The 227,055-nt window shown below is 59.1% G+C and overlaps 8 protein-coding genes across 8 annotated transcripts; 4 read left to right on the top strand and 4 right to left on the bottom strand.

Annotated features, from left to right (window-relative positions):
* Positions 1–44,315: 44,315 nt before the first annotated feature.
* On the top strand, positions 44,316–94,006 carry SEZ6L (seizure related 6 homolog like). The gene is given in 19 exon segments (XM_054173057.1): positions 44,316–44,508; positions 65,190–65,366; positions 65,913–66,121; positions 66,123–66,507; positions 67,650–67,783; positions 73,246–73,438; positions 75,053–75,238; positions 77,049–77,214; positions 78,662–78,828; positions 80,711–80,905; positions 81,001–81,139; positions 83,415–83,611; positions 85,554–85,748; positions 86,690–86,881; positions 90,812–91,006; positions 91,636–91,668; positions 91,822–91,936; positions 92,844–92,946; positions 93,719–94,006. Coding segments are annotated over 19 exon segments (3,078 nt in total). The 5' UTR covers positions 44,316–44,441; the 3' UTR covers positions 93,749–94,006.
* An 8,946-nt stretch (positions 94,007–102,952) lies between these two features.
* ASPHD2 (aspartate beta-hydroxylase domain containing 2) lies at positions 102,953–114,068 on the top strand. The gene is made up of 4 exons (XM_054173061.1): positions 102,953–103,102; positions 107,228–108,289; positions 111,439–111,552; positions 113,544–114,068. The coding sequence occupies exons 2-4, from the start codon at positions 107,482–107,484 to the stop codon at positions 113,651–113,653; spliced, it is 1,032 nt and encodes a 343-aa protein (XP_054029036.1). The 5' UTR covers positions 102,953–103,102; positions 107,228–107,481; the 3' UTR covers positions 113,654–114,068.
* A 5,331-nt stretch (positions 114,069–119,399) lies between these two features.
* HPS4 (HPS4 biogenesis of lysosomal organelles complex 3 subunit 2) lies at positions 119,400–141,088 on the bottom strand. Its single transcript, XM_054173155.1, has 13 exons — positions 141,042–141,088; positions 139,566–139,656; positions 138,001–138,144; positions 136,646–136,753; positions 135,745–135,861; positions 135,518–135,612; positions 134,352–134,424; positions 133,304–133,337; positions 131,860–131,956; positions 130,030–130,879; positions 122,970–123,105; positions 121,996–122,104; positions 119,400–119,594 (listed from the first exon to the last, which is right to left on the bottom strand). Exons 1-13 carry the CDS (start codon positions 141,080–141,082, stop codon positions 119,423–119,425), a joined length of 2,067 nt encoding a protein of 688 aa, XP_054029130.1. The 5' UTR covers positions 141,083–141,088; the 3' UTR covers positions 119,400–119,422.
* On the top strand, positions 141,081–144,583 carry SRRD (SRR1 domain containing). The gene is made up of 7 exons (XM_054173280.1): positions 141,081–141,358; positions 141,438–141,478; positions 141,577–141,713; positions 141,788–141,886; positions 142,370–142,524; positions 142,942–142,987; positions 144,199–144,583. Exons 1-7 carry the CDS (start codon positions 141,081–141,083, stop codon positions 144,421–144,423), a joined length of 981 nt encoding a protein of 326 aa, XP_054029255.1. The 3' UTR covers positions 144,424–144,583.
* Positions 144,584–146,588: 2,005 nt separating this feature from the next.
* Positions 146,589–160,643, bottom strand: TFIP11 (tuftelin interacting protein 11). Its single transcript, XM_054173154.1, has 12 exons — positions 160,413–160,643; positions 159,903–160,056; positions 157,900–158,056; positions 156,784–156,911; positions 156,121–156,273; positions 154,664–155,173; positions 153,489–153,595; positions 152,134–152,302; positions 151,098–151,341; positions 149,926–150,068; positions 148,727–148,892; positions 146,589–146,952 (listed from the first exon to the last, which is right to left on the bottom strand). Exons 1-12 carry the CDS (start codon positions 160,607–160,609, stop codon positions 146,597–146,599), a joined length of 2,484 nt encoding a protein of 827 aa, XP_054029129.1. The 5' UTR covers positions 160,610–160,643; the 3' UTR covers positions 146,589–146,596.
* Positions 160,644–161,016: 373 nt separating this feature from the next.
* TPST2 (tyrosylprotein sulfotransferase 2) lies at positions 161,017–170,973 on the bottom strand. The gene is made up of 5 exons (XM_054173156.1): positions 170,068–170,973; positions 167,480–167,678; positions 164,314–164,364; positions 163,071–163,119; positions 161,017–161,509 (listed from the first exon to the last, which is right to left on the bottom strand). The coding sequence occupies exons 1-4, from the start codon at positions 170,901–170,903 to the stop codon at positions 163,090–163,092; spliced, it is 1,116 nt and encodes a 371-aa protein (XP_054029131.1). The 5' UTR covers positions 170,904–170,973; the 3' UTR covers positions 161,017–161,509; positions 163,071–163,089.
* Positions 170,974–188,377: 17,404 nt separating this feature from the next.
* Positions 188,378–193,055, bottom strand: CRYBB1 (crystallin beta B1). Its single transcript, XM_009909633.2, has 6 exons — positions 192,958–193,055; positions 192,190–192,349; positions 191,193–191,311; positions 189,433–189,565; positions 189,183–189,325; positions 188,378–188,642 (listed from the first exon to the last, which is right to left on the bottom strand). Exons 2-6 carry the CDS (start codon positions 192,328–192,330, stop codon positions 188,462–188,464), a joined length of 717 nt encoding a protein of 238 aa, XP_009907935.1. The 5' UTR covers positions 192,331–192,349; positions 192,958–193,055; the 3' UTR covers positions 188,378–188,461.
* A 4,788-nt stretch (positions 193,056–197,843) lies between these two features.
* CRYBA4 (crystallin beta A4) lies at positions 197,844–199,051 on the top strand. Its single transcript, XM_054173157.1, has 5 exons — positions 197,844–197,903; positions 198,029–198,147; positions 198,347–198,488; positions 198,631–198,773; positions 198,904–199,051. The coding sequence occupies exons 1-5, from the start codon at positions 197,865–197,867 to the stop codon at positions 199,049–199,051; spliced, it is 591 nt and encodes a 196-aa protein (XP_054029132.1). The 5' UTR covers positions 197,844–197,864.
* The last annotated feature ends 28,004 nt before the right edge of the window (positions 199,052–227,055 follow it).

The raw sequence follows: 227,055 nt of genomic DNA, 5'->3' as shown, positions 1-227,055 counted from the left end.
TGTCCTCTCCTTGCTCTCTTTGGAGCTGCAAGGGGATGGGCAACGGGGACACTGCCAGGGATGCCCCATGGGGTTCAGCCTCCTCCTTGTCCTTTCCTTGCTCTCTTTGGAGATGGAGAAGGGAGAAAGTTCTTCACAGAAAGAGTTATTGGCTGCTGGGATGTGCTGCCCAGGGAGGTGGTGGAGTCACTGTCCATGGAGGGGTTCAAGAGGGGATTGGATGTGGCACTTGGAGCCATGGTTTAGTTAGTCATGAGGTGTTGGGTGACAGGATGGACTTGAGGATCTCTGAGGTCTCTTCCAACCGTATTGATTCTATGACTCTATGATCTAGGATGGGCAATAGGGACAATGGCAGTGCCAGGCACAGCCCCAGGACTGGTCACAGCGCCAGCTCTGAGTCCCCTGGGTTCCCCCAGCCTCTTGGACTCCCAAAAGCAGTGCCCCCAGGTGCCACCACAGCACCCAGCAGCCAGCTCCTTCTGAGCACCCTTGCTCCTGGGGTTGAGTTATCCCTGCAGCTTCAGCTGGCTGCTGGAGGTCACCCCCTCCAGAGGAGGGGGGTCCTGCCTGGATGTGGAGCAGGTCCCTCAGTTAGCAGCTGCCTCTGACAGCCCCTTGGGTCCCATTTCTGTAGTGGAGCTGACACTGGGAGAATTAGGAGTTATTGCTGCAATCCCAGTTGGGAGGCAAAGTCCCTGATGAATGCAGCATGGCTCTAATTAAGTGTTTCAAACAGATTAGGAAAACATTTGGTGGAAGCATTGCCTCTGCACCAACTGACTGGGTGTCAAGCTGGGCCCAGATTGACGAAGCCAACAGGAGAAAGGGACTGCCTGTTAATCAAGCATTTCTTTCCAGGAAGCACCACTTGAGAGCAGCCTGAGAGTAGAGTCCAAGGCCAGGAGATTGAGCACATCCAAGTGCCAGGTCCTGCACACTGGCCACAGCAACCCCAGGCAGTGCTACAGGCTGGGGGCAGAGTGGTTGGAGAGCAGCCAGGCAGAGAGGGACCTGGGGGTAGTGGTTGAGAGTAGGCTGAACATGAGCCAGCAGTGTGCCCAGGCAGCCAAGAAGGCAAATGGCATCCTGGCCTGCAGCAGGAACAGTGTGGCCAGCAGGAGCAGGGAGCTCATTCTGCCCTGTGCTCAGCACTGCTCAGCCCACACCTGGAGTCCTGTGTCCAGTTCTGGGCTCCTCAGGTTAGGAAAGATGTTGAGGTGCTGGAAGGTGTCCAGAGAAGGGCAACAAAGCTGGGGAGGGGTCTGGAGCACAGCCCTGGGAGGAGAGGCTGAGGGAGCTGGGGTTGCTTAGCCTGCAGAAGAGGAGGCTCAGGGGAGACCTTCTTGCTCTCTGCAACTCCCTGAAGGGAGGTTGTAGCCAGGTGGGGGTTGGTCTCTTCTCCCAGGCAAGCAGCAGCAGAACAAGAGGACACAGTCTCAAGCTGTGCCAGGGGAGGTTTAGGCTGGATGTTAGGAAGAAGTTCTTCATAGAAAGAGAGATTGGCCATTGGAATGTGCTGCCCAGGGAGGTGGTGGAGTCCCCATCCCTGGAGGTGTTTAGGAAGAGGCTGGATGAGGCACTTGGTGCCATGGGTTAGTTGATCAGATGGTGTTGGGTGAGAGATTGGGCTGGGTGATCTCTGAGGTCTTTTCCAACCTGGTTAATTCTGTTCTATCCCATCCTATCCCATCCTATCCTATCCTATCCTATCCTATCCTATCCTATCCTATCCTATCCTATCCTATCCTATCCTATCCTATCCTATCCTATCCTATCCTATCCTATCCTTTTCTCTCCTCTCCTCTCCTGTTCTGTTTGCAGAAGCAAAGGTGCCACTCTCTCCACTCTCTCCACTCTCTCCAGACTTCGTGTGAAGGAACAGCAGCCTCCTGCCCTTGCTCCTCCGGAAGAGCCCCCGGTAGGAAACACCTCACTTAGAGACTGCCAGTGCCATGCCCCCCCCTCAAAAACCAGCCCCCAGGAGCTGTGGGGTGGCTTGACAGACGATGAGACTGGCTTTTGTTGTTAGACTTACTGTGGTTTCTTGATGCTCCTTGCTCCTGCCCTCCTCCCCTCACCGCGGCTGCACTCGGGGCCGGCCGCGGGGACAAGAGACTCTTCCTGTTCTCCTGCAGTTGGTTGACTCAGGATTTGGTGCTTTAGTTCAGACCCCAGCAGCTGCCTCGCTGCCTGATAACACAGCATGCTCTGAGGAGCCAGAGGAACACCAAACCTCTTCCTTTTTAACCCAGAAGGTGCTGCCCAGCTGTCTCATCCCTCACGGCGTCACTCGGAGCTCGCGGAACCACACAGCGTGGTGGGGAGGTTGGAAAGGACCCTCTGGAGATCAGCCCAGGCCAACCCCTCTGCCAAGGCAGGGACACCTAGAGAAAGCCACACAGGGACAGGTCCAGGCAGGTTGGGAATGTCTCCAGAGATGGAGACTCCACCACCTCCCTGGGCAGCCTGCTCCAGGGCTCTCTCTCCCTTACATTCAGGAAGTTCCTCCTCATATTCAGGTGGAGCTTCTGATGCTCCATTTGGTGCCCACCAGCCCTTGTCCTGCCACTGGGCACCACTGATAAAAGCCTGGTGCCATCCTCCTGACACCCACCCTTGAGGTATTGATCAGCATTGATCAGCTCCCCCCTCAGGCTGCTCTTCTCCAGCCTAGAAAGCCCCAACTCCCTCAGCCCTTCCTCCCCACAGAGCTGTTCCAGTCCCCTCTGCATCTTTGCAGCCCTTCGCTGCACCCTCTCCAGCAAGTCCCTGTCCTTCTTGAACTGGGGAGCCCAGAACTGGACCCAGTACAACAGATGTGGCCTCAGCAGGGCAGAGCAGAGGGGGAGGAGAACCTCCCTCAACCTGCTGGCCCAAGGAGCTTTTGGGTCTTGCTGTGACAGCCACAGCAGCAGAGCTCAGGAGGTATCTCTGTGGATGCCTGAAGAGAGGCTCCATAGGTGGGTTTGTGGCTCCTGCCTCCTTGGGACAGCTGGGCCCATCCTGCTGGCACCCTGTGGTGCATGTGGAATGGGGGTGGGGGGAGAGGGGGGTGCTGTGTTTGGGTGGCTGCTTGGGGTTTTACACAATAAAATGTTTGCTTCTTTGCCACGAGCCTCTCCTCACCTTTGCTTCCCCAGCAGCAGGAGCAGCTCGGTGGCAGTGGCACAGGGCAGGGCTGAGCATCCCCAGCCCACCAGCCCCCATGGCTGGGGGCTTCTCACTGACAGCCTGCCCCCTCCTCCTCACTCTGCATGCACAGCCTCTCTTTGCTTGGAATAGAAGAGGAATGGAATGGAATGGAATGGAATGGAATGGAATGGAATGGAATGGAATGGAATGGAATGGAATGGAATGGAATTAACCAGGTTGGAAGAGACCTTTGAGATCATTGAGTAAATTGGAAGAGGGATTTATTAGGTTCTAGGGAAATCAGACCAGACCAGGTTGGAAATCATCCAGCCCAACCTGTCACCCAGCACCATCCAATCAACCAAACCATGGCACCAAGGGCCTCATCCAGGCTCTTCCTAAACACCTCCAGGGATGGGGACTCCACCACCTCCCTGGGCAGCACATTCCAATGGCCAATCTCTCTTGCTGGGAAGAACTTCTTCCTAACATCCAGCCTGAACCTCCCCTGGCACAGCTTGAGACTGTGTCCTCTTGTTCTGCTGCTGCTTACCTGGGAGAAGAGACCAACCCCCACCTGGCTACAACCTCCCTTCAGGGAGTTGCAGAGAGCAAGAAGGTCTCCCCTGAGCCTCCTCTTCTCCAGGCTAAGCAACCCCAGCTCCCTCAGCCTCTCCTCCCAGGGCTGTGCTCCAGACCCCTCCCCAGCTTTGTTGCCCTTCTCTGGACACCTTCCAGCACCTCAACATCTTTCCTAAGCTGAGGGGCCCAGAACTGGACACAGGACTCCAGGTGTGGCCTGAGCAGTGCTGAGCACAGGGCAGAATGAGCTCCCTGCTCCTGCTGGCCACACTGTTCCTGATGCAGGCCAGGATGCCCTTGGCCTCCTTGGCCCCCTGGGCACACTGCAGGCTCATGTTCAGTCTACCATCAACCAGCACCCCCAGGTCCCTCTCTGCCTGGCTGCTCTCAGCCACTCTGCCCCCAGCCTGTAGCACTGCCTGGGGTTGCTGTGGCCAATGTGCAGCACCTGGCACTTGGATGTGTTCAATCTCCTGCCCTTGGCCTCTGCCCATCTGCCCAGCCTGGCCAGGTCCCTCTGCAGAGCTCTCCTATCCTCTAACAGCTCAACTCCTGCCCCCAGCTTGGTGTCATCTGCAGACTTCCTGATGCTGGACTCAATGCCCTCCTCCAGATCATCAATGAAGGTATTATTGATTATCCCAGAAGGGATCCAAACTTCCTTATCAGGGGCTTGTGTCCAAGTTCTGCTGGTTCATGGAATCATGGACTCCTGGAATGGTTTGGGTTGGGAGGGACCCTAGAGATCATCTAGTTCCAATCCCCTGCCATGGGCAGGGACACCTTCCACTAGCCCAGGTTGCTCCAGGCCTCATCCAGCCTGCCCTTGAGCACCTCCAGGGAGGGGGCATCCCTAAACTCCCTGCACAACCTCTTCCCCTGTCTCCCCACCCTCCCTGGAAACAATTTCTCCAGCCTAACTCTCCCCTCTCCCAGCTTCAATCCATTCCCTCTTCATCCTCCCCCTAGAAGCCCTTGTGCCAAGCCTCTCCCTGCCTCTCTTGGAGGCTCCCTTCAACAGAGACCAACTCTCCTTTCCCTCAGCAGTCCCTGGGTAATTCCCTCAGCTGGGAAATGTGCACCACAGCCCTGCTGGACAAAAGGACCTTGGGAGGCCTCTTGTGGGCTGTGATTCTATGACCTCAGCTCACCCAGCATCAGTGGGGAGGGGGCACCCTGAGGAGCTCACGCCAGGAGGCCAGCCCAGCTTGGCATCATCCCCACCTTCACCCCTACAAGCAGTGGCTGGGTGAGATGTTGGCTCTGTGGCTCCTGTTTGATCTCCAGCTGCTACAGAAGTGCCTCCTGATGTGGTGGCTGTAGGAAAATTATTCCTTTGACACTGAGCCTTTGATCTGGGGCTGCCTGCAGCGGTGGCTTTGCTGAGCAGGGAGCTGCTGCTGCTTAACCATGCAGCCAGGAAAGCAGATCTCTGTGTGTGTGACACTCTGGCTTGCTGCTCTTCTCCCTGTGCTTCCACAGCACACAAAGGAAATTGCTCTGTGGCTTGAAATGGCTTTGCAAATCCTTTAGCAGCCAATCAGGGCTGGAGGAGGCTTCTTGGGCTGGAGCTTTTCAGCCTGAGCACAGAGAATGGAGTCACAGAGTGCACAGGCTTGGAAGGGAACCCCCAAAGGTCATTCTGTCCAAGCCCCCCCTGCAGGCAGCAGGGACACCTCCAACTGTGCTCAGGGTCACATCAAGTTTGACCTTGAATGTCCCTGGGGCTAGAGCCTCCACCACCTCTCTGGGCAACCTCTTCCAGTGTTCCACCCCCCCCCCTCGTGGAGAGCTTCCTCCTGATGTCCAACCTACATCTGCCCTGCTCCAGCTGCAAACCATTGCCTCTCATCCTATCCCCTTGGGAACAGTCCCTCCCCAGCCTTCCTGCAGGTCCCCTTCAGATACTGAACTGCAGCTCTGAGGCCTCCCTGCAGCCTTCTCCTCTCCAGGCTGAACAGCCCCAGCGCTCCCAGCCTGTCCCCCCAGCACCGAATGCCCAAAGCCATCCTGCTGTGCACTGCTGCAGTCACAACACTTGCACCAGGGGCAGGCTGAGGCTGGACATGAGGAACAATTTCTTCCCCCAAAGGGCTGCCAAGGCCTGGCCCAGGCTGCCCAGGGCAGTGCTGGAGCCCCCATCCCTGGAGGGCTTCCAGAGCCCTGGAGCTGTGGTGCTGAGGGCTATGGTGGCCTGATGGTTGGACTGGATGAGCTGAGAGGTCTCTTCCAAACAGAACCATCCTGCAGTCCTGTGATCCTGACATCTGTGCCCAGCTCCCTGCTTCTGCCTCCCTCCTCAGCTCAAGGCTGAGCTGCTCCTGGAGATTCAAGGCCATCTGTGAGAGTGGCTGGGCTGTGTTACCAGGCTGAGTTGTGTCCCTGTTGACATCCTGTTCCACCAGCCTGAGCCAGTCCCCAGCCTCCTGCCACGCTGGGGACAGCTGAGGGCTGTGCTCCTGGCACAGCCAAGGCTGTGCCACCTGAAACCAGGGAGCCACAGGATCCTTTTGGTTGGAACAGGCCTTTAAGGTCACAGAATCACAGAATCAACAAGGCTGGAAAAGACCTCAGAGATCATCCAGTCCAACCTGGCACCCAGCACCTCCTGACCAACAGAACCATGGCTCCAAGTGCCACATCCAATCCCCTCTTGAACACCTCCAGGGATGGGGACTCCACCACCTCCCTGGGCAGCTCATTCCAAGGGCAAATTACTCTTGCTGGGAAGAACTTTCTCCTCCCCTCCAGCCTAAACTGCCCCTGGCACAGCCATTAACTGCAGGGGTGGCTGGTGGTGGGGCAGGAGTGGCCAGTGATGGGGCAGGAGGGGTCAGTGGTGAGGCAGGAGGGGTCAGTGGTGAGGCAGGAGGGGTCAGTGGTGAGGCAGGAGAGGACAGTGATGGGGCAGGAGAGGATGCTGGAGCCTGCAGTAGCACAGAAGGGGCTGGTGGTGGGGTAGGAGGGGTCAGTGATAGGGCAGGAGGGGTCAGTGGTGAGGTAAGAGTGGACTGGAGACAGTGGTGGGACAGGAGGGGTTGGTGGGGCTGATGGTGGGACAAGAAGGGCTGGTGGTGGGGTAGGAGGGGTCAGTCATGGGGTAGGAGAGGACAGTGGTGGGACAGGAGAGGACAATGGTGGGACAGGAGGTGATGGTTGTGGGGCAGGAGGGGACAGTGGTGGGGCAGGAGGGGACAGTGGTGGGGCAGGAGAGGACAGTGGTGGGGCAGGAGGTGATGGTGGTGGGGCAGGAGGGGCTGGTGGTGGGGCAGGAGGGGTCAGTGGTGGGGCAGGAGGGATCAGTGGTGGGGCAGGAGGTGATGGTGGTGGGGCAGGAGGGGCTGGTGGTGGGGCAGGAGAGGACAGTGGTGGGGCAGGAGAGGACAGTGGTGGGGCAGGAGGGCAGCACTGCACTCAGAGCTGCCCCACAGACCAGGAGCCACTCACCTCACCACATGGGCTCGTGGGGAAGAGGCTTGGTGTCTCCCTGACTTGCTGCAGCCAAGCTGCTGATCTGGGGTGGAAATGATGAATTTCCCTGGATTCAAGTCCTGAAAGAAGAGTGAGAAGCTTAATTCCAGTGCAAGGTCCTTGTGCTCCTGCAGCACATTGCAAACCAGCTGGGGAAGAAAGCCTCCACAATAGGAACCTTTCCTGAGCAGCCTGCTGGGATCAAGGGGCCTGGGGGGGGGGAGGGAGGGTTTGAAAGGGGGGGAAAGAAACCTACAGCAGAAGAAAAGCCCTGACTGGAGGCTCATTTGCATTCCCCTGGCAGAGCTTCAGCACTGGCAGCACACAGAGTCAGGGAAGCACAGAATGGTTTGGGTTGCAAAAGCTCTCTGAGGCCAGCCAGCCCAGCCAGCCCCCCCCAGCCCTGCTGTGCCCACTGAGCCACGGCCCATGGTGCCATGGCCACAGCTTGCCTGAGCCCCTCCAGGGCTGGGGACTCCACCACCTCCCTGGGCAGCCTCTTCCCATCCCTGGGCAGCCTCTTCCCATCCTGAGCAGCCTCTTCCCATCCCTGGGCAGCCTCTTCCCATCCTGAGCAGCCTCTTCCCATCCCTGAGCAGCCTCTTCCCATCCCTGGGCAGCCTCTTCCCATCCTGAGCAGCCTCTTCCCATCCTGAGCAGCCTCTTCCCATCCTGAGCAGCATCTTCCCATCCCTGAGCAGCCTCTTCCCATCCTGAGCAGCCTCTTCCCATCCCTGGGCAGCCTCTTCCCATCCTGAGCAGCCTCTTCCCATCCCTGGGCAGCCTCTTCCCATCCCTGGGCAGCCTCTTCCCATCCTGAGCAGCCTCTTCCCATCCCTGAGCAGCCTCTTCCCATCCCTGGGCAGCCTCTTCCCATCCTGAGCAGCCTCTTCCCATCCTGAGCAGCCTCTTCCCATCCTGAGCAGCATCTTCCCATCCCTGAGCAGCCTCTTCCCATCCTGAGCAGCCTCTTCCCATCCCTGGGCAGCCTCTTCCCATCCTGAGCAGCCTCTTCCCATCCCTGGGCAGCCTCTTCCCATCCCTGGGCAGCCTCTTCCCATCCCTGAGCAGCCTCTTCCCATCCCTGGGCAGCCTCTTCCCTCCCTGAGCAGCCTCTTCCCATCCCTGAGCAGCATCTTCCCATCCCTGGGCAGCCTCTTCCCATCCTGAGCAGCCTCTTCCCATCCCTGAGCAGCCTCTTCCCATCCCTGAGCAGCCTCTTCCCATCCTGAGCAGCCTCTTCCCATCCCTGGGCAGCCTCTTCCCATCCTGAGCAGCCTCTTCCCATCCCTGGGCAGCCTCTTCCCATCCCTGGGCAGCCTCTTCCCATCCCTGAGCAGCCTCTTCCCATCCCTGAGCAGCCTCTTCCCATCCTGAGCAGCCTCTTCCCATCCCTGAGCAGCCTCTTCCCATCCTGAGCAGCCTCTTCCCATCCTGAGCAACATCTTCCCATCCCTGGGCAGCCTCTTCCCATCCTGAGCAGCCTCTTCCCATCCCTGGGCAGCCTCTTCCCATCCCTGGGCAGCCTCTTCCCATCCCTGAGCAGCCTCTTCCCATCCTGAGCAGCCTCTTCCCATCCCTGAGCAGCCTCTTCCCATCCCTGAGCAGCCTCTTCCCATCCCTGAGCACTCTTGCAGCAAAGCAATTTCCCTTGATCTCCAACTTAAGCCTCCCCTGGCACCGTCTCAGGCTGTTGCCTCTCGTTCAGGATGTGGGTTGCTGGCTGTGGTGGTGTTGGGTTGCTGGTTGGCCTCAAGGACCTCAGAGGGCTTTTCCAACCCCAACAGTTTTGTGCTCCTCACACCTCCCAGGGCACCAGAGCTGGGAGCAGCATCCTCCTGTGTTGTGCTGGAGGTCCTGCTCTGCTCCTGTGCTCAGCACTGCTCAGGCCACACCTGGAGTCCTGGGGCCAGTTCTGGGCTCCTCAGTTTAGGAAAGAGGTTGAGGTGCTGGAAGGTGTCCAGAGAAGGGCAACAAAGCTGGGGAGGGGTCTGGAGCACAGCCCTGGGAGGAGAGGCTGAGGGAGCTGGGGTTGCTTAGCCTGCAGAAGAGGAGGCTCAGGGGAGACCTTCTTGCTCTCTGCAACTCCCTGAAGGGAGGTTGTAGCCAGGTGGGGGTTGGTCTCTTCTCCCAGGCAAGCAGCAGCAGAACAAGAGGACACAGTCTCAAGCTGTGCCAGGGGAGGTTCAGGCTGGCTGTTAGGAAGAAGTTCTTCCCAGCAAGAGAGATTGGCCATTGGAATGTGCTGCCCAGGGGGGTGGTGGAGTCCCCATCCCTGGAGGTGCTCAGGAAGAGCCTGGCTGAGGCCCTGGTGCCATGGGTTGGTCGATCAGATGCTGTTGGGTGCTGGGTTGGGCTGGCTGATCTCTGAGGTCTTTCTCCAACCCTATCCTGTTCCTGGCCCACCCCAGCCCCACGGCAGTGCTGGTGGGCAGCTCCCAGCAGCCAATTAATCCGGGGGGGGGGGGGGGGGGGGGGGGGGGGGGGGGAGTTTTTTTGTGTGTTAAGTATCCTGGAGCAGCTTGCCCTGAGCCTGGCTGCTTCCTCCCTTCCCCTCACCCCCACCCCCACCCCCCCGAGCGGCGCAGCGCTGCGGGGAGGCTGCCGGGGAATTAGGAGGTGATTATAATTAGTGTGGCAAGTGGAAATGTGGGGCAGGGAGCGGGGGGGGGGAACGTTCTCTGGGAGCAGGGTGGGAGGGAGGATGGATGGAGCCAGCTCTGCTCCAGCCCAGCCTGCTGCAGCCACGCTGCTGCCTATTAATAGCAGCCAGCTCCGTGTCAAGGACGAGGCCATTAACGCCGGAGGAGCTGCTGCTGCTGCTGCTGCTGCTGCTGCTGCTGCTGCTGCTGCTGCTGCTGCTGCTGCTGCTGCTGCTGCTGCTGCTGCTGCTGCTGCTGCTGCTGCTGCTGCTGCTGCTGCTGCTGCTGCAAGATTGCCTGCCAGGGGAAAGAAACAAAACAACCTCCCCTTCAGCCAGCACGTAGCAAGAATCCCCAGACACCCTGCCCAGGACTTTGCTGCCTCCTCTTAGCTCTCCTGCCCGGACGCTGGCCCAGCCTGGCTCCTCGGGCTGTGCTGAGCTCCCCGGCGTGGGCTCTGTCCCTTCAAGGGCAGGGCTGCAGGGTGGGCACGGGCAGGGGAGTGGGGGGGTGGTCTCTTCTCCCTTCTATCAGGGGGTAGAAGGAGAGGAAATGGCCTGAAATTGTGCCAGGGGAGGGTTGGGTTGGAGGTGAGGAGAGGTTTCTTGGCCGGGAGAGTGGTCAGGGGGTTGGAACAGGCTGCCCAGGGAGTTCCCCAGCCCTGGAGGGGTTGAAGAAACCTGTGGCCATGGCACCGTGGGCCATGGTTTGATGGCCCTGGTGGTGCTGGCCTGCTGGGTGGATGACCTCAGAGGGCTTTTCCAACCCAAACTGGTTCTGTGGGGACCACAGAATCACCAAGGTTGGAAGAGACCTCAAAGATCCTCAAGCCCAGCCTGGCAGCCTGACCTGGATGGCCCCAAGGGGCACAGCCAAGGGATGCCAGCTGGGCAGGGGCTGCTGCATCCCAGAGCTGATTCCCTACCCAGTACTCCTAGGGTGAAGTCAGCCCTGCAGGAGGGTGAGGAGAACTCCTGGCTTTGACTTTTGTAGGGATTAGCAGAGAAGCAGGCAGGGCAACCCCCAGGAGCCGCAGCCTCCGGCCCTGCTCCATGCCTGTGGCTCCACAGCAAGGAGCGATGCTGGGGGGACCCAAGGACCCCCAGCTGAGCTCCCCCCCCTGCTGCTGGCAGGGCTGGAGGTACCCCCCACCCACCCAGGGCAGACACAGGCTGTACCCTTTGGGCCAGCCAGCAAATCCCCAGGGATTTTGGGCAGCTTGGGAGCATCAGCAGCAGCTGGGCAGGGGGCACCACTTCGACTTTGCGGCCCCAGCTCCTCCTGATGCCCTCAGGGCCTCAGAGATCTTGGCACAGGACAGCTCTTGGCTCCTTCTGCTGCTGGGCTTAGCCTAAATCCCTGCCCAGCAGCCAAGCTGCAGGCAAGGAGCTGCCAGCTTGGGGCTTCTGAGCTGAAATCTGCCCTGCTCTGTGCCAAGGGGGAGGCTGCAGCTCCTCCCTCTGCTCCAGCACAGGGAGCAGAGGGAGCTGAGTGTGGCTGCTGGAGAGCAGGGAAGGAGTTTCAGGGGGGAAGGCTCCTCCATGGGGGAGCTGGGAGGTGTCCTGTGAATGCCCTTCCCAGCATCTCTGGCTGGAGACTCTTCATCAGATCCCTCTCCAGCAGCATTTCCTGGCCTCAGCTGTGGGCTGGGGGTTTGCTGTGGATCCCTCCCCTGGGAAAAATGAACAAAATCGATTTCAAGAGACACTAACCAGGCAAACTCTGGCACCTGAGCAGGTTCCTGCCCTCTCTGAGTGCTGCCTGCAACCCCTGCACGGCCCACAGAGGCAGCCCAAGAGAGGCACTGGGGCCCAGGAGATGCTGGGCACAGCCTGGCCTGGCTTCAGGAGCAGCAAGGATGGAGGGATTCAGATCAAGCCTTACAGATCTGGGGGCAGGACCTCTGTGGGAGCATCTCCAGTGCTGCTACCTGGAGAGGGTGCTGCTGCCTGGAGAGGGTGCTGCTGCCTGGAGAGGATGCTGCTACCTGGAGAGGATGCTGCTACCTGGAGAGGGTGCTGCTACCTGGAGAGGGTGCTGCTACCTGGAGAGGGTGCTGCTGCCTGGACAGGATGCTGCTACCTGGACAGGATGCTGCTGCCTGGACAGGATGCTGCTGCCTGGACAGGATGCTGCTGCCAGGCTTGCAGCACTGGGGAAAATGGGAATCCCATCCCAGGGGGGGAGAGCTGAGCCCCTGGCCCAGTGCAGCATTCCTGCTGTGGCCATGGAGGAGCAAACTCTGCAGAGATCAGAGAACCACAGAATCAATTAACCAGCTTGGGAAAGACCTTCAAGTCCAACCTCTCACCCAACCCCATCTGATCAACTAAGCCATGGCTCCAAGTGCCTCAGCCAGGCTCTTCCTAAACACCTCCAGGGATGGGGACTCCACCACCTCCCTGGGCAGCACATTCCCATGGCCAATCTCTCCTCATGTGAAGAATTTCTTCCTAACATCCAGCCTGGACTGCAACATTGGTTTAGAATCAGAGAACTGTCAGGGTTGAAAGGGACCCCAAGGGTCAGCCAGTCCCAACCCCCCTGCCATGGGCAGGGACACCTCACACTACAGCAGGTTGCTCACAGCCACCTCCAGCCTGGCTGCAAAAACCTCCAGGGCTGAGGCTTCCACCACCTCCCTGGGCAGCCTGTGCCAGGCTCTCACCACCTTCATGGGGAAGAACTTCTTCCTAACATCCAATCTCAATCTACCCATTGTTAGTTTTGCTCCATCACCCCCTGACACTCTCAGAGTCCCTCACCTGCCCCATTTCCCCCCTTTTCCCCCTCAAACCCACAGCACCTGGGCTCTGTTGGAGTCTCCTCCCACCCCAGGTGTGGCCACTTGGCCCTCCCCACCCACTCCCCTATTTAATCCCCACCAGGAAGGGCAGCAGCCCCAAGCTGAGCCCATCTGGGCTGGAGGATCCTCCTCTCATCCCTGGTGAGTACCTGTGGTGCACACTGGGTGTTGGTGGTGGTGACAACAAAGGCCGGGGGGCCTGGTGGCCCCCCGGTTGTTAGGGCTATGATTGATGACTCCTCCAATATCATCACCCAAGGGTGCTGGCTGGGGCTTCTCCCTGGGGCTGAGCTCCTCTGGGTGGCCTCTTGGCTGGTGAGGGTCTTGCCCCCTGCTCCCACTCTGGGCTGGGTGCACAAATGGTGGTGGTGGAGCAGAAGCTGTTTAGCCAGATGCTATAATGCTGGAGCCCAAGGTGTGCCCTGCCAGGGCCTCTCTGCTCTGGGTGTTGGATAGAATGGAGTTAACCAGCTTGGAAGAGACCTCAGAGATCATCCAGTCCAACCTCTCACCCACCACCATCCAATCAACTCAACCATGGCACCAAGGGCCTCAGCCAGGCTCTTCCTAAACACCTCCAGGGATGGCTCAGAGGAGACCTTGCTGCCTGCTGATTAACTGTCACAGAATCAATGAGGTTGGAAAAGACCTCAGAGATCACCCAGTGCAACCTGGCACCCCACACCTCATGGCTAACTAAACCATGGCTCCAAGGGCCACATCCAATCTCCTCTTGAACACCTCCAGGGATGGGGACTCCACCACCTCCCTGGGCAGCACATTCCCATGGCCAATCTTTCTTGCTGGGAAGAACTTCTTCCTAACAGCCAGCCTGAACCTCTCCTGGCATAGCTTGAGACTGTGTCCTCTTGTTCTGGTGCTGGGTGCCTGGGAGAAGAGACCAACCCCCTCCTGGCTACAACCTCCCTTCAGGGAGCTGTAGGCAGCAAGAAGGTCTCCCCTGAGCCTCCTCTTCTCCAGGCTAAGCAACCCCAGCTCCCTCAGCCTCTCCTCCCAGGGCTGTGCTCCAGACCCCTCCCCAGCTTGGTTGCCCTTCCCTGGCCACCTTCCAGCCCCAGCCTCTGCACAGTCTCCTTTCAGGCAGCTGTAGAGAGCAGCCTGTTGAGCCTTGCTGCCTGCCCAGAGGCTGCAGCAGGAGGCTTGCCGAGCCCCTGGCTGCTGTGGCTCCATCCTCACCTGTGTTTGGTGTCCAACAGCTCCTCCCTTCCCCTGGAAGCTGCTTCAGGCTCAGGGGAGTCACTCAGAGCCCTGCTCCTGTAATTACTCCGTGATTAAATAAAGCAACCCTAATTCTCTTCCCCACCTCCACCCTGCTGCTTTATTGCACAGAGCCCACACAAGGAATTAATGTTTAAATAATGGGGTTCCTCCCCAGGAGCAGCCTCCAAAGAGAGGCAGCCATCCATTAACCCTCTGTCCTAGGGACAGGAGAGAGCAGCTCTTGCCTGGGCTGGGCTGGGAGGCAGGGGGGCTGCAGAGCACAGTTGGGATGGGATGGGATGGGATGGAATAAACCAGGTTGGAAGAGACCCTCAAGATCATCACATCCAACCCATCAGCCAATCCAACCCACCTAAACAACTAACCCTGTGCACCAAGCACCCCATCAAGTCTCCTCCTGAACACCTCCAGGGATGGGGACTCCACCACCTCCCTGGGCAGCACATCCCAATGGCCAATCTCTCTTGCTGAGAAGAACTTCTTCCTAACATCCAGCATGAACCTCCCCTGGCACAGCTTGAGACTGTGTCCTCTTGTTCTGGTGCTGCTTGCCTGGGAGAAGAGACCAACCCCCACCTGGCTACAACCTCCCTTCAGGGAGCTGTAGAGAGCAAGAAGGTCTCCCCTGAGCCTCCTCTTCTGCAGGCTGAGCAACCCCAGCTCCCTCAGCCTCTCCTCCCAGGGCTGTGCCCCAGACCCCTCCCCAGCTTTGTTGCCCTTCTCTGGACACCTTCCAGCACCTCAACATCTTTCCTAAACTGAGGAGCCCAGAACTGGACACAGGACTCAAGGTGTGGCCTGAGCAGTGCTGAGCACAGGGCAGAATGAGCTCCCTGCTCCTGCTGGCCACACTGTTCCTGATCCAGGCCAGGATGCCATTGGCCCTCTTGGCCAGCTGGGCACACTGCAGGCTCATGTTCAGCCTACTCTCAACCAGCACCCCCAGGTCCCTCTCTGCCTGGCTGCTCTCAGCCACTCTGCCCCCAGCCTGTAGCACTGCCTGGGGTTGCTGTGGCCAATGTGCAGCACCTGGCACTTGGCTGTGTTCAATCTCCTGCCCTTGGCCTCTGCCCATCTGCCCAGCCTGGCCAGGTCCCTCTGCAGAGCCTCTCTACCCTCCAGCAGACCAACTCCTGCCCCCAGCTTGGTGTTGTCTGCACATTTACTGATGCTGGACTCAATGCCCTCCTCCAGATCATCAATGAAGATGTTAAAGACGATGGGGCCCAGCACTGATCCCTGGGGGACACCACTGGTGCCTGGCTGCCAGCTGGCTGTGGCACCATTCACCACAGCTCACCAGGAGCTTCCCAGTGAGCTATGCCTCCATGACTCCTGCTCTCCCTGCACACAGCCAAGGGGTCTCCACAGGCAGAGGAGGAGGCTGGAACCCCCTGAAACAGCCCCAGCTTGGCAGCCAGGGCAAGGCACCTTCCCCAGCATGGTGCCACCCAAAGCTCACCACCCAGACCCCTGCCCAGGGCTGGCAGCCAGGGCAAGGCACCTTCCCCAGCATGGTGCCACCACCCAGACCCCTGCCCAGGGCTGGCAGCCAGGGCAAGGCACCTTCCCCAGCATGGTGCCACCACCCAGACCCCTGCCCAGGGCTGGCAGCCAGGGCAAGGCACCTTCCCCAGCATGGTGCCAGCTGACTCCAGCTTGGGCACTGCCTGGCACTGTTTCCACTTCAGCTGTCAGCTTTATGGCCTGAGCAGCTCAGGCACTTTCTGGGCTGCCCATCTTGTGCTCCCAGCAGCTGCCAGCCAAGCATCCCTTGTGAGGAGTCTCTCCCTGCCAAGGTTCCCCCTTCCCAGCCTCATTATTAACCCCAGCACACCCCAGGGCAGCAGCAGAGATGGAGCAAAGCCCCTGCTAGGCAGGAGCAGCCATTTCCCTGCCTTCCCCATCTCCTTGGTTACAGCAGCTCCACACAACACACCAGGGCTGGATGCACTTTGGGAGACCAGGCTGCTGGCAGCAGCTCCTCAGCCAAGGGCCTCTGCATCCCAGGCTGGAGAGAGTGCCCAGCCTGCTGCCTCCCCTGCAGGGACCCTGGAGCTGGGGCTGGAAGGATGCTCTGCAGAGGAAGGGTCTGGGCAGGTGCTCACCCACTGTGCAGAGGTGAGTTTGCAGTTGGAGCAGAGCTGGTGGGTTCTGTGCAAGCCCAGTTGCCACCAGAGAAGGATAGAAATGGTCTGATTGGAGAAGCCCTCCAGGATCATCCAGTCCAACCAGCAGCCCAGCACCACCATGGCCACCAAACCATCTCCCCAAGTGCCATGGCCACACATCTCCTGAACCCCTCCAGGGATGGGGACTCCACCACCTCCCTGGGCAGCCTGTTCCATGTCAGGGAAGAAGATGGCTTTAGACCTGAGAAGCTCTCTTTGGACATCCTGGCCTGCAGCAGGAACAGTGTGGCCAGCAGGAGCAGGGAGCTCATTCTGCCCTGTGCTCAGCACTGCTCAGCCCACACCTTGAGTCCTGTGTCCAGTTCTGGGCTCCTCAGTTCAGGAAAGATGTTGAGGTGCTGGAAGGTGTCCAGAGAAGGGCAACAAAGCTGGGGAGGGGTCTGGGGCACAGCCCTGTGAGGAGAGGCTGAGGGAGCTGGGGGTGTTTAGCCTGGAGAGGAGGAGGCTCAGGGGAGACCTCCTTGCTCTCTACAGCTCCCTGCAGGGAGGTTGTAGCCAGGTGGGGGTTGGTCTCTTCTCCCAGGCAACCAGAACAAGAGGACACAGTCTCAAGCTGTGCCAGGGGAAGTTTAGGCTGGAGGTGAGGAGAAAGTTCTTCCCAGCAGGAGAGATTGGCCATTGGGATGTGCTGCCCAGGGAGGTGGTGGAGTCCCAATCCCTGGAGGTGTTCAAGAGGGGATTGGATGTGGCTTAGTCATGAGGTCTGTGGTGCCAGGTTGGGCTTGCTGATCTCTGAGGTCTCTTCCAGCCTTGGTGATTCTGTGCTTCTGCCCCATCCTCCAGAGCAGGCACCCTGGAAGCCCACCCAGCCCATTCCCCAGCTGCCCGTTCTGAGCAGGGCAGCGCTGCAGGGCAGGGCGCAGGGGAAGCCAACAGCAGGAGCCCTGCCAGCACCAGCAGGCTCAGCTCCACTGGGGATGGGAACAGTGCTGGCAAACACCTCCCACAGTGGGGACCTCAACCTTCTTCTGCCTTAAATCTTCCCCCTTAAATCTTCCCCCATCACTGCATGCTCCCTGGTGGCGTTCAGAGCCAGGGGGGATGCTGCAGGCACCTTTGAGGGGGGGACACTTGAATCCCTCCACTGGCTGCTGGATGGAGCCCAGGCAGTTGTGTTGGAGTAAGAACTCCTCTTAGAGGAGAGAAAACAAACCAACAACCCCCATCCCCATCTTCATGTGAAGGCTTCAGGAGCTGGGGAAGGCATCACTTCCCCTGGATCATTTGTTCCAGTGGTTAATTACTCTCACTGGTAGCAATGTGGCCTTTGTTCTCATTTCAATGTGTCTGGCTCCAGCTCCCAGTCATTAGTTCTTGGGCTGCTTTTTTTCCCCAGCTAAAAGGCCCTTTCAGAGCCCTTCCCAGCCCTGGGGGAGGGTTTGGCACCTCTGGATACCTCCCTTGGCTCAGCCCCACTCCGGGACCCTCCCCACCCCAGGACTCTCTTCAGCCACCAGAGGCCTTTTTCCAGCCCTCAGGCACGGATGGGATGGGATGGGATGGGATAGGATAGGATAGGATAGGATAGGATAGGATAGGATAGGATAGGATAGGATAGGATGAACCAGGTTGGAAAAGACCTCAGAGATCATCCAGTCCAACCTAGCACCCAGCACCATCTAATCAACTAAACCATGGCACCAAGTGCCTCATCCAGGCTCTTTCTAAACACCTCCAGGGATGGTGACTCCACCACCTCCCAGGGCAGCACATCCCAATGGCCAATCTCTCTTGCTGGGAAGAACTTCTTCCTAACCTCCAGCCTGAACCTCCCCTGGCACAGCTTGAGACTGTGTCCTCTTGTTCTGGTGCTGCTTGCCTGGGAGAAGAGACCAACCCCCACCTGGCTACAACCTCCCTTCAGGGAGTTGCAGACAGCAAGAAGGTCTCTCCTGAGCCTCCTCTTCTGCAGGCTAAGCAACCCCAGCTCCCTCAGCCTCTCCTCCCAGGGCTGTGCTCCAGACCCCTCCCCAGCTTTGTTGCCCTTCCCTGGACACCTTCAAGAGCCTCAATGCCTTGAAGGTCTGCTCCAAAGCATTGCTTGGTTCACTAACCACAGCTCCCAGACCCACCTGGACTATTCCCCTTGTTCCCCACAGCATGCCAGGACCCTTGTGTGACAGGTCCCTGCTCGTGGCAAGCTGGGGAGGGACTTTTGAGGGTGTCAGGGAGGGATAGGACTGGAGGGGAATGGAGCAGAACTAGAAATGGGTAGATTGAAATTGGATGTTAGGAAGAAGTTGTTCCCCATGAGGGTAGTGAGAGGCTGGCACAGGTTGCCCAGGGAGGTGGTGGAAGCCTCATCCCTGGAGGTGTTTGCAGCCAGGCTGGATGTGGCTGTGAGCAACCTGCTGTGGTGTGAGGTGTCCCTGCCCATGGCAGGGGGGTTGGAACTGGCTGAGCCTTGAGGCCTCTTCCAGCCCTGACAATTCCATGATCCTGTGGCTGAAGCTCCCTCCCAGTCACAGCCCAGTTTGGCCCAGCACAGCAGGGGGGTTAGCAGCACAGCCCAAAGTGCAGCCTGGACACAGCCTGTTGAGTTTGGAGCTTATTTCATTATTCCTCCCCCCACATCCTTTAAGTCCTTTCCACATTTGATGTTTTCTGGGACACAGCCTCCCAGTTTCTGAGCATGGCCTATATTCCCTGGCTCTAGATTGCAGCATTGCCTCAGATGGTATCAAAACACCACTTTTTTCCTCTCTCTCTTTTATTTTCTTGGATGGCAGCTCATTTACCAAGTAACCCAGATCCCCCTGCTCCCACGGGACAGCAGCAGGCACAGCTCCACAGCTGCTCCCCAGCAGCAGCCCCCAGACCTTGCAGGGAAGCAGCCAGGTCCAAGAGTTGCTTGGAATCCCACTGGTGTGGGTTGGAAGGGACCTCTGGAGGTCATCCTGGGCTCAAGCAGGGGCACCCACAGCAGCTTGCCCAGGATCAGGACATCCAGGTGGGGTTTGGAATCTCTCCAGAGGAGCCTCTCTGGGCAGCCCTGCTCCAGGGCTCCAGCAGCCTCACACCAAAGAAGTTTCTTCTGTTCAGATGGAGCCTCCTGGGGTCCAGTTTGTGCCCCACAGGTCACAGAATCACCAAGGCTGGAAGAGACCTCAGAGATCATCCAGCCCAACCCGGCACCACAGACCCCATGACTAAACCATGGCACCAAGTGCCACATCCAATCCCCTCTTGAACACCTCCAGGGATGGGGACTCCACCACCTCCCTGGGCAGCACATTCCAATGGCAAACAACTCTCTCTGGGAAGAACTTTCTCCTACCCTCCGGCCTCAACTTCCCCTGCCACAGCTTGAGACTGTGTCCTCTTGTTCTGGTGCTGGATGCCTGGGAGGAGAGACCAACCCCCTCCTGGCTGCAACCTCCCTGCAGGTAGCTATAGAGAGCAAGAAGGTCTCCCCTGAGCCTCCTTTTCTCCAGGCTGAGCAACCCCAGCTCCCTCAGCCTCTCCTCCCAGGGCTGTGCTCCAGACCCCTCCCCAGCTTTGTTGCCCTTCTCTGGACACCTTCCAGCACCTCAACATCTTTCCTAAGCTGAGGAGCCCAGAGCTGGCCACAGGACTCCAGGAGTGGCCTGAGCAGTGCTGAACACAGGGCAGAATGAGCTCCCTGCTCCTGCTGGCCACACTGCTCCTGCTGCAGGCCAGGATGCCCTTGGCCTCCTTGGCTGCCTGGGCACCCTGCTGGCTCCCCCATCCTTAGCCAGGCTGCAGCAGCACCCAGCCCTGGCACTCCTCCAGCCCTGCCTTTAGTCACAGGAGCTGCCAGCCCCAGGTGCTGTCAGCAATTAGATGCCACCCCTGCCAATTGTCCCCAGTCAGCTGCAGCATCTTCACCAGCTCAGCACAGCCCAGCTCTGCTCCCTGCCTGCTGACACAGCAGCCTGCCCCGGGGAGCCAGCCCCGGGGCCACTGCCAGCATTGTGCTATTAGCACTGGGCAGCTAATTAACAGAGACTGTGGCACTCGTCTAGTGCTGGCCTTAATGATCTGGCCCCAGTGCCACCCAGCCCTCCCCTCCCTTCCCCTGCTGCGAGGGGTTTGTGTCACCAGCAGCTCAGCAGCAGGCTCCCCGTTTGGAGGGGGTGGTGGGGCTGGGGGTTGGGCTGCCTTTGACATCTTTGGCCTCGATGGTCTTGGAGGTCTTTTGCAACCTTTATGGTTCGGTGATCTGTGGGTGCTGAGCAAAGCAGCAGCCAGGGAGGCTCTCCGGGTCAGGAGCTGCCTGCAGAGAGCTCCCCTGGGCTCCCTCCTGGGGGCTTCCTGCTCCTGCTTCCCAGCTGGGGGACAAACAAACCAGAGCGGACCGTGCAGCTCCTGCCGCAACAGAGGATGTGTGGGGAGCTGTTTCTTCAGCACCGAGGAAGAGCTCTGGCAGCTTCTTTGAGTGAGACACAGAGCAGCTTCCTCCTTTGAGCCTGGTGGCTGGGCGGGAGGCAGGCTGGGGACCCCTGCCCCGCACAGGGGAGCTTCAGCAATCAACTTTGGTCACAGCAACCCCAGGCAGTGGTACAGGCTGGGGGCAGAGTGGCTGAGAGCAGCCAGGCAGAGAGGGACCTGGGGGGACTGGTTTAGAGTAGGCTGAACATGAGCCTGCAGTGTGCTCAGGGGGCCAAGGAGGCCAAGGGCATCCTGGCCTGCAGCAGGAACAGTGTGGCCAGCAGGAGCAGGGAGCTCATTCTGCCCTGTGCTCAGCACTGCTCAGCCCACACCTTGAGTCCTGTGTCCAGTTCTGGGCTCCTCAGGTTAGGAAAGATGCTGAGCTGCTGGAAGGTGTCCAGAGAAGGGCAACAAAGCTGGGGAGGGGTCTGGAGCACAGCCCTGGGAGGAGAGGCTGAGGGAGCTGGGGTTGCTTAGCCTGGAGAAGAGGAGGCTCAGGGGAGACCTTGCTCTCTCCAACTCCCTGCAGGGAGGTTGTAGCCAGGAGGGGGTTGGTCTCTTCTCCGAGGCAAGCAGCAGCAGAACAAGAGGACACAGTCTCAAGCTGTGCCAGGGGAGGTTTAGGCTGGAGCTGAGGAGAAAGTTCTTCCCAGCAAGAGAGATTGGCCATGGGAATGTGCTGCCCAGGGAGGTGGTGGAGTCCCCATCCCTGGAGGTGTTCAAGAGGGGACTGGATGTGGCCCTTGGTGCCATGGTTTAGCAGTCCTGAGGTGTTGGGTGGCAGGTTGGGCTGGATGATCTCTGAGGTCTTTTCCAACCTTGTTGTTTCTATGATTCAATCACTGGTGGCTTGCTCAGCCCTCCCTCCCCCACAGCCAGGTGCCAGATTCACAGACATGGGGCTTGGAAGGGTTACCCTCAAAGTGATCTTCTCCAAGCCCTCTGCAGTGAGCAGGGGCCCCTCCAACTCGAGCAGGATGCTCAAGGGCCCATCATGATGGACCTTGAATGTCTGCAGGGCTGAGGCCTCCACCACCTCTCTGGGCAACCTGTTCCAGCCTTTCACCATCCTCCTTGTGGTGCCCAGCCTAAATCTCCCCTGCCCCACTTTCAAACCACTGCCTCTCACCCTATCCCCCCAGGCTCTTCTGCCCAGTCCCTCCCCAGCCTTCCTCTAGGTCCCTTTCATCTGTTGAAATGCAGCTCCAAGGTCTCCCTGGAGCCTTCTCTTCCCCAGGCTGCACAGCCCCAGCTCTTTCAGCCCTCTGATCACCATCCAGTGCTCCAGGAGGGTCCTTGTGGGCCTTTTCCTCCTCCCCCTCCTCCTCAGTGTTCCATGCCAGCTCCAAGTAAACACACACAAGACTCTCATTCTCTGCTGCCCATGTGAATCAGCTTTGGGTCCTGCAAGGACATCAAAGGAAAACCTCTCCATTTCCCTCCACCTCTGCATCCCCACTATAAAAAGAACTCCTGGCTGTCCCCTTGCCCTTGCTCTGGGCTCTGCTGGTGCTGCTGAGCTGCCAAAGCCCCAGCACAAGGAACCTTGGCCAAGCATCTGCAGCCAGCACAGGAACACAGAATGAGCTGTGCTCTCAGCTGCTGGGTGGTTTTTTATTGCTCAGCCTTTGTTCTGCAAAGGCAACTGGCACCCAGGGGAGAACACAGGGGGAAAGGCACCCTGAGAGGAGGTTAGAACAGCGTTGGCAGCAGGGAAGGGACCTGAATGCCATCAGCTTGGGGACCTGCTGCTCCCCTGCCCACGCAGCCAAGGCAGGCTGGAGGCAGAGCAGGGCTCATGGGGCTCTGATGACTTCAGACCTCAGCAGAAGCCTCTGTGCAGAGCTGCAAGCAGCAGTCACAGGCTGGGCAGTGTGGGGAGCACGGCCCTGGGGAGCAGAGGGACTGAAAGAGCTGCTCCAGGACCTTCAGCTTCTTCCAGAGGCAGGGCTGAGCCACAGCAATGCAGCTCATCTGAAGGGGACCTGCGCAGGGACTGCTCAGAAGGGCCTGTGGGGATAGGATGAGGGACAAGGGTTTGAAACTGGAGCAGGGGAGACTTAGGTTGGACATTAGGAGGAAGCTCTTGACAATGATGGTGGTGGTGGGACACTGGAAGGGATGTGGCTGAGGCCCCATCCCCAGAGACATTCAGTGTCCACCTTGATGTGGCCCTGAGCAGCCTGATCTAGTTGGGGACGTCCCTGCTGCCTGCAGGTGGCTTGGACAAGGTGACCTCTGAGCATCCCCTCCCAGTCCAATGCAGTCTGTGATCTGGGCACCAGGCTGGGAGCTGCCTCCTGTTTGAAATCCCAGGCCAGCCCGCAGCCCCAGGCAGGATCTCTGGCTGGGGAGATGGACAGCAAGGGATCTTTCAGTGTCTCTGTCCTGGGGACATTCAAGGTCAGGCAAGATGGAGAAGGGAGAAAGTTCTTCACAGAAAGAGTTATTGGCTGCTGGAATGTGCTGCCCAGGGAGGTGGTGGAGTCCCCATCCCTGGAGGTGTTCAAGAGGGGATTGGATGTGGCACTTGGAGCCGTGGTTTACTCATGAGGTGTTGGGTGCCAGGTTGGACTTGATGATCTCTGAGGTCTTTTCCAACCTTATTGATTCTATGTGGCCCTGAGCAGCCTGCTCTAGCTGGAGGTGTCCCTGCTGCCTTCAGGTGGGGGTTGGACAAGACGACCTTGGAGGCTCCCTCCCGACCTGCTGCGGTCTGTGCCTCTCTGCCTCGGCGCATCCCCAGCGTGACCCTGCCCGGCCTGCCTCCTCCACAAACATCTCTATCCTGGCTTCCAAAGCGACAGCTTTTAAAGCTGCCTTTGTTCCCGAGGCTGTCTGCCGTCCAAGCATCCCGGGCAGCCGGAGCAGAGCCGCCGGCGGGAGAGGGAGAAGAGGGAGGGGAGGCAGCGAGGCGGGCGGCGCAGGGACCGCAGCCTCCGGCCCCCGCCGCGGGGCAGGCGTGCTGCGGGATGAGTGATGGTTGTTCCCTCCCCAGCCAGGAGCTGAAATAAATTGCAGGCCTGGAATGAAGAGGCACTTTATTGCCAAGGCATTAGGCAAAGCTGATGTGATCTGGAGCGATGGTGAATACAAATCCCGGGCTGTGACTCACCCTGCTCTTACAGCGCGTTCCGTGCCGTGCCCGCCGGAGGGACGGGGCCAGGGGGGGTGGAAGGGAAGATGGTTTTCTTCCTCCTGCTGAAAGACAGCTGCAACGATGGCCAAATCACCCAATCATTGCCTTAATTAATACGCGTTCGGAGCCTCCTGAGATGGAGTGGATCGTTATAACGCCAAGTGGAGCCTAAAGAGAGAGAAGTCCTGGGGGAAGACGGGGCTGAGCTCGTCCTCCCTTCGGCTCTGCTCCTTCGCAGGGCAAGGGAAAAGAAGCCCAAGGAGTTCAGGAGCCCACAAGGGGCAGGAAGCTGCGTTTTGCCCGGAGAAGTCACTCCTGCAAGCGGCCTGGGGCTGCACAGGGGGCTCCTTCCTGAATGAAACCCAACAGGAATTAGGGAGAAATGCTTCCCAGTGAGAGGGGGGAGGCACTGGAACAGGTTGCCCAGGGAGGTGGTGGATGCCCCTCTCTGGAGGTGTTCAGGGCTGTGTTGGATGGGGCCTTGAGCAGCCTGGGCTAGTGGAAGGTGTCCCTGCCCCTGGCAGGGGGGTTGGAACTGGATGATCTTGAAGGTCCCTCCCAACCCAACCCATTCTGTGATTCTCTGGGGCTGAGTTGCTGTGCTGTGAGAGAGCTGCAGGTAAGGACATCAGGAACAAGGGGATGCAGCCAGGGGCTGATCAGGGCTGCCCTGCAGCAGGGCTGGGGGGCACCAGCTCTTCTCCTGTGCCACACAGCACTCACAGAATCAGAGAATGCTTTAGGCTGGAAGGGATCCTCAAAGCTCTTGTCCAAGCCCCCTGTGGTGAGCAGGGACCTAGAGTCATGGAGCTGTTTTGCTTGGAAAAGCCCTCTAAGATCAAGTCCAACCACCAGCCTGAGACCACCATGGGGCTGCTCGTGGCCCCATCAAGTGTGACCTTGAATGTCTCCACCACATCTGGGCAACCTCATCTGCTCCCTAGGAGCCACTACCCCTTCTCCTGCCCTGCACAATGCTCCTGCAATAAACCTTCTCAAGAGCCACCAGCACTCCCTCACTGCTGCTTTCCCCCATGCCCAGAGCCTGCTGCTGGGCTGAGGGACCAGGGAAGCTTTATTTGGCCCAGCCCAGCTTGGGCACAGCTCCTCTCCCTCCCCAGGAGCAGAGCTGAGGAGCTGGGATGCTGCTCAGCAGTGGGTTTGTCTTGCAGAGGGTGATGACAGGAGCCACCTCTGTGCAGGAGCACACAGGAAACCACCAGAGGAGTGCTTCATGATGAGGAGCATCACCCCTGTCCCCCTCTCCAGGTACCAGTGGGGGGATTCAAGCCCCTCAGCTCTCCTCCAAGGTGGGTGCCACCCATGCACACAGCAGGAGGGGAGATTGAGAGTCAAGCACAAGCTTGTGCTGAGCTGGGAAATGGCTGCTGCTCCTCATACCTGAGGCCAATACTGATGTAGTCCTGGTTTCCACAGCCAGCTGGAGACTGAACATCTTCCCTCCTAACCCTGCCAAGAGCCTCTCCCTGCTCCAGCTCTCGCTCTCCCCTTGGCTACTTGTTTCAGGATCAGGCAAACTGGATCCCATCACAATGATATCTGGTGGCCAACAGCCTCAGAGCATCTCAGATGGGTGGGCAAAGGCCCAACAGTGATGAAGGGCAGGCACCATTCAGGGGCTGCTCACACCAAGTCTCTGCAGCCCATGGAATGGAATGGAATGGAATGGAATGGAATGGAATGGAATGGAATGGAATGGAATAGAATAGAATCAACCAGGTTGAAAAAGACCTCAGAGATCATCCAGTCCAACCTATCACCCAACACCATCCGATCAACTAAACCATGGCACCAAGTGCCTCATCCAGGCTCTTCCTAAACACCTCCAGGGATGGGGACTCCACCACCTCCCTGGGCAGCACATCCCAATGGCCAATCTCTCTTGCTGAAGAGCCTAAACCTCCCCTGGCACAGCTTGAGACTGTGTCCTCTTGTTCTGGTGCTGCTTGCCTGGGAGAAGAGACCAACCCCCACCTGGCTACAACCTCCCTGCAGGGAGTTGCAGAGAGCAAGAAGGTCTCCCCTGAGCCTCCTCTTCTGCAGGCTAAGCAACCCCAGCTCCCTCAGCCTCTCCTCCCAGGGCTGTGCTCCAGACCCCTCCCCAGCTTTGTTGCCCTTCTCTGGACACCTTCCAGCACCTCAACATCTTTCCTGAACTGAGGAGCCCAGAACTGGCCACAGGACTCCAGGTGTAGCCTGAGCAGTGCTGAGCACAGGGCAGAATGAGCTCCCTGCTCCTGCTGGCCACACTGTTCCTGCTGCAGGCCAGGATGCCCTTGGCCTTCTTGGCCCCCTGGGCACACTGCTGGCTCATGTTCAGCCACCAGTCCCCCCATGTCCCTTTGTGCCTGGCTGCTCTCAGCCACTCTGCCCCCAGCCTGCAGCACTGCCTGGGGTTGCTGTGGCCAGTGTGCAGCCCCTGGCACTTGGATGTGCTCAATCTCAGCTCATGCTGAGCCCTGCATCCTGGTCCCCCTGGGGAGGATGAGCCTCCTCCCCAGCAGAGCTGCTTCCAGAGTGCCAAGAAAATAAACATGATCCCAGGGAAAAAAAAAGCAACTTCCTGCTGCCTCCCACTCCTGTGCTGGATCATCACCTTGTCAGAGCTCCATGCTGGGAGCACATGGCTATGAAATAACCATGAAGTGCTGGAGCCTGGAGATGGCTCCTCAGCACAGCAAGGCATCAATCCCTGGGTGCAGGCACATTGCCAGCCCTGTGGCAGCCCCTGATGCAGCCCAGCCCCCCTGCCTGGCAGCTCCTCATGCTGCCCCAGGCACCTCCCCTGCTCCGAGACCGATGGCACCTGCCTGCCACGTTGGCAGTGCGGTTGGTCAGCAGCATCTTGGCTTCAGGAGCCAGGGAGGGGTCATGCCCCCATGTCCTAGGCACTGGTGAGGCCCCACGTGGGGTCTGGGGCTCTGTTCTGGGCTCCTCACTCCAAGAAGGACATTGAGGGGCTGGAGCATGTCCAGAAAAGGGCAACCAAACCGGGGAAGGGGCTGGAGAGCAGGGCTGGGGAGGAGCAGCTGAGGGAGCTGGGGGTGTGCAGCCTGGAGGAGGAAAGGAGGCTGAGGGGAGACCTTCTGCAATGGGCTGCCCAGGGAGGTGGTGGAGTCCCCATCCCTGGAGGTGCTCAAGAGGGGATTTGGATGTGGCACTTGGAGCCATGGGTTAGTCAGTCCTGAGGTGTTGGGTGCCAGGTTGGACTTGATGGTCTCTGAGGTCTTTTCCAGCCTTGTTGATTCTATGATTCTCCAACTCTCTGGAAGGAGACTGGAGCCAAGTGGGAGTCAGGCTCCTCCCCCAGGGAACAACTAACAAGACAAGAAGGGAGGTTTAAGCTGGGCATGAAGAACAGTTTCTTCCCCCTGAGGGATTGTCCAGGCCTGGCCCAGGCTGCCCAGGGCAGTGGTGGAGTCCCCATCCCTGGAGGGGTTTCAAAGCCCTGGAGCTGTGGTGCTGAGGGCCATGGTTGAGTGGTGCCCTGGCAGTGCTGGGTGAAGGGTTGGACTGAGCTGAGCTGGAAGGTCTCTCCCAACCAAAGCTATTCTCTGGCTTCATGCTAGGCTGGCTTTGGGGGGAGCAGGCAGGAGCTGTGCTCATGCTGCCAGCAAATCCTACAGCACAGACAATAAGTCATCTGCTCCTCTGCTGGCAGCACCCCCACCTTAATGAGGCCATCCATCACTGGGGTGTTTTTAAGCCATCAGCACGGTTCAGGGTGAGAGACTCAGCCATCAGTCACCAGGCAGTGGCTGGAGGTGAAGGCAGAGGGCCCTGCAGCTTCCCAGGGCATGGAGCAGCATGGCACTGCCCCCCCTGGAGCCTCCTCCTCTGTGCCTTGGGCTGCAGCACGGTGCTTCACCCCACCATGGCTGGTCCCATGGCTGGCCTTCTGAGCAGAGAGCCTGGCATGGGCACCTCCCTGGCCTGTGCCACATTTCCAACCCTGCAGCTTCCTGCCCATGGCATCTTTCTTGCTGTGCCACCCTGCTGGCCGTAACAGCCTTCTGGCTGGCACACCTTGCTGCCCATGCCACCTCCCTGCTTGTGCCACCTTGCTGCCCATGCCACCTCCCTGCCCATGCCACCTCCCTGCTTGTGCCACCTCCCTGCCCGTGCCACCTCCCTGCCCGTGCCACCTTCCTGCTTGTGCCACCTACCTGGCCATGCTATCTTCCTGCTTGTGTCTCCTTCCTGCTTATGCCACCTTGCTGCCCATGCTACCTCCCTGCTTGTGCCACCTCCCTGCTTGTGCCACCTCCCTGCTTGTGCCACCTCCCTGGCCATGCCACCTTCCTGCTTGTGCCACCTTCCTGGCCATGCCACCTCCCTGCTTGTGCCACCTCCCTGCTTGTGCCATCTTCCTGGCCATGCCACCTTCCTGGTCATGCCACCTTCCTGGCCATGCCAGCTTGGCAGCAGAGGGCAAGCTGTGTGCAAGGAGGAGCATGCCCTGCCAGGGCTGCTGAGGGCTGCACGCTGAAAAGGTCAGGCTGGCAGAGAGCAGCCTCTCAGCAAGCCATGCCCCAGCCCTGCCACGGTGCCAGCTCTGTGCCATCCCTCAGCTGGTTTTCTCTCCGGAGGACACCAGGGGAAGGGGAGCAGAGAAGCTGGGAGGGGGGGAAGGCAGAAGGGCAGTGGGAGGAAGGGATGAAGGCACCTGGTGAGGCACCAGAGAGCTACCTGGAAGGTCTGAGCCGCAGAGAATTGGGTCAACAGCCGGCTAAAGCCATTCTGCATGCTGCAGGGGCTGCTCGGGGCGGGGGGGCTTCTGAAATCAGTCCCACCATGAAATCAACCCCAGTCAGCACACACACACAGAGGCAGCGCTGCTGGAAAGCACCAACCACTCCACCCAGGCTGCTTCCCGGGTCTCAGTGCCCCCCCTCGGAGCAGCACCCCCGCAGCTCGCACCCGGCCCGGGGCTGGGGAAGCTGAGCCTCGCCTGCTGCCTTTCTGTCACCCCCTCCCCCCCGTTCTGGAGTGGAAGAGAGCTTGTGGAAGTGAGAAAATGCCAGCAATGACTGAGGGCTGTTGGGTGGGTTTGTTCAGGAGGTGTGGGACAGGGCTGGGAGCCGAGAGGAAGCTTCTGTTGGTGGCAACACAGAGCCTGGCACAGCACCCTGGAGACAACAACAGCCCCAGGGCCCAGGCGCCCCGGCACGCTCCGTGCCAGCAGCAGCTTGGGGCAGAGCTTCTGCAGCAGCCCTTGGGGGGTGGGCTCAGCACCCTTGGGGGGTGGGCTCGGCACCCTTGGGGGTGGGCTCAGCACCCTTGGGGGTTGGGCTTGGCACGGTTAGGGGCACAAGCTCAGCCCCCCTGGAGGACAAGCACAGCCCCCCTTGGAGCACAAGCACAGCCCCCCTGGAGCACAAGCACAGCCCCCCTTGGAGCACAGGCTCAGCCCCCCTGGAGCACAAGCACAGCCCCCCTGGAGCACAAGCACAGCCCCCCTTGGAGCACAGGCTCAGCCCCCCTGGAGCACAGGCTCAGCCCCCCTGGAGCACAAGCTCAGCCCCCCTGGAGCACAAGCACAGCCCCCCTGGAGCACAAGCACAGCCCCCCTGGAGCACAGGCTCAGCCCCCCTGGAGCACAAGCACAGCCCCCCTAGAGGACAAGCTCAGCCCCCCTAGAGGACAAGCTCAGCCACACTGTTCCTGATACAGGTCAGGATGCAATTGGCCTTCTTGGCCCCCTAGGCACACTGCTGGCTCATGTTCAGCCTATTCACAACCAGTGCCCCCAGGTCCCTTTCTGCCTGGCTGCTCTCAGCCACTCTGCCTCCAGCCTGTAGCACTGCCTGGGGCTGCTGTGGCCAATGTGCAGCACCTGGCACTTGGGTTTGTGGAATGCCTTGTTCCAACCCCCTGCCATGGGCTGGGGCACCTTCCACTAGCCCAGGCTGCTCAAAACCCTCCATCCAGCCTGGCCTTGAGTCCTGCAGAGAGCAGGAGTGGCCCTGCCCAGGGCATGGAGAGCTCCTGCCCACCCTGGTGGAAGGTTCCTGGCTGGGACTGGAGGAGAAACCACAGCCCTGACCTCCTCCAGCCCCAGCCCCACCAGCAGTGCCCCAGCACACGGTGAGCAGAGCCTTATTCTGTCCACAACAGAGCATCAAAAAGGTTGTCCAGGCCTGGCCCAGGCTGCCCAGGGCAGTGCTGGAAGGTTTCAAAGCCCTGGAGGTGCTGTGGTGCTGAGGGCCATGGTTCGGTGGTGCCCTGGCAGTGCTGGGCTAAGGCTTGGCCTGGCTGAGCTGAAAGGTCTCAACCAAGCCAAGCAGTTCCACGATTCTATGATCCTATGGCACAAGCCACATCCCCCCACCACCACCCTCCTCCCTCCCCTCCCCTCCTCACTCCCTGCTGCTGAGTCTGGTGGAAGCAGCAGGAATGGTTCCTGCAGAGCCAACTGTGCCCGGTGCAGACACCTTGTTAGACAGGCAGGGAACGTGCTGTGTGTTTGGGGAAGGAAAGCAAACTCCTTCTGGCGTTCTCCATCTGGGCTGAGAGGTTGCCTGCAAGGAGGGAAGGACAGCCAAGAGCACAGGGAGAGCAAAACCTGTCCCTGCTTCCCAGCCCTCCTCAATCCTCTCCTCGGGAAGGGGAGCTGGGAGCCGGCAGGGAGGGCTCCACGCCCCGGCTCTGCCGGGCAGGTCTCAGCAAGGGTGAGGACACAGCCCATGGGGACAGGCAGGGGAAAGGATGCCAGGCTGAGAAGTGCTGCTGCTCCTTTGGCTGTGGCAGGAGGCAGGGATGAGAGCAGCTTGGCTGAGGGCACCCAGAATTGAGGCAGGGGGGAGGGGGTAGGGGCAGCGGAGAGTGGTTCTCCACCTGCCGCCGGTGAGCTGGGGTAGGGATGGTGCAAACTGCAGCTCTTCTAGCAGGGGCAGGAGGCAGCTGCTTGGGTGCAGCTGCAAGCTGCCAGCCAGCTCTGACACCTGATGGAGGACAGCCCCCCACAGCCAGCTCCCCCTGCTCCTCACCCTGGCGTTCCCGGGGAGCCGACCTCGCAGCAGTGCCAGGGACAACGCTGGGAGAGAGGAATCCCCAGGGAACGTCATCTGGCTCAAGCCAGGACAGCTCCAGCAGGAAAAGGTCCTTGGAGGGAGAAGCAAGAAGCCTCATGGGCTTTTGAGTGCTGCTGACCCTCATCTGGCTCCTTGGCTTACACCCATCCTGGGGGGAGGCTGTGAGAGCCCTGCTTCCCAGGGTGGGTGTAGCTCAGCACACCTCCAGATCCACCTCCACAGGCACCCCAAATGCAGCCCCACCTGGGGTGGGAGATGGGACAGCCATGGAACCACAGCTTTTGGCAGCCCTCTTCCATCCCAGCAGGCCCTTTGCAGAGCCAGCTGAGCCCCAGCTCCTGCCTGTGCCTCACCTCAGCTCCTGACTGTCTCACCCCAGCTCCTGCCTGTGCCTCACCTCAGCTCCTGCCTGTGCTTCACCCCAGCTCCTGCCTGTGCCTCACCCCAGCTCCTGCCTGTGCCTCACCTCCTGCCTGTGCCTCACCTCACCTCCTGCCTGTGCCTCACCCCAACTCCTGCCTGTGTCTCACCCCAGCTCCTGTCTGTGCCTCACCTCAGCTCCTGCCTGTGCCTCACCTCCTGCCTGTGCCTCACCTCAGCCTCTGCCTGTGCCTCACCTCAGCTCCTGCCTGTGTCTCACCCCAGCTCCTGTCTGTGCCTCACCTCAGCTCCTGCCTGTGCCTCACCTCCTGCCTGTGCCTCACCTCAGCCTCTGCCTGTGCCTCACCTCAGCTCCTGCCTGTGTCTCACCCCAGCTCCTGTCTGTGCCTCACCTCAGCTCCTGCCTGTGCCTCACCTCCTTGCCTGTGCCTCACCTCAGCTCCTGCCTGTGCCTCACCTCAGCCTCTGCCTGTGTCTCACCCCAGCTCCTGTCTGTGCCTCACCTCAGCTCCTGCCTGTGCCTCACCTCCTGCCTGTGCCTCACCTCCTGCCTGTCTCACCTCACCTCCTGCCTGTGCCTCACCTCCTGCCTGTGCCTCACCCCAGCTCCTGCCTGTGCCTCACCCCAACCCCAGCCCCAGGACAGGAGGCTCTATTGGGGTGTCCAAAAGATGACCACCACAGGACCAATGAAGTCCTTCCCCAGGAACCCAAACCCCCTGAACTCAGGAAGCTTCCTCCTCCTGCCATTGATGCCAAGGTGCACTCCTGGGCAGCAGAACATGCAGTTTTCATCCCTTCATGCCCTGAGGGGAGCTGCTGCTTCCCATCTCATCCCTATTTATGAACCCAGACTGGAGCTCCTCGTTAGGAGGAGATTTACAGCCTGGGCTAATAGGAGGCTCCTGCCAGGACTCCCTGAACAGCAGCAGTTCATGTTGTGCATGAAGTTTCCAGAGCAAACAGCTCACTGTGGGGCTCTGAGGAGGATGAGGAGCTGCTTGGTGCTGCCCTTCTCCCAGCCATGCCTGCCTGCAGGGATGCAGCCTTTGGAAGGATGGGGAGGAGCTGGCAGGGGCTCAGGGGACCCTCAGAGCTGCAAGGCCCAAGGGGCTCATGAAGGAATTTCAAGCATAGAGTTGAATTGGTTTGGAAAAGACCTCTAAGGTCATCCAGTCCAAGGATCAACCTCACACCACCATGGCCATCAAGCTGTGGGATCAGGGGTGGGATCAGCACCAGGCTCAGGTTCAGGGGGATGTCTGCAGCCTCAGCCCACACCAAAGAGCAGGAGAAGCAACAAAAACTCAACCACAGCATTGTTTTGGTTGCAAAAGGCCTCTGAGATCATCTCCAGTCCAACCATCACCCTCACACCACCATGGCCATCAAGCTGTGGGATCAGCACCAGGCTCAGGGCAATGTTCACAGCCTCAGCCCAAACCAAGGAGCAGGAGAAGCAACAAAATTCCCTCCTTCCCTTCTCCCTGGCAGAAAACCCAGGGACTGACACTGTTCCCCCTGGTACTTCCCACCCATGAGCTTTTCAGGAGCTCCTCTTCCACCTCCCTGAGGGGGTTCTGTGCACCCCAGACCTCCATCCCCCTCCTGTCCCCCCAGCTCTGGGGTCAAGCCCCTGCACTGTCATTCAGAGCTGGTGGTGTCTCAGGAGAGGGTTTATTGATCCATCAGCATCCTGCACTGCTGCCAAAGGCTGCTGCACTTCAATTAATTGATCTGTAAGTGCCCAGAGGTCCCCAGATGAAAGAGCCACATAATTATGGCCTGTCAGCTGCTGGCCCTTGGAGTAATGGCAGGATCTCCAGCTCAGGGTTAGCTGAATCACCCTGGGGGTTTAATGTCACCCTCTGAGGACTGACAAGGGGAGACTGAACAGAAGGGACTGGAGAGCTTGGGCCTGGGTACAAACCCCTTTCAGCTCATCCAGGCCAAGCCTTAGCCCAGCCCTGCCAGGGGCACTACCAAACCATGGCCCTCAGCACCACAGCTCCACAGCTCTGACACCCCTCCAGGGATGGGGACTCCACCACTGCCCTGGGCAGCTTGGGCCAGGCCTTGACAACCGATGATAGAATGGAATGGAATGGAATGGAATGGAATGGAATGGAATGGAATGGAATAGCATAGCATAGCATAGCATAGCATAGCATAGCATAGCATAGAATAGAATAGAATAGAATAGAATAGAATAGAATAGAATAGAATTAACCAGGTTGGAAAAGACCTCAGAGATCATCCAGTCCAACCTATCACCCAACACCATCTGATCAACCAAACCATGGCACCAAGTGCCTCATCCAGGCTCTTCCTAAACACCTCCAGGGATGGGGACTCCACCACCTCCCTGGGCAGCACATTCCCATGGCCAATCTCTCTTGCTGGGAAGAATTTCTTCCTAACAGCCAGCCTGAACCTCCCCTGGCACAGCTTGAGACTGTGTCCTCTTGTTCTGCTGCTGCTTGCCTGGGAGAAGAGACCAACCCCCACCTGGCTACAACCTCCCTTCAGGGAGTTGCAGACAGCAAGAAGGTCTCCCCTGAGCCTCCTCTTCTGCAGGCTAAGCAACCCCAGCTCCCTCAGCCTCTCCTCCCAGCGCTGTGCTCCAGACCCCTCCCCAGCTTTGTTGCCCTTCTCTGGACACCTTCCAGCACCTCAACATCTTTCCTAAGCTGAGGAGCCCAGAACTGGACACAGGACTCCAGGTGTGGCCTGAGCAGTGCTGAGCACAGGGCAGAATGAGCTCCCTGCTCCTGCTGGCCACACTGTTCCTGCTGCAGGCCAGGATGCCCTTGGCCTTCTTGGCCCCCTGGGCACACTGCAGGCTCCTGTTCAGCCTACTCTCAACCAGCACCCCCAGGTCCCCCTCTGCCTGGCTGCTCTCAGCCACTCTGCCCCCATGATGGGGCAAGGTGACAGCAAGCAGGCAGAGGCCATGTGCCCCTGCCAACAGCAGGCAGCATCCTTCCTCTGCCCCCAGCCCTCTCCTTGGAATCTGGCTGTGACAAAGCTGCCCACGGGCAGGGCTGCAGGATTTTGGTTGGGGTCCTGCTGCTGCAGGCTGTGTGGAAAGGGGAGAGGAGGGGGGGCAAAAACTCCCCTCTGCTCCTGCAGTTGTCACCCCCACCAGTGTTACAAGCACAGCTAGATGGCTGAGGAGACCTTCCTGCGCTGGGGCTCGTAGGTAGCAAGGGTTAAAAGCAAACCTGCAGCCCACGGAAGCCCCTGCCATGACAACTGCTCCTCCCTGCCAAGCAGCTGAGAGCCTGGCCAGCAACGGCAGCTCCACACACGTGGCTCCCTGCTACTCGGAACAGAGGCAACGGGGCACGGAGCTGGGGATCAGCGGCTGCACACCGGCCCCGGGGCCAGCGGCCCTGCCCCCTGGGCGCTGCCGTCCTGCCTGGCACCAGCGGCTCACTCAGTGTGTGTGGGCTCCTGCTCCTGGGTGTGGGATGAGCTGCTGGCCACGGGTGTGGGATGAGATCCTGGCCATGGATGTAGGGATGAGCTGCTGGCCATGGGTGCAGGGATGAGATCCTGGCTATGGGTGCAGGGATGAGCTACTGCTATGGGTGCAGGGATGAGCTGCTGGCTGTGGGTGCAGGGATGAGCTGCTGGCCATGGGTGCAGGGATGAGCTGCTGGCCATGGGCACAGGGATGTGCTCCTGCTATGGGTGCAGGGATGAGCTGCTGGCCATGGGTGCAGGGATGAGCTGCTGGCCATGGGTGCAGGGATGAGCTCCTGCTATGGGTGCAGCCCAGAGCCAGAGGGCTGGCACCAAGGGCCGAGCCCTCTCGGAAGAGCTGCTGGGTGACTTCTGAAGCACCAGGAACCAACGCTGGACTTCTGCAGGCTGAGCAAATCCCTGCTGGCAGGGCTCTGAGCAGCTTCCAGGAACCGAAGCCCCGTTATTTCAGGGGAGAGGCATTTATACAGCAGCGCTTAGTGACTGCTGGAAGGTTTATGACCAACCCCTCATCATTCTGACACACTCGGCGGCACGAAGTCAGGGAGAGCCTCCACGGCAGCCCTGCGCAAGTGAAATGCTCCTATTGTGCTGAGCTCTTTGCCTTTAAAACGCCCATTTCCGAGTCTCCTCTCGGGGCTGCAGCACAGCAAGCAGCCAGGGGTGGAGGTGGCCAAGTGCCTGAGCATGGCCATGGAGAGTGCGGGATTTGAGGGGGTTCCTCTCAAAACAAGCCAGCAGCATCCACCCAAAAGCGCTGTGCAAGGGGAGGGACCAGACTGGAGCCTGCCGATGGTTTCCCACCTGCAGGAGCACTACCGGCAAAGCTTGGGAGCTGCTGCCAAGCTCTTACACCTGATCAATTAAAGCATCGCAGCTTGGAGGACGGGGCAGAACAAAGCAGCACAGGAAGGCTTTGATGGGGTTGGGTTGTTTTTCCTTCACCGTGAAAAGAGCTTTAGAGCAAACCCCCCCACTCCCCCTCAACGAAAGAGAGCAAGCAGCCCCTGCAGAGAAAACCAACCTCAGGGCACACCGGGGCTGGGAAGGGTCCAGTGCCTGCCCAGCAAGGCACAGCCACCCACCCAGAGGATAGGATAGGATAGGATAGGATAGGATAGGATAGGATAGGATAGGATAGGATAGGATAGGATAGGATAGGGTAGGGTAGGGTAGGGTAGGATAGGATAGGATAGGAAAGAATAGAATAGAATAGAATAGAATAGAATAGAATAGAATAGAATAGAATAGAATAGAATAGAATAGAACTGAACTAACCAGGTTGGAAAAGACCTCAGAGATCATCCAGTCCAACCTCTCACCCAACACCATCCAATCAGCTAAACCATGGCACCAAGTGCCTCAGCCAGGCTCTTCCTAAACACCTCCAGGGATGGGGACTCCACCACCTCCCTGGGCAGCACATTCCCATGGCCAATCTCTCTTGCTGGGAAGAATTTCTCCCTAATATCCAGCCTGAACCTCCCCTGGCACAGCTTGAGACTGTGTCCTCCTGTTGTGGTGCTGCTTGCCTGGGAGAAGAGACCAACCCCCACCTGGCTACAACCTCCCTGCAGGGAGTTGCAGAGAGCAAGAAGGTCTCCCCTGAGCCTCCTCTTCTGCAGGCTAAGCAACCCCAGCTCCCTCAGCCTCTCCTCACAGGGCTGTGCTCCAGACCCCTCCCCAGCTTTGTTGCCCTTCTCTGGACACCTTCCATCAGGACAAGCCTTCTCCCTGCAGCTTTCCTGGGAAGCTTCCACCCCCTTCCTCCATGAAGCCCAGGGAGGGGGGAGGGCTTCAAAGGCAGAAAGAAGCGGAAAAAATAAGCTCAGCTTCAGCCCTGGGAGCTGAGGGCTCCTGCAGTGGGCTCTGAATGGGGGCTCTGAGGAGCAGGCTCCAGGCTCCCCTGGCCGGGGGGGCGGCACGGCTGCTGAGTGGCAATATTGTCCCAGGGCAGAAAAGGCCTTTGTCCCTCCGGGATGGCAGAGCCCCTCCAAGCCTTTGGCTTTGGGAGGGAGCTGCCTCCCTGCTCTGCCTCCCAAATGTGGGCACTGAATGGGGGGTTTGAGTCGGGCCAGGCGCGGTTCCAGCCCCTTTGAGCCGCTGCCCGCGGGCACAGCTGGGGACCCTTTCAGGAGGGAAGCCCTTGTTCCTTGTCGACAGAAGACGACTTTGCACGGCTCAAAAATAAGCTCTCTCTTGCCTGTTGGGCTTTGGAGGGAGCTGAGGGGAGCAAACCCGAAGTGGGGAGGGCAGGCAGGGGCATCCCTTGAAGAGGCAGAGGGGAGGGAGCCTGCGGGCAGCCTGCCCGGGGTGCCGGGTGGCACCGTGACCAAGCAGAAGGGGGACTGTGACCCTCAGCATCACCTCTGCACCCCAGCTCAGCATGAGCTCAAAGGTCCTTTGCAACCTGGTCCATTCTATTCTATTCTATTCTATTCTATTCTATTCTATTCTATTCTATTCTATTCTATTCTATTCTATTCTATCCTATCCTATCCTATCCTATCCTATCCTATCCTCTCTTCCAACCTGGTTCCATTCCATTCCATTCCATTCCATTCCATTCCATTCCATTCCATTCCATTCCATTCTATTCTATTCTATTCTATTCTATTCTATTCTATTCTATTCTATTCTATCTCATCCTATTCAATCCTATTCTATCCTATCCTATTCTATCCTATCCTATCCTATCCTCTCTTCCAACCTGGTTCCATTCCATTCCATTCCATTCCATTCCATTCCATTCCATTCCATTCCATTCCATTCCATTCCATTCCATTCCATTCCATCCTATCCTATCCTATCCTATCCTCTCTTCCAACCTGCTTCTATTCCATCCCATCCCATCCCATCCCATCCCATCCCATCCCATCCCATCCCATCCCATCCCATCCCATCCCATCCCATTCCATTCCACTCCACTCCACTCCTCTCCATCCCATCCCTCATGTCCCAGCATGAGCCATCAGTTGCAGTCCCTGTGGAGGTGGAGCAAAGGCTCAGAGATGAAGCCTGGACCCCCGATCCTGAGCCCAGCCACAAACCAGGACATTTTTATCCTCCATGCATAATTCATAGCTTCATTAACTGAAGCCCTTCATGGCAGCACCCAGAGAGGCTCCCACCAGAGTCAGGCACTGGAGCACGGCCAAGCTGCTGCCATCCTCGGTGAGCAGGCTCCTACCAAGGCAGGGATGCTGCTCTGGTTGCCATCTATCCACGGTCTGGCTGCTGTAGCCATCACTCACTGCTCTGCTGAGCTGCCCCAACTCTGGGGGAAGGATTGAAAGGCTCTAAATGATTTTTTTCAGGTTCTGGCAGGATGCACATCAGGCAAAGCAGGCAGGAGCAAGAGGTGTCCTGAGCTCCTCCGTGCCTTGACCTGCTCTGTGCCTTGAGCTCCTCCAAGGCCACACTGCTGGAGTGCATCCAGGGAAGGGCAACAAAGCTGGTGAGGAGAACAGGGCTGAGGAGGAGCAGCTGAGGGAGCTGGGGGTCTTCAGCCTGGACAATGAGGGGAGACCTCCTTGCTCTCTACAGCTCCCTGAAAGGAGGTTGGAGCCAAGTGGAGGATGGTCTCTTCTCCCTAGTCTCAGGTGGTGGAAGTGAGAGGAAGAGGCCTGAAGCTGTGCCAGGGAAGGTTTAGGGTGGGGATTAGGGAAAATGTCTTTGCTGCAGGAGTGGTGAGGCACAGGAACAGGCTGCCCAGGGAGGTGGTGGAGTCCCCATCCCTGGGGGTGTGCAAGAAACCTCTGGCCATGGCACTCTGGGCCATGGTTTGATGGCCATGGTGGGGTTGGGTTGGCAGCTGGACTGGGTGACCTTTTCCAGCCCAAACAATCCTATGGTTTTATGACCATCCCCACCACTGCCTGCAGGAAACTGCCTTCCACACTCTCTCAGCTGCCAAGCCCTACCTGCTTGACAGGACCTGGACAGGCTGGGCAGATGGGCAGAGGCCAAGGGCAGGAGATTGAACACATCCAAGTGCCAGGTGCTGCACATTGGCCACAGCAACCCCAGGCAGTGCTACAGGCTGGGGGCAGAGTGGCTGAGAGCAGCCAGGCAGAGAGGGACCTGGGGGGGCTGGTTGATGGTAGGCTGAACATGAGCCAGCAGTGTGCCCAGGGGGCCAAGAAGGCCAATGGCATCCTGGCCTGCAGCAGGAACAGTGTGGCCAGCAGGAGCAGGGAGCTCATTCTGCCCTGTGCTCAGCACTGCTCAGGCCACACCTTGAGTCCTGTGTCCAGTTCTGGGCCCCTCAGTTTAGGAAAGATGTTGAGGTGCTGGAAGGCGTCCAGAGAAGGTCTCTTTCTGCCTGGCTGCTCTCCAGCCACTCTGACCCCAGCCTGCAAGACCATGCAAGGTGGTGTCTGGTGATGCAAGACCATGCAAGGTGGTGTCTGGTGATGTAAGACCATGCAAGGTTATGTCTGATGATGCTTGCCCATGCCCAGTGCTGGAGGAACTGGGATGCCTGGAGGACTCTTGGGCCTGGCTGCAGGCAGGTTGGTCTCATCCTGCTGTGGGGCAGGTGGTGCTGGGCTGTGGGAGGCTTCCCACAAGGTGGATGATTCCAAGGGCTCCATAGGTGATGCAGGGGCTGGCTGAAGCCCTTGTCCAGGGCTGATCCTGCCCTGGGAGGAGCAGGGAGCCAAGATCAATGTGTGACTGCAGAGCAGCTCCTGGCTGCTGCATCACCAGCAGGAAAATAAACGAGAGATTGATTTTCTGGGAGGTTTGGGTCTCATGGATCTCACCAGCTGTGACAAATGGAGCACAGCCATGGCCAGAATGATGGGGCTGGCACCTCCTGAGGAGAGGGAGGGAGATGTGGGGTGGCCACAGACTCGGGCACCCCAAAATGTGGGTGAAGCAGGGCTGGGGGGGGGAGGCTTGGCAGGAGGCAGAGCCCTGCAGGGAGCTGGAAGAGGCTGGGGACAACAGGGAGGGGAACAGGGAGCCCTTGGCTCCCTGGGCTCAGCTGTAACCCAAACCCTGGCAGGTGACACTTGTCTGCCCAGCAGCAGGGCACTGGCTTTGCTGTAGCATCTTATCTTTCCAGCTCCTCTTGCTCAGTCACATCTGACTTAATGATGGTAATTAAGATTGACACTAATACAAGATTACAAGGTGAAATGAAAATGAGCTGGGAAACTTAGCTGGGGGTTGGGGCTGGGGTTCTTTTTTTCAGTGTGCCCATCGATTTCCCCTCACTGTTAATCAAAGGTCCGAGGGAACTGCTAATGAACACCATGCTAATTAGGGCAATGCCCGCTGAAGTGGCCTCGGGAGACGCCTGCTCTTCGTCTCCTCGCCGCTCCCCCCCCAGGTTTCTGACCACACAAACGGCCCCCAGCGCTGCCCAGGGGGCAGTAACAGGCACCTCGGGGAGGGGATCGGGCTGGGGGGGGCTTAGGGCAGAGGATACCAGCTGGGGGCAGGAGGGTCCTGGTGTTCTGGTTGAGGGCAGGAGGATCCCAGTGTTTCAGCAAGGGTAAGAGAGTCCTGGTGTTTCAGCAACGGCAGGAGGGTCCTGGTGTTCTGGCTGGGGCCAGGAGGGTCCTGGTGTTGTGGCTGGGGGCAGGAGGGTCCTGGTGTTGTGGCTGGGGGCAGGAGGGTCCTGGTGTTCTGGCTGGGGGCAGGATGGTCCTGGTGTTCTGGTTGGGGGCAGGAGGATCCTGGTGTTTAGGCAAATGCAGGAGGGTTCCATCTCCACTGCAAGGGCAGGAGGATCCTGGTGTTCTGGCTGGGGGCAGGAGGGTCCTGATGTTCTGGCTGGGGGCAGGAGGATCCTGGTGTTCTGGCTGGGGGCAGGAGGATCCTGGTGTTCTGGCTGGGGGCAGGAGGGTCCTGGTGTTCTGGCTGGGGGCAGGAGGGTCCTGGTGTTCTGGTTGGGGGCAGGAGGGTCCTGGTGTTCTGGTTGGGGGCAGGAGGATCCTGGTGTTCTGGTTGGGGCCAGGAGGGTCCTGGTGTTCTGGCTGGGGGCAGGAGGGTCCTGGTGTTCTGGTTGGGGGCAGGAGGGTCCTGGTGTTCTGGTTGGGGGCAGGAGGATCCTGGTGTTCTGGCTGGGGGCAGGAGGGTCCTGGTGTTCTGGCTGGGGGCAGGAGGATCCTGGTGTTTAGGCAAAGGCAGGAGGGTTCCATCTCCACTGCAAGGGCAGAAGGGTGCTGGTGTTTCAGGAGGGGCAGCAGGAGGGAGGTGACCTGGCAGCACCCAGACCCCTGGCTGCCCCAGCACGCAGCATCTCAGCCTGGAATGTCCCAGGCCGTTGGAGCCCTGTGTCTGGGAAGGCTGTGGGAGGAAAATTATTCCAACCATCCTGTTGCATACCAGCTACGGAGAGTGCATCCCACCCTCTCTTCCTGCAAAGCCTCCCTCCACCCCTCTGCCTCCCAGCTCATCAGTTCCCAGTGAAGATGCTGGGGGGGCGGGGGGGAGGGAAGGGGCAGGGGACCCCCAGGTTCACTGAGCAGCACACACCCCCCCTCCAGCAGCTGCTGACCCCTCTGGGTGCAGGAGCTGGGAACTGCGCCCCGAGAGCCCCATCAGCTCTGGGCAGAGCAGCACCAACCCCTGGCTGGGGCTCGAGGTGGCGTCCTGGGCCCCAGGGCGCTGCGCTGGCGGGGAGCTGGGCTCTCCCTGCCTTGCCTAATCTCATCCCTGGCGAGCCTCGGCTGGGAGCTTAACCCTTCCCTCTCCAGCACTCGCAACTTTGGGCGCTTAGTGGGGGGTTGCTGCGTTCCAAATGCCAGCGTTTGCTTCTCCTTCCCCTCCCTGCCCGTTACCATGGCGCTGGTGGCATTATCTGGCTATCTTCGGAGTTTACTACAATGCAGACGAGCGGCAATAAAAACCACTCAAGGAAAGCCGCCGCTGAAACGAGAGGCAACTTTTTATCTGCGGGAACGGCGAGGGCTGGAAGGGACTGTGGGGATGGGGGAAGCGAGAGAGAAGGCACCGGAGCCGGCAGATAGCTTTGTTGGGCCAAAATTAAACCTCGCAGCGAGGCAGTCCCACTTTGTGCACGAAAATGACAACGTTAAGTAACACCCCGCACCTCTCGCTGGTTCCCAGCCTCCCCCCGCCCCCCCCTTTTCCCGATTTTTTTCTGTCCTTCCCCCTCGCCTGCTGCCCAACCGCTCCCGGCTGGCAGCGGCAGCCGGGAGTGACACCGGGAATGCAAATGACACGCACGCACAACCGGCTTCGCACCCCCCCCCAGCATCCCCGGGGTTCTCCCGCTCGCACTGGTGTTGGCAGGAGGGATTCTGAAGAGCCCAGCGGGGAGAAAGCAGCAGGATCAGTCCCCGGGGTTCAGCGGGGGCAGGAGGGTCCTGGTGTTTTGGGGGGGGGGGGGGGGGGGGGCAAGAAGGTCCCATCTTTAGGGCAAGGGCAGGAGGGTGCTGGTGTTTCAGCAGGGGCAGGAGCATCCTGGTGTTTCAGCAGGGGCAGGAGGGTGCTGGTGTTTCAGCAGGGGCAGGAGGGTGCTGGTGTTTCAGCAGGGGCAGGAGCATCCTGGTGTTTCAGCAGGGGCAGGAGCATCCTGGTGTTTCAGCAGGGGCAGGAGCATCCTGGTGTTTCAGCAAAGGCAGGAAGGTGCTGGTGTTTCAGCAGGGGCAGGAGCATCCTGGTGTTTCAGCAAGGGCAGGAGGGTGCTGGTGTTTCAGCAGGGGCAGGAGCGTGCTGGTGTTTCAGCAGGGGCAGGAGCATCCTGGTGTTTCAGCAGGGGCAGGAGGGTGCTGGTGTTTCAGCAAGGGCAGGAGCATCCTGGTGTTTCAGCACGGGCAGGAGGGTGCTGGTGTTTCAGCAAGGGCAGGAGCATCCTGGTGTTTCAGCAGGGGCAGGAGGGTGCTGGTGTTTCAGCAGGGGCAGGAGCATCCTGGTGTTTCAGCAGGGGCAGGAGGGTGCTGGTGTTTCAGCAGGGGCAGGAGGGTGCTGGTGTTTCAGCAGGGGCAGGAGCATCCTGGTGTTTCAGCAAGGGCAGGAGCATCCTGGTGTTTCAGCAAGGGCAGGAGCATCCTGGTGTTTCAGCAAGGGCAGGAGGGTGCTGGTGTTTCAGCAGGGGCAGGAGCGTGCTGGTGTTTTGGTCTGTCCCACTGTTTATGGCAAGGGCAGGAGGGTGCTGGTGTTTCAGCGGGGACAAGGGGGTCCCATCTGTTTAGAAAGGTGCTGGTGTTTCAGCGTGGTGTTTCAGCGAGGGCTGCAGAAGAGGGGTGCCCTGGCAGTACCAAGACCACCGGCTGCCCCTCCACACACCTCTCTGTGGTTTGTCAGCCTGGAATCTCCCCACACCATCGGTCTTCGGTGCCGGGGGAGCCTGCAGGAGGGAGCCGCTTCCAACCGTGCAGTTACACCCCAGCCGTGGGGAGTGCAGCGAGCCGGGAGGGATTCTGCAGCGCCCGGCAGGGAGACAGGCAGCAGGATCAGTACCCACGTTTGGACGGTTCCTTGACTTGCTGTGCCGTGCGTGGCGGCTTTTGTAGTGATCCCAATAGGTGATGATTGTTGCTGAGGTAACAGCAGCGCTGTAATTGCTCCCTTAGAGGTAGCGGGGACTTCTAGGCTGGCACCATCCACAACCTGGCTGCTCGGAGGGGAGGTTGGCCTTGATCTGGTGCTGCTTGAAGCCGGTGTCACGTTTGTCAGCGTTGCTGTGGCTATTCGACTTGACAGGCGGAGTGGCTGGGGCGGGGGGAAGCGGGCGGCTCGCACCGGGAGCTGATGGACACTGAACATTTCAGGGGAGGGTTTGGGATGCGAAGAGAACAAAGCCTCCGTTCCTGCCGTTATCAAAGCCGGTGTAATTACACCGTGTGCTCTGGCGGCTTCAGCAGGGCTCTGCCGGACGCTCTCTGCTTGCTGCAGCTGCCGGTGCCATGGGCAGGGGGACAGGAAGGACCGGAGCAGGCGGGACCTGTTCTTAGATAAGCCATCGGGCCCTTGGTCCTCCCCCTAGGCTGGGGTGCTGAGTAGGGATTTGCTTTTGCTGCGGGGCTGCGAAGTCTCCAGTGCTGCCTCACGGATAAGGTGCCAGCCCCACGTTATGGGGGTCCTAAGCAGCTTCCACAACCTGGGAGCTCTCACGTTCCGATCACACCACTGTGGCCACTCCGGCTGCAGCATGCAGCTCCCTCCCAGCCTGGCTTCACTGGCTCCAGCAGCAGGATCAGACCCTGCTGCATCCGTGATCCCGGGGAGGCTACGGGACGTGTGTCGGCTCCTCCATAGCACCACTGCCCCATTCACTGCCTGCTGTGGGGAAGCCTGAGGGGAGGGAAAGGGGGGAAGGCTGGGATTGAGCAGTGGGGCAGGAGGGGCCGGGGGGAATTGGGATGCTGGGGGGAGGTTGGGATGCTGAAAGGGGTTTGGGATGCTATGGGGAGTTTGGGGACAAGGGACAGTGAGGTGGCACAAGACACTGGGCACAGACTGGGCGGGGGCCTGCAGTGGGGAGCCCTGCCCAGGCTGCGGGGGAACACACTGGCGTTCCTGGAGCTAGGAGCGGGGGAAACCGGAGGAACGGCGGAAGCCGGGGGGTGGAAACCGTAGGAGCGGGGAAGCTGCGGGGAGCCCCGGACCGGGGCGAGCAGGGGCGAGCCGGAGGGGGGGGGGGGGGGGGGGGGGGCCGGGGGGGCTGCGGGCGGGGCCGGAGCGGCTGCCGGAGCCCTCCCCCGCCGCTCGTTCCGCTCCTCTCCGCCGCTCTCCGCTCCTCTCGGCTCCTCTCCGCCCTCCGCCGCTCCCCCGCACCGGCCCCGGCCCCCGCCCTCCGGCCCGGCCCCACTCGGCTGGGCTGGGCTCGGCTCAGTTCGGCTCGGTTCGGCTGGACTCGGCTCGGTTCGGCTGGGCTCGGCTCGGCTCGCAGCGGGGAGGCTCCGCCGCTGCCGCTGCAGCCGCCGCCGCCGCACGATGCCGGGGCCCCGCGGGCTCTGTCTGCTCGCCCTGCTGCTGGGCACCCCCGTGGCACCGCGACCAGGTAAGCAGGGCAGAGCGGGGCTTCCCCGGCACGGCAGCCCGGGCCCTGCGCCTGCCGGACTCGGGGAGGGCGGGGAGGGATCGAGCGGGGATGAAGGGAGTCGCACCGAGAGGGGCTGCTGCAACCGGCTGTGCCACCCCTAACCGGGGATCCCGCACCATCCCCCGGTTCTGCTGCTCTCCGGGCCGGGATGAAACTTATTGCTGGGAGAGAGCAGTACCGGCACCGGTAGCGGCACCGGGGCCCGGCGGGACGGCGGTGGCTCAGCACCGGGGGGCGGACAGCTCCTGCCGCCGAGTCCTGCCGGGGCCGCCCCGGGGAGCCGCGTCCTAACCGGAACCAGCAGCGAACGGGGAACCGGCTGCGAGCGGGGGCCGGGTCCTCCCGGGAAGCCGTGCAGGACCCTCCGACTCCCTCCTGCGGGGACAGCAGCCCTGTGTCCCCATCCTTCGTCTCCCCAGTCCCCGCGTCTCCAAGCCCCGGTGCCCTAAGTCTTCCGGTGTCCCCAGACCCCCGGTGTCCCCATCCCCCGTGTCCTCAAGTCCCGTGTCCTCAAATCCCCATGTTCCAAGACCCCCAGTGTCCCCAGCCCCCGATGTCCCCAGCCCCTCTGCTGTCCTAAATTCCCTGGTAACCTTAACCCTCAGTGTCCCCAGCCCTCGGTGCCTGAAAGCCCTCCAGTATCTGAAGCCCACAGTCTCTCCAGCCCCAGGGTCCCCAGCCCCTGGTGTCCCTCAGTCTCCCCAGTCCACACTGTTCCCACCTCCAGTGTCCCCAGCCCTGGCATCCCCAGTCCCTGGCATCCCCAGCCCTTGGTGCCCCCCGCCCAGGGTGCCTAATCTCTGCCGGCATTGCCGTCCCACTGGCCTGGGCACCCAGGGGTGGCCGTGGGGCGGTGGATGTCGTCCTGGGGGCTGTGTGTTTGTCTCATGCAGGTCACATTTCCATGCAAATCCCTTCCCTCTCACACCACGGTGGTGACAAACCCAAGAACCGGGCTCCCAGGACCCGGCTGCAGGTGACTTGGCAAAGTTGCTGCCAACTAATGATGTGCTTCAAGATGCTTCAGCTGGTGCCAGGGTCTGCTGTAGCTGCGAGGCTGTGGGGGGCCAGGGCTTTGGTGAGCTGCTGGCCATGGGACCGAGGGTTGTGGTGAGCTGCTGGCTCTGGAGATCAGGTTTTGGTGAGCATCTGGGTGTGAGGATGAAGCAGATGGGCTTTGAGGAGCTGCTGGCCAGGAGGCCGAGGCTTTTGTTGACCTGCAGGCTGTGGGGCCAAGGATTTCAGTGAGCTGCTGGCTGTGGGGTCTAGGGTTTTGGTGACCTCTTGGCCATGGGGCCAAGGGGCTTGGTGACCTGCTCTCTGTGCTGGCAAGACAGCCAGGTTTTGGTAAGCTGCTGGCCAGTGGGCCAAAGAAGATGGGTTTTGGTGGGGGGATGAGGGGTTTGGTGAGCTGCTGGCTGTGGGGCCAAGGTCTATTGAGTCTGGTGAGCTGCTGCCTACAAAGATGAGGGTTTGATGAGCTGCTGGCTAGGGGGACAATGCTTTTGGTGGACTGCTGGCTGTGGGGATAAGGCAGCCAGGTTTTGGTGAGCTGCTGGCTTCAGGGGTGAGGGTTTGGTAAGCTGCTGACTGCAGGGGTGAGGGTTTGGTAAGCTGCTGGCTGCAGGGATGAAGGTTTGGTGAGCTGCTGGCTGCAGGGATGAGGCAGCCAGGTTTTGGCAAGCTGCTGGCTGCAGGGATGAGGGTTTGGTGAGCTGCTGGCTGCAGGGATGAGGCAGCCAGGTTTTGGCAAGCTGCTGTCTGTGGTTGCCGCTGCAGGCTGGTCAGAGGAGAACAGGAGAGGCCAGCACTGCCGGTGCTGCAGTGCTGTGCAGGGCCCAGGGGCTGAGATTCGTTCCTAGCAAAGATGAAGGACTCCCGACGCCAGCAGCTCCGTGGCGCTGCCTGCCCGGCCCCTGGCCCTGCTCCCCTGGCCGGGTTGTGCTGAACACTTCGCCTGTTTGGTCTCAAACCCAGCTCTGCATGTGGGAATTGTGTCACAGAGCCACCCTTCTGTCTGGCTGAGGATGCAGGAGTGGGCACAGGTGACCGTGCTGTCCCTCACCCACATGGCTTTGTGTTCCACACGAGTCCACGCAGGGGCGTGTGCAGGGGTCAGGGCCGAAGCCCCCATCCGCGGTCGCTCTCATCCCGTTTCTCCCGAGGGGGGCTGCACTAACGTCCAGGCTGAGCTGCTGCAGGAGATGTGTGCATTCAGAGGCAGCCCCCGTGCTGCTGCTGGGGGGACCAGGGGAGCTGGGCACCCAAACTCAGCAGGTGCAGGACCCAGCGTGGGGCTCACCGCTCCGCCGCCAGCTCACGCCCCAGTCGCAGGCAGCCGCTGGGAGCAGAAGCTCCTCAGGAGCAGGATTTGGTCCTCCTGGCACGCAGAATGTGTCATCAGTCTCAGGGTAGGAGAACACAGCGTGCTGAGCTCCTCTTGGCAGAGAGGGAGCTGATGAATAGTTGACCCTCCGCGAGGTTTGGTGAATTATTGCTGTGAAAGCTCAAGCTGCCGGAGCCGGCGGTGCCGTGGCCGCTCTCCCCGTGCCTGGGGGAGGCGGCTTGGTCTGCCTGCAGGAGGTCCCAGATGGGGTCCAGAGCAGCAAACCCCGCTGTTCCCAAACTGTGAGGGGGAGCAGGAGCAGCCCCTGCAGCGAGGAGGTTTGTTGAGCTCCATCTGCCTCCTCTTTCCGTTCCTTCTTGCAGGAAACAACTGATTCCGCATGACTTGCGCCCATGGGCTGCTCAGCTGGTGGCACCTCGGTGCTCCAGGCTGGTGGCGCCGTGCGAGATCCAGAGGGAGGTGTGGAAGCCTCTCAGCGCCCCTTACACCCACCCCCGGCACGGAGCAGGCGGCAGAGCTGGCACTGGAGGCACTTCCCTTCCCCGGGGATGGTGCCAGCAGACCCAGGCAGCAGCCGGCAAGGAGCACAGACATCAGCGTGAGGAGGGCAGGACGTGGCCAGGCTGGCAGCTGCGGGCAGAAAAAGGGCAGCAGTGCTGCCTGCACTGCTTTGTGCTGCCTGCACTGCCTGTGCTGCCTGCACTGCCTGTGCTGCCTGTGCTGCCTGCACTGCTTTGTGCTGCCTGCACTGCCTGTGCTGCCTGTGCTGCCTGCACTGCCTGTGCTGCCTGCACTGCTTTGTGCTGCCTGCACTGCTTTGTGCTGCCTGTGCTGCCTGCACTGCCTGTGCTGCCTACGCTGCTTTGTGCTGCCTGCACTGCTTTGTGCTGCCTGTGCTGCCTGCACTGCCTGTGCTGCCTACGCTGCTTTGTGCTGCCTGTGCTGCCTGCACTGCCTGTGCTGCCTGTGCTGCCTGCACTGCTTTGTGCTGCCTGTGCTGCCTGCACTGCCTGTGCTGCCTACGCTGCTTTGTGCTGCCTGCACTGCTTTGTGCTGCCTACACTGCTTTGTGCTGCCTGCACTGCTTTGTGCTGCCTACACTGCCTGTGCTGCCTACACTGCCTGCGCTGCCTGCACTGCCTGTGCTAGCTGCTCTGCCTGCACTGCCTGCACTGCCTGCACTGCCTGCACTGCCTGTGCTGCCTGCTCTGCCTGTACTGTCTGCTCTGCCTACACTGTCTGCACTGCCTACACTGTCTGAACTACCTGCTCTGCCTACACTGTCTGTGATGCCTGCACTGCCTGCACAACCTGCACTGCCTGTGCTCTCTGCTCTGCCTGCACTGCCTGTGCTTCCTGCAGTGCCCACACTGCCCTGTACTGCCTCCACTACCTCTACTGCCTGCACTGCCCTCCTCTGCCAGCACTGCCCAAGTGGGCTCAGCCCAGGACTGGTGTTTGGCAAAGCTCTGGCCCCCGGGGATGACCCTGGGGGTGCAGCTAGACGCCCGAGGAGCTCCAGGGTTTCTCAACACATCTATAGCGGAGGTGGTGTGGTGGTGGCCATGTGGACCAGTGTCCACTAGAGGTTGTGATGAGACCAGCAAATGCTTCCTGGAGCAGAAACGCAGCCCGGGGGTGGGGTGCAGTGGTTTGATTTGCTGATCTCCAAGGTGCCTTCCAGCCTCAGCAGTTCCGGGGATGCCCAGAGGTGTGTCAGGGCAGCGCTGGGCAGCAACAAGTGACAGGGCAAGAGGAAACGGCCTCAAGCTGCTCCAGGGGAGGTCCAGCTTGGATATTAGGGACAATTTCTTCCCAGAAAGGGTTCTCAGGCACTGCCCAGGGAGGTGGTGGAGTCACCATCCCTAGAGGTGTTTAAGAGACACATGGATGTGCTGCTGAGGGATGTGGGTTAGTGGCAGGGGCTTGGAAGCAGTGGTGGGACTGTGAGCTCTGGGTGAGCAGCTGGACTGGATGATCAACAAGCTCTCCCCCAACCTCAACAGCTGTGTGATTCTCAGCTGCCCAGAGGTGTGGCAGGGCACCTCTGGGCTTCCCCAAGGAAAAGTGGAGGGATGCAAAGGAACAAGGAGGGATGCAGAGGCAGAGGGATGGGAGAGATGCAGAGAGGTGCTGAGGGGTAGGGAGGGATGCAAAGGGATGTAGAGGGATGCAGAGGGCTGCAGAGGGCCATGGAGGGAGAGGGCTGCAGAAGGATGCAGAGGGCTGCAGAGGGCCATGGAGGGAGAGGGCTGAAGAAGGATGCAATGAGATACAGAGGGCCATGGAGGGAGAGGGCTGAAGAAGGATGCAGAGGGATACAGAGGGCCATGGAGGGAGAGGGCTGAAGAAGGATGCAATGAGATACAGAGGGCCATGGAGGGAGAGGGCTGCAGAAGGATGCAGAGGGCTGCAGAGGGCCATGGAGGGAGAGGGCTGCAGAAGGATGCAGAGGGATGCAGAGGGCCATGGAGGGAGAGGGCTGCAGAAGGATGCAGAGGGATACAGAGGGCCATGGAGGGAGAGGGCTGCAGAAGGATGCAGAGGGATACAGAGGGCCATGGAGGGAGAGGGCTGCAGAAGGATGCAGAGGGCTGCAGAGGGCCATGGAGGGAGAGGGCTGCAGAAGGATGCAGAGGGCTGCAGAGGGCCATGGAGGGAGAGGGCTGCAGAAGGATGCAGAGGGATACAGAGGGCCATGGAGGGAGAGGGCTGCAGAAGGATGCAGAGGGCTGCAGAGGGCCATGGAGGGAGAGGGCTGCAGAAGGATGCAGAGGGATACAGAGGGCCATGGAGGGAGAGGGCTGCAGAAGGATGCAATGAGATACAGAGGGCCATGGAGGGAGAGGGCTGCAGAAGGATGCAGAGGGCTGCAGACAGAAGTGGAAGGGATGCAAAGGAATGAGGAGGGATGTAGAGTGAGAAGGATGAGGAGGGCTGGGGGAGGAAAGGGATGTGAAGAGAGGCAGAAGGGTAAGGGGGGATGCCCAAGGACGGGGGCACTCGTGCAGGGTGCTCAAGGGTCAGAGCCCAGCTGTGGAGCTTCCTTATCCCATTTTGTACAAACAGGGATTTTCCCCTGGAGGAAACAGGCTCTGTGTGATCCAGTAACACAAAGCTTTTGATCCAGCCTCGGAAATCAGTGCTTTTTACATCCTCTGTCTGAGTACAGCCACTTCCAGTGGGCTTTGGAGGAGGGGCTGGGGAGGGGAGGGAAGGGGAGGGGGGGGGGAAATAAATCCCAACCTCCTGTGAGCAATCCCAAAGTTATTTACTTGATGGGATTTCACTTCTCAAATATTTGACAGTGGTTAGTGGGGGGGGGGGGGGGAGGAGGGGAAAAAGATGCTCCAAGGAAATCCTGTTAGAAAACACAGGCAGTATTTTAATGAGCCTTTAAGATGTGGTTGCATGGCTGGAGCTGGAGCCTGCCAGGGGAGGGGGGGGGAGAATGCCTCTTTGGGGAGTTTAGATGAAATGCCAATGGAAAAATCCATCCCAAGAGCTGCCTGCCTGATTTTCCAGCCCATCAGGATGGGTTCACAGCCCTGACAGGGCCAGGGAACTGGTGCATGAGTTGCGTGGCCGAGTGTGGGGGGGTTGGCACCAGGAATCGGCCAGGAAGGGTGGAGAGGCCACACCTAAAATCCTGGGGGGGGCAGGTTGGGGCCTCTCACTGCAAGAAGAAAACCTTGAGGGGCTGGAGGGTGTGCAGAGAAGGGGCTGGAGAGCAGGGCTGGGGAGGAGCCCCTGAGGGAACCGGAGTTGTTCAGCCTGGAGAAGGGAAGGCTGAGGGGAGACCTTCTGGCTCTCCACAGCTCCCTGACAGGAGGTTGGGGCCAGGTGGGGCTTGGTCTCTTCTCCCTGTCAGGTGATGGAACAAGAGGAAATGGCCTGAAATTGTGCCAGGGGAGGGTGAGGTTGGAGATGAGGAACGATGTCTTTGCTGCAAGAGTGGTCAGGGATTGGAAGAGGCTGCCCAGGGAGTGCCCAGCCCTGGAGGTGTTCAAGAGCTGTGTGGCCATGGCACTGTGGGACATGGTTTGATGGCCATGGTGGTGCTGGGCTGGCAGTTGGACTGGGTGACCTCAGAGGGCTTTTCCAAGCCAACCAGCTCCATGATTCTGTGTTTCTGGAATTATATCAACCCCTTGATCCAAGTGCTGCTTTGCTCCTCACAGGGCCAGGGGGTGCATGGCTTAGTATCAAGGTTCTCAGGCTGGTCTGGGATGCTCCAGCTCTAGCTCCATCCTTAGGGACGTCATATTTTCCTGAAGTTGTGCCAGGCTGGAGATCAAGAAACATTTCTTTGCTGCAAGAGTGGTCAGGGATTGGGATGTGCTGCCCAGGGAGGTGCTGGAGTCCCCATGCCTGGAGGTGTTGAAGAGCTGTGTGGCCATGGCACTGTGGGACATGGCCTGATGGCTGTGGTGGTGCTGGGCTGGCAGTTGGACTGGGTGACCTCAGAGGGCTTTTCCAAGCCAACCAGCTCCATGATTCTGTGTTTCTGGAATTATATCAACCCCCTGATCCAAGTGCTGCTTTGCTCCTCACAGGGCCAGGGGTACATGGCTTGGTCACAGGGTTCTCAGGCTGGTCTGGGGTGGGATGCTCCAGCTGCATCCTTCATATTTTCCTGAAGATCTGCAAGGCTGGAGATCAAGAAACATTTCTTTGCTGCAAGAGTGGTCAGGGATTGGGATGTGCTGCCCAGGGAGGTGCTGGAGTCCCCATGCCTGGAGGTGCTCAAGAGCTGTGTGGCCATGGCCCTGTGGGACGTGGCCTGATGGCCGTGGTGGTGGAGGGCTGGCAGCTGGGCTCGATCTCAGAGGGCTTTTCCAACCCAAACAATTCTGGGATGCTGTGACACCAGCAGCCCAGGACAGATGGCTGCAGCAGGAAGGTAGAAGGAAACTTGGTGCAAGCCAAAGGCAAGCTGCTGGCAGCGGGGAAGGGAAGGTTGGAGCAGCCTGGCCGCCCAGCCCGGCTCCGGAGATGCCATTCCGCATGTGAAGCAGCCTTAGTCTGGAGAGGGAATTCCATGCCAAGTGCAGAGGCAGCCAAAAAACTCAGGGCTGACAGAAGGAGGATCTGGAGGGGTTGGTCGCCAGGCAGTGTCACCTGCTCGGCACCAAGCAGTCTCCTGTCTCTCTCTGTCTCGCTGCCTTGCACGCTTGTGCCTCCTGTGCCAAAAGCAGGGCCAAGGTGCCAGCAGAGCTGGCTCTGCAGGGGTGACCCCCACAGAAGGGACAGCTAAACGTGCCCCCTGCCCCCCGGGCTGCCAGGGGAGATTCGGTGAGGTGCTGCGGTCAGCCAGTGAGGGAACTGCTGCAGGGACCTGGCGCTGCCGTGGGGGGCTGGGGCAGAGCTGGCAGGAGCTGGCAGGAGCAAGCAGGAGCTGGGAGGAGCGGGCAGAAAGAGGCAGGAGCAGGGAGGAGCAGGAAGGAGCAAGGGGGAGTGGGCAGGAGTGGGCAGGAGAAAGGAGGAGCAGGAAGGAACCAGGAGGAGTGGGCAGGAGCAGGAAGGAACCAGGAGGAGTGGGCAGGAGTGGGCAGGAGCAAGGAGGAGCAGGAAGGAACAAGGGGGAGTGGGCAGGAGCAGGAAGGAACCAGGAGGAGTGGGCAGGAGTGGGCAGGAGCAAGGAGGAGCAGGAAGGAACATGGGGGAGTGGGCAGGAGCAGGAAGGAACCAGGAGGAGTGGGCAGGAGTGGGCAGGAGCAAGGAGGAGCAGGAAGGAACAAGGGGGAGTGGGCAGGAGCAGGGGGGAGCAGGCAGGTGGTCTCCCCTGATGTCTCGCTGCAGTCGCTGCAGGGCTGGGTGCTGTGAGCACAGCAATGAACTGCTGAAGCTCTTGAATCATTCCCAGCATCCAGGCAGTGACAGAGCAGGGATAAAGGGGGGCGGGGGGGAGGGGGAGTGAGGGAATGTTCTGGAAATGGGGCACTTTGGGGCGATTTCCCAGGCAGGGAGAGCAGCTGAGAACCTTTCACAGCCAGGAGAGGATCTCCATCTGAGCTTTCGGGGTGGCTTAATGGAGCATGGCCACGTTGTGTGGAGGAGATCCCTTCAGCCCAGGCAGATGGGTGGCTGGGGGACAATCCTGGAGGACAGCACTTCTGCCACCCCCTCTTGCCACAGCTCTCCAGGCCTAGGCTGGGCTTGGCACTGTCTGGGGACGGTTTGAATGCAATTTCTGGCTCTTCCTGACAGCCCTCCACCTCCATGTGCATAGATGCTGTCCTCAAATCGAGGGCATGAGCCCTTCCAGCACTCCCAGGAAGGAGCTGTGCAGAGCCACCCAAGCAGAAAGCTCAGCCATCCCTTCCCTCATTCCCAGGGCAGAAATGAGGGCAGGAGTCAAAATAGGAGGGGTAGATGATGATCATAACATCAACCCCCCCCTGATCCAAGTGCTGCTTTGCTCTTCATGGGGCCAGGGGCTGCATGGCTGGGCCAGGGGCTGCATGGCTGGGCCAGGGGGTACCCTGGTACGGTCTGGGGTGGGATGCTTCACCTCCAAGAGCATCATGAAGGGTAGGGGGTCTGGAGAGCAGGGCTGGGGAGGAGCAGCTGAGGGAAATTGGAGAGTTCAGCCTGGAGAAGAGGAGGCTGAAGGAAGACCTCATTGCTCTCCACAGCTCCCTGCCAGGAGGTTGCAGTGAGGTGGGGGTTGGTCTCTTCTCCCTAGCATCAGGTGATAGAAGGAGAGGAAATGGCCTGGAATTGTGCCAGGGGAGGGCTAGGTTGGAGATGAGGAGTGATGTCTTTGCTGCAAGAGTGATCAGGGATGGGAACAGGATCAGGGAGTCCCCAGCCCTGGAGGTGATCAAGAAACCTGTGGCCACGGCACATGGGGGCATGGTTTGATGGCCATGGTGGTGCTGAGCTGGCAGTTGGACTGGGTGACCTCAGAGGGCTTTTCCAAGCCAACCAGCTCCATGATTCTGTGTTTCTGGAATTATATCAACCCCCTGATCCAAGTGCTGCTTTGCTCCTCACAGGGCCAGGGGTGCATGGCTTAGTATCAACGTTCTCAGGTTGGTCTGGGGTGGGATGCTCCAGCTCCAGCTCCAGCTCCAGCTCCAGCTCCAGCTCCAGCTCCAGCTCCAGCTCCAGTTCCAGCTGCATCCTTAGGGACTTCATATTTTCCTGAAGTTGTGCCAGGCTGGAGATCAAGAAACATTTCTTTGCTGCAAGAGTGGTCAGGGATTGGAATGTGCTGCCCAGGGAGGTGGTGGAGTCCTCATCCCTGGAGGGGTTCAAGAGGGGATTGGATGTGGCACTTGGAGCCATGGTTTAGTTAGTCATGAGGTGTTGGGTGACAGGTTGGACTTGATGATCTCTGAGGTCTTTTCCAACCTTATTGATTCTAGGATTCTAGGATTCTATGACTCCATACTTTTCCTAGCATCACCTGGGTTAGTCAGCTCTGAGGCAGTGAGGATGGATCCTGGGACAATGCTGCCCAAAGCCACCCCAGACCCCCTCATCCTGAGCTGAGAAGCCAGCAGCCCCTCTCAGACACCTTCCCCTCATCATCATTTAGCCTGGAGAAGAGGAGGCTCAGGGGAGACCTTCTTGCTCTCTACAGCTACCTGAAGGGAGGCTGTAGCCAGGTGGGGGTTGGTCTCTTCTCCCAGGCAAGCAGCACCAGAACAAGAGGACACAGTCTCAAGCTGTGCCAGGGGAGGTTTAGACTGGAGGTGAGGAGTAAGTTCTTCACAGAAAGGGAGATTGGCCATTGGGATGTGCTGCCCAGGGAGGTGGTGGAGTCCCCAACCCTGGAGGTGTTTAGGAAGAGCCTGGATGGGGTGCTTGGTGCCATGGGTTAGTTGATCAGATGGTGTTGGGTGAGAGGTTGGACTGGATGATCTCTGAGGTCTTTTCCAACCTGGTTGATTCTATTCTATTCTATTCTATTCTATTCTATTCTATTCTATTCTATTCTATTCTATTCTATTCTATTCTATTCCATTCCATTCCATTCCATTCCATCCTATTCTATTCTATTCCATTCCATTCCATTCCATTCCATTCCATTCCATTCCATTCCATTCCATTCCATTCCATTCCATTCTATTCTATTCCATTCCATTCCATTCCATTCCATTCCATTCCATTCCATTCCATTCTATTCTATTCTATTCCATATGCCATTCCATGCCATTCCATGCCAGCCAGGGTATTCCTGCAGCAGTTTTTCCATGGCTGTTGGGCACTCCACTTCCACAGAGATGGGAGGGGCTGAGGCCCGAAGGCCTGGTGCAGCTCTGAGTGCTGCCTTAGCGCTCAGGAAGAGGATTTTCTGCCTCTGCTGGGAGCACAAATGAAGGGAGGGAGGATTTCCAAAGCCATCCCCAGGCGAGGTGACAGCCAGGGATGGATCCCCTGCCCGAGGCACACGCTGTACCGCCACAGACAGCTCCCAGCAGCAGCATCGCGGAGGAAGAGGGAAGGAAGCTTCGAAAGGCTTCGTGTGCTGGCAGCGAGAGGGCGGCAGAGGGGAGATGGATGGAGCTGATGTCAGCAGGGAGCTGCTGCTGCTGCTGCCTCCTGCTTCATTTACAGCCCATGCTCAGGCCCCAGCATCACACAGCATCGACCAGCTTGGAAAAGACCTCAGAGATCATCGAGTCCAACCTGTTACCTAATACCTAACATGGAATGGAGTGGAATGGAATGGAATGGAATGGAATGGAATGGAATGGAATGGAATGGAATGGAGTGGAGTAGAATAGAGTGGAATGGAATAGAGTAGAGTAGAGTAGAGTAGAGTAGAATAGAATAGAATAGAATAGAATAGAATAGAATTGAATTGAATTGAATTGAATTGAATTGAATTGAATTGAATTGAATTGAATTGAATTGAATTGAATTAACCAGGTTGGAAAAGACCTTTGAGATCATCCAGTCCAACCTATCACCCAACAGCATCTAATCAACCAAACCATGGCACCAAGGGCCTCATCCAGGCTCTTCCTAAACACCTCCAGGGATGGGGACTCCACCACCTCCCTGGGCAGCACATTCCCATGGCCAATCTCTCTTGCTGGGAAGAATTTCTTCCTAACCTCCAGCCTAAACCTCCCCTGGCACAGCTTGAGACTGTGTCCTCTTGTTCTGGTGCTGGCTGCCTGGCAGAAGAGACCAACCCCCACCTGGCTACAACCTCCCTGCAGGGAGTTGGAGAGAGCAAGAAGGTCTCCCCTGAGCCTCCTCTTCTCCAGGCTAAGCAACCCCAGCTCCCTCAGCCTCTCCTCCCAGGGCTGTGCCCCAGACCCCTCCCCAGCTTTGTTGCCCTTCTCTGGACACCTTCCAGCACCTCAAAATCTTTCCTAACCTGAGGCCAGAATTGGACACAGGACTCCAGGTGTGGCCTGAGCAGTGCTGAGCACAGGGCAGAATGAGCTCCCTGCTGCTGCTGGCCACACTGTTCCTGCTGCAGGCCAGGATGCCCTTGGCCCTCTTGGCCACCTGGGCACACTGCTGGCTTCACCTCTGCCCCTCAGCTATCAAAGCTCTTCTGGAGCTGCTTGCTGCGTGCTGGAGCCATGGCACAGGCAGCCAAAGCTGCTTTGCTGGCAGCAGGAAAGCTGCAGATTGAAGAGGTGGCCTTGAGGGGAGCCCAATGCTCCTGAAGCACAGAGGGGTCCAGCCCTGGACCCCCTTCACCCCCACCACTGGGGTAGGGCTTGGGGTAGGAACAAGCCTTGAGGGCTGCTGCCATCGGAGGGCTTCATCATTGGGCTCAGTCCAGCTGTGAGTGATGAGCAAAGCAGGAGGTTGTTCAGGTGGTGAAGGGCAGGAGGACACTGAGCTGCTGGGGCAGGTCTGGAGAAGGACAAGGAAGCTGGGGAAGGGTCTGGAGAGCAGGGCTGGGGAGGAGCAGCTGAGGGAAGCGGTCACATTCCGGGCGCTGCGGCTCCGCCGTGGAGCTGGGGCCGTGCTGGGGGAGCAGCTGTGCTGCCAAGATCCCAACTGGTTTTGACAGAATGAGGATCCAGCAGCAGAAATCTGCTTGATGAGCTGCTTTAGAGGGGAAAGAGGAAGCCAGGGGGGGAGGTGAGTGGCTGACAGGCAGCATCATGTCTGCTGTGTGGGGCTGGGGGGCAGGATGTGCCCTGTGCCTTGAGTGTCAGCTGGGTCACCCCTGGACTCAGCCCTGCTGAGGCCACACCTTGAATCCTGGGCTCAGTTTGGGGCTCCTCACTCCATGAAGGACATTGAAGGGCTGCAGCAGGTCCAGAGGAGGGCAACCAAGCTGGGGAAGGGTCTGGAGAGCAGGGCTGGGGAGCAGCAGCTGAAGGAGCTGGGGGTGTTCAGCCTGGACAAGAGGAGGCTGAGGGGAGACCTCATTGCTCTCTGCAGCTCCCTGGAAGGAGATTGGAGCCAGGTGGGGGTTGGGCTCTAGGCACAAGCAGCAGGGCAAGAGGAAGTGGCCTGAGGTTGCTCCAAGGGATGTTTAGGTTGGGCAGGAGGAAGAGTTCTTCGCCGCAGGAGCAGTCAGGCACGGGCTGGAGTCACCATTGCAGGAGGTATTTGAGTCATGTGGATGTGGTGCTTAGGGCTATGGTTTAGTCAAAGACCTGGCAGCTGGGCTGCTGAATGAGCTCAGTGACCTTAGAACCACAGAACTGTTTGGGCTGGGAAAGCCCTCTGAGATCACCCAGTCCAACCAGCAGCCCAGCACCACCATGGCCATCCAACCATGGCCCCACAGTGCCATGGCCACAGGTGTCTTGAACACCCCCAGGCATGGGGACTCCACCACCTCCCTCTTCCCAATCCCTGACCACTCTTGCAGCAAAGAAATCCTTCCCAGTCTCCAACCCTGGCACCATTTCAGGCCATGCACTCCAGACCTTTAAGGTCTTTTCCAAGCTGGGCACTTCTGTGATGCTGTGACTGCGCTGTGCCAGGGGTTTCCCAGGCTGGCTGTGGGCACAGGAATGGGCATGGGGAGTGCCAGGCTCTGTCCCAGCTCCCACCAGCCTGTGTGTGATCGATGGAGCCCAATAACTGTGATCACCACAACCATCAGTAAGCCTCAGCACTCCTCCTGCCTCCCTGCTGGCTGGCAGCAGGGCTGTTTGCAGCCTGTCAGGAGTCATTAGGTGCTGGTGCTCAGCAGGGTCCTCTCAAGGGCACTCTGCAGGCAGCAGCAGGCAGAGCTGGGCAGGTTCCTGCACAGACTCTGCAAGGGGAGAAAATGCCTCCAAGCACTGCTTGGGGGAGAAGTTTTGCCCTCCCAGGACGGCTCCATGGAGTGCTGGAACAGGCTGCCCCGGGGAGGATGGGGATGATCCCTCCCTGGAGGTGCTCAGGGCCAGGCTGGATGAGGGCTTGAGCTGCCTGGGCTAGTGGAAGGTGTCCTCATGGCAGGAGGTTGGAACTAGATGGTCTCTAAGGTCCCTTCCAACCCAAACCATTGCATGATTCTAATTCACACTGGGCACCCAGGGGGCTTTGGTTGGGGATTGGATGTGGCACTTGGAGCCATGGCTTAGTTAGTCAGGAGGTGTTGGGTGCCAGGTTGGACTGGATGATCTCTGAGGTCTTTTCCAACCTTATTGATTCTGTGATTCTATGGCCTGCATCAGGAACAGTGTGGCCAGCAGGAGCAGGGAGCTCATTCTGCCCTGTGCTCAGCACTGCTCAGGCCACACTTGGAGTCCTGTGTCCAGTTCTGGGCTCCTCAGGTTAGGAAAGATGTTGAGGTGCTGGAAGGTGTCCAGAGAAGGGCAACAAAGCTGGGGAGGGGTCTGGAGCACAGCCCTGGGAGGAGAGGCTGAGGGAGCTGGGGTTGCTTAGCCTGCAGAAGAGGAGGCTCAGGGGAGACCTTCTTGCTCTCTGCAACTCCCTGAAGGGAGGTTGGAGCCAGGTGGGGGTTGGTCTCTTCTCCCAGGCACCCAACAGCAGAACAAGAGGACACAGTCTCAAGCTGTGCCAGGGGAGGTTCAGGCTGGAGGTGAGGAGAAAGTTCTTCATAGAAAGAGAGATTGGCCATGGGAATGTGCTGCCCAAGGAGGTGATGGAGTCCCCATCCCTGGAGGTGTTCAAGAGGGGATTGGATGTGGCACTTGGTGCCATGGTTTAGTTAGTCATGAGGTGCTGGGTGATAGGTTGGACTTGCTGATCTCTGAGGTCTCTTCCAACCTTGGTGATTGATGCTGTGCTGCTGGGGGCCATGGGTTAGTGCTGGAGGCTCAGCAGCAGTGCTGGGGCTGGGAGCTGCAGGCGAGGGGCTGGGCTTGCTGATCTCCAAGGTCTCCTCCACCCTCAACAGCTCTGTGGATCTAGGAAACCTTGATGGGAAACTCTCTCTGATGGCTTTGCTCCTCTGCTCCCTGGTGTCCTTCCCCCCACACCCCCTGCCCCTGTCTCTCTGCTGCTGCCCCAGGGTCATGAGTCAATCCCATTGACCACCCCCCGCCGCCGGCGGTGCTGGAGCCAAGCTGGGAGCAGCCAGCCTGTGACAGGCTCTGTTGTTCCCACACTGTCAATCTCTTGATCCCTCCCTAATTGGATGAGCCTCTTTAATTGGTCTCCCTCACTAGCTGCTGCTAATGGAGCAGCCCCCTCCCCCCCCCAGCTCCTGGGGGCCTGCATCCCCTTTGGGAAGGAGCTGGGAGCACTGTCCCTGGAGACCTGGGAGTCTGCCAGCACTGCCCTGTGCTGGGAGTGATGCAGGGGGCCCAGGGCTGAGGGGCATCATGGGCACCAGCAGGATGCTTTGGAAGAGCATCAGCAGGTGTCCCCCCCGAGCCATGGGTGCAGCAGGAGCTGGAGTGGCCCAGACAAGTCCCTGGGAGTCCAAGGCTCCTTGATTCCAGCTCCACGGAGCAGGACTGCTGAGGAAAATCCAGTTCCCTCCTTGCTTGGAGGGGTTTGGGATTCCCAGGCCTCTGCCAGGCCCCCCTGGGTGGTTGGAGCAGTCAGGAGCTTCCAGGGAGCGCAGGGAGGTGGCAGAGGAGAGGCTGCCAAGTTTAAATCCCAGATTCCCAGTGGTGTCCTTGGCTCCCAATGAAGCCTCAGACACACCAGGAGTGGATTCACCTCTGAAGGGGGTTTAGAAGAAGGTTTCATTAGCTGAGCCCCAACCCAGGGCTCCCACCCTGGACCAGAAAGCCACTCACAGCATCATTGCCTTGGGCTGGAAGGGCCCCTCCAAGGTCATCTGCAGTCAGCAGGGACATCCCCAGCTAGATCAGGCTGCTCAGGGGCCTCAGATCTAAGCCCAGAGCTGGGGCTGAGCTGCCTGCTGGCATCTGCTGCCAGCCAGGACTGTCCCAGCCCTGTGCCCCCTTGCCAGCACAGCAGCTCCCTGAGGGTCTTGGCCAGCCCTGCTCTGCCCACGGGCAGCAGGTGCTGGGGAAAGGTTTTCATTCCTTCCCAGGTTTGGTGGCTTGGGTGGGCAGTGGGGAGGGGACCTTGGTCCTTCCTGACCACAGCCTTGGTGCCACTGCCAGCATCTTGGCCTGGTAATGAGAGGTTGCCATGGCAACCTGAGCTGAGACTTGCTGGGGACATGGATGTGGATTCCAAAGTGAAATATTCAGACCACGGAGAATCCCCTGCCCAGGGCCAGCTGGACAGCAGGGCAGAGCAGTTTGGAAGGTCCTCAGGGCCACCAGAGCCTCTGTGGCATTAGGAGATGCATGAAAAGGTGAAGGGAAAAGTGTCCTGATCCCACCTCAGCACCCAGCCAGATCTCTGCCCTGAGCTCCAGGCCAGGAGCAGGTCAGCAAGGAAAGCTGCAAGGTGATGCAGCCCTTGGGGACTGCAAGGGGATCCCTCCCAGGGATCCTCCAGCCCACAGGAGGGAAGAAAAGCCCTGAAGCTCCTTCACCTCTGCTGCAGCCTCCTCCTGAGCCTGGGCATTGCTGATCTTCTGCTCTGCCTGTGAGCCGCTCTTTGGCACAGCTCTGGCGAGCACAGGCTGGGTGGCTCCATCCCACACACCCTCCTGCACCCCCAAAGCCCCCCACCACACCTCAGAGGACCCCAGGGCACCCCAGAGCTCATTGTGAAGCTCCACCTGCTGTGGACAAGCCCTGGGAATCGCTGCAGGGCACTCAGACTGCCTGGGAAGGAGGGATGGCCACCTCCTCCTGGAGAGCAGGACCAAGTGCTGGAGTCCTGGGGCTACCCTCACCCCTGGGCTGCCATCCCACAGGGCAGGAGGACCCTGGGACAGGCACTGCTCCTGTGGCCCTTGTCTGGGCACCAAACCAGGGGGGAATTAACCTCCTGGCTCTCTTCAGCTTCTTGAAAGGCTGGAGACAGGTGAGGGCTGGTCTCTGCTCCCAAGAAACAAGCAACAGGGCAGGAGGAAATGGCTTCAGCCTGCACCAGGGGAAGTTTAGGTTGGACATGAGAGCAATTACTCCCCCTTGAGGGCTGTCAAAGCCTGGCCCAGGGCAGTGGTGGAGTCCCCATCCCTGGAGGGGTTTCAGAGCTGTGGAGATGTGGTGCTGAGGGCCATGGCTTGGTGGTGCCCTGGCAGTGCACTAGATGTGCCCTGTGGTGCACTGGAGGAGCTGGAAAGTCTCTTCCAACCCAACCCAATCTGTGATGTGATGATATTCTCTTATCTCAGAGGCAGGAAGGCTGGCTGCAAGCCATCCAGGAGCCCTCCTGCTCCCCAGGGGCCAGGTGCCTGCTGCCAGCCCTGGCTGCCACCCCCAGGCTGCTCTTCAGCTCCTTGCAAGGCTGGAGACAAGTAGGGGTTGGACTCTTCTCCCAAGAAACAAGCAACAGGGCAGGAGGAAATGGCTTCAACCTGCACCAGGGGAAGTTCAGGTTGGACATGAGGAGCAATTTCTCCCCCTTGAGGGTGGTCAAGGCCTGGCCCAGGCTGCCCAGGGCAGTGGTGGAGTCCCCATCCCTGGAGGGGTTTCAGAGCCGTGGAGCTGTGGTGCCGATGGTGGTGCCCTGGCAGTGCCGCATTAAGGGTTGGCCTGGAGGAGCTGAAAGGCCAATTCCAACCCGAGCCAATCTATGATTTGATGATGCTCTCTTATCTCAGAGGCAGGAAGGCTGGCTGCAAGCCATCCAGGAGCCCTCCTGCTCCCCAGGGGCCAGGTGCCTGCTGCCAGCCCTGCCTCCCCCCGGGCTGGGTGCCCTGCGCGGCGCTTCCGCCAGCGGCTAAGTATAAAGCCCGGGGGAGTGAGAGTGGGCTGCAGACATCCTCCCCGCAGCCCAGCCCCCCTCCTCGCTCTGTGTGCTTGCTGGTATCCAGGCAGATCCCAGAATAGCCCTGCAGATGAGCTGTCTCTTTGCATTAAGGTCACTTGTGCTCCAAACCGGCCTGGCCCTGCAGAGTGCACTGCCCGGGGGGGCAGGAGGGGCTTCTGGGGAGCTCAAGAACCTTGGCCCAGGGAGGCTGGGGATGCTCCCTCCCTGGAGAGGTTCCAGGCTAGGTGGGATGGGGCCTTGAGCAACCTGCCCTGGTGGAAGGTGTCCCTGCCCATGAAACCTTTAAGGTCTGTTCCAACCCAGAGACCATTCTATCAATCATAGAATCACAGAATCAGTAAGGTTGGAAAAGACCTCAGAGATCATCAAGTCCAACCTGGCACCCAACACCTCATGGCTGCTAAACCATGGCGCCAAGTGCCACATCCAGTCCCTCCTTGAACACCTCCAGGGATGGGGACTCCACCACCTCCCTGGGCAGCACATCCCAATGGCCAATCTCTCTTGCTGGGAAGAACTTCTTCCTAACATCCAGCCTGAACCTCCCTTGGCACAGCTTGAGACTGTGTCCTCTTGTTCTGGTGCTGGTTGCCAGGGAGAAGAGACCAACCCCCACCTGGCTGCAACCACCCTGCTGGTACTTGCAGACAGCAATAAGGTCTCCCCTGAGCCTCCTCTTCTCCAGGCTAAAGACACAAGACAACCTCCTTGTGCATCTTGATAGCATTTCCCTCCTCCAAAGCTGCTGTAGCAGATCATAGAATCAATAAGGTTGGAAAAGACCTCAGGGATCATCAAATCCAACCTGGCACCCAGCACCTCCTGAGTAACTGAACCATGGCTCCAAGTGCCACATCCAGTCCCCTCTGGAACACCTCCAGGGATGGGGACTCCACCACCCCCCTGGGCAGCACATTCCAATAGCCAGATTAGATCAGCATCATTTGTGTCCCCAGCAGCTCATGGATCAGTCACTTGTGCAGGGCAGGGTGGATCTGGGCTGGGGGAGCAGCTGCTGGCCACCCAGCCTGGGCTTGGGTAGGGAGAGGAAGCCTAAAGAGAGCCCTGCAAAAGTCATCAGGGAAGGAGAGCTGACGCTGGTGCTGCCCTGGGGACCAGCTCCTCCCCATCACTCCATAGCAGGATGTCCAGCATCCCATGGCAGGGTCATAGGATCACAGAACTGTCAGGGTTGGAAGGGACCTCAAGGCTCAGCCAGTCCCAACCCCCCTGCCATGGACAGGGACACCTCACACCACAGCAGGTTGCTCACAGCCACATCCAGCCTGGCTGCAAACACCTCCAGGGATGAGGCTTCCACCACCTCCCTGGGCAGCCTGTGCCAGGCTCTCACCACCCTCATGGGGAACAACTTCTTCCTCACATCCAATCTCAATCTACCCATTTCTAGTTTTGTTCCATTCCCCCCAGTCCTATCCCTCCCTGACACCCTCAAAAGTCCCTCCCCAGCTTTCTTGGAGCCCCCTTCAGACACTGAAAGGCCACAATGAGGTCTCCTTGGAGCCTTCTCCAGACTGAACAGCCCCAACTCCCTCAGTCTGTGCTCACAGCAGAGCAGCTCCAGCCCTCTACACCCATGGCCCCCACAGCAGGATGCTTTTGGAGGCCAGGCTCCACCTTGGGGTGGGATGAAGAGGACAGCAGAGACCTTCAGAGCCTGGCAGGGGGTTTGGGCCACCCCAGCAGCAGCCTGTGTGGGGACACCAGGGCACCCAGCCTCCCTGAGGGGGGAGCTCACAGAGAGCTGCTGGAAGCTGGTGCTTGCAGATGACACGTGTGAAATGTCTCCTAATGTGCTGAGGGAATCAGCTAATGAATTTGCTGAACCACTGCTAATTAAAGAATTAATTGTGGAAGCCATGGGAAGCATTAAGGGAGGGCCCAGGGAAGCTCCTGCTGCCTGGCACTGGCTTGGCTGTGGCTGGGTCTAAGGCTCAGCTGGCTGAGAGCAGGCAGCAGCAGGTTGAGGTGGGCATGGGCATCTCCTGGGTGATGTCCCAGGGAGCTGGGGTTGCTTAGCCTGGAGAAGAGGAGGCTCAGGAGAGACCTTCTTGCTCTCTCCAGCTCCCTGAAGGGAGGTTGTGTCCAGGTGGGGGTTGGTCTCTTCTCCCAGGCAACCAGCAGCAGAACAAGAGGGCACAGTCTCAAGCTGTGCCAGGGGAAGTTTAGGCTGGAGGTGAGGAGAAAGTTCCTCATAGAGAGAGTTGTTAGCCATTGGGATGTGCTGCCCAGGGAGGTGGTGGAGTCCCCACCCCTGGAGGTGTTCAAGAGGGGATTGGATGTGGCACTTGGAGCCAGGTTTTAGTCAGGAGGTCTGTGGTGACAGGTTGATGATCTTTGAGGTCTCTTCCAGCCTTGGTGATTCTGTGATTCTCTGATCTTCCCTGGCAACAGTTTCCATGGCAAATGTTGACTCTTGGAGCTGTCTGCAGCGTGCTCAGAGCCTTGCTGCTGCTGCTGCTGTGTCCAGCTTGTCTCCAAGCACAGCTCCTTGGACCCATTGCTGGGCTGGCAGTCCCTGGCTCACCATTAGCCTCCTCAGCCAAGCTCTGCTTGCTCTTTCTGTCCCACACTCCCCTGCCCAGCACATCAACCCAACACCACCATGGCCATCAAACCACATCCTCAAGTGTGCCCACAGGTTTCTTGGGCACCTCCAGGGCTGGAGACTCCACCACCTCCCTGGGCAGCCTCTTCCAATCCCTGCCCCCTCTTGCAGCAAAGACATTTTTCCTCCTCCCCCAACCTAACCTTCCCCTGGCACAATTTCAGGCCATTTCCTCCTCTCCTTCTATCACCTCAGACTAGGGAGAAGAGACCAAGCCCCACCTCACTGCAACCTCCTTTCAGGGAGCTGTAGAGGGCAATGAAGTCTCCCTTCAGTCTCTGCCTCTCCAGGCTGACTCACCCCAGGTCCCTCAGCTGCTCCTCCCCAGATCTGTTCTCCAGACCAGCAGGAGCTCCATCAGCCACAGCTTCCCAGGGGGCTGATTCCATGCCCCTGGCACAGCCCCAGCTGCTCACCCAGCAGTGCCCAAGTCCCACTGGTTCCCTGTTTGTTTTGGCTTTGCAGATAGTGGGTCAGGAGCAGTGCTGGTCCCCACCAGCCCAGATCCTCGTGGTGTGGATGAGCTGATGGCCAAGACAGCTGCTGGAGGTGGAAAGCTTGGGCATGCCACGGGTTTGACTGGCAGAGCCAAGGAGCTTGGGCACACCACAGGCTCAGCTGGAAGATCTGAAGAGCTTGGGCATGTCACAGGTTCAGCTGGCAGAGTTGAGGAGCATGGGCACACCACAGGCTCAGCTGGAAGGTCTGGAGAACTTGGGCACACCACAGGCTCAGCTGGAAGATCTGAAGAGCTTGGGCACACCACAGGCTCAGCTGGAAGGTCTGGAGAACTTGGGCACACCACAGGCTCAGCTGGAAGGTCTGGAGAACTTGGGCACGTCACAGGCTCAGCTGGGAGGTCTGGAGAACTTGGGCATGTCACTGGTTCAGCTGGGAGGTCTGGAGAACTTGGGCATGTCACAGGTTCAGCTGGCAGAGTTGAGGAGCATGGGCACACCACAGGCTCAGCTGGAAGGTCTGGAGAGCTTGGGCACACCATGGGGTCACCTGGAAGACCTGAAGAGCCTGGGCACAGCATGGGTTCAGCTGGAAGATCTGGAGAGCTTGGGCATGTCACAGGTTCAGCTGGCAGATCTGGAGAGCTTGGGCATGTCACAGGTTCAGCTGGCAGAGTTGAGGAGCATAGGCACACCACGGGTTCACCTGGAAGACCTGGAGAGCTTGGACATGCCACTGCCCTCAACCTGCTGCCAGCCATGGAGCGTGGCACCAACCCAGCAGCGGAGGAGACGACGCCGCTGGTGCAGAGCCACGTCCTGCCAGCCCCCACCACCGCCCCCAGCACTGGTGACAAACAAACTTTCCCTGTTAAGAAAAAGCCTCCTGCTCTGAAACAAGCCAATGCGGCAAGGAAGCACCCGAGACCCAAGCCCACCCCAGCGGGACCCCCCCCGGGCTGCCTCGCCGACCGGCGCGCCGGGCTCCAGGCTCCCCGCCGCCTCCCGGCGCCCGCCCGCCCCGCCAGAGGTGGCACCCGGGGCCGGAGCCACAGAGCAGAACCCCCCCGAACCGGCCTGGGCTGAGCAGGCCACCACCAGCCGCCCTGCCCTGCAGATCTCCCCGTCCACCCTGCCCCCAGAGGCTCCTCAGCCCTCCCCTGGCGCCGCGGCTGATGCCGCCGCGGCCCCGACCGCCGCTCCCGCCGGTGCCGCCGCTAAGGGCGCCGAGAGGGAGGTGCCTGGCTCCGCAGCAGAAGACAGCCAAGAGACCACCACCTCCACCATCATCACCACCACCGTCATAACCGCAGAGCCCACACCAGGTAAGCCAGGCTGCCCGCACGGGGCTGGGGTGGTGCCAGCCGCTGGGGAGCTGGCAGCGGCGCCCGGGGCTGGGGTTCCGGAGCATGGATCGTGCCCAAAACCTTCTGCACTGCAGTGGGGTCGGCTGCTGGGGAGCAGGGAGCTGGGGTTTAGGAGGGTGCTGGGGGTTTAGGATGGTGGGAGCACCCAAGTCCTTGCTTTTCAGTCCCTCCAGGGATGGGGACTCCACCACTGCCCTGGGAGCAGTCTCCTTCTCTGGAGCCTTTCCAGCCCCACCTGGATGTGTTCCTGTGTGACCTGTGCTGGATTCTATGCTCCTGCTCTGGCAGGGGGCTTGGACTTGATGATCCTCAAAGGTCCCTTCCAACCCCTAACATCCTATGGAGACTCCACCACTGCCCTGGGCAGCCTGGGCCAGGCCTTTAGGGGAAGAAATCATTCCTCATGCCCAACCTAAAACCCAGGTGTTGGGTTTAAGGGTGGTGTGAACACTGGGTGCCACTGGAGCAGAGACCTGGGTGCTGGGTTTGAGGGTGGTAGGAGGACCCAAGTCCCTGCTGTTCAGTTCTTCCAGGGATGGATAGGCCAAGGGGTAATGGATATGAACTCCAGCACAGGAGGTTGCACCTCAGCAAGAGGAGGAACTTCTTCACTGGGAGGGTGACAGAGCACTGGAACAGGCTGCCCAGGGGGGTTGTGGAGTCTCCTTCTCTGGAGACTTTCAAGCCCCACCTGGATGTGTTCCTGTGCTGGATTCTATGCTCCTGCTCTGGCAGGGGGAGGGTTGGACTTGATGATCTCCAAAGGTCCCTTCCAACCCCTGACATCCTGTGAGCCTATAGACACCACCAGTGCCCTGGGCCAGGCCTTGGCAAACCTTTAAGGGAAGAAACCATTCCTCATGCTCAACCCAAACCCCAGCTGCTGGGTGCTGGGTTTGAGGTCTCCTATGGAGATTCCACCCCTGCCCTGGGCAGCCTGGGCCAGGCCTTGGCAAGCCTGTAGGGGAAGAAACCATTCCTCATGCCCAACCCAAGCCCCAGCTGCTGGGCTTAGGGGCGGTGGGGAGCACCCAGGAGCAGGAAGCAGCGGCTGGAGGAGTTGCTGCCCTGGGGCTGTCAGTGACATGAGTTTCTCTCAGCTCTCTGCAGCATGACCTTCCACGAGCCTGAGGGCTACATTGACTCCACGGACTACCCCCCCCTGCCCCTGCACAGCTTCCTGGAGTGCACCTACAACGTCACGGTCTACACCGGCTACGGCGTGGAGCTCCAGGTGAGGAGCGCGGCGCTGGGATGAGGGAGGGGGCAGAGGGCAATCACCACGGTCTGTGGGTCACAGCCTTGGGAACCTGCCCTAAAACCCATTCCCAAGGGGGAAAACTCAGTTTGAGGAGGCTGTGTAATCAAACAAGGGAGATCCTGAGCCTCAGCAATGATCATCCTGGCCTGCAGCAGGACCAGCGTGGCCAGCGGCAGCGGGGAGCTCATTCTGCCCCTGTGCTCAGCACTGCTCAGGCCACACCTGGAGTCCTGTGTCCAGTTCTGGGCTCCTCAGGTTAGGAAAGATGTTGAGGTGCTGGAAGGTGTCCAGAGAAGGGCAACAAAGCTGGGGAGGGGTCTGGAGCACAGCCCTGGGAGGAGAGGCTGAGGGAGCTGGGGTTGCTTAGCCTGGGGAAGAGGAGGCTCAGGGGAGACCTTCTTGCTCCAAATAGCTACCTGCAGGGAGGTTGCAGCCAGGTGAGGGTTGGTCTCTTCTCCCAGGCATCCAGCACCAGAACAAGAGGACACAGTCTCAAGCTGTGGCAGGGGAAGTTGAGGCTGGAGGGTAGGAGAAAGTTCTTCCCAGAGAGAGTTGTTAGCCATTGGAATGTGCTGCCCAGGGAGGTGGTGGAGTCCCCATCCCTGGAGGTGTTCAAGAGGGGATTGGATGTGGCCCTTGGTGCCATGGTTTAGTCATGGGGTCTGTGGTGCCAGGTGCCACCTGGCTACAGCCTCCCTTCAGGGAGTTGTAGAGAGCAAGAAGGTCTCCCCTGAGCCTCCTCTTCTCCAGGCTAAGCAACCAGGGAGCTGGGAGAAACTCATGTCACTGACAGCTCCAGGGCAGCAACTCATCAGCTGCTCCTTCCTGCACCTGGGTGCTCCCCACCACCCTTAAACCCAACACCTGGGGTTTAAGTTGGATATGAGGAACAATTTCTTCCCCTTGAGGGTGGTCAAGGCCTGGCCCAGGCTGCCCAGGGCAGTGGTGGAGTCCCCATCCCTGGAGGGGTTTCAGAGCTGTGGTGCTGAGGGTGGTGCCCTGGCAGTGCTGGGCTAAGGGCTGCACTGGAGGAGCTGAAAGGTCTCTTCCAACCCGAACCAACCTGTGGTGTGGTGATATTCTCTTATCTCAGAGGCAGGCAGGCTGGCTGCAAGCCATCCAGGAGCCCTCCTGCTCCCCAGGGGCCAGGTGCCTGCTGCCAGCCCTGGCTGCCACCCCCAGGCTGCTCTTCAGCTCCTTGCAAGGCGGGAGACCAGTGGGGGTTGGATCTGATGATCTTGAAGGTCTTCTCCAAACAAAATGACTCTGTGATCCCTCTGCCTTGGGTGTGTCATGGAGGGGGGTGTCCCAGGATGCCCTTTCTCGTGGCCAAGCCCTTGCCAAGCCCTGTGGGGTGGTGCAGAGCTTTGAGCTGCCTGCAGGCAGTTTGGGGTTAGGTCTTAGAAGCTTCTCTGTTGCCTCCCAGGCTGCTGCTCTCCCTCAGCAGCCCAAGCCCTGTGCTTTGCAAGCCCAGCAGAGCAGGGTCTGGTCCAAGCAGCTGGGTTCCATCAGCTCTTCCCAGAGTGCCATGGCAAGGCTGGGAGCAGGGCAGGAGCCTTGGCACATCCCAGGCACCCTCAGCCTCCACGGTCTGCTCTGCTCTGCCATCCTCTCTGCTTCTTGCACTTTCCATCCAATTAGAACCCATTCCCTTTTAATTAGTGTCATTAAGAGCATGCATTGAAGGAGGCAGTGGTTCCAGCAGGCTGATTGCTGCCATCCCTCCTGGATGGGGCTGCCCTCCCTGGCACGGGAGGTGCCAGCCGTGGTGCAGAGGTTGCCCTGGGAGGTGGCAGAGCCAGGCAGGGACGAGCAGGGGGATGTGTGTGCGAGTCTCAGGCACTTCCCCATGGCAGCAGCTGTCTCCCCAAACCTGCAGGGTGCTGAAGACAGGCTGCTGCATCCATAGCCCATCAGGTGCCACCACTCCTGACCTCACTCCATTGTGAGCTGAGGCTTTAATGGAGCATAAAATTAGCCTCTCCACCGCCCCCAGCTCTGCACTCCGCTCTGCTGCCGCTGCTGCTGCTGCTTCAGAGCCTTTCAGACAAATTCAATCACCACAGCAGGTCCTCAGCTGGCGCTGGGCTCAGCAGGCAGCCGTGCAGCCCAGCTGGCAGCCAGCTCCCAGTGGTGCCCGAGGCGCCCCGCGGGCAGCTGGAGCAGGGCTGAGCCCTGCCCGCCCGGGCTGGAGCAGGGTGGGCTCTGGGGCTGCAGGCAGCGGTGCTGAGCACCTCAGAGCTGCTGCCTGCAGCTGAGTGCAGGAGGAATCCTGCCCATGCCCTGCCCCAGGGTGGGCAGCAGCTCTGTGGGCGCTAGGGAGAAGGGAAGGAGGTGCCAGGGCCCCCCATGGACAAGGACTGACGTTCTCCAGCAGCAGCCAGTGCCTGCCCCAGTCAGGGAGCTCTGCAGAAAGCTTTCTTTGGAGGCTTTTAACCATCTGGGCAGCAGCAGTGCTGGGATTTTGCCCCAGGGAGGTGGTGGAGGGAGTCAGCATCCCTGGGGGTGTTCAAGAGGGGATTGGATGTGGCACTTGGTGCCGTGGTTTAGTAGTCAGGAGGTGCTGGGTGACAGCTTGGACTTGATGATCTCTGAGGTCTTTTCCAACCTTGTTGATTCTGTGATCTGCTAAAGCAGCTCTGGAGGAGGGAAATGCTATCAAGATGTACAAGGAGGTTATCTTGTGTCTTCAGCCTGGAGAAGAGGAGGCTCAGGGGAGACCTTATTGCATTTATGAGGCCAGCAGGAGCCTCTGCTTCCTTCTCTTCCACCCTTTGGAGTCAAACCTTTGCTTGCCACGGGGAAAATCTGCCTCTGTTGAGGAGTGGGCACAAAACCTGGGTGCCAGGCGTGGTCTCAGGACCTGCCTGATGCTGGGGGGGGCTGCCCAAAGTGGTGTGGGAGCTCAGGGTCCCTGCTCAGCTGGCTGCTGGCATCCCACAGGGAGCCTCACCTCGTCCTGGCTGCCCCCATGCCACCTGGGTCAGGCCAGGGCTGGCCTGGCAGCAGTGAGCACTTCCTCGCTTCCTGAAAAGTCTGTTGAGTGCTGAAAGTTCTTGAATCTTCTTGGCAGGGAAGAGAATTTCCCTGAAGAGATTTTTCTAGTGGGTGAGCAGGGCTGGCAGCCTGCCCCACGGATCCCTCCTGCCTCCCAGGGAGGCTCTCCAGGAGCTGACGCTGCTGCAGCCTTGGATTCAAGGAAGAAACTTGTCCCCCCCCTCCCAGCCCCTGGCAGGAGCTCGTCCATATGGTCCTTCTGACAGCAGCTGACGGGCCCTGGCATGAGGCCACTGCAGCATCTCTAGCTGCCAGTTACTCCAGAGTGGCTCCTTGGAGGATGCCAAGCACTGGCACTGGCATGGTGGGTCCTCTACCCAGAGATGTCCCTGCTCTGGGCTCCTCTGAGGATGCCAGGCACTGGCACTGGCACAGGACAGCAGCACTCTGAGCTGGGTGAGGAGCTGGCTGCAGGGTGGTGGTGAATGGTGCCACAGCCAGCTGGCAGCCAGGCACCAGTGGTGTCCCCCCAGGGATCAGTGCTGGGCCCCAACCTGTTCAATAGCTTCATTGATCATCTGGATGAGGGCATTGAGTCCAGCATCAATAAGTCTGCAGATGACACCAAGCTGGGGGCAGGAGTTGAGCTGTTAGAGGGCAGGAGAGCTCTGCAGAGGGACCTGGACAGGCTGGGCAGATGAGCAGAGGCCAAGGGCAGGAGATTGAACACATCCAAGTGCCAGCTGCTGCACATTGGCCACAGCAACCCCAGGCAGTGCTACAGGCTGGGGGCAGAGTGAAAGGAGAGCAGGCAGGCAGAGAGGGACCTGGGGGTGCTGGTTAGGGGAGGGTTAGGGTGGAGAGGAGTTAGAAATCTTTGCTGCAAGAGTGGTCAGGGACTGGAACAGGCTGCCCAGGGTGGTGGTGGAGTCTCCATCCCTGGAGGTGTTCCAGAGCTGTGCAGACGTTGTGCTTGGCCATATGGCTTCGTGGTGGACTTGGTAGAGTCGGTGGCTGGACTTGATGATCTTTAAGGTGTTTTCCAAGCACCAACTGCTTCTGTGCTCTGTGAAATGTCACCTCCCCTCCCGCAGAAGGTTGGTGAGGAGATGCCGAGTGGCTGGGGGGGGTGGGGGGGTGGCTCTGTGAGTGCTCCCAGCAGCCCTTTGGAGCTGGGCACATCACTCCGTGCCAGGCTGGGGAGATGGGCAGGGTGGTGACAACAGCCACGGATCCTTCCAGTCACAACATCATCGGGAGCAATCAGGGGCTGAGCCGGTGCCTGCTAAATATAGAGCCCCGGAGCTTCTGACACTCAAGGAGACAAATGATCTGATGAGCCTCGTTGTGCTGAAGCGGGAGCCCATTCATTATGCTGAATGGAGGTGAAATGCAAATGTCAGGTTACTCCTCAGCCACGTCCAGATAACAACTACAGCTTGCTGGGGCTGCTCGGTAAGCACCTTCGCTGTGGGGACTCCTCTCCCACCCCCTGGTGTGGGGCCCCAGGGACTATCCTGGGGGTGGGGAATGGTGTCACCAAGCAGCCAGGCACAAAGGGACCTGGGGGTAGTGGTTGAGAGTAGGCTGAACACGAGCCAGCAGTGTGCCCAGGGGGCCAAGAAGGCCAATGGCATCCTGGCCTGCATCAGGAACAGTGTGGCCAGCAGGAGCAGGGAGCTCATTCTGCCCTGTGCTCAGCACTGCTCAGGCCACACCTGGAGTCCTGTGTCCAGTTCTGGGCTCCTCAGTTTAGGAAAGATGTTGAGGTGCTGGAAGGTGTCCAGAGAAGGGCAACAAAGCTGGGGAGGGGTCTGGAGCACAGCCCTGGGAGGAGAGGCTGAGGGAGCTGGGGTTGCTTAGCCTGGAGAGGAGGAGGCGCAGGGGAGACCTTCTTGCTCTTTACAGCTACCTGAAGTTGTAGCCAGGTCGGGGTTGGTCTCTTCTCCCAGGCAAGCAGCACCAGAACAAGAGGACACAGTCTCAAGCTGTGCCAGGGGAGGTTCAGGCTGGATGTTAGGAAGTTCTTCCCAGCAAGAGAGACTGGCCATTGGGATGTGCTGCCCAGGGAGGTGGTGGAGTCCCCATCCCTGGAGGTGTTCAAGAGGGGACTGGACGTGGCCCTTGGTGCCATGGTTTAGTCATGAGGCCTGTGGTGCCAGGTTGGACTCGATGACCTTTGAGGTCTCTTCCAACCTTGGTGATGCTGTGTGCCACTGTGCAGAGCCTGGATGAGGCCCCTGGTGCCATGGTGTAGTTGATCAGAGGGTGCTGGGTGCCAGGTTGGCCTGGATGATCTCTGAGCTCTTTTCCAACCTCACCGATGCGATGAGCTTCCACCAGGGCTGCCTTTCCTCCACGGCCTCCCCAAGCCCTGCCCCTCTGGGGGTGCCATCCTTCCTTTCATCCCCTGCCATGACTGCCTGCTGCCCCCCCAGGTGAAGAGCGTGAACCTGTCGGAGGGGGAGGTGCTGTCCATCCGCGGCGTGGACGGCGAGGCGCTGGTGGTGCTGGCCAACCAGAGCCTGCTGGTGGAGGGCCAGGTGATCCGCAGCCCCACCAACACCATCTCCGTCTACTTCCGCACCTTCCAGGACGAGGTGCTGGGCACCTTCCAGCTCCACTACCAAGGTTGGTGCCCCCCTGACCTGCCTGTGGGAGGAGGGCTGGGCTGGGCTGCCAGCCCCACCGGGCTGGAGGGACGGAAGGGTGCTGGCTTCACCCACGCTCAGAGCGGCGGCCGGGGTGGGTCAAGCGGAAAGCTCCTGGGGGTTCAACGAGCACCAGCACCTGAACAGGCTGCCCAGGGAGGTGGTGGAGGCTCCATCCCTGGAGACATTCAAGGCCAGACTTGGTGGGGCCCTGAGCAACCTGCTCTAGTTGGAGATGTAGAATAAAACTAGGAATGGGTAGACTCAGATTGGATGTTAGGATGAAGTTGTTCCCCATGAGGGTGGTGAGAGCCTGGCACAGGTTGCCCAGGGAGGTGGTGGAAGCCTCATCCCTGGAGACATTCAAGGTCAGACTTGGTGGGGCCCTGAGCAACCTGCTCTAGCTGGAGATGTAGAATAAAACTAGGAATGGGTAGATTCAGATTGGATGTTAGGATGAAGTTGTTCCCCATGAGGGTGGTGAGACACTGGCACAGGTTGCCCAGGGAGGTGGTGGAGGCTCCATTCCTGGAGACATTCAAGGTCAGATTTGGTGGGGCCCTGAGCAACCTGCTCTAGTTGGAGATGTGCAAGAAAAACTGAAGTGGGTAGATTCAGATTGGATGTTAGGAAGTTCTTCCCTGTGAGGGTGGTGAGAGACTGACACAGGTGGCACAGGTTGCCCAGGGAGGTGGTGGAAGCCTCATCCCTGGAGACATTCAAGGTCTCTGAGCAACCTGCTCTAGCTGGAGATGTGAAACAAAACCAGAAGTGGGTAGATTGAGATTGGATGTGAGGAAGAAGTTCTTCCCCATGAGGGTGGTGAGAGCCTGGCACAGGTTGCCCAGGGAGGTGGTGGAAGCCTCATCCCTGGAGGTGTTTGCAGCCAGGCTGGATGTGGCTGTGAGCAACCTGCTGTAGTGTGAGGTGTCCCTGCCCATGGCAGGGGGGTTGGAACTGGCTGAGCCTTGAGGTCCCTTCCAGCCCTAACAATCCTGTGATTCTGTGGCTGTGCTGACTGCAGGGGGCTTGGGCAGGATGATCTTTGAGGGTCCCTTTCCAACCTGCTGCATTCTGTGATTCTGTGAGATCAGTAGCTGCACAGAATGGCTTTGGTTGGAAGAGACCTTAAAGACCACCTAGTCCCATCCCTCTGCCACAGGCAGGGACACCTTCCACTAGCCCAGGTTGCTCGAAGCCCTGTCCAACCTGGCCCTGAACGCCTCCTGTGCTCCTCACAGCCTCCTTGCCCCCTTTCTGTCCCACTCCAGCAGCATTTCCTGCACAGACTCAGCCCTGTGAGTCTATTTTTGCCCTGGAGGAGCTATAAAAAATGGATGAGTTCAAGCAAATCCTTGGTTTAAAATAGAAACTAGGTCTGGGCAAGAGCAGTAACAGGTGGGGAAGCTGCAGAGGGTGGCTCCTGGATGCTCTGTGGCCATCACCCAGCAGCAGGGTCTGCCTTGGGGGCAGGGGGGGACACCGTGGGGGGCATCCCCAGTGCTCCCACACTTACCCCTTGGGCTGGGGGGTGGAGGGGAGGGGGCTGGGAGCAGAGGAGCCCCCAGCTCTGAGGTGTGTGTGCTTCTCCCAGTGTTCATGCTGAGCTGCAACTTCCCACGGAGGCCTGACTTCGGGGACGTCACCGTGATGGACCTGCACTCGGGGGGGCTGGCTCACTTCCACTGCCACCTGGGCTACGAGCTGCAGGGCCCCAGGGTGCTCACCTGCATCAATGCCTCGAGGCCCCACTGGAGCAGCCCAGAGCCCATCTGCTCAGGTACCTTCGTGGCAGGGAAGCCTCAGCGCCGAGGGAAAGGGATTCCCCTCCATCCCCCAACCCAAAATTGAAAGGGGGGGGGGGGGGGGGGGTTGGAAGTGGTCCTGGGAGCCTGGGGTCTCGTGAGGAGCAGCTGAGGGAAGTGGGGTTGTTCAGCCTGAGGAGAGAGAGGCTGAGAGGAGACCTCCTGGCTCTCGACAGCTCCCTGAAAGGATGTTGGAAGCAGGAATAGTGAAGCAGGAGGTTCTCCCTGTGTGACAACACAAGAGGAAATGGCCTCAGGTTGCCCCAGGGCAGGAATCAGTTTTGGACCTCTCACTCCAAGAAGGGCATTGAGAGGCTGGAATGGGGCCAGAGAAGGGCAACCAACCAAGCTGGGGAAGGGTCTGGAGAACAGGGCTGGGGAGGAGCAGCTGAGGGAACTGGGGGTGTTTAGGCTGGAGAAGAGGAGGCTGTGGGGAGACCTCATTGCTCTCTACAGCTCCCTGTAAGGAGGCTGAAGCCAGGTGGGGGTTGGTCTCTGCTCCCTAGTACCAAGTGATAGGACAAGAGGAAATGGCCTCGAGTTGCCCCAAGGGAGGTTTAGGTTGGACATGAGGAACAATTTCTCCCCCTTGAGGGTTGTCCAGGCCTGGCCCAGGCTGCCCAGGGCCGTGGTGGAGTCCCCATCCCTGGAGGGGTTTGGAAGCCATGAAGATGTGGTGCTGAGGGCCATGGTTTGGTGGCAACCTGGCAGTGCTGGCTTAAGGGTTGGGCTGGATGAGCTGAAAGGTCTCTCCCAGCCAAACCAATTCCATGATTCCATTCCATGGTTCCATAGGGGGTCAGTTAATGCAATGCCCATCTCTGTGCCCAGTGCAACACTAGGTGCTCTGGGTTTCCACATGAGTGGCAGCACAATGTGCCCCCTAGCTCAGCAGATAAGGAAAGGACATCTCAGCATGTCTCTGTGTGTGTGTGTGTGTACAAAACAAAGCCAGGCCAGGCAAAGAAGCTGATGAGACAGAGAAAGGACATCTCAGTGTGTGTGTGCAAAACCAAGCCAGGCAAAGAGGCTGATGAGACAGAGAAAGGACATCTCAGTGTGTGTGTGCAAAACCAAGCCAGGCCAGGCAAAGAAGCTGATGAGACAGAGAAAGGACATCTCAGTGTGTGTGTGCAAAACAAAGCCAGGCCAAGAAGCTGATGAGACACAGAAAGGACATCTCAGTGTGTGTGTGCAAAACCAAGCCAGGCAAAGAAGCTGATGAGACACAGAAAGGACATCTCAGTGTGTGTGCAAAACAAAGCCAGGCAAAGAAGCTGATGAGACACAGAAAGGACATCTCAGTGTGCGTGCAAAACCAAGCCAGGCAAAGAAGCTGATGAGACAGAGAAAGGACATCTCAGTGTGTGTGTGCAAAACCAAGCCAGGCAAAGAAGCTGATGAGACAGAGAAAGGACCTCTCAGTGTGTGTGCAAAACACAGCCAGGCAAAGAAGCTGATGAGACACAGAAAGGACATCTCAGTGTGTGTGCAAAACCAAGCCAGGCAAAGAAGCTGATGAGACACAGAAAGGACATCTCAGTGTGTGTGTGCAAAACAAAGCCAGTCAAAGAAGCTGATGAGACACAGAAAGGACATCTCAGTGTGTGTGTGCAAAACAAAGCCAGTCAAAGAAGCTGATGAGACACAGACCTGCGAGAGGAGCCGGGCAGGATGCTGCACCCCTGTGGCCAGGCAGAGGCTCTGGCCAGGGGGCTGCCCCTGCCCTTGGCCCTGCCGCGTCTCCTCACCCTCTCAGGGGGGGGCTGTGCTCTGTGTTGGCAGCTCCCTGCGGAGGCACCATCCACAACGCCACCATCGGCCGCGTCCTCTCGCCCAGCTACCCGGCCAACCAGACGGGCAGCATGTCCTGCGTGTGGGCCATCGGCGCCCCGCCCGGCCAGAAGCTCCACCTGCACTTTGAGAAGCTGCTGCTGACCGAGAAGGACAGGTGAGGCTCCAGGAGCTGCTCCTCTGCCCAGCTGCTCGGCTGGACTCCACCGAATTGGAGGTCTCTTCCAGCCCGGGCGGCTCTGTGCTGCTCGCTGGTGCCAAGGTGTGGTGGGTTGAAAGTCCCTCCCTGCACACCCTGCCCCCCCGACATGAAATTTGCCAGGCCAGCTCAGCTGGAAGCAAAGGAAAGCTGTGTTTACAAGCCAAACTGCAGCCTACAAGGGAATGCAATGGATGAGTACAAAATACACAGGATTTACAAAGCTTTACAGGTATTTGCACTTAATAAACAGCACCAGAACCTGGCCGAGGACCAGGGGAAGCTGTTAGCTTCCCCCTCTGCTCCACTCTGCTGAGACCCCACCTGGAGCACTGCATCCAGTGCTGGAGCCTCTATTACAGGAAGGCTCTGGAGGTGCTGGAAGGTGTCCAGAGAAGGGCCATGAGGATGAGCAGAGGGCTGGAGCTGCTCTGCTACGAGGACAGACTGAGGGAGTTGGGGCTGTTCAGTCTGGAGAAGAGAAGGCTCCGAGGAGACCTAATTGTGGCCTTCCAGTGTCTGAAGGGGGCTACAAGAAAGCTGGGGAGGGACTTTTGAGGGTGTCAGGGAGGGATAGGACTGGGGGGGATGGAGCCAAACTGGAAATGGGTAGATTGAGATTGGATGTTAGGAAGAAGTTCTTCCCCATGAGGGTGGTGAGAGCCTGGCACAGGTTGCCCAGGGAGGTGGTGGAAGCCTCATCCCTGGAGACATTCAAGGTCTGACTTGGTGGGGCCCTAAGCAACCTGCTCTAATTGGAGATGTGGAACAAAAGTAGGGATGGGGAGATTGAGCTTGGATGTTAGGAAGAAGTTGTTCCCCATGAGGGTGGTGAGAGCCTGGCACAGGTTGCCCAGGGAGGTGGTGGTAGCCTCATCCCTGGAGGTGTTTGCAGCCAGGCTGGATGTGGCTGTGAGCAGCCTGCTGTAGTGTGAGGTGTCCCAGGCCATGGCAGGGGGGTTGGGACTGGCTGATCCTTGAGGTCCCTTCCAACCCTGACAGTTCTGTGATCCTATGACCCTGCCATGGGATGCTGGACATCCTGCTATGGAGTGATGGGGAGGAGCTGGTCCCCAGGGCAGCACCAGCGTCAGCTCTCCTTCCCTGACGAGTTTTGCAGGGCTCTCTTTAGGCTTCCTCTCCCTACCCGTGGCAGGGGGGTTGGAACTACCTGGTCCTTGAGGTCCCTTCCAACCCTAACCCTTCTCTGAAACACCAGAACAGTTTCCCCAGGAGTGTGGCGGAGGCTCCATGCCTGGGGCAGCCTGCTCTAGCTGGAGGTGTCCCTGCTGACCGGGGCGCGGGGGGAGCGAGGGGGGAGGGGGTTGGACGAGACGCCTCTCTGAGGCTCCCTTCCAAGGGGCTGCACTGCAGGAGCCGGTCCCCTGTGGCTTGCTGTGTGCAGGATGGTGGTGTACAGCGGGGACACGAACCGCTCCGCCGTGCTCTACGACTCGCTGCGCGCCGACAGCGTCCCCTTCGAGGGCGTCATCAGCGACGGCTCCGCCATCAGGATCGACTTCCAGGCGCGGGAGCCCGCGGCCGCCACCGCCTTCAACATCCGCTTCGAAGGTGAGCTGCGGCCAGGGAAGAGGTGGGGATGCTGGAAGGTGTCCAGAGCAGGGCAACAAAGCTGGGGAGGGGTCTGGAGCACAGCCCTGGGAGGAGAGGCTGAGGGAGCTGGGGTTGCTTAGCCTGGAGAAGAGGAGGCTCAGGGGAGACCTTCTTGCTCTCTGCAACTCCCTGAAGGGAGGTTGTAGCCAGGTGGGGGTTGGTCTCTTCTGCCAAGCAACCAGAACAAGAGGACATAGCCTCAAGCTGCACCAAGGGAGGTTTAGGCTGGATGTTAGGAAGAAATTCTTCCCAGCAAGAGAGATTGGCCATGGGAATGTGCTGCCCAGGGAGGTGGTGGAGTCCCCATCCCTGGAGGTGTTTAGGAAGAGACTGAATGGGGTGCTTGATTAGATAGTGTTGGGTGATAGGTTGGACTGGATGATCTCTGAGGTCTTTTCCAACCTGGTTAATTCTATTCTATTCCATTCCATTCTATTCTATTCTATTCTTAGCCTGGAGAAGAGGAGGCTCAGGGGAGACCTTATTGCTCTCTACAACTGCCTGAAGGGAGGTTGTAGCCAAGTGGGGGTTGGTCTCTTCTCCCAGGCAAACAGCACCAGAACAAGAGGACACAGTCTCAAGCTGTGCCAGGGGAGGTTCAGACTGGATGTTAGGAAGAAGTTCTTCCCAGCAAGAGAGATTGGCCATTGGAATGTGCTGCCCAGGGAGGTGGTAGAGTCACCATCCCTGGAGGTGTTTAGGAGGAGACTGGATGATGCCCTTGGTGCCATGGTTTAATTGATCAGATGGTGTTGGGTGATAGGTTGGACTGGATGATCTCTGAGGTCTTTTCCAACCTGGTTAATTCTATTCTATTCTATTCTATTCTGTTCTGTTCTGTTCTTGCCCCTGGCTCCCAGCAACCCCAGGCAGCGCTGGAGGGCTTGGGGCAGTGCCTGGCAGAAAGGGGGCTGTGGGCTTTAATGGGCTGTGGTGGGTTGAAATGTGGATTGATGTTGGGGGTGGAATTTTCAACCCACCACCCTCCTTCTCCCCCCCCCCAACATTAGATTGCCAGACCAGCTCAGTTGGAAGCAAATGAAACTGTATTTACAAGCAAAACTGCAGGCTACAATCATAGAATCATAGAATCAATAAGGTTGGGAAAGACCTCAGAGATCATCAAAGTCCAACCTTGTGACTAACTTAACCATGGCACCAAGGGCCTCATCCAAGCTCTTCCTAAACACCTCCAGGGATGGGGACTCCACCACCTCCCTGGGCAGCACATTCCCATGGCTAACAGCTCTCTCAGTGAAGAACTTTCTCCTCACCTCCAGTCTAAACCTCCCCTAACACAGCTTGAGACTGTGCCTTCTTGTTCTGGTGCTGCTTGCCTGGCAGAAGAGACCAACCCCCACCAGGCTCCCTTCAGGTAGCTGTAGACAGCCAGAAGGTCTCCCCTGAGCCTCCTCTTCCCCAGGCTAAATGCAATGCAATGACTATGTACCAAATACACAATATTTACAGGTACTTACCATTTATAAGCAGCACAGGAAGCCCTCCCTGGACAAACCAGGGGAGCTCCCAACAGCTTCCCCACTCCCTGCTCCCTATCCCCCCTGTGCCCACAGGACAAGAGGAAGAGCAGAGAGTTGTTTGTTAGCTACTCAGCCACAACAAAGGAATGCAGCCAAGGTCGGCAAAGCTGCTCCTTCTGCCTCCCCTCTTGCTGATCCAAGGCAGGACGAGAGGTGACAGCAGCAGAGCCCAGGGGTCCCCTTGAGAGCCCCCAGACTGAGCGTGTGAGGAGCAGGGGAAGGCAGCGCTGCCCTCCCGAGCCGGCCCGGTGCCGCTGCAGCTGATGGTGATGTGTGTGCCGGCGGTGTTCCTCTTCCAGCCTTCGAGCGGGGCCACTGCTACGAGCCCTACATCCAGAACGGGAACTTCACCACCTCGGACCCCACCTACAACCTGGGCACCACGGTGGAGTTCACGTGTGACCCCGGGCACTCGCTGGAGCAGGGCCCTGCCGTCATCGAGTGCGTCAACATGCGGGACCCCTACTGGAACGACACGGAGCCGCTCTGCCGAGGTCAGTCCCCCTCCCTCGGGGGTGGGGGGAATGTGGCCTGAGAACAGCTCTGGGAGGCTCCCTGGCTGAGCCCTCCCTGCCTCTCGTCCCCACAGCCACGTGTGGTGGGGAGCTGACGGCTGTGGCTGGGGTGATCCTGTCCCCGAACTGGCCGGAGCCCTACGCCGAGGGGGAGGACTGCATCTGGAGGGTCCACGTGGGTGAGGAGAAGAGGCTCTTCCTGGACATCCAGCTGTGAGTAGCCCAGAGCTGGGTGCTTGTCCCTGCCTGGCCAGTGCCCAGCCCACCCTCCCGCAGTCTCCTCACCCCAGGCATCCTCCTGTTGCCCTGTTCTCCCCCCCTCAGAGCTTTCCCAATGCCCTGTGATGCTCTCAGCGGCCACAGGGAGACCCAGGGCTGTACCAAGTGCTGCACCAAGTGCTGCTTCCTGAGTTCAAAGCGGTTACACATGCCACCATCCACTTAACTGCTCCTGAGATGGTGGCTTCTGAACTCCTCTGGAGATAAGCTGCAGGGAGTGACGCCACAGCTCCAAGTGGAGCTCTGAGTGACACACAGAGCCCATCCTGAGCTGGTTCATGCAGGGCCAGGAAAGCCTGGGGACATCCCTGAGCTGGAAAATTCAACCTCAGCTTTAGACTGAATGGGGATGGAGGCACTGGGCAGGGAGGGGGGAGCTCTGCCCAGCCCTACCCTCACAAAACCCACCCTGGCCCCCCCTGGCTGCTAGCTCAGTCCTGTGCCATTCAGCCCCACAGCTCAGAAGGCTGCAGGCAGTAGAGCAGAGCTGCCCAGAGACCCCCTCAGCAGAGCCCTCCAGACATGGGCAGGGAGATGCCAGTGCTTGCTGCATGTGTGGGAGTCAGAGGGGTGCAGGATTCAGTGCCAAGCTGGGAGCCCTTGGCATAATGCTGCCAAGGCAGAGGGCATCTCCTTTGATGCTATTTTGGGGTTTTCAAGAGGAGAATATGTTTCAATTAGGGGCTTAGAGTCATAAAGGTCTTAAAGGGCTCTGTGAAATCCCATCAGAGCTCTGGGTCCACCTCTCCTGGCTTTGTGGGCTGAGCAGAGCTGGGGGCCAAGTGATCTGAAGTCACCAGACATAAATGTCACAGGGGAAATCTTGTCTGACAGGCAGCAGAGATTCACCACAAATGTCAGCTGGCCATGGGGATTAGCTGGGTACCTTCTGAGAACATCTGTAATGAGCTAGGGATTGGCTCCAGCTTCTCCAAGCAAGGGCTGATGTGCAGGGAAGGGGTCCCCTGGTGACCAAGCTCATCCTGGACCCACAAGTATTGTGCATCCACAGCCAGATGGATCCTCCTTGTCCAGACCTGGCTGGGAAAGTGACTTCAGTCTCAAACCCAATGGGGCTGTTGAGCCTGGAGAAGAGCAGCCTGAGAGGGGATCTGATCAATGCTCAGCAGGAGCTGAAGGACCTATGGAGGGCAAGAGGATGGGGCCAGACTCTTCTCAGTGATGCCCAGGAAGAGGACAAGGGGCAGGGGGCACAAACTGGAACCCAGGAGGTTCCATCTGAACAGGAGGAGAAAATTCTTTGTTGTGAGGGTGCTGGAGGCCTGGAGCAGGCTGCCCAGGGAGGTTGTGGAGTCTCCTTCTCTGCAGAGCTTCCAAACCCACCTGGCCACTGTGATCCTGGGCAAGCTGCTGCCCCTGCTTGAGCAGAGGAGTCGCAGTGGGTGATCTGCAGAGCTCCCTTTCAGCCCCCACCATACTCGATTCTGTGTGAAGGAGTAGAGACCCCCCTGTCCCCCCGGCTCCAAGGGCAGACGATGCTGGTCCCGGCTCTGAGCAGGGCTTTGGCTGCCCGCCCGGCGCATCCCGGGGATGCTCCGTTATCCGCGGCCCACCACTGCTCTCTGCTGGCGGCTCCGCCGCTACCGCATGGGCAAAGAGGCGGCGATGAGGACAGGGGCGGGGGTGGGACAAAGATGAGGATGGGGATGAGACAGAAAAGAGGGTGGAATGCAGATGGGGACTGAACAGGGATAGAGATGGGACTGGGATGGAGCAGGAATGGAGATGGGCCAGGGATGGAGATGGGACTGGGATGGAGATGGGACTGGGATGGAGCAGGAATGGTGATGGGGCAGGGATGGGGACAGAACAGGGATGGAGATGGGACTGGGATGGAGCAGGAATGGAGATGGGGCAGGGATGGGGACAGAACAGGGATGGAGATGGGACTGGGATGGAGCAGGAATGGAGATGGGCCAGGGATGGGGACAGAACAGGGATGGAGATGGGACTGGGATGGAGCAGGAATGGAGATGGGGCAGGGATGGGGACAGACCAGGGATGGAGATGGGACTGGGATGGAGCAGGAATGGAGATGGGGCAGGGATGGGGACAGACCAGGGATGGAGATGGGACAGGACGTGAGGCAGGTTCACTGCACTGCAGTGCTGGGGCAAGCCCAGCACCATAGTATCCTGCCCAGGCTCCCTGCAGCTCCAAGGTGCTCTGACCAAGTTCTCCTTCCCAGCCTGAACCTCACCAACAGTGACATCCTCACCATCTACGACGGGGACGAGCTGACCGCCCGCATCCTGGGGCAGTATGTGGGCAGCAGTGGGCCCCAGAAGCTCTACTCCTCCAGTCCTGACCTCACCATCCAGTTCCACTCAGACCCTGCTGGCCTCATCTTTGGGAAGGGACAAGGATTCATCATGAACTACATAGGTAGGGCGAGCAGGGATGCTGGCTCTGTCCCCTGCCGTTGCAGACGGAGCAGGTTGTCCAGGTGCTGGGTTTGGAAGCAGAGGGAGCTGCTCTGACACCAGCAGCCCACTCCACATCCCACTGATCTCCTGCCAACCCCCCCCAGCCCCACTGCAGGTCTCTGTCCCAGTCAGTTTTGGGGGGTCCCTGCACCTCTCCCCTCTTGCAGGCTGGTTCTGCAGGGGGGCAGTGGCGTTTTGGGTCCCTCTTAGCACTTGTCTGGCCCAGGGCAGCTGTGGAGCAGAGCAGGGAGGGGAAAACCTCAGGAAAAAAGGGCTGTGGGTTCCTCATGCCCACAGACACACAGCTGGAGGCACTGCAGCAAGGTGGCACAGAATCACACAACAGTTTGGGTGGGGAAAGCCCTCTAAGATCATGGAGTCAAATCATCAACCTAAGACCACCATGGCCATCAAACCATGGCCCCAGGTGCCATGGCCACACAGCTCTTTAACACCTCCAGGGATGGGGACTCCACCACCTCCCTGGGCAGCCTGTTCCAATTCCTGACCCCTCTTGCAGCAAAGAAACTTGCCTTAATCTCCAGCTTAACCCTCCCCTGGCACAATTCCAGGCCATTTCCTCTGAGTCTCTCACCTGGCAGAGGTCACTGAAGCCACTTCCCAGGTGAGCTCCTGAACTGGATGTTCACAGCTCCCAGCTGCTCCTGAACTGGATGTTCACAGCTCCCAGCTGCTCCTGAACTGGATGTTCACAGCTCCCAGCTGCTTGCTTAGGCTGTGTCTGTTCACATCATCCTTGGGAGCATCTGTGTCTGCCAGCCTGGGGTGCCTGATGCCCAGGGCAAGGGCTGGGAAGGACACTCCTTTCCCCATGGCTTCCTGCATCTCTCCCTGCCTGTCCTCCCTTGCCAGACTTCTCCTGAGCCTGCTTTTCCTTTGGCTGCTGACAGTCCCCAGGAGGAGATGCAGGAAGAAGCTGCAGTGCAGATCACCTGCCAACTGCAGGTCCCCTCCTTCAGGCACTGCAGTACAGTGGCCAGGCTCAGGCATGGGCACAGCGCTTGGTGGGCATGGGGTTGGGGACAGCAGGGCAGAGACCCTGCCTTGGACAAGAGGAAATGGCCTCAAGCTGCATCAGGGAAGGATTAGGTTGGACATCAGCAGAAACTTCTCCACTGGAAGGGTTCTCAAAGACTGGAACAGGCTCTCCAGGGAGGTGCTGGAATCTCCATCCCTGGAATTGCTTAGAAGGTGCAGAGCTGTGGTGCTGAGGGCCATGGGTTAGCCCCAGCCTTGGCAGAGGAGGAGGATGGCTGGGCTCAGTGGTCTGAAAGGGCTTTTCCAACCCAACCCAAAGGATTCTGGGCTCCTATGTCCAGAGCAAGGCAGCTGTGCTATCACCACGTTGTCTGCACCTGGTGTTCCCAGAACTTCCTCACTGGGAGGGTCACAGAGCACAGGAACAGGCTGCCCAGGGGGGTTGTGGAGTCTCCTCTGGAGCTGTTCCAGCCCCACCTGGATGTGTTCCTGTGTGACCTGTGCTGGATTCTGTGCTCCTGCTCTGGCAGGGGGCTTGGACTCGATGATGACCTTCAGAGGTCCCTTCCAACCCCTAACTTGCTGTGAGCCTGTGATCCAGGCTGCTCTTTGTGTCCTGATCCCAGTTCAGTTTTGCCTTTTAGGGTGAGGGATGGGGAGGCCTCAAAAAGCCTCCATTCTCCTCTGCTGCCCTTCTTCCCTTCCCCTGTGCCCAAGGGATGCCACCCGTGGGCCGTGCAGCTGCCTGTGGCCACGCTGTCCATGGCACACGGGGTTGGAGAGCTCTCAGGAGGGGACAGAGGCTTGGTGAAGGGCTGTGTCTGTGTGTGGTGGCTTGGGGGAAGGCTGTGCTGTGTTGTCCTGCCCAGTGGGTGACAGCCCAGCACCTCTCTTGGCTGCAGAGGTGTCCCGCAACGACTCCTGCTCCGACCTGCCCGAGATCCAGAACGGCTGGAAGACCACATCCCACACAGAGCTGGTGAGAGGGGCCAAGATCACCTACCAGTGTGACCCAGGCTATGACATCGTGGGCAGTGACACCCTCACCTGCCAGTGGGACCTCAGCTGGAGCAGCGACCCTCCCTTCTGTGAAAAGAGTGAGCGTCCCCAGCCCTGCCCCCCGCCGCCCCCCCTCACCCCCACCACAGGGCTCCCCCACCCTCACCACAGGTCTGAGTTGAGCTGCTAGAGGGGAGGAGAGCTCTGCAGAGGGACCTGGACAGGCTGGGCAGATGGGCAGAGTCCAAGGGCAGGAGATTGAACACATCCAAGTGCCAGGTGCTGCACATTGGCCACAGCAACCCCAGGCAGTGCTACAGGCTGGGGGCAGAGTGGCTGAGAGCAGCCAGGCAGAGAGGGACCTGGGGGTGCTGGTTGATGGTAGGCTGAACATGAGCCTGCAGTGTGCCCAGGCAGCCAAGAAGGCCAATGGCATCCTGGCCTGCAGCAGGAACAGTGTGGCCAGCAGGAGCAGGGAGCTCATTCTGCCCTGTGCTCAGCACTGCTCAGGCCACACCTTGAGTCCTGTGTCCAGTTCTGTGCTCCTCAGCTTAGGAAAGATGTTGAGGTGCTGGAAGGTGTCCAGAGAAGGGCAACAAAGCTGGGGAGGGGTCTGGAGCACAGCCCTGGGAGGAGAGGCTGAGGGAGCTGGGGTTGCTTAGCCTGGAGAAGAGGAGGCTCAGGGGAGACCTTCTTGCTCTCTCCAACTCCCTGAAGGGAGGTTGTAGCCAGGTGGGGGTTGGTCTCTTCTCCCAGGCAAGCAGCAGCAGAACAAGAGGACACAGTCTCCAGCTGCGCTAGGGGAGGTTCAGGCTGGCTGTGAGGAAGAAGTTGTTCCCAGCAAGAGAGATTGGCCATGGGAATGTGCTGCCCAGGGAGGTGGTGGAGTCCCCATCCCTGGAGGTGTTTAGGAGGAGCCTGGATGAGGCCCTTGGTGCCATGGTTTAGCTGATTGGATGGTGCTGGGTGCCAGGTTGGGCTGGGTGATCTCTGAGGTCTTTCCCAGCCTGCTCAACTCTGTGCTCTGTGTTCTCCCCAGTTATGTACTGCACGGACCCCGGGGAGGTGGAGCACTCGACGCGCCTGATCTCCGACCCGGTGCTGCTGGTGGGCACCACCATCCAGTACACCTGCAACCCTGGCTTCGTGCTGGAGGGCAGCTCGCTGCTCACCTGCTACAGCCGCGAGACAGGGACGCCCATCTGGACCTCACGCCTCCCACACTGCGTCTGTGAGTCCTGGCCAGCTCCTCCTGCTCGCCTGCGGCCTGGCTCCGCGCTCCCGGCAGCACGCCGAGGGGCTGGAGCCTGAGCAGAGAGGGGCGCTGAGGCTGCTGAAGGCTCTGAATCATGGAAGCATAGAGCCACAGCATCACAGCATCACAGAATCACAGCACCACAGCATCATAGAATCACAGCATCACAGCACCACAGCATCATAGAATCACAGCATCACAGCATCACAGCATCATAGAATCACAGCATCATAGAATCACAGCATCATAGAATCACAGCATCACAGCACCACAGCATCATAGAATCACAGCACCACAGCATCACAGAATCACAGCATCACAGCACCACAGCATCATAGAATCACAGCACCACAGCATCACAGAATCACAGCATCACAGCACCACAGCATCATAGAATCACAGCACCACAGCATCACAGCATCACAGAATCACAGCATCACAGCACCACAGCATCATAGAATCACAGCATCATAGAATCACAGCACCACAGCATCATAGAATCACAGCATCACAGCATCATAGAATCACAGCACCACAGCATCATAGAATCACAGCATCACAGCATCACAGAATCACAGCACCACAGCATCATAGAATCACAGCATCACAGCACCACAGCATCATAGAATCACAGCATCACAGCATCACAGCATCATAGAATCACAGCATCATAGAATCACAGCATCATAGAATCACAGCATCACAGCACCACAGCATCATAGAATCACAGCACCACAGCATCACAGAATCACAGCATCACAGCACCACAGCATCATAGAATCACAGCATCACAGCATCACAGCATCATAGAATCACAGCATCATAGAATCACAGCATCACAGCACCACAGCATCATAGAATCACAGCACCACAGCATCACAGAATCACAGCATCACAGCACCACAGCATCATAGAATCACAGCACCACAGCATCACAGCATCACAGAATCACAGCATCACAGCACCACAGCATCATAGAATCACAGCATCATAGAATCACAGCACCACAGCATCATAGAATCACAGCATCACAGCATCATAGAATCACAGCACCACAGCATCACAGCATCACAGCATCATAGAATCACAGCATCACAGCATCACAGCATCATAGAATGACAGCACCACAGCATCATAGAATGACAGCACCACAGCATCATAGAATCACAGCACCACAGCATCATAGAATCACAGCACCACAGCATCATAGAATGACAGCACCACAGCATCATAGAATCACAGCATCACAGCATCATAGAATCACAGCACCACAGCATCACAGCATCACAGCATCATAGAATCACAGCATCACAGCACCACAGCATCATAGAATGACAGCACCACAGCATCATAGAATCACAGCACCACAGCATCACAGCATCATAGAATCACAGCACCACAGCACCACAGCATCATAGAATCACAGCATCACAGCATCATAGAATCACAGCACCACAGCATCATAGAATCACAGCACCACAGCATCATAGAATCACAGCACCACAGCATCACAGCATCATAGAATCACAGCACCACAGCATCATAGAATCACAGCATCATAGAATCACAGCACCACAGCATCATAGAATCACAGCATCACAGCATCATAGAATCACAGCATCACAGCATCATAGAATCACAGCACCACAGCATCACAGCATCATAGAATCACAGCATCACAGCATCATAGAATCACAGCACCACAGCATCACAGCATCAAAGCATCACAGCATCATAGAATCACAGCATCACAGCATCATAGAATCACAGCACCACAGCATCACAGCATCAAAGCATCACAGCATCAAAGCATCACAGCATCATAGAATCACAGCACCACAGCATCACAGCACCACAGCATCACAGCATCACAGCATCACAGCACCACAGCACCACAGCACCACAGCATCACAGCACCACAGCATCACAGCATCACTGCATCACAGAATCACAGCACCACAGCATCACAGCATCACAGCATCACTGCATCACTGCATCACAGCATCACTGCATCACAGCATCACAGCACCACAGCATCACAGCACCACAGCATCACAGCATCATAGAATCAATAAGGTTGGAAAAGACCTCAGAGATCATCCAGTCCAACTTATTACCTAATCCCTAACACCTCCTGGCAACTAACCCATGGCTCCTAGTGCCACATCCAGTCCCCTCTTGAACACTTCCAGGGATGGGGACTCCACCACCTCCCTGGGCAGCACATTCCAACGGCCAATCTCTCTTGCTGGGAAGAACTTTCTCCTCCCCTCCAGCCTAAACTTCCCCTGGCACAGCTTGAGACTGTGTCCTCTTGTTCTGGTGTTGCTTGCCTGGGAGAAGAGACCAACCCCCTTCTGGCTACAACCTCCCTTCAGGGAGTTGTAGACAGCAATAAGGTCTCCCCTGAGCCTCCTCTTCTCCAGGCTAAACAACCCCAGCTCCCTCAGCCTCTCCTCACAGGGCTGTGCTCCAGACCTCTCCCCAGCCTCATTGCCCTTCTCTGGACACATCTAAGTGTCTCAAGCTCAGTGCTAAGGAAAAGGGAACCCCAAAACCAAATGTGGTGGGTTGAAAATTGCCCCCCCAACATTAAATTGCTTGACCAGCTGAGGTTAGAAGCTGTATTTACAAGCAAAACTACAAACTACAGAGGAATGCAATGACTAAGCACAAAATGTGCAACATTTACAGGTATTTACAAGTTATAAACAGCACAAGAACCCCCCCTGGCCAAAAACCAGGGGAGCTGATAGCTTCCCCTTCCCTGCTCCCCTCCTTACCCCCCTGGGCTCAAAGGGCCAAGAGAACCAGGGGAGCTAACAGCTTCCCCTTCCCTGCTCCTCTCCTTAACTCCCTGGACATAAAGGACCAAGAGAACCAGGGGAGCTAACAGCTTCCCCTTCCCTGCTCCTCTCCTTACCTCCCTGGACTCAAAGGGACAAGGGAACCAGGGGAGCTAACAGCTTCCCCTTCCCTGCTCCCCTCCTTAACTCCCTGGACACAAAGGGACAAGAGAAAGGAGAGAGAAGGAAGTTAATACCACTCACAACAAAGCAGTGCAGCCAAGGGTCAAGCAGAAGCCAGTTGGTATCTCCCAGCCTGAGGTAGTGAGAAGAGAGAGACTGATTTGGTGCAACTAGTTTAAGTGCATTATCTCTTCCAGGAGGATTGTTTGGAACCCACCATCATTTTCCTTTCCAACAGTGATTTATTTGCATTCTACCACTCTCTGTTCAAGGTCTGGGGGGGGGGGGGGGGGGGGGGAATTAGAAAGGCATAGCCTAAAACTCCCACCCCAGGAAATGGAAGGAGGTTTGGGTTGGAAGTGGTCCTGGGGCATCCAGGGCTCTTGTGAAGAGCAGCTGAGGGATTGTTCAGCCTGGAGAAAAGAAAGCTGAGGGGAGACCTCCTGGCTCTCTGCAGTTCCCTGGAAGGAGGCTGGAGCCAGGTGGGGGTTCATCATTTCACCCAAGGAGCAAGTGACAGGACAAGAGGAAACAGCCTCCAGTTGCCCCAGCAGAGGTTTAGGTTGGCCATGAGGAACAATTTCTTCCCCTTGAGGGTTGTCAAGGCCTGGTCCAGGCTGCCCAGGGCAGTCCCCATCCCTGGAGGGGTTTCAGGGCTGTGGTGCTGAGGGCCCTGGTTTGGTGGTGCTCTGGCAGTGCTGGGTTAAGGGTTGGCCTGGATGCTCTGAACCAACCCAATTCCATCAGTCGTCTGCTCGGGACGGTGCCGGGACGGTGCTGCTGCTGCTGCTGCAACCTTCCCCAGCTGCAGGAGGTGATGCTGAGCTCTGAGAGAGCAGGAGGGGCTTGGGCTGAGCCCTCAGGTGCCTCCTGGGCTCCACCTCTCCCCGGTGCTGCCCAAAGCCCGGGGCTGATCCCGGCACTTGTTGCCTTTCAGCTGAGGAGTCTCTGGCCTGCGACAACCCCGGGCTGCCCGAGAACGGCTACCAAATCCTTTACAAGCGCCTCTACCTGCCGGGGGAGTCCCTCACCTTCATGTGCTACGAGGGCTTTGAACTCATGGGGGAGGTGACCATCAAATGCATCCTGGGCCAGCCCTCCCACTGGAGCGGACCCCTGCCCATCTGCAAAGGTAAGGGCGAGGGGTGGGGACGCCCGGCACCCTCTGTGCCCACCCTGGGGCAGCCCCGGGGACCTCCACTGGGCTGTAGACACCCAGAGAGCTCTGCTGCCCCAAGGAGGGGGAGCCAAACCTCTGCCCACAGTGCTGGTGGTGGAAGCTGTGTGTGTGTGGCAGGGGGGGTCACTGCTCTTCCTGCCTCCCGTAGAGGTGTGCCCGGGGTTGGTCTCCCCGAGTGCCTGCTGAGCTGGCAGAGCTCAGCCCCAGGAAACCCTCTAGGTGGTGGTCTTAATCAGTTCTGGGGCTTGTGGACACAGGAGGACCCTCCCATGGCCAGCGGGCTGCAGGGATTAATTGCTCCTTAATTACTGGGTCTAAGTAGAGACCTTGTCTCCTGGGCAGTGGGGCACTCCGGAGGGTGCCAACACCCTGGGCAGAGCCATCCTGCCCCTGTCTCGCTTGCCCAGCCTGCTCAGACCCATGTAGAAAGCCTGAGAGCTCACTAAAACCCGAGCCTGCAGCTCATCTTGGGACCAAAGGGGGCGAGGAGACCCCAGACCTGGGCTCCCCGTGCAGGCAACAGCTGCCAGCACCCCGCCAAGCCCGGTTACGTAGCAGCAACTCTCCCATTTCTCTTCCAGTGAATCAAGACAGCTTTGAACATGCTCTGGAAGGTGAGTGACAAGCCTTTGGTGGATGAGCCTTCCACAGGACCCTCACCCAGAATCTGTGTGGAGCCCAGGGAGGGAGGGGGAAGAGCAGAGGTGGAAGGGGGAAGCACCGTGAGGTGCTGGTGAGCACCACCATAACGGATCTTGTTCTTTCAGTAGCAGAAGCTGCTGCAGAGACATCACTGGAGGGAGGCAATATGGCCCTGGCCATATTCATCCCCGTGCTGATCATCTCCTTGCTGCTGGGAGGAGCATACATCTATCTCACAAGGTGGGACCTGCACTCGAGGCTGGAGGGCTGGGGGTTAACCCTGTGGGGGATGGAGGACTGCGTCCAGCTCTGGCGCCCTCCCCGCCCCCGGCATAAGAAGGATATGGAACTGCTGCTGGGGGAGGCCAGGAGGATGATCAGAGGGCTGGAGAGCCTCCCTTGTGGGGGACAGGCTGGGAGAGTTGGGGGCTGCTCAGCCTGGAGAAGAGACAGCTCCAGGGCAGCAGCCTTGCAGTACCCGAAGGGGCTGCGGGAGGGCTGGGGAGGGACTTTGACGAGGGCTGGGAGTGCCAGGACAAGGGGCAATGGCTTGGAGCTGCAAGAGGGGAGATTTAGATTGGATATCAGGAAGAAATTCTCCCCAGTGAGGGCAGGGAGACACTGGCACAGGTTGCCCAGGGAGGTTGAGGTGTTCAAGGCCAGGCTGGATGAGGCCTTGAGCAACCTGGGCTGGTAGGAGGTGTCCCTGCCTATGGCAGGGGCTTGGAACTAGATGGTCTTTGAGGTCCCTTCCAACCAATACCATTGGTTGGTTCTGTGTGATGGCCAGGGCTGGCTCAGCATCACTATGTCCCCTGTGCCCACCTCAGGCAGGGTCCTGGGGAGCTGGGCACTGAGCTCCTGCTCTGGGGAGCCTGGGGAGCTGGGCACTGAGCTCCTGCTCTGGGATCCCTGGGGAGCTGGGCACTGAGCTCCTGCTCTGGGGAGCCTGGGGAGCTGGGCACTGAGCTCCTGTTCTGGGGTTCCTGGGGAGCTGGGCACTGAGCTCCTGCTCTGGGGAGCCTGGGGAGCTGGGCACTGAGCTCCTGCTCTGGGGAGCCTGGGGAGCTGCAGTGGAGGGCTGTGGGAGGCTGGGGGCTGGGGGGGGGGGTCGTGCAGCCCGGTGACTGTGGTGTGCCCCCCGCAGGTGTCGGTACTACTCCAGCCTCCGCCTGCCCCTCATGTACTCCCACCCCTACAGCCAGATCACCGTAGAGACCGAGTTTGACAACCCCATCTATGAGACAGGGGTGAGTCCTGCCCTGCCCACTCCTCCCTGGGGGCCACCCCAACGGCAAAGCTGGGGTCTCTCTCGCTGGGGGTGCAGCAATAGTCCTGGCAGTGGGAGGGAGGCTTCGGCCCAAGGGATAGGATGAAGTCCCAGGCATCCTTCTATGGGAGTGGAAGGCTCCAGTCTGAGTGATAGGATGAGTCAGCCCAGCCTGAGATGGGAGCAGGAGGCTCTCTCCCAAGGGACAGGGCAAGTCCAGTCATCCTGATACAGGAGCACAAGGCTCCACCCCAAGGGATAGGACAACTCCAGCCATGCTGCTCTGGAAGCAGGAGGCTCCATCCCAAGGGTTAGAACAACTCCAGCCATGCTGCTCTGGAAGCAGAAGCCTCCATCCCAAGGGTTAGAACAACTCCAGCCATGCTGATTGGAAGCAGGAGCCTCCATCCCAAGGGTTAGAACAACTCCAGCCGTGCTGATTGGAAGCAGCAGCCTCCATCCCAAGGGTTAGAACAACTCCAGCCATGCTGATTGGAAGCAGGAGCCTCCATCCCAAGGGTTAGAACAACTCCAGCCATGCTGATTGGAAGCAGGAGCCTCCATCCTAAGGGATAGGACATCTCCAGCCGTGCTGATAGGGAAGTGGGAAGCTGGGTGGGCTCAAGTCCCAGGGGAGAGAGCATCATCCCCCCAGCAGCACCACAACCCCAGGGGTTTCTCTGGGCTTTGGGCAGGGGGAGGTTACCCTGGCAGGCAGCTGCTGCCCTCACCTGGCTTCTCCTCCCTCGCAGGAAACCAGAGAATACGAGGTGTCGATCTAAGGCCGGCGGGAAGGGCTTCTCCAGCTGCCAACTCGATGTGCCCTCCTAGAAACCTCCTCAGTAACTAATCCAGAGCCCAGCGTGGCGTTGGTCAGACCCCCGACACCCCCCCTCCCCCTCCCCCTCCCCCCGCCCCGGCCCTGCTGTTGTCTTTCCTGTTCTTTCTTTTTTGCCTCTTTTCTGGAAGATTTCCCTCTTTTCTTCACTGTATTTATTCTATTTAAACCGCGATGGGAGCCCTGGGGGCAGGCACCAGCGGGGGGGGGGGGGGGGCGGGCACCGCCCCGGACCGGTGAGGACAGGCTGGCACGGCGGGGAGAGGGGAGGGGAGGGACACATCCCCTGGCACTGCCCCAGCAGGGGGTGGGGGTTGGGGCTGGGGGGAGCAGGGAGGGGGGGTGTGTGGGGGGAGATTTTTTGCAGTTCTGATGTTGTTACCGATTAAAAACGTCTCCGTTGCAAGAGCCTGAGGTTGATTGCTGGCAGCCGAGGTGGGCACAGGGCTTGCCACGGGGTTCCCGGCCGCCTTGCCCAGCCCTGCCCCATCCCGCAGCTCCCAGCTTCCCCCAGCGGGATCTGCGCCCCGGGGGCTTGGTGGGCTCCTGTGCCACCAGCCCGGGGACCCTTTCTGGCTGTGGGGAAGCTGGGGAAAGGTGCCAGCCGGGGGGGAAAGGTGCCAGCTGGGGGGGAAAGGTGCCAGCTGGGGGGGAAGGTGCCAGCCGGTGTGGAGCCCCGTGTGCCGCCAGCCCGGCGCGGCCGGGCACCGAGCTTCCTGCTGCTTTGCTTTGCCTCCTTTGCTTTGGCTGCTGGAGAGGCAGAGAGCCAGGCCTTGGCGCTCTAGGGAGCGGCATCAAGCAGTGGCACCCAGCACTGGGAGCTGTGGGAAACCCCCCTGGGCACTGGGAGCAGCCAGTGCCCCTTTGCTCATGCCAGCTGTTCCTCTTTGGTAACACCGTGACCCTTGCCAGGACAACCCTGGTCCCACCAAGGGCTGGAGCGCATCCCTTGCCCCCTGGTAGCATCTCTGGGTGAGCAGGATGGACTGGGCTCTCTGCCTGGTGGCATGGCACTGGACAGAGATTGGGGCAGCACAGCCCACCCAGCACCTCCTGCCCAGACCCTCGAGGGTCTGCAGCTCCCCTCTGAAGCTCCTGGGGTTGGCACTTTGCTGGGATCTGCAGCTCCCACTTGAAGCCCCCAGGGTGGGCACTTTGCTGGGATCTGCAGCTCTCACTTGAAGCCCCCAGGGTGGGCACTTTGCTGGGATCTGCAGCTCTCACTTGAAGCCCTCAGGGTGGGCACCTTGTTGGGATCTGCAGCTCCCACCCAAAGCTCCTGGGGTTGGCACTTTGCTGGGATCTGCAGCTCCCACTTGAAGCCCCCAGGGTGGGCACTTTGCTGGGATCTGCAGCTCTCACTTGAAGCCCTCAGGGTGGGCACTTTGCTGGGATCTGCAGCTCTCACTTGAAGCCCTCAGGGTGGGCACCTTGTTGGGATCTGCAGCTCCCACTTGAAGCCCCCAGGGTGGGCACCTTGTTGGGATCTTCAGCTCTCACTTGAAGCCCCCAGGGTGGGCACCTTGTTGGGATCTGCAGCTCCCACTTGAAGCCCCCAGGGTTGGCACTTTGCTGGGTGCCAGCTGGGCAGGAGAAGGAGAGGGGCAGGGGAGGAAGGCGGAGGTGTACTGGGGAAGGAGAGGCAGGCAGGCAGCGTGGGCAGGCTCTGGCACAGGAGATGAGCCCAGAGTGAGCAGAGCAGGCAGAAATCAGCCCATCCAAGCTGGTCCCACCACCACTTTGAGCCTCAGCACCACCCCCCACGCTCCTTTGCTGCCTTCCCCCCCTGCCCAGAGCCAGGCACTGGTGGGGCTGACACCTATCCCCAAAATCATCTCCTCCCTGAGCCCCCAACCCCCCTCAGCCAGGCCCTGGGGAGGGCAGTGAAGCCACCAAGAGTGTCCTTGGCTGCTGGTGTATTTATTTTGTCCTTGTAGAGCAGCAAAGAGTGACCACAGGAGGCTGGATTGGTTTGGGGGTGGAGGAAGGGTGGTTGGTGGCCTCTCTGCAGTGTACAGCTGAGAGTTAGGGGCTGGGTTGGTCGTTTAATTTGTTTGTTTGTTTGTTTGTTTCCTTTCAAATATCAATGAATGTGTTGTTTGTAATTTGGAAAGGTTAAAACAAAACAGAGAAAGCCAAACCAAAACAACAACAACAAAACAAGTCAAAAAAAGAACAAAAAGAAGAGGAAAAAAAGAGTAAAAAGAAGAGGAAAAATGAACAAAAAAGAAGAGAGAGAGGAGGGAAAAAAAAGAAGATAAAAAAAGAACAAAAAGAAGAAGAAAAAATAACTAAAAGAAGAGAAAAAAAAGAAGATTAAAAAAAGAACAAAAAGAAGAAAAAAAATAACTAAAAGAAGAGGAAAAAAGAACAAAAAGAAGAAGGAAAAAAAAGAAGAAAAAGAAGAGGGAAAAGGGACAAAAAGAAGAGGAAGAAAAAGAAAAAAAGGAGAAAAAAATGAACAAAAAAGAAGAGGAAAAAGAGCAAAAAGAAGAGGAAAAAAGAACAAAATAGGAAAAGAAGAACAAAAAGAGAAAAAAAGAACAAAAAGAAGAGGAAAAAAAGAACAAAAAAAGAAGAGGAAAAAGGTACAAAAATAAGAGGGAAAAGGAACAAAAAGAAGAGGGGGAAAAAAAGAAGAGAAAAAAAGAACAAGAAGAAGATTAAAAGAGAACAAAAACCAACAAAAAGAGGAGGAAAAAAGAACAAAAATAAGAGGAAAAAGAACAAAAGAAACAAGAGGAAAAAAAGAACAAAAATAAGAGGAAAAAAAGAATAAAAAGAAGAGGGGAAAAAAGAACAAAATAGGGGAAAAAAGAACAAAAAGAAGATAAAAAAAGAATAAAAAAGAAGAGGGGGGAAAAGAACAAAATAGGGGGAAAAGAACAAAAAGAAGAGGGGGAAAAAGAACAACAATAAGAGAAAAAAGAGCAAAAGGAAGAGGAAAAAAAGGAACAAAATAGGGAAAAAAAGAGCAAAAAGAAGAGGGGAAAAGAGAATAAAAAGGAGAGGAAAAAAGAGCAAAAGAGAAGGAAAAAAGAGCAAAAACAGGAGGAAAAAAAGAGCAAAAAGAGGAGGAAAAAAAGGACAAAAAGAGGAGGAAAAGAAGGACAAAAAGAGGAGGAAAAAAAACAAAATAGGAAAAAAAAAAGAACAAAAAAAAAGAAGAGGAAAAAAAGAAAAGTGCCAAAAAAACCCACCCCAAACGACCCTGTACTGAAGCATCTCCTTGCCCTTCCTACCTGTCTGTTTTTATAAGAACAATGTGAAAATTGCTGGGATTAAATATTTTTGAACATGACCAAAGTGCTGCCGTGGGAAGCCTTCGGCGTCCCCCTCCCCACGTCCCTGCTCCTCGGCTTCTCCCGTCGTCCTTGCTGCTGGGGGGAGGGGGGTTGGGGAGTTTGCAGGTGTGGAGCACGGCCCTGGGCCTCCTGCGGCAGAGCAGAAGGTGAGAGCTGAGCCTGGCACACGCCCTGGGCTACGGCAGTGGCCCAGTGCCTCTGGCTCGGCTCTGAGCGCGGCTCCCCGGGGTCAAATCCTGCCCTCGTGCTGGTCCGTAGCTGGCTGGGAGCTGTCAGGGCAGGGGGTGAGCTGGCGTGGCCCCTGGGGACAGCTGTCTTCCATGGGATGCCCCACGGGAGGCAGCAGCCTCCCCAAAGCCATCCTCGCCCCTTCCCTGAGCATCGCCTGGGCCAGCCCAGCTGCAGCGGGGCGGGGGGGGGGGGAGAGGGAGGGCTGGGTCCTGCCCAGAGGCACGGGGACCCCACTGGACACCCATGGCCATGTCACACAGAGAAGGTGCCTCACCAGCACCTTCGGGGACCCCACTTGCCCATGCCCTGCTCACCCCGGTGACCATCGTGTGCCAGCTGCCCCAAACCACAGAGGGAACAACACTGGGGGTGGGGGGTGGGGGGGCAGCGTTGCCCGACCCCCAATCAGCTCCGCGCCACCTACATCCTACACCCCTGAAGTGCCAGCAGAGGGCCACAGCTCGGCTCAGAGCTGGGTGGGCAAAATCCCCCTGGAGCTCCCTGGGAGTCGTGTGTTCCCCCCCCGCCCCCCGCCCCAGAACGAGCTACTGGAGCAAGGATTTGTGTCTACCCTGTGCCCCCCACTTCCAGGAGGTTTCCCTCCCCTCCCTCCAGCAGTCAGCCAGGCGCTGGCACATCTCTAGGGAGTACACAAGCATCGTGCCTGCCCAGGGCGTGCTCCTGCCCGGGGGCACCGGTGGGTTGCATGGTGGTGGCACGGCAGCTCTCAGCGCCTCCCCGAGGAGCACCGCTGCAGGGAAATCCCTCCTTTAAAACCCAGTTCCTGGATGCCTGCAGTGTCCCAGGTTTTCCCTGGCAGTGCCAAGGCAGTGCCGATGACTGCTGGGGAGGGACAAGGACATGCAGCCCACCTACCACCCTGCCTCTCCTAGGGGCATCTGCCACCCAGCCAGGAAAATGGGGGGGTGGGGGGGTGTGCTTCTTGCCCCCCCTTTCACCTTCCCACACAACCCACCCCCCGAGCTCACCCTGCGACTGTTGGCAGAGGTTGGGATGTGTCAGGAGCCTTCACGGCTTCGTTTAGCAGCTGCGAGGCGACTGCAGGGGCTGGGGGTGGGGGTGGAGGGGGGGTTGCAAAGGAGCTGAGGCTGCTGCTGAGCATTCCCGGGGGAGGATGGCTGGGTTATTTTTGGACAGAGATTGCAAGAGAATTAAAAAGAAGGAGGGGAAACAAAAGGGGGAGGGGGTGGGGGGGGGGGGGGGGGGGGGAGAGGAAACGACAACAGCGACAACAACAAAACCACTAACAAAGCCCCCCGGGGCTTGTCCCTCCTCGCTGACGTGCAAGCAGGAGCCAATCTTCGGCCCTGGGCTTTGTGTAGTGGAGGAAGAGCTGGCTGGGAGCAGCAGCCGTGGCCATTGCTGCTTCCCCCACCCCCTCCCCCAGCCTGCTCATGCCGACCCCCACACCCCACCCCGTGCCCACCCAGCCAGCCTCAGGCACGGAGTCGTCTCTGTTCCACAAAGAGGAAAGCCCCCAGGGAGGCTTTGATCTGGGGCAGGGGCTCCTGGTCCCCAGCAGGACATCACCCAGATGTTTATTTGCTACATTCCTGCATCTTCCCCCATTTGGGAGTCATCTTCCTGCATCTTTCCTCATTTGGGGGTGATGTTTCCACATCTTCTCCCACTCTGAGGTCACATCCCTGCATCTCTCCTCCTTTTGGGGTCATCTTCCTGCATCTTCCCACATTTGGGGGGTCATGTTTCCACATCTGCTCCTACTCTGAGGTCATATCCCTGCATCTTTCCCCATTCTGGGGGCATATTCCTGCGTCTCTCCTCCTTTTGGGGTCATACTTCCACATCTTCTCCCACTCTGAAGTCATATTCCTTCATCCTCCCACATTTTGGGGCCATGTCCTGCATCTTTCCTCATTTGGGGGTGATGTTTCCACATCTTCTCCCACTCTGAGGTCACATCCCTGCATCTCTCCTCCTTTTGGGGTCATCTTCTTACATCTTCCCACATTTGGGGGTCATGTTTCCATATCTTCTCCCACTCTGAGGTCACATCCCTGCATCTCTCCTCCTTTTGGGGTCATCTTCTTACATCTTCCCACATTTGGGGGTGATGTTTCCACGTCTTCTCCCACTCTGAGGTCACATCCCTGCATCTCTCCTCCTTTTGGGGTCATCTTCTTACATCTTCCCACATTTGGGGGTGATGTTTCCACATCTTCTCCCACTCTGAGGCCATCTTCCTGCATCTTTCCCCATTCTGGGGGCACATTCCTGCATGTTTCATCTTTTGGGGGTCCCAGTCCTGCATCTTCCCTCATTTTGGGGACCATTCCCGATTTTGGGGTCATATTCCAGCAATCCCGCCCCATTTGGGGCTGGCATCTCTCAGGGCAGAGCTGGGCTGCAGCAGGGTGGCAGATGGTGACAGTGGGGAGCGCTCAGGGCTGGGCTGGCAGCAGAGTGGTGCCCTGAAAGCGCCAAGGGAGGGACACAGGGCTGAGTGGGAAAGCCACACTCAGGATGCTGCACGTTCCCTGGGCACAGGGTGGCCTGGCAGGGCTTCAGGGAGCAGAAGCTGGCATGCTGTGGGCCTCCCCAGCTTGGGCAGCACAGGGAAGGCCTCCCCAGGTGCCAGCTCTGGGAAATCCTGTCCCTGGCAGGGCACCAGGCCAGCCTTGGCAGCAGCTGTGTGCTGGCAATGGCTCAGGGGCCGGCACAGGGTGGTGGCTGCCCCAGGAGCTCTCCTTGGGAAATGGAGAAGGAACCACTGGAGCCAGGAGGCTGCCAGGCAGGCAGGGCTCCTGCCAGGGTGTCGCTGGCACAGGCGTGCCAGGCACATCCCAGGGCTGTTCCCAGCGCTTCTGCCATGGAACAGCTCCTGTGCCAGCTTCTGCTGCCCACTTGGCCCCTGACAGACCTGTGTTGTCCCTGCCTTGGGCCCAGGGACCCTTCCTGATGCCCAGGTGCTGGCAGTGGGGCTGGGCTCATCCCTCCATCCCGCTGGTACTGGCTGCAGGGTGGGTGCTGGGATCCCTCCATCCCCAGGCCCTGCCTGCCTGCCTCAGAGGGGTGGCATCTCCCCTGGGATCCCCAGGCTGCTGCATCACCCAGACCAAAGCAGAGCAGCTGGTAGTGCAGAGGAGGGACCTGCAGAGCACAGACCCCTAGAAGAGGCTGGCAGCAGGCTTCACCCTGGCAGCATCTCTGCCAGCTGCTCAGGAGAGTACAGAGCAAGGGGCATCAGGGTCCATGCACCCTCAGCATGGGGTTGGCACAGGGCAAGGAAGCCCAGTGTGGGGCATGGAACCCCTGTGCTGCATGCTGTGGGCTCAGCATTAGGGGAGGGGGGGAAACCCACACCAGGGAGATCCCAGACCCTCAGATCTCCAAAGCCCCCTTCCTCTCCCCAGCACTGGGGAAAAGCTGTGAGCAGAGCAGCTGCTGGAGACAGTGCACTGCTGGGAAGGGAGCTGCTGCACCGAAGGGTGAGGAGCAGGAGACATCCTAAAGGCAGAGGCAAGAGAAGGCTATGGAGGTACTGGGCACGAGGTTGGACCTGATGATCTCAGAGGTCTTTTCCAACCTTTATTATTCTGTGCCCCTGTGATTCATCCAAGGAGTGGAGCTGAGGAGCAGGGCATGGAGAAGAGCAGAGAGCAGATGGAGGGAAGAAAAGATGGGAGAGCCCAGAGCCTGGCACCAAAAGATGGCAGAGTCCATGGCTGCTGGCAGAAGGGTGAGCTCTCTGCCAAGAGCAGGCAGGAGGAGTGGGCTGGGGCTGAGAGGGGTCTGGGAGAGAGCAGGAAGGACTAAACTCCTCCTCCTTTCACCCAGCCACATGCAGTGCTGCAACACACAGCGCTGCCAGGCTGCAACACGCCAGGCTGCCAGGGCTCTGCAGGAGCAAACTCAGGGGGCAAATGCGCCCCTGGGAGCTCAGGGGAACGGCAAACTGTGCCAGGGCAGAAAACCAGGCTCAGCTTGGCTCTGCAGCAGCCAGGGCTGAGCTGGCTCCAAAGCCAGCACACGCAGCCGAGGGGCCGAACGGAGCAGCCCTTCGTCCACCTTCCTCCAGCCCAGCTCAAGCTGTGCCGGGCAGGATGGGCAGGCTGGCAGTGCCAGGCACCGGATGGCAAAACCCGGGGAGCCAGGCAGGGCTTCCCCCGCACTGGGAGCAGTGACACAGCCCACGCAGCTCCACGTGGCACTGCCACAGGGCAGGGCAGGGCAGCGGTGCCAGGGCTCTGCCTGCAGCCGGGATCTGCTTGCAGCCGGCTCGGCCCAGCGGCTCGTCCGGCACCTGGGGGAGCTGTGGAGAGCTGCTGGACTGCTTTTTGGGGCTCCTGGATTTGACAATATTCCCCGGGGGGAATGGGAAACGGGCTTGGAAGGACAAAAGCAAGGAAGCAGAAAGGACTCACCGCAACCTGTTCCTCCAGCAGCACTTCAGAGTGGGCAAGGGACAGCCCAGACTGCTCCAAGGGCGGCAGCTGGGGGGCTGCTGGGGCTCTGTGACTCCTGCCCCCGCCGCCTCTGGGCTCTCAGAGGGAATTCCCAGGGAATTCCCAGCTGCCACACACGGGTGTGTGCATCCCCAGGCACCACCGAGCCCTGCATCCTGGCTGCTGCTGCCCCGGGGGCCTGCATCCCTGCAGCCAGCACTCCCTCCTTCCCTGCAGCCAGCATCCTGCACAGCCCAGCTGCTGCATCCCTATTAATCTGTGTCCCTGCAGCCACGAACCTCTCTCCTGGGTGCCTGTATCCTTCTGTGCTCCCACTCCTGAGACCAGCACCCCCAGGGCCGGCATCCCCAGGGCCGGCGTCCCCAGACTATACCCTTGGAGCAGCTTTCCCTGCCTGTCCTCCTGCATCCCTCTGCTCCTCCTGCATCTCTTCCATCCCCTCACTGTCTCTGCACCTCCTGCATCCCTGCTGCTGCAATCCCTGGTGCCCATGCCCCCCACACCCCAGTCTCCCCAGGATGGATGCTCCCTCTGGGACCAGCACCCCTGGCACCTCCGTTCCCTGCATCCTGACCGCTGCAGCCTCCACTGCCCTTAGCCTTGGAGTAGTTTTCCCTCCATTTCCTCCTGCATCCCGCTGCTCCTCCTGCAGCCCCGCACTTCCTCTCCACCTCCCAACCCTTCCACGCCCCTCCCCACGCCGCTGTGACCCTGGTGCCCCTGCTCCCCCCCATCCCGGTGTTCCCAGGATGGATGCTCCCTCTGAGACCAGCACCCCTGGCACCACCATTGCCTGCATCCTGACCGCTGCGGCCCCCACCGCTCTTATCCTTGCAGCCAGTTTTCCCTCCACGTCCTCCTGCATCCCTTTGCACCCCGCTGCTGCCGCCCTCCTCGGTGCCCGTGCCCCCGCCCGCCCTACCCCATCCCGCTGTTCCCGGGATGGATTCTCCCCTCTGGGACCCCCCACCCCCTCCACTTCTCCCATTCCCTCCCTGCCCAGGACCCCCCACCGGAATGCCGCAGCCCCGCCGCTCCCCCCCGGCCCCTCCCGGCTGCGCGGTGGCGGGGGGCGGGACGCACCGCCCCGGGGCCGCGGCGAGGGGCGGGGGCGGGGGCCGGCACCGGGGCCGGTTCGTAGCGCAAAGGGCGGGCGGTGCCTCGGCCGGGGCCCGCAGCTGCCGGTGCCGGCGGGGGCGGTGCGGGGCCCCTCCTGCCCGGGCTGCTGGGAGTTGTGGTTCGGCGGCGGCGGAGCGCGGAGCGCGGAGCGGAACCGGGGGGCCCCGCACGGCCCCGCACCGGCGGCGGCTGCAGGTCGGTACCGCCGCGGTGCATCGCCCCGAAGCTCAACCGCATCGCGCTGTGTGGGGAGGGGGATTGCGGGGCGGGGAGGGCAGTCCCGGGGGGGCAGCCGGGGCTCGGCGCCGGCCGGGTGACCACGGCCGCGCTGGGTGGCAGCACCGGGGGCAGGTGCCACCGTGGCGCTGGGTGAGGTGGCAGCGGAGCGGTGGGGAAGGGCTGGCACGGGGGCTGATGGCGACCCCCCTGGGTATGCGGCCCCGCGGGTGACACGGCCACGCTGGGGGACAAAGCCGCGCCGTGTGATGGCAGCTCCCCCCCACCCCCCGGGTGAGACAAAGCCATGCTGGGGGACAAAGCCACGCCGGGGGACAAAGCCATACCGGGTGATGGCAGCCGCCCCGGTGACACAGCCACGCCGGCTGAGGCACCCGTGCCAGGTGACACGGACACGCTGGGTGACAAAGCCACACCGGGATATGCACCCACGCCAAAGGGACACGGCCACGCCGGGTGACAGCCATGCCGAGGGACGCAGCCCCGCCGGGAGATGCGCCCCTGCCGGGTGACACGGCCGTGCCGGGTGACACGGCCATGTCGGGAGATGCCCCCGCGCCCCAGTGCCACAGCCGTGCCAGGTGATGCAGCCACGCCGTGTGAGAGCCCTGTCGAGTGCCACAGCCGTGCCAGGTGGCACGGCCACACCGAGGGACACAACCACGGCGGTGGCACCAGGTGACAGCGTCGCAGCGGGTGGCTGACACGGCCCTGGGGACACGCCGCAGGAAAGGCAGCGCCAGCAGCTGCCTGGCCCCGCTCCAGCTCCGTAGTAGCAGCCGGTGCCCTGCCTCGCCCCAGCTCCTGCACCCAGCCACGCTCCCGAAGGCGATGCCACCTGTGCCAAGCCGAGGACGGTCCCACCGCAGGCGTCCTCGTCGGCACACAGCCCGGCGGCCGGGCTGGGCTGAGCAGAAACCGCCTCCTCCAGGAGACGCCTCCAGGGGCCACCACGGGGCCACCGCAGGGCCACCACGGAGCCACCGAGATGCAACTTTGTGCTGCATGGCAGCCTGGCTGCCTTCATTATGTAACGGCGCCGCTGCCTGGCACCGAGCTCGCCTCCACGTCCTGCACAACTTCAGGGTGGTGTGGGATGGATGCCACCCTCCCTGCCTGGTTCCAGGCTTTGTTGGCAGGAGCTGAGGAGCCTTCTCGTGGCTTTCGGGCCGGGGGCGCTTCGTGTGGCTGCCCAGCCCCCCGCGGCCGGGCTGGAAGGCTGATGGCACCCACCGGCCCAGCAGCAGGACCCAGCTGGCAGCGCTGCCAGCGTTTGGGCCGTGCTGTGCCGCTGTGGAAGGTGGGCTTGGGCATCAGGGCTGCTTGTGCCAGCTGCTGGGCTGGATCCCTGCAGCAAGCTCTCCCTTGAAGCTTCCGTGTGCAGCCTGGGGCTCCAAAGGCCGTGGGGCTGCAGTGCCAGGCAGGCAGCATGTGGGCATGGGGGCTCTGACCTCCTGCTGCTCGGTTTGCCCCCTTATTCTTCCCCTTTGAGCTGCTGACACCACCACCAGGACCCCAGCAGAGCTGTGTTTGTGCTGTGCCACCTTTGCAGGGGGGTGAACGACTCCAGCGTGGGGACTCCAAAGGTGTCAGACCCCCGGCCCCAGCTTTGCCCATCCTGTGCTGCTGCTTTGTCAGCTGGCATCTGAAGGAGCCTGGCTGCTGCACTGAGGCAGCTCATCTGAATACAGATGGTGCCAGGGCTCTGCCTGCCTCCCTGGGCATGCTCTGGTGCCATGGAGGGATCATGCCAGGGCTCTTCCTGCCTTCCCAGGCACGCTCTGGCACTGTGGGGGATCATACCAGGGCTCTTCCTGCCTTCCCAGGCATGCTCTGGCACCGTGGGGGATCATGCCAGGGCTCTTCCTGCCTTCCCAGGCACACTCTGGCACCGTGGAAGAGCGTGGTGGGATTGTGCCAACCATGGGGAACACCCCTGGGACTGGCTTTGTGGCCTGGGCTGGAGCAGTCGGTGTGCCTGGAGGGATGCCAGGTGGTGGGGAGGGAGGAAAGTTACCTCCAAATTCTCAGGAGGCTGAGGTGCCACGTGGATGGTGATGCCAGGACGGGGCAGGCAGGCAGTGTGCTACAAGGAAGTAGGACAGGAGGAAGCTGGCTGTGTGGGTGTCCCTCCCTGGGGTGTAGGGCTGCCCAGAGCCTGTCCCTCAGCCCTGCACAGGGTCCACAGCTGTAGAGTCAGTCCTCAGCCAAAGCTCCACCAGCTGAAGCCATCAGCAGGGAGATGCAGGTTCGTGAGCAGGCTGCAGGAGCTTGCCAGGGAGAGCTGGGAAAGGTTTGAGGGCTTTGGATGGCTTTGGATGGCTTTGGATGGCTTCCCTGGCTACCAAACCTATCCTGCTCCTTCCAGCCAATGCTGCTGCTGCTGCTCCCATGGCAGCTTACCTGTGTCCTCCTTGTTTCACCCTTCCCAGCTAGAGAGCTGTTTGTGCTGCAGCTCCTGCCCACCAGCAGCCCTCTGCCCTGTGAGGGACCTGGGCAGCAGCTGGCATACTTCAGAGGAGCAATCTGGGCACAGCAGCAGCACAGATGAGCTGGATGAGAGCCCACATCCTTCCTTTTCAGTGCTCCAGGGCAGGCTGTGACCCTCCATGTGTGCCCAGCCTGAGCATCTGCTTGGTGTGGGGATGCAGCCTGTGGGCACTCCAGTGCTTGAAATGCCACCTACCAGCCATGGCAAGGTCCTCTTCGGTGCTGGCAGCGTGCCATGGGCCAGGGTACTTCTCAGGGTGCCTCCCAACCTCCACTTCTCACCCATTCCCTTGCCTGCCCCACTCCCTTGCTTCCCCAAGGTGCCCAGGGATGGAATTGGTGAGCTGTGAGGAGCTGGAGCATTTCCCCTCTTCACAGAGCTGCTTTTCCAGATGGTGGTGAGGTGGGACAGAGCAGCCTGGAGGTCACTGAAGAAGGGACAGAAGGGCTGCTGGTTGAGCAGGGGACTCGTTCCCAGCCTGGGCAGGGAGGAGAGGCTCTGCTTTTTAGGCTGGGGGTGCGGTGGTGGTGCTAGGAGCTGGTGCCATCACACAAGCCAACCTCTGATGGCACCACCATTGCTGCCCTGCCCTCCCCAGGCTGGCCAAGCCCTGGGCTCCCAGCAGCCTGAGGGGACTGGGCAGGCTCTGAGCTGTCAGCTCAGGCTGGGGGGGGAGGGAGACTCATTTCAGAGCATTTAGATGGAGGGGATAAAGTGATGTGCTGCCAGATAGAGCTGTTAAAGTGTCTGCTCCCAGCTTCACCCAGCTGCCTTATCGGCCAGATTTCAGAGCTGATAATGGCAGCAGAGAAAGGAGGGGGGAGGAGGGGAGAGCAGGAGGGAAGACCGGTCCTGGGCATCCACAGGGGCTGGCTCTGCCCCTTCCCTTCTCTTTGGGCATTTGTGGAAGGTGCTGTGGGGAGGGGAGGGTTATCTTCTCGGGCTGGGATGGGGTTGGGCTGCCGGGCATGAGGGGAGGGCTCCTCACCCATCATCCCCTCCCCTCCCTAAGCAGCGAGTGCCCCATACAGCCCTGGCACATGGCCCTGGCTGTGCCCTCTGCATCGAGCCCTGCAGGGACCCCAAGGGAAAGCTGCCTCCCTCCTAAGGGCAATGAAGTTGGTGAGCAGGCCTGATCAGGAGCAGCTGAGGGAACTGGGGTGGTTTAGGCTGGAGAAGAGGAGGCTTTGGGGAGACCTTATTGCTCTCTACAGCTCCCTGAAAGGAGGCTGGAGCCGGGTGGGGGTTGGTCTCTTCTCCCTAGTCTCAGGTGATAGAAGGAGAGGAGGAAATAGCCTGAAATAGTGCCAAGGGAGGGTGAGGTTGGAGATGAGGAGAAATTTCTTTGCTGCAAGAGTGGTCAGGGGTTGGAACAGGCTGCCCAGGGAGGTGGTGGAGTCCCCAGCCCTGCAGGTGTGCAAGGAATGTGTGGCCATGGCACTCTGGGCCCTGGTTTGATGTCCATGGTGGTGTTGGGTTGCAGGTTGGGTTCCATGGGGTTGAAGCTTGGCTCCAGTGATCTCAGAGGGCTTTTCCAACCCAAGCAACCCCACAGTTCTCTGATTCTAACACCTCTGCCTTTCTTTCCCCAGAGCCTCCCTCCTGCCCTACCTCTCAAGATGAGGATGCTCTGGTTACCTCACTGCTGACCCCCACCGCTGGCACCCCCTGGGCAGCCAGCAGCTCCCTGGCGCGCCGGGGGAGGACCGCAGCTCCGCTTCCCCATGGCAGCCCCTTCTCCCCAGGCCCTGGCCCAGCTGCACGCCGTGGGTGCCCCCGAGGAGGAGGAGGAGGAGGAGCAGCAGGAGGACTGAGCGCCCCGCGCCCGCCGCCCCCTCGCACCACCATGTCTCCCGAGTGGCTGCCGGGCTGGAGCTGCTCCCTGGACGGCCTGCGGGACTTGGTCGCCGCCTCCATCCAATCCTTCCGGGACTGCGACGCCGGCGCCCTGGCCGCCGGCGCCTGCCTGCTGCTCCTCTTCGTCTGGTACTGCTACCATGTGGGGCGGGAGCAGCCCCGCGCCTACCCCACCGTCAACGCCCTGATGCAGGGCGCCGAGGCCGACGGCGTCCAGAACGGCTTCGCCTACTGCCAGTCGCCCGAGTGCCTGCGCTGCGCCCACCACGACGGCCTCAACCAGAAGCTCTACCACAACCTGCAGGAGTACGCCAAGCGCTACTCCTGGTCGGGCATGGGCAGGATCCACAAAGGCATCCGCGAGCAGGGCCGCTACCTCAGCAGCCGGCCCTCCATCCAGAAGCCCGAGGTCTTCTTCCTGCCGGACTTGCCCACCGCCCCTTACTTCTCCCGGGACGCTCAAAAGCACGACGTGGAGTTGCTGGAGCGCAACTTCCAGACCATCCTCTGCGAGTTCGAGAGCCTCTACAAAGCTTTCTCAAACTGCAGCCTCCCGCAAGGATGGAAAGTGAACAGCACGCCCAGCGGGGAGTGGTTCACCTTCTACCTGGTGAACCAGGGCACCTGCGTGCCCAGGAACTGCAGGAGATGCCCACGGACGTACCGCTTGCTCGGCAGCCTCCGCACCTGCATTGGCAACAACGTCTTTGGCAACGCCTGCATCTCGGTGCTCAGCCCGGGCACCGTCATCGCCGAGCACTACGGACCCACCAACATCCGCATCCGCTGCCACCTCGGTGAGTGCCCGCCCACCCCGGGGCCTCCGCCCGGCCCCCGGCCTCCGCCCGGCCCCCGGCGGCGCTGCGCTGCGCTGCGCTCCGGGGGCTCGCTGGTTGTTGGGGCGCCCGGGATGCTGAGCTCCCTGGGGGAGGAGAGGAGCGGCAGCTGGGTGCAAGAGTGCAGCAAATGATTGGTGGGTTCATAGAATGGGTTGGGGTGGAAGGGACCTTAAAGATCTTTCTAGTGCCAACCTTCACCTCTGGAGCCTTGTGCTCCCTGGCACTGCAGCCCTGCCTGGGTGCAGGAGACCAGGAAAAGATCATTCCTGGAATGGTTTGGGTTGGAAGGAACCTTAAAGATCTTTCTAGTGCCAACCCCCGCTTCTGCAACCTTGTGCTCCCAGTTTGGCCACTGGTTGCAGCCCTTGGGCCACCTCGGGTGCCTCTGCTTTGGTCCAGAGGGAGACCTGGGAGCCCTGGTGGCAGGGTAGGCTCAGTTCCCCCAGTGTGTTCAGGATCCCCAGTTCAGCGTGGGATATGGAGCTGATATTGTGCTGGGGGTCTCTGAACGACCCCCACTCTGCAGCACACACACACCCTCCCCCCAGTTTTATCTTGGTATTTCAGGGCACCCCGGGGTGCTGCCCCAGGGACCGATCTGTGTCCCAGTGTTGCCCCTCCAGCAGCTCAGCCACTCCTGCGATGTCAGGCTGCCTGCAGATCTGGGGTACACATCTGGGGTGGAGGGGCCCGGGGTCTCCCCTCCGGCGGGGCTGGCAGCACGGTGGCGCTGGGGACGGGCGGAGCCCAGGCGGCACAGATGGTGGGGACGGGGACGGGGACGGGGACGGGGACGGGGACGGGGACGGGGACGGGGACGGGGACGGGGACGGGGACGCTGCCGCGGCGCAGCCCGTGCCGGGGGTGGCACCGCACGGGCCCTGCTGGCAGGCACCAGACGGGCTCCTGCAACCGGCTCCTCCCGGGGAAACACAGCCCGTGGTGACTGCCTGTGCCTTCAGAGCAGCTCCAAGGAGCTCTCCAGATCTGGGGTGCTGCTGGAGAGCCAGAATCTGCCCTTGCTGGTGCCAGGAGGTAGCCCAGTGCCTGCCCACCAGCTCCTAAGGAGGCAGGATGTGCCCTTGCTGGTGCCAGGAGTAGCCCAGTGCTTGCCCACCAGCTCTCCCCTCTCTCTGTGGCATTGGGGAGCTGCTGGAGAGCCAGAATCTGCCCTTGCTGGTGCCAGGAGGTAGCCCAGTGCCTGCCCACCAGCTCTCCCCTCTCTCTGTGGCTCTGGGGAGATGGGTTCACCTTGCAAGGGGCTGGGAGAGGTTCCCAGGAAGAGGGCAGTGAGGTGAGGTGGCTCAAACACCCCTTGCCCTGGCAGCATGGAGCTGGTGCCAGCCCTGCAGCTGGTGCACAGCCTCCCCCCAGGGACATGAGCCATGTGGGTCATTCCCTTCTCCTTCCATGTTTTCCAGCTCCATCTGCTCAGGTCCTCCAGCCAGGACACAGCACCCTGCCTGGGGCTTCTCCACCTTGGTGCTCAGCTCCTGCTGTGCCCAGGGCATGGATGCATTCAAGAGGCACTTTCAGGCCAGCTTGCTCTGCAAAGGCAGAAGAGCCAAGCTGCTCTCTAGGCTTTACCCCAGCCCCACCACTGCTCTGTGAACACAGAGGGCCAAGCAGTGGCACCAGCTCAACCCCTCTGAGAGACAGGGCAGTGTCCCTTGGGGTATGGGTGCGATGGGAGAGCTGCTGGCTGCCACCTCCCCTGGCTGCCACCTCCCCTCGGTGCCATCTCCTCTGACTGCTCAGCTCCTCCTTTTCCAGCTGGAGCATCTCCAGCTGAGGCTGTTGTGCAGGGAAATGGCTCTGGGTTCTGCAGGCTTTGAAGCAGCCCTTGGAGAAGCAGAGAAGCTTTCTGAGCTCCTGGGCAGCCAGGAGCCCCTGCTGTGCTCGCTGGCTTTGGCAGCAGCTCCCTTCCAGCTCCTTTGCTGCATCCTTTCTCTTTGCAACCCACGTGAGCCCTGACCCCTTTCTCCACCACAGCTGCATCCTCGGGGCTTGTTGGCTCTGCACCAGCTCCAGTGTCCCCCCCCCCCAGCACTGCCAGGGGTGATATTCCTGGTGTGTGTGGGGGGGTGGTGGGCTCAACCCTCTGGCCTGGCTTGTGCTGGTATTTTAGGAAGGGACCCATTTTTATTCCTAGCATTGTCCTTCTTCACGTGGCCTCCACAGATCCTCTTCCCTGCCAGGGCTTTGCCAACCCCCTACCTGAGCTTCTGTCCCAGGGAGGGAGCAATTGGCAGCATCTCAGGTGCAAGGGACTGAGGGATGAGGCAGATGCTGAGCAATGCAAGGTCAAACAGGGAGCTTATGGCAGAGCCAGGAACTGAGCCCATTGCTCCAGTCCTGGTGCAGCGTTTCCTCCCACAAGGCTCAGAGCCCTGGAACTGCAGCAGAGCTGGGGAGGGGGGGAGCAGAGGGCAGGCTCCTGAAGCTAGAAAATAGCCCAGGAATGTGGCTTCCTACATCCACCCTCCATGGCTGTGGGCTCTGGGGACTTGCTGGTAGCTGCAGCTCCAAAAGAGGATGCCCAGGACGCTGAGCTCCTCGGGGTGCAGCAGCTGGGGAGGAAAGGAGCAGCAGCTGGGCCGCAGCGTGCTCAGAGGTTAGCTTGCAGGTGCAGTGCCAGCTCGGTGCCTGCTTTGAACCCTGGATGATGCCATGTGCTGAGATCAGTGGCTGCTGCATGCCTCTGCCCTGCAAGGGGCTGGGCAGCAGCTGGCACCTGCAGGAGGTGCAATCTGGGCACAGCACCAGCACAGATGAGCCAGATGAGAGCCCACAGCCTCCGCTCCGCTTTCGGTGCTCCCTCCACCCGTGCCCAGCCTGAGGGTCTGCTTGGTGTGGGGACCTGACCCATGGACACTCCTGGTCAATGCTTTAAATGCCACCCATCAGCCGTGACAAGGCTGTCTCTGGCACTGGCAGTGTGCCCTGGGCCAGGGTAGCTGTCAGGATGCTTCCCAACCTCCGTGTGCTGATGTCAGCGCTCGCTGCTGCTGCTGCCCCCCAAGGGAAGCAAACACTGGGCAGCAGCGTGGAGCTCACCATGTGCTGCTCCTCCTGACTCTCCCTGTCCTCTCTCTTTGTGCCTGAAGGTCTGAAGACACCCAGCAACTGCGAGCTGGTGGTGGGGGGTGAGCCTCAGTGCTGGGCTGAAGGCCGCTGCCTGCTCTTTGATGACTCCTTCCTGCACACGGCCTTTCACGAAGGTAAGCCCAGCATGGGGGCTCCTGGGGCTGGGGAGGGCAACTCTGCCCAGTCCTTTCTCCTGCCAAGGTGCCTGCAGGGATGGTGCTACCTCATCCTGGGGGCATGACACCACTGCTGCCCTTGGCTTGCAGGAGGGAGGGCAGCAGGCCCATTCCTGGCATGATGAGACTCATCCATCATGCTGCTTCAGGGGGGCTGGAGCATCCATCCCAGTGCCCCTGCTGCTCAGAGGAGTCCCCTTAGCACCCTCCTCTCTACACATCCCTAAAAGGAGCTTTGAGCCAGGTGGGGAGTGGTCTCTTCACCCTAGGAACAAGAGATAGGACAAGAGGAAAATGCCTCAAGTTGCACCAGGGGAGGTTTAGGTTGGACATGAGGAACAGTTTCTTCCCCTGGAGGGTTGTCAAGGCCTGGCCCAGGCTTGCCCAGGGCAGTGGTGGAGTCTCCATCCCTGAAGGGGTTTCAAAGACATGTGGGTGTGGTGCTGAGGGCCATGGTTTGGTGGTGCCCTGGCAGTGCTGGGTCCATGGTTGGACTGGATGAGCTGAAAGGTCTCTTCCAACCCAAACTATTCCATGACTATGACTCTCAGCCTGCTCTGGGACTCACTCCCCTTCTGCTTCACAGCCCACAGTGCTGGTAGCTCAGCACAGGGCTGGATGATCCCCTCCCTGCCAGCATGGGAGAGCTTCTCATGTTCCCCCAGAGCTTTGCTGGGCAGCTCAGACTCTCACCCAGCAGCCTCAGCATAGAATCATAGACTGGTCTGGGTCGGTAGGGACCTTAAAGATCCTCTAGTTCCAACCCCCCCCCCCGCCATGGGCAGGGACAGCTCCCAGTGGAGCAGGTTGCTGGAAGGCCCCTCTGGCTCTTGCTGCAGCAGCTGTGATGCAAGGCAGCAGCTGGGTGCTGAGGTGCCAGCAGTGCTGCTGTCTCCCGTGCAGGGACAGAAGCTCCACCCCAGGCTGTTTTGGTGTCTCTCTCGGTGCTGTTCCGCTCCAGCTCGCCTGGATTAAGCAGCATTAGTCACCCATGGCATGAAAGCCTGGAGCACAGCTGCTGCAGGCAGGGGGGAGAACAAAAGCTGCTGCTCCCACAGCAGCCCTGCTGCGGGATTGGGAAGCTCAGCTTGAGGCTGGGGAGGGCTGGAACAGCGCAGCGGCAGCTCCCACCACGGCTCCGAGATGCAGCTGAAGGGAGGGGGAGCTCAGCAGCATCTGCTGCCCTGCCAGGAGAAACCTTCAGGTCTGGCTGCCCATAGAACCCCCCAGAACCTTGGCAGGGTGGACTCAGCCCTGTGCCAGCTGTTTGAGGCACTGGGCTCCCAGGAACCACAGATCCATCGGATTGGCTGTGGGTGGAAAAGATCTTTCAGACCATCGAGTCCCTGGGGCTAAAGCATGGCCCTCAGCACCACATCTCTGCCTCTGTGAACACCTCCAGGGATGGGGATTCAATCACCCCTCTGGGGTGCCTGTTCCATAACCCAGCACTGCCAGGGCACCCCCAAACCATGGCCCTCAGCACCACATCTCTGCCTCTGTGAACACCTCCAGGGATGGGGATTCAATCCCCTCCCTGGGGTGCCTGTTCCATAACCCAGCACTGCCAGGGCACCCCCAAACCATGGCCCTCAGCACCACATCTCCATGGCTTTGGAACCCCTGCAGGCACGGGGACTCCACCACTGCCCTGGGCAGCCTGGGCTGGGGCTTGACAACCCTTTTGGGTGGAGAAATTGTTCCTCATGTCCAACCCCAACCTCTCCTGGTGCAGCTTGGGGCTGTTTCCTCTGTTCCTCGGGAGAAGAGACCAACCCCACCTGGCTCCAGCCTCCTTTCAGGCAGAGATGGAGGCGGTGAGCAGCAGTCCGGGCGCTTCCTGGGGTTGCACTGGGCAGGCACTTCCCTGCCGCCGGGTGCAGGGCAGCAGCCCCCCAGCGCGGAGCCCCCCCGCGGATCTCGTCACCCTGCTCCTCCATCCCACCCAGGTCCCCCGGAGGAAGGGCCCCGCGTGGTCTTCATGGTGGACCTGTGGCACCCCAACGTGGCCGCCGCCGAGCGCCAAGCCCTCGACTTCATCTTCGCCCCGGGACGATGACGGCGCCGCCGGTGTCGCGGGTTTGAGGGCAGCCAGGGAGCGGCCGTGCCAGCGGCCGTGCCGGCGGCAGTGCCAGCCGGGCTCCCGCGGCTCCTTGCGCCGGCTGCCTGCCGCGCTGGAAGCATCGCAGCCTCAGGCTGCTCCCTCCTGGGGGCTCTTGTAAATGGAAACCGCGCCGCGGAATCAACGCCCATCTGCCTCCTTCCCTCCCTCCCTCCCTCCCTACCTCCCTCCCATCCTCGGCTCCGGGGGGTTCCGTTCCACCACGCCAGCGCCTCGCCTCCCCGCCCCGGTTAGCTGCAGCGCCGCGCCCCTGCCCTCCTCTCATCTTGCTACTGTGGTTTGTTGCGGTGTTCGGAAGCAGAGGAACGGAGCCGAGGGGCCCTCGTTCGGCTGTCATCGTCTGGGAGCTCCCCCTGGCCGGCACACGGGTCGGCACAAACACGCTGACCCCGAGAGCAGCGAGGCAGCCGAAGCTCTTGTGCTCGGCTTGGCCCCCTCCTGCTTGCAGCCCCTGGATGGATGGATGGATGGATGGATGGATGGACTGGGGGGGGAAGGGGGGCTGCAGTGGGCACAATGCACCTCCTGGAGCATTGTGAGCTCCAGGGGCTGCTGGGGCTGGGGCAGGCAGGGCAGCCTCTGAGCTCTTGCTTCCACTCCCTCCCTCGCATGCCAGCGTGCCCCCAGCCCCTGTCTCCCCCTCCTTTCTTCCACCCCCTCCCCTGTGTCCCTTCTCCCCCAAGAAACCTGTATTACCCCCTGGGCAGGGAGGAAGGGCATGATGCCACCTCCTTGGCTGCCCTCACAGCCCCAGCAAGCCCAGGAGCATCCCAACACCCACCCTGTCGAGGGGACAGCACCCCTTAAGCCCAGCTCTCTAATCTGACCCAGGGTCTAAATCCCCTCTTGGCATCATCTGCAACCTTTGGTTTCCACAGCTCCAGCTGAGAAGGCCCTGCCAGGGGCAGGGACACCTTGGGAACGAGCACAGGGCTTTGGTTTGACAGCAGGCAAAGGCCAGGGAGGAAAGGAGGTTGCTCTTCCCTCTGCTGCTCCATCTTCTCCTTTCCTCCAGCCAGGGTGAGCCCAGGGAGAGGCAGCTCCTCTCTTCCTGCCAGCAATGGAAAGGCCTCCAAAGCTTGGGGGTGGTTAATTCTGTCCCCCCCCCCCAAGGAAGGAGCCCTCAAGCCCCTGGGTGTCCTGCTGGCCCAGCATCCACCAGCCTGCTCCTGAGTCACTCAGCATCCAGGGGGGGCTTTTGGGGGTGACCCCATGCTGCTCCCTGCCATGGTTGGGAAGGGGCTGTCCCAGGCTGGGTGGCCTTAGCACAGCTCTGGGGACCACTCTGCCTCTGTGCTCTGCCCAGGGAGGGGGGGAGGGGGACACACAGCCTCACAACCCCCCTCCCCCAGCTTCTTGACAAGTTTTCCAGTGAGGAGATTGCAAGAGAAGGGCAGAGAGTTGCAACACCACCACCCACCCCCACCCCAAGGTCCTTTTTCCCCCTACACCTGTCCTGTGCCAGACTCTGAGGTGCATGAGGGCTGCAGGCAGCGAGGGCCTGGAGCCAGAGGGAGCCAGCAGGCTTGGGGGCTGTCCTACAGTGTGGTGACATTCATACAGTGGATAAGCAAAGACTACCAATAAACAGTTGTGCTGAACACAGGAGAGCCTCTGCCTGCTGCTGATCTGCATGAGGGCACTGAGCCCAGCATCAGTCAGTCTGCAGGTGACAGCAAGCTGGGGGCAGGAGTTGAGCTGCTGGAGGGCAGAGAGGCTCTGCAGAGGGACCTGGCCAGGCTGGGCAGATGGGCAGAGGCCAAGGGCAGGAGATTGAACACATCCAAGTGCCAGGTGCTGCACTCTGCTCACAGCAATCCCATGCAGAGCTACAGGCTGGGGACAGAGTGGCTGAGAGCAGCCAGGCAGAGAGGGACCTGGGGGGGCTGGTTGCGAGCAGGCTGAACATGAGCCTGCAGTGTGCCCAGGTGGCCAAGAGGGCCAATGGCATCCTGGCCTGCATCAGGAACAGTGTGGCCAGCAGGAGCAGGGAGCTCATTCTGCCCTGTGCTCAGCACTGCTCAGGCCACACCTTGAGTCCTGTGTCCAGTTCTGGGCTCCTCAGTTTAGGAAAGATGTTGAGGTGCTGGAAGGTGTCCAGAGAAGGGCAACAAAGCTGGGGAGGGGTCTGGAGCACAGCCCTGTGAGGAGAGGCTGAGGGAGCTGGGGTTGCTTAGCCTGGAGAAGAGGAGGCTCAGGGGAGACCTTCTTGCGCTCTACAGCTCCCTGAAGGGAGGTTGTAGCCAGGTGGGGGTTGGTCTCTTCTCCCAGGCAAGCAGCAGCAGAGCAAGAGGCCACAGTCTCAAGCTGTGCCAGGGGAGGTTTAGGCTGGAGGTTAGGAAGAAGTTCTTCCCAGAGAGAGAGAGATTGGCCATGGGAATGTGCTGCCCAGGGAGGTGGTGGAGTCCCCATCCCTGGAGGTGTTTAGGAGGAGGCTTGGCAGGGTGCTTGGTGCCATGGTTTAGTTGATTAGGTGGTGTTGAGTGAGAGGTTGGATGTGATGATCTTGAGGGTCTCTTCCAACCTGGTTTATTCTCTTCTATTCTGCTGCTCTGACTCAGCCAGGGCCATGCAAAACCATCACCTTGGTCACAGGATCAGGGAATGATTTGGCTTGGAAAAGGCCTCTAAGGTCCCCAGAACCCCAGCTCCCTCAGCTGCTCCTGCCCAGCCCTGCTCTCCAGACCCTTCCCCAGCTTTGTTGGCCTCTTCTGGCCCCACTCCAGCCCCTCAATGGCTTTCTGGGGAGTGAGTGGCCCCAAAACTGCAGCCAATGTTCAAGGGGTGGCCTCAGCAGTGCCCAGGCCAGGATGCTGGGGGCCTTCTTGGCCACCTGAGCACACTCTGGCTCATCTTCAGCTGGCTGTCAAGCAGCACCCCCAGCTCCTTTTCTGCCAGTCAAGGCTGGGCCCTGGCTGCCCCAGCAATGCGCTGGAAAAGCAGGAGCTGCAGGGTGGGAAGGAGATGAGGGGCTCAGGCTCAGGGCAGTGCTGTAAGCCACCCAGACCTGTGGCACTTGTGCCCTGAACAGGCAGCACCTCCCCAGCCTGCCTGTCTCCACTGCCAGGAGCTCAGGGAGCATCTGCTCTGCACCTCCCTGCATCTTCTGCTCCCCTCCGGTCCGGGCCCCGCAGAGCCCAGCGGCGAGCACTGCCTGTGCCCAAGGCAGCACAGAGCATCCCCAGCCTGCCCCCAGCCTCCACCCAGGGCCACCAGCCTGCCCCACAGCCTTCAAACCGAGCACCTCAGAGCATGCCTCCAGCTGCCCACCCTGACACAATGCAAGGCAGCTGCAGCAGGAGCAGCGCTGGGGTGGCGGGCGCCGGGCTGCCCCGAGAGCAGCGCCCAGCAGCATCCCCTGCAGCACAAAGAACCCAGCCCTGCCCTTCCTCAGCAGCACTCTGCTGTGCTGGGGCAGGCCACAGGGCCAGCAGCAGCTGCTCCTCAGCTCATCACACTTGACCCAGTTTGGTTCTGCTCACATCCTCTCTGCAGCACAGCCCCCCCCAACCCCGGGGCGAGGGCCTGGAGCTCTCCTTTGCTCTTCCCACCCCGACACAACCTTCACCTCAGTGACCCAAGGGCAGCCCTGGGGCTCGGTGGCCAAGGGGCAGAGAGAAGCAGCCAAAGGGAAGGGAGCTGGCCCCAGCTGTGGGCTGCCAGCAGAAGGCACAGCAGATTGCAGCAGCAGGCTCCCGACGGCAGCAGGCAGAAGCAGCTAGCTTGTGCTGCGCTGCTGTGCCAAAAAGAAACCCCTCCTCCCTCCTGGCCCTCTTGGGGGTTTCCCTTCAGCTTCCTCATGTTTCCTGCTGGAGCACACAACCACTTCCCCAGACACCCAGCCTGGAGGCAGCAGAACCTCCCTTGGCTTTCCGAGCAGCCTGGAGCTGCCTGGAGCAGCCCCTCCAGGGGGGGGGTCTGAGGCTTCCTCACCTCCACAGCATCCCAGGGAGAACCTGGATCAGGGCTGCCACAGCCCTGCTGCCACCCTAACCCTAACCCTAACCCTAACCCTAACCATCTCATCAACTAAACCATGGCACCAAGCATCCCATCCAGGCTCCTCCTAAACACCTTCAGGGTCGGTGACTCCACCACCTCCCTGGGCAGCACATCCCAATGGCCAATCTCTCTTTCTATGAAGAACTTCTTCCTAACATCCAGCCTAAACCTGCCCTGGCACAGCTTGAGACTGTGTCCTCTTGTTCTGCTGCTGGGTGCCTGGGGGAAGAGACCAACCCCCACCTGGCTACAACCTCCCTTCAGGGAGTTGGAGAGAGCAAGGTCTCCCCTCTGAGGGGCTCCACCCAAGCTGATGCACTTTGTGAGCTTGGAGTTCAGACTGCAGAAGAGGAGGGGAGGTTGTAGCCAGGTGGGGGTTGGTCTCTTCTCCCAGGCACCCAGCACCAGAACAAGAGGACACAGTCTCAAGCTGTGCCAGGGGAAGTTTAGGCTGGAGGTGAGGAAGAAATTCTTCCCAGCAAGAGAGATTGGCCATGGGAATGTGCTGCCCAGGGAGGTGGTGGAGTCCCCATCCCTGGAGGTGTTTAGGAAGAGCCTGGATGAGGCCCTTGGTGCCATGGTTTAGTCATGAGGTGTTGGGTGCCAGGTTGGCCTTGATGATCTCTGAGGTCTCTTCCAACCTCAGTGATCCTGTGATACTCAACCCCACCAGTGCAGGACCTTCCCCTCAGCATGGAGCTCCCCAGGGGCTCCCAACCCCTCACCACAGCAGCCACAAGCACCACCACCAACCACAAGTGGCATCCTGCCCCCATCCCTTGGCTGAGGCTTGGGAGGCTCTCTTTTATTTTCCCAGTGATGTCTGCAGCAGCAGCAGGCTCTGGAGCACAGCCCAGCCAGCTGCAGGTATCCATCCCCCCCCCAGCTCACCACCAGGGTCCCCCCCAGCCCCAGGAGGGAACAGACTATCCAAGCAGGAGGAGAACATCTGCTGAGGGCTACAAAACCTCTTTGGTCCTTAAGCTTAAGGGCTCCCAGCTGCCTTTTCTGTCAGCAGGGCCAGAGCAGCAAGAGCAAGGGGGTGAAACAAGGTCCTGAGGCAGGAGGGGAGGGGGAGGCAGCAGAAAGCTGAGCAGCAGGCAGGAGCTTCACACCACCATCAGCAGGGCAGGCTGGAGTGGAGCAGGAGGGAAGGGCAAGGACCTCCTGGCTCCAGCTCCAGCACAAACCTCTCCTGGCAGCACCTGTGAGGAGTTCTGCAGCACTTGCTCTGCTCCAGCTCCCCTGAGAAGGAGAACATCATCTCTGCTGACCCAGGTAAGGCAAGGGGGCAGTGCTGTGCATCAAGGGACATCAACAAAGCCCAGGGCAGAGCAGGGCAAGAGCAGGCACAGAACCCCAGGAGGATGCAGGGTCTGACACCTCTGAGCACCACTGCTGCCCAGGAGCTTACAGCAGGAAGAGCTTATCCTTGGGCTCAAGGCACTCTGTGGGGGCACAGCACCAGGAGTGGTGCCAGAGGCCCTGGCAACCAGGAGCCCCAGCACAGCTCCTGCTGCCTTCAGGCTTTGGCACCCAGGGTGGGCAGCAAGAGGGCACCAAGAGTGGTCCTTCCTCAGGGTGCTGTGGGCAGCAGACCCCCAAGGGCCTGGCACAGAGCCCTGTGCCTCCTGCAGGATGAAGAGCTCAGAGGTGTTCCTCACTGGAGCTGGATGCTGTGCCCCTGTGCCCCAGCCCCTTGGCTCAAAGCAGGTTGACTCCATGCTTCAGCAGCTTCTGCTTGGCCTTGCTGGGCAGGCTGAAGGCACTGTCATGAGGGTTGGGGACCCCTGAGTTGCGCAGGGGGGCACCCAGCTGCTGGAAGTAGGTCTCCTGGACGGGGTTCCTGCAGGCATAGATGGCAGTGGAGGCATTCCTGGCAGGGGAGGAGAGAAGGCAGTGATCAGAGCTCTGAACAAGATCCCCTCCAAACCACCCAGCTGGCCAATGGGGTGCTTGTGGGGCTGGGCTCCCAGCTCTTGAAGGACTTTCAGGTCACTCTCAGCAGGGAAAAGCAACACAGAGCTAAAACAGGCAGCAAAAAAGTTGGAGGAGACCACAGGGAGCCAGATCCTCTCTGAGGGGTCCTGGCATCCCAAAGTGTCCTGTGTCACATCCCTGGGGACCTCCTCAGCAGCATGGGAACTCCCCTATCCCAGTAGCCCAGTCCAGCCCATCAAGAGCTGGGAGTTCAACACTCCTGATGGCCAACATCCCTTCCTAGGGGCTGGGCTAGATGATCCCTAGAGGACCCTTCCCACTCCTACCCTACCACTCTGTGATTCCAGGAGGAATCCATCTGATGCTGCAAAGCCCAGCACCCCTTCAGCAGGAACCATATGAGGTGGTTTGGTTGTGGTGCAGCTCAGTGCTCCACCTGAACAGGAGGAGAAACTTTGCTGTGAGGCTGCTGGAGGCCTGGGGCAGGCTGCCCAGAGAGGTTGTGGAGTCTCCTTCTCTGGAGAGCTTCCAAACCCCCCTGGCCACCTCCTTCTCCTCCTCCTCCTCCTCTCTTTCTCCTCCTCCTCCTCCTCTCCCTCTCCTCCTCCTCCTCCTCTCCCTCTCCTCCTCCTCCTCCTCTCCCTCTCCTCCTCCTCCTCCTCTCCTTCTCCTCCTCCTTCTCCTCTCCCTCTCCTCCTCCTCCTCCTCTCCCTCTCCTCCTCCTCCTCCTCTCCTTCTCCTCCTCCTCCTCCTCTCCCTCTCCTCCCCCTCCTCTCCCTCTCCTCCCCCTCCTCTCTCTCTCCTCCCCCTCCTCTCCCTCTCCTCCCCCTCCTCTCCCTCTCCTCCCCTTCTCCTCCTCCTCCTCCCCCTCTCCTCCTCCTCCTCTCCCTCTCCTCCTTTCCCCCCTCTCCCTGAGCAGAGTCACCCCTGCAGCCCAGCCAGCAGCTCAGGCAGGGCAGAGCCAGCACTGAGGCTCACCTCCTATTCTCTTCTCTTCTCTCCCGCCTGCGCAGCCCAGGGGCTGGCAAGGATGGCAAAGCAAGGGGGCTCTGCTCCTCCCTGATGGAGGAAAGCAGTGAGTGCTATGTTTGCTGACAGCCCTGGGTGACAACTCTCCCTCCAAGGAATCAGCTTGAGTCATCCTGTTACTCAAGGCTGATTCACACCCACGGGGAGCTGCCTCCTTCGGGGGCCGCCGCGGGAGACGCCGCTCGGCCGGGCTAGGACGGGAGGGAGCTGGAGGGGCTGCTGCTGCTGCTAAAGGAGGAGTCCTCCAAGCACTGCAGTGATTCACATTCCCTTGGCAAGCTGTGGCAGAGGAGTGAAACCCTGTCACTGCCAGCAGCACCTCTGTTTCCTCAGGCTTTGGACCGAGAACGCGGGGCCGGGGCCGGGGCAGTTTCAGCGCCGGAGCTCCCCGCCGAGCTCAGCTGCGGGGAGCAGGGGGAGGGCTGGGGATCAAGCTCCACCCAGGGCTGCCTGCAAGGGCTCTGGCTGAGAGAAGGCCATCAGAAGGAGCCTGCCACACACAGCCCATCACGCTGCCAGCCCAGCAGGCCCTGCCAGAGGCTGGGTGCCTGTGGCTGGCGGCCGAGACACGGATTCGTCAGGCACAGCTCAGCCGAAGGCTGCCTCGCAGAGCCTCCTGGGGCCAGGCTCTGCCACTGCTCTGGGCTGGGGGCTGCAGCCACACAGCCCTGGCACAGCCTCAACCTGCCCCAGGGGAGGGTTAGGCTGGAGGGGAGGAGAGACTTCTTCCCAGCAAGAGAGATTGGCCACTGGGGTGTGCTGCCCAGGGAGGTGGTGGAGTCCCCATCCCTGGAGGTGTTTAGGAAGAGCCTGGATGGGATGCTTGGTGCCATGGTTTAGTTGATTAGATGCTGTTGGGTGAGAGGTTGGACTCAGTGATCTCAAAGGTCTCTTCCAACCTGGTCAATTCTATTCAATTCTATTCTATTCCTATTCCTATTCTATTCTATTCCTATTCTATTCTATTCCTATTCCTATTCCTATTCCTATTCCTATTCCTATTCCTATTCCTATTCCTATTCCTATTCTATTCCTATTCCTATTCTATTCCTATTCCTATTTCTATTTCTATTCCTATTCTATTCTATTCCTATTCTCAACATCCAGGCAGAATGTTAGGGAGCCCACAGCTAAAGAGCAAGCAGCAGGCAGCATGGTGACACCACTGACCCTCAGCAAGGGTCACCAATGGGACTGCAAGCTCTGCCAAGCCTCAGGCAGCCCTAGAAACAGGGGAGGTTCTCCCCCTCTGAGTGCCACACAGCACCCTGTGCCTGGCAGAGGAGGGAGTCAGGAGCCCAGCTCACCTGATGATCACCTCAGAGGCAGTGGGGAGCTGGCTGAAGTCAGAGTGGATCAGTGTGGTGGCTCTCAGGAAGTGTCTCTCCAGGGGACCAGGTGTGTGGGGCAGGTTGGCTGCAGAACAGGAGAAAAAGAGGTGTTAAGAGGAGCCAAGACCCTGGGCACCCAGCAGGAGAAGGCTGTGGAGCTCCAACAGAGCCTGGATTAGGGACTGGGCACACCCTGAGCCCCAAGGGATCAGTCAGCAGCTTGCACTGTGCTGAGCCATGCACAGAGGAGAAGCCATCTCCATCCCTCACCTCAGAGGGGTGGCCAGAAGGCCTTAGATGCCCTATAACCATTGGGGTTTGAAGCCTGGAGGTCATCTCCATCCCTCACCTCAGAGGGGTGGCCAGAAGGCCTTAGATGCCCTATAACCACTGGGGTTTGAAGCCTGGAGGTCATCTCCAACCCTCACATCAGAGGGGTGGCCAGAAGGCCTCAGACCCCCCACAATCACTGGGGTTTGAAGCCTGGAGGTCATCTCCATCCCACCCATCAGGGGCTCTCTGCATGCCCAAGGTCCACCCAGTGAGCCAGAGGAGCAGGACTGGGGGGCTACAACCTGTTCCCAGTTCCTGCTTCTCCTGGCCAGCAGCTGCACAGCAGGACATCACCCCCAGGATGAATGGAGCCGGGGGCAAGGAGGGTGGCTTTGAAGAGGACATCTCAGCCCTTAGCCAAAGCCCAGCAGCACCAGATCCAGCAGAGCAGCAGTGGCAGCTGCTCCATCTCCCAGCACCCCCAGGGAGCAGCAAGCCTTCAGCAGATGAGGAACCCCCAGAGCACAAAGCTGCCTCCCCAGGGCCCTTATCCCCAGCCTGCTTTTGGAAGAGCTATGGCAAGCAGTGATCCTGAGAGGCCTTGAAGCATGCCAAGAGGTCACCACAGGCCCTGCTCTCCCCCCAGGCAGCTGCTCCTGCCCAGGCTGAGGGCTTACCTGTCAGCACATTCTGAACACAGTCATAGTGGGTGAAGCTGTAGGTTGTCTTGGCTGAGGAGGAGGAGGAGTCCTTGGGCAGAGTCTCCCTCAGGTGAACCTCAAGGCCATTCAGAGAAGCCAGGCTGCTGTGGTACTGCAGAGAGGGCAAGGCAAAGGCGTCAGAGGAGGAGCCCTGCTTCACCCAGCCCTCCAGAATAGAAGAGAAGAGAATAAACCAGGTTGGAAGAGACCTTCAAGATCACTGAGTCCAACCTCTCACCCAACACCACCTAATCAACTAACCCATGGCACCAAGCACCCTGCCAAGCCTTGCCCTGAACACCCCCAGTGACGGTGACCCCACCACCTCCTGGGCAGCACATTCCCATGGGCAATCTCTCTCTGTGCAGAACTTCCTCCTAACCTCCAGCCTGAACCTCCCCTGCCACAGCCTGAGACTGTGCCCTCTTGTTCTGGTGCTGCTTGCCTGGCAGAAGAGACCAACCCCCACCTGGCTACAACCTCCCTGCAGGGAGTTGGAGAGAGCAAGGTCTCCCCTGAGCCTCCTCTTCTCCAGGCTAAGCAACCCCAGCTCCCTCAGCCTCTCCTCACAGGGCTGTGCTCCAGACCCCTCCCCAGCTTTGTTGCCCTTCTCTGGACACCTTCCAGCACCTCAACATCTTTCCTAACCTGAGGGGCCCAGAACTGGACACAGGACTCAAGGTGTGGCCTAAGCAGTGCTGAGCACAGGGCAGAATGAGCTCCCTGCTCCTGCTGGCCACACTGTTCCTGCTGCAGGCCAGGATGCCATTGGCCCTCTTGGCCCTCTGGGCACACTGCAGGCTCATGTTCAGTCTACCATCAACCAGCACCCCCAGATCCCTTTCTGCCTGGCTGCTCTCAGCCACTCTGCCCCCAGCCTGTAGCACTGCCTGGGGTTGCTGTGGCCAATGTGCAGCCCCTGGCACTTGGATGTGTTCAATCTCCTGCCCTTGGCCTCTGCCCATCTGTCCAGCCTGTCCAGGTCCCTCTGCAGAGCCTCTCTACCCTCCAGCAGCTCAACTCCTGCCCCCAGCTTGGTGTCACCTGCAAATTTACTGATGCTGGACTCAATGCCCTCCTCCAGATCATCAATGAAGATGTTAAAGAGGATGGGGCCCAGCACTGATCCCTGGGGCACACCACTGGTGCCTGGCTGCCAGCTGGCTGTGGCACCATTCACCACCACTCTCTGGGCTCAGCCTCCAGCCAGTTCCTAACCCAGGGGAGGAGGGTGACAGAGGGCACTGGATCCCTCCAGGCTGCTGTTGCCACCAGGAAGAGCAGGGGAAGGGGGGCACAGAGGGAAGCAGAGAAGGCTCACAGTGAGACAGGCTCCCAGGAAAGGGACATTCAACCTGCAAAGAGGCCATGAAACCACCTGGAGTGACAGGAAAACACAAGGCCTCATTGATTGACCCCCAAAGCATCACTCTCCAGGGCTGATTTTCACACCCTGGCCACAGCAAGGAACACTCCTTGGCTCAGCAGCCCTTATCACACCCCACAGACAGCAGCCTGGAGTTGGAAAAGAGGGTTGGAAAAGAGCTCCAAGGTCATCAAGCTGGAAGAGGGGAGATTTAGACTGGATATCAGGAAGTTCTTTCCAGGGAGGCAGGGGAGACACTGGAACAGGCTGCTCAGGGGGGATGTTCACCCCCTGGAGGTGTTCAAGGCCAGGCTGGATGGGACCTTGAGCAGCCTGGGCTGGTGGGAGGTGTCCCTGCTCATGGCAGGGGGGTTGGAACTGGCTGATCCTTGAGGTCCCTTCCAACCCAACCCATTCTGTGACCATCAAGCCAACACCATGAGCACCAAACCCCAGCTTGGCAGACCTGGACTGCATTTAATTGCCTCCAGGGCTCCCTCTCAACACCCCAGCAACTTCCCTAATGGGCACCAGGCCTCTGTGCCCAGGCTGCAGGCACTGGGCTAAGACTAGGAGGGCAAGAATGGAAGGCCAGGAAACAGCCTCAGAAGCCCAGCATGGAGCAGTGGATCCACACACCACCTCCTAAGGGGGAAGCCAAGCTGCTTTGCCCTCTGGACTGCTCAGGAGAAGAGCTGCTGAGGCTCCCAGGCAGCAGACAGGGCTCAGGGATGATTAATTCCATAATCCTCCAGCCTGCTCTCCTCCACCATGGAGAGGATGAAGCCTTTGCTCAGCAGGACCTGGCCTACCCTTGACCCCCTCCTGCTCATGGAAGGGATTTTCCTTTCTGTGCCTTGAAGGGATGAGCCCTGAAGAGGGGCAGGGAGCAAGCCCCAAAGCCTCCCAAGCCTCCTGGCTCTGCAGGCAAAGCCCTGCATGGGGAATGGAAACCACCCTGGGTGCTGCCTGCTGCTCCCAGCTGCACAAGCAGCATATTTTACCCTTCTTTGGTGTCAGTCAGGGGCCTCAAAGCACTCTGCAGGCATTAGTTAGAGCTGAGCTGTGCCATCCCTGGGAGCTGAGGGGCACTGGCCACAGATAAACAAAGCAGCAGACAAGCTGAGGTTGTGCCTCCAGAGCACAGCAGCAGAGCCCAGCTCCACCTCCTGGAACAACCCTCCCCCTCCCCCTCCTCCTCCTCCTCCTCCTCCTCCTCCTCCTCCTCCTCCTCCTCCTGCTGGGATGCTGGGACATGCAGAGCACCTCATGAAGAGCATTTCAGGAGCTTCAGCTTGGGGAGGAAGAACTCAGGCAGAGGGGCAGAGGCCAAGGGCAGGAGACTGAACACATCCAAGTGCCAGGGGCTGCACTCTGCTCACAGCAACCCCAGGCAGTGCCACAGGCTGGGGACAGAGTGGCTGAGAGCAGCCAGGCAGAGAGGGACCTGGGGGGACTGGTTGAGAGTAGGCTGAACAGGAGCCAGCAGTGTGCCCAGGGGGCCAAGAAGGCCAATGGCATCCTGGCCTGCATCAGGAACAGTGTGGCCAGCAGGAGCAGGGAGCTCATTCTGCCCTGTGCTCAGCACTGCTTAGGCCACACCTTGAGTCCTGTGTCCAGTTCTTCAGGTTAGGAAAGATGCTGAGCTGCTGGAAGGTGTCCAGAGAAGGGCAACAAAGCTGGGGAGGGGTCTGGAGCACAGCCCTGGGAGGAGAGGCTGAGGGAGCTGGGGTTGCTTAGCCTGGAGAAGAGGAGGCTCAGGGGAGACCTTCTTGCTCTCTCCAACTCTCTGAAGGGAGGTTGTAGCCAGGTGGGGGTTGGTCTCTTCTGCCAGGCAAGCAGCACCAGAACAAGAGGACACAGTTTCAAGCTGTGGCAGGGGAGGTTCAGGCTGGAGGTTAGGAAGAAGTTCTTCATAGAAAGAGAGATTGGCCATTGGGATGTGCTGCCCAGGGACGTGGTGGAGTCCCCATCCCTGGAGGTGTTTAGGAAGAGCCTGGATGAGGCCCTTGGTGCCATGGTTTAGTTGATCAAATGGTGTTGGGTGAGAGGTTGGACTGGATGATCTCTGAGCTCTTTTCCAACCTGGTCTGGTCCATTCCATTCCATTCCATTCCATTCCATTCCATCCCATCCCATCCCACTCCACCTGGGGAGGAAGAACCCTGCACCAGGACAGGTGAGAGGATGAGCTGCTGGCAAGCAGCTCCCCAGAGAAGGCCCTGGGAGTGCTGCTGGCCAAGCTGCCCAGGAGGCAGCAATGTTGCCCTCGTGGCCAAGAAGGCCAATGGTGTCCTGGGCTGCAGGAAGAGTGTGGCCAGCAGTTCGAGGGAGCTTCTCCTCCCCATGCTGCTTCTCCTCTGCCCTGGTGAGGCCACAGCTGGAGCACTGGGTCCAGTTCTGGGCTGCCCAGCCCAAGAGAGAGCCAGGATGAGCTTCAGCTGTTGAGAGCATCAGTCCCTACCTGCCTGCACCTCCTCCTCTTCCCACAGCCACAGAAGGGGTGGTGGAGCAGAAGGAGTGCAGGAGTGTGCTTGAAAGGAGCAGGGCCATGTGCCACACCTGCTTGGAGAGGCCAGGGCTGGAGGCCATGCTCTCTAGGCCAGGAGAGAGGCAAGCTGGACATGAGGAACAGTTTCTACCCCAAAAAGGGCTGCCAAGCCCTTGCCCAGGCTGCCCAGGGCAGTGCTGGAGGCCCAGCTCTGGAGGGGGCTTCAAACCCAGTGGAGCTGTGGTGCTGAGGGCCATGGGTTAGTGGTGCCCTGGCAGTGCTGGGCTGATGCTTGGACTCCCTGACCACAAAAGGCCTCTTCCCACTGCAGCAGCTGCAGGATGCTGCAAGAATCCCTTCCTGGGGGTGCAGATCCTCCCATGCTGTGTGGAGAGGGCTCATGGGGGGGGTGAGGTGGGGTCACAGCCTCCAAGTCCCAGAGCTCAGAAGCAGCAGGAGTAACCTTGAGGCTGTGCCAGTGCTGGGAGCCAGAGTTACTCTGAGCTTCCCTCCACCTCCCAGCCTGACAGGGAGAGAAATGAGGTTGTTGCCATGGCAACTGGCACATCAACCAGGCCTCTGCAGCTTTGACTCAGCTGCTGGGGGTGGGGGAAGAGGCAGAGGCCAGGCAGGAGCTGTGCAGGCTGCTGCCTCACCCAGGGCTGCCACCTCCCACCCTGCAGCCCCCCTCAGCTGCCCTGCCCTGCCTGAAGCCTCTGCACCAAAGCCAACCCCACAGGGGAGTCATTTGGGGTGGCTCTGGCACAGCACCTACAGGGGGGGGCTAAGGGGATGCAGAGGGCAGGAATTCCAGCAGCAAAGTGCTGTGCAGCTCAGAGGGAAGTTTCCTTTCCTTCAAGGGATGCAGAGGGCTGGAATTCCAGCAGCAAAGTGCTGTGCAGCTCAGAGGGAAGGTTCCTTTCCTTCAAGGGATGCAGAGGGCTGGAATTCCAGCAGCAAAGTGCTGTGCAGCTCAGAGGGAAGTTCCCTTTCCTTCAAGGGATGCAGAGGGCTGGAATTCCAGGAGGAAAATTTGATTGGATCTCAAAGGGAAGTTTCCTTTCCTTCAAGGGATGCAGAGGGCTGGAATTCCAGGAGGAAAACTTGATTGGAGCTCAGAGGGAAGTTTCCTTTCCTTCAGGGGATGCAGAGGGCAGGAATTCCAGGAGGAAAACTCGATTGGATCTCAGAGGGAAGTTTCCTTTCCTTCAAGGGGTGCAGAGGGCAGGGATTCCAGAAGGAAAGGGCTTTGGAGACTTACAGGGATGTCTCCTTTCCTTCAAGGGATGCAGAGGGCAGGAATTCCAGGAGGAGAACTCAACTGGCTCTCAGAGGGCTGGCTCTCTCAGGGCTGGCTCTCTCAGGGCTGGCTCCTTTCCTGGGTAGGAAGGGAAGGCCGTGGGGGCTCGCTGCCAGCCGCATCTCCCCGGCGCTTCTCCAGAGGGAGAAGCTGAGATGTGCCAAGTGGAGCTTAACCAGCCCCAGCCTGGCTTGCCCAGGGCTGCTGGGGCTTCCCCCCAGCTCCCAAGGCCAGCAGAGGCCCCTGGGAGCCCATGGGGCTGTCTGACAGCGACACCCACACGCTGCACTGGGGTGCTGGCACCGGCAGCCTCCTGTGAGACAAACGCTGTCACCTCGCACTGCTGCCTGCCAGCCACCTCCCACACAGCTCTGCCTGTGCTGAGCAGCCCCAAGCCACACAGCTTTGCCTTGCAAAGAGCACAGAGCAGGTGAGCAGGGAGATGGGAGGCACCAGCTGAGCAGCCAAGCTGGAGGGGAGCCAGCAGGGTGCTCAGGTGGGCAAAGAAGGCCCCCAGCATCCTGGCCTGGATCAGCAGCAGGGTGGCCAGCAGGAGCAGGGCAGCAGTTGTGCCCTGGCCTGGGCACTGCTGAGGCCACCCCTTGAGGACTGGGAGCAGTTTGGGGCCACTCCCCTCCCAGACAAGTGAGATGCTGGAGCAGGTCCAGAGAAGGGCAAGGAAGCTGGGGAAGGGTCTGGAGAGCAGGGCTGGGCAGGAGCAGCTGAGGGCACTGAGGTTGTTCAGCCTGGAGAAAAGGAGGCTGAGGGGAGAGCTCATTGCTCTCTACAGCTCCCTGGCAGGAGGCTGGAGCCAGGTGGGGCTTGGTCTCTTCTCCCTACTCTCAGGTGATAGAAGGAGAGGAAGTTGCCTGAAATGGTGCCAGGGGAGGGTGAGGTTGGAGATGAGGAGAAATGTCTTTGCTGCAAGAGTGGCCAGGCACTGGAACAGGCTGCCCAGGGAGGTGGTGGAGCTGTGCAAGGAATGTGTGGCCATGGCACTGTGGGCCATGGTTTGATGGCCATGGTGGTGCTGGGGTGCTGCTTGGACTGGGTGACCTCAGAGGGCTTTCCCAACCCCCCCAAACTCAATGCTTCTGTTCTCCCTGAGGCTCAGCTGTCAGCCCTGTCCCCAGCAGCAGGCAAGCAGCAGTGAGTGTGCCCTGCAGGTGTGGCAGAGCTCTCCCACTTACCACATCTTCCACAGAGCTGAGGTCCTGCTGGAGGTGCTGCTCAGCCAGGAGGCAGAGCACGAGGGAGGGGATTGGACTGGGTGACCTTAGAGGCCTTTTCCAAGCCAAACCATTCCCTGATCCTGTGACCAAGGTGATGGTTTTGCATGCCCCTGGCTGAGTCAGAGCAGCAGAATAGAAGAGAATAAACCAGGTTGGAAGAGACCCTCAAGATCATCACATCCAGCCTCTCACCCAATACCACCTAATCAACTAAACCATGGCACCAAGCACCCTGCCAAGCCTCCTCCTAAACACCTCCAGGGATGGGGACTCCACCACCTCCCTGGGCAGCACATCCCAATGGCTTTCTATGAAGAACTTCTTCCTAACATCCAGCCTGAACCTGCCCTGGCACAGCTTGAGACTGTGTCCTCTTGTTCTGGTGCACTGAGTGTGCCCTGCAGGTGTGGCAGAGCTCTCCCACTTACCACATCTTCCACAGAGCTGAGGTCCTGCTGGAGGTGGTGCTCAGCCAGGAGGCAGAGCACGAGGGAGGGGATTGGACTGGGTGACCTCAGAGGGCTTTCCCAACCCCCCCAGACTCAATGCTCCTGTTCTCCCTGAGGCTCAGCTGTCAGCCCTGTCCCCAGCAGCAGGCAAGCAGCAGTGAGTGTGCCCTGCAGGTGTGGCAGAGCTCTCCCACTTACCACATCTTCCACAGAGCTGAGGTCGTGCTGGAGGTGCTGCTCAGCCAGGAGGCAGAGCACGAGCCCCCGCAGGCAGTGGACGTACAAGCTCATCTTCAACGGCTGGCACGGCCTGCCCGGCTCCACGCCAGCCTGGCCTCCCAGACTGCCCAGCTGAGGTGGCCAGCCCCTCTCTGTGCTGCTGGGCCAGGCTGTGCTCCCTGCTGGCTCAGCAGGCAGGCTCTCCTGAGGCTCAGGAGCCGGCAGCCGGCTGCCCTGCGGCTCCGGCCGGCCGGCGCCGGCTGCAGAGTCCAAACCCTGCAGGCTGCCCCCAGCTCCACCTCTGCTTTCTCCAGGGACACCACTTGGGCTCAGAGTCCTTTGCTCATCTTGCTGGCTTGTCTTCCTTCTGCCCAGCCCTTGGGCCAGAGAGCCAAGAGCTGGACTGCCACTGGCTGGAGAGCTTAGGAGACCACATTGCTTGGAGTCCAGGAGGGATTGGCTCCGTCTCTGACTTCGCTGCTCCTGGAGGGCATAAGGGTTTGGAAAGGCAAAGCCAGGCAGGTATGGGCCTGCAGCATGGAGTGTGGCAGGGCTGGGCAGCTGCTCTGTGTCTCTCTCTGCTGGCAAGGATGAATTTCCACCAAGCTCTGAGCTCCTGCTGCCTGGGCTGGTCAGCTCTGCAGCTGGAGAAGCCTTTGTGCTGGCTCCCACTATGGCGAAGGCCTGCAAAGGGCTGCTGGAGGGCACAGCATCCTCTGGTGCAGCTGGGCTGGAGGCTTGCACAGAGAGCTCATTCAGGTCTCCTGCTAACTCTGAAACCTCCAGAGCATTCTTCTCTCTCTTCTCCCCTCCAGGGCCTGCTGGGGACCTAGTGGGAGATGCCAAGTTGATGAAACCGAGCTGGTTGAAGTCATCACATAGCTCAGGACACCATCACTCCCTGGCAGTGTTCAATAGCTGCCCTGTCCTCTGCTACAAAACACATCTGCCCCTGGAAAGGGTGGGGGTAAGGTCTACCAGAGGTGCCCTGGGGGCTCCTGGGAGTGGCACTCCCTCACTGACAGGGCACACAGGCAGCAGCTGTGAGCTGAGAAACAACAGAACATCACAACCTGGACTTGGGGAAGAGCAGCTTCAGGCTGCTTCACCACAGAGATGTCCAGCCTGGGAGACCTCAGGCAGCTTGAAGAGCCAGAGGAGAGTCTGACTGCCAGAGAAAATGGTAAGAGAGGAGCCAGTGCCTCCTGTCAGCTCCTCTGCTCCAAGTGGGGGGAAGGGGTGTCCAGGAAATGTGTGGACATGACACCTGGGGACAGGGTTTGATGGCCACGGTGGTGTTGGGCCAGCAGCTGGACTCAATGATCTTAAGAGGGCTTCTCCCAAGCCAAACCATTCTGGCATTCACAGAATGGTTAGGGTTGGAAGGGACCTCAAGGATCAGCCAGTTCCAGCCCCTCACACTACAGCAGGTTGCTCACAGCCACATCCAGCCTGGCTGCAAACACCTCCAGGGATGAGGCTTCTACCACCTCCCTGTGCCAGGCTCTCACCACCCTCACGGGGAAGAACTTCTTCCCAACATCCAATCTCAATCTCCCCATTTCTAGTTCTGTTCCATCCCCCCCAGTCCTATCCCTCCCTGACAGCCTCCAAAGTCCCTCCCCAGCTTTCTTGTAGCCCCCTGCAGACACTGGAAGGCCACAAAGAGGTCTCCTGGGAGCCTCCTCTTCTCCAGACTGTACAGCCCCAATTCCCTCAGTCTGTGCTCACAGCAGAGCAGCTCCAGCCCATTTCTAGTTTTGCTTCCATTCTCTAAGAGGCTCACTGGGCCTCAGAGTGATATCCCACCTTGTCATCCACTCCAGGGGGAAGTGCTGGAGCACTGAGGCCTCCTCTCCCGTCAGGAACACCGGGATGACGCGGACACCCTGCGGCCACCGGCACCCTGCGAGAGCAGAGCAGGCTGAGCCTCACCTCACAGAGCCACACAGCCAGCCAGCCAGCTTGGAGAAGACCTCACAGATCATCCAGTCCAACCTGGCACCCAGCACCTCCTGACAACTAAACCCTGGCTCCAAGTGCCACATCCAATCCCCCCTTGAACACCTCCAGGGGTGGGGACTCCACCACCTCCCTGGGCAGCACATTCCAAAGGCCAAGCTCTCACTCTGGGAAGAGCTTTCTCCTCACCTTGAGCCTAAGCTTCCCCTGGTGCAGCTTGCCTAGGCATGGAGAGCAGAAACCAGACTCCTCCATCAGTGTCCAGTTCTGGGCCCCTCAATATAAGGCCATTGAGACACTTGAAGGTGTCCAGAGAAGGGCAATGAGGCTGGGGAGGGGTCTGGAGCACAGCCCTGGGAGGAGAGGCTGAGGGAGCTGGGGTTGCTTAGCCTGGAGAAGAGGAGGCTCAGGGGAGACCTTCTTGCTCTCTACAACTCCCTGAAGGGAGGTTGTAGCCAGGAGGGGGTTGGTCTCTTCTCCCAGGCAAGCAGCAGCAGAACAAGAGGACACAGTCTCAAGCTGTGCCAGGGGAGGTTCAGGCTGGATGTTAGGAAGAAGTTCTTCCCAGCAAGAGAGATTGGCCATTGGGATGTGCTGCCCAGGGAGGTGGTGGAGTCCCCATCCCTGGAGGTGTTTAGGAGGAGCCTGGATGAAGCCCTTGGTGCCATGGTTGAGTTGATCAGATGGTGCTGGGTGAGAGGTTGGACTTGATGATCTCTGAGGTCTTTCCCAACCTGCTTGATTCTATGATCAGCCCAAAGCCTTCTGCAGGAGCAGGCATGCCATCATGCTGGGTCACCACCAACTGCCCACATCTCCTGGGCTCCATTTCCTCAGCCTCCTCACACAGCTGAGCTTTCCCTGGGTGCTTCCCTTCCCTGGCCAAGCTGGCAGAGCCTCTATCAACTGCTGCTGCGGAGCGTGGAGGGAAGGTTTGGGCTGCGAGCTTCAGCCATCTGCTCCCAGGGCTCCACCAGCAGCCAAGCAGGCACATGGGGAGCTGGGATTCGTGTCTGGAGTCTGCAAAAACTGACAATGAAACCCAAAAAGAGCAAATTCCTTTGCTCAGCCAAAGCAAGGAGCTGGTTCTGAGCACACACCACCCACTGGCACACGCTGACTAGTGGCAGCAGCAGCCCTCGGGGATGGAGCTCCTGCACCCAGCCACAGCTTGGATGCCGACCTCCCAGGCCCAGCTCGTGCCCTGGCTGGGGAGAATGTAGCCCCAGAAGGTTGTCCATGTGCTGCTGCTGTGCACTTGGCAACCAGGGCTGTGAAGCTGGATGCTCACCGGGGTCCTGCTGCTCCTCACCTCCGGGCTCGCTCTGAAAGAAGAGGCAAGAATCAGCTCTGGGGGATGACTCAACACCAGGACACCTTCTCCAGCCCTCCAGCAGAGCCCAGACCACCCCTCTCAACACCTGCTGGCACTGTTTCACCATGCTGGGCATGGATGTGCTCCTTAGGGAGCCCTCAAAGCCAAGAGGGCTTCCCAAGGAGCAAAGCACATCCGAGGGCAAGGACAAAGCCCACGGTCTGCCAGCACTGTCACTGCCTGCCCAGGGGGACAGAACCCTGCCTCACTCAGCCAGAGGAGGAGCAGAAGCCCCCTTCAGATGGAGCTCTTGACAGCTCTTGTGTGGAAGAGCTGGAATCACACAAATATTCAGTACTGACAGGGTTTGGCAGCCACACAACTGCAACTGTTTGCCACTTGCAGGGGGCTGCTTTGCAGACTGGACACTGGGAACCTAAGCTTGGGGAAAAGAGCTCAGCAAAACATCACAGAGGTGAGACCCCAGGAAATGCAAGATGTTAAAGACCTAAAATCCTTCCCCCCCCAAAAAAAATTCCCAGTGCTGAGGGTTTGAAACCTTCCTCAGTTGTAACAGAGAATCATGGACTTGTCAGGGCTGGAAGGGACCTCAAGGCTCAGCCAGCTCCAAACCCCCTGCCATGGGCAGGGACACCTCACACTACAGCAGGTTGCTAACAGCCACCTCCAGCCTGGCTGCAAACACCTCCAGGGATGAGGCTTCCACCACCTCCCTGGGCAACCTGTGCCAGGCTCTCACCACCCTCATGGGCAACAACTTCTTCCTAACATCCAACCTGAATCTCCCCATTTCTAGTTCTGTTCCATCCCCCCCAGTCCTATCCCTCCCTGACAGCCTCAAAAGTCCCTCCCCAGCTTTCTTGTAGGCCCCCAAATCAAAGCCTTTAGCATCACCATCAAGATTTGGCCTTCCCAGTGGTGGCAGATGTAGGATCTACATGACAAGAGCTTCCCCAGCACGTCCTCACAGCTGGGTATCTGCAATGCAGGCTGGGACACCTACCTGGCCTGGAGACTCATCTCCTTGGAGAAGAACTTTGGCAGTGAGAGAAGGTGGCAGCTGGGTGCTCACAATCCTAGAAGGACAAACCAAAGTTAGCTTGGCCTGCACCAGCAGCAGTGTGGCCAGCAGGAGCAGGGAGCTCATTCTGCCCTGTGCTCAGCACTGCTCAGGCCACACCTTGAGTCCTGTGTCCAGTTCTGGGCTCCTCAGGTTAGGAAAGATGTTGAGGTGCTGGAAGGTGTCCAGAGAAGGGCAACAAAGCTGGGGAGGGGTCTGGAGCACAGCCCTGGGAGGAGAGGCTGAGGGAGCTGGGGTTGCTTAGCCTGGAGAAGAGGAGGCTCAGGGGAGACCTTCTTGCTCTCTGCAACTCCCTGAAGGGAGGTTGTAGCCAGGAGGGGGTTGGTCTCTTCTCCCAGGCAAGCAGCACCAGAACAAGAGGACACAGTCTCAAGCTGTGCCAGGGGAGGTTCAGGCTGGCTGTTAGGAAGAAGTTCTTCCCAGCAAGAGAGATTGGCCATGGGAATGTGCTGCCCAGGGAGGTGGTGGAGTCCCCATCCCTGGAGGTGTTTAGGAAGAGCCTGGATGGGGTGCTTGGTGCCATGGGTTAGTTGATTAGATGGTGTTGGGTGAGAGGTTGGACTGGATGATCTCTGAGGTCTTTTCCAACATGGTTCATTCTATTCTATTCCACTCTATTTTATTCCATTCCTATTCTATTCTATTCTGTTCCTACCCTACCCTACCCATGAGCAGAGTCATCTCCTGAAGCTCAGCCAGCAGCTCATGAAGGGCAGAGCCAGCAGTGAGGCTCACACCAGGCTCTCACTTGGAGTCTGGTGCTGCAGGTCCCCATTCCACAGCTGGCAGATCTCTGGGGCAGTCTCTCAGGCCCTCCCACACTCACCACTCCTGGCCCTGCCACTCTGCAAGGGTTGAAGCCCCAGACATGGGCAGGAGCTAACACAACCCCCAAAGCAGGAGCTGAGGGGGGCCCACCAGGACTTCTGTTCTCTTCTTTCCCCTGGGGCAGCTGCACTCAGCTCAGGCAAACCTCCTGCTGGTTTTAGCTCTGGGCCAACAAAGCAGCTCTGGGTGACACCCAGCCCTGGGCAGGGGCAGGCTGAAGGGCTGAGCCAGCCCCCTGGATACCCTCTGGTTTTACTCACAAGCCCCTGTAGAGAATGCAGCCTGCCAAGACATGGTGAGAACGCTGGCAGGTCTGCAAGATCAGAGCTGCCTTCAGGAGAAGCAGGGGGTCCACCTAGAGGAGGGGGGAGAAGCACAGCAAGTTAGGCCAGAGCCTCCTGGGGAATGCTGAAAGCAGCCAGCCAACACAGAGCCCTTGGCCCTGGGGCAGCTCCAGAGGCAGGGGCTGCAGAGCACCTGCTCTCACCTTGCTTTTGTCCAGATTCCAGAGGGCATTGAAGATCTTGTGGAGGTCACTGGTGTTCCTTTGGATGTGTTCAATGTATCTGTCCCACTGCTTGCTCAGGGCCTCCTGAGAAGACACCTGAGGAGGACAAAAGCCCACATGGCTGTCACTGCACAGGCCTGCACACAGCCAGGGGCTTAGACACAAGCAGGGTGGGACAGTCCCTGTAAGGGCCAAAGCTTGCTGGGGCAGGAGGCAGGTGCAGATGCTCTCCCCCAGGGGCAGTGGTGGATTCCCCCACACTGGGCAGCTTGAAGACTCAGCTTGCCAGGGTGCTGGGCCAGCTCTTCTCAGCTCCACTAGAAAGGTGGCACCAGGTGATCCTTGGGGGACCCTTCCAACCTGCCATTCCATCACTCTGTGATGCTGAGAGCAAACTGCTTTAAGCTGAGCACCTCAGGAAGGTTTAGCAGCCAGCAAGAGGAGGGTGAGGCCCCACACTGCTGCAGGTCCCAGCTCCTTCATCTCTCAGCTTGCTCTGACCCTGGCTGGCAGGGAGACAGCCTGAGGGAAGAAGCAGCACCTGTATGCCTGGGCAGAGCTTGGCCAGCAGGGGAAGTGTTTGAGATCTCTTCCTCATCCCAGCAGCCCTTAGCACAAGGAGGACATGGACCTGTTGGAGCAGGTCCAGAGGAGGCCACAGCAGCAGTCTAAGGCTAGAAGCCCTCTGCTGTGAGGCCAAGGCTGAGAGAGTTTGTGGTTGTTCAGCCTGGAGAAGAGAAGGTTCCAGGGAGAACTGCTGGTGGCTGAAAGGGGCCAAGAGGAAAGCTGGGGACAGGCTTTGGAGCAGGGCCTGTTGTGACAGGGCAAGGGGGGATGGTCCTCCTGGGCAGGACCCCCAGGGCTGCTGGGCTTTAGTTACCATGTAGGCATGGTGCACAGGACCATTGTAGAAGGTGAAGAGACTGATCAGCTGCTCCAGGAACCTCCTACAGCTGACATCAGGGAGCTCAACAGCACAGCCCAGAACCTTCAACACAGGAAGGAAGAATGGTCAGTGACAAAACCCAGCTGAGAACAGCTCTCACCACTTCCAAAGGTGTGTGAGCAGCTCTCTGGCACTCAAACATCCCCCAGAGCCACCAGTCAGGTGAAAAAAAACCAACTCAAAACACCCACAGAAGAGGCCTGGCACAGACAGGAGCAAGTCCAAGTGCCAGGGGCTGCACTTTGGCCACAGTGACTCCACCACCTCCCTGGGCAGCACATCCCAATGGCCAATCTCTCTTGCTGGGAAGAACTTCTTCCTAACAGCCAGCCTGAACCTCCCCTGGCACAGCTTGAGACTGTGTCCTCTTGTTCTGCTGCTGCTTGCCTGGAAGGACACCAACCCCCACCTGGCTACAACCTCCCTGCAGGGAGTTGGAGAGAGCAAGAAGTTCTCCCCTGAGCCTCCTCTTCTCCAGGCTAAGCAACCCCAGCTCCCTCAGCCTCTCCTCACAGGGCTGTGCTCAAGGCCTCTCCCCAGCCTCATTGCCCTTCTCTGGACACCTTCAAGTGTCTCAATGTGCTTCTTAAACTGAGGAGCCCAGAACTGGACACAGGACTCAAGGTGTGGCCTAAGCAGTGCTGAGCACAGGGCAGAATGAGCTCCCTGCTCCTGCTGGCCACACTGTTCCTGATCCAGGCCAGGATGCCCTTGGTCTTCTTGGCCCCCTGGGCACACTGCAGGCTCATGTTCAGCCTACCACCAACCAGCACCCCCAGGTCCCTCTCTGCCTTGCTGCTCTCAGCCACTCTGTCCCCAGCCTGTAGCACTGCCTGGGGTTGCTGTGGCCAAAGTGCAGAACCTGGCACTTGGCTGTGTTCAATCTCCTGCCCTTGGCCTCTGCCCCTCTGCCCAGCCTGTCCAGGTCCCTCTGCAGAGCCTCTCTGCCCTCCAGCAGCTCAACTCCTGCCCCCAGCTTGGTGTTGTCTGCACATTTACTGATGCTGGACTCAATGCCCTCATCCAGACCATCAATAAAGATGTTAAAGAGCATGGGGCACATGAAGCTGTGCACAGAGCAGCTGAAATGCCCACAGCAAGGGGCTGCAGGGCTGTGGAAAGCAGCACTGATGCTACCTTGCCAGGAGAGGCTGTGCCCTGACAAGCTCCCACCTCGGCTCCGGGTGTGCAGCCCACGCCCCGGGGAAAGCAAAGTCCTCTTGGCCTGCCACAGCTGGTTCAGGCTCTGCTTTCCCTCTGGGACTCCTCTCCAGACCTCCTGGACTCACCCAGAGGTAGTCTCCATCCAGCACAACAGCAAACTTGAGCTTCCTGAGGCGGATGAGGCTGGGAGGAGCTCCGGAGATCTCGGCCACGCAGCGCACCACGCCGGCCACCTGCCCGCACAGCAGCTCCTGCTGCTCAGGGAGGCTCTGTCCAGGAAGGCAGGGGAGAAAGGCCTCAGTTCCCTCCTTCTGGAAGGGCTTGGGAACCAACAAACATCACTGCTGCACTTGGGGGGGGGACTTGGTGGTCTTGGAGGTCTCTTCCAACCCACACAACTCGGTGGTTCTGTGCCTCAGGGACGAATCAATCCGACTCCCAGGTCTGGATCTAACCAGGGAATCCCTGAAGCCCAGCAGGGTGGGGGTTGGAAGGGACCTCTGGGCATCATCCAGTCCAAGCCCCCTGCTCAAGCAGGGGCACCCACAGCAGCTTGCCCAGGAGCACAACATTCAGGGGGGTTTGGAAGCTCTCCACAGGAGGAGGCTCCACAACCTCTCTGGGCAGCCTGCCCCAGGGCTCCAGCAGCCTCACACCAAAGAAGTTTCTCCTCCTGTTCAGGTGGAACCTCCTGGGTTCCAGTTGTGCCCCTTGTCCTGCCCCTGGGCACCCCTGACAAGAGCCTGGCATCTTCTTGCTCTCCACAGATCCTTTAGCTCTGGCTGAGCATTGGTCTGATCCCCTCTGGCTGCTCTCCTCCAGGCTCAACAGCCCCAGGGCTCTCAGCCTTTCCTCCTCACAGAGATGCTCCAGGTCCCTCAGCAGCTTTGGAGCCTCTGCTGGACTCTCTCCAGTAGTTCCCTGTCTCTCTTGATCTGGGGAGCCCAGAGCTGTGCCTGGTCCTCTAGGACAGAGCAGAAGGGGAGAAGAACCTCCCTTAACCTGCTGGCCACACTCCTCTCCATGCACTCCAGGAGACCCTTGGCTTTCCTGGCCACAAGGGCACATTGCTGGCTCATGGGCAACTTGTTGCCCACCACCACTCCCAGGTCCCTCTCCAGAGAGCTGCTTCCCAGCAGGTCCCCCCTCACCTGTCCTGGTGCAGGGGGTTATTCCTCCCCAGGTGCAGGACCCTCCACTTGCCCTGCTTGAACTTCATGAGGTTTCTTTCCCCCAGCTCTCCAGCCTGTCCAGCTCTCAGGAGAGCTGAGAGGAGACTCCAGAGCCCCTCTGGGCAGCCTGCTCCAGGGCTCCAGCAGCCTCACACCAAAGAAGTTTCTGCTGGTGTTGAAATGCGGCAGCAGAAGGAATTTTGGGGGCAAACACAACTGGATTGCCCTTTTTTATCTGGTGGGGGGGACACTTTCATCCCTTGTGTGTCACAATCCATGCCACCAGAGCAGCCCTGGACACTGCTGGAGGTTGAAGGAACAGGGACCACCACCCTGCCCAGCCACAGCTCAGGAACTTCTATGCCCAACCCCAGCTAGTTCCAGTGCCAAGAGCTTCCTTAAGGCTCATGGGAAGGAGGAATGGATCCAGAGCTCCACATGGAAGCCTGTCTGCTCCTCCTGAACCAGAATCATCAGCACTGGCTCAACACAGGCACTGCAATAAGCACAGCCATTACCTGAGGGGGGTAGAAATAACAAATGCCAGCACTTGTGGGGTCTCCTTCTCCCTTCACCTTTGAGCCATCATAAAGGAAGAAGTAATTCCACCTGAAAAAAAAGCAAGGCAAAGAGGCATCAGAGATGGTGGGAAGCTTCCCCCTCTCCTTTGTGTTAAGCAAAAGGCAACAGAAAGATTGTTATGGATGAAGAGAGACCTGATTTGGCTCCAATCACTCTGACCTAAGGCAGGAAAGCAGCACTGAAAGGGGCCCACAGCAATCAACTGAACCAACTGAATGGCCTTAAGAGCCTCTAACCCTGCAGCTAAGACATGAGGCAGGAGACAGGGACTTGGGAGATGCTCTCTTACTCTGAGCCTGCAAAATACACCTCACTAAGCACAGGGGCCAAACAGCTCCCACAGCCTGCTGCTGCTAGTTCAACCAGAGGCACAGTGAGCACAAGGTGGAAGACTCCTGGTGATGGTCTTGAAGGTCTTCTTCAGCCTGCAATGATTCTGGGGTGAGACAGCCTACAGTGTGATGGCATTGAGCTCCTAGTTTCAAGGCTGTACATATGCAAACCCACTTTCTGTCCACTCCTGATAGTAAGGAGCTGGTTACAGCTCCTTGCAACTAGCTGTAGCTGGTTAGCAGCTTTGCACATAAGAGCTCTGCAGCAGGAACAGATGATTTCTGGAGTCCAAGGGAAGGGGCAGCTCAGGAGGTGAAGCTGAAGTGTGTCCAGAGAAGGGCCATGAGGATGAGCAGAGGGCTGGAGCACCTCGCTACGAGGACAGACTGAGTGAGTTGGGGCTGTGCAGTCTGGAGAGGAGAAGGCTCCAAGGAGACCTAATTGTGGCCTTCCAGTGTCTGAAGGGGGCTACAAGAAAGCTGGGGAGGGACTTTTGAGGGTGTCAGGGAGGGATAGGACTGGGGGGGGATGGAACAAAACTAGAAGTGGGTAGATTTGAGACTGGATGTTAGGAAGAAGTTGTTCCCTATGAGGGTGGTGAGAGGCTGGCACAGGTCGCCCAGGGAGGTGGTGGAAGCCTCATGCCTGGAGGTGTTTGTAGCCAGGCTGGATGTGGCTGCGAGCAACCTGCTGTAGTGTGAGGTGTCCCTGGCCATGGCAGGGGGTTGGAACTGGCTGATCCTTGAAGTCCCTTCCTAACACTAGCAATTCTCTGGTTCTAAGCGGAAAAGGCCAATTCAGCCCCAAAACGCCCTCCCCGCCCCCCCTGGAACCATTCTCAGCAGAGGGCCCAAAGCCGCTGCCGAGCGCCCGGCGCTGCCTCCTCAGCGCTGCGGGTGCTGCTCCCAGCGCGGCCGGGCCCCTGGGAAGCGCTGCCCGTTGCGGTGCTGCCTCCGTTCCCTGTCGGAAGCGGGAGAAACGAGGCGGGGGCGGCGGCAGCGGCGGTACCGAGAGGCAAGGAGCGGGAGACGCGGGGGGCCCGGCCCGGGGGGGCCCACAGGGGGTCCATGGGGGCTCACCACGGCGCTGAGCTGGGCTCCGGAGGAGCGGGACGGGCCATGGGGGGCCGGGGTGTGTGTGTGTGTGTCACGGAGGCGTCCAGCCGCTGGGACCCGCCGCAGCCGCCGGGACCCGCCGCTTCCGGTCACGTGACAGCGGCCCGGGCGCCGCCGGCGCTACGGTGGCCGAGAGGGGCCGGGAGGGGCCCAGAGGGGCCGGGCGGGGCCGAGCGGCACATGGCGGCCGCGGGCAGGAGGAGAAGGCGGCGGCGGGGGGGCCGGACGGATGAGGTGGCGGAGGACGGCGGAGCGGTGCTGAGGCGGCTGCGAGAGGCCCGGTGAGTCCCCGCGGCGGCCCCGCGTGTGTCCGCTTCGTGCGCCCCCTCCGGGCCCGCTGACGCTGCGCTCTCCCCGCAGGGACGGTCTGCTGAGCTCCGGCTTCTGGGCGGCGAGCGCCGGTGCGTGTGGGGTGGCGAGGAGGAGGGGAAACGGAACCGTCCCTCCGCCTCCCTGCCCGCGCCTCACGCCCCTCTTCTTCTCCTCTCCGTGTCCGCAGGGGCCGTGCGGGCCCGGCTGGGCGGCAGCGCGGAGACCCCCGCCCGCTGCGTCTGCTACGGGCTGGGCCGGTTCGGCGGCTGCCCCATCGCCCGGGAGCAGCTCGCCTTCCTGCTGCTGCTGCTGGAGGAGCTGGGGGTGAGCAGCGGAGCCGGGAGCGGGGCGGTCTCTGTGCCCCAGCCCCTCGCTCACAGCCGCCGCTCTTCCCGCAGGTGCCGCCGGGCCGGTGCTCCCTGTTCGACCCCGTGTTCTCGGAGCAGGAGGCGGCGGTGCTGGCGGAGCTGGGGCTGCGGCTGCTCCCGGAGAACGAGGTGAGCGGGGCTGCACGCCTCCCACCCGGGACCGCCGCGGTCCCACTCAGAGTGACCGGCCCTACGGGGATCCCGCAGCCCCGGGATGGCCGCAGCATCCGGCCGCCGCTGTACGGTGAACCGGGCAGGAGGAGAAGCACGGGGAGTGGGGTTGGGGGCACCACGCAGCCCTTGCTGTAACGGCACCGGTTGGTTTAAGGCGCAGGAAGGGAAGCACGGCGGGTAAGGGCACCAATCGCCAGCCGGTGTAACGGGAACCAGGGCAGGAGGGAGGGCAGGGGGGCGGGAGCAGCACCCGGTCCCTGCTGCAGTGGGACCAGCTGGCTTAAGGTGCAGGAGGGGAAACACGGGGGGGGGGGGGGGCAGTGGCAGCCCCCTGGTGTCATGGGCACCATTTGCTCACGGTGGGCAGGAGGGGAAGCACAGGATGGGGACAGTGGCAGCCCCCTGGTGTAATGGGCACCGTTTGCTCACGGTGGGCAGGAGGGCAAGCACGACATTGAGGGCTCAGCCACGCTGTTCTACATGGTGCACTGTGGGAATGCCCTGTACAACAACCTGCTGTGGAGGAACTGGTCCCTGGGGGCCCTGCCCAAGCTGGTGATCATCGGGAACAGCTTCAGAGGCATCGAGGAACGGTATGTGCAGCTCCCTGCTCCTCCTGCCTGCCTTTCACCCCTTTGTCCTGCTGCTCCTGACAGCGATTTCCACGTTCTGCTCCTTTCCATCTTGCTGTTGTATAGATTCATGGATTAATGAAGGGCTGGGAGGGTCCCTACAGATCCCCCTAGCTCCAACCCCCCTACCACGGGCAGGGACACCTCCCTCTAGAGCAGGTTGCTCAAGGCCTCATCCAGCCTGGCCTTGAACACCTCCAGGGAGGGAGCATCCACAACCTCCCTAGGCAACCTGTTCCACTGTCTCCCCCTGCTCCCTGGAAAGAATTTCTTGCCCAGTCTAAATCTGCCCTCCTCAAGCTTCCACCTTTCCTGTCCTAGAGAGTTGGGTGAACTCCCAGGAGCATCACATCTAACACTGGGGACCTTTTGTTCTAGGTTGCTGCCAAGAATCTTGAGGAGAGATTATTCCTACATAGCAAAGGTAGGAGATGCTAACTTCTCAGTGGTGTTGTGTGGACACAGCACCTTTTTCCCCCCTTCTTTCCATGAGAAAGGAGTTGTAGAGGATGCTTCATTGCAAAAACCTTTTCTCCTGGCTGCTGCAGTATAAAATTGAATCACTTGAGGAGGCTCCTGTGGTGCCTGGGGTCAGTGCTGGGCCCACCCTTGTTCAGCATCTTCATCAACAGCCTGGATGAAGGGGTGGAGATGACACTCAAACAGTTTGCTGATGATAGACAGGGGGCAAAACTGGAACCCAGGGGATTCCATCTGAACAGGAGGAGAAACTTCTTTGGTGTGAGGCTGCTGGAGCCCTGGAGCAGGCTGCCCAGAGGGGCTCTGGAGTCTCCTCTCAGCTCTCCTGAGAGCTGGACAGGCTGGAGAGCTGGGGGAAAGAAACCTCATGAAGTTCAAGCAGGGCAAGTGGAGGGTCCTGCACCTGGGGAGGAATAACCCCCTGCACCAGGACAGGTGAGGGGGGACCTGCTGGGAAGCAGCTCTCTGGAGAGGGACCTGGGAGTGCTGCTGGGCAACAAGTTGCCCATGAGCCAGCAATGTGCCCTTGTGGCCAGGAAAGCCAAGGGTCTCCTGGAGTGCATGGAGAGGAGTGTGGCCAGCAGGTTAAGGGAGGTTCTCCTCCCCCTCTGCTCTGTCCCAGAGGACCAGGCACAGTTCTGGGCTCCCCAGATCAAGAGAGACAGGGAACTACTGGAGAGAGTCCAGCAGAGGCTCCAAAGCTGCTGAGGGACCTGGAGCATCTCTGTGAGGAGGAAAGGCTGAGAGCCCTGGGGCTGTTGAGCCTGGAGAAGAGCAGCCCCAGAGGGGATCAGACCAATGCTCAGCCAGAGCTAAAGGATCTGTGGAGAGCAAGAAGATGAGGCCAGGCTCTTGTCAGGGGTGCCCAGGGGCAGGACAAGGCACAACTGGAACCCAGGAGGTTCTACCTGAACAGGAGGAGAAACTTTGGTGTGAGGCTGCTGGGGCAGGCTGCCCAGAGAGGTTGTGGTCTCCTCCTTCCAAACCCCCCTGAATGTTGTGCTCCTGGGCAAGCTGCTGTGGGTGCCCCAGAGGCCCCTTCCAACCCCCACCCTGCTGCACACAGGATTGAAGTTGACATCATCTTACCCTTCACAGGCTGCACTTTGCAGGAAGCTTCTGCCTCATACAACTCTCTCTCCAAATGCTCTTTAGGTCCTGAAGGTGACAGAGGAAGTGGCACTCCCAGCCCACCCTCAGTACCTGGACACCTTTAATGACACCTCCATCCACTGGTTTCCCTTGGAGAAGCTGCAGGAGCTCTCCCCTGAGGTCTGGGACTTTGTGGAGGAGCCAACATATGAGGACTGTGACAACCTGGAGATCATCAGGAGGGAGGACAAAGCCCAGGGGTGCAGCCCCATCGCAGCTGAGCCCTGACCCCTCTCTGCAGCAGGGAGGAGGAAACCTTGGGGCTGTGTCTCCTTCCACAGCAGCTCCTGCACAGCTGAGATCAAGCTGGTGCCAGCATCAAAGGCAGCAGCAGCCAAGCCCTGGGACGTTTGTTGTATCTGGGTTATTTAATAAAAGGTAAAGCTGGGTTGGACTCAGCTGCAGCAGAGCTGTGACTGCAGCTGCCTGTGACACCATCTGCACTGCACCAACTGCTCCTGCTCCCCCCTCTGGCACCTGTTAGGGGCTAGTCAGGCCACCAGAGGAGTGGCCAAGGACCTGCCTGAAGCCTTCTCCTGCCTCAAGGGAAGGGAGAGAGAGTGAGGGGTAGGAAACAAACTGAATCAGCTGTAATGGAAATAGGAATACAATTAAATAGGTACAAACAGATACAAAGCACAGTGGAGCCCAGCCCCTGCTGCTGGCCATGATGGCACCATTGGCACCACTGATGCTGGGTGCCAGACACTGGACTCACTGGGAAAGGGAATGGGAGCCAGGAGCTGGATTGAGGAGTTCATAGAATTGTTTTGCTTGGAAGAGACCTTTCAGGTCATCCAGGCCAACCCTGAGCCCAGCACTGCCTGCCCAGCACTAAACCAAGGCTCTCAGCACCACATCCCCATGGCTCTGAAACCCCTGCAGGCATGGGGACTCCACCACTGCTCTGGGCAGCCTGGGCCTGGCCTTGACAACTCTCCAGGGGAAGAAATTGTTCCTCAAGTCCAACCTAAACCTCTGCTGGGGCAACTGGAGGCCATTTCCTCTTGTCCTATTGCTTGTTAGTAGGGAGAAGAGAGCAACCCCCACCTGGCTCCAGCCTCCTGGCAGGGAGCTGTAGAGAACAATGAGGTCTCCCCTCAGCCTCCTCCTCCAGGCTGAACAACTCCACTTCCCTCAGCTGCTCCTCCCCAGCCCTGTTCTGCAGACCCTTCACCAGCTTTACTGCCCTGCTCTGGCCAGGCTCTAGCCCACTCAATGTTCTTGGAGCAAGGGGCCCAAAACTGAACGCAGCACTCAACAGATGTGGCCTCACCAGTGCCCTGGTCCTGCTGGCCACACTACTGCTGATGCCAGGGTTGGAATCACTCCTTCCTCCCTTAGCCCTGACTGGAACCAGAGCTACCATTGCATCTGAGCAGCAACTCTGAGGAATAAGAGGTGGCACTATCTACAAACCTACCACCTGTAGAAGGGCAATGAGGCTGGGGAGGGGTCTGGAGCACAGCCCTGGGAGGAGAGGCTGAGGGAGCTGGGGTTGTTTAGCCTGGAGAAGCAGCTCTCTACAACTACCTGAAGGGAGGTTGTAGCCAGGTGGGGGTTGGTCTCTTCTCCCAGGCAAGCAGCAGCAGAACAAGAGGACACAGTCTCAAGCTGTGCCAGGGGAGGTTTAGGCTGTGAGGAGAAAGTTCTTCCCAGGAAGAGTTATTGGCCCTTGGAACAGGCTGCCCAGGGAGCTGGTGGAGTCCCCATCCCTGGAGGCGCTTGAGAGGGCACTGGACACGGCACCTGGAGCCAGGGTTCAGTTAGTCAGGAGGTGCTGGGCGGCAGGGTGGCCTGGATGATGCCTGAGGCCTTTCCCGAGCCGGCTGCCTCTAGGCTGCTCTTTGTCACCGCAAGCAGCGCGGGGCAGGGGGCCAGGCCCTCACTTGGCCGTGTTGATGAAGTGCTGGGCAGCAGGTTGGGCTGGATGATGGCTGAGGCCTTTCCCAAGACGTCTGCCTCTAGGCTGCTCTTTGCCACCGCAAGCAGCACGGCGCAGGGGGCCAGGCCCTCACTTGGCCGTGTCGATGAGGTTCTGGGCGGCAGGTTGGGCTGGATGATGGCTGAGGCCTTTCCCAAGCTGGCTGCCTCTAGGCTGCTCTTTGCCACCGCAAGCAGCACGGGGCAGGGGGCCAGGCCCTCACTTGGCCGTGTCGATGAGGTGCTGGGCGGCAGGTTGGGCTGGATGATGGCTGAGGCCTTTCCCAAGCCGGCTGCCTGTAGGCTGCTCTCTGCCACCGCAAGCACCATGGGGCAGGGGGCCAGGCCCTCACTTGGCCATGTCGATGAGGTGCTGGGCAGCAGGTTGGGCTGGATGATGGCTGAGGCCTTTCCCAAGCCGGCTGCCTGTAGGCTGCTCTCTGCCACCGCAAGCACCATGGGGCAGGGGGCCAGGCCCTCACTTGGCCATGTCGATGAGGCTCTGGAGCGAGGTGGGCACCCAGGTCTTCTCGCCCTGCACGAAGACGACGCCGCGGTCGATGTAGATGACGATGCGGCCGAAGGTGTAGAGCTGCTTGCCCTCGTGGCGCTTGCCGATCACCGGCATGAAGACGATGTTGTGCTCCTCCGCCTTCGTCTGGATCAGGTCCTTGAAGTTCATGGGCACGGCGCCGGCGGCCGCCCCGATGCCGCGCTGCGCCATGGTCTCCGCCTCCCGCCGCTCCTGCATCGCCTCGTACTGGAAGTCCTTGCGGCGCTCCGTGTGCGTCAGGTAGGCGATGTTCTCCCGGGCCCCCGGCTGCATGTAGCCACCTGGGGGGTGAGGAGAGAGAGAAAGGGGGGGTTGAGGAGAGAGAGAAAGGGGGGGTTGAGGAGAGAGAGAAAGGGGGGGGTTGAGGAGAGAGAGAAAGGGGGGGGTTGAGGAGAGAGAGAAAGGGGGGGGTTGAGGAGAGAGAGAAAGGGGGGGGTTGAGGAGAGAGAGAAAGGGGGGGGGGTGAGGAGAGAGAGAAAGGGGGGGGTGAGGAGAGAGAGAAAGGGGGGGGTGAGGAGAGAGAGAAAGGGGGGGGTGAGGAGAGAGAGAAAGGGGGGGTTGAGGAGAGAGAGAAAGGGGGGGTTGAGGAGAGAGAGAAAGGGGGGGGGTGAGGAGAGAGAGAAAGGGGGGGGGTGAGGAGAGAGAGAAAGGGGGGGGTTGAGGAGAGAGAGAAAGGGGGGGGTTGAGGAGAGAGAGAAAGGGGGGGGTTGAGGAGAGAGAGAAAGGGGGGGGTGAGGAGAGAGAGAAAGGGGGGGTTGAGGAGAGAGAGAAAGGGGGGGGTTGAGGAGAGAGAGAAAGGGGGGGGTTGAGGAGAGAGAGAAAGGGGGGGGTTGAGGAGAGAGAGAAAGGGGGGGGTTGAGGAGAGAGAGAAAGGGGGGGGTTGAGGAGAGAGAGAAAGGGGGGGGGTGAGGAGAGAGAGAAAGGGGGGGGTGAGGAGAGAGAGAAAGGGGGGGTGAGGAGAGAGAGAAAGGGGGGGGTGAGGAGAGAGAGAAAGGGGGGGGTGAGGAGAGAGAGAAAGGGGGGGGTGAGGAGAGAGAGAAAGGGGGGGGTGAGGAGAGAGAGAAAGGGGGGGGTGAGGAGAGAGAGAAAGGGGGGGGTGAGGAGAGAGAGAAAGGGGGGGGTGAGGAGAGAGAGAAAGGGGGGGGTGAGGAGAGAGAGAAAGGGGGGGTGAGGAGAGAGAGAAAGGGGGGGGTGAGGAGAGAGAGAAAGGGGGGGTTGAGGAGAGAGAGAAAGGGGGGGTGAGGAGAGAGAGAAAGGGGGGGGTGAGGAGAGAGAGAAAGGGGGGGGGTGAGGAGAGAGAGAAAGGGGGGGTGAGGAGAGAGAGAAAGGGGGGGTGAGGAGAGAGAGAAAGGGGGGGGTGAGGAGAGAGAGAAAGGGGGGGGTGAGGAGAGAGAGAAAGGGGGGGGTGAGGAGAGAGAGAAAGGGGGGGTTGAGGAGAAGGTCCTCTGTAGAGAGGCAACACCTCTCAAACCAGGTTTAGGTTGGAGATGAGGAACAGTTTGCTTCCTGCAAGCAGTCAGGGATTGGAAGGGGCTGCCCAGGGAAGTGGTGGAGTCACCATCCCTGGAGGTGCTCAAGAAACGTGTGGCCAGGGCACTGTGGGACATGGTTTGATGGCCATGGTGGTGGGTTGATGATCTTGGAGGGCTTTTCCAGCCTTAATGGTTCTATAAGGTCCTGCTTGGAATCATAGAATCAATAAGGTTGGAAAAGACCTCAGAGATCCTCATGGTTTAGTTGATTAGATGGTGTTGGGTGATAGGTTGGACTCTGTGATCTCAAAGGTCTTTTCCAACCTGGTCTATTCCATTCTATTCAATCAGTGGCTCAATGGTGCAGGCAGGCAGGCAGCCACCCAAAAGCTGTTCCTGCTTCAGTGAAGCACAGAAGAACTGAGCAGCACCTCAGAGAGGGTTATTTGTGGGCACTGGTAGAAAACCACTCTGAAGTCACTGCTCACTTAGAGATGCCACCTCATCACGGGCAGGGCAGGGTCTAAACCCAGCCTCACAGCAGCCAGCCTCTTGGGCAGAGCCATCAGCACGAGCCACCCACCAACACTGGAGGAGACAGCCCTGTTCATGATGTCAAGAGCTTCATTGAACTTGTCCTTGATGGAGGGATGTGCCAGCACTTGGTCTGAGAACATGGACTTCCAGCCCAGGTACCACTTGGTGATCTCCTCGTAATTGGGGCTGTTACTGAGCCAAGAGCAGAGCACCTGCAAAACAGGAGAGAGCAAATGAAGGGCAGGTACAAAATGTCACACAGCTTGCTGACAGAGCTCTCTCTGCCCTCATCCAGGTCACTGATGGGGTCCCAGTATTGACCCCCTGAGGTACTCCACTAGACACAGGCCCCCAGCTGGCCTCGCTCCCATTGACCTTGTGGTCTCTCTGACTTCTTTCCTTCACCCAGGCCACAGCTTAAATTTCTTTCATAGTGAGGTACTTCATACTCACTGTGAGACATGCAAGCAAGCCTTCTGAGGATAGGAGTCCTCTTGAAGTGAAGAGAAAGCTTTGCTGGCCAGAAGGTTGTTTCCTGAACAAGTCCAAAGGTGCCTCTAGACTTGTTCTGGCCAGCAAAGCTTTGCCCTGAACAGCTCCAGGGAAAGCAGCCCAGAGCAAGGGCCTGGGCTAGGATCCATTAGTGGAGTTCTCTCTGATAGAACCCAGTGAATTAAAGCCATGGCAAGTCTCTTCTCCAGTGCCAGCCACTGAAATGGCTTCCAGCCAAATATGGAGGAGAGTCCTTCTTGTCCCTTAAATTATCACTGAGCTTTCACAGAAACAATAAGGTTGGGAAAGACCTCAGAGATCATCAAGTCCAACCTGTCACCCAACACCTCATGACTACTAAACCATGGCATCAAGTGCCACATCCTCAACTAGATCAGGCTGCCCAGAGCCCTGTCAAGTCTCAGCTTGAATGGCTCCAGGGATGGGGCCTCAACCACCTCCCTGGGCAACCTGTTCCAGTGTCCCACCACCCTGATGGTAAAGAGCTTGTTCCCAACCTCCAATCTAAATCTACTCTTCTCTACTTTGAAGCCATTGAAGCCCTCAAAGCTCTCAACCCATCCCTACAATCCTTTGTGAGCAGCCCCTCTCCCTCCTCCTTCTGAGCCCCCTTCAGGTGTTGGCAGGCTGCTGTTAGGTCTCCTGACTTCACCCATTTCAGCTGCTCCTGGGCAGGAGTCACCCCAGCACAGTGACTCAATGCCATCCCCCTCAGCCTCCAGTCCTTCTCACCTGCAGCCACTTGGGGAAGAAGTGTTTTTCCAGCAGTCCAACCAGGCTGGAGACAGAGATCATCCCCTCCCAGTCAATCACCCAGTAGAAGGCATCCATGTGCTGCTGGTGAGGGTTTATGATGAGCTCATTCAAACACATCCCTGGAGATAAGGGAAGGAGAGGTTAGACAAGAACCTGACCACACTTTGATTGGCCTTAGAATACAACGAACCAGGTTGGAAAAGACCTCTGAGATCATCAAGTCCAACCTATCACCCAACCCACAGTGTGGCTCTTCCAACCCACACAGATCCTGGGATTCTACAAATCCTCCTGGTGAAAGCATCAGCACAGGACAAAAGAAGCCAGCAGCAGCTGAGACATTCACAGCCTGCTGCTGTCTGACAGCTGCAGATGTTCTTGCCCCTGTGCTCAGCACTGCTCAGGCCACATCTGGAGTCCTGTGTCTTGTTCTGGGCCCCTCAGTTTAGGAAAGATGCTGAGGTGCTGGAAGGTGTCCAGAGAAGGGCAACAAAGCTGGGGAGGGGTCTGGAGCACAGCCCTGGGAGGAGAGGCTGAGGGAGCTGGGGTTGCTTAGCCTGCAGAAGAGGAGGCTCAGGGGAGACCTTCTTGCTGTCTGCAACTACCTGAAGGGAGGTTGCAGCCAGGTGGGGGTTGATCTCTTCTCCCAGGCAAGCAGCACCAGAACAAGAGGACACAGTCTCAAGCTGTGCCAGGAGAGGTTTTGGCTGGATGTTAGGAAGCAATTCTTCCCAGCAAGAGAGATTGGCCATTGGGATGTGCTGCCCAGGGAGGTGGTGGAGTCCCCATCCCTGGAGGTGTTTATGAAGAGCCTGGATGGGGAGCTTGGTGCCATGGTTTAGTTGATCAGATGGTGCTGGGTGCTAGGTTGGACTGGATGATCTCAAAGGTCTTTTCCAACCTGGTTAATTCTATTCTAAAATTAACAGAATGGTGTGGAAAGGACCTCTGGAGGTTGAGTCCAACCCCCCTGCCAAAGCAGGATCACATCCAGGCAGGCCTTGAAAGTCTCCAGAGGTGGAGACTCCACAACCTCTGTGGGCAGCCTGCTCTGTGACCCTTGAACAAGTTCCTCCTCATCTTCAGATGGAAAGACAGAGCCCAGCCAGCAGGCTGCAGAAGTCCCACCAGGGTTGGGCTTGTCTCACCTAGCTTAGGCACAATGTTCTTGACCATGAAAGCCTCCCAGGACCCTGGGGTGAACACATCCTTCCAGGGCTGCAGGATCAGCTTGGCAGAGGAGTCACTGGGGTGCCACTTCTGCAGGGCATTGGCCAGCTTGTTTCTGATGGGGGAGTAGAGGGGCTCCAGCCTGGCCTGCATCAGGGGCAGCCAGGGGTGGATCCAGGAGTGGATGGGCACTGTGTCTGTCAAAGGATTCCAGCTTTCAACCTGCAGGCAAAGCACAACAGAGCCAAGTCAGACTGATTCAGGCCTGCCAGGGGCAAAGAGCAGCCACAGTGCAACCCCCTGCAGTCACACCATGCTTTCAGCTGGAAGAGACCTTGCAGCTCAGCAAGCCCAACCAAGAGCCCAGCACTGCCACCAACCCATGGCCCTCAGCACCCCATCTCCACAGCTCTGAAACCCCTCCAGGCATGGGGACTCCATCACTGCCCTGGGCCAGATCTGCACAACTCTTCTGGGTAAGAAATTGTTCCTCATGTCCAACCTAAACCTCCCCCAACTGGGGCAACTTGAGGCCATTTCCTCTTGTCCTATCACTTGTTCTCTTGGGAGAAAAGACCAACCCCCACCTGGCTCCAACCTCCTGTCAGGGAGCTGCAAAGAGCAATGAGGCCTTCCCTCAGCCTCCTCTTTCTCCAGACTCACCAGTCCCCATTCCCTCAGCCACTCCTCACCAGCCCTGCTCTCCAGACCCTTCATCAGCTCCACTTACATTCTCTCAACCTGCTCCAGGCCCTCAATGTCCTCCTTGGAGTGAGTGGCCCCAGACTGAACCCAGTATTGGAGACATGGCCTCAGCAGTGCTGAGTACAGGGGGACAATCCCTGCACTGCTCCTTTTGGTCACACTGCTCCTGATCCAGGCCAGGATGCTGGTGGCTTTCATGGTCAGCTGGCCACACTGCTGGCTGCAGTAAGCTCCAGCAGCCCTCCTTGACTGGCATTCAAACACTGGTTCAGAACATGGCTTCATTCTAAGCCAGCCCCCTCACCTCACCTCCTTCTGGAGCTTGGGGAAGACAAGCTGATCCAGGATGTTTTCCAGCATCCAAATAGGAACCACATTTACCCAGCTGTCCAAGAAATCCACCATTGCTCCACAGTTCCTTGGCTGCCACTGGGCTACAATGGTCCTGACACAGGGCATCCAGATCTCCCACATCAGTCTGGAAAGAAAAGAGCTCCAGAATGAAATAATCAGAGTGAACAGAATTAAGCAGGTTGGGAAAGACCTCAGAGATCATCCAGTCCAGCCTATCACCCAGTACCATCTGATCAGCTAAACCATGGCACCAAGTGCCTCAGCCAGGCTCTGACTAAACACCTCCAGGGATGGGGACTCCACCACCTCCCTGGGCAGCACATTCCCATGGCCAATCTCTCTTTCCAGGGAGAACTTCTTCCTAACATCCAGCCTGAACCTCCCCTGTACAGCCCCAGGCCTCAACAACCCAATGGCATCTAAAAAGCTCCTGAGATCTGGAGAGCTGAGAGCTGGATTGGAACAGAGACATCAAGAGAATCAGCTGGAAATCAGCAGGCTGGCCAAGGGCTCAGGCCCAGCCAGCATGGATTCAGGAAGGGCAGGTCCTGCCTCACCAACCTGATCTCCTTTTATGCCCAGGTGACCTACTGCTGGATGTGGGGCAGGCTGTGGATGTAGTCTACCTGGACTTCAGCAAGGCCTTTGATATCACCCCCACAGCAAAATCCTGGCCAAGCTGGCAGCCCCTGGCTTGGACAGCAGCACTCTGTGCTGGGTTAGGAACTGACTGGAGGCTGAGACCAGAGAGTGGTGGTGAATGGTGCCACAGCCAGCTGGCAGCCAGGCACCAGTGGTGTGCCCCAGGGATCAGTGCTGGGCCCTGTGCTCTTTAACATCTTCATTGATGATCTGGATGAGGGCATTGAGTCCAGCATCAGTAAACTGGCAGACAACACCAAGCTGGGGGCAGGAGTTGATCTGTTAGAGGATAGGAGAGCTCTGCAGAGGGACCTTGCCAGGCTGGACAGATGGGCAGAGTCCAAGGGCAGGAGATTGAACACATCCAAGTGCCAGGTTCTGCACATCAGCCACAGCAACCCCAGGCAGTGCCAGGAGAGGCTTAGGCTCAAGGTGAGGAGAAAGTTCTTCCCAGAAAGAGGAATTGGCCATTGGGATGTGCTGGCAGGGAGGTGGTGGAGCCACCATCACTGGAGGTGTTCAAGAGGGGACTGGACGTGGCACTTGGAGCCATGGCTTAGCTGTCAGGAGGTGTTGGGTGACAGATTGGACTTGATGACCTCTGAGGTCTCTTCTAAGCTGGGTGATTCCCTGGTTCTAGGAAAGCATGCTGCTGGTTTGCTCCTTACCTGTGGAAAGCATCTGTGGAGAGGTCCTGGCCCCCATGTGACAAGAGCTGATCATTCTCCAGCAGGCTCTTCCACTTGGCAATGATTTCTGTGCCATAGGTGCAGTCCTGGAAATGAGAACACAGCAACAGCCTTTATCCTTCTCCTCAATTCCAGCTGGAGCAGGCTGCTGGGACACTGATGGTCTGCTCAGCCATGGAATGGAATAGAATGGAATAGACCTGGTTAGAAGGGACCTTTGAGATCATCCAGTCCAACCTATCATCCAACCCCACCTAAACAACTAACCCATGGCACCAAGCACCCCATCCAGTCTCCTGGCAGCCCAGAACTGGACACAGTACTCCAGGTGTGGCCTGAGCAGTGCTGAGCACAGGGCAGAATGAGCTCCCTGCTCCTGCTGGCCACACTGTTCCTGATGCAGGCCAGGAGGCCATTGGCCTTCTTGGCTGCCTGGGCACACTGCTGCCTCATGTTCAGCCTACTCTCAACCAGTACCCCCAGGTTCCTTTGTGCCCAGCCTGCAGCACTGCCTGGGCTTGCTGTGGCCACAGCTTTGTCACCCACTCTAAAGGCAAGCCAGGAGCTTGCAGCCATCATTTTGCCCAGGGAGGTGGTGGGGTCACCATCCCTGGAGGTGTTCAAGATCTGTGTGTGGGCATGGCACCTGGGGCCATGGTTTGGTGGCCTTGGTGGTGCTGGGTTGAAGACTGGACTCCACAAGCCTCTTCCAACCCAAACCATGCTATGATTAGTAAAGCCCCACAGGAGGGATGAAATCCCACTTTATGGATTGACCACACCTCCAGGGGGGAGGTAAAGAGGAGTCTGAACTTGTTCAGGGGGTACAGAGAGAGCTCAGAGTCTCAGCTGCCCCTGAGCACAGACAGCACACGTTTGCCTAGAGCCAGACCCTCTCCTGCTTTTGCAAGGCTCAGCCTTAGCTTTCTTCAGCTTTTTCCTCCCAGCACCCCTGGAAAGGATTCATTTTAACTCTCCAAGCCCTTACACTGCTGGGCTCCCTGTGGAGCTTCAGAACCTTCTAACTGTCAGTGGCAGCCAAGCCTGAGCGTGGGGCTGGGGTTTGCTCTCCTTCTCTCCAGGGGCTTGAGGGGAGCCAAGGTCACAAAGAGCCCTTAAGCCACCAAGTGCAGGTAAATCAAAGCAATGCCCACCTTGAGGGGATCCCAGTTCTTGAAGTAGTCCTTCATGAGGGGATAGACTATGGCCACTGCCAGGTCCACCCTGTCAGACATCCGGTACTCCTCGTAGTACTTGTCCTGGAGGGTCTCAAAGACCTTTGCACACTCATCCAGGGTTAAGGGGTTCTCACAGCCGGGCTGCATCCTCCTCTCACACTCCTCCACCACCTCCAGCACCTTGCTGAGGTTGCTGATGGCCTTCTCCTCGTGGGAGAGGACTTCAGCCACCTTCTCCAGCTCGTGGCTGAGGTTGATGACCATGTCCCGCTCGTACTGCAGCTGCCGGTCGTTCTGGATGATCTCCTGCTCCGTGATGTCGATGAGGAGCTGCAGGTTGTGCTCCAGCTCTGGCAGGGCAAAGCCCTGGGGCTTGGAGTCCTTGCCCAGTGGCTGCTGGGGGCTGTCATCAGGGATGTTGTGCTTGTGGCTGATCTGGCTGTAGCTGTAGTACACCTTCTGCTCCCGGCCTGTCATGTCGATGACCTGCCAGGGGACAGGGGTCACCGAATCAAGCAGGGTGCAGGAGACCTCAGAGCTCCTCAAGCCCAACCTGTGAGCTGCCACCCAGCACCTCCTGACAGCTAACCCATGGCTCCAAGTGCCACATCCAAGCCCCTCCTGAACACCTCCAGGGATGGGGACTCCACCACCTCCCTGGGCAGCACATTCCAATGGCCAATCTCTCTTGCTAGGAAGAACTTCTTCCTAACCTCCAGTCTGAACCTCCCCTGGCACAGCTTGAGACTGTGTCCTCTTGTTCTGCTGCTGCTTGCCTGGGAGAAGAGACCAACTCCCACCTGGCTACAACCTCCCTTCAGGGAGTTGTAGGCAGCAAGAAGGTCTCCCCTGAGCCTCCTCCTCTACAGGCTAAGCAACCCCAGCTCCCTCAGCCTCTCCTCACAGGGCTTGTGCTTGAAAGAGAGGACAGTGAGAGTCTGAGAAGTGCCTGTTCTGATGGGGCTGGAGCTCTGAGTGCAAATCACCCCCTTTGGGACTTCCAAAGCTGAAGTGCTTCCAGAGAATCACAGAATGGTCTGGGTTGGAAGGGACCTCCAAAGGCCACCTAGTGCAACCCCCTCTGTATGATTCTATGTCCCTGCTGCTTGCAATCAATGAGCTTGGAAGAGCCCTCAGAGATCATCAAGTCCAACCTGTCACCCAACACCTCATGACCACTGAGCCATGGCACCAAGTGCCACATCCTCAACTAGATCAGGCTGCCCAGAGCCCTGTCAAGTCTCAGCTTGAGTGGCTCCAGGGATGGGACCCCAACCACCTCCCTGGGCAGCCTGTTCCAGCGTTCCACCACCCTGATGGTAAAGAGCTTGTGCCTAACATCCAATCTAAATCTACTCTTCTCTACTTTGAAGCCACTGAAGCCCTCATCCTATCCCTGCAGTCCTTCATAAGAAGCCCCTCTCCATCCTTACCTTGACCTGAGACAGCTCCTTTTGAGGGGCTGAAAGCTTCTTGTTGATCCTCCCCTTGGCTTTCAGTTCTTCTACTGTTTTGTAGCTGTACTTGGGCTTCTTCTTGCCTCCATTGGGATCCTTCCTCCACTGACTGAGCTCCTTCTGAAATTCCTGAAGCAAGGAAGCAAACAAATGAATGGAAGCAATGGAGCCATGATTGCTGCTTCCCTGCCACAGCTCAAGCCTGCCTCTGCTTTCTACAGGAAAATAGCCACTAGTGAAGATTGCTGCAGAAGAAAACAGCTGGGCAAGTGGCAGAGCTGAGAGGAGCTGGCTCAGGGGCTGGCAGCCAGTCAAGCACCAGATTCAGGACCCCAGCAGCAACTTTCTGGGTGGGTTTGAGGGGCTTTGGGTGCATTTTTGGGGTATATTTTTTGATTTAAGCTAAAACCAAAGACTGCTAACCTGAGGGGAGCTCTTTGAGAGTGAGCTTCCAGCAAGGCTACTGCAATAAAGTGAGCCAGAAACAACAGAGAGCATTACAGTGACAGGGAAAATGTGTTTAGCTTCTGATCTCCAGTGATTCCAGAGCCCTCTGGCACAGGAGACACCAGGATCTGACAGCAGAAGTGGGTTTTGCACATCCACCACAGCAGGGAGAAGGCAGAAATGCACCAATACCTCCTCAGCTTCTTCTTCTGAGTCCACCACAGGGAAGTCCTGCAGGGACTGGCTGGTTCTCTCTGATCCATAGGCCCCCACAGCTCCTTTGCCTTTCCTCTGCTTGGCCTCAATGGGGTTGATGATACCTAAAGAGGACAAAAGGGGGAACAGAAAGAGCAGTTGGCTTCCTGGCAGAGAACAGGGAGGGTTTTCTTTCACTACAGCTCTCAAATCAGCACAGACACCCAGCCTGCTAGCCTGCCTCTATCACTATGGCCTCTTCTGCCTCCTCACTCATTGCTTAGGGGCTATAAAATCATTACCTCCAGCACACAGCAACACAGAGCATGATCCACACCTGCCTTCCACTGCCTGTTGACCCTACCCCATGAGTTCCATCTCCTCTGAGCTGAGCTGACCCCCCTTGGGAATTTCACCTCCATTCTTTCTTCCTTCTTTTGCTCTTGCAGAGCCACAAAGAGCATAGAACTGGCCTCTTTGCACTTGCACACAAGTGGAGGTCCTCATGAGGAACCATGGGACTTGGAGGAGGTGCAGGAAAACAAGCAAGAAGTTCTAAAGCCATCTGGAGATGAGGCAGGGGGGGGAGCAGGGGGGGAGCAGGGGGGGAGCAGAAAGCAGAATAGGTTGGAAGACACCTTTGAGATCATCCAGTCCAACTTCTCACCCAACACCATCTAATCAACTAAACCATGGCACCAAGCACCCCATCCAGTCTCTTCCTAAACACCTCCAGGGATGGGGACTCCACCACCTCCCTGGGCAGCACATTCCCATGGCCAATCTTTCTTTCTATGAAGAACTTCCTACCATCCAGCCTAAACCTCCCCTGGCACAGCTTGAGACTGTGTCCCCTTGTTCTGGTGCTGCTTGCCTGGGAGAAGAGACCAACCCCCACCAGGCTACAGCCTCCCTTCAGAGAGTTGTAGACAGCAAGAAGGTCTCCCCTGAGCCTCCTCTTCTCCAGGCTAAGCAACCCCAGCTCCCTCAGCCTCTCCTCCCAGGGCTGTGCTCCAGACCCCTCCCCAGCTTTGTTGCCCTTCTCTGGACACCTTCCAGCAGCTCAACATGTTAGCAGTTACCAGTAAATGACCAGAGACATGAACACTGTACCTTGAGCATTCTTCCCAAGACCTCTTCCAGGGACATAGCCCATCTTCTGCAGAAGCTTCTGCCCAATTCCTTTTGTGTGTCTCTCCCAGCTGCCAAAATCCACGAAAGATTTGGTTCCCCCTACGAAGCCTTTCTGACTGGGCTTGAAATTCCCACCCTGGCAACACACAAACACCAACACCCCAGGTGACTCTAAGGCATCAAAACATACAAGCAGTGATTTCACCCAGAGAGAGACCTTAAGGCATCAAAACCAGCAGTGATCTCAAAGGTTCTCCCCAGAAGAGAGACCTTAAGGCATCAAACCTAGCAGTGATTTCAGCCAGAGAGACCTTAAGGCATCAAACCCAGCAGTGATTTCACCCAGAGAGAAGGTTCTCCTCAGAAGAGAGACCTTAAGGCATCAAACCCAGCAGTGGTTTCAGCCAGAGAGAAGGTTCTCCCCAGAAGAGAGACCTTAAGGCATCAAACCTAGCAGTGATTTCAGCCAGAGAGACCTTAAGGCATCAAACCCAGCAGTGATTTCACCCAGAGAGAAGGTTCTCCTCAGAAGAGAGACCTTAAGGCATCAAACCTAGCAGTGATTTCAGCCAGAGAGACCTTAAGGCATCAAAACCAGCAGTGATCTCAAAGGTTCTCCCCAGAAGAGAGACCTTAAGGCATCAAACCTAGCAGTGATTTCAGCCAGAGAGAGACCTTAAGGCATCAAACCCAGCAGTGGTTTCAGCCAGAGAGTAGGTTCTCCCCAGAAGAGAGACCTTAAGGCATCAAAACCAGCAGTGATTTCAGCCAGAGAGACCTTAAGGCATCAAACCCAGCAGTGGTTTCAGCCAGAGAGAAGGTTCTCCCCAGAAGAGATTCAGTTGTCACCACTCTGCACAGCTCAGCACATCAGGACTTGTGCACCCACCTAAGTTTCCTGAACTTCCTAGCATGGAAGAGGAAAGTCCTCACAAGCTCAGGCTGACAAGGTGATGGGTATTAGAATGTGGCCAGCAGGTCAAAGGAGGCTCTCCTCCATCTCTACTCTGCCCCAGTGAGGCCACTTGTGGTCACTAGGTCCAGTGCTGGGCTCCCAAGCTCAAGACAGAAGGGAGCTACTGGAGAGAGTCCAGCTCAGGCTACCAAGATGCTGAGGGACTGAAGCATCTCTGTGAGAAGGAAAGGCTGAGAGCCCTGGGGCTGTTGAGCCTGGAGAAGAGCAGCCCCAGAGGGGACCTGTTTAATGCTCAGCAAGAGCTAAAGGACCTGTGGGGGGAAAAGAGGATGGGGCCAGACCATTGTAAGTGGTGCCCAGTGACAGGACAAGGGGCACAAACTGGAACCCAGGAGGTTCCATCTGAACAGGAGGAGAAACTTCTTTGGTGTGAGGCTCCTGGAGCAGGCTGCCTGGAGAGGTTGAGCAGTCTCCTTCTCTGGAGAGGTTCCAAACCCAGCTGGACATTGTGATGCTGGGCAAGCTGCTGTGGGTGCCCCTGCTTGAGCAGGGGGCTTGGACTGACTGGATGATGTCCAAAGGTCCCTTCCAACCCACACCATGCTGGGATTCTCTATTAGACTCTACCACTAAGTGTAGCTGAAGCTGCTTCCTCATGCTTTCTAGGTCAGGTAACAAAAGAAGTTCTGGTTTTAACCCATAACAAGCCTGGGTTTGTCATCCTGAGCTTAGAATCAAACATCTCTGGCATGCTCCTTACCCACAGCAGGGCAGACACAGCATGGCCTTGCTTTTGTTTTAACCCCTATTGACCACAGGGGAAGACCAAGAGGCTCAAAAGGACTCCCAGGAGCACACAGTGACACCCCAGAACAGTACAGAAGACAGGGAAAACACCTCCCTCAATTGCACATCACCACATCTGCTCCTTTGGTTGTAACTATTTCCCCCCTTCTCTAGTGCTCCTTTGTTGTCACAGTGCCTCTGAGCACAACTCTATCCTCTGACTGCACCCCAGGTTTCCTACATCCATTGCACAGGAGTGAGAGCCTCCTGGATAACTCACTGTTTTCAGCTTCTTTGGCACAAATTCTTTAGGGATTTCCTCCTGCTTAACAGGCTTCTCATCTTCATCAGAGTCTTCTTCTGACAAGTCCTCAGCTGCTGACTTCTTCAGCCCGGCACTGATGAAGTTCACAGGGGCAGAGTAGTCCCTGGAGCTACACCAAAAAGGAGAGCTGTGAGGCAATTCTGTTCCAGTGGAGCAGCACTCCTACAGAAGCCTGGAGACTACTAGACCCTTAAACATTTAAGCTTGACAAGCACTTCACCCCTGTTTTGGACAGGAAATAACCATTCTTTCCCCTCCCCTGGGAAGCAGGGGCACGCTTGCAGAGACAAAGTCCACACTGTTTACGCCATGGGCAGCCCCTATCCCGGACTGTGCTGCTCAGGACAGCGTTTATAGGCTGAAAACCTCCGCAACCGCCCGAGCCCTGCCCCGCAAACCCACCCAGCGGGCCCCGACCGGGGCCTGGAGGCACCGGCTCCTTCCCCGCCGCCTGCGGGGCCCTACCGCTTTCCGCCGAAGCTGGGCCGCTCCTCATCCGAGTCGCGCTCGGCCCACACGCCGTAGGTGGCCTCCTCCTTGGTCTGCCGGTGTCGCTGCCGGTGGGGGTTGAACTCGTTCTGCAGGTCCCAGTCCGACACCTCGAAGCTCTCCATCTCCACCCCATCCTCCCCGTCCGTACCGTACAAGTGGGACATCGACATGGTGCCTGCGAGCACCACCCCAGGCCCCCCGAGGCCGCACGCAGGGACGCGTCGCCCAGCAAAGGGGCCGCACACACGGACACCCTCACCCCGCAAAGGGGCCGCACACACGGACGCCCCCCGACGCTCCCACCCAGCACCGGCTCAGCTCAGCCCAGGGCCTCACTGCGCCCGCGCCGCCCGGAACTTGACCAGGCGCTTCCGCTGACGCGCTTCCGCTGACGCGCTTCCGGTGACGCACGTCCGCCGCCAGGCCGCGCAGGGGAGCGAGCGCCCCAGGCGGGCTCGGCGGAGCGCGGCCTAGCAGGAAGGGAGGCGCCGAGGCCGGGCCCTGCCGGGGCGGAGAGTGAGGGCAGAGGCGGGGTTATTAAACCAACACTTTAATGGTGTGCAAGGGGCGGGGGGAGGAGGCGGGGTGGGCTCATATATTAACTCTGCAATAGCCTCTGTAAGTCACAGTGAAGGGCGGGGAGGGGAGGAGGGCATCACTCGCACGACAAAGGCTCCACAGGCCAGGACACCGAGTTGTGAGCCGGGACAGGAGGGCAGCGTTAGGAGACACACAGACGCGACCGAACGAGTCCTTCACACGCCATTGAGCGAGTCCTCAGGCCACGGTGTACGATAAGCCTTCTCTCACCGCCACCCCCTCACCCCCCCGCGGAGGACGGGTTTCCGCCGCTGCTGTCCCCACGGAGGGCAGGGGGAAGGCAGGCAATGGGGTGTCCGAGGTGTGAAAGGTTTGGCCTTTGCAAATAAATGCAAATAACATTCCTCGTAGAGCAGTCGTTTTGGCAATAGTTACTGAGCAAGCAATATGCTTGGATAACCGATTTCCACTGGTGCTGCTTGTTTGCAAACTCCTCTTTGCTGGGCAACAAAAGGGCTGTTTGCAGCATTCTGGAAGAGAACAGAGATAGAATAGAGTAGAGTAGAATAGAAGAGAATAAACCAGGTTGGAAGAGACCTCAGAGATCATCTAGTCCAACCTATCATCCAACACCAGCTAATCAACCAAACCATGGCACCAAAGGCCTCATCCAGGCTCTTCCTAAACACCTCCAGGGATAGGGACTCCACCACCTCCCTGGGCAGCACATCCCATGGCCAATCTCTCTTGCTGGGAAGAATTTCTTCCTAACATCCAGCCTGAACCTCCCCTGGCACAGCTTGAGACTGTGTCCTCTTGTTCTGGTGCTGCTTGCCTGGGAGAAGAGACCAACACCCACCTGGCTACAACCTCCCTGCAGGGAGTTGGAGACAGCAAGAAGGTCTCCCCTGAGCCTTCTCCAGGCTAAGCAACCCCAGCTCCCTCAGCCTCTCCTCCCAGGGCTGTGCTCCAGACCCCTCCCCAGCTTTGTTGCCCTTCTCTGGACACCTTCCAGCACCTCAACATCTTTCCTAACCTGAGGAGCCCAGAACTGGGCACAGGACTCAAGGTGTGGCCTAAGCAGTGCTGAGCACAGGGCAGAATGAGCTCCCTGCTCCTGCTGGCCACACTGTTCCTGATGCAGGCCAGGATGCCATTGGCCTTCTTGGCCCCGTGGACACACTGCTGCCTCATGTTCAGCCTTCTATAACCCATTACCCCCAGCTCCCTTTCTGCCTGGCTGCTCTCCAGCCACTCTGCCCCCAGCCTGTAGCACTGCATGGGGTTGCTGTGGCCAATGTGCAGAACCTGGCACTTAAATGTGTTCAATCTCATGCCCTTGGACTCTGAGGAAATAAACCCAGCCTGAGGAGCAGGGTCTGGTCACATCAGCACTGCACCTGCCTGCCTGATGGTTCTAAAGCAGCCACCAGGCCAAGAAAAGGGTTAAAAAGTGAAGCAAGTCCCAGCTCTGGGGTGATGGGCACACATCTGCTAGCTGCATTCAGTGCTCCTGCTGTGTTTCTTTAGCACAGTGGCTTGCTTTTGCACACCAACTAGTTCTGAAAGGGTTGGTTTTGGTAAGAGAAAATGACATTTGCTGGTTCAGCTAGCTAAAAAGAAAAGAGAGAATGAAACCACATCCCCACAGCTGTATCTGGAGCAGAAAGCCCTGGGTAGCAGCAGCTTTGTTTCTTCCCTAAGTGACAACAGCTGCAGCTGCTTTATGTTTCACAGGTCCAGGGCACGTCCTGGAGGGCAGCTGGGGAGCAGCTCAGCTCCTCCACACGTTCCCACATCCCCTTCTTCACTGCTTGTCCCCCCAGGGACAGTCAGGAGGAACTCTCCCAAGTGGCTGATTTCAGTTCTGCTGAAAATAAGGCCACTTCCAGAGCTCAGAAGAAGAGCTTCTGACCAACCAGCTCCCAGGACTGCACTGTCCTGGAAAGCCCAAAGCAGCTGTGAGGGAGGGGATCGTGGTTGTGATCAGCCAGGCTGATCCAGGCACACAAATCACACCAGCCAAATGCCACCCCCTGGAGCAAAGCAGGGAGATTTCCCCAGGTCCCCAAACCCAGCACAAGGCCTTACCTGGAAATCATTCATTTTCTTAGTGAGAAGATGATGTGTTCTGAGTCACCTGGAACAACCCAGAGACAGAAGGGTCAGCTGGAAGCCAGCATCTGCCCCCCCAAAGCACTCCCAGCAGCAAGGGAAGGAAATGGTTGGGGCACAGAAAGAAGCACAAGAGCAGAGAGCCAGCAGCCACCAGGCTACAGCCTCCTGCTTTGCTGCTGTTAGGATAGGATAAGACAGGACAGGATAGAATAGAATGGAAAGGAATGGAATGGAATGGAATGGAATGGAATGGATAGGATAGGATAGGATAGGATAGGATAGGATAGGATAGGATAGGATAGACCAGACTAGGTTGGAAGATACCTCAGAGATCATCCAGTCCAACCTATCACCCAACACCATCTGATCAACTAAACCATGGCACCAGGTGCCTCATCCAGGCTCTTCCTAAACACCTCCAGGGGTGGGGACTCCACCACCTCCCTGGGCAGCACATTCCAGTGGCCAATCTCTCTTGCTGGGAAGGACTTCTTCCTAACATCCAGCCTGAACCTCCCCTGGCACAGCTTGAGACTGTGTCCTCTTGTTCTGGTCCTGGTTGCCTGGGGGAAGAGACCAACCCCCACCTGGCTACAACCTCCCTTCAGGGAGTTGCAGAGAGCAAGAAGGTCTCCCCTGAGCCTCCTCTTCTCCAGGCTAAGCAACCCCAGCTCCCTCAGCCTCTCCTCCCAGGGCTGTGCTCCAGACCCCTCCCCAGCTTTGTTGCCCTTCTCTGGACACCTTCCAGCACCTCAACATCTTTCCTAAACTCAGGGGCCCAGAAGCCCCATAGCCTGTTTTGGACACCTGCACACAACCACCCATGCACAAGAACTGGAAGATCCATCTGTAACCCTTAAACCATCCAAGCCACCTTCCCTACAGCAGGCAAGACCAAGAACCAGCAACAAAAAAAGTTAGGAGTTTTGGGAACAGAGAGAAAGGTTAAAAACCATCTTGAAGGAAGAGATGTAAGAGCACAAGTGTCACAGGACTCCACTGCAGGACACCACTCACAGGAGCAGGAGATGAAGCAGCAGTGCCTGAGGAGCACAGGATACACAGCACAGCCCCATGGACTGGGGCAGGAGAGCAGGGACATTCCCTCAGCTGGTTGCCCAGCCTGCAAATGCCCATAAGAGGCAGCAAAGGAGCAGGAACTCAGGATTCAGCCAAGCAAGCAAAGCCCTCCAAGGGCCAGTGGGTTGTTCCTTACCTGCAGATGACCTTTCAAGTTGGCTGGTGTTTTATAATCCCCCTTTAAAACCTATGGGAAAAGAGAAAAGTGCAGTGACCCTTCCAGGGTAGTGGCAAATCCTCCTCAGCCACCTCATGAACCTGTGTCCCAGGATGTCTGAAGCAGCTGATGATGGCTGCTGGCTCTGCACCATGGTGCTATTACTGGGGCCTTCCTTCCTGACTGGGAGCAGCATCCTGCTGGGGCAAGGGTAACTGACACCAGCAGTTCTTCAGTTCCCATTTTTAGCCTGGAAGAGGAGAGTATTTTGGGTCTTTGCCACGTGCCAGCTCGCCAAATCCATCCCAGGAAGTATTTGGAAGGTCCACACTGGAGCCCCAGAGCCCCCAGCCCTGCCCAGGGTGCATGTTCACCCAAATCATGAGTCCTGGAACAGCTCTCAGCAAGCACAGGGAACAAGGAGGAGCACTTGGGAGTACAGACCAGCTCAAGGGAAGCCCTTCCAACCTGCCAGCACTGGCTGCCCATGATCTGCATAGAGTCCCACAGGGACCAGTCCCACCTGCAGGCATTGTCACAGAATCATAGGATCAGCCAGGCTGGAAAAGGCCTCAGAGATCATCCAGTCCAACCTGTCACCTGACCCCTCCTGACAACCAAACCATGGCTCCAAGTGCCACATCCAATCCCTCTCTGAACACCTCCAGGGACAGTGACTCCACCACCTCCCTGGGCAGCACATTCCAGTGGCCAATCTCTCTGAAGAACTTTCTCCTCACCTTGAGACTCAGCTTGAGACTGTGTCCTCTTGTTCTGGTGCTGCTTGCCTGGGAGAAGAGACCAACCCCCACCTGGCTACAACCCCCTTGGTGCAGCTTCTGATTTGAGGCAAGTCCCCAGCTGGTGGGGTAAAAAGGTTGAGTGGTTGTAAGGCACAGCAGGAATATATCTGAAGCCCAACCTCCTCACCTTGAAAGAAGGGGCTCCAGAAATATTCCCCTAGAACCTAATAAATCCCTCTTCCAATTTACTCAGTGATCTCAAAGGTCTCTTCCAACCTGGTTAATTCCATTCCATTCCATTCCATTCTCCATTGTCCTGCTGCCACCAGTGTGACAGGGAACACTTTGTCCAAGCCACCCTCATGCACATGCAGAGCTGGGGGGCTGCAGAGTCCATCCTCAATCCAGGGAGGAACCACTCAAACCTAAGGTTAGTTTTGGGCTCCTCACTCCAAGAAGGGCATTGAGGGGCTGGAGTGTTACCAGAGGAGGGCAACCACTCAAACCTAAGGTTAGTTTTGGGCCCCTCACTCCAAGAAGGACACTGAGGGGCTGGAGTGCTACCAGAGAAGGACAACCACTCAACCCCTCAGCTTACTTCTGGGTTCCTCACTCCAAGAAGGGCATTGAGGGGCTGGAGTGCTACCAGAGGAGGGCAACCACTCTACTCTAAGGTTTGTTTTAGGCTCCTCACTCCAAGAAGGACACTGAGAGGCTGGAGTGCTACCAGAGAAGGGCAAGGAAGCTGCTGAAGGGTCTGGAGAACATTGCTGGCGAGGAGCAGCTAAGAGTGGGGCTGTTCAGCCTGGAGAAAAAAAGAGGCTGAGGGGAGACCTTCTGGCTCTCTCCAACTCCCTGAAGGGAGGCTGGAGCCAGGTGGGAGTTGGTTTCTTGTCCCTAGAAGGACTGATAGGACAAGGGGAAGTGGCCTCAAGTTGCGGCGGGGCAGCTTTAGGTCGGCCGTGAGGAACAATCTCTGCGCTGCAGCAGTGGTCAGATGCTGGAACAGGCTGCCCAGGGTGGAGTCCCCATCCCTGGAGAGACTTCAAAACTGTAAAGCTGTGGTGCTGAGGGTCTAGTGGTGACCTGGCAGCTCTGGGTTCATGGTTGGGCTGCAGGATCTGCAAGGTCTCTTCCAAGCAAAACAACTCTGTGACTCTATAAAGCACGGGCAGCTCTCTCTGGATGTAGCTGCTGGCTGTGGCTCTGCAGCTCCTTCCTCCCAGTTCTGCTCCAGGGACATGACTCAATACTCCAAAAAAAACCCCAACACCAACCAGCAAAAACCACCAAACAACAGGAGAAGTCTTCTGGGGCTGCCCAAATGCGTTTTGAGCCTCCCCTCGCGTTCCCTGCGGGCCGCTGGGAGTGGCTGATGAGCAACCCAGGGACACAGCACAGCCTGCACGGCCTCCTGGGGCCAGGCTGGTGTCTGGGGCCTGAGATAAGATCAGCTCACAGCAGCAGCTCCCACGCCTGGCTTCAGAGGGGGGCTGGAGAGGGAGGGCCAGCTCAGTATCTGCCACGCCAGAAGACAGGAGCAGCGCCACAGAACGGGCTGTCTGAGCCACACCAGGCTCAGCCCACCGCACACATCTGGTTTGGCAGCAGCTGGGGGGAACGGTCTGTCTGTCCTTGTCTCCTGAAAGGAGAACTGCAGAACTGCTTTGGGTGGGAAGGGAGCCCAAAAGCTCATCCAGTCCAACCCCCCTGCACTCAGCAGGCTGCTCACAGCCCCAACCAACCTGACCTGCAGTGCTTCCAGGGCTGGGGCATCTCCCACCTCTCTGGGCACCCTGGGACAGGCTCTCCCCACCCTCAGTGTCAAACATTTCTTCTCTCTCTCCAGTCTCCCTCTTTTAGTTTCAAACCACCCCACCTTGTCCTGTCACACGAGGCCCTGCTCAAGCCTGTCCCCAGCTTTCTGCTCAGCCCCTTGAAGCACTGAAAGGTCACCAGAAGGTCCCCCTGGAGCCTTCTCTTCTCCAGGCTGAACAACCCCAACTCCCTCAGCCTGGCCTCACAGCAGAGGGCTTCCAGCCCTCCCAGCATTGCTGTGGCCTCCTCTGGCCCTGCTCCAACAGGTCCCTGTCCCTCCTGTGCTGAGGACTCCAGAGCTGGCCCCAGCACTGCAGGTGGGCTCTCAGCAGAGCACAGCAGAGGGGCAGAGTCCCCTCCCTGCCCCTGCTGCCCACACTGCTGAGGATCAGCCCCACGACAGGGCTGGCTCTGGGCTGGCAGCGCACGGTGCTGGCTCGTGTCCAGCTTTTCAACCCCCCAGCAGCCCCCAAGTCCTTCTCCACAGGGCTGCTCTCCAGGGACCTCTGCTCCTCTTTTCTGAGCTGAGCCACCTCTCCTGCTCCCAGGGCTCTGTGGCTGCCCAGCCCCCCAGCCACACTCACTCTGTGTGTGTTGTTGACCACCAAGGGGTCGGGGTGCCCATAGTTGGGGGGGTTGGCATAGGGGTCGTAGCCCAGCCTGGCAAGCATCGGCGCGATGTGGGCCATGTCCTGCAGCACGTCCCCAGGGATGTGCCCAATCCACTTGGATAATGCCTCCATGTTCACTGGCTTGATGACCTGGTCTGTTGACCTTTCTATCCTGGGGCAAAAAGAAGAAAGAGAGAAACAAACAAGACAAGACACAAAGGTGTTGGTTTGCACCCAGAGAGCAGCCTCCAGCCTCACATTTCTCTACCTAATCCCCAGGGGAGGTTTGGGTTGGGCTTTGGAAGAAAGCTCACTGACAAGGTACACAGATCATAGGATGCAGCAGGTTGGAAGGCACCCTCAAAGGTCATCCTGCCCTACCTACCCCCCTGCAGTTAGCAACAATGCCTCCAACTCAATCAGGCTGCCCAGGCTGCCCCATCGAGTTTGATCTTGGATGTCTTCAAGGCTGGGGCCTCAGCCGCCTTTCAGAACCCAGAACTGGGTTTGGGTTCCTAGAACTGGGTTCTCAAAGACTGGAACAGGCTGCCCAGTGAGGTGATTGAATCTTCCATCTCTGGAGATGTGCTGGAGAGCTGGAGCAGCTGCATGTCCACAGCTGCCCTCACGGCTCGGGGCATGAGCACCCACGCAAAGCCTGTTTGTCTGGTTCCCTTCTACCAGTGATGAAACTTTGATATGCCAGATTTAAGCCTCCATTTAGGACATGAGAGCATTAAAGAGGAGAAGCAGCTGGGAGCAGGCAAGCACCTCCTTGGCACCCACAGCCAGCTATCAAGGAGGGAGTGCTGGGGTGTGTCCCACCAAGCAGGCATGGCTTTTATTCTGCAACACCAGCACCAAACCTGGCAAGAACTGCTGCTCACTGCTGACAGCCACCCATGAACAGCAAAGCTAGGAGGTGTCTGAGGATGGGTGGAGGAGAGAGGCATTAAAGAGCTCCTGTTTGAGAGCAAGCAGTTCTTTTCAAACTAGAAATTGCTTCTGCACTGTCAGGAGAGATGAACAAAGCAGCCACCTGCTCCTCAAATCCTCGCCTGACAGGCTGCTGTGTGGGGCTCAACAGATTGCTGGTGCTTAAGTCATCTTCTCAGCAACACAAAACCTGCTGCAGCAAACCTGGATGTGCTGCCACCTCTGCCCCTGAAAAAAACATAGACCTGTTTTGGCTGGAGGGGTGCCATGAGGTGCTGGGCCCCCAGCTTCACCTGTATCAGCCCTGGGATCAGAGCTGCACCTCAGGGTGTCACAGCGTGGAGCATGTCCATGGCCTGAGCTCACCAAACCCTAACTGAAACCAGACCAGGGTATCTCCATGGAATGATAGGATTGTTTGGGTTGGAAAAGCCCTCTGAGATCATTGAGTCCAACCATCAGTCTAACACCACCATGGCCTCTAAACCGTGTCCCCAAGCGCCATGTCCAACACCTTTCTCGAACACCCCCAGGGATGGGGACTCCACCACCTCCCTGGGCAGCCTGTTCCAAAGAAATGAAGCAAAGAAATGTTTCCCAGTCTCCAACCTGGCACAGTTTCAGGCTGTTTCCCCTCCTCCTGTCACCTGATACCAGACAGACACAGCTGATGCATCTTTGCCCCTGGTTGACCCCAACAAAACAGCTCCTTGAAGAGAGTTGGGAATATTCAGTCTGGAGAAGAGAAGGCTCCAAGGAGACCTCATTGTGGCCTTCAGGATCTGCAGGGGGCTGCAAGAAAGCTGGGGAGGGATTCTTTAGGGTGTCAGGGAGTGATAGGACTGGGGGGAATGGAGCAAAAGTAGAAATGGGTAGATTCAGATCGGATGTTAGGAAGTTCTTTCCCATGAGGGTGGTGAGACATTGGCACAGGTTGCCCAGGGAGGTGGTGGAAGCCTCATCCCTGGAGGTTATTGCAGCCAGGCTGGATGTGGCTGTGAGCAACCTGCTGTGGTGTGAGGTGTCCCTGCCCATGGCAGGGAGGTTGGAGCTAGCTGATCCTTGAGGTCCCTGCCAACATCCCTGAAGGTGTTTAGGAAGAGCCTGGATGGGGTGCTTGGTGCCATGGTTGAGTTGATTAGATGGTGTTGGGTGATAGGTTGGATGTGATGATCTCAGAGGTCTTTTCCAACCTGGTTAATTCTATTCTACTCTACTCTACTCTACTCTACTCTATTCTATTCTATTCTATTCTATTCTATTCTATTCTATTCTATTCTATTCTATTCTATTCCATTCCATTCCATTCCATCCTATTCTAATTCTATCCTATCCTAATTCTATTCTATTCTGTTCTATTCTATTCTATCCTATCCTATCCTATCCTTATTCTATTCTATTCTATTCTTATCCTATCCTAATTCTATCCTATTCTATTCTATTCCATTCTATCCTATTCCATCCTATTCTAATTCTATCCTATCCTATCCTATCCTTATTCTATCCTATCCTTATTCTATCCTCTCCTCTCCTCCCCTCCCCCCCCCCCCCTTCCCCTCCCCTCCCCTCTGCTCTCCTCTCCCTATCAACCCTACGGTGCCACGCTACAAAGCCGAGACGCTCACTTGGAGAGGGACACGCCGCCGGGCTTGCCGATCAGCTCCTCGTGGTGCAGCAGCGTGTCGCTCCAGGAGATGCCCAGGAACTTCATGATGGCCTGCAAGGACTGCTCGGGGTGCAGCACCAGCTGCTCGTAGTAGACGGGCAGGCAGCGGGCCCTGCCGATCTCCAGGCACTGGGAGTACATCACCTCGATGGCTTTGTTCCACTTGGTGAGGCAGTCGCGGTAGCTGCTGAGGTCGAAGCCGGCGATGGTCACCTTGCGGCTGATCATGGAGTGGACGGAGGCGCGGCCGTCCCGCACCATCAGCAGGAACTTGGAGTTGGGGAAGAGCCTGGCCAGGTAGACGGAGGACTTGAGCGTGAAGGGGTCCTTGTTGCAGAGGTACCTGGCGGGCTCGCCGTGCTTGGCGATCACCTCCAGGATGAAGGCCTGCATGGCGGCGTCCAGCACCTGGTCGGTGACGCCGGCCTCGTCCAGCCGCATCTTCTCGCGCCCGGACTTGGACCAGGCCTGCCGCATGGCCAGCAGGCGGGGGATGATGCGCGTCTCCTCCCCGCAGCGCACCTCAGGGTGCGCGTCCAGCATGGCCCGCATCAGGGTGGTGCCGCTGCGCGGGACGCCGCCGATGAAGATCAGGGGCATCTCCTTGCTGTAGCGGTACTCCACGCGGTTGGCGTCCAGCACCACCAGCTCCTCGCTCTCGGGCCGCATCAGCCCGCGCCGCCGCTCGCTCAGCACCTGCTGGCACCGCAGCACCTGCTGCCCCAGGTGCAGGGTCACCGTCAGGGCGGCCACGCAGCCCACCACCAGCAGCAGCCTCCTCATGGTGAGCCGCATCCTGCTCCGCGCCGCGCAGGCCGGGGACCCGGCGCCTCAGCTGGCGGCTACTGAGCGCTCCACCCAGCGGGCATCTGCAAGGGGAACACACGGGGGTCAGAGGAGACGGGATGGGAGAGGAGAGGAGAGGGTGGGATAGGATGGGATAGGATGGGATAGGATGGGATAGGATGGGATAGAATTAACCAGGTTGGAAAAGATCTCAGAGATCATCCAGTGCAACCTATCACCCAACACTACCTAATCAACTAAACCATGGCACCAAGGGCCTCATCCAGGCTCTTCCTAAACACCTCCAGAGATGGGGACTCCACCACCTCCCTGGGCAGCACATCCCAATGGCCAATCTCTCTTGCTGGGAAGAATTGCTTCCTAACATCCAGCCTGAACCTCCCCTGGCACAGCTTAAGACTGTGTCCTCTTGTTCTGGTGCTGCTTGCCTGGGAGAAGAGACCAACCCCCTCCTGGCTACAACCTCCCTTCAGGGAGCTGTAGAGAGCAAGAAGGTCTCCCCTGAGCCTCCTCTTCTCCAGGCTAAGCAACCCCAGCTCCCTCAGCCTCTCCTCCCAGGGCTGTGCTCCAGACCCCTCCCCAGCTTTGTTGCCCTTCTCTGGACACCTTCCAGCACCTCAACATCTTTCCTAACCTGAGGAGCCCAGAACTGGACACAGGACTCAAGGTGTGGCCTAAGCAGTGCTGAGCACAGGGCAGAATGAGCTCCCTGCTCCTGCTGGCCACACTAATCCTGATGCAGGCCAGGATGGAGCCACAGCCCAGCCTGTTGGCACCTCAGCAGCCAGACAGCTCCTGCTGGATGCTGACACTGTGCCAGGCTTTCATCATCATCAAGAGGGAGGGGACGGGCTCTGCTCAGCTGCACCCTGAGATAGGACAAGGGGCAATGGATATAAACCACAGCACAGGAGGTTCCACCTCAACATGAGGAAGAACTTCTTCACTGGGAGGGTCACAGAGCACTGGAACAGGCTGCCCAGAGAGGTTGTGGAGTGTCTTTCTCTGGAGACTTTCAAGCCCCATCTGGATGTGTTCCTGTGTGACCTGTGCTGGATTCTCTGGTCCTGCTCTGGCAGGGGGGGTTGGACTTGATGAACTTTGAAGGTCCCTTCCAACCCCTAACATCCCATGACCCTATGATCTCTTTCATCTATCAACAGCTTCCAGGCTATGGTGCCTACTATCCAGGAGGTAATTAGAGGCTGCCTCAGAGCACACCCAAGGAGACTGTTTCTGGAGCCTTTGTGTACCCAGGAACAGGTCTGCAGCTGGAGCAAAGCTCCAGGAGCATTTTGGAGAAGAGTCTTTACAAGGAGTCTGTTCCACCCCAGGTGAAGCCCAAACCCTCTCCCTGCACTTCTCCTTCCTCCTCAAACAGAGCTCAGCACACCACCACCTTCTCACTTCTCTCAGCCACCTGCATTTCCTTGAGTTTCAAGGTGCTACAGCAGGGGAGGGAATAAAGCTGAAGCAGGAGAGAAACAAAAGCAGCTTTTAAAGGTCTGAGTCAGGAGAAGCAGTTACCCATCAGAATGAAACACACAAATGGTTCAACCAACCAAAGGCTACCAGCAACACAGAGTCAGCACTAAAGCAGAGAGCTGCTTGGGTTGGAAAAGCCCTCTGAGACCATCCAGTCCAACCATCACCCCCCCCACCACCACAGCCATTAAACCATGTCCCAGAGTGCCATGGCCACACATTTCTAGCCTCTTAAGATGCCCTCCATAGAATCATTTTGGTTGGAGAAGACTTTTAAGGTCATCAAGTCCAACCATGACCCCAGCAGAGCCAAGAGAAATCCCCTCCTGCAGAGACTTACATCAAAATCCTTGCAGCCTTCACCTGGCATTGAGGCTCTGGGGCTTTTCCTGTCTCCTGGGGGAGGATGTCCAGCAGGGAGCTGCAGCTTCTGCAAGTCCTCTGCCCTGCTGCCTGCCAGGGGAGGACTCCTGGGAACGCTGGCACTGCTTCCCACACCCTCCCCCATCCTGCTCCATTTGGGAGCTCAGGTTTTGCAATCCTCCCCTGGGCTCACCCAGGGATTTCAAGTCCTGTGATTATGGGGCCGGGGTGGGAGCTGAGTGGAGGGGAAGGAATGGGACATCCACGTGTTCTGCTCTGCTGACAGCCCAAAGAACAGCTGCAGAGAAACCTCAGCTCCAGCAAACAGCACAGGGAGCAGCAGATCCTGTGAAGCCCCTTGGTGTGGGGAGCAGGCAGGAGATACATCCCAGAATCATAGAACTGTTTTGGTTGCAAGAGATCTTTCAGCTCACCCAGACCAACCTTTAACCCAGCACTGCCAGGGCACCACCAAGCCATGGCCCTCAGCACCACAGCTCCAGGGCTTTGAAACACCTCCAGGGATGGGGACTCCACTTGGGCAGCCTGGGCCAGGCCTGAACAACCCTCAAGGGGAAGAAATTGTTCCTCATGTCCAACCTAAACCTCCCCTGGTGCAACCTGAGGCTGTTTCCTCTTGTCCTGTCACTTGTTCCTTGGGAGACCAACCCCCACCTGCCTCCAACCTCCTTCCAAGGGGCTGAAGAGAAAAACTGCTGCAGTGATGCAGTGCCCATGCTCATGTTCAGCAGTCACATCACCAGCACCATTATTTCTGTGGCTCTTTGGCATCCTGGTCGACCCCCTTTCCAACATCCCAAGGCTAAAGGGTTTCAAGTGCCTGGCCACATCCCATAGGAAAATCCAAGGAGTCCAATGCAGCTGCCTTTGTGGAGATGGGGATCAGAGAGGGGAGAACAAGCAGCTCTGGCATTCCTGCAGCAGTCAGAGGCATGACAAAGCCAAGGGCTCCTCTGCTCCTTCCTGCCACCTTGATCTGTTTCAGCCCTGCAAAGACCTTCAGATGTTCACAGTAGAAATAACTCCAAATGCCCACAAGAGCCATTCCAGCGCTGGGCAGTGGGAGCAGGCAGGATTTAAGGCCAACTGGAGGAATTATGCAGCCCAAGGCAGGCTAATTAGCAGGAGAGAGCTGCAGTTGAGAGGAGGCTGGAGCACAGAAGTGCTCTGTTCTGAGCTTCCAGCGACCAGTTCCCACCCAGATGGATTTGGTGTGCAGGAGGAGAACAAAGGCACTCCCTGGGTGAAGTGGGAGCCTGGCTGGGAGGTGGTGGTACAGGTGCCACTCCAGCAGCTCCCAGTGGGACAATGCTGCAGCACAGAATCCCAGCATGGCTGGGGGGGAGGGGGGAAAGGACCTCTGGAGATCATCCAGTCTAACCCCCCCAGCTCAAGCAGGGTCACCCAGGATCACAGAATCATGGAATTGTTAGGGTTGGAAGGGACCTCAAGGATCAGCCAGCTCCAACCCCCCTGCCACGGGCAGGGACACCTCACACTACAGCAGGTTGCTCACAGCCACATCCAGCCTGGCTGCAAACACCTCCAGGGATGAGGCTTCCACCACCTCCCTGGGCAACCTGTGCCAGGCTCTCACCACCCTCATGGGGAACAACTTCTTCCTAACATCCAATCTGAATCTACCCATTGCTAGTTTTATTCCATCCCCCCCAGTCCTATCCCTCCCTGACACCCTCAAAAGCCGGAGCAGGGATGCCCTCCCAGTCCTTCAGCTGCCCAAGCTGAGGCAGGCAGGCAGGATGGGGACCCTGCTCTGAGGCAGGCAGGCAGGATGGGGACCCTGCTCTGAGGCAGCCAGGCAGGATGGGGACCCTGCTTGGAGGGCAGGCAGCATGGGGACCCTGCTCTGAGGCTGGCAGGATGGGGACCCTGCTCTGAGGCTGGCAGGATGGGTTGGGATGGGCTCCAAGAGCTTTCCACCAGGAATCAGGGAGCTCTCCAGGGCTTCTCAGGCACACCACAGCAGGGAGTGGTGAGGGGAAGCAGCAATCCAAGTGCCTGCAGCTGAAGGCCTCGAGTGCAGCTTGGACACAGCAGGACAAGGACAAGCTGTGACCCACAGCCGAGAGCTCTGTCCCTGAGAGGCTGGTACAGAGTGTGGGGGAGGATGGGAGCTGGCAGGGAAGTGACAGCAGAGCAGTGACAAACAAGGGCATGAGAGGTTCCACAGGCAGAATTCTTCCTCATTCTGCATGCTGAGCAGACACAGCCACGAACAAGGCTCGAACCGCCCTGCGTCAGCTTGCGAAGGCAATGGAGTATTCACGGGGTGCCAGGGCACAGCCACTGCAGGAGACATGTGCCCACCATCAGAGGAGAGCCCACCACTCTGGCAAGTGCCATCTGCCTGGGCTTACCTTCCCCTGGGGAGCTCATTTTGCTGCTAGCCAAGCTTCATGCTGCAACACAGGAGGCCGCAAAAAAGACCTAAGAGGGAAGAAAAGCCACAGTGTCAGTTTGTTTATCATGGTGACAAGTGATGCAATCCTCCTCCTCCTCAGCACCCTGCCCTGCTCACAGCCTCCCTCCCAGCCCAGGGGAAGGTGGTCCCCAGTGGAGCTGGTGGTCTCAGCTCAGTGCTGGCAGGCAGACACGGCACAGCTGCGACTCATCTGCCAGCCCCGAGGCGTTGGCACTGCTCCACCGTGAAGGAGAAAGCCAGGGAGGCAGGAAAGGGGCTGCTCTTTTCAAACAGGAAGGATGCTGGAAGGGGGAATCCTCAGGGGACCAGGAGCAGCTGGGATGGTTAAAACCCAGGGGGCAAGGGTCTGAATGTGGCACGATCCCATCGCACAGAAGCCAGCAGCACACCAGCAGAGAGGAAGCAGCTCCCAGCCCCCCTGGCACAGGCTTTGGTAAACATACTGAAACCAGGCAAAAAGTGAGACTGTGGTCAGAGCCCCCAAACCAGCAGTGGCAGGAAGAGAGGTGGCCCAGAGGATTCACACATCTGGCAGGTCCCACTCATGCCTCCCACGGAGGGCACAGGGATGCCAATCTCTGCACTGGGAGTTGCCCACGCTGCCAGGAACTCCTCAGCTCCAGCCCAAGGCACAAAGCGCTCTCTCCAGTCCCACCACCCCTTCCCCATGGCACAGAACCCTCCCAGGCAGAGAACCAAACCCATCCCCAACACCAGTTTTCCCACATGGACACAATTCCTATGCCCATGAGGGCTGCACCCATCTTGGGCAGCCACCTGCACCACCTCGGCTGAAGCTGCCTTGCATGCACAGAGTGTCCCAGGGACAGTGTGCCAGGCATGCTGGTGGCACTGCACCTGGGTCCCTGCAGGACACCCTCCTCCAGGCACTGGAGGGCAAAGGCAAAGGAGCACCCTCCTCTGAGATGGGTGGGCAGGATGGCACTCTGTTGTGAGGTTGAATGGGTACCCTGCTCTGAGGAGGGCAGGCAGGATAGGGACCCTGCTCTGAGGCTGGCAGGATGGGCACCCTGCTCTGAGGCAGGCAGGATGGGCACCCTGCTCTGAGGCAGGCAGGCAGGCAGGATGGGCACCCTGCTCTGAGGCTGGCAGGATGGGCACCCTGCTCTGAGGCAGGCAGGATGGGCACCCTGCTCTGAGGCAGGCAGGCAGGCAGGATGGGCACCCTGCTCTGAGGCTGGCAGGATGGGCACCCTGCTCTGAGGCTGGCAGGCAGGATGGGCACCCTGCTCTGAGGCAGGCAGGCAGGCAGGATGGGCACCCTGCTCTGAGGCTGGCAGGATGGGCACCCTGCTCTGAGGCAGGCAGGATGGGGACCCTGTTCTGAGGCTGGCAGGATGGGGACCCTGCTCTGAGGCAGGCAGGCAGGATGGGGACCCTGCTCTGAGGCAGGCAGGATGGGCACCCTGCTCTGAGGCAGGCAGGATGGGCACCCTGCTCTGAGGCAGGCAGGCAGGATGGGCACCCTGCTCTGAGGCAGGCAGGATGGGCAGCCTGCTCTGAGGCAGGCAGGATGGGCACCCTGTTCTGAGGCAGGCAGGCAGGATGGGGACCCTGCTCTGAGGCTGGCAGGATGGGGACCCTGCTCTTGTGGCAGGCAGGATGGGGACCCTGCTCTGAGGCTGGCAGGATGGGGACCCTGCTCTGAGGCAGGCAGGATGGGCACCCTGCTCTGAGGCTGGCAGGATGGGCACCCTGCTCTGAGGCAGGCAGGATGGGCACCCTGCTCTGAGGCTGGCAGGATGGGCACCCTGCTCTGAGGCTGGCAGGATGGGCACCCTGCTCTGAGGCTGGCAGGATGGGCACCCTGCTCTGAGGCAGGCTCACAGCATCTGCACAGAGCCCCAGGCTCACGGTGAGGCTGCTGCAGCCGAGTCCTTCCCACAGCCAGCTCCCAGCTGCTGCAGGGGAGCGTCCCGGCCTTAGAGGACGTTTCTGAGGACACTTCCAGCAGGGACACTCATTGTTATTCCGGCCACCCAAGAGTCTCCTCCTCTCCTTGCCCAGCTGCCGGCCAGCGTCACACGGCTCCGCCACTTCAGCGCTCCTTGGAAACCAGAGGCAAACTCCACCCAGCACCAGCTCGGCAAGAGCTTCTCCTTCCCTGCAAGACCTTCTGCTCCGTCCCAGCCTGACCTCCATCAGCCACCGGCTCCGGATGAGACTGCAGGAGCCTCTGGCAACCACCCAGCCCATCCCCGGCTGCGCTTCTGCAGCGCCACAAAGGCTCTGGTGCAGGCAGGCAGCCCTCGAGCAGCCCAACCTGAAACACCCTGCTCAGGAAATGGCTCCAGCTCTCGCTTGTGCACAGACAGACACACGGACACACACACACACACGGACACACACACACACGCAGACTTCCTTCCTGAGCCCGTGCGGACACCGCGGCTGAGCGAGCAGCAGCAGCAGCGACCGCAGCATCCACGTCCTCCTTTCACCAGCCCCTTCTGCCAACGGGCAAAACCACCAGCACTGGCAAAACGCAGCCCCGGGCACAGCCTGGCACCCTCTGTGGTGGGGAATCAACATCTCAGCTCTGCTTGAACGCAGCAAAGTGTTACCAACCCCCCCCCGCCGGGAGAATCCTCCGAGGGTTGGGCGGCGGAAGGGACCTTAAAGATCATCGAGTTCCAACCCCTCCCTGCCAGGGGCAGGAACACCTCCCGCTAGGAGCAGGCTGCTCAAGGACTCATCCAGCTCATCCAGAGCATGGAATCATAGAATCAACCAGGTTGGAAGAGACCTCAGAGATCATCCAGCCCAACCTGTCACCCAACACCATCTAATCAACTAAACCCTGGCACCAAGCACCCCATCCAATCCCCTCTTGAACACCTCCAGGGATGGGGACTCCACCACCTCCCTGGGCAGCACATTCCAATGGCCAATCTCTCTTGCTGGGAAGAACTTTCTCCTCCCCTCCAGCCTAAACCTCCCCTGGCACAGCTTGAGACTGTGGCCTCTTGTTCTGGTTGCCTGGGAGAAGAAACCAATCCCCTCCTGGCTACAACCTCCCTTCAGGGAGCTGTAGAGAGCAAGAAGGTCTCCCCTGAGCCTCCTCTTCTGCAGGCTAAGCAACCCCAGCTCCCTCAGCCTCTCCTCCCAGGGCTGTGCTCCAGACCCCTCCCCAGCTTTGTTGCCCTTCTCTGGACACCTTCCAGCACCTCAACATCTTTCCTAACCTGAGGGGCCCAGAACTGGCCACAGGACTCAAGGTGTGTCCTGAGCAGTGCCGAGCACAGGGCAGAATGAGCTCCCTGCTCCTGCTGGCCACACTGTTCCTGATTCTATGACAAGAGGCAATGGCCTCAAGTCGATCCAGAGGAGGTTCAGGTTGGATACCAGGGAAAGTTTCTTCCCAGAAAAGGGCTCTCAGGCACTGGGAAACAGGCTCCCCAGGGAGGTGGTGGAGTCACATCCCTGGGGGGCTTCAAAAGATGTGTGGATGTGGTGCTGAGGGCCGTGGTTTAGCGGTGGTGGCTCAGCAGCAGTGGTGTGCTTGGGAGCTCCAGGCAAGCAGCTGGGCTTGATGATCTCAAAGGTCTCTTACAACACAGAACAGTTTTATGGCTCTATGAAACTACTGCTGTTAACTGCAGCTTCCCCCAGAAGGACTTAGGTGTGGCCTGGCAAGTTTTAGCTCAGCCCGCTGATGCTCAGTCAGAGGATGAGAGCTTGCAGAAGGCTTTGTGGCAGCACAGCAGCAGAAGCTGTGGTCACTGGGAGATGTCCTCAGAGATCTAACTCACATCTTCACAAATCAGCAAAGTCCTCCTCGTGTAATTGAGAGCCTCCAGTTCATTCCCAGGGGGAGCTCAACACAAAAGCAAGCCTGGCCTGCCTGAGGGGGCCTGCTGCCATCCCAACCTCAGCCCATGCTCTCACAGCATCACAGAATGCATCAAAGGAGCCTTGAAGCTCGTCTTGTCCAGCCCTCCTGCAGGCAGCAGGGACACCTCCAACTAGATCAGGTTGCCCAGGGCCACATCAGGTTTCACCTTGAATGTCTCAAGGGGTGGGACCTCAACCACGTCCCTGGGCAACCTGTTCCAGTATTTCATCACCCTCCTTGGGAAGGACTTCCTCCTAATGTCCAACCTAAATCTACCCTGCTTATGCCACACTTCTCCTAACAGGTCTTTCAACACACCCAATGACTCCAAGGCATCTCCTTTAGCAGCCCTGAGATGCTCAGGTCCAGAGGAGGAAGCAGCAGACAGCAGGAGGATGAAACAAGACCCAGGAGAGGAGCTTGTATCAGGGCTAGTGTGGCCAGCATGAGTAGGGAAGTGATTGTCCCCCTGGACTGGTCACCAGGTTCAGTTTTGGGCCCCTCACTCCAAGAAGGACATTGAGGAGCTGGACTGGGTCTGGAGAAGGGCAAGGAAGTTGGTGAAGGGTCTGGAGAACAGGGCTGGTGAGGAGCAGCTGAGGGAGCTGGGGTTGTTTAGTCTGGAGAAGAGGAGGCTGAAGGGAGACCTGCTGGCTCTCTACAGCTCCCTGTAAGGAGGTTGCAGTGAGGTGGGGTTGGTCTCTTCTCCCTAGGATCTGGTGACAGGATGAGAGGAAATGGCCTGAAACTGTGCCAGGGGAGGGTTAGGTTGGAGATCAGGAGAAACTTCTTGCCTGCAAGAGTGGTCAGGCACTGGAACAGGCTGCCCAGGGGGGTGGTGGAGTCCCCAACCCTGGAAGTGTTCAAGACATGTGTGGCCATGGCGCTGTGGGACAGGGTTTGATGGCCATGGAGCTGTTGGGCTGCTGGTTGGCCTTGATGACCTTAGAGGGCTTTCCCCACCCAAGCAATCCTGTGATTCCCTTCTCATTGTCAAAGCAGCTGGAGCAAAGGCTGAAGAGGAGATCTGAAAACCTTCCCCAGGAGGTGGCTGAGCAGCAGCAGGCACAGAGCAAGCAGCCAGCTCTGCCAGCTGCTGGTGCTCACAGGATGGCTGTGGCTCAGCACAGCGCCAGCCCCGTTGCACAACCCCATAGCTGCCGCTCCCCCAGCGCTGCCAATCGATCCCTGCAGGGTCAGCCAGCTGATGGGAGCAGGGTCCAACCTTCTCTGCCCACCCTGGTCAACACCACAGCTGCTCACAGCAGAGCAGCAGCTTTGGACAACCCTCAGGCTCCAGGTGGCAAAAGGAGAAGCTCGAAATTCAGCTGCTCAACAGAACCTCCGGCGCCCAAGAAGCTGCTTGCAGGACACCACGTGGCAAGAGCAGCAGCACCACAAGCAGAATGGGGTTTGCCTGTGGAAGCTGAAGATGCACTGCAGGCCACAGATCCCCTCACAGCAACAGGAATCAGAAGCCAATTCCAGGAAGAAGCCAAGGCAGAGAGCACCTTGGGGCCCCAGGGCCCTCTGAAAATCCCCCAGCGGGGCGAACCGCACCGTGGTTTGCATCTGCACCACCACCACCATCCCAGCTAGAACTGGGACAGTCCAAATGGGCACAAGCCTGCACACAGAAAGCTCCATCAAGACACCAAGGAAGAACTTCTTGATGTTGAAGGTGGTAGAGAGCCCTGAAACTGGCTGCTCAGAGGCGGTGGAGCTCCATCGCTGGAGCTATTCAAAGCCATCCTGTGCAACCTGCTCTGGCTGAAGCTGCCCTGGCAAGGGGGAGGTTGGGCTTGATCTCCAGAGGTCCCTTCCATCCCCCACCACTCTGTGACTCTGTGAAAAGGCTGCAAGACTGCGTGTTAAGCACCCAAAGCTCAAGGAGGGGGGCCCAAGTTTGCACCTTAGCACCCAAGCAGCTCATCTCAGCCCCACAGCAGCTGCAGGACATGCCAGCTCTGCTGTGACTCTGTGAAAAGGCTGCAAGACTGTGTGTTAAGCACCCAAAGCTCAAGGAGGGGGGCCCAAGCTTGCACCTTAGCACCCAAGCAGCTCATCTCAGCCCCACAGCAGCTGCAGGACATGCCAGCTCTGCTGTCCTCATGGCTCCTGCCCCACTCCCTTTCTGCTGAGTGCACTCAGCACCAGCCAGGGGCCCTCCACCCCTCAATAAACTCTACAAGGTGGAACCTTGAGCTGAAGCTGCTGGACCAGGCTCTAAATCACAGCAAGAAAGAAGCCAGTGGGCATCTCACAGCACAAGGGGATTGATTTTTTGTTACTTTGAGGCTATTATGATCAGAAAGAAAAACATTCTATTACCCTGCTCAGTGCTCCAAGGCTCCTGAAATAACAAAAATCCCACCAGTGTGAAGTGCCTTTGCTCCACCATCCTCGGGGTCCCAGCACAGCAGCGGCATTTTATCACCCATCCATGGGAGCCACACCACCCAGAGGTGCAAAGCCCTCCCTGAGGCAGCAGCCTTTGTCTCAGACTGCCTTATGAATTATGAAAGGCCCAAAGTGAAAGCTGCTGGCAGAAGGCAGGGGTGGAGGCACCAACCCCAGTGACCTGGCACAAACCACTGCACCCCAGCAAAGCTCTAGTGTGAGCTAGAACAGGCTGCCCAGGGCAGGGGGGTTGGAACTAGATGATCCTTGTGGTCCCTTCCAATCCTGATTGATTCCATGAAAGCTCCAGCAAAGCCAGGGAGGAAGGGGCTCACCAGGTTCCCTCTTGGCTCAAGGAGCAGGGGCAGGAATCACACAACTGGTTTGGTTGGAAAAGTCATCATTGAGTCCAACCATGACCCCCAGACCACCCCGAGACCATCAAACCATGTCCCAAAGTGCCATGGCCACAGGTTTCTTGAACACCCCCAGGCATGGGGACTCCACCACCTCCCTGGGCAACCTATTCCAAAGCCTGACCAGGAGGCTCAGCTGCTGCTGGAAGGACCAAGGCAGAGAAGGGAGGTAGGGCTGTGAGGGCTGGATGCTGGAGCAGGAGGGGTGCCTGCGACCCTCCAGTGACAGTGGGGCCACCCCCCCCAGATTTCTTGTCCTCCACTTTGGAAGCACTTGTGCTGAAGCAGGAGAGGAGCTCTGTTAGGAGAGGAGCTCCTGACTTTCAATTAACCCACAGCTCCAATTAACAGAGCTTTACCTTTCCTTAATTACTCTGCAGTCGCTGCCTCAGGGGAACAGAGGCAAAGGCAGCCCGGTGACGCCTCGCCAGCAGTGACAGACAGACAGACACACTGCCATGCTCCCTTGCCCCCTGACCAGCAGCCCTCCCATCCCAGTCCCCCCCACAAGAGCTGGATGAGGGGTTCCTGAGAAGCACAGAGCTGTTCCCCACTCCTCCAACCTTCCAAATCCCACCCCTGGTGGCAGGGAGGTCCCCAGGGAGCCGCTCTAGAGAGGAGCCCAAGCCTGCAGCTCCCACATTAACTCACCAAACCTTGACTCTTCCTGCCCAAACCAAGATCCCCCGTGGTGGGCAGAGCCCACCAAAGGTCAGGGAAGGAAGAGAAACCAGGGACAAAACATCCTGAGCACCTTCAAAAGCCACATTTTTGCAAACCCACGTGCCAACCCAGAAGTCTCCACAAGCTCCATCCCCCAAGATCAGGGCATGCAGGACAAAAAAAGAAGCTGTTTCTGCAAGAGAAACCCCAAAGCCCTCAAATTTGCTTAAGAAACACAATCAAAATATTTTATTTCCTCCCACAGTGGCAGCAGCCCTGCCCAGAGCTGGAGGCACACATGCCTTGGGCAGCAAGGTGGGGGAGGAATGGTGCTGTACCCACCTCCTTCTGCCCATCCCTGCGGGCACAAGGTCCTCAGCATGTCCCCTGCCACAGGGGCAAGCAGTTTTGGGTGCTGCCCAGCCCCATCTGAAGATGTGTCCCCTCCATGCTCCATGTGGTGCAGTGCCCATGTGCCTGCACAGCTCCCAGGGAGGACGTGGCACAGCCTCCAACCAAGCCTCGGGGTGGGGGAAGCTCTTGTGAAACTGGATGGGAGAACAGGAACTGGGTCCTGCCCAGATGTGCTGCTCTGGCCACCACCAAAGACAAATTACCCTGAGAATCAGAGAATTGTCAGGGTTGGAAGGGACCTCAAGGATCAGCCAGTCCAACCTATCACCCAACACCATCTAATCAACTCAACCATGGCACCAAGCACCCCATCCACGCTCTTCCTAAACACCTCCAGGGATGTTGGAAGGGACCTCAAGGATCAGCTAGTTCCAACCCCCCTGCCATGGGCAGGGACACCTCACACTACAGTAGGTTGCTCACAGCCACATCCAGCCTGGCCTCAAAAACCTCCAGGGCTGAGGCTTCCACCACCTCCCTGGGCAACCTGTGCCAGGCTCTCACCACCCTCATTGGGAAGATCTCATGGTGAGGGGTGAGGAGCACATCCAAGTGCTTCACAGCTCAGTTCCTGCCTGCAGAAGCCCAGCTCTGGGTCCTCTGCTGCCACTTACAGCTGCAAATGCTGGGCCACCAAGGCTGTCCCTGCATGCTGTCCTTCCTCCTCACGCTGTCCTTCCTCCTTATGCCACCCATGGCAGCAGCCTGTAGTTGGGGCAGCTCCAGGGGCTGACCTGCTGGAAAGCAGCTCCATGGAGAAGGACATTGGAGTCCTGGTGGACTTCAAGTGGCCCATGAGCCAGCAATGTTGCCCTTGTAGCCAAGAGGGCCAATGGTCTCTTGGGGTGCATGAAGAAGAGTGTGGCCAGCAGGTCAAGGGAGGTTCTGCTCCCCCTCTACTCTGCCTTAGTAAAGGCCACATCTGGAGTACTGGGTCCAGTTCTGGGCTCCCCAGTTTAACAGGTCCCTTTCCAGCCCCCACCACTCTGTGTTCATCTGTGGGCTGCAGCAGCTGCAGAGCTCACAGGTCAGGGCTGTTTCTCCATGGAGAAGCACCTCACGCCACAGCCACATGTCCAGTCCCCATCCTGGGTTTGGGCTCAGGTCTGGGAACCAGCCTCTTGCTTCACTTCTGAGGGCTGTGGCTTGAGCAGCCCTCTGCTGCTGTTGGTGCTCCTTGTTTGCAAACCCTGTGAGGGGACAAGGGGCAGCTGCTCGGTGGCCCTGAGGCACACTGCATGGCTCCACAAGCAGGGCAACTGGCCAGGTCCCAGCAGTGACCTCCCAATCCCAGCATGGTGGGGGGTTGGAACAGACCTCTGGAGATCATCCAGGGGCACCCACAGCAGCCTGCCCAGGATCACAATGTCCAGGTGGGGTTGGAATCTCTCCAGAGAAGGAGACTCCACAACCTCTCTGGGCAGCCAGCTCCAGGGCTCCAGCAGCCTCACACCAAAGAAGATTCTCCTCCTGGTCAGATGGAACCTCCTGGGTTCCAGTTTGTGCCCTTTGCCCCTTGTCCTGCCACTGGGCACCACTGACAAGAGTCTGGCCCCAGCCTCTTGCTCCCCACAGGTCCTGTGGCTCTCACTAAAGCAGATCTCCTCTGGGGCTGCTCTTCTCCAGACTCAGCAGCCCCAGGGCTCTCAGCCTTTCCTCCCACAGAGACACTCCAGGCCTCTCAATCCTTAGACCCTCCAGTAGTTCCCTGTCTCTCTTGAACTGGGGAGCCCAGCACTGGACCCAGTCCTCCAGGTGTGGCCTCACTGGGGCAGAGCAGAGGAGCAGGAGAACCTCTCTCAACCTGCTGGCCACACTCTTCTTGATGCACCCCAGGAGTCCATTTGCATCTTGACCATGAGAGCACATTGCTGGCTCAAGGACAACTTGAAGTCCATGCACAGACTGCAGGCTGGGCAGGAAAAGTCAGCCCTGGAAACCAACCCCAATTTGAGGCTGAGGGAGCTGGGGTTGCTTAGCCTGGAGAAGAGGAGGCTCAGGGGAGACCTTCTTGCTCTCTACAGCTCCCTGAAGGGAGGTTGTAGCCAGGTGGGGGTTGGTCTCTTCTCCCAGGCACCCAGCACCAGAACAAGAGGACACAGTCTCAAGCTGTGCCAGGGGAGGTTTAGGCTGGATGTTAGGAAGAAGTTCTTCATAGACAGAGAGATTGGCCATTAGGATGTGCTGCCCAGGGAGGTGGTGGAGTCCCCATCCCTGGAGGTGCTTAGGAAGAGCCTGGATGGGGCACTTGGTGCCATGGTTTGGTTGATTAGATGGTGCTGGGTGATAGGTTGGACTGGATGATCTCCAAGGTCTCTTCCAACCTGGTTAATTCTATTCTATTCTATTTCAGGGACTGCTCCCCCTCAGGAGCACCCTGCAGACCTCCTCTCCCTGCTGCCACACATCCCCCTCACACACAGGCACACAGCAGCACGGAACCCTGCTGGCAGGAGCCATCAGAACCTGCGTTGGCACTTGACAAGCTCCCCCTCCCCCCACCCCTCCCGCCCCCCCACGGGCATGCTGCAGCATTCCCAGAAAAGCAGCATCGAATTTTGGAAGCCTGCTGGCACCGAGCCCGCTCCTCGCCTCGCCAGCCCTCCCTCGGTGCCCGCGCAGCAGCAGCAGCAGCAGCGGCAGGGCCGTGGTGCCATGGGGACAACTCCAGCAGCCCTCGCCCTAAGTACAAGCCGCCGGCAGGGCCGGGCTGTGGCTCGCAGGAGACAACGTGTGCAGAGGGGCTTCAAGCCCTGAGATGGGTTTTGGACCCGGCCCCAGCGTGCAAACAAACACAGAGAGGGCCAGGACGAAGCTCCACGGCAACGCGAACCCAGCCCTGCCCCGTTGAGCGCTGGGGTGGTGGTGGTGGCCCCAGCTCATGCTGCCCGCACCGGGAACCTGCTGCCAGCAGCTCCAGAGACCACCGCTCGGTCCCAAGGAGCTGGAGCTTTCCGTGGAAACAGCGCCGGTCTTGCAGCACCGTGGGGCAACAGCCCCCCAGAGCTTGCCTCTGCACAACACCCGGCGCCCTGCAGCCCCCTGCACTGAGCACCCTGAACGCATCTGGGCACCCAGCACCCTGCATCCCTCACATCCTGAGCACCCTGAACCACTCTGGGCACCCAGCACCGCGCTAGGCACCGAGCACCCTGCATCACTCACATCCTGAGCACCCTGAAACTCTCTGGGCACCCAGCACCTTGCATCCTGAGCACCCTGAACAGATCTGGGCATCCAGCACCACTCTAGGCACCCAGCACCCTGCATCCCTCACATCCTGAGCATCCTGAAACTCTCTGGGCACCCAGCACCTTGCATCCTGAGCACCCTGAACAGATCTGGGCATCCAGCACCACTCTAGGCACCCAGCACCCTGCATCCCTCACATCCTGAGCACCCTGAACCACTCTGGGCACCCAGCATCCTGAGCACCCTGAACAGATCTGGGCACCCAGCACCGCTCTAGGCACTGAGCACCCTGCATCCTTCACATCCTGAGCACCCTGAACAGATCTGGGCACCCAGCATTGCTTTAGGCACTGAGGACCCTGCATCCCACGCATCCTGAGCACCCTGAACCACTCTGAGCACCCAGCATCCCTCACACCCTGAGCACCCTGAACCACTCTGTGCAGTGCACCCAGCACCACTCTGGGGACCTGGCACCCTGCATCCTTCACACCCTGAACCACTCTGTACACCCACCACCACTCTGGGCACCTGGTACCCTCCATCCCTAACTCACTGACCACCCTCAACACACCCCCTCCCAGCACGCTGCATGCCCCAAGCATCCCGCACCACTCCAAGCATCCAGCACCCTGCATCTGGCACTGCTCTGAGCACCCAGCACTCTCCACCTGCACCACTCCCAGCACCCTGAACCACTCTGTGCACCCAGTACCACACCGAGCACCCAGCATCCTGCACAGGAAAGCGCTCTGAGCACCCAGCACCCCACACCGAGCACCCAACACCGAGCATCCTCCATTCCCGCCCCGAGCACCCTGCACTCCCCACGCACCCAGCACCCCACAGCTCTCCGTGCACCGAACACCCGGAACCGAGCACCCTGCATCCTCCCCACACACCCCTCACCGAGCACCTCTCCGTACACCGAGCACCCTGCATCTCCCCCCCGGCGGCACAGAGCATCGAGCATCCCACGCCGCCCGGCGCAGCGGCCGCTCCGCACCGAGAGCCTCGCACAGCGAGCACCGAAGAGCCTCGCACAGCGAGCACCGAGCGCTGCCCGCCGCGCTCCCGCACCCCCTGCCGCTACCGAGCACCACCCCGGCAGCAGAGGAAGGAGCACCGCCCTGCTACCGGAGTCGATCCCCCGCTCATCGGGGCCACCGTTACCGTTACCGCTGCCGTCGCCGTCGCCGTCGCCGTCGCCGTCACCGCTGCCACCGGTCCGGAGCGGCGCGAGACGCGGCGACGTCACGCGCACGAGGGGACGGGATCCCCGGGGCCGCGCATGCGCCCGGCGGCGGCGGCGGCGGCGGCGGCGGCACCGGGAACGCGCGAGGGAGGGCGGGCGGCGGCGGCCGTCACGTGATGCGCGCGTGCCCGGCACCGGGCGTGTGCCCGCGACGCGCGTGTGCTCCCTACCGGGGAGCTGGGGCCGGGACCAGGGCACGGCCGTGACCCGGGGACAGGGGATCGCCTTCTCCCGGGCGCTGCGGCGCGGTGCATGGTGCCCGGTGCCCGGCACCCGGCGGCGCTGTAATCGGTGCAATTAGTGTAATCAGTGCGATCGCTAATTAGCAAAGTGGGAACAGCCCCGGAAGGTGCCGCCCCGGGATACGAAGCAGGGAACAGTGCCCGAGGGAGGCGCTGGGTGGGGTGGAAACGGAGGCCGGTTCTTGGTGGGGGAGGGCGGGGTGGAATCTCCCTGAAACTGGCTCGGGTCCTCGATTGGCAGCAATTAGTGCCGGTAATTATTGGCCGCTCCCGGGGAGTCCCGCTGCATGCTGCTCACAGCCCAGCAGTGCCCCCCGCGTACCCACCAGCAGCGCCCTGCGGCTCTCCGTAGCCCTCTCCCCAGCAGGACCCCCACGGTTCGGCCACTCCTGGTGTTCCCTGAAGTCCGTAAGGAATCCACATGAGGCTGGAGGAGACTTCTGCCACCCCCTCCCTCCATCCCCATCCTGCTCCCCCCGGCGTCCTCCTTTATCCCCACCGCATCCCCGGCGCAAGGGCAGAGGGGAGCGATCCCGTTGAGCGCAATTCCCGGGGGGGAAACCACCCTCCGCCCGCCCCCTCCTGGCACAAGGCGGGCCAAAGCCGGGGGGGGCATCCCCCGGGGGCAGCGACTCTGAGCGGGTTTAGTCTTCTGGGATTTTTTTAATTTGCCTCGCAAGGTAGAGAACATCCAGGGAATGTGCAATGTACAAGGAAAGTGCTGGGCAGGCGAGCGCGGGGGGAGGCGGGGGTGCCCCACGGGGCCCGGGACTCTGTAGCTAGCAGGCGGGCACGCTCAGTCGGAGGGCGCGTCGGGGGTGACGAAGGTCCCCTTCTGGTCCCACTGCATGTCCCGGATGCGGCGGATGGATTGGATCTGGGGTTGGAAGGCGGACCACTCGTTCCAGTGTCGGAAGTCTCCGGTCTCAAAGAGGTACTGGTAGCCTCTGTAGCCAGGGTACTGGTACCCGACCCAGCTGTAAGGGAAAGCCAACAGAGGGCACCTGAGCGGCGCTGGCCGCTACGGGCAGCAGTGAGCCCAGCGGTACGCTCTCGGGTAGGGGACCCTAGGCACCCGCTGGCAGTTTCCCCATGTACCCACTGGCTGTGCCCCTCCTACCCACTAGCAGCTCCTCCCGTGTACCCCCTGGCTGTGCCCCTCGTACTCGCTAGCAGTTCCTCCCACGAATAGAATAGAATAGAATAGAATAGAATAGAATAGAATAGAATAGAATAGAATAGAATAGAATAGAATAGAATAGAATAGAATAGAATTAACCAGGTTGGAAAAGACCCACTGGCTGTGCCCTCCTATGGACCCACTCACAGTGCCCTCCCTGAACCCCCTGTGTACTGGGTTCCACCCCCTGGGTGATGGGTTCCACCACCTGGGTGGCACTTCATAGCTGACTGAGCCCCCTGTGTGGGTGCCCAGGCTCAGCAGGCAGGGAGCTGAGGCGTGAGGGAGGAGGGGGAGCCTGGCAGGGGTCAGCCACCACCACCACAGCCCAGCTTACGTTCCACTGGGCACCTGCACGCTGCCCACGCGGTCACAGAAGCCATAAGCCCAGAGGCTGGGCACGTCGTCCTCCTGGATTTCCATCTTGTTGCCCTTGAAGTCAGCAGACTCGTACAGGGAGATTTTGTGGTCCTCAGCCTCCTGGAGGAGAGAGAGGGAAGGTGCTGGGTGGCGTGGGCAAAGCCCTGGAGCTTGCTGGCGCCCAGCCCTGGGGCAGAGCCCGCTGGGTGCCTTCTGCCACCACTCACCATCTTGATGGGACGCATGGACATGAAGCAGTCGCTCCGGTAGCTGCTGGACCAGGTGTCCCAGCGAGGGTACTCGCCCTTCTCCAGGATGAACATCTCCCCACGCATGTTGGCCTGCTCGTAGGCCACCCAGCTGGGGAGAGGAGGGGGAAGACAATGCAGTGGGTCAGATGCCACTGCAGCAGCTCCTTTCCTGCTCTGCCAGCCCGTGGGGTGCTGGAGCTGGGCGCCCGGTACCCATGAAGGGTCAGGACTTGTCCCACCATCCCCCTGCCACCTTGCTCCCAGGCCAGGAGCTGGTGTGAAGCACCAAGCTCACTCCCCTGAGTGCTCACTGGCACACGCATCCGAGGCCAGCAGCAGACACCGGTGTGCCCACAGTGCTCCCTTCCTCATCATAGGGAGCAGCAGGACCCCAAGAAGCTGGCAAGCCCTGCATGGGGCACACCAGAGACTTGTCCTCTCTTTATCTCAGGACCTTGACTCTTCTCCCTCTTGCACCACTGAGCCTGGGCTGCTCAGGCTGCCTGCTCCTGGCATGCTCTCACGCTCTGCTGCACCAGCTCCAGCCAGGCTTGGCATCTAGCCCATGAGCACCGTGTGGGTGCTCATTCAGCTGCAATGTCACCTCTTCAGCTGTGCCACGAGGTGCTGCTGTGCTCTGTATGTTACAGGCTCAGGGCTCCAAAAGCTCCCAGGCACCAGCCCAGCCCCACATTTGCTGCTTCCCCCCCAGAAAGGGTTCATTTCCTGCCCATGCCCACAGGTCTTTCCCTGATGGCAAGGAGATGTGCTGGAGCACTGCGGGCAGTGCCACCTTGTGCTGGCTTCTAAGGCTCAGCTTGGCTGATTCTGCTTTCCTCTTTCCCTAAGTAGATTTGGGGGGAAAGTCTCAGAAGACTCTTGAGGACCTCAATGACTCTCAAATCCTCTGCTCCCCAAGTTTCATCCCTTCTGTATCTAGTGCAGCTTTCCCATTGTCACACCGGAGCTCCTCAGGGCTGCTCCATCCCCTTCCCTTTCAAGAGCAGTTGGATATTCTGGCTTCCCAACAAAAAAGTTTTCCCTGGTGCTACGTGGTGTCATTCAAGGTGACCATAAGCCACCTTGGCCAGTCCCCCAGGGCAAGCTGTGTCTGGTGCACCCTTCCTGCAGCACTGCCAACCCCCCCTGGCTGTCCCACCACTGCCAGCCTGCATTCCAGCCAGGCATGGCCGTGGTGAGATCGCTTTCAACACCCGGATCAGTTATCTCATTTGGCCATCAGTTTGGTCCCTGCCTGTGTTGACGTTCCCATGGCTTTTAGACCTTCCCAGACACTTTGTCACTGGGAAGCATAAGGGGCTCTCTGTCTGCCCTTCCCTGTCAGCTTCAGCCTTGTCTTTGTGGTGGCTCCAGCCAGCAGCCTGCTCCGAGGCACCCACTTCGTTTCACCTTGGCCTCTAAAATCCACAGGTCTTGTCTTTCATGGCCAGTTTCAGGTGGCAGATCTGGTGGGCACCTTGCCTTGGCTTTGCCCTGAGTGCCCTTTGTTTTACAAGTGGCCCTGGCATCCTGCCCTCCTGCCCAGACCATCCTGCCCTCCTCGAGGGAGACCTGGGTTCCCCAGCTCTGCTCCTGTGCTGCTCCTCCTCCTGCTTCTCCCTCTGTCCAGGCTTCAGGGAAGTGCTCTGCACACCATCTTGCTCCCTAGGACCATGTCCCCACCTCCCTGAGACATCCCCAGGGACCTGGTCCCCTCCCTGGCCAGGGTCACTTACGGTCCAGAGGTGACAATGACGCTGCGCACCCGATCGAAGCCGCGGTCCCCCAGGTTCAGGCACTCAGTGGTGAACTCCATCTGCCTGCCCTGGAAGTTCTCCTGGTCAAAGACGATGATCTAGGGGCAGAGGGAAAGGGTTGGATGGGGCCGTGGATGCATGGGGATGGCAGGGTGATGCTGCACGTCCCTGCATGCCTGATCCCACCACCCCCTGTGTCCCCCTTGGCTCTCCAAGGCTTCCTGAAGAACTTTGGGACAAGCCAAGTTGGTCTCTGTGCATGAGCAGCTCCATCCCAACACCAACTGAACACAGGAAGGTCCTCTTCTGACAGCTACCCTCAGTCTGAGATGACCTCATCCTGACCCCAGTTTTGGGGCTGCAAAGCCATGTCTCCCTGTGCTGGTGCTCACATCAGGTCCCAGCTGGACTGGCAAGGAGCTGCTTCTCCAGGAGCTGCACCCATTCCGTGGCCTTTGCTGCCTGGTATGTGCAGAAGTGTCACCAGAGTCCTCACATTGCTCACCCCTTGTCCCCAGCCCTGCTGCAGCACCTTGGTGGCACCCTGTCTTGTCACGAACATGGCATTTTGGTGTTGGCCCAGTCACCTGCAGCCTCCTCCTTCACCCTCTCACAGGGTGAGACCAGGACCTCCAGATGCAGAGGTGACCAGAGGGAGGGGGTGGCCAAACCAAGACCTGTCACCACGGCCCATGGCAGAGCATTTGCAAAGCCTGTGGTCCCCAATGAGCTGTCCCAGCTGTGGGGCATCCAGACCATCCCTCCTGGGCAGCTGCCTGAATCCTGCACCCGGAGAGCTGCTGCCCAGCAGGGACACAGCAGGGCGGGATGGCATTGTCTGCGCTCTTCTGCTCTCCGAGGAGGCTCCTTCCCCCTGGGCCGCCTGTGCTCTGCTTCTGCCATCGGACCCAGAGATGCTGGCACCATCCCTCACCCCCAGGTCGTGTCACTGCCTGTGGGGAGCAGCTGGGCTTACCCTGAAGGCTTCTGTGGAGGGTTCCTCGCCCTTGCTGTTTGCAACGGGAGCAGGGTCGAGGGATGGAGTCGGCGCTGGGGCTGCCTTCTCCTTCTCCTCCGCAGCCAGGCCGGGAGCAGTGGGTTTTGTGGTCTCAGACATCGCGGTGTTGGGCTCAAGTCTGGCACAGGGCACCCAGCAGAGATGCCAGCAGCAGGTTAGAGGGGAGGCACAGACATGAGCACCCACCCCGGCCCTCACACCGCCCCGGGGACGGTCACATTGGGATGGGAGGGCTCAGAAACGAGCTAAGTAAACGGAGTCGGGAGAGGAGCTGCCAGGGAGAGTGCTGCCTTCACCAGCAGGACCACAGGAGGTTTTGGATGCCCACACTCCCCTTCTGTGGTCAGAAGAGCCCTAACCATGGTCGCCCCACTGCAGGGGTGCCCAGGGCAGCCCCAAACACCAGTTCCCAGCCGCTCTCTTCTGTCCTCAGCCAGGCTGCGTCCTGAGTCTGTACCAGGCGATGGGGCCAGCCCTCCTGGCAGCCCAGCTGAGCACCAGGGCAGCGTATGAGGGCACGGGAAGAGGACAGCCCAGTTTCCACGACGCCCTCAGCTGGGCACCCCATCAGTGGCCCTGCAGGTGACCGTCACCAGCAGCTACCAGGGGAGCAGAGGGCAGCAGGATCCCAGGCGCCGGGGTGGTCCCAGGTGAAACCCTGCCTCTCCCTCTTCCCCACCCTCAGGTCCGGCTGCAGCCCAGTGCCCGGGGACTTTGTCCTCTTACCTGGGCAGCTGCTGCTTCTTGTTGGAGTGAGCGGGCTTGTGTTTCGGGGCGCAGCGAGGCCCCCACTTTATAGCCTGGCAAGGGCAGACCCCCCGGGCGGGCACACAAAGGAAGTGCCAGCTCATCAGTGTCTGCACGGCCGCCCAGTCATCACATCCTGCAAAGCGCTGGGCGAGCTGGAAGCCTCTCCCCCGGCCCCGTGCCCAGCCGCTGAACCCAGCACTTTCCTTTGTGCCCGCGGCACAACAGAAGGCCTGACCGTGCCACTTTGCAGCGCGCGCGTGCGGCCGCCCCGCCAGGGCATATATAGCCCTGCCGCGGCCCGGCTGGCACCGCCGTGCCACCCGGCCCCTGCCCACCGGCCCTGCCCGCCGGCCCCTGCCCGCCGGCCCTGCCGCCCGAACCCGCCCGGGCGCCCGGCTGTGGTGCCGCGCCAGTCCTGTGCCCACCGGTGCCCAGCCCTCTGGTTGCTCCCTGCCCCTTTCTCCCCTCTTAAGCAGGTCAGAGAATCACAGAACTGGTAGGGCTGGCAGGGACCTCAAGGCTCAGCCAGTTCCAACCCCCCTGCCATGGGCAGGGACACCTCACACTACAGCAGGTTGCTCACAGCCACATCCAGCCTGGCTGCAAACACCTCCAGGGATGAGGCTTCCACCACCTCCCTGGGCAACCTGTGCCAGGCTCTCACCACCCTCCTGGGGAAGAACTTATTCCTCACATCCAGTCTCAATCTACCCATTTCTAGTTTTGTTCCTTCCCCCCCCAGTCCTATCCCTCCCTGACACCCTCAAAAGTCCCTCCCCAGCTTTCTTGTAGCCCCCTGCAGATACTGGAAGGCCACAATTAGGTCTCCTCAGAGCCTTCTCCTCTCCAGGCTCAGTAGCCCCACAGCTTGCATGGGGTTGGAAGTGACCCTCAAAAGTCATCTTGTCCATCCCCTCAAACACTCCATCTCTGTTTTTCACCATCACTCTGTGCCCAGGAACTCCTGAGGGCACTGCCCTGCAGATGCCAGGCTGCAAGACCCAAGTGTTTTGAACTGCATCAAGAGTTGGGTCTTTTTCCAGCTGAGGTATAATGGAAGCTGACACTTTCCCAGCCATCCCAGTCCCTGACAGTGGTGCTCCCTCTCCCCTGGGGATGGCCCTCCTTGCTGCACCCACCAGCACCATCCTGAGCTGGGTTTTTAGCCCCTTTAACCCTGTGCCACGCTCATTCTGCACCATCCCTGCTTTGCCATCGCCACCCTGCAGGGGGTTGGCATGTCACAGCTGTCTCTGATGGAGGACAGGCAGAGAAGGCTTGGGGGGCTGGCTGGGGACACACTGGGCACGGGCTCTGTGGTGGCTCAGCTTGTGGTGCCACATCCTGCACCCCACTGCTGCTCTCTACACCTGGGGTGTAGAGGTCCCTTGCAGGGACCCTTCTCTAACTCCCATCGAGCCTCCAACCATCTGCTCTCCCAGTCTGCCTGCTGGGATCCTGTTCATACCTTCACTCTTGTCTCCTCCTGGTCCCTTCCCAGTCCCCAGCCTCCTGCAGCAGCAGTCCCCAGCCCTCCTGGGCCAGCTCTTCACCACCAGCAGCAGCTCATCACTCAGAGCTCTCCTTTTGCCATCGTCCTTTGTTCCTTTCAAGTGTGAAGTGGGATCCAGCTGCACCCTCTGGGCCAGTGCCCAAACTCACAGAATGTAAGGGGCTGGAAGGAACCTCGAGAGATCATCCAGTCCAACCCCCCCTGCCAGAGCAGGATCACCTAGAGCAGGTCACACAGGAACTTATCCAGGCAGGTTTTGACTATCTCCAGAGAGGGAGACTCCACACACCCCCTGGGCAGCCTGCTCCAGTGTCCTGTCATCCTCACAGCGAAATAATTCTTCCTCCTGTTTCCATGGAACTCCCTAAACCCCCCAACAAAAAGTGTTTAGCGATCACTTCTCCTCTTCCAGAGGTTTCACAGTGGCTGTGCCATGCCCACAGGCACAGCTGGGCTCGGGTGCTGCTGTCCCCTCCTCCCCTAAGCACTGCCCACGCTCTGGTTTCTCACCTTGGCACTAGGTGGCTTCTTGAGAGCCACGGTTTTCGGTTTGCCTTCATTTACATGTTTGTTAGGTTGCTGTTTTCTGCTGCACTCTCTTCCTCTCAGAGCCAGGGTGAGTTATTTTAACTGTGCCCCCTCTCCTCTGGGTGTTACTCAGGTCTCATCCACCACCCCCCCCCCAGCTCCCACTGCCCTGCTCCTGACTCTGTTTCCCCTCCCAGCTCCAAGCACTTTTGGACTCAGGCACTGGAAAGCCATGCTGGGAGAGACCAAGCTCTGCTGCCCATGGTTGCTTTGCTCCTTACTCTGAGGCCTCAGCAAGCAGCTGCTTTTCCCTGAGACAATGCTGGCAGCAGGGATTTGCCCTGAGTGGTTCCTGAGCACCCCCAGACACAAAAGTCTCTGCTCTCCCCACTGAGCATCCCTGCCTCTGGCTGCAGGGATGCACAGCTGAGACACAGCAAAGAGCTGCCCAAGCCCCAGCCCTGGTGCAGGTGGCTGGAGCTGACCCAGCTCAGCCCTGGCAGGCACAGACACGGGCACATGCCCAGCCAGAGGGCTTTGTTCTGCCCCGGTGAGTCCTGCTGCACGGAGAGCTCCAGCTGCTGCATCCCTGCCCAGGGCTGAGTGGCACTGTGGGGGGCACCCAGCCGCAGCCTGGACTCCCCATGACCACATCCCAGTGCCAGGGCACCTTGTGGAGAGCCAGTGAGCTGTGGTGGCCTCCCTGGTGGCTGGCAGCGAGCTGAGTTTAGCCCAGGCTGCAGGGAGAGGCTGGGAGCAGCCTGTGCCAAATGCACCTTTGCTGGGGGTGCAGATGTTGGGGCCATCAAGCACAGCCCCAGTGCAGCCAGGCCCCCCCCAGGTGCCATGCCTGTCTGCTCTGCCTCCCCCACAGTGCCCAGGGCTGCATGAAGGAGGATGTCACAGCTCAGCCACTTGGCAGTTCTCTGGCAAATGCTGTCCCAAGACGTGGCACTGCCTGGGCTCGTGGGTTTCCCCACCCATCCCAACAGCCTCCTTCTGCTGCTCCTCCCTTGGGTGGGCAGGCTGGGTGGGTGCCTCTGCAGGGTGCCCAGCCCTTGGAGCCCCAGCATGACCCCAGGATGATTTGGTGGGGGATCATCACAAGCCAAGCTTGAAGGTCCTGGATGCAGCGGGGTCTTTCCAGGTCCTTGTGCACAGATGCTGAAGGACGTTGCAGCGTTCCTTCAGGACTGATCTCCATCCTTGGCCCCTCCAAGGCCCTTACAAACCTGTCTCTTGCTTGCTTTCTCCCCCAGCCCCTGATTGTACCGTGCCAGGTGGCTGCTGTGTGCTCAGCCTGCAGAAGAGCTGCCCTGGCTTCCAGGGAGAGCCGCTCTGCTCTGCCTGAGCAGGGAGAGCGAGCGCTGTGGTGAGCAGATGCATCTTCCCTCCTGCTCTCCCAAAATCATAGCACCACAGCAGGGTGGTGGTGGTTGGAAGAGACCTCTGGAGATCATCGAGTCCACCCCCTCTGCCCAGAGGGATTCACCTGGAGGAGGTCACACAGGAACACCTCCAAGCGGGTTTCGAATGTCTCCAGAGGTGGAGACTCCACCACCTCCCGGGAAGGAATGGGGCAGGAGGAGCGCTGCCAGAGCACCCCCAGGCTGGGGACACGGTCTCAGCCCAGCCCCAGGTCAGACAGGAGGGTTGGCAGACCCCAGGGGCGATGCCCACGCTCAGAGCGGGGGGGGCGGGGGTCAGAGCCCGTGCCCGGTGGGTCGGGGGAGCGGGAGCTGCGGTGTCCCCGCTCTGCAGCTTCTCTGCCTGGTGGCTTTGTTCTGGCCGGTCCCTCCTCCCTCCATCTGCTGAGTTAGGGGTTTGAGGGACGCTCCCCGGGGCTCGGGCTCGATCTGGAGCCTATAAAAACCCGGCGGGAGGGCAGCCGGCCATGTCACCTCCCCGGGCTCCAGCACCTCACCCCAGGTAAGCGCAGGAGCCTGGCGCCACACACCCCTCCAGCTCCCGTGCCCGGCTCCTGAGAGCCTGGCTGCCATGGGCACACGTGGAGGATGAGCTGGTGCCACTGGCTGGCACGGCTGGGGGCTGCAGGGCTCTGCAGCCAGGGCACAGGACAAGGGCAGCTGCTGGGGGTGGGCTGGGAAGGGGACAGAGGAAGGGGAATCAGGGGGTGGTGGTGGTGGCAGGGCTGGGTGCTGCTGCTCAGTGTGGGCATGTGGCCACCTCTGCAGGGCTCCTGGCACAGTGTTGGCCCTGCCCAGGCATGATGAGCGTGTCTGGGAGCCTGCACAGGGCTGTGGGCACTGGGGCTGCCTGCATAAGGGCTTTGGCTCAGGGGGATGCCTGCAGCGGCAGGAGGAGGCATGGGCAGCCTCATGCATGGGCAGGCAACACAGCCACTCTGCTGCAGTGCTGTGCCAGGCTGCCATGGTGGCTGCCAGGGACATGGATACTGTGCCAGGCACCTGCTGCTCTTCATGGTCTGGATGGCAGATCTGGAGGGGCTTGGGAGAGCACTGGGTGCAGTGGGAGAGCCCCAGACCACCCTCTGTGCCAGCTCCAGCATGGAACAACCCCATGACTGCCTCCCATGGCACTGGCAAAGGGATGTACGTGGGCTCCTGAGGGTGTTATCACCCGGGCAGAGGCCAGAGCAAGCCCTGTAGAGCAATGCAGGTGGCTGCAGGCTCCTGCTCCACCTGCCTGCAACTCATGGCCTGAAGCCTGGTCCCAGGACGTGGGGTCCCAGGGGAGGGTCAGATCCCCAGTATGCAGGGCTGGTGGTGCTGGCCAAGCTTTCAAAGCCCAGTCCTGGGCTTTTCCCAGCCCTGGGACTGGTTTTTATGGTCCCATTCCCTTGTGCCCTGGCAGAGCCACCATGAGCCAGCGCTGCAGGAGATCCTCTGGTCTCTGGAAGGTACGGGAGCCTGGGCAGTGCCAGGGAGGCATCCCGAGCCCTGGGGGCACCTAGCCATGGGACTGCAGTGTCTGCTGGGGGTCTCTGCCCCCGTGGAGACCCCTGACTCCCTCTGTCCTCCCCAGATCGTGGTGTGGGATGAGGCTTTCTTCCAGGGCAAGAAGCACGAGTTCACTGCCGACTGCTACAGCACCCCCGAGCACGGCTTCAGCACCGTCCGCTCCTGCAAGATCGAGAGTGGGGCGTGAGTGGGGGTGGCGGGGGGAGGGGGCGTGGGGCGCCGTGGGACCCCATAGATAGCGAGGAGTTGGAGGATGGAGGGCTCCAGTGCCACCCAAGCCACGGGGCTGCCTCCTCCGAGGAACAGACTCACCTCCAGCGGGGTGCAGCGGGCTCTGCCCGGGCAGCGTGGGGGTCTCAGCCGCGCTTCCTACCCCCGGCAGATGGGCAGGCTTCGAGCACAGCGGCTTCCAGGGGCAGCAGTTCGTGCTGGAACGCGGCGAGTACCCGTGCTGGGAGGCGTGGAGTGGCAGCAACGCCTACCACGTGGAGAGGATGTGCTCCTTCCGCCCCATCGCCTGCGCCGTGAGTGCCCCCGTCCTGGCCACCCCGACACGGGGCCAGTTCCCCCCACCCGCCGGAGCCCACCCCCAGGCTGCTCCCCAGAGCCCATCCCCAGCCGCTGGCCGGGGCGGCCATGCCGACGTGATGCCCATCTCGGCGGCAGGACCACGGGCACAGCAGGCTGATGCTCTTCGAGCAGGAGAACTTCCAGGGCAAGCGGGGGGAGCTGAGCGACGATTGCCCCTCGCTGCCCGCCCTGGGCTGGGGCAGCAGCTCCGTGGGCTCCTTCCTCGTCTGCTCCGGAGCGTGAGTACCCCTACGCCCCGCCGCGGGGGCGCTGCGCGGAGCTGTGCCAGCTGCCGGCGCCCTGCCCGCAGCACGGGGCGCGGGTGGCGCTGCCAGCCCCGGGCCAGCGGCGCTCTCCGCTCTGTCGCAGGTGGGTCTGCTCCCAGTACCCGGGCTACCGCGGCTTCCAGTACCTCCTGGAGAGCGACAGCCCCACGGGCGAGTACAAGCACGTTCGGGAGTGGGGGTCCCACGCCCAGACGGGGCAGGTCCAGTCCATCCGCAGGGTGCAGCAGTGACCGCCGGCGCCGGAGCCGCCGCGCAAGCCCTGGGCGCCGTCTCTCCCGCGGGACGGCAGGGACAAAGCTCAATAAAGGCTCAGTTGTCCGAGGTGGCACCGTGGCACTTGGGGAGGGGGTGCCGTGGGGGATGCTCGAGGGCAGGGCTGGGGCTCTGCAAGGGGAAGTGGGGAGGGGGGGAGGGGAGTGGGTGTCCTTTTCTGCTCCCACAGCCAGCACGGGCATCCACATCGGGAGGCCTTGTTGTGGAGTCTCCTTCCCTGGAGACTTTCCAGCCCCATCTGGATGTGTTCCTGTGTGACCTGTGCTAGGCTCTATGGTCCTGCTCTGGCAGGGGGGTTGGACTTGAAGATCTCCAGAGGTCCTTTCCAACCCCTAACATCCTGTGAGCTGTGGTCCTATGATCTTATTGCAGCCTTCCAGTACTTAAAGGGGGCTGTAAGAAAGCTGGGGACAGACTTGTGAGCAGGGCCTGCTGGTACACAGGACAAGGGATGAGGGTTTAAACCAAGTGAGGGAGATTCAGACTGAGAGAAGGAAGAAATGTTGGGCACTGAGGTCGGTGAAAGCCTGGCCCAGGTTGCCCACAGGGGGTGGGAAGTGCCCCATCCCTGGAAGCATTTCAGGTCAGGTTGTTCAGGGCTGTGAGCACCCTGCTCTAGTTGCAGACGTCCCTGCTGACTGCAGGAGGGTTGGACTGCTTTAGAGGTCCCTTGCCACCCAAACCAGTCTGTGGTTCTGTGTCCCTGCCCCTGCCCAGCTCATGTTTGGAGCTGCACTGGCAGCCCCTCAAGGAGCTGTGGGACCAGGGGCCAGGGCACAGCGGTCAGGATCAGTGCAGGGCAGCAGATGCAGGTGCTGAGGCAGGAAGATCAGCAGTGCAGCCCATGCACATCCCTGGACATCCCACCAGCAAGACCTGTGGCCATCCTGTCCCTGTGCCAGCCTGGCTGCCAGCTGGGGGGCTTTGCAGGCCCCCCACAGGCCCCCCCTGCTGCAGACCCCATCTGCTCTGCCATCAGCTTCCCAGGGCCATGCTGCAGCTCCGGCAAGGTGAGGAGGACAGTGTGTGGCCTTGTTCCAGAGCTGGAAGGAGCTGCAGGATCCAGCAAGCTGCAGCTGCAGGCTGGGCACCTATCCCTGTGCCCATCCCTGCACCCATCCTTGTACCAATGCATCCTGCACCCATCCCTGCACCCATCCCTGTACCAACCCACCCTGCACTTGTCCCTGCACCCGTTACTCCTGCACCCATCACCTCTGCACCCATGCCAGCCCTGAACTCCCCCCAGCCCTTGCCCAAGGCAGGGCCAGCCAAGCCCCCAGCCCTCAGCAGTGCAGGGGACCATGCCAAGCTGTGTCCTGGCCCCAGGGCAGCGAGGTGACAGCACAGGCTCTCAGTCCTGAGTTTGCCCTCCCTGCCTGGCACGGGGCTGTGGCCGTGGGCCAGCTTTGAGGCTTCAAGAAGCCACCAGAGGCTCTTGCTGAACCACCTCCTTCAGCTCCTGAGAAGGCAGCAGTGAATTCGAGCTGGAAATGGGGCAGGGCAGGGCTGGTTTGGACAAAGTTTCTCATTTCAGAAGGGCTCTGGAGAAAAGGTGATGAAAATGCCCTGGTCTTGGTGACATTTGCAGCAGAAGGACCACCACTGGAGCCCCTGGATGCCCAGGAAGGGGTTGTCTCCAAGGAAATCCCCCATTAAAAATGCAGAATAGAAGAGGAAACAAAACGTTTGGGGGTGGGCTGAGTGAAACCCTCCTGTCCCCTCCCCCCACCAGGGCAAATCCAACGGGGGCCACCAGCCAGCCACACATGGGGGAGGGGAGCTTCCCAACCCCCTCCATGGACACACACCTGGTGGGGACTCCAGTCCTGAGCCAGCTACCTTCCCCCACCCCCCTTAGCTCTTGAGCCCTCAGGGTGATGGGGGACACGGACTTTGGGGGGCCAGGAATGGGGCCAGCACATGGCCAGGCCTGCTGGGCAGCTGGCAGTGGAAGCAGCAGGTCCCCAGGGGATCTGGTGGGGATCCGGAGAACAATGCCAGAGTCCAGCAGCTGCAAAGCGCTGCGGAGGGTTCCCCCCCTCCCCTCTCCCCCCGGCTCAGCCCCCTGGCCCTCGGGATGGGGGTCAGCCCCGCGGGGTACGGCTGGGCAGTGCTGGGCTCTCTGCCATCCCTTCGAGTCCACCCAGCATGGCTGGATCCTCGCCCCCCGCGTCCCAAAGTCCCTGCCCCATGTCCCCCGTGCCACCCCCACGCTGCTCCCCGCGGCTCCTGGGACCCTCTTGGGACTCCTACCAGGGAACGAGAATAAACTGGGGAGTGGGGGTGGGATTTATTTTGGCTCCTGTGGGTATGGGGTGCCCACAACACCCCAGATGGCTGCGGGTGGCGGGGGGGGGGGGGGAATAGGGGGGGCGCGACTGCGCCCCCAGGGTGGACCAATATCCTGGCAGGGGAGGGTGATGGTATCGCGAAGGGGTTGGGGGGGGGGGTGACGGCAGCCTTTGCAGTAGCTGGCTGCAGAGGGGTGGGGGTAGGCGGGTGGGTGGGTGTCCCTGGGGGTCCACTGCAGGAGGAGGAGAGGTGGAGGGGTGCGGGGTGCAGGGCTGCGGGGGGTGTCGGGGTGTGGGGGAAGGTGACTGGTCCGCATTCTCGGCATTAAAATTTCATGGGAGTTGCAGCATCCTCCTGCCGTAGGTAGGGGCCGGGCGGGGGCTGCGGGGGCTGCGGGAGGAGGGGTTCTTTTTCCGTGGCCGTGCCTTTCTCGGGGCTGCTCCCTGCCAAGCTCCCAGCACAAAGGAGATGCCAGGAGCCAGCGGAGCCCGCCGGTGCCCGGCCCACCCGCCCCCCCGCCCCCCCACCCCGGGACGCAGGTAAAGCCGCCTTAGCCTTTCTCTTTGCTCGTGCTTTTTCTTACCCCCGCCGCAACTGGGGCTCCTCGGTGGGATTTGGGGGCGCGCAGGGGGGAGCCCCCCCCCACACACACCTCGGGCTGTGATGCCCGGTGGGGAGCATCTATCCTGGGGGGGGTAGGGTGTGTGCTAAAGGGATGGCAGGTCTCCAGAAACACCCCTCTGCCCCACCAAAATATTCGCATTCCCTGGTTGCCAGCGATTCCCAGGAGAACCCACGTGCCGTGCCAGCACCCCTCACCCTCTCCTAGGGGGTCCCAGGCTGGGGTGGGGGGGTGGGGGGCAGCCTGAGCGCCCCTCCCTTTGTTAGGAGCAGGAGCAGCGTTCACAGCATGTTCGCCGAGCCAGCCCCGGGGCGGGAGGTGGGTGATGCCCGGGGGGGGGTGTGTGTGTGTGGGTGATGCCCGGTGGCCACCCGAAGCATCTTGTTTCTTCCTTGGCAGCCCCCGCAGCCCCCTCCCCGCGTTCACATTCGCCGAGGCACTGCTCGTTTGTATTTCTTTGCTTTATCTATTTTCTTTCCAGAAACTTCACCCAGAATAGGGCTGGAGCCAGGTAAATGAATTCTTGCCTCATTTTCAGCCCTCCTGGAAGGAAAAGCAGCCACAATTGCTGCTTTGCTGGGTCTAGAAACCATCCTTTTCTCCCCAACCCCCCCGCGCTGATTTTAGGTATGGGGTTGGAGGAGGGGCTGGGGTTGGGGGGCAGCATCCCCCCTCCCCCCCCAAGGGTACCTCGGCGCAGTTCTTCCCCTGCAGAGAAGGGACCTGGCAGATGGTGCCCGGGCGCCTCTCAGGAGCCATTTTTCTCTCCCTCATTGTCTCGCCACCACCCTTTGTGTGTGCAGCCAGGGCACCCTGCCCAGGCAGCCAGCAGTGGCCCAGCCACAATCTGGTTTTCAGCCCCTTCCAGGCTTCCTGGGAGCAGTTTCCCTCCCCCTCCCACCCCCCACCTTCTCCCAGGGCTGCAGACAAAGGGAATCGGCTCTGGCTGCTGCAGCAGCACCAGAGCCTGGGCTGTGTTGGGTGGCACAGAGATGGGCAGCACTGGCAGGGCACAGGACAGGGATGCAGTGACCACTCTGCCAGGATCTGGGGGGAGGTCAGGGGTGCTCAGATGCCACAGCTTTGACACCACCTCTCTGGGCACGGGCAGCAAGGCAGGGCATGGGGAGCTCACCCTCTGCCTTCACTTCCCTGCAGCAGAGCTTCTGCTTGCCTCCATCCTCCTCCTCACTGGAGGGAGGGAGGGTTTGGCCCCCATTTAACTCGGGTGCTCAGCCAGAGGGACTCTGCACATGCCACCAGCCCAGGGTGGCATCATCAGCTCGAGCTCAGGGCTGGCACAAAGCGAGGGTTTGGTTCAGTGCTGCCCACATGAAGTTGTTTTTATCCCCACCCCCCGGGGATGTGCTTCATTGCACCCCCCCTCCCCACCCCCTTCAGCAGCCACCTCCTCCCTTGCCCCACCACAGGCACTCCCTGGGGCTGGGGTCCAGGCAGGGAACCCTTTGGCCAGATGCTGGATGCCCCCTCCAGGTGCCCGAGCCCAGCTCCTGCTGCCCAGCTGCTTAGCAAAGGCTGCATTGGATGCTGTGTTGCCGCGGGAGGGACTGTCCTGGTGTGGTGGCAATGAACCTCGGGAAGCAGCAGCAGCTGAACTGCAGAGTCATCATGGCCCAGCTCCCCTGGGACCTGCTGCTGTTGGGGCTGTGCCAGGGCAGGAGGAGGGCAGAAGCTGGCTTGCTGGTGCCAGCTGCGTGTGCCCACATCCTGGCGGAGGTGGAGTGAGACCCACCACAGACCACTGGTCACTGCTAAAGCCAGGGAGCTGCCCAGTGTGAGCACAGGGCAGTGGCAGAGGTGGCAGTGGTAGAGAGGCAGAAGCAGTGGCACAGGTAGTGACGGTGGCAGAGGAGGTGGCAGTGGCACTGGCAGAGGCAGCCAGGCCCTGTCTGCGGTGCAGGGAGTTCCAGCAGCACACAGGGAGAGTTTGGGGCATTGCCACCCTTTCCGGTGTGGTCCTCCCCAGTGCCCCCCCGTGCTTGTTGGCAGGTCTGGCTTGCCCCTGCTTTTCAAGGGGACAGCCACAGGAGGGGGAGGTGGCACCTCCTTGGGCACTGGGTGTCCCTGAGCAGGCAGCAGGCGGCTGAGCAGACCCACATGGGGGCTGTGCATGAGCCCTTGTGGGCAGCGGTGGTCTAGAGCTTGCCCACCTCCACCTTGCTGCCTCTGCCCGCTGCTGCCTGCAGCAGAGCCTGGCACCAGCTGCCTGCAGCCACAGGAGCTGCTGTGAGCACCCAAGTGCCAAGGGGCAGTGCTGGATTTAGGGTGAAACCCATGGGGCAAAGGGCTCACCCACTGGGCAGTGCCATGCTGCCCTGGGGTCATGCCAGGACAGAGCTGCGAGTTTGCCTGAGCTGGGAGGAGATTTGGGCTGGTGCCCACTGCCTACTGGGCAAGCTGGATGCTGGCACAGCATCTCCCCCTGCAGAGGTTTTGCATCCCCATCTGACAGGATTTGGCCTCTTTCTTTTGCCCCCAGCTTTGGGCAGTGCTTGGCCATCCTGTGGGGACCAGGAGCGCTGCCAGCAGCTGCGGGGCTCAGAGCTGCCCCGGGGGCTTGGATCCTGCAGGGTCGGGGAGAGGCAGGGATGGTGGCAGAGGCCAGGGGCACTCTGCCTTGCCATCCTGCCAGGCTCCCAGCGGCACGATGCACCCCGGGTGGTTGTGCCCCGGGGGTGCTGGCACTGTTCTCTCCCTTGCTGCGTTGGTTGCTTTCTTTTGCAGCTGCTAATGACTGACCTGAGGTCTGTTCACACACAGTCCCCTGCGCGGGAGGAGCAGCCAGACAGCACGGGGGGACGTTGCATGGCACCTCCAGAGCCACTGACCACAGGTAGGACCCCCAGGGAGGGGCACACGGAATGGTGCCAGCCCCTTGCTCTCCCTGCCACTCATGATCGTTTGGGCAGCCAGGAGCTGGACTTCCTCCCAGGGTACCATCCCCTCTCAGGCTCTCCTCAGGCTCTGGCTGGATCTGGGTGGGGAGGGGGTCACACTGCCTCCAGGGCCACCTGTATGAGAGGCTTTTTCCCCCATGCATGCCGAGTGGTGGGGAGGAGGCGGCCGGCGCCGCCCAGGCTCTCACAGCATCTCTGATCTACAGCGCCGCCAGCCCCAGGGGCGCAGCCCCGGCTCCTACCTGGCCAGAGAGGATCTGGGGCTCGGGGAGCTGCCACCGCCGCCTCCACATGGATGCCATCACCAGGCTGGCCCCAGCAGAGCGACCCAGTGCCAGCTGCCAGGGGCTGGAGCCGGGAGCCCGGCCGCTGAGGGGGACGCTGCGGACGAGCCGGCAGCGGCGACGCCAGGGGACACGGCCTGGCCTCTGCGCCTGGTTTCTGCAAGGTGCTGGGGACCCCTGCCCTCCTGCTGCTCCATCCCGGGCAGGCACAGTGCCTGGGGCTTCCCATCTGCCCCTCCCCAGCGACGGGCAGGGCATGGGCAGGATGAGACCCGTGCCCGACACTGAGTGCAGTGCAGGAAGGAGGGGATGAAGATGGGGACGGGAGCAGAGCTGGGGCTGCTCCTTGAGGAGGCTCGATGGGCAGAGCCCAGAGGGACCCTGGCTGTCCCTAGTGATCCTCTGTCTGCCAGCAAAGCCCCAGTGCTTCCTGCTCTGGCAGTGCCCAGCACGGCAGGTGCCACACGCCAGCGGGACCCAGCCTCTGCTTTGGGGAGCAAGGTGGGACACACACAGAGGGCAGCACATCCTCCCCCCGAGGAGCCTGTGAGCCTGGAGCATAGCTTCTGTGGGGCTGTTTGAGGCTGGCAGTGGCCCCATAAGTGCCACCATCGCTGGCAGTGGCCCCATAAGTGCCACCATCACCCCACTGCCCGCTCCAGCAGTTGGGCAGATGGGAGGGCCTGGGGGTGCAGCAGGCTGGGGCTGAGGGCAGACACAGTTCCTGACAGGGGTTGGAGCCCCTTTTGTCAGCCCCAAATGCAGGAGCAGCCTCATGGGGACCAGACAGAGCCAGTGCTGTGGGAGCAGGTGACCCAGAGGGACTTAGGGCAGAAGGGGACCTGAGTGCCCCTTCCCAGCTTTATTTCTGGGCTGAACAGTGCAGAAATGCTGCCCCTGGCACCCCTTGGCATCAGCCCTGAGGAGAGGCAGCTTCTGATGGGGAAGGGATAATCCTCTGGCACCTTTCCTTTGCTCCAGGCTGTGGTTCTCCCTGCCAGATCCTCCTCCCTCGACAGGCAGTGGGAGCTCAGTGGAGCCCTGGAACAGCTCTCCAGCCCTGCTCTCACAGAGCTGCCTGCAGCCTTGCCCTGGGCACTGCCAAGCCTGCCTCCACCCCTCTCTGCTTCTTCCAGCTCCCTTATCACCCTGACCCTGTGGCGATGCCAAGATGCAGGCTGGCACTGCTGGGGTTGCCTCTTCCTTGTCTTCAGCAGTGCCAGGGGTGGGATATGTGTTGGGTGGGAGCACAGGCTGCTCAGGGTGGCTTGGGCCACCCCCGGGGCTACAAGGGCAGAGCGCTGCCGAGCGTTAGCTCAGTCAGCAGCTTTCCCTGAGCAGGATGGACCCTCAGACCCTCCACTGACTCCTTCCCAAGCCTCAGCCCAGTGGGAAAGCCCCAAGCCAGCTCCAGCTCCCCTGAGCCGGACCCTGCTGCCTCCCCCAGTGCCAGGCAGACCCCTCCCCAGGGTTCCTCTGTGGTGGCGGGGGGGGGGTGTGTGGGTGAGCTGACCAGGGTTGGAGCCCCTTTTTTGCAGCCCCAAATGCAGGAGCAGCCTCATGGGGACCAGACAGAGCCAGTGCTGTGGGAGCAGGTGACCCAGAGGGACTCAGAGCAGAAGGGGACCTGAATGCCCCTTCCCAGCTTTATTTCTGGGCTGAATGAAACCACTGTGCAGGGTGAACCCTCAAACCCTCCACTGACTCCTTCCCAAGCCTCAGCCCAGTGGGAAAGCCCCAAGCCAGCTCCTGCTCCCCTGAGCTGGACCCCTCTGCTTCCCCCAGTGCCAGGCAGACCCCTCCCCAGGGTTCCCCTGTGGTGGTGGGGGGTGGGGGGGAGGTGGGCTGACCGGGGTGGGCTCTGCATGCTGCGCTGCGCTCCAATATTAACCCACTAACCTGCTGGGCCCCTGCTGCCCACCGTGCCAGGGGTGCCAGGGCTGCCCCTGGCAAACGGACTAACCCACTAACCCCAGCTCCAGCGCATGCCCTACTAACCGGCCGTGTCTGCCCCCCACTAACCAGGGGCAGCCCACGCTGCCCTTAAAGGGGAACAGAAAAGCTGGGCAAGTGCCTTTGGAAGCGCCAGGGGTCGGTGCCAGGCTGCAGGGGCAGAGCTCAAGCCCCTCAGAGGGCAGGAGGGGCGGCTGGCAGCCCCTGCCCTGGGCAGCATGAAGAAAGGGGTTTCTCCCTGCGTGCCCTGCCCGGCCCTGCCCCTGGAGCCTGCTGCTGACTGGGAGCCTAAAACGGTTTTATCAGCAGAAGCTTTTCAGTTCCTTTTTAAGCCTGGGGATCTCTAACACATTCCTGAACTGAATTAAACCAACTAACCCTGGCTGCTTTTCTCTTCATTTCTCTTCCAGCAGGCCTGTCCTCTCAGCCAGACGGGTTGTGCCATGCTTCTGCTACTAACCAACCTCTACTAACCCCTCCTGACTTGCCTCCCTGCTACTAACCAGTCCTCTCTGCACTCTTAACTCTGCCGGGTGCTGTTTGCCATGACCACGAACAGGGGCTGCCCCTGGGGCTCTGGCTTGTTAAGCCACAGCAGAGCACAGGATGGGTTGGTAAAGGCCTGTAAGGTGGTGGAGTCCAACCCCCTGCAGCCCTGCTGAGCATCTTCAGCTCCCATTCGGTGTGATGGGAGGGAAGATGCTTAGGCGTGGAGAATGGTCCCTGCTGGCCTTCTCTTTCCCAAGGAATTTGGTGTGGCTCAGTGAGGAAAAGAGGCTGAGTGGAAACAGGACAATAATCAGTGTGTGTGTGTGTGGGGGGAACAATAGTGGAATCCATTCCTAACACTTGGTGGTGGCCATCAAGGTCCCAGCAAACCCAGTTTGCAGGGAGGCTCGACTGAAAACCTGCCACGAGCCCCGCTGGAGCCCGAGCTTGAGGCTCTCCTGCAGGCCCCCAGCTCACCCATCCTGGGGAATGGTCTGGTGCAGGGGATGCTCCTGGCGCTTCTCTCCCCACCCCTTTTGTCTCTCCACAGTTCGTGGTTGTGTCTCTGGTTGCATGCAGGAGCCGTGGCCGCAGCGTGATCCTGACTAACCGCACGGCGCCCCCCGGGGGGCTGCCTCTAACCGCCGGGTCGGGTCTTGCAGGGTGGGTGTCCCCCGCCAGCCAGCAGCCCAACAGGCAGGAGAATAGAACAGAATAGGATCAACCAGGTTGGAAAAGACCTTGGAGATCACCCAGCCCAACCTATCACCCAACAGCATCTAATCAGCTAAACCACGGCACCAAGTGCCTCATCCAGGCTCTTCCTAAACACCTCCAGGGATGGGGACTCCACCACCTCCCTGGGCAGCACATCCCAATGGCCAGTCTCTCTTGCTGGGAGGAAACTGGAGGTGCTGGGGCACAGCCTGTGCTTGGCCTTCTGTCCATCTGTTGGTTGGCTGAACACCATCAGTCTCTCCATGGTGGGGGTCTGCCAGGGCTGAGGCTCCAGGATCATTCTGGGTTTGGGGTGCAGGCTCGTGATCCCGTGGTAAGCTCCTCCACCAGTAGGTGCTGGTTGTCCCAGTAGCCATGCTGTGATGACCAGTGGGGCAGAACCAAGCCCTGGGCACCAGGAGAGGGTGGTGGGCACCAGGAGAGGGTGGTGGGCACCAGGAGAGGGTGGTGGCCCTGTGCTGCTGGCTGGGACTGGGGCTGGTTCATGAGGACATCCCAGAATACTGCAGGTCAGGGCAGTGGGGTTGCCTCCACCGAGGGCCAGGGCACCTCCGTCTGGGGGTTGTGTGGATCCAGACAGCTCCAGCTCCTCTCTCTTCTTCTGCCCTTGGTGGCTTTGCCTTGTGCTCACTCACCCCATAGGGAAGACCTCCTCAGATAACATCATGTCACTGGATGGCTTCAGTCATCTGCTCTGCTGCCTGCTGTTGGAAGGCAGAGCTGGAGTGGGGTCTCCTGGGTGGCCTCTAGTGATGCTGATCACCTCCCCCTGGCCTTCTGGTCCCTGTGGGCCACAGCCTGAGATCCTTCAGCTGGGACAGACCTTACTGCCCAGCCTCCCCCCTAAGCCACTGACCATGCTCCCCCCTTTGCCCTACAGGGCTGGGACCCTTTGGTAGGGACAAGCCACCAGCACCACTCCTGAGCAGAGAGGGGCTGAGCAGTCACAGAGGCTTCACCAAACAACCAGGTTGCCTCCTTTCCTCTACCCTGGCACCCTGGGGCTCCTCACTTCCCATTTCCCTCACCTGGCAGAGGAGTCTGTCTGACCATCTTCCTGGCACCCCCAGCGCTGTCACAAGCAGGGTGAGATGTGCAGACCTCCCCTTTACCAGCAGTCATGGAGCCTGCTCATGCCAGCAATGATGTGGGCAGAGGTTCTGGGATGGTGCCCAGCCCTGGGGTGCACTATCCTGCCCAGGACCTGCCAGCCCAGGCTGCCCAGGGCTGCCCCTGCACTGCCAGGACCCTGCTGCCACCTCGTACCCAGGGCAGTGGCAGTGGGCACGGCTGCAGCGGGACTGGGCACAGGAGCAGGGCAAGGGGGTCCTGGGGCTGCCTCAGGTGGTCCAAGGGAGGGTCCCAGGGCCCCCAGGATGTCCCCACTGCCTGTACTGTGTGCTGTGAACATGGCAAGTGTGCAACCATCCTGCTCTCTGGTGTCTTTGTGGGGCGTGGGGGACTGGGGAAGTGGGGAGAGGATGGGTTGGGGGGGGAGTGGGACAGGCTGTCATGGGGCATGTTGGGGGTGGGGGCAGGATCAGCAACTGTGGTGGCCATGAGCAGTCAGGGACCCCCAAGGGAGCGCCAGGGCAGGAGGAGACAGAAGTATCGCTGTCCCTGGGTGCCCGGTGGGGAGAAGGGGCTTTGTTCCCCCTGGGGGGGTGACACAGGAAGGGTGTCACCTCTCCGGGCACTGCCAGAGAGTGGCCCTGGGCTGGGGTGGTGGAATCCACGCAGCGCAGGGGATGCAGTGCCGGACACAGCCCCCAGGCTACGCTGACATCGGGGATCCACCGCGGCGGGAGGGAGGGGGAAAGCCCAGGGGGCTCCGGGGCACACACACCGGGGGGGTCCTGGGATGAGTGTTGGGGCAGGGGTGAGTCCTGCAGGGGTCGGATGGGATGCGGGGGGCTGCCGGGGCTCGCTGTGGGACGCTGGGAACCTCCCCCCCCCCGCCCCCCGCCCCCCGGTACCGGCCCGGAGCGGGAGAGCGGCAGGGGGAGCTCATGCTCCAGGAAAACCCTGCCCGCATCCCGGTATCCCTCCCTGCAGCCCTGCCTACATCCCTGCCTACATCCCGTGTCCCTGTCTGCATCCCGGCCGAAAAGGGTCCAGAGAAGGGCAGCGAAGCTGGTGAAGGGTGTGGAGCACAGGGCTGGTGAGGAGCAGCTGAGGGACCTGGGGTTGTTCAGCCTGGAGAAGAGGAGGCTGAGGGGAGACCTCATTCCTCTCCACAGCTGCCTGGAAGGAGGCTGGAGCCAGGTGGAAGCTGTTCTCTTCTCCCAAGGAACAAGTGAGAGGACAAGAGGAAATGGCCTGAGGCTGCACCAGGGGAGGTTTAGGAAGGACATGAGGAACAATTTCTTCCCCTTGAGCGTTGTCCAGGCCTGGCCCAGGCTGCCCAGGGAGGTGGTGGAATCCCCATGCTTGGAGGGGTTGCAAAGCCATGGAGACGTGGTGCTGAGGCACATGGTTTGGTGGTGAGCTGGAAGTGCTGGGTTAGTCCTTGGGCTTGATGATCTGAAAGGTCTCTTCCAGCCAAAGCCATCCCATGACTGTGCCCAGGTCCCACATGCACCACTCTCTGTGTGTGGATTCGGTGTCTCTGCACAGATCACATGAAAAGACCCCAAACTGTCCATCTTCCCACTCCCTCCCTTCCCTGTGGGGGGCAAACAGAGCCAGGCTCACCCCGTGGGCACTGCAGGGGGCTGGCAGTGCCAGGGCTGTTGCCTCCCCACACTAACCCTTGGTGAGTTCTGTCCCCAAGTGCTGGAGCTTGGTCCCTGTCAGCACCATGCAGGAGCACCACGAGGAGGCTGCGCTTGGCCTGAGTGTCTCAGTGAGGATTGAAATGCAGCTGCAGGCACAGCCTCTTGCCCTGACCTCATTAGAAAGGTGGAAGTGATGTTAATTACAGTTATGAAGTCCCAAACTGCACTTCTCTGCTGGCTTAATTTATCTCTGGCTGTTTCTCCTTCCCACTGCCAATGCTCCACAGAGGCAACACTCTGCTGCTGCTGAGCAAAAGATGGAATGTGCAAGCTGAGTCCTGTCTCAGGAACCTTCTGTGGGCATTTAGGGGCACCTACATCCAGGGCTGGGTGGTGCCAGCTGGGGAAGCTCATCTGCTTCTGCATCTGGATCTGCAGCAGCTCTGCCTCCTGCAGCACAGAAACCCAGAATCATTTTGGATGGAAGAGATCTCTAACAGCATCGAGCCCAAGCATCAACCCAGCACCACCATGGCAACTAAACCATGTCCTCAAGTGCCATGCCCACACATTTCTTGAGCACCTGCAGGGATGGGCACTCCCTGGGCAGCCTGCTCCAATGCCTGACCACTCTTTTGGTGAGGTTTGGGTGCAACCTGAGGCCATGTTCTCTTGTCCTGACACTGGCTCCTTGGGAAAAGAGACCAATCCCCACCTGGCTCTAACCTCCTTTTGGGAAGGAGGTCTCCCCAGAAGATCTCCCCCCAGCCTCCTTTTCTCCAGACCAAACAATCCCAGTTCCCTCAGCTGCTCCTCACAAGACCCAGGAGGTTCCACCTGAACAGGAGGAGGAGAAACTTCTTTGCTGTGAGGCTGCTGGAGCCCTGGGGCAGGCTGCCCAGAGAGGTTGTGGAGTCTCCTTCTCTGGAGAGCCTCCAAACCCAGCTGGCCATTGTGATCCTGGGCAAGCTGGATTTAAACCTCCAGTCTCAATCTCCCCTCCTCAAGCTTCAAGCCAGTGCCCCTCATCCTATCACTACAAGCCCTTGTGAAAAGTCTCTCCTCAGATTCCAGCACTGGGGAGCCACCAGAAGGTCTCCCCAAAGCCTTCTCCAGGCTGAGCATCTCCAGCTGTCATGCACACCCCTGTGCACACATGCAGACACAAGTACACACCCTGCCCATGCAACACCTGGCTGCTGGCTGAGCTCCCCAGCTTGCAAAGCCCAGCCCTGCCTCCCCAGTCCATCCCCAGCACTGCTCCTGCTCTTGCCCTGGCAGTGCTGGTGAATGGTTGGGCTCAGGGGTCTTAAATAGGCAGGGCACAGAACCTGGAGACCCATGAGAAGAAACTTCTTTGTTGTGAGGGTGCTGGAGCCCTGGAGCTGCCCAGAGAGGTTGTGGAGTCTCCTTCTCTGGAGAGCTTCCAAACCCACCTGGGCCATTGTGGTCCTGGGCAAGCTGCTGTTGGTGCCCCTGCTTGAGCAGGGAGCTTGCACTGGATGATCTCCAGTGGTCCCTTCCCATCCCCACCATGCTGGGATTCTGGGATTCTCTGCTGGGAGAGCTTAAGCAGGTTCCTTGCTGTCCTGAGTAGCCTGAGAGCCTCCTTCCACGAGATCCCTGCCAGCCAGCTGGGTCCCACTCGTTGCCCAGATGGTGATGACTATTTCATATCTCTTCAGCAAGCAGAGCTGAAAGCCATGTGTGGAATAATGAGGAAAGCTGAAGTTGAAGGCAGGAGAGCCTGGCACATCATGAAGCAGTTAAAATATCTGTTGCAAACCCCTGTGCCTGCAGAGCCACCAGCCTTGCTTCTGCCACCTTGGCAGCACCAGGCAGGGGCTGCAGCTTGCTTGGGCCCCAGGATGAATATTTAAGCCCTACCTGGACCAAAGCTGACAGTGACAGAAGGAGGAAGCTTCTTTCCAGTGAGGGTGGTGAGACATGGGAACAGGTTGCCCAGAAATGTGGTGGAGGCTTCGTCTCTGGAGACATTCAGGGCCAAACTTGATGTGGCCCTGAGCAGCCTGCTCTAGTTGGAGAGAGAAGAGAAGAGAAGAGAAGAGAAGAGAAGAGAAGAGAAGAGAAGAGAAGAGAAGAGAAGAGAAGAGAAGAGAAGAGAAGAGAAGAGAAGAGAAGAGAAGAGAAGAGAAGAGAAGAGAAGAGAAGAGAAGAGAAGAGAAGAGAAGAGAAGAGAAGAGAAGAGAATAAACCAGGTTGGCAGAGACCTTTGAGATCATCCAGTCCAACCTCTCACCCAGCACCATCTAATCAACTAAACCATGGCACCAAGCACCCCATCAAGTCTCCTCCTAAACACTTCCAGGGATGGTGACTCTACCACCTCCCTGAGCAGCACATCCCAATGGCCAATCTCTCTCTCTGTGAAGAACTTCTTCCTCACCTCCAGCCTAAACCTCCCCTGGTGCAGCTTCTGACTGTGTCCTCTTGTTCTGGTGCTGCTTGCCTGGGAGAAGAGACCAACCCCCTCCTGGCTACAACCTCCCTTCAGGGAGTTGCAGACAGCAAGAAGGTCTCCCCTGAGCCTCCTCTTCTCCAGGCTAAGCAACCCCAGCTCCCTCAGCCTCTCCTCCCAGGGCTGTGCTCCAGACCCCTCCCCAGCTTTGTTGCCCTTCTCTGGACACCTTCCAGCACCTCAACATCTTTCCTAAACTGAGGAGCCCAGAACTGGACACAGGACTCAAGGTGTGGCCTGAGCAGTGCTGAGCACAGGGCAGAATGAGCTCCCTGCTCCTGCTGGCCACACTTCCTGATGCAGGCCAGGATGCCACTGGCCTTCTTGGGCCTCTGGGCACACTGCTGGCTCATGTTCAGCCTACTGCATGTCCTTGCTGACTGCAGGGGGGTTGGACAAGATGACCTCTGAGGGTCCCTTCCAACCTGATGAACCTCTGGTTCTGCAGTCAGGCCAGCATCACCTCTTGTTCTCCTGGTTGGAGAGATGATCTGCAGAGGAAAAGCCTCTTGGTTGCCCAGCTGGGTGGTCAGTGCTGGTGATGGATTATCCTGGATAGTCTCTAGTGAGATGCCCTCTAGGTGAGAACCCAGTTCCAGCCAGCAGAGAAGATTAAGGAGCTTGGAGTGAGGAAGGGAGGTTTGGTCTCTTCTCAGGTGATAGGGTCAGAGGAAATGGCCTGAAATTGTGCCAGGGGAAGTTTAGTTGAAGGTTAGGAAATAGTTCTTTGCTGCAGGAGTGGTCAGGCATTGGAACAGGCTGCCCAGGGAGGTGGTGGAGTCATCATCCCTGGAGATGTTCAGGAAACATGTGACCATGGCACTGTGGGGCATGGTTTGATGGCCATGGTGGTGTTGGCTCCATGCTTGATGGCCATGGTGGTGTTGGTTCCATGGCTGATGGCCATGGTGGTGTTTGCTCCATGCTTGATGGCCATGGTGGTGTTGGCTCCATGCTTGATGGCCATGGTGGTGTTGGTTACATGCTTGATGGCCATGGTGGTGTTAGTTCCATGGCTGATGGCCATGGTGGTTTTAGCTCCATGCTTGATGGCCATGGTGGTGTTGGTTACATGCTTGATGGCCGTGGTAGTGTTGGTTCCATGTTTGATGGCCATGGTAGTGCTGGTTCCATGCTTGATGGCCATGGTAGTGTTGGTTCCATGCTTGATGGCCATGGTAGTGTTGGTTCCATGCTTGATGGCCGTGGTGGTGTTAGTCCCATGGTCAGACTTAATGATCTTGGAGGTCTTTACCAACCAAAGCAAGTCAAGGATTCTATAAGGGTGTCCTCAGCAGCTTGGGGAAGGCTTTGGAGTGATCTCTGGCAACCAGGCTTGATCTGCCATGCCATGGGGTCCCCTGCCCCCCGGCCTTGGAGCCTTCAGGGGCTCCCCAGAAGGAGATCCCATCCCGTCCCATCCAGCCTCCTGCTCTCATTAACACGTGGGGCTGCAAGGCGATCTGTAATGAGATGCTAACTGAGTTTCCTCCAAGTTGGAGGCAGGGAAGGTCACCAAAGGTAGGCTTGGAGTCAGCTTATTGTTATTATCAATCAATAACCTATTTATTTTCCACCACTCCTATTAACCTCTGCGAGCCGCTCGCCGCCTCCCTCCCTCCCTCCCTCTCAGAAGGGCTGCCTGCTGGCTTTGCTGAGTGGACAACTCTGATGGGAAGGGGAGCAGCAGCCTGAGCCTGAAGGCAGGATCCAATCCTGATCATTTTCATCTGGGGATGAATATTTCCCAGCGTGTTCTCCACCCCTGGCTTCAGCACCTCACGGCCCCCAGCTGCTGCCGCCGGACGCGGGCAGCCCCCTGCCCCGGCTGAGGGTGCCAGGAGAAGACAATTAGCATTAATTAGCCAGGGAGCTAATAGGGATGGGCCTTGGATGGGGAGAGAGGGGACAGCAGGGGATGTTCATGGCTGGGACAGAGCTGAAGCACTCCTGGGGGAGGAGAGGGATCAGAGGATCCTTTGCCCAGGGAGGTGGTGGAGTCACCGCCCCTGGAGGGGTTCAAGAGGGGATGGGATGTGGCACTTGGTGCCATGGTTTAATAGTCATGAGGTGTTGGGTGATGGTTTGGACTTGATGAGCTTTGAGGGCTTTTCCAACTTTGTTGATTCTATGATTCTGTGATCATAGAATTGTCAGGGGTGGAAGGGACCTCAAGGCTCAGCCAGTTCCAACCCCCCTGCCATGGCCTGGGACACCTCACACTACAGCAGGTTGCTCACAGCCACATCCAGCCTGGCTGCAAACACCTCCAGGGATGAGGCTTCCACCACCTCCCTGGGCAACCTGTGCCAGGCTCTCACCACCCTCATGGGGAAGAACTTCTTCCTAACATCCAATCTGAATCTACCCATTTCTAGTTCTGCTCCATTCCCCCCAGTCCTATCCCTCCCTGACACCCTCAAAAGTCCCTCCCCAGCTTTCTTGTAGCCCCCTGCAGATCCTGGAAGATGCTGGAAGGCCACAATTAGGTCTCCTTGGAGCTTTCTCTTCTGCACACTGAACAACCCCAACTCTCAGTCTGTCCTCATAGGAGAGCAGCTCCAGCCCTCTGACCATCCTCGTGGCACTTCTCTTCCAGCACCTCCAGATCCTTCCTGGCTCCAGAATTGGATGCAGTACTCCAGGTTGGGTGTTACCAGAGTGGAGCAGAGGGGGAGAATCACTTCCCTGGCCCTGCTGGCTGTGCTTCTCCCCCGTGGCAGGGGGCTTGGAACTGGATGATCTTTAAGGTCCCTTCTAACCCAAACCATTCTGTGGTTCAGTGACCTCTGCAGGGCCTGGTGGGGAACAGAGGCTGGTGGGGAACAGAGGCTGTTGGGGAGCAGTGGCTGCTGGGGAGCAGTGGCTGGTGGGGAGCAGAGGCTGGTGGGGAGCAGAGGCTGATGGGGAGCAGCAGCTGGTGGGGAGCAGAGGCTGTTGGGGAGCAGAGGCTGGTGGGGAGCAGAGGCTGGTGGGGAGCAGAGGCTGGTGGGGAGCAGTGGCTGGCGGGGAGCAGAGGCTGGTGGGGAGCAGTGGCTGGTGGGGAGCAGAGGCTGGTGGGGAGCAGTGGCTGGTGGGGAGCAGAGGCTGGCGGGGAGCAGAGGCTGGTGGGGAGCAGAGGCTGTTAGGGAGCAGCAGCTGGTGGGGAGCAGAGGCTGGTGGGGAGCAGTAGCTGGTAGGGGAAGCCTGGCCCCTCATGACCAGGCTGTTGTTAATAATGTGCCTCTGCTAATAAAAAGATTAAGAGGGAGTTTATGGTTTGCTGCCTGCCCTTTCCAGCTGGAATCAGCCCTCATCCATATTCATGAGCCCCTCATTAGTAACCCATGCTTGCCAGGGGACTCAGCACCCAACCCGCCCAGCAGCCACCAGCTCCTCAGCTGCTGAACCTGCTGCTGCTCACCACCAGCAAATTAACTCCTCAGGACCCATCCCAGCAGCTTCCTGGTGGCTCCAAACCTCCTCCCAAGCGGCTCTGACGCCTCCGCGGGCCCCCCACTCCCAAAACTTCTTCCCCTGCCAGTATTCTTGCCCTGGGCTAATGCAGCAAGCTGCTGCTGCCCACTCTCTGCCCTGCAGGGTGGCTGCTGGTGCCCCCAGGGTGCAGTGCCAGGGTGCAGTGTTCAGTGCCAGAGTTCAGGATGCAGTGCCAGGGTTCACTGCCCAGTACCAGGGTAGAGGATTCAGGACCAGGATGCATCTCACAGTGTCAGGGTGCAGGCTGCAGTGCCAGGGTGCAGGATGTGATGCCAGGGTGCAGGCTGCAATACCAGGGTGCCTGGGTGCATGATGCAATGCCAGGGTTCAGGATGCAATGCCAGGGTGCCTGGGTGCAGGCTGCAGTGCCAGGGTTCAGGCTGCAATGCCAGGGTTCAGGCTGCAGTGCCAGGGTTCAGGATGCAATGCCAGCCCTGGGACACAAGGAGCTGTTTTCCTGGAGCCCACCCACTGTGCCCAACCCTCCTTGATGGCCCAACAGAAGCTTTTCCCTCAACATCTGCACCCTGAAGGAGAGAAGCTGGGGAGAGGGAGGGCTGCCAGCTCCCAGCCTCCCCTCACCCCCCATCCATTGAGCCCCAGAGCGGCCCCACAGCGCTCCCCACCCAAGCTCAGCCCTTCATTAGAGGCTTCCAAGGCTTCATTTGCCTGCTTGATGGCTCAGGGGCTTGAGCAGCAGAAGAATAAACAGAAGACTAATGAAGAACGACCTTTCCTTTTAATTACTGCTTGAGATGGGGGAAATCCATCTGCAGCTGGAGGAGCCTTGGTGACATTTAGGAGGAGCAGGGTACCAGCCTGCCGACGCTTTGCCACCACAGGGCTGGCTGACCCCAGCCTGGAGGGGGACACACCAGGGCTCCCCAGACCTCACTGTGCCACAGAGGGGGAGCCATGGGGTGGGGATGGCACTGTGGCAGGTGCCAGGCCCCATCCTCTGTGCAGCCTGCTGGGGGGGGTGGCTTCCAATTAGCTCTGGTTAATATTTCAGTGGGGGGGCTTCAGCCTGGCCATGGCCGTGCCTTGGAATGCTGGGGCTGAGCATGACAGGAAAAGAAGGGGAACCTGCCTCACTCATTGCCATGGCAACAGAGAGGCTGGAGAGCTGGGAGGGACATAGTGGGGGGCTGCATCCCACCCCTCTCTTAACAGAGATGCCACCCCCAAAATCCCTGCTTGGAGAGAGATGGCAGCCAGTGAGATGCCATGGGCTCCCCCATCTCCCAGGTCCCCTCCAACCCATCTGGGGCTTGGGGACCCTTGCACACATCCAGACCTGCTCCATCTTGAGGGGAGGGGGGGGTTGCAGGGCTGCAGCCCCTGCTGGCCCTCCATGTAGTGGTGGTCACCCCCATGGGGCAGCAGGCAGCACCCAGGAGAGGCTCTGGGTGGGCAAGGTGGGGGCTCCCTGCTCGGTTTAATGGATGGAATTGATGACCTTAAAGGTCTCTTTCAACCAACACCATTCTACGGGGCTGAGCCCCCAGTCCCCTGCTCCCTAGTCCCCTGCCCCCCCAGCCCAGGAGCCTCCCACCCACCCAGCCCTGCCCAGTGCTGCTGGAGCCAGGAGGCTGCAGATTCCCACACCCAGCAGATATTTTCTGCATGCTGGGGAGTGCTCTGCAGCGAGGCAGCGACAGCAGAGATTTAGTGAGTGGGAGGAGGAGGATTTGTGGATCTGCTCCCTGCGTTATGACACCAGAGTCAGGGAGCTGGAGGCAGGCAGCAGTGTGGTGCCCCAGCCCTGCACTGCCACGCTGCATGGCCTGGACCCCTGGCTCTGAGGAGGGACAGGGCCCCTCAACTCCGTCCCAAGCCCTGGGACCCCCAGGACTTTGGGGTTAATCTTGAATCATGAGCATCCCTCTGCAGATGCAGAGGGGTCATGGACCGTGCTGTATGCCCATCTCCTACCCCAGGATGCTCAGAGGTTCCTGCAGACCTGCTGCAGCCATCCCTGCCCCACACCATCCCTGCCCCACACTAGTCTTGCCCCACACTATCCCTGCCCCACACTATCTTGAAGGTCTCTTCCAACCTTCCAACCTGGTCTATTCTATTCTATTCTATTCTATTCTATTCTATTCTATCCCAGCCCCAACCATCCCTGCCCCACACTATCCTTGCCCCACACTATCCTTTCTTCAACCATCCCAGCCCCAACCAGCCCTGCCCCAACCATCCCTGCCCCACACCATCCCTGCCCCACACCATCCTCCATGAGCTCATCTCAGCCCCACTCCCAGTAGAGAGGCTCCCAGAGCCCCAGCAGCATCCCTTCACCACAGTGCAGGGCAGGAGGGGCAGGGACAGATGAGAAAGGAGACCCTCACCCTCCTGCCCAGCCGGATAAGACCTCCCTGACCCCAGCACGGCTCAGGGACGGAGCAGCCCAGGCAGGGCGAAGCTGCTCCGCGCCGGCTCCTGTTACTTCTGCTCCGCATTCCTCGCCCACCCCCCTGCTTCCCTCCCACCTCTCTGCATCTCCATCCCAGATCCAGGCTGGAGCTGATATTAATAACAGCTCATTGCAAGCTTTCAGCCCACTTTTGCTCCAAGAAAATATTTACACCGAGCTCCATTTTCCATTTCTTTTCAATTACCGCCGTGTCTGATCACCTCCCCACAGCTCTCCTCTTTAGCCATAAACACAAATCCTATTACCTTTCCTCTTTTCTGTGTATTTGCCCTTTGATTTAAGCTGCATTTTCTCCCCTTTTCATCAAGCCCTGGCCCTCTCCTGCTGTATATCTCCCTGTTTATCTACTTCCCAAAGCCCTCCTCTTATTTCTCCGGCGCCCTGATCAATACCACCGCAGAGCTGCCTGGCAGCTCCTCTCGGCTGCTGCCGGTAGTTTTTCTTGGGGGACTTGTCCAGTATTTCTTGTTAAGCTTCTGTCTCAGCTTGTTCCATTTCTCATTAGGTTTTAGCCCTGGCATTGTAGTATTTCTTGTGTTTCCACGCTGCCCGGACGGATCTCTTGTAATTCTGAACGCCGAGGCTTAAAGCCTCTCTCTTTAGTGGCCTCCCGGGTCCTGCCCGGCAGCTCTGGAGCTCTGAGCACTGTGACACTTGTAGTTGCAGGTGGAGAAAAGCATGGCCACGGTTCCAAGCCCAGCCCTCTCCATGATTTGCTCTACCAAAAGGGGATTAGCTGCGTTTTCTGGTTGGGATTCCACGGGATGCGTTCCCCGGGCGGCAGCTCGCCTTGCTTGCAGTGCTGGATGGCAGCACCCAGGGGCTGGGGGGTCTTGAGCCCATGGATTTATTGAAGTTTAGAGGCATAGAATCAGGGAGTTTTGAGGGTTGGGAAAGGCCTCTAAGGTCACTGAGTTCAACCACCAACTGAACACTGCCATGGCCATCAAACCGAGTCCCAAAGTGCTGTGCCCAAGGTGGCTTGCTGGTTCAAACCATAGAATCACAGAGTCATAGAGTCATAGAATCATGGAGTCATAGAGTCATAGAGTCATAGAATCACGGAGTCATAGAGTCACAGAATCATAGAACTGTTTGAGTTGGAGAAGCCCTCTGAGATCCTTGAGTCCAAGTGTCCACCATGGCTATCGAACCAAGTCCCAAAGTGCTGTGCCCAAGGTGGCTTGCTGGTTCAAACCATAGAATCACAGAGTCATAGAGTCACAGAATCATAGTCATAGAGTCATAGAATCATAGAACCATAGACTCATAGAGTCACAGAATCATAGAATCACAGAACTGTTTGAGTTGGAGAAGCCCTCTGAGATCCTTCAGTCCAACTGTCCACCATGGCCATCGAACCAAGTCCTAAAGTGCTGTGCCCAAGGTGGCTTGCTGGTTCAAACCATAGAATCACAGAGTCATAGAATCATAGAATCATAATCATAGAGTCATAGAATCATAGAATCATAGAACTGTTTGAGTTGGAGAAGCCCTCTGAGATCCTTCAGTCCAACTGTCCACCATGGCCATCAAACCAAGTCCCAGAGTGCCATGCCCAAGGTGGTTTGCTGGTTCAAACCATAGAATCATGGAGTCATAGAATCAGAGTCATAGAATTATGGAATTGTCTGAGTTGGAAAAGCCCTCTGAGATCCTTCAGTCCTACTGTCTTCCATGGCCATGGAATCAAGTGCCCAAGTGCCATGGCCACAGGTTTCTTGAACACCTCAAGGGATGGGGACTCCAGCACCTCCCTGGGCAGCCTGTGCCAATCCCTGAGCACTCTTGCAGCAAAGAAGTTTTTCTTAGTCTCCAACTTTGAGACCGTCCAGTCCAACCTATCACCCAACACCATCTAATCAACTAAACCATGGATCCAGGCTCTCCTTAAACACTCCCAGTGATGGTGACTCCACCACCTCCCTGGGCAGCACATTTCAATGGCCAATCTCTCTTGCTGGGAACAACTTCTTCCTAACATCCAGCCTGAACCTGCCTTGGCACAGCTTGAGACTGTGTCCTCTTGTTCTGGTGCTGACTGCTTGAGAGAAGAGACCAAGCCCCACCCTTCAGGTAGTTGCAGAGAGCAAGAAGGTCTCCCTTGAGCCTCCTCTTCTGCAGGCTAAGCAACCCCAGCTCCCTCAGCCTCTCTTCACAGGGCTGTGCTCCAGACCCCTCCCCAGCTTTGTTGCCCTGCCCTAGGTGACCCTGCTTCAGCAGGTGGCAGCAGGGGGGAGGTTGGACTGGAAGATCTCCAGAGGTCCCTTCCAAGCCTCCCCACACTGGAATCCTGTGCCTCAGTGGCTGTGGCACTGCAGCAAGGCAAAGCTTCCCCACACTGCCACCCTCACCTCTCTGGACCCAACAGCACTGAGGCTGTTCGCAAGGTTGGGTTGGGCTTTGCTTTATCTTTTGGATGGCTTCGTTGCTTTTTTCACCCCTCTCCAAATATTCCTTGCAGGGTGGGGAGAGAGAGAGAGAGAGGGGGAGAAGCTGCTTTTCAAATCCAAGCCCAGCTTCCCAGCTGTCAGGAGGCAGCAGACAGATTGCTCTCGGCGGCGGCGGCTGGGAGCGGTAACCGCGGGGCGCAGCCGCTGCCGCGCAGCATTTCCTGCCGCGCCGCCGCGCCGCGGGAGCCAAACTCTCTCCTTTAAAATCAAACCCATTTTTCCTGTCTCCTCCACGGAATAGCCTTATTTATACCCTCAGCCCCGCCCTCCCATCGCCCCTCATCCCCCCCCCCCCCCCCCCCCCCCCAGCTGGTACTGCAGGTTGAGTAGAATAGGATAGGATAGGATAGAATGGAATCGAGTAGAATAGGATGGGATTGGATAGGATGGGATGGGGTAGGATAGGATAGGATAGGATAGGATAGGATAGGATAGGATAGGATAGGATAGGATAGAGTGGAGTGGAGTGGAATGGAATGGAATGGAATGGAATGGAATGGAATGGAATAGAATAGAATAGAATAGAATAGAATAGAATAGAATAGAATAGAATAGAATAGAATAGAATAGAATAGAATAGAATAGAATAGAATTAACCAGGTTGGAAAAGACCTCAGAGATCATCCAGTCCAACCTCTCACCCAACACCATCTCATCAACTAAACCATGGCACCAAGCACCCCATCCAGGCTCTTCCTAAACACCTCCAGGGATGGGGACTCCACCACCTCCCTGGGCAGCACATCCCAATGGCCAATCTCTCTTGCTGGGAAGAACTTCTTCCTAACATCCAGCCTGAACCTCCCCTGGCACAGCTTGAGACTGTGTCCTCTTGTTCTGGTGCTGCTTGCCTGGGAGAAGAGACCAACCCCCACCTGGCTACACCCTCCCTTCAGGTAGTTGTAGACAGCAAGAAGGTCTCCCCTGAGACCCTTCTGCTGTGAGGCCAGGCTGGAAGAGTTGGGGTTGTTCAGCCTGGTCAAGAGATGGCTTCAGGGAGGCCTTGCTGTAGCCCTTCAGTAACTCAGTTTGAATGAAGAGAAAGATGGGGACAGACTTTTGAGCAGGGCCTGGTTTGTCTGCAGGGGGATTGCACTAGATGGACCTTTAGAGGTCCCTTCCCACCCAAACCTCTCTGTGATTCTGTGGTTCTGCAATGTGCTCTGCAAAGCAGAGCTGTGAAATCCAATCCAATCCAGTCTAATCCAATCCAGTCTAATCCAATCCAATCCAATCCAATCCAATCCAATCCAATCCAATCCAATCCAATCCAATCCAATCAATCTAATCCAGTCCAGTACAATCAATTCCAATCCAGTCTAATCCAATCCAATCCAATCCAATCTAATCTCCTCTCTTCCTCCCCACTCCCCCCACCCCCAGCAGCTGGGATGGACACAGCAGTGATGTGGCCCTTTCCCCTACCCTCAGCATCATCTCTTCCAACATGGTCTATTCTATTCTATTCTATTCTATTCTATTCTATTCTATTCTATTCTATTCTATTCTATTCTATTCTATTCTGTTCTGTTCTGTTCTGTTCTGTTCTGTTCTTTCTCCCCTGCCAGGCCCCTTGGCTGGTGTCCCCAAGTGTCACTCACCCACTCAGTACCAGGGTGAGTGTCCCTGGCTGTCCCCACTGCTGCTCCTCGGCAGGAGACCTGGCTGTTTGTCAGGGCCAGAGCTGCTCAGGTGGCAGATGAGCGATGGTGTCCTCCTCTCTCACCCCCAGAAGGCCATTTCTATGCAGATGATGCTCTGCTGAAGGAGAGGGGAAGCTAAGGCTGCTGGAATCCAATCTCCTCCTAGCTCTGCTTGTGATAATTTGCAACAGGGGAAGGAAAAGTGAATTATTATTAAAGGCAAATAAAAGTTGACTAATGCTCTTTGGGAGCTGCTCCATGGCACATCATACATCAGAGGGGTGTTTAACCTGGGGTGATACCATCACCACAGGGAGCTGCCACCTCTAAATACCTGGTGTGTGTCCAGAGCTGCCCTATATCCACCCCCCCAGTTACCTTCCCATTAGCTGAGGGTGGTGATTACACTGCTGGGGAGCAGCAGAGCAGCTCCTGGAGCATGGCTTGGGCACACAGACAAGGGATATCAGCAGGGAGCCCCAGCACAAGGGGGACATGGACCTGCTGGAGTGGATCCAGATGAGGCCACAAGGATGATCAGAAGGATGGGGTACTTCCCCCATGGGGACAGGCTGGGAGCGTTGGGGCTGTTCAGCCTGGAGAGGAGAAGGCTCTGGGGAGACCTTAGAGCTGCAGTTCAGCATCTGAAGGGGACCTGCAGGAAGGCTGGGGAGGGACTGCTTAGAAGGGGCTTTGGGGATAGGGTGAAGGGCAATGGTTTGAGGCTGGAGCAGGGGAAATTCAGGTTGGACATGAGGAGGAAATGCTTCACAGTGAGGGTGGTGAAATACTGGAAGAAGTTGCCCAGGAAGGTGGTGGAGTCCCCATCCCTGGAGATATTTGAGATCAGCCTTGCTGTGGCCCTGGGCTGCCTGCTTTAGATGGAGGTGTCCCTGCTGACTGCAGGAGGCTTGGACAAGATGACCTTGGAGGCTCCTTTCTGACCTGATGCCATCTACGAACCTGTGACAAGGACTGATGGCCATGGCTCCACAGAGCACCCTGATGAAACCCATCTCTCACATCAGGGAGACCCAGTCACAGCAAGGACCCAAGCAGCAGGGACAAGGGGACTTCTTTCCAGCAAGAGAGATTGGCCATGGGAATGTGCTGCCCAGGGAGGTGGTGGAGTCCCCATCCCTGGAGGTGTTTAGGAAGAGCCTGGATGGGGTGCTTGGTGCCATGGTTTAGTTGATTAGATGGTGCTGGGTGATAGGTTGGACTGGATGATCTCTGAGGTCTTTTCCAACCTGGTTGCTTCTATGATTCTATGATCATGGCTCCACACAGCACCCTGATGAAACCCATCTCCCACCTCCTGGAGACCCAGCCACAGCAATGACCCAAAGCAGCAGGGACAAGGGAACTTAGGCTGGAGGTGAGGAGAAAGTTCTTCCCAGCAAGAGAGATTAGCCATGGGAATGTGCTGCCCAGGGAGGTGGTGGAGTCCCCATCCCTGGAGGTGTTCAAATAAGGCTTGGATGTGGCACTTGGAGCTATGGTTTAGTTGTCAGGAGGTGTCAGGTATTAGGTGATAGGTTAGATTTGGTGATCTCTGAGGTCTTTTCCAACCTGGTTGCTTCTATTGTGCTATGATTCTATGATCATGGCTCCACACAGCATCCTGATGAAACCCATCTCCCACCTCCTGGAGACCCAGCCACATCCAGGACCCAAAGCAGCAGAGACAAGGGGACTCAAGACCCTGGCTCCACACAGCCCCCTGATGAAACCCATCTCCCACCTCCTGGAGACCCAGCCACATCCAGGACCCAAAGCAGCAGGGACAAGGGGACTCAAGACCTTGGCTCCACACAGCCCCCTGATGAAACCCATCTCCCACCTACCAGAGAGCCATGAGGTGCCTGTGATTCATCCACCAAAGCCAAGGGTTGACAGAGATGCACTCTTCCCCCCATCTCAGCTGCTGCAGCACAATTAAGTCCTCTTGTTAGCCTCAGGAGGAGGAGGAGGAGGTTGTTGGTTTACTTGCAAATGCTTGAGGTAATTCTCTAATGGCTCCTCCACCATTACCCAGGCTCTGCTTTCCATCTCTGCTCATATGTAATCCCTAATGATCCCTCTGTGATGTCCTGTTTTATTAAAGCACCATTGAACTATAGCCTATTGATTCAGATTTCACAGACAATTGAAATTTAAATTGACTCCAAATTGAATGTCTCCCTGCAATCTGTGTTCTCCACTGAAGACAGATAAAATGCTTCTATTAGTTGTTGTTGTTGTTGTTGTTGTTGTTGGGTTGCAACTGGCAGCACAGGCAGGCAGTTGAGTTTGGGGAGAGAGCCAGGGCTGCCATGACAATGGCAGGAGGTCAGGGTGGGGGCAGGCTGCTGGGCCAGTGGGAGTTTAACGTCACCCAAGGGCTTTGGTGGGAGCTGCAGGTGAGGGAAAGAGATGAGAAGGTGGAGGAGAGACCTCACTGCTCTCTACAGCTCCCTGAAAGGAGGTTGGAGCCAGGTGGGAAGGGAGGTTTCTTCTCTCTATTCTCAGAGGCTGAGGGAGCTGGGGTTGCTTAGCCTGCAGAAGAGGAGGCTCAGGGGAGACCTTCTTGCTCTCTACAGCTCCCTGAAGGGAGGTTGTAGCCAGGTGGGGGTTGGTCTCCTTTCCCAGGCAACCAGCACCAGAACAAGAGGACACAGTCTCAAGCTGTGCCAGGGGAGGTTCAGGCTGGATGTTAGGAAGCAGTTCTTCCCAGCAAGAGAGATTGGCCATTGGGATGTGCTGCCCAGGGTGGTGCTGGAGTCCCCATCCCTGGAGGTGTTTAGGAAGAGCCTGGATGAGGCACTTGGTGCCATGGTTTAGTTGATTAGATGAGAGGTTAGACTTGGTGATCTCAAAGTTCTCTTTCAACCTGGTTAATTCTATTCTATTCTATTCTATTCTATTCTATTCTATTCTATTCTATTCTATTCTATTCTATTCTATTCTATTCTATTCTATTCTATTCTATTCTACTCGATTCTATTCCATTCCATTCTATTCTGTTCTGTTCTGTTCTGTTCTGTTCTGTTCTATTCCATTCCATTCTATTCTATTCCATTCCATTCCATTCCATTCCATTCCATTCCATTCCATTCCATTCCATTCCATTCCATTCCATTCCATTCCATTCCATTCCATTCCATGGAAATTCTGGGCTTGGATTTGAAAAGCAGCTTCTATCTCTCTCTCCCAAGGAATATTTGGAGAGGGATGAAAAATAACACCCCCCCAACCCCACCCCCCCCCCCCCAACCTCCCCCAACCCAACCTTCCAAACAGCCTCAATGCTTTTGGGTCCAGAGAGGTGAGGGTGGTGGTGTGGGGAAGCTCTGCCTTGCTGCAGAGCCACAGCCACCAGGGCACAGGATTCCAGTGTGGGGAGGCTTGGAAGGGACCTCTGGAGATCCTCCAGTCCAACCTCCCCCCACCTGCTGAAGCAGGGTCACCTAG

The sequence above is a fragment of the Dryobates pubescens genome, chromosome 25, assembly GCF_014839835.1.
Source record: "Dryobates pubescens isolate bDryPub1 chromosome 25, bDryPub1.pri, whole genome shotgun sequence".
Taxonomy (NCBI): domain Eukaryota; kingdom Metazoa; phylum Chordata; class Aves; order Piciformes; family Picidae; genus Dryobates; species Dryobates pubescens.
The sequence above is the reverse complement of the archived record's forward strand: the minus strand, read 5'-3'. Positions and strand labels throughout refer to the sequence as shown.

Coding starts and splice junctions, on each gene's coding strand:
- TPST2 (XM_054173156.1), bottom strand. CDS start 170,903: ATGCGGCTCACCATGAGGAGGCTGCTGCTGGTGGTGGGCTGCGTGGCC. Junction 167,679..170,067: donor GGCGGCGTGTCCCTCTCCAA/GTGAGCGTCTCG, acceptor TTTTTGCCCCAG/GATAGAAAGGTCAACAGACC. Junction 164,365..167,479: donor TGGTCAACAACACACACAGA/GTGAGTGTGGCT, acceptor CTTTTCCCATAG/GTTTTAAAGGGGGATTATAA.
- CRYBB1 (XM_009909633.2), bottom strand. CDS start 192,330: ATGTCTGAGACCACAAAACCCACTGCTCCCGGCCTGGCTGCGGAGGAG. Junction 189,326..189,432: donor CCATGCGTCCCATCAAGATG/GTGAGTGGTGGC, acceptor TCTCTCCTCCAG/GAGGCTGAGGACCACAAAAT. Junction 188,643..189,182: donor GTGCAGGTGCCCAGTGGAAC/GTAAGCTGGGCT, acceptor TTTCCCTTACAG/CTGGGTCGGGTACCAGTACC.
- SRRD (XM_054173280.1), top strand. CDS start 141,081: ATGGGGGGCCGGGGTGTGTGTGTGTGTGTCACGGAGGCGTCCAGCCGC. Junction 141,887..142,369: donor GGCTGCTCCCGGAGAACGAG/GTGAGCGGGGCT, acceptor CACGGTGGGCAG/GAGGGCAAGCACGACATTGA. Junction 142,988..144,198: donor ATTATTCCTACATAGCAAAG/GTAGGAGATGCT, acceptor AATGCTCTTTAG/GTCCTGAAGGTGACAGAGGA.
- CRYBA4 (XM_054173157.1), top strand. CDS start 197,865: ATGAGCCAGCGCTGCAGGAGATCCTCTGGTCTCTGGAAG. Junction 197,904..198,028: donor GATCCTCTGGTCTCTGGAAG/GTACGGGAGCCT, acceptor TGTCCTCCCCAG/ATCGTGGTGTGGGATGAGGC. Junction 198,489..198,630: donor TCCGCCCCATCGCCTGCGCC/GTGAGTGCCCCC, acceptor TCTCGGCGGCAG/GACCACGGGCACAGCAGGCT.
- TFIP11 (XM_054173154.1), bottom strand. CDS start 160,609: ATGTCGATGTCCCACTTGTACGGTACGGACGGGGAGGATGGGGTGGAG. Junction 160,057..160,412: donor CCCAGCTTCGGCGGAAAGCG/GTAGGGCCCCGC, acceptor TTTTTGGTGTAG/CTCCAGGGACTACTCTGCCC. Junction 152,303..153,488: donor TCCACAGATGCTTTCCACAG/GTAAGGAGCAAA, acceptor TTTTCTTTCCAG/ACTGATGTGGGAGATCTGGA.
- HPS4 (XM_054173155.1), bottom strand. CDS start 141,082: ATGGCCCGTCCCGCTCCTCCGGAGCCCAGCTCAGCGCCGTG. Junction 135,862..136,645: donor CTGTGCACCATGCCTACATG/GTAACTAAAGCC, acceptor TGTCCTCCTCAG/GTGTCTTCTCAGGAGGCCCT. Junction 123,106..130,029: donor TCAGCTCTGTGGAAGATGTG/GTAAGTGGGAGA, acceptor CCCTCTCTGCAG/TACCACAGCAGCCTGGCTTC.
- ASPHD2 (XM_054173061.1), top strand. CDS start 107,482: ATGTCTCCCGAGTGGCTGCCGGGCTGGAGCTGCTCCCTGGACGGCCTG. Junction 108,290..111,438: donor CCGCATCCGCTGCCACCTCG/GTGAGTGCCCGC, acceptor TTGTGCCTGAAG/GTCTGAAGACACCCAGCAAC. Junction 111,553..113,543: donor GCACACGGCCTTTCACGAAG/GTAAGCCCAGCA, acceptor CATCCCACCCAG/GTCCCCCGGAGGAAGGGCCC.